This window comes from Gorilla gorilla, chromosome 19, assembly GCF_029281585.2.
Source record: "Gorilla gorilla gorilla isolate KB3781 chromosome 19, NHGRI_mGorGor1-v2.1_pri, whole genome shotgun sequence".
In the NCBI taxonomy this organism is placed as follows: domain Eukaryota; kingdom Metazoa; phylum Chordata; class Mammalia; order Primates; family Hominidae; genus Gorilla; species Gorilla gorilla.
Window position 1 is genome coordinate 30,705,076 of NC_073243.2, and position 288,358 is coordinate 30,993,433.

Sequence of the window (288,358 nt, forward strand, 5' to 3'; positions counted from 1 at the left end):
TTCTGGGCACCTAAAAGAAAAGAGGGCAACTGTACCCCCTAAAACTGCTTTCATTCTTACCAAAAGGCTCAGCAGCAATCAGAAAAAAAAAACCGCTTCAGAAAGGCCTTGTGTGCTTACTCTTACCAGAAATTAAAAGAGATTTCAAAGCTACATTAATGAAAATATTTGATTCTGGTGCATAAATAGACAGATGCATCAATGAGCCAAAGCAGAAAGCCCCAAAAGAGACTGGAAAATATAAAATAATGCATAAAGCAAATTTTACTTCATTGCAGGAAAGATGGATGATTCAATAAATATTGTTGGAAAACCTGGCCAATCATAGAGGAAAAAAAAAAAGTCACACTAAATCCTCCTTCATGTCTTTACACTAAAATAAATTACAGGTAAAAAAATATATTTAATTTTTTTAAGTTTCAATGCATCAGAAATAAACATAAGGTAATCTTTTCACATAATCCTGAGAGAGTAGAAAGTCCTTCTAATCAAGACAAAACTCAAAAGCCATACATAAAAATATTGATAAGGTTGACTATATAAATATTTATAATTTCACATATACCAAAAATACTAAAGTGATATCAAAATACAAATGAAAAGGTGGGGGAAATATTTGAAAGACAAATTATGAACAAAGGACTAATATATAAAGGGTTTAATATAAAAACAGGACTGTGAACCACAAGTAAAAGGCCAAGGACTCATTTTTTTAATGAGTAAAACACATAAACAGGCAATTCACATAGAGAGAACAAGTGAAAGAAATGAAAAGAAGCAGCAAATTAAAATTGGTAAAAATGTTTTACCGAATACGTTAACAAAGATTAAAAAGTTTGTTGGCTGCATAAATATCTTCTTTCTAGAAGTGTCTGTTCACATCCTTCACCCACTTTTTAATGGGGTTGCTTGTTTTTTTCTTGTAAATTTGTTTAAGTTCCTTGTAGATTCTGGGTATTAGACCTTTGTCAGATGGATAGATTGCAAAAATTTTCTCCCATTCTGTAGGTTGCCTGTTCACTCTGATGATAGTTTCTTGTTTTGTTTTGTTTTGTTTTGTTTTGTTTTTTGAGACAGAATGCAGGTCGGAATGCAGTGGCGTGATCTCATTTCACTGCGAGCTCCACCTCCCAGGTTCACGCCATTCTCCTGCCTCAGCCTCCCAAGTAGCTAGGACTACAGGCGCCCACCATGCTTGGCTAATTTTTTTTGTATTTTTAGTAGAGACAGGGTTTCACCATGTTAGCCAGGTTGGTCTCTACCTCCTGACCTTGTGATCCACCCGCCTCGGCCTCCCAAAGTGCTGGGATTACAGGCATGAGATAGTTTCTTTTGCTGAGCAGAAGCTCTTTAGTTTAATTAGATCCCATTTGTCAACAGTGTGGGATGTTCCCCTCCCTGTGTCCAGGTGTTCTCGTTGTTCAACTCCCACTTACGAGTGAGAACATGCAGTGTTTGGTTTTCTGTTCCTGTATTAGTTTGTTGAGGATGATGGTTTCCAGCTTCATCCATGTCCCTTCAAAGGACATGAACTCATTCTTTTTTTATGGCTGCATAGTGTTCCATGGTGTATATGTGCCACATTTTCTTTATGCAGTCTATCATTGATGGGCGTTTGGGTTGGTTCCAAGTCTTTGCTATTGTAACAAATAACTAATGCATGCAGGGCTTAAAACCTAGATGGTGGTTGATAGGTGCAGCTAACCACCATGGTACATGTATACATACCTATGTAACAAACCTGCAAGTTCAGCATATGTATCCCGGAACTTAAAGTAAAATTAAAAAAAAAGTTTGATAATGCACAGTGTTGACTAAGATATATGAAAGCAGGCATTCTGACCAGCTATTGGGGAGAGTGTAAATGAGTGTGATGTTTTTAGAGAGCAACTTGATAGCATCTGTCATATGAATGAGTCCATCTGCAAGATGAGTGAATTCGCAAAGGTCTAGGATTCTCTGCAGCATTGTTCGCAAGGGCTAAAGACTAGAAACAATCTCAAAGTTCCTCAAGAAGAAATTGTTTAAATACATTCACACAACCGTATACTCCAAAGTGTTTAGAAGAATAAGATGATTCCATATGTTCTAAAAGAAACAATCTCCAAGATTGCTAAGTGGAAAAAGTGGGGGACAGAACAATATGTGTACTATGTAATGTGTGTGCGTGTGTGTGTGCATGTTTGTGTGTTTGGTGGCGGGGTCATACTTGTGTATTCATTCAGCTAAGCTTTACTGAGTAACTGCTACATGCCAGGCACTGTTCTAAGCACAAAGGATGCAGCAGTGAACAAAACAGACAAACCGGCTGGCTCATGCCTGTTATACCAGCACTTTGGGAGGCTGAGGTGGATGGAGAACCTGAGGTGAGTTCGAAACCAGCCTGACCAACACGGTGAAACCCCGTCTCTACTAAAAAAATACAAAAAGAATTAGCTGGCTTTGGTGGCGGGTGCCGGTAATCCCAGCTACTCGGGAGGCTGAGGCAGGAGAATCATTTGAACCCAGGAGGCGGAGGTTGCAGTGAGCCAAAATTGCCCCATTGCTCTCCAGCCTGGGCAACAAGAGCAAAACTCAAAAAAAAAAAAAAAAAAAAAGAAGAAGAAGAAGAAAACGAGAAGAAAGAAAAAGACAAACTCCTCTGCCCTCGTGGAGCTTATTTTCTTTTCTTTTCTTTTCTTTTCTTTTTTTTCTTTTTTCGAGACGGAGTCTGGCTCTGTTGCCCAGGCTGGAGTGCAGTGGCGCGATCTCGGCTCCCTGCAAGCTCCGCCTCCCGGGTTCACGCCGTTCTCCTGCCTCAGCCTCCGGAGTAGTTAGGACTATAGGCGCCCGCCACCACGCCCGGCTAATTTTTTGGATTTTTAGTAGAGATGGGGTTTCACCGTGTTAGCCAGGATGGTCTCGATCTTCTGACCTCGTGATCCACCCTCCTGGGCCTCTCAAAGTGCTTGGATTACAGGCGTGAGACACCACGTCCAGCCTATGGAGCTTATTTTCTAATGAAGAAGAGCAACAATAAGCAATAAGTGGACTCTGTGATGTGCCGCGTGGTGCAGAGTCATATGAGGAAAAATAAAGATGGGAGTATGTGAAGGAATCCAGCAGCAAAAAAGTTTCTTCGAAAAAAGCTTCACCGGAAAGCGGGTATTTGAGCCAAGACTTGTAGGAAGTGAGAGAGGGCACTATGCGCTCAGATGGGGAAGAGAGTTCCAGCCAGAAGGAAGGGAACTGCTACGATTGAAGTGAGGGTGCCGGGGAGCTGGGGCGGGTGAGTAAGAAGGAGAGGATGGGAGAAAAGGTCCACAAAAGAGGAAGGCAGAGGTCCTTGTAGGGGCTTGACAGACTCTGACTTCCACCTCGAATGCCATGTGACATGATCTGACTTAAAGTTTTTAAAATATGCAGAGAAGATTTCCAAAGAGATGCATACCAACCCGTGACAGTGGATGCCTCTGGGCAGATGGATGGTGGCAGGCAGGCGGGAGGTGTGGGGGAATTCCTTTGCATTCTATTCAGTGGGCTGTTTCATTTGGTTCTCCTCTTCCCCAACCTGAGTGCATGGTTCCCTCTTTGTTTTCTTGTTTTATAATGCTTTCTCGTTTTTTAAAAGAGCGTGCTATGTGCAGTGCAAAATAAAGAACTTCCCCTGCAAAAGGATCTTTTTATTCCTGGATAGCTTAATAATCTAGGGCTGTTTAGGATGATGACTTAGGTTGGGTTCCCCAAAGGTAGAGCCTGAGAAGAGGGTTGGAGGACATCCCAGGTGAGGAGTCTATTTACAAGGTGAACCCAGGAGACACTGGTAGAGGAGTGAGGAAGTAAGACAGAGAAGGCATAAGGGCAGTACGGGGTGCATTCTTGAGCAGATTACTATTTGGGTAACTGAGGCACTTTCCTGCTGGGAACTCTGGGAGACTGTGTGGAGTACACCTCAGAGTTATTTGCTCAATTTAAGGATAAGGAAGCTGGGCTATTTATCCACCAACTCATATTTGCTGTTACGAGAGAAGCTCTGTGGGAACTTAGCTCCATTTCCCATCCAGGGGATCAGGGCAAAGCTCCCAGGTGGAGTATGTCGGGTGCCTGGACCAGGACGCCATGGGCAGGTGCTGAAATGGAGGGTACGTGGGCTCTCTGCTGCAGGGTGTGCTTTGCCTTTTTAAAAATACGTACGATGGTTTCACCTCAAGTTATTTTCACCCTACTGTCCAAAATAGGCCCTGATTTGACCGGGCGTGGTGGCTCATGCCTGTAATCCTAGCACTTTGGGAGGCCAAGGCAGGCAGATTGCCTGAGCTCAGGAGTTCAAGACCAGCCTGGGCAACATGGTGAAACCCTGTCTCTACTAAAAATACAAAAAAATTCACCAGGCATGGTGGCATGTCCCTGTAGTTCCAGCTACTCGGGTGGCTGAGGCACAAGAATTGCTTGAACCTGCAGGGTGGAGGTTGCAGTGAGCTGAGATCACGCCACTGCACTCCAGCCTGGGTGACAGAGTGAGACTGTCTCAAAAAAAAAAAAAAAAAATAGACCCTGCTCTTTAATTCATGACACACGAAGATGGAACAATAAGAAGAAAATGGGGTGGGCTTAGAGCTGCACTTGGGGAGTTGCATAAACCAGCATTCTCTTGTACCTCTCCTGTAGCCCAACCAAGAAGACCCTGGAATGGGAGCACGCATGTAAACACTATCTGTCCATTCTGCTCTGGTGAGGGGAGAAAAAGCTTTGAAAACATGCCTTTAGGAAAATTTATGGTTCACTATTTTTTTAAGAAAAGAAATTGCAGAGAAGCAATGCACTTTTGGATTGAGCCAGGATGCTTCACCGTCCCCTCCACGCCCATTCATGTTACTCCGCTTCTTCAAGCCCAGCACTAAAATGCCTGTCTCTTTCAGGAAGCCATCCCAGAAGAAATCCACCTGCCTCCCTCCAGTCTACCAGGAGATGCTCAGCACACAGGCCACCAGGCATCAGCAGTGAGCCTGAAAAATGTGGGTGTATTGAATCCAAATACTCAACAAAATCACTGGGGCTCTCTGACCATGTCTCATCATCTTCAAAATGATTGGTGAGATTAAAGGATCTCTGTAAAATGATCTCAAACAATCAATCCTTCTAGTCACTTGATCTTTCTATGGTTTTAAAGCAACTGGTTTTGGGAGTCAACCATGAACTGACTCAGAAAATGATTACCAGAAGTGGGGTTCAAAAAAAGCTCTGGGCAGCCCCCGCTTTGTTAGAATGAGAACAACCTTTCACGCCGGTAACTTTGAAGGAGACAGCTCTCACTTGGGGATGCAAGTTCTTGTGTACACTTTTAAAAATTATCTGTGAGTCCTTCAAAGGCAGGCCTTAAATCCTACTTGTCTTCACCTCTCCATATTTAAGGTTCTGTGTTAAGCTGTTGATAAGCCAGTATTCACATTGCCAGGTCAACAAGAGAAGAAAACCAAGCAGGCTTTATCCTCTGCTTATAGCTTTAGCTGCTGTCCTGCCCAAAACCCTACATGGCTGTTCATTATTCTCAAGAAACAGGTTTGTCTTTTTGTTTTGTTTTGCTTTTTAATGTGATGCACATTAGACCTCTACTTACCTTCCAGCCACAGCGTGGGTCACCCAGCCCACAAGTCCTCCCACACAGGGTCCTCTCAGAGTGTCCTCTTCAGGTGAGCTGCTTGTGAATTACCCAAGATGCTTGTTTAAAATGCAAATATCTGGGCCCCAATCAGATCTACCAATCAGACTCTGAAAGTGAGCCCCAGGAATCTGCACTTCTAGCATGTGCGTAAGGCAATTCATAAGAATGCTGAAGTCACTGCTTCCACTAGGCCATTTTGACCTCCCTTTAATGTCTTGAATGAGCTGAACTCCCTCCTCCCTGAATTAGTTATCTATTGCTGCATGAAAATTACTCCAAAATTTAGCCTCTTAAAATGACAAACATTTGTTATGTCATAGTTAGGTTAGGAATTCAGGAGCAGCTTGGCTGGTGGTTCTGCCTCAGGATCTCTCATGAGATTGCAGAGATGTTGGCCAGGGCTTCAGCCCTTTGAAGGGGCCACAGAATCTGTATTCAAGCTCACACCCACAGCTGCTGCCAGGAGGCTTCAGTTGTTCCTCCAGCATGGGCCTTTCCACAGGACTGCTGGAGTGAAGTGTCAGCTTGTTTCCCCCAGAGCAAGTGATCTGAGGCAGAAAGAGTGGGCGCCAACTATTAAAGCCAAGGTCTCTTTATAACCTAATCTTGGATGTGACATCCCCTCGCTTCTGCCACATTCAGTTCATCAGAAGTGAATCACAAAGTTCAGCCCGCACACCAGAAGAGGGGAATTAAGCTCCACCTCTGGAAGGGAGGGGTATCAAATAATCTATGGACAAAATGTTAGAAATACTACACACCGGCTGAGCACGGTGGCTCCAGCCTGTAATCCCAGCACTTTGGGAGGCTGAGGCAGGCGGATCACGAGGTCAGGAGATCGAGACCATCCTGGCTAACACGGTGAAACCCCGTCTCTACTAAAAATACAAAAATTAGCCAGGCGTGGTGGCAGGCACCTGTAGTCCCAGCTACTCGGGAGGCTGAGGCAGGAGAATGGCGTGAACCCGGGAAGCGGAGCTTGCAGTGAACCAAGATCGCGCCACTGTACTCCAGCCTGGGTGACAGAGCAAGACTCCATCTCCAAACAAAAAACAACAACAACAAAAAATACTACACCACCTCCACACCTTCTCCAATGCTGTTTTTCCTAAGTGTAATGTCCGCCTACCCCCAACACACACACACACAGACACAGACACAGACACACACACACACACACGCTTGCTAGGCTAAATCTTACTTGCCCTTCAGGTATGAAATTAAGCACCACTTTCTTCCAGAGCTACCCTGTGTTGTGGCACAGGCAGTGCAATCATACAGCTCCAGATGGTGCTATTCACCTGGCAGCCATTGCAGATTTGTGTGTTTATTAAGACCGTTTTCAGCAGGTGACTGACAATATAAACCTCATGTACATTCAGAACGGTCTACTGTTGTAATGGTAGTATGTAAGAGGCCTCACATCCTCAGATCTGTCCCAACTCCAACTAACAGGGAATCTTCACCTGCCTGAAGACAGTTGAAGCCCCATATCAGGAACCCCACAGCCCATCTTGGTTCTAACAGGGCAGAATTCTATGGCTATTTGCCAGGTGCATGTGTCCTGGAGCACAGAGGCTGCACCATGCCCTCGTGAAAGAAGCTGGGCGCTCTCAGCCTGCAGATGATCAAAAGCAAGTATTGTGGGACAGGCAGGGGTGATGATGATGACGCCTGCATGGGGAGGCCTTGCTGTCTGGTTAAAAAAAAGCTGAGGCCTGAGGGACAGATTAGCCTCTCTGGTTGTGTGAACTTAGGGTGTTCTCTTAATATAAGTCTTCCTGATCTGACAGTGGTTGGGGCATCAAGTAAAGAAGGTGAACACACTGAGAATAAACACAATCCATACAAATAGAGGGTGTTGCTAGGGTCTGCATATTTGCATACCCCCAAAATTCATGTGCTAAAATCCTAATCCCCAAGGTCATGGTACTAGGAGGTGGGGCCTTTGGGAGGTGATTAGGTCATGAGGGTGGCGCCCTTATGAAAGACATTAGTGCCCTTATAAAATATGCCCCAGGAGCCCTTTTGCCCCTTCTGCCATGTGAGGACACAGCAAGAAGCTTCCATCTATGAACCAGAAAGCAGGCTCTCTCCAGATACCAAATCTGCTGGCATTTTGATCTTGGACTTCCCAGACTCCAGAACTGTGCCAAGTCTGAGGGTGGGGAGGCAGAAAGTAACACTAGAGATCTGGGACTTGAACTTGCCAAGATCAAATGATCAAATCAAATGAGGAAGCATTGATTACTATGGGGCATTACTCAGCTATTGGAAAGAGTGAGTTAGAGCTCTATCCGTTGACTTTGAGGACATCCATGATGTATTGTTATATGAGAGAATCAAAAGAAAGGTACTTTGTAAGATCTCATCTTTGTAAAACAGTATTTTTTTAAAAAAGAGAACATTTACTTAACCATTTATACTATAAAGCCAGGGTTGTCATGTTACACTATTCCAAAGAACTCCATTTTCATTATGGTCCATGTGAAATTGTGTCTCCACTCCCATCATTCTGAAATTGTGCAGTGCTCAGCATGTGCAACTGTACAAGGAATCCTGTAATAAGACATGCAGAGACCTGGAGGATGTGGGAAAAAAAGAGTGAGGCAGTCATTACCCCTGCTTTGCTTCATAATTCGAAACATGATTTATATTTTGAGATCATTCAAGCACCAGGATCTCTGATCGTCCTGTTTGTGCATTCTAGAAGCCAGGACTCCCCCACCACCGTGCACATAGGTTTCTAAAGAACCTACAGGAAAAGAAGCTCAAATATGAGGTGCCCATACATCCCACTGCTTCAATTTCCTCAGGAATGAACCCCAGAAAGCCACTGAGACACTCAAGGAAGCAGCATGGGAAGACGAGGGGATGAGCTGCCTCAGAAAGCTCATTTCAGCAATGGGTGGAGTGGAGAAAAAGTGGAACCAGCCTGAATACCCATCAGAAAGAGAAATGGATACATGAGCTCTGGCATTTCTCTGCAATCCAAAAAATCGAGGCAATTTTACATTAACAGGGAGAGATGTTAAGCGGAAAAAGCAAGTTGCAAGATATGTATAGTGATCTCATTAAAAATAACTGTGTGTATTATTCGTATACATACATTAAATATGTATGTGTGTTTGTACTGAAAAAGATGAGTCTGAAAGGATATATGCCAAGCTGTAAACAGTGGTTACTCCTTGGGGTAGATGTCAAGGGAGAGAAGTTTCCACCATTTACTTTAGATACGCAACAGAAACAAGATTTGACAGGTGTTGAAGTCGAAGGAACTGACCTTATGTCAGGGGTTCTTAAATTTTTTTTAATAAAATACATAAGAATAAAAACAAACCCATTTTGTTGAAACTAAATAATCAAAGTTTTTTTAAACACAGATGTGTGCTAAGTATACTTTGGGTTTTCTTTATTAATACATTAGATAACAAGATGTAGCAGCAAGTCCAACGACTACCATCATTTCAAAGAAGCAATGAGCAGACACAATAGTTCAAGATATCTGCAACTGTCATGTGGCATGAAAATTTCTGTGATTCCCAGTGCCAACAAAGTCACAGGTATTGGTAATACTTCACTGAAGGAAATGCTCATATCCAGTGAGAGGTTTAATAAAAACAAAGCTATAATTTTTTTCCCATCCAAGTGCAAGGACTCCTGAATTCTATTTGTGGATGTCTTGAAAGTCCGCGGGAGCCAGGTTAAGAACTCTGAGGATTTCTGCATTCTAGAAAGTCAGCATTCATTTCTTGGTCAAATCCTGCTTTTCTTCTGAGAGGGCTCACTTTGGAGTTTATTTGTGCGGATTTATGTTTTGGGGGTGTCCAGAGTTAGTGAAGTAACCCAAAAGCTGTTGCCTTTGATGCAGATGTAAAACATTCTATTCGGTGATATGAAATCGGACTTTTATTGAGACTGGGCCTTTGGTAATTTATAGAAAGATTTTTCAATAAATAAAGAAATAAAGGCTGCACTTTCTTTTTTTTTTAATTTTTATTTATTTATTTATTTTGAGATGGAGTCTCACTCTGTCGCCCAGGCTGGAGTTCAATGGCACAATCTCTGCTCACTGCAACCTCCATCTCCCGGGGTTCAAGTGATTCTCCTGCTTCAACCTCCCAAGTAGCTGGGATTACAAGTGCCCACCACCACACCCAGCTAATTTTTGTATTTTTACATTTAGTATTTCACATTTAGTAGAGACGGGGTTTCACCATGTTGGCCAGGCTGGTCTCGAACTCCTGACCTCAAGTGATCTGCCCGCCTCAGCCTCCCAAAGTGCTGGGATTACAGGTGTGAGCCTCCATGCCCAGCCTAAGGCTGCACTTACATTATTTTATTCAGTGTTTCTGGTGGTGATGGTGGTGGTCATGGTGATGGTGATGTTGACGGTCGAGGTGGAGGTGATGGTAATGATGGTGATGGCAGTGATGGTGGTGATGGTCATGGTGGTAGTGCTGGGGTTGCAGGTGGAGATGGAGGTGGTGGTTGGTGGTGATGGTGATGGTGGTAATGAAGGCGGAGGTGGAGGTGATGGTCACAGTGATGGTGGTGGTGGAGGTGGTGGTGATGGTGGTGGTAGTGGTATGGTGCTGATGGTCATGGCGGTAGTGATGGGGTTGCAGATGAAGATGATGAAGGTGGTCATGTTGGTGGTGGTGGAGATGCCACGTGTGTTCTGTTTGAAAGCTATGGGTGATTATAAGTCTTAACTTCCCCCATGTTCTGGCCGTGGGACTCTAAAGAGGACCAGACAAAAGCTCCCTGCTCTGCTAAATCATTCTGACGCTCCAAATGCACTGTATTTCCTGACTGAACAAGTCATGCAACAGAAAATGTACTGTTGGATGTTGCAGTTTTCTTTTCCACACCAGGAAAACTAAACTACATCTCATGGATGAGGCTGTTGTTGTTCTCAGGGGTAATTTTGTCTATGATCAAGAAAAGAGGGAACCTATGGACAGGGCAAAGTAAGGTGCAGGACACCCCAATACCTCCAGAATTAAGGAAAAACTAGACCTGGATTTTGAGTTATGCAGATACACTGAGATCCATGTTGAAGGGTGAGCCGGCCCTCACCAGGGAACAGAAATCACATTTAGGTTGTGATTTAGGCCACCACCCTCCGCCCGCCATCCACCACCCCCTTCAGAGTAGCCACTTGTGGTAGCAATTGTAATTTACTCTGTTTAGCTTCTGATATCCCCAGTCCATCACAGCAGACATGGTTGGCTGTGGCGAACCTAGCAGAGCTGTGCTTTGGGAAGCTGCAGGGGGACCGAATAGCTATGGTGGGGAAGGGCAGAACAGCAGTGGCCTGGGATCCTGCAGCAGCTGCTTCAGGGAGGAGATGGGTGGCCGGAGGGGACCAGTGGCCATTAGGGTGGTTTTGTGGAATACACAAGCATTTCTTAGAGCTTCCCAGAAAGTAGGCGGAAACTCCCCTTTGTCCTCAGGCTGGAGCTCCTACTCCTAATATCTGAGTATTGAAGAACATATGCTCCCCCTAAAGTTTGACACGGTCGGTGTCACTTGTCAATTACACTTCAAGAAAACCTAAGTTACTTGCAACAAGCATCATTTAATTTTGCAATTTAAAAAATAATCAATGAAGCTCAAAAAGTACAGAAGAAGGGAAAGGAGGGAGGGAGGCAATGGGAAGAAAGAAAGTTGAAGAAAGGAAAGGAAGGAAAGAAGAGTAAAAGACAGAGTGAGGAGTACTATGGCTATAACCAAAGAGGTTGGAAGGAGATAGAACGAGGGCAAGGTCACGGTTGAAATGCACCCCACACCGCAGTCTACAGAGAGGCCCCCGGAAATCCGGCCACGCCAGTAGGGAGCAGGGGCTGTCTGCCAGTCAAGAAATGAGAGGCAGAGCTAGCCCTTTTGCTCTGGAGAACTAGAAATGTGAGGTGGAGTCCAGCAGGCCAGGAGCCAGATGCTGAAGGCTTAGACCTGGCACCTGCCCCATGTCTGGAGAGGACATTGAGGGAGGCTTGAGGTCTCCTTTGTAGCTGCCCAGCTCAGCCCTCTAGGATAGAGAGGCAGTCAGGGAATAAGAGTCCTGGAACAAACAGTGTACACATGTTTGACACTTCCTCTGTGCTGTCACTATACAGGGCTACAGAGAGAGATGCCCTAACCTAAAGCCTGTCTGAACCAGGGGTCGCTCCGTGGCGCTACAGAAACAGACATGGATGTAGGGGCTGAATATAACCCGAAAGCAGCTTTGCAAAGTTTTAAAAACTTACGCAGCCACTCACATTCAACTTGGCCAAAAATTCGCCATGACCTCACTCCTTTTTATGAGCAGCTGTCCTGATACTAATCCTGCCTCTTTCCATAATCCCTCTTTCATGAGACTGAGAGAACACGTCATGAGCCTAAAGCAAATACACTCACAGAGCCCTGCACTTCGTAACTCGCATCACCACTGCAATGCGATCATGCGCTTGTCTAACACTCCACTGCCAGAACGTAAGCTTGATTGCATCTCCTGTGTCCACAGCTGGGGCCCTGGCACCAAGCCTGGCACAGGCAGCACTGGGTGCATATTTGTTGGACGCCTGTTGGCATGCTGCAAACATGGGAACAAGGAACAAGCTGGGTCTGGGAAATTACGTCCCTTCTGATGAAGGCTAAAGAAAAGGAAATCTACTTGGAATTCCATCAGATAGGTATGGATTGGTCATTTAAAAGAATAGAATCACTATATGTTAAGTTTTTTGAACTTGTGCCTCCTGTCCCTTCTCTCTCTCTAATATCCCATAAGGAAGGGTACATGAAAGGAACTTACTGAAGAGTTCACTCAAATCATACTCTTGGGTCTAGACGGAACCTTCATAACCTTCATAGCAGAGCTGCCTACTCAGTGCTTCAAACTTTACAAAAAGCCAAGTGGTTTTTCCAGCCTGTGGACATGATGAAAGAAACCACCTCTTCCCAGTGCACTTTAGATTAGGTGCTAAGACTTGTTCTCACAAATCACTTGCTCAGTAAATACTTGAGCACCAACTCTGTGCCAGGCCGTTGCAGGGCTCTGGAAATATAACGGCAAACACAGCTGACCTCGCCCAGGTCTCATGGGACCTTCAGCCTCACCATTCTACCTCTGCTGGTCCAGGGACACACGGTAAATTGGCCACATGAAGAGGGGTCTCCAACGGGGCTGCTTCACAATAGAGGAGCCATGGCTGAAACTGGGGTCAGCAGCCACTGGACAAACACATCTGCTTTACTTGAGGACACCAGCAGGGTTGTCATGGGTGACACCAATGAAGAGGAGATCTGAATTTAGGGGAAGCTGCCTGCACTTGGAGTTGAGAGGCCCAAGTTCCAATCTCGAAAGGGCTCTCCTCCTTCCATAATTATCTAATCAACTAGGGAGCATAGGCCTAAGCCTATGGGAGCTTAAACAAGCTCCAAAATGCAAAAATGTGAGCAAGAGACCTTGGCACACTGAAGGCCACCTTTCTTCCTTCCAGAAGTTAGAACTTCTGGAACTAACTTTGCTCTCCATAAAAACCCTCCCCATTGGCAGACACACAGAAACAACCCCAAGGGTCAGGTTTTTAACTTGCCTGAAATCCTGTGGCCTCTCACATCCCTCTGTCTACCAAAAATAATGGAATGCTCCGGGTGGCTGACCAATTGAATCTAGAAAGCAAGTGAATTGATACCATGAGCTTTGCTGGGCCCCCAGCAATAGAAGCTTCCTAGAAAGGCCATAGATGGGGTTGGAATTTCCATGGGCCCTGGAATATAGGGCCTGGGAGAAAAGACAAGGTCTCAGCACCAAGTCCAAGGTCTTTTCCATGCCATCTGCTGCCCTGAGCAGTGTGCTAACAAGAGTGGGCACCTGTATATTCTGGCCTGCCCCATAAAGAAATCAGATCATTGTCAGGCTCAAGGCAGAGAATATGGGGTGGCTTCAAGCCCCACCTAACGTGAGGTATTCCTTCATCTCCATCTGGCCCTGCCCAGCATGCCCCCATGTTCCCACACACATGCTCAGAGCTGAGGACAGGCCCAGCCTAGCCATGCCTTACAGATCTAGGACACTGTTGTGGGGTTTGCAAGCACCACAGTAGCTGGCTGAAGCCTTGGGTTCCTGGTGAGAGACAGAGGGAAGGTGATGTGGGGATGTGTAGTGAAAGAAGAAGACGGAGGTTTTCCTGATTGCTTGACAAACATAAGCCCAGCCCTTAGCTTCAGCCCAGGCTCTGACGACATCAGATCACAATAAACCTCAGGTTGTGTTTACTCCCCTTCCCTGGCTCTACCTCCCCTGGTTTCTCAATCTGTCTACTCTTATCTGGCACTGATAATGTGTGGGCTCTGAAAATGTGCCCTTTGGTCTAAAAGTGTGGGGATTCCAAAAAGCCTCCAAGAATGAATGACTCAATCAAGGCTGAAAAGAGCCACATTGTCCAGATGTGTACATCTGCTTGGACCCAGCTCGCAAAGCACTTTAACAATCTTTTCACAACCGCTGTCCACATGGAGTGAGGCTGCAGGGCCAGTATTCCTACTCCTAGATTCTCGTCTTCCTGGATGCATCATCAGTCCCTGGTTGGGATTCCACCACCGAGAGCTGCGCTGCTCCATGTGACTCCTCCACTGCCTCTGAAGACCCCCTTTAGGACCCAAGGATCAAAATCCCTACTGCCCGTCTTGTTTTCCCTGTCCTAAAAAAAAAAAAAAGACTAAGGGACTGGTCATACTGCTCTGGTCTCATTCCAAAGTGGCTCTTACACTTGCTGTTGATAAATTCGACAACTGCTCCTTGTTTAGGTCTCACCCGACCTCTATTCCAGTTAGAGGGCTCCTGGGCCACCCCCAGATATCTGGCTTGCCCAAATCTGGCTTGCGCCTTTGTTTATGCAGTTACCTCTTTGAACACTTTCCTGCAGCCTCTTTTTTTTTTTTTTTTTTTTTTTTTTTTGACACAGTTTCGGTCTTGTTGCCCAGGCTCTAGAGTGCAATGGCGCGATCTTGGCTCACTGCAACCTCCACCTCCCGGGTTCAAGTGATTCTCCTGCCTCAGCCTGCTGAGTAGCTGGGATTACAGGCACCCAACACCATGCCTGGCTAATTTTTTCTGTATTTTAGTAGAGACGGTGTTTCACCATGTTGGCCAGGCTGGTGTCAAACTCCTCACCTCAGGTGATTCATCCATCTCAGCCTCCCAAAATGCTGGGATTACAGGTGTGAGCCACCGCGCCCAGCCTCCTGCAGCCTCTTATCTGTCACGCAGACTAATCTCCTTTAAGACACGCTCCCAGGCCACTGCTAAAAAGGCTGCAGAATGTGGAACTATTTGATGTCCTAATAGCCCCTGCCAACATGAAAATGACCAGCAGGCTCAGTCATGTTGCCGAGGTTAAACTTCAACTGTTTAAACGCCAACCGTGGAATTTGCAAATGGGTAAATACCATACTCTGTACAGGGAGCCAAAGAATCTGCTCAAAGCAGCTGCTCAATGTGTATCAGACGGGGCCTTAGTTACAGAGCAACACAGACGGACTAACAAAATACATACTCTGATGCTTCATGAACCTACTACATCAGGGAGACTAATTGAAACAGCTCTCCTGCCAAGCAGACAATTCCATATGGAGAGGAGATAAATAAAAAGAGGCTGCGGGCTGTGGAACATTAGAGAAAGCCAGGTCCCTCTGAGAGATGTAAGTTAAATATGTTTAGCGTAACCTGAGATACCCCGGGCCTCTCCAGCTTGGAGAGACCAATGAGGTTACATTAGGAATAACCTGCATTCCACTCCATGCCCTGGCTGCTCGTGATGAACTTCAGGCCTTAGCAAGGGCTCCATGTCTATTTCTGGGAGTACCAAGGATGTCTCTTGGTTCCTCATGAGCAAAGCTGGTCCTGCCAACCACCCATTGGGTCTACCAGACCTGGCTGTTTCTTGTCCATACCCAGAGCAGTGGGACCTGCTTGTTGATGCATTGTGAAGTCAAGATCTCGCCCCACTTTTTATGTGTACCCCAGGGCCTTCCAGGATTTTTAGTGAAAGAGCTGTTTGAGAGTTTGAATCATTGATCGCCACACACATGGCACTCAGGAAGAGCTGAACCAAGGGACAAATCTAAGCATCAGACATGGCAGGTCATCCTCCTCCCTGAGGATCAGCCTCCTCCCCAAGTGACCAAGGCTTCATTACTGGATCCAGCTGCTTCTTCTCTGGCAGAATTCATATAGTCATGGCTGGTTAAGTCTCAGTGTTAGCCAGACCTGCGAGTCCCAGCTCAGGCTTCAGCAGAGTTCCCCATTCAAAGGAATTAGACTCTTTTTCTTTGTTAAATTGCCTTAGGAGGTAATGCTTCTGGACCACAGTCACGGAACACAGACAATTTCTACCACAACATCAGATGTTAATGATATCCTAGGCTCATGCTTGTGTTGTTATGATAGGCTGAGAATTAATTTAAACAATGATATCTATAGAAAAATTATTTTGCCAGGTGCGGTGGCTCATGCCTGTAAATCCCAACACTTTGAGAGGCCAAGGCGGGCAGATCACCTGAGGTCAGGAGTTCAAGACCAGCCTGACCAACATGGGGAAACCCCATCTCTACTAAAAATACAAAAATTAGCCAGGCCTGGTGGCGGGTGCCTGTAATCCCAGCTACTCAGGAGGCTGAGGCAGAAGAATTCTTGAACCTTGGCAGTGGAGGTTGCAATGAGCAGAGGTTGTGCCATTGCCCTCCTGCCTGGGTGACAGAGCAAGACTGTGTCTCAAAAAAAAAAAAAAACCCATACACAGAAAAATTATTTTAATTTATAGAGTGCATACTTTTCTAAAAACTATTAAATGCTTAGAAATTTTAAAAAAACAACTGTGCAACCTTCAGTAAGTTACCATACCACTCTGCCCTTGAAGGTATTAAAAGAAATAACCCCAAATTCCAATAATCTCTAGCACTCAATGAGTCTCTGTAATCCATACCTTCCTAAATATAACCTAGAAATAAACACCCATAAAAGAACAAAAGAGATAAAAAAATTATTGGAGGAATTTATTGCCTGCCTCCATGTCTATAAACGTTCCAGGGACACAAAATACAATCATTCAAATTCCCTGGAAACCACCTATATTTTTCCAAGAATTCATTCTGGCCAACAGCTGGGAACCAAGAACAGGTCTAGAGCTCCTAATTTAGGCAGCTGTCCCAACATAAAAGCACAGGAGCCAGAGGTGAGTCCTCCAAAGCTGCACCTGTGTCTGCAAACGTTTACACAAGACCCTTGAATGGAGAACATGCCTTGTAGGGCAAATTCAACTTTTCCAAATGACACTTCTATAAGTTACTACATCTCATCCTCTACATCTCTGTGAGGGATGATGGATTAGTATTAACTGTCTTGCAAATACACATACAGAAACTCAGGTAAGGTCAGCCTTACTCAGTAGATAAACCCCAAACATGAAACCAGCTGGGTCAGCCTGTCATAACTGGATCCCTCTTGCATGTAAAGACAAAGGTTGTCTGCTTGGAGATGGAGAAGAGTTCAGCATAGCTCGCTTTGGGGCCAACTCAGAGCATGGGTGAACCAATCCTAGCTGTCCTCTGACAAATAACAGCTGGAGTCCTGCCAGGAGCTCCTCCCCCAAGCACTTGGTTCCACAAGGCAAACCCCAGAGAAGTACAGGGGAAAAGAGCTCTCCATTTCTCAGCAGGGGACACCCTGGTCCCCACTGCCACTTTGTTTGCCCTCCAAGGGAAAAACTTCTCACTACCAGGTCCAGGAGCAGCTGGATGGGATCACTCAGAACCCAGCCGAGAGCTAATTCCCTCTTGGCTTCAAAATCCATCCTATGCTTGGAGATGCTGGGGCTGGGATTCTACAAACCGCATTCTGGCTTTGTGCCCTGATAGGCTCAGCCCCCAGGGGGAGCTAGAAGGAATCTGCTAGGCTAAAGGAGGAAGTAGGAAGTGGCCCCTTGCTCACTTCCTGTTTGCTTCCTGTTCATTTTCTATCAGGTTCCTGTCCCTGCCAGACAGGTTGCTAACCCTAGCAGTGCTTTTTCTTCACCCAGGCAGTGGCAACTCCTCCCAGAAACATTTCAATGCAGTTTTTGGTTTTTCCAACACTCACAAAAGCAGCCTCATGGGGGTCCCCTCAGAGACACCAACAAAACATCTACCCTATTCAGAGGCGGGGGCACCATCCCCACAGGACTCTCCTCAGAGCTCAGAGATACCAGCTGCATTGAGTGGCATCCCCACTCCCCCACCTCAGAAGTCTGAGATTCAGCCCCATGTCCCTTCTCCAAGCAACTACCTTTCAATGAGTCCAGTATCTTCCCCTTGTTCCCAAGCCTCAAGTGTGATGCCTGCTTCCTGTGGTGCCACCTCCATGGATACCTTTGTATTCCCTTCCTGCCCTTTACTGTCACCTGGTTAATCATTCTTTATATTATCTCTAATAAAAGAGCTTGTGTGATTTTGTATCTCCTGCTTGGACCCAGACAAATCACCCACATTTTGGTCCTGAGAATCTGTAGCAGAGACTAGAGCCGGGGACTGCCCAAACCCACCAGAGAACAGTGTGGGAGGGGACACACTCACCCACCCACCTACAGCTTGCATTCTGATCTGGTTTCTCTTAGCCAAGCTCCGCATGAGCAAGAGCAAGTTCAGATTTAAAGGACACTGTCAAGTGAGTGGTAAATGGAGCTTAATTGCTGTACGTTCTTGGGGAATGGCTGCAGGGACCCCTGGCTAAAACATTTGCATGTTTCTCCTTGTTGGTCAGTAGCGAACTGTAGGGAGCATCCTCATCATAGGCTTGCGGGCAAAGATGATCTTGTTATAGTTTTCAGTTGGACAGTCTCTGGAATCCGTATGTAAGTGTGTGGGTTCTGGGATCATGGTAGGAGCCATGGCCAATACCGAATAAGCGCCCCACATTGATAACGTGGATTCTGACAGCGTGTCCCTGAACACGGCTTTGCCAGAAGACTTGGACGACTTCCTCCTTTTCGGCTGAATGACGCTGGAAGGTTTATTCTGCCTTGATGCCCAGGGTCTTTCCTCGAGGGCACGCATGCATTCCAGTTCTCTAGTTTTGCTTTTCTCAATGAGTCTTTTCACTGTCTGAGAGGTATAGGTGACATAGGCCGGCCAGGGGTCATGTTTTTCAAGTAGCTTCCGGGGAAGTCCAGTGTTTTCCGTGAGTCCTACCAACAAAGAGAAATGCAGGCCATTTAGAGGCAGTCACACGCAATAGCTTGATTCTTCAAAAAATGGGAAGGCATTGGAACCAGATTTTGAAGTCCTCCCTATTTTGCACCCCTTGTATTCAGTAGGAATAAAATCCAATTCAAAGTGAGGGAACAGAACGACATCCTAGAAAGTCTATCAATTAAACAACGACAGAATGGTAAGGAGCAAGAGACAGAGTCAAACAGATCTGATTGATTTTAAATGTTTGCATAACCTCAAATTGTTTTACCCCTGAACTTCTATTTTTTCACCAATAAAAATGGTTAGTCTAAGGCCTGAGAACTAAAGAAAGTAATATATTTCAAGGGCTTGGAACAGTACGCTTAGTGCTTGAAAGCATGGGTTCTGTACTTGTCTGCTCCAAATTCCTACTCTACCCTCTTCATAGCTGTGAACCTTGAACAAGTTTCTTAACCTTGCTAAACTTCAAGTGCTTAATCTGTAAAATGGTGATTAGAATAAGACAAAGTTCATGGAACTTTCTTGTGGATTAAAGATAACTTATGTTAAGCTTTTAGCACAGTGACTAAAACTTTCGCCTATGTCTCCCAGCCTAAACTGTTTCATTTACTTCTAGTTACACCTTATAAGGTAGGTATTCTCCCATTTAATAGAGGACGAAACTGAGGCTGACTAGCTTGCACGACTAACAAGTGGTGGGTTTGAACTCAAGCTTAACAAGGCTCAAAAAAACCGAAGCTTTTCACTATGGTTGCTGGCCAGAAGTTTGGGGTGTTTGCCAAGGCGGGTGGGTGTTGCTAGAAATTCAACGCATTAGTTTATCAAGCAGCCTGTTCCTTTACAGATCCAAAATCATGGGCATGTCAGTCCTTCCCATCTTTCATTAGCAACGTCACTCTATTTAGCAGAAATGATTCAATTTCTCTCCTGCAGCTGCTACCTTCCTCTGTGTTCTTATGTGGTGCATCCTTTCCCTAATTCTATATTTCTTTGGTCATTTCAACTGGAGTTTTGCAGGGAGGGGAGTTAAAAGAGTCATCTTGCCATCTCCAAATTGAATGCAGTTAAAAAAAAAATGCCATAAATGGGGATAATCAAGTGAAGTGTAGGTCATATAGTTATTCCCACGCTGCCTCGTGGCTGTCCAGGAGCTGGAGCTTGTCTGGGGACAGATCTGTCAGTCAAGAATGTGCTGTAGAAGGATTCCATCTCCCTGTAAAAGTCATGTGTGACATTACCTCTCACTAGAAACTTCCCAGCAAGGCCTCCAAGCACAGACTGTTCACCCTTGCCTCCTCCAAGCAAATGTAAGATCTTGTGGGATAGGGCATTTGCATGAATCTGGCAGAGTCCAAACTCAAACGCCTGGAGCAAAATGAGCAGCAACCCCGTTCCATCTCCTGAACATGCTGTGTTCTCTGCCAGCATAACAAGAGTGGCTGCCCGCACTATTCACAATAGCAAAGACTTGGAACCAACCCAAATGTCCAACAATGATAGACTGGATTAAGAAAATGTGGCACATACACACCATGGAATACTATGCAGCCATAAAAAATGATGAGTTCATGTCCTTTGTAGGGACATGGATGAAGCTGGAAACCATCATCCTCAGCAAACTATCACAAGGACAAAAAACCAAACACTGTTATGTTCTCACTCTTAGGTGGGAATTGAACAATGAGAACACTTGGACACGGGAAGGGGAACATCACACACTGGGGCCTGTTTGTGGTGGGGAGAGGGGGAGGGATAGCATTAGGAGATATGCCTAATGTAAATGATGAGTTAATGGGTGCAGCACACCAACATGGCACATGTATACATATGTAACAAACCTGCACGTTGTGCACATGTACCCTAGAACTTTAAGTATAATAAAAATATATATAAAAAAAAAAAAAAGTGGCCGCCCAGTGGCCTCCTCCCACTGCAAATCCTCCAACCCTAGACGGCCCCAGTGCAGGAGCTTCCACTGATAACACTCCCAACCCTACCTTCTTCTTTCTTCATCCTTCTTGCATCCATCTTCTTTTTAATATTTACTGATGTCTTAACATCACAGGTCCAGATTCCTGTGGGAAAATACACTTGTTAGCCAAAGCCTCCTCAAACTGGCCTGAGTTTAGGAAAGCGATTAGTAGCCACCTTGGGGGGGTGGGGGGCGGTCCTAAGTCCTATATGGTCGCTGCATGAGGCTAAGATGACTCCACCCCCTGAGAAGAGGACATGTTTTTTGTGGAGCTGGAGACAGGCCAAGTGAGCCCCGCAAAGGCCTGCAGGCATGGCCTTGCTCAAGAGCTGTAGACTGTCATGATAGTCTCTGGGTGTTCTGCTCTCCAGTCTCCTAACTTTAAAGGAGAGAGGCTGGGTAGGCTGCGGGCTGTGTGGAGGCTGGTCCACAGAAGGGAAGTGAAAAAAAAAAAGTCCCCGTTTCAAAACCTTTCTATCTCCTCTACCAGAGTCCAAGAGTGGTCACATTACTACAAGCGCGACATCCAACCTGCACTTCTCAACCTGGAATGACAAAAGGTAGCAGAGATGGGCAGTGGCCAGGAGTCAGCTACCAGGGCCCCAAGCCCAGGCTGAAACATGGAAGTCTAATGCTCTATGCAACCATGCAGAGGGGAAATCTGATGGAAACCATAGTGTAGTGGTTCTCAAACTTGAGGCTGCATCCACCTGGAGAGCTTGTTAAAGCCCAGATTGCTGAGCCCACCTCCAGAATTGCTGATTTAGCAACCGCTGTTTTAAACCAAAAGGGGGAAAGAAAAAAAAAAACTACTGGAGATTTGTAAGGTTATATTATTAACTACCTAGAGACAAGAAATGAGTCCAGGAGATCTTTTTGGTTCCTTTCCAGCTCTAAGACACATGCACATGCCTAAGAGTTCATTACATTTCTATATTCGATTTTGCCATCTCTTTGGCCTTCAAGCACTTAAAAGTGCCATGAAGCATTTCTACTATCACCCGCAAAAGCCCATTGAGAAAGAGTCTCAGATGATTCTGAACAGCTCCCAGATGATGCTGGTGCTTTTGGTCTGGCAATCACACTTTGAGAACCACGGGCCGAAGGCAGTGCTTCTCAAATTTTACCAAGTACTAGAATCACCTGGAGACCTTGTGCAACCACAGACACCCAGGTCCCACCTTAGAGATTCTGATTCAGTAGGTCTGTTTTGAGGACCTGAGAATCTGCATCTCTAAGTAACTCCTAAATGATACTGATGTTGCTGGCCTGTGGTTCATACCCTGCGTAGCCCTGGTTTAGACTGAGTAGTGGGTGTTAAGCCTTTTTTATCAGCTGCCACGTACGTGAGGGCTGACTCATTTCTGCATGGAACACTCCTCCGAGATAAGCAGTTCCCAGGTTTTTCATCCCCCTTTTTCCCTAATCAAGGAACTATTGTGGAATGGTAGTGAGTGTGTCATTGACAGGGTCAACTTTAAATTCCACTATTTTTATAGAGTAAATTATTCACACATTCCAGCATTTTATTATAACACATCTAACAAAGGATGGCATCCCGGAGATTCATTCATACTCCCAAAAAAAATGCTCTTTTTGTCAAACCTATTTAGAGACAGATCTTACAGAGTCCCTGCTGTGGGTATCAGTGCCAATCTTCCACAGCAGTGCAGTTCTAGAAGAATTCACAATGTCATTATTCTGAGGCTAGGGAAGAAATAATGCTCAAACAGTCATCTAACCTAGAGAAAGTTTCATGTCATCATTTTTTTTAATTGTAAGGTAAAGCATCTTAGTTCTCCTTCTAAGACCTACCATAAGGCTTCAGAATTTAAAGTCACCCATTCCAAGTCCCCCATAACATAGAGCATGACACGCAAGTGGCCACCCAACTTGGGCCTGTCCACCTGTAGTGAAAATAGAACTCTTCTTCCAGATTTTAGCATTGTTAGAAATTTCTTGGCTGGGCACGGTAGCTCATGCCTGTAATCCCAGCACTTTGGGAGACCGCGACGGGCGGATCACCTGAGGTCGGGAGTTCGAGATCAGCCTGGCTAACATGGTGAAACCCTGTCTCTACTAAATATACAAAATTAGCTGGGCGTGGTGATGCATGCCTGTAATCCCAGCTGCTCAGGAAGCTGAGGCAGAAGAGTCACTTGAACCCAGGAGGCGGAGGTTGCAGTGAACTGGGATCGTGCCACTGCACTCCAGCCTGGGCAAAGGAGTGAGACTCCGTCTCCAAAAAAAAGAAAGAAATTTCTTCATCTTCTCATCTGTAAATAGGATGCCAGATGGTGGAAATATGTTTCAGCTGGCAGTATTTGGAGGGTTTGCGAGTCATTCCTTTCATCATTGCTTCTAAGTTTCTAGTTGATGAACCCTGAAGCCTCAGGAAAGCCCAGTCTTACAAACATTTGTTTCCAGACTTGTGTGCATCTGTGTGACCCACCATCCTGCTCAGAGCCTCTGGCCAGGACTCACCTGACCCCTACAGCTGTGCCGTGTGGCTGATAGGACAAGTCTACGAATGGTGGGTTTTTCTCGTACCTGCTGAAGCAGGAACTAGGAAATGATAAAAAGAACCAAGGGAGGGAGTGTTTGAGACTGCCTCAAAACTCATGGGGAGGACTTGTTTGTTTGAACATAACAGGAGACAAATAGTTGACATTAAGTCTGAAGAGAAGCTGTGGGCTTTTATAATTTCCTTCAATTCCAGCACAAAGGTTCCATTTTGTGTCCCTGTAAATGAAATGCAAACCAGCAGTCTACAGACAGAAACAGCATTGACGGGAGGGGCAGGAGGCAGAGCATTGAAGCAGCTTTCTTGTTTTTCCTACAGACACAAAGCCCAAGTTCAGACCACTGGGCTTTCAGGGCCAGCTCCCCACTCCCCATCTCAATCTCTCATCCCACCATTTTCAGAATCTAGTCTGACAGACTAGGTTTGGCCTAGATCATTCAATTACCTGGAACGTGAAACAATCAACCTTGATCACCTTCCTTAACTTCTTAGGACCTCAGTTGTCACTTACAAAATGAGGAAGAGGATGAACTCCTGTCCCAGAAGACACAGTTCTGTCATTTCTTTTTCTTTCTTTCTTTCTTTTTTTTTTTTTTTTTTTTTTTTAGAGACAGGGCCTCACTCTGTCACTCAGGCTGGAGTGTAGTGGCACGATCGTAGCTCACCACAGCCTTGAACTCCTGGGCTCAAGCAATCCTCCTGCCTTCACCTCCTGGGTAGCTGGGACTACAGGCACACACCACCATAGCTGGATAATTTTTTTTTTTTTAGTAGAGACAGGGGTCTCGCTATTTTGCCTGATCCCAAGTTCCTGGGCCCAAGCGATCCTCCCACCTCTGCGTCCCAAAGTGCTGGGATTATAGGTGTGAATCATAACACCTAGCCCACAGTTGTTTTTAAAATGTCTGGTAATTGCTTTCTTTGCCACGTCTGCTGCGAGAATGAAGACCGTTCTCAGCAATCAGACTGCTAACATTCTAGAAAATGTCAACATTACTCTGAAGGGACACACAGTTATCGTGAAGGGCCCCAGAGGGACTTCAATCACATCAGTGTAGAACCCAGTCTCCTTGGAAAGAAAACAAAAAAGGTTCCGGGTTGACAAATGGTGGGGTAACGGAAAGGAACTGCTACTGTTTGGACTATTTTACTCATGTACAGAACATGATCAAGGGTGTCACACTGGGCTTCCACTACAAGTTGAGGTCTGTGTATGCTCACTTCCCCATCAATGTTGTTATCCAGGAGAATGGGTCTCCTGTTGAAATCCAAAATTTCTTGGGTGAAAAATACATCCACAGGGTTTGGATGAGACCAGGTGTTGCTTGTTCAGTATCTCAAACCCAGAAAGATGAAGGAAACAACATTGAGCTTGTTTCAAATTCAGCGACTTTGATTCAGCAAGCCACAACAGTTAAAAACAAGGCAATCAAGAAATTTTTGGATGGTGTATATGTCTCTGAAAAAGGAACTGTTCAGCAGGCTGATGAATAAGATCTAAGAGATGTCCAGCTACAGAAACAAGATGCCGGATGATTCCTAAGACCTACTTGTGATATTTAAAAGATGCAATAAAAGACCTATTGATTTGGAAAAAAAATGTCTGGAAATTAAAATGCTTCTAAACCCAGTGGTCCCCAAACTTTGCAGCACATTGGAATTACTAGGGATCTTGGAAAAATACAAATGTAGGCGCCCACTCCCAACATCGTGATTTGATTGGAATGGGATGCAGTACAGGCACTGGAATTAAAAGTTTCCCAGACAATTTCTCTGTGCAGCAAAATTTGGGAACTGCTGTTCTAGAATCTAAAACAAAAAAAAATTGAAGATTTATAAAATATTATTATTAACTACTTAGAAACAGAAAAAGAACCGGGCGCGGTGGCTCACACCTGTAATCCCAGCACTTTAGGAGGCCAAGGTGAGTGGATCACTTGAGGTCAGGAGTTCGAGGCCAGCCTGGCCAGCATGATGAAACCCCGTCTCTACTAAAAATACAAAAATTAGCCAAGCGCAGTGGCAGGTGCCTGTAATCCTAGCTGCTCAGGAGGCTAAGGCAGGAGAATTGCTTGAGCCCAGGAGAAGGAGGTTGCAGTGAGCCAAGATCACCCCACTGCACTCTAGCCTGGGAGAGAGAGAGAGAGGGAGAGAGAAAAAAAAAATGGGTCCAGAAGATCTTTTCAGTCCCTTTCCAGTCCTAAGACACATGCTTTCACTCAAGAATCCCTGATTATAGTCAGCACTGCATCTCAAGGGCCTTTAAACATTTAAAAGGGCCATGAAGTATTTCCACAACCACCACCTGCCAGTACCAAAATTGACTTAGATCAAAGAAGAAGCAGTGGCTTTAAAGTACAGAACTAAGGAAACTGTGGCCGCCATGGGATTCTCATGCAAATCTAATGATCTCACCCTCTCTGGCCGCAAGCTGCATCCTTATCTCAGGAAACCATCTTGCGAAAGGATTTTACGGGTTCCAGGCAGGATTGATGGATTAGTGCTCTGGCACAAATCGACCCCACTCAGACTTTTTGCCCCACTAATGCTGTGAAAGTAGCGCCATTTACATAGTCATGATGAGTGGATTATTATCTCAATCTAGTGTTTCCTAAACTGTGTCCCACAGAATGCAAGAATCTCTCCTCAAGATGTTAATAGGTATTACTTAAAGAAAAAGAAGGGGCCCATGGCAAAAGCTGCCCTATAAAGCCATACAGATTGTTCAACCCAGGAGTCGCCACATCTTCTAAATCTGCAAGATTTCAGGCCTGTCTTCAGTCAACTAAGTTAGAAAAAAAATGCCATGTTAAAAAAATTCCTTTGGAGCAGGATTTTCAGAGTCTGTTATACGTTAACTTGTTCTGTAATTCTCCAAAACGGAGACTGAATATGCAGCATCCCCTAATCTCATTTGACCAAGGAATCACTCATTCATTCATTCATTCATTTAATGTGTGAGTCATCTCATGGAACTAGCAACCAGTGAAAAAATGTTCTTCTCCTGCCCTTGTTTTGGAATTGCAAGCCTCAGAGAATGTTATGGAGTAAGAGGATAGAATGATGAACTTGCTCAGGGTATAACAGGGTCTTCAATGAATCACCTTCCCTGAAATCAGCTGCAGAGTCCCCAAAACTGTCCCTATGCAGAAGAAAAAGCTCCACTGGAAACAAGACCTGTGTTCACTCTGTTCAGCCTCTTTCTTCTCTTCTCTGCTCCAATCTGCAAGGCTTCTTTTGTTTGTCTCACCTCCCACTTTTCTTCCTGAGCCATCCCTAAGTGTCTTGCCTGGCCCCAGAAGGAGAATCACATTTTCTCAAACAGGAGCCTGATGCAAACCCTCATTTCACCTCTGCATTTTATCCTCTTTGACCTTCCATCTCCTCCCTGCCCTCTGCTTTTTTCTTTTTTTTTCCTTCCCTCTAGCCACTCCTCATTTATTTTTGGCTAAAGAGGAAGCTGCCACTAAAGCCAGAAGTGTCTTGAAAAGCTTATCTCTGAGATCTGGAAAGATGCTCCTGAGCAAGGATCCACTTAGCAGAACTTGGGGTTTCCGTGCTGATCTCCACCCGAATGGGCCGACAAGAGACCCACAAAACTGCCCATCTCACAGGACCAGCACATGTGCTGACTCCCTGAACTTCAAACAGAAACGCTGGGAAGCACCGAGTGCACACCTACGGATTCTCAGTGGCGCCCCCTTCTGACTCTCTCCACTTCTTTACCCCGCCCCATCCCATGGAAACTGTCACCATTGCCCCACCTCTACCAAATGGGTTCTGCGGGGTGCACACAAGAAGATGACCATTTCTTGTGCCTTTAGTGACACAGACACTGGGGACCCTTGGGAATCGTAGAAATGTTAAGGCAAAGGGGAATGGGAGTGGGGAGGGGCGAGTTGGTCTTTTGGGAAAGAAGGCATCTTCTCCCTCTCCCTATGCAATAATTTGCTAGACACCTTCTCTTCCTCTCTAGCGCCCCTCCCCAGAAACGAACACACACACAAAGAAGAGAAACAAGTCCATTACCGCACTATCTTTAAAAAGTCACGTTGCATACAGTGGGCCATTTGGTAGTGTTAGCATGTTCTTATACAGACCGTGCCTCTTTCTGGTGGATCAGCTGTCTCTAACCACATCAGGGTGGGGAAGTGGGAGTCTAATCAGAATTGCTCATCTTCTAACACAGACTTGGCATTACTGATTCATCACTTATGATGGGAAGGAGGGGATATGTTGCTTCTTGATAATGCTTCTATACTTTATTTTCTGTAACGATTATATTTGTACGTTGAGGGCATTTTATTTTCCAATGGTGAAAACGCAGTTCAAGTACCTATGGCCATTCAACATATTCATTCATGCACACATGCACACATTCAAAAAACCTATCCTGAGCTCCAAACATTACTCTTCTAAGAGGGACAGGTCCTGCACTCACCCAGGACCCACTGTGGATTTTCCACATTTGCCTCTTACTTTGGGATCTACCCTTCTCAATGTCAAGGGTCCGCAATCCAGGTTTCCCATGCTGATAAATCCAGACTAATCATTGCTATCTGTGTTACAAGAAACAAAAGCAGAGGCCTCCCAGTACATAGGACAATACATGTTCCATCAACCACTCTGCAGTCAGGTACTGACTAAGCATCTCATACATCAGGCAGGCACTGAGTCTTGGTTCAAGGAGCTCACAGCCCCATGAGGAAGACAGACCACCAGTTTCCTAATTCAACCTGGGTGGGGAGGAGTGTCAAGAAGGAGGTTGAAGAAGAGAAAATGGTTATGCTGGATCTCAAAGGGCAAAGGAAATGATGGGCAGTGGGCATGGTTTAAATGCCAGCCTCAATGTTTCCAAATCCTGAGTGAAGTGCTTCCTCACTCGGGATCCATGTTCTTCTTCCAGCATGCAGATAATATAGGCAGTTTCCAAACAGTGTGTTTTCTGCATGTGAATTACAGTGCTGAATTGGCTGAAGAAACACTTTACAAATTCACTGCGGGAAGAAGCATTAGGCACTGTATACTTATCAGGTACAACCATGAATCTGAATTTTATATTTATCCAAGGAATATTCAATTACAAATATTAAATTCCCACTTTAAGATGACATTGGAAGGCCCATTAAGCATAAAACACATGTGGTCATTATCTATTGATCTATTATCTACAGATCAAGTTCCAAATTTAAAAATAGAATTTCCAGAACTAGCCAAGCAGGCATAATCAGAGGAGAGCTTTTCAACCTTTTTCTTCCATGGACATTTTTGGGGTAGGCTTGCACACTGGCAGACTGGACAAGTAAGAAAGATACGGAGAAACAGGCAGCAAGAAATAGCCCTACAAACTCATATTCAGGAAAGCAAACATGAAAGGCTTTAAGCAATTTGTGCTCAGAGACCCTCTCTCTGCCTGACAGCTCCGGAGCAGTGTGACTATTAAAATGTGTTGCCTCATAATATCTAATCAATCAGAAAAAGGAAGTCCTGCTCCATTGAAACAACAGGGACATTGTGAACCTGGAGAACACTTCAGGGAAACAGCCCGGCATTTCCCAGGACTGCACTCAATCAATGGGCCAAGCCACCCCTTTTCAAATGCTCAAAGCACTAGGAATCCAGGCCAGTGTTTGTTTTGAAGAAGGTGACTTGCATTTGAGATTTTACCTAGAAGAAAAGCAAGTAGCTGCTTTCTACATGATTCCATTATTCCATCAGCCTATTGACAGCTTGTCCTCAGTAGCACACAGTTCCCCAGTGCATGCCAGAATGTGAGAAAATACATTCATCACCCATTGCACCCAACTCTTGAGTAATAAGCAACCCCCAAAATCTTGTCCCAGAAAAGCTCCCCATTCTCAGCTCCCATCACCAAGACTCTCCCCCTACATACACACACACATTCACAGACTTATGCATATGCATGCACACATGTACATACACATGTTTACATGCATGCATAGTCACACATATACACACACACACACTCAGTTCTCAACACCCCATCACTCCCCACGCTAGCCAAGCTCTTATACCTTTAAATACCCCTTGGCACATTTTGTGTCTTTGCCCTGAATTCTCTTCCCAGTCTCCACTTCTTTTTTTTTTCTTTTTTTTTTTTGAGACAGAGTCTCACTCTGTCGCCCAGACTCGAGGGCAGTGATGCCATTTCAGCTCACTGCAAGCTCCGCCTCCTGGGTTCACGCCATTCTCCTGCCTCAGCCTCCTGAGTAGCTGAGACTACAGGCGACCGCCACCACGCCCAGCTAATTTTTTTGTATTTTTAGTAGAGACAGGGTTTCACCATGTTAGCCAGGATGGTCTCGATCTCCTGACCTCGTGATCCGCCCGCCTCGGCCTCCCAAAGTGCTGGGATTAGAGGCATGAACCACTGCGCCCAGCCCCAGTCTCCACTTCTAAGGAACTGCACATCCTCCAAATATCCCAGCCCATAGCATGACCATGCAGAAAACACTTTCCTAACCCTTCCAGGAAGGGAATCACTCATGTGCTCTCAGAGGAAGGTGAAAGTGACTGTATTATAAATAGTGTGTGTCACAATTACATTGAGAAATTGCCAGAAAGCAAAAGGTGTAGGGCTTTACTTCAGGCCTTAGGTAAACTGATGACCTTGCATTCAAAATCTGAAAAGCTGAGGATAAGAAGCTGAAATGTGGAGACACACACCCTCTCTCCCTTCTGCCGCAGACACCCCTGGGACTTTCTGCCAAGAGAACTTTGTCAGGTCATCATCAGGAGATGCGCTCTCTCTCCTGGGCCTTTGCAGGCCTCTCAAGGAAAGGTTGTTCCGGAGCCTGGAGGCAGTCACTTTCCTTCCCCACTACTGCCATCCTCAAACCATTTTCCTTCCCTCCTCCTCCTCTGAAGCTTGTTCCCCCCGGGCTACACCACCACCTCACCTGCCCGGTTGCTGCCAGCTCCTGAGCGCTGTCCTCTGCCCCTCAGTCCCTGACAACTTGAGCCCCAGGCACACTGTCCTCCTTTGCGCTGTTCCCTGTCATCACCGTGGCTTCTTCATTGTCTCCTGAATGATCCGTGCAGACCTCCAGCCCAGCAGTCCTCGACCTGCTCACTTCCAATCACCAGGTCTTCCTCTCAGTCTCCACCACCCATGCCTCTGTGATCAGGCCACTGTTCTTATCATCCCCAATAACCATGCTACATCCAAAATCTAAGCTGCAAGCATCTCACTCTTACTCTTCCCTCCTCTATCCCTCCAGCTCACTCCCCAAGCGGTTCCCAGTCCAGCAATTCCTGGATTTCAATCCACTCACCCCACCTTCCCCTCAGTCTCCCCTTTGTGTCCCAGCTTCCTGCTTTATCTTGTTGATACCCCACAGCTCCTCGTTTTGGTCCCTTGCAAAGAACCTTAACCCTGTATCCCTCTCCCATGTGCCGTGCAAACACATATTTGCATGGCAAAGCCTTAATACCAGTTCAATCCACCTGTGGGGCTCTTTTGGGTGCTGTCATCTCAGCAACTAAACTTGGTGAGAGGAAAATGCCACTGTGCTGATTGGTCCCACGTGGAGTAACAGCTAACATTTCTATGCCGTGTGGTGCGACCAGGGCACACGCTAAGTGTATTACCTATAGTGACTAATTAAATCCTAACAAAACCCATATGCATTAGGTACTATTGTATTAACCCCATTTCACAGGCAAGGAAACTGGAGCCTGTAGGGACATTAAGCAGCCTGTCCAAGGTCACACAACAATTAAGTGACAAAAAACAGGATTTGCCCTCAGGCAGTCTAGCTGCAGAATCCTTTTCTTTATAATTCCACACACTTGCTCCTCTATCTCCAAGTCAATCAACAGAGGTAGTCCAACCAACACTTCTCCCTTCCTACTCTTTTCACTTTTCCACTCCCCAAGCAACTCTTTCTTTTTTTAATATTATATTTATTTTAGATTCAAGGGTCCGTGTGCCTGTTTGTTACATGGGTATATCGTGTCATGGTGGGCTTGGGCTCCTGGTGAACCCATCACCCAAAATATTGAACATTGTACCCAACAGGTAATTGTTCAGCCCTCACCCTCCTCTCATCCTCCTCCTTTTTGGAGTCCACAGTGTCTGTTATCTTCACCTTTATGTCCATGTGTACACATTGTTTACCTCCCAGTCATAAGTGAGAACATGTGATATTTTATTTTCTGCTTCTGGGTTAGTTTACTTAGAATAATGGCCTCCAGCTCCATCTATATTGCTGCAAAGGACAGTCTTTCATTCTTTTTCATGGCTGCATAGTATTCCATGGCATATATATGCCACATTTTTCTTATCCAGTCAACCATTGGTGGACATTTAGGTTGATTCCATGACTGCTATTATGAATAGTGCTGGGATAAACATATGAGTGCAGGTATCTTTTTGATAAAATGATTTATATTCCTTCAGGTAGATTCCCAGTAGTGGAACTGCTGTGTCCAATGGTAGTTCTATGTTTAGTTCTTTAAGAAATTTTCATACTTTTTTCAATAGAAGTTAAATATTTTATATTCCCACCAAGCAACTATTTCAAACCTCCTCTTCACCTCCTTCTTCTTCCATTGTAGGTTGTCTTTGTCTTGCCCGGCTTTGAGAAAAATCCAGGAATCCATCAAGAACTCCCTCATCTCCCACCATCACTCGTACCAACTCTCCACCATATGCTCCCCTGCACTCTGCCTTCCTTCCCACTACTATGAATGAGGCATCTGTATTCCTGTCAAAGAACACCTCTCCACTTGCAACTCAGGCCTCTCACCCTCCACCTTCCAAACTGCAATGGTCATGGATAGAGTTGAGCACTCACTCTCACATTCTTGAAATGTTCTCCCACCTGGTTTCCATGATGCCACAGGAGTGGAATCCCACCATCACTCAGCAAGCTCCTTCTGTCTCCATTGAGGATTTCTGGTCCCCTTCTTTTTTTTTTTTTTTATCTCCACACATCCCCAAAGTGATGGCAATCAGTTTTGTGGCTCTACATCTCATCAATTTGCCACATCTAACTAGACTGACTTCTTTCCCAAAGTCCAAATACATATATCCAACTGCCAATATACTACATCTTTATTTGTGTATCTAATAACCTCTCAAACTTTTCATGGTTCAAACAAACTCTTGACCTTATTCCATAAAATGTTCCTCTCTGGTCTCTTCCATCTCAGAAAGAGGCATCATCATTCATCAAATTGCCCAGTTCAAACATCTAACATCTCTTTCTTCTTCATTCAATATCTCCAGCCCATTATCCTCCCCAAACCCAGCATGATTTAACTTCTCTACATCACCAGCCTCCTCTAAGACATCAACATCTACTAACTGAACTACTGAACACCTGCTACTGGTCTCCCTGCTTCCACTCTTGTTCCCCTATGATATGATTTGGCTATGTCCCCACCCAAATCTCATCTTGAATCGTAGCTCCCATAATCCCCACGTGTTGTGGGAGGGACCTGGTGGGAGGTAACTGAATCATGGGGGTGGGTTTTTCCCGTGCTGTTCTTATGATAGTGAATAAGTCTTACAAGATCTGATGGTTTTATAAAGGGCAGTTCCCCTGCACATGCTGTCTTGCCTGCTGCCATGTAAGACGTGCTTTGCTTCCCCTTCACCTTCCGCCATGATTGTGGAGACCTCCCCAGCCATGTGGAACTGTGAATCCATTAAACCTCTTTCCTTTATAAATTACCCAGTCTCGGGTATTTCTTCATAGCAGTATGAAAATGGACTAACATACCCTACAACTCCTTCTCCAAAGAGGACCCAGAGTGATTATTTTTAAACATTATCAGATTAAATCATCCCCCTGCCTAACATTCCCATGGCTCCCCCTCCATTTAGAAGCCAATGCCAGTTCCTTATGTTGGCCTGCAAATCCTCTTTGATCTGGCCCCTGCCTCCCCCCAAGGCTTGGCCAGAGCAGCTCCCCACATCACCCACTGTGCCCGGCCACACTGGCCTTGCCTCTCTTCTTTAAAAACATCAAGCTTGTTCCCACCTCAGGGTCCTTCCCCAGCTACCGCCTCTGCCTGGGATGCATGTGTCCCTGATCTTCACATGGGTTGTTCCTGCTTAGAAGTCAGGATTCAGCCTAAATGTCAACTCCTCAGCCTTCCCTGACTATGTAACATCACCACCAGTCACTATCACATCTCCTATTTTAATACTCTGTCTAACACTATCCCTGCCTGACATTTCTTATGATTTACTCATTTATTTTCTCTTAACCAACTAGACTATAAGCCACATGACAGCGGTGATCTCATCCATCACATTCATTGCTCTGTCCCCAGGCTCTTGGGTCAAAATCATCAGATAAATGGACGTTACTGCAATTGCCATAAGCAACTTCTGGAATCTCCAGGGATCGCTGGAAATCCAAATATCCAGCAGCTGCACACTTGTATGGGACACAAATGAAAAACACAGACTGGCTCACTTGGCAGTAGCCACTACTAGAGAAGGTAAAATGGCAAAAGGTGGGACGTTATCCTGAAAAATATGACAAACAAATACGATTAAGGGAAAGGCCTGGGTTCAAATCCTAGCACTGCTCTTTACTGCTTTTAAGTGGGCAAATCCCTTGCCCTATCTCTCTCTGAGCCTTAAAGTTTTCCCCCATCCATAAAATGGGAATGATACATGTCCCAGTAGGTTTATTGTGAAGATTGAATGCGACATTGCAGGTGCCTGTTAAGGAGCAAGAATTCAAGCACATGGACCCGTGACAGTCCAGGATTCGCACTTTGTTGAAAGAAGAAATGAAACCTTGTCTAACATGAAAAAGTCCATGGGACCTAAATGTACCAAATTCTAACTCAAGCTCTACTCTGCTTTCCCTTCGAAACTCCATTTCTAGTCTCACCTTGTCCAATATGTGCTTTTACCAGGGCCAGGTGTCATCGCCGCCAAATATAGCTCCAGGGATACCTTCTGTATGTTGTTAACGGATGTTAGCTGCTCTTTCAAATGCATGGAGTTGCCTCCCTCATAATGATTATAAATTCACACACATGGCCCCTCCTCTATACACCCTTCATATCTCCTTCCCTTCCAGGACTGCTCCAGTGATACTTCTTTTGAGAGGCTGGCCCAGGCCTCTAGATGGAATAGACAGGCCCTCCTCTCTGCTCCCAAGTATCTTATCTGAACCTTATCTATCAAGGCCGTCTATCCCATTATGTGTTATTTAGTTGGGATGTGTCTCTCTCTCTTTCTCTTTCTCTCTCTCTCTCTCTCTCTCTCCCTCTCTCTCCTTAAATTGTGTTTTTAAGGCTCAGAAGTGAAATCCTTACATTCCAAGCAACTCTTGGCCCACTGGAAGGATAGACTCTGGTCAAAACCCAAGGCCAGATTTGCTTACCTTGTTCTGATATCTTGCCTTCCTCTCTTCTCCCAGCTGAAAACTCTCTCTTAAAGTTCCTGGTGCAGCTCATTTCACTGGGTTCCTGAGAAACACAGAATGAGGAAGGTTAACTGGCAACATTTTAATATAATGTAACTAAGATGAATGATTTGGGGGTGGAGGGAGAATTGACACTTAAATACATAAAAAATTGTTGCCTATAATTAAAAATTAAAACAGCAATTGTCCATTCCCCAGAAGTCACAAAAGAGGCCTCTTGAAATTGGGAAAAAACCTTTAATTATTCATTTCAAATGAGTCTTTCTAGGCACAGATACCCCAATAGTATACAATGAAACATAACTATCCACATAGAAAATATGTGTGGGTAACATGCCAGGAAATCCTGAAGTTCTGACAAAAGAAGTTTTTGTTGAGTCAGAAATCCAATTAAACAAAAAGGGTTTTCATGCGTCTTCTTGGCATGGTGGAGGGATGTGTCAAATACTTTTAAAATCCGGGAACGGGCCCTTCATGGAGCGTGTTCTGTGGCATCCTCTCCCCAACAAAGGCCTGGCCTTTAAAAACCACCCTCGTGCAGCATTGCAGAAAAACCACCCTCTCTTTACTGTTCTAGTGAGGTTCTGCAATATTATTGTGTATGGATTTCAATATCTGAAGACGGCAATTGATAGGAGAATTCACCAAAGTTCCCAAAACAATAAAACTGCTATTAAACAATTGTTTTGGGGAAAGTGTAGCATGGAATTCAGAGCGCGAGTTCAAGACAGGTCAGTGACTTAGCTGCGTGACCAGGAACAAGGAACAAGACAGTTAAAATTCAGAAGCCTCCGTGTTCTTATCTGTAAAACAGAGGCAGTAAGAGAAACTATCCTTGGAGTGCCATGAGGATTTCATGAGATAATTCATATACAGCACTGGGCAGAGGGCACAGGGCACAGGCACATGGTAAGAGCCTATTGGCTGGACTGTTATCATTAATATGCAGGATGGCAATGTCTGCTGCAATGCCAAAACAATGCAGTCCAATGTTCAGGCTGGAGAAATTAGTACCAAGACACATCTTGCCAAAACTGAGTCACTACGTTGAAGATCAGGAAAGGGACTGAAGTCATAGGAGGTCAGAAGACATGCTCAGGGGACCCTTCAACACAACTGCTGCCACAGTGCTGTCCCTACATCTCACCCATCCCTCCCCAGCCACACTACTTTTCACATCCCAAGAGTCCTGTTTATACCATCTGCTCACCAAAAGGCACTCTCTAGAGCTCATCCCCCAGCCCAGGTGGGTCCCAGGCATCTAGGCCCACTTGCAGCCACATACATACACATGTTAACCGAGGGACGTTTCCAGCCAACAGGCAGCAATACACACAGATGCACATATATACACAGCCCTGAGCAGAACATCCGTATAGTCACTAGCATGAGAAAGAGTCTACGAGCCACACACACATGCTTGCATGAATGTGTACACACACAGGCACATGCATACACATACAGGCACACTCCTGTGTAACTCCCTAAGTCACCAGCCATGTCTGCTCTCCCTCACCCCAGCTTTGACATCCCTTGTCCCAGCTGAGTTCTATTTCTCTTCTCAGATCATTGCAGCCCTGGTCTAGAATGACTTAAGGAGCAAAACTGAGCCAAGAAGTCTCGCCAGATTCCAACTGGAAGTAATCTGGAGACTTAGATCTGCAAACAGCATCAAGGGGCTGTAGTGTAGAGCACAGAATTCAGAGGTAGGAGAACTCACGTTGAAACCCAGCTTCATCTCGGTATGTCCCATCTTGAGCAAGTTCCTTAGTCTTTCTGAACCTCAGTTTCCTCATCCCCAAGGTGGGAAACATCCTGCCCCATAGTATGTTATGATGATCCAATTGATGTAAGTAAAAGTATTCCATGATCCATAAGGAGCTTTGTAACCGTTAGCTTTTCTGGTAAACACCAAGAACCCTGAACTATTGGTATACATTCTATTCTATGATTTATGACTGGGGGTTCATTCTGGAAACAAGAAAACTAGATAACAATGGCATCCAACGTGAGGACTAGATGAACTCTAGAGAGAACAAAAGTGTCACGTTGTTCAGAGAATGACAGGGACCACAGAGAAAGGGAAAACAAGTGTGGATGCTGTCTTGGGCTCATCTGCTTTCCTTGGAGTGGAGCTGGGATGGGATGGGAGAGTGGAGGGTAAATGTAACAATTAATAGCTTAGAAACTCAGAATTTTTTGCCCCTGAGAAGTCTCTAGATGCTATGCCAACAAAGCTATCTACCTCCCAAGAGGAGTAAGGGTAAACATGGAAATCGTTTTCCTCTGCCCCTCACAACTCACGTCTTAACAGAACTGCAAAGGTGACAGAGCCCATAGGATGAATGGCAATTGGGCCCATAAGGCCTATCCTAGGCAGGCTGCAAGATGGCTTCCAATAATCTCACCTCTTGGTATTCACATCCTTGTGAAATCCCCTCCCCTGAGTATGAACTGCATCTAATGACTCACTTCTAATAAACAGAATATGGTCTAAGTGATGGAATGTCACTTCTGAGATTAGGTCACAAAAAAAGTTGGCTTCCATCTTGAGCACTCTCTTACACTCTCTTTCTCGTTCATCTTAAGGGAAGCCAGCTGCCATGTTACAAACTGCCCTATGGAGAGGCCCATGTGGCAAGGAACTAAGGGAGTTTTCCAGCCAAGAGGCAGCAAGAAACTAGGGTTTTTAGTTCAACAGCCTGTGAGGAGCTTAATCTTGCCAATATCCATGGGAGTGAATTTGGAAGTGGATTCTCCTCCTGTTGAGCCTTCAGATGAGACCACATCCTCGGCCAAAATCATGACTGTAGCCTCATGGAGAGACTCTGAGACACAGGCAGACAGCTAAGGCATACCCAGGTTCCTGGCCCACAGAAACTGAGATAACAAATATTTGTTTAAAGCAACTAACTTTTGGAGTGCTTTGTTACCCACCAAGGGATAACCAATAAAAAGCCCCTACCAGACCTATCAAGGAAAAATCTCACCCACAAAACTGAGACAGAGAAGGACTTCTACTCTGGCAGCAGTGGGAGAAATTTCACTGCATAATTCCTTCTTCCCCATTCCATCTCCAGAGGACACCATTTCTACTAAAGTAAGGGAACCTATGTAAGTAAAGAATTTAGGCCTATAACATACTACAAAAATGAAGCTGCCCTTCCAACAAAGCAGATTTTGACAAGGTCATTTTGACACAGTGGATATACTAATATGACCAGAGAGGTTGCAGGTGGGGTATGGATGTAGGGCAAGATATGGGGGGAAGGCTCAGAGATGGAGTTACGGTGCTTGCCTTACACATTACTGGAGAGGTATAGAGATCTGACATTTTCATGGTTTCTTTTGAAAACTAAGTAAAAATGTTCTTGGCACCAAAATGACTTTGCGAAAGTAGCCAGATCAAAACGTCAGGTTCTGTCATAGGACTATTTTATTCAACCCTACTACATAAACACTGTTTGGACTCCACCTAGGCACTGAAGCCAGGAAGATTGCCGCTAATCTTCCTTTACACACACACACACACACACACACACACACACACAGGGCTCAGGAGTAGGTTTCCAGAATCCAACAGCATGGGGTCTAGAATGGAGTAAGTTTTAAGGCCATCATCCGTCACATGCCTGACTTGGATTTGGGCTGTTCTGATTCAGAGGCTGACAGCTGCCTGCCTAGAGACTGGCGCCCCACCAAAGACTCTGTGGAGCCCCGGTCATCATGGGGTCCTATGGGAGTTTTCCCTGAATTGCTCACCAACCCAGAACACAAGAACGCAGAAACTATTGTGCATGGTGGACCCAAAGAGTGCCTTTAATTCGCAATCGATCCTGTTTGTTTTCTGAAGCTCTCTGCATTGTTAAAGCCATTGATTTACCAACATTTAATAAAGAGGAGAATGTTTCCTAAACCTCTGCAAGGTTGTGTGGTCAGAGATGGGATTACCCACTGCTCAGCACCAAGAGATCGAACCAGATGCACTAGCGACGAGCCCTTCCAGTCCAACATCTCAGCCCTCGCGCTACTTTGCCTCTGTACCTCGGTTTCCTCCTGGGTAAAAATGAGGATTGAGGTCTGCTGCACCCTGTCTCCCTTCCAGCTCGAACCTCCTGCATGTCTCTGAAACCTCTTGGCACAGCAGTCCCCAGGAAATGGAATGCACTGAAGTTTCCTAACGTCCCACCAAATGAATTCCTTATGAGCCCGACTTCTGGGTTTGTACTCACCAAGAAAACACTGCAAGCCCTGACCTTCCAAAAACTCGGCTTGTTCTCATTCCCGGATGCATTTTCAAAAGAGAAAAGCTAACTTTTGCCCTCTAGGGTGGGAAATGTGAAAGGCACAAGTGCAGAGCTCTGTGAATTGAGACCACAACAAACCCTGCCTGGGCATGGAGCCCACAGAGCGGGCGCTAAACAGCCTTTCCAACCACAGAGTGGAAATTCTAGACGCAGAAGGTGCCCAGATGGGCCCTGCTTTCATTCTCTTGCCAACTGCCGTAAACCTGTTTCTGTCCCGTTGGAGCTGCAACGTGGAGCCAGAAATCTGGAAGAATTTAACACCCAGTCGATTCAGACACAGGAAAACATTGTTCAAAGTAAACACTGGAATCCCTCCCTCATCATCCAGGAATGTGGAGCCAGCAGGGTCTGAGCTCAGCAGCTTCTCAAAAAAGCCCCCCTGAGCTGCTTTGCTTTTGGGGCCACAGACAGGGAGGGCCAGGAGGGGCTCCACATGCTCCACAGGCTGCCAAGACAGGGATGAGGCTAGGAGGTCAGTGCACGGGGCTTCTCCTCTCCCAGGGAAACATGGGCAGTGTTGTCCACAGCCTCCAGCTAAAGAACCCTCTGTTCCCCGACAGGACCCAGCTTGTGTGCAAAGGCCGCTGAACTTGTGAAAGCCCGAAGGAAACAGAGAGGGGCTCAGGACGCTGTGAGACTTTTCCATTTCCTTTGCCTCCCAGCAGGCCGTGAAAGAGTCACTTTTCCTTGAGGAAGAAAGAAGGCTCTGTGTGCAGGGCAAGGGTACAGTCCTTCTAACCAAAAGATGTGTGTGCTGCATGGGATGTGGCCACCGACATTCATTTCACTTTTACTGGGACTTAACGAATTCCATCTCTCAATAGCCATATGCCAGGGTCCCACCCTGTTTCCTCTGGCTCTGGAGGGTGGAGAGGAAGGACTTACTTCACCCAGGGGTCTACAAGGAATCTTGGAAAGACACTGCCCCTTAAATCACTTCTGTGTCACTGTGTCACCTTTGTGTCACTGTGTCCCTCTGCCTAAAATTCCACCTAAATTCCATTCACGAAGATGCAGGCCTGAACCGAATTGTTGGAAGATTTCTCACAGTCAGAGTGGAGGGGGGAACCTTCACATTAGGAACGTTCAAGGAGAAGAATGAAGAGAGTCCAAAGACCACTTGGCCACCAGAAGCTCTGAGTAGAGTCCTACTCAGTAGCGGGGCTGCTGGGCGGCAGCAGAGGCAAGTCGGGTCATTGTGAAGAGGCCCAAGAAACAAACCGCTAAATGTCCAGCATGACAGTCTGTCTCATCCTGGCCTTCACTCCTGTCTCCCCGTGACAGCCACGGCGTTCACCCATTCCTGAACCCTGAGGGATACACCACCGAAGGCTTATTAATCCACTCATTTAATCTGAATTATTGAGGGCCTCCTACTGAGCCAGGTGAGCAGAAGGGATACTGTCCCTGCTGTGGGGGAGCCTGTATAATCCAGACAGAGGCTGTCAAGGGGTGGTTCTGGGATCACCATCACCAGCAGCAACAACACCAGGGAGTTTGTTGGAAATGCAATTTATTGGATCCCACCTTAGCCTACTGAACTAGAAGCTCTGCAGGCTGGGCCCAGCAATCTATTTTCACAAGCCTTCGTGGGGATTCTGTTGCTCATGAAAATTTAAGGACCATTGAGTAGGTCTGTCACTGCCTCACTTGGTAATAAAGAAAATCTGCAAGTTTCATGATTTGCCTTGGGGAGGTCACAGAAATGGCATGAGGGCTCCTATGCTCCTAGACTCAGAACAGCTATGCCAAACTGTGCTGTCATTTGGAAATTTTTGGTTCCAGTTTCAGGAACACTTTTTCTACCTCAGTTTGGCCACTGTTTCATGGTGATTTCTAAAACTTTTTTTGCAGAAGAGGCAGGAACCTCCCCTCCACTCATGAACAACAAGACAAATGGGGCTTCTTTTGACTTGTAGCACCCACCCCAACAGGGGCTCTGCCATCCTTTCTGAAGGTGGCTCTGAGAAGGCCATTTGCACTGTTGTCTTCAGGCCCCTCCCCGCACTGTTCTCTCACTCTTGATAGGTGTCAAGGAACGTATACAGCCAGGCTTCTCTATTGAGTTGATTTCTTTTTTTTTTTTTTTGTGAGACAGAGTCTCGCTCTGTCACCCAGGCTGGAGTGCAGTGGCGCGATCTCAGCTTCCTACAAGCTCCGCCTCCCGGATTCACGCCATTCTCCTGCCTCAGCCTCCTGAGTAGCTGGGACAACAGGCACCCACCACCACGCCTGGCTATTTTTTTTTGTATTTTTAGTAGAGACAGGGTTTCACTGTGTTAGCCAGGATGGTCTCGATCTCCTGACCTTGTGATCCGCCCACCTCGGCCTCCCAAAGTGCTGGGATTACAGGCGTGAGCCACTGTGCCCAGCCTCTATTGAGTTCATTTCTAAAGAGATGCATCAACCAATGAGGTAGAATTCCATTCATTCACTCAGCAGATGACTTCCATGCTGCCAAACGGAATGATCTCCTTTGCCTCTTCTGCTTATCTCATCTGACCTGTTGGCAAGGGAGCCAGCAGGCCCCTTTCTCCTGAGTCCCAGCACCTCATAGGCCTTTCTTCTCAGGCCCCATGCTGGCCCCTGCTCCTCTGCTCCACTTAGGGTGAGGGAGCCCCTGTCCCAGGCACCCTTCACGTCTTCATCTGCAAACTCATCACAGTGCCCCAACTCCCAAAAATGTGTTTCTAGCCATGGGCTCTTCCCTGAACTGCACGCTCTTATATCCAATCCCTGCCAGACATCTCCTCAAAGATATTTTACAGGTACCTCAACCTACCTCATTCAAACAGCTCCTGACACCTCTCTCTCCCACCACATTCAAAACCTGCTTCCCCACTGGCCTTCCTCCAGTTTGTTAACCAGCACCCCTAATGAACCTGTTGCCAAAAAACTAGGAATCTTCTTTTCCTCTTCCCCTCATCTTCAAAATCCAATTTATTATCAAATCATGTCAACTCAACCTGTAATTGTCTTAAATCCTTCATTCTCTTTATTCTACAGTTATGACAACTACTACTGCTGCTAATAATAATAATATAAAAATAACTCACACTATAGGTGTTTATGTTTTATACTTATTAACTCATTGAGCCTTCCCAGCAAACCTGTGCATTAAGTGCTGGATTATTCCCTCTTACACAGGGTAAAATTGAGGCATATAAATGTTCAGTGACTTCCTGAAAGCCATACGTCCAATACAGTGGAAGCAGAATTCCACGTGATCAAACATGTTGCCCCAGTGCTGCCCCCATATCCGCCTGGTTGCCCCCACAGCCTCCAAACTGGTCTCCCTGCTCCCACACTTGCCCCCTGTGTAATTTGTTTTATCCACACAGCAGCCAGAGTGATCTTTCTAAAACCTGCACCAGTACACACCACTCCCCAACACAAACATCCCTTTCCAAGGGTTTCCTCAGAGCCCTTGGGATGAAATCCAAATTCCTTCCATGGCTGCCTCTGTCCACCTCTTAGATCTCTCTGTTTCTGTCTCTCTCCCTCCCTCCCCCGCCTTCCCCACCGCCAACCACCCTCCAGCCACAGTGTCCTCCTGTCAGTCCTCAAACTCACCAAACTCCAACCATTCCCTCCCTCCAGATTGACTTTCACAGATTTTTACATAGCTGGTGTTTGATCATTTAAATCTTAGCTCAATGTTGCCTTCTCAGAAAGGCTTTTTCTAACTTCCTACTCTAAACTAGCCACTCAATCCAAATCTATCACATCACCTTGTTCTGTTTCCCCGACAGCACTTATTGCTATCTGAAATTATTTTACATTTGTTTGTTTATGATTTATTTTCTGCCTGCCCTCTTAGAACTTGAATTCCATGAAAGGAAGGAACTGTTCTGTCTTTTCTGTCATGTATATCCCAGGACCTAAAACTATAATACGGAGCTCTGTGCCAGGCATAGGGATAGCAAGGCGAAGGCAGCAGAATCCCTGCCCTTAAGGAAGTCGGCCTCTGCAGTTCCACTACAGCATGCGGGCTGCCACAAGGACAGGAGTGATTCCTCACCCAGCCTAGGAATGCTGGGAAGACTTCCTGGGGTAGATGACTTGAGTTTATTTTATTTCAACATTTATTCTGGACCAGACCTGCCAGTTACAGTGATGGATGAGACCAGTGGTCTGCTTCCTTAGTACCAGTATCACCTAGAGAGCCTTTTAAAGCACAGACTCCTGGGTCTCATGCCCAGAGTTTCTAATTCTGGAGTAAGACCTGGAGTAAGCACCAGGAATCTGCATCTCTAACAGGTCTCCAGGTGAAGACCAGTGTCATCTAGGGACCACATTTTGAGAACCACCAGATTGGACCATTTTCTTGCCACAGATCACCATCAGTATGGCTCAGTGCAATGCTGTGCGCCATTTGCTTTGACAGGAATATAGGCTATATATAAATATAGGCTACAGATAAAAGGTATCAGTAGGTACTTCTTGGAGGAGCTGGAACCTAGGTTTCATTTTGAATAATAAGTAGGCATTACTGAAACAAATAAGGGATGAAAAACAGAAAAAACTTGAGGAAAAGGACAAAGTAGTATGTAGTCTTAAAAATTAAAATATATTTCAATATTGCTGAAGCATAAAGCATAAAACAAAGACTGGCCGAAGGTGAGACTGAAGTAAACAGCAGATTCGAGTCCCTTAAAAAATTAGTAGCAGGAGGCCAGGCTGCATAAAAGCCAGGTGAGCACAGCACACTTAGGGAACTGCAGAAATGGCCAATACAGAGGGTGCTCAAGGGTCAGGGGAGAGGTCTCTAGCAAGAAAAGATTCTAGGCTGGGCGTTGTGGCTCACGCCTGTAATCCCAGCACTTTGGGAGGCCGAGGCAGGTGGATCACGAGGTCAGGAGATCAAGACCATCCTGGCTAACACGGTGAAACCCAGTCTCTACTGAAAATACAAAAAATTAGCCAGCCGTGGTGGCGGGCACCTGTAGTCCCAGCTACTCGGGAGGCTGAGTCAGGAGAATGGCGTTAACCCAGGAGGCAGAGCTTGCAGTGAGCCGAGATCACGCCACTGCACTCCAGCCTGGGCAACAGAGTGAGACTCCATCTCAAAAAAAAAAAAAAGAAAAGAAAAGATTCTAAAGAAAAGTAGAAGTCAAACCATGAAGGGACCCTACTTTGGGGCTGGGTCCTATGGGGAAACAGAGGGTTCCTTAGCTGGACACTGCAGACAGAACTGCCCATATATATGGGCATTCATTCAGTAGAATACTATACAGCAATGAAAAGGAACAGGCTACACCTATTGCAGCCACATGAATGAATCACACAAACATAATGCTGAGTGAAAGAAGCCAGGCATGAAAGAGTAAACATGAGTCGATTTACATAAAGTTCAAAAACAGGCAAAATATAGGGTTTAGAAATACATTTAGTGTAAAGCAAGTGTGTGACCTCCATAAATTCAGGAGAGTAGTGACCTCTGAGGATTAGAGAAAGGGGTTATCGATGGGAGAAGGAAGGAGGGAGGTTTCTAGAAGCTAGCAGTGTTGCATTTCTTGTCATGGGTGACTGTTACTGAGTGTTCACTTTAGACACATCACCAAGATGTAAGCTGTATGCCTCGCTTTGAGCACTTCATATTTCAAATTTGTTTTTTTAAAAATAAAGATATTAAGATAGTTGAGCAGGAGATGGGGGTGGGAGGAGGTGGACAGGAATGGAACAAAAACTGCTAGAAGGAGGGAAATGAAGATTGTCGAGATGACTGCAGGGCTATGCATGCGTGTGTGGGTGTGAGTGTGCCATTCTCTTCAGCATCAGTCAAGAGCCCTGGATTCAGGGTAAGGAGAGAAGATCAGGCGTGTTGGGAAACAATGGGGAACTGGGTAGGGGAGGGCTAGGGTTTTTATGAGTGGGGCTGAAATTTTGGATCACTGGGCCGGGGTGGAGAACGCAAAGCCTGGAGATGTGCCACCAGGCAGCTGCACCTATCAAAGAAAGACTCCACCATCAAACACTGACTTTTAGGCTGTAATTAGCAAGTTGGCTCGTGTCTCTCTAAGGCCAAAAGTAAGTGTCTAAAACCAGAACAAAATCATTCTTTCCCATGTTCCTAAAAACCTTAAATACAAAGGTAAAATAAACATTTATTTTAGAAATAAACGACGAAAACTGAAAAGCAAAGTAGGCCAACTATTTCCCAGGCAGCAGGCCTGACCTGCTACAAATTCTTGGTGTCCGGTTTCAGCTAGGCACTCACTGTTAACTTGGCCAAATTTTCCTCGTTGACTTTCCCGGCACATTCTGTGCAGCTCCACCCTCTGTGAGCCATGAAGCTGCTCCCAGCTGCCCTCTCTGCGGTGGGCTCTCCACTCTCCACCGTGCCATGTGTCAGAGGCTATGCTAGCTGATTCCAACCTAAAGTATCTCCTCCTTAACACCGTCTTCTGAGCATCCTCCCGCCTGCCTGTCTGTCATCAGATATGTGGGTGGCCTGAGGAAATGGGGTCTGAGGGAGCCCCAGAAGGTCCTAGGGAAGATACAAGGCTGGGGTCTGGCCAGGGATCAGTAGCTGGTGGGGAAGTCTGAGCTGAGACTAACAAGCTGGGTGAAATCAGCAAGGGTCCAAGTCAGGCGGGCAGAGGAGCCGGCAAAGTGATATTCAAAGGTCAAGCAAGTAACAGAGTCAGAAGTCAGACAGAGCACGGGGACCAGGAACCCAATGCCCTCTAGGAGTACGGCATGGAGGGGCAGACCTTGAATGTTGGCATCAGGCAGTGCTAGGTTCGAGTCTTGCTTCTGACCAACTGTGTGACCTTGGGTAACTTATTAACCTCTCTGGCCGCGTTTTTCTCTGGTGATGTGTCACTGAGCTTGGGGATAGGGCCAGGGACGGGGATGGAGATGCCAATGGGTAGAGGTGGAGACCCCTACGCCAGGCAAGCCTTCAGGTTTGAGAGCTGATGCATCCATACTCCAAATAGACCTTAAGCCCGTCAAAGGCAGAGACCAGCACCTGCCCTAGGCTTGGCCCCTGGCACAAGTCAAAGGAGGAAATGATTAGCACGGGTCCATGAGCATTACATATCACCCTCACTGCAGCAGCGGCTGCCTTTTCCGAGCTCGCTTCTTCCCTTCCCACCCCTTGCTAGTTGGAGCTGATTCCCGAGAGGCAGCACTAGATGCTGGGCATTAGCAATCTGAGAGCTGGGTAACAAGTCCTGGGGTGGGGTTTCTGTGTCCTTTCCTGTGCCCTCACCCCAATCCCTGCTGGTGCACCTCCCTGGCAGTTTCCCTCTGCTCCCCTCTCCAGCACTTTTCCAAATGTCCCTCCTTATGCACCCTTCCCCTTCTGCTTTCAAACCTTGCCAAGTCTCCCCTCCTCTAAACAATTCTTCCATTGACCCCCAAGCTTCCGTTACTTGTATTTTGCTCCTTTTCTCTGCCAAAATCCCCCAGCGAATGGCCCATACCAGCGGTTGCTCTTTCGCTCACTCCAGCCTGGCATCCACACTCGCAGCTCTGCTGACAGCCAGCACAGAAAGGAACCAGCAGGGATACGGGAACAGAGGCACAGACATCAAGCAGGGTTCAAGAAAGTGCAAGTGGGTGCAACACACACACACACCAACGCACAGACACACACACCAACAGACACACCAACACACAGACACACGCAATACAGACACACACAACACAGACACACACCAACACACAGACACACATAACACAGACACACACCAACACAGACACACACCAATACAGACACACACAACACAGACACACACCAACACACAGACACACCAACACACAGATACACACAACACAGACACACCAACACACACACACCAACACACAGACACACAACAGACACACACCAACACACAGACACACAACAGACACACACCAACACACAGACACACCAACAGACACACACCAACACACACACACAACACAGACACACCAACACACACAACAGACACACACCAACACAAACACACACCAACACCAGACACACCAACACAGACACACATAACACAAACACACACCAACACACACAAACACACACCAACACAGACATACACCAGCACCAGACACACCAACACACAGACACACATAACACAGATACACATCAACACCGGACATACAAACACAGACACGCACAACACAGACCCACACCAACACCAGACACACCAACACAAACACACATAACAAAGACACTTAGGTACATACACACACACCAACACACAGACACACATACACCAGCACAGAGATACACACCAAGACATTCATACAACACACAGACACACACGCACAAAGATACACACAACACACAAAACACACACACAGTCATATCACAAACACGGAGACACATACGCCTACACATGCACAGACACTCATGCTAACGCCTTCCAATATGGCAGCCAAGGGGTTCTTGCTGTGGTCAGGGAAGAGGGGGAGGGAGCCTGGCCATCCACCGTGGGGAGGACAGGCAGCGCGCAGCGTGAGGACTCCAGACCCCTGAGGGTGGTAGCAGCAGGAGAGCAACAGAGGATCCTAGAGTTGCTGCACCTGGGGGCAGATCCAGTTGTTACAGGGCCTGAGCATTCTACAGCTGGTGGGGAAACCCTCTTTGTGCCCTGCACAAGTGGTAAGCACTTAGAAGACATCCCTGAAGGAGGGAGAGAAAGGGAGGGAGAGGAAGGGAAAGGGAGGGGGAGGGAGGGCAGAGCCTACCAGGAAGCCTGGAGGAAGCCTGCGACCTGGGACCCAGGTCAGCTCCCTGACCCAGGCCAGTGGGTGAACTGACAAGTGACAGAGTCTGGATTTGAACCCAGGGACTCGGCTGCCCATGTTCTTAACCTGCGTCACCTATCTGCCTCTCTCATACCGACTCAATGTAGCTCAAACAAGTGTAAAGCAAGAGCTTCCAGCACAAACAGTGGGCTTCGGGCTCAGGCCTCCAGAAATACTGCCTGGGGTGGGAGCCTGGGCGCTGGGCCAGCTTCCACCCAGATGGGGAGAAGAGAAGGGCTGCCTCATCTGCAGAAATGAGTCTCTTCTGTTCTCTTCTCCCCACCCCTATCTACACCAAGGTGCATTCATGGATCGTAAGGTTTCTTACTAATTTTTTGTTTCATTCACTGGTGTCTTTTATTCCTTGTTCTAAATTACTTTTTTTAATTTTTACTTTTACAGAGACGGTCTCACTGATACCCAGGCTGGAGTGCAGTGGCACGATCATGGCTCACTGCAGCCTCAAACTCCTGGGCTCACACAGACACACACTCAATACAGACACACACCTGGACTCAAGGGGCCCTCCTGCCTCAGCCTCCAGAGTAGCTGGGACTACAGGTGCACACCAATGCCCAGCTAATTTATTTTTATTTTTATTTTTGTAGAAATGGGGTCTTGCTATGTTGCCTAGGCTGGTCTTGAGTTCTCGGCCTCAAACAATCCTCCTGCCTCAGCCTCCTTAAGTGGTGGGATTACAAGCATGATTAATTATTTTTAAATAAGTGACTTGATTATTATTGCTTTGTAAAAATCCTCTTAGTCACCTTTGTCCCTATAGGTTTCTATAGGTGCTTAATAATTTTTTAAAGGTATTTACCAGTTCTGGCTAAACATTCCTTTGGTCCTGAGCTCTGTGGAGAGGTAATGCATCTGTGCGAACATCATCAACTTCGTCCCCAACCCATCACCCCCAGGGGATGGGGGGGAACGGGGGTATATTTTGTGTGTGTGTGTGTTTTGTTTAAGTAGAGTGGTCAGCCCTGAGTGTACAATAGAATCGCCTGGCTGTCATTATAGACATACCTGAGCTCGAGCCCTCTGCAGACAAAGTAAATCAGAATCCTAGGAATGGGATGAACTTGTTGGCAAGGGTTGGGCATCAGTACGTTTTACAAAGTCCTGAGGGGATTGGGTGACCAGGATTGGGATCCACTTAAGGGAAGTAATGCTGGGGACTCTGGGGACCCTTTAACGGCAGGATTATTCTTTGATAAAGGACCTGACCTTCTCCTGGAAGTTGGGTGTGAGCCTTTTCACTTTCACCCTCGACTTCCCTCTCTGGGGACACCCAGTGTTCTGGCCCAGACTGTTACCTGAGAAGTTTCTGTGATTCCCCATCTTTCCTTCACTATCTTGGCTGTTCCCCTGCCTGGGGTTTATATTTTGTCTCCAGCTGTCCCCTGTGCTCTCAATCCCATTTCTCTTTGGCTCTCTCTTTGCTGCAGCTAACCATCCTCTTGCCCCTGCCCCAAAGTGACCCACGAGCCAGAAGTCAGGAGTGAAAGGGGCACTGTGACATCAGAAGTTGCCATGCACCCCCTCCTGAATCTTCTGCCCTGCTCTCTTCCTCCTCTGCAGGCTCAGCGGTCACCAGCAATGCAGTCCTCAAACACGGACATTAGAGTGATTATTCCCACCCCCAAGAGTGAACACCTACTATGTGCTGGACCCTAGACCAAACACACACACACATAAAGATACACAACACACACACATGCACACACACACACCCCAACATGCATGACCTCATTTGAAATCTCTGATCATTTCAACAAGCAGTTACTCTGGCCCAGACGCGGCCAACTACAGAGATAGACAAGACCTGTGGTCTCTTTCCTTAGCGCCAGAATCTCCTAGAAGGTCTATTAAGACAGATTGCTGGGTCCCACTCCCAGGGTCTCTGATTCAGTATATGTGGGGTGGGACCCAAGAACTTGCCTTTCTAACAAGCTCTCAGCCTTCTTCTGAAATAAAATCCTCTTTAGATAAGCTGGAGAGAGAATGGCTGTCACTAACAGGCTGTTGAGAATTAGCCTCCTCCTCCCCAACTCCATTGACCGGCCCGTGCTTGGCAATGGAGAGAGTGAGCAGCTTCTAACCTCCCCTGTGGCCCCAACCGTGAAAAAGTCCCCAAGATGCCAGGAGGACACAGTGCAGAGCAGGCTGTAAAGTCTGGCAGTTTAACTGCAGTCATCAACTCGGGGCAGCACCCAGGAGACAGGCTGGACTTGCTCTCCCTGTGTTATCATCATGCCCTGTTGACAATCCTTTGCAATGTCTCTCCCTGTGTCTGTTCCTTCTGTTCCTCTCCACTCCCCCACCACCTCTCTAATCCCAGAGCTCAACCTGTCCAGCCAGGAATGTAAAGTCCTCTCACTTCTCTGCAACCACAGCAAGCACTTGAGCTTCCTCCAAATCATACTGACTCAATCATATATTTCCCATGATCTCCTTTTCTTCATAGTTCTCTATAATCTTCAGAGAGAGGTGCATTCTAGAAAAAGGCCAGGCAGAAAACACCTGTGTTTCAGCCTCAGTTTTATCATTTAGTTGTAAGAAAACATACATCAAGTGGATCCCCAACAAAAATCTACCTCTCCTCACTGCCCACGAGTCAGTACCTAGAGCCTCAGGCAGAGCCCTCATTGCTGCGGTTCTCAAAAAGCCTTTCTCTATCCTCCCCTCTCTCCAGGCTCTAGTTCCTCTTCAACTCCAGCCCTAAACTCTCTGAATTCATTCTCGCTCTGGAGCTCCCGTGTCAGCGGAGCCATGCCTTCAACCTTTCCATGGGCCCCTATTTTGTGGCTCAGTGTCCCTGAGCCCTGAGTATCTCCATTCAGTTCTTCAAACAAGTTCTAGACAAGGGAAGGATCTGAGCAAAGTCACGGAGGTGCGGGACAGCCTGGGCATCTGGAAATGCTATGGGAAATGCACAGGTGAGGGGGATGGGGGGGAGTTGGGGTGGGCCAGTTTGACAAGGTTCTGCTCTCTCTCCCAGCAAGTCTGGGGAAGACAGTGGACATCTTTGAGTGCACAGGCCAGGTCTGAAGTGTAGCGGATGAGCAGGGGACCTCCCCTGTGGTTCCACAAGAACCTCCAAAGACTCACCCCAGAAGTCTTCTGCAGCTTGAAGTGACTCTCTGAGCTGCTTATACCTAGCGCTGATGTGCAATGGGCCAGGGCCCAGCAGGGAGCCAGACCCTCGGACTCGAGAAAGCCATTTGAGAGTGACATCAGCCCACCACCTGCTAGTGTGCACTCACAGTGTTTCCGGAAGCCATGATGCTAATCATGTCTGTTTCTGTGTTGTCCATGGCAAGACTCCAAGCCCAGAAAAGAAAATCTGTAGCCCAAGTTATTTTCCTCCCACAGGGCTTGCCTGGCCTTTGATTGTTGGCTTTGGGGAGGTGCATTTCTCCCTCCTCTGTGGGCAGCAAATTCCCCGTGAGTCAGCAGACCCTGTATCTGGGCTCACCATGGGCTTCTACTGGCACTGAGAAGGGGCAAGCTGAGCAAACATGCAATGTGACCCCAGTGCTGACCAACCCAGAGATTCCCCATGGGACTCAGGGACTTGACCTCAGTGCTTCTGGGGTCCCTCAGTGTATCTTGCTGGCCTCAGCACTGGGCTGCCTGGTAACCTCCCCACAGGCAGGTACTAAGTGCAGCCAGCCCCTTCATTCAAGGCAGAATGAATTAAAAAGCTGGGGTTCCAGAGTTGGCTCCAGGTCACCCGTGCACACACCCCATGCCAGGTACTGCTCTCAACTCTTCACACACTAGCTTATTCTGGGCTCAAAACTCCCAGGAATACCTTCAGGGCAGTTTCCACTACTCTAATCCCCATTTTACAAAGTGATGAAACTGAGGCACACAGTTCAGTAAGTTGCCCACGGATACACAATTCATAAGTAGAAAAATCAAAGTGCAAATTCTAGAACGTACACCACTAAGAAGGGGCCACGAGGCAGCTCTCCCCGCCTGAGAATCCCCCTGAAATCCATGGTGAGCCTGCCCAGAGCCCCCACCCCTACCCAACTTACATTGGCTGCTCTTCCTTTTGCCCCAGAACCCCAAATAACTGGCCAAATGGACTCAGGTGTATCCCTTTGGCCTCCACGCTCAAGTTTTATATGAAAAAAAAAAACACAGAAAAAACTCAATGCGTTAGGTCAGTTTATTAACTCTCCCTCTTGGTCCCCAAATTGCCTTTCAGGGTGTTGAGCAGCTGCACACATCACCCCTTCCTCATGAGGTCCCCTTGGCCCTTTACCTCCAGCTGAGTAAGTCAAAGGAGGACATATGATCAAACCAGGTAGTCCACCGGCTGACCTCTGACCTACAGCCTAGAACAAAAAAGAGGACCTGGGCCAATCCAATTATCTCTCAGGAATGCAAAAGGAGGTAGGAAACGAACAGGCAATTGGCCTCAGAAGCCAAAGCACAGAGGATGCTCTGAGGAACACAAAGGCCACGAGAGGTCTTGACAAACCAAACTTCGATGCAAATTGGTCTATAAACTTCTTAAGTCTCTTTGCCTGTACAGTTTGCCACTCCCTCTCCAATAATGTGTCCTTATCTGCAGAAGGAACTGAGTTTCCCATGGTCTGGACTGAACTGATTACATCTTCATAGTGTCCTTTAGCAAGCGCCTCTGCCCCCTATAAAGCAGCTGTCATATCTAGAGCCTTGATCAGCTCTAGGTTTGCTTTCCATAAATGACGGTGTAAATATTTGGAGGTACAGAATACAGGGCTGTCTCTCCTTTTGCGGTGTTAGCAGCTATTAATGATTTATTGACTAGAAACACTATTTAATTAACAGTTGCAGATTGGTAATATTCTCAAGCTATCATTTCTTTTTCATTTTTTATTTGGAACACCTCTAAAGGAGACACTTCTCATCAACTGTTTGATTTCCTTGCAGTTTATGAGAAAGGCAACACAAATGTTGAATATTTTCTCTTTTATCGGCAGGTTTTCAAAAGAATATATTGGATATTCGCAAACTCCAAAAGTAGCTAAAGTTATTGAGGATTTTTGTAGTGAACTGGTTTAAGGCAGCTATTGGATTTTCTGCCACTCACAACTAAATTTAATCCTAGCTGATACAACACAGGTAAAGGAGGAAAAGAGGCAAAATGCAATGCAATCTTTTCTCCACTGAACTAGGTGTTCCTTGAACACAGTTTATATCCCAGTCACTCTCACATCTCCAGAGCCTACAGGGATATCCAGCTTATAGTATATGCTCGATAAACATTTTCTGAATTAAAGACAAGAACACAACCATTTAGACCTATCAAAATGAATGAAAATGGATTATATGAGCCTTTACTAGAACTTGTAGATATTGGTGAGAAATGCTAATTCTACCAGATGGCTGAAAGCCCAGGCAGGAGAATGGACACCTCAAATAGTAATATAATGGTATAGGCCAGGTGCAGGGGCTCACACCTGTAATTCCAGCACTTTAGGAGGCCCAGGTGGGCTGATCACGAGGTCATGAGATTGAGACCATCCTGGCTAACACGGTGAAACCCCATCTCTACTAAAAATACAAAAATTAGCCAGGCGTGGTGGCAGGCACCTGTAGTCCCAGCTACTCAGGGGGCAGAAGCAGGAGAATCGCGTGAACCCGGGAGGCGGAGGTTGCAGTGAGCCGAGACTGCGCCACTGCACTCCAGCCTGGGTGACAAAGCGAGACTCTGTCTCAAAAAATAAAAAAGGTAATATAATGATATAAAACTGAATGTGCCTGGTGACATGGCTTATAATGTCAAGAATCTGGAAACAATCTAAATGCTGATCAAAGGGAGACTGATTAAAATATAGAATATCCATATAATGGAAATTCGATGTCTCTAAACTAATGAGGCAAATCTATATGCGTAATGATCACAATATATATTTAAGTAAAAACAGCAAGATCTTCAAAATACTACAGGACCCCCCAAAACAAGCAAAGCCAAAGAAAGTAAATGGCAAATTAAATAAGATGGGCAAAAGTGGATGACTGTTAGTGTGCTGAGTGATGGGTATGTAGATGTTCATTGTACCAGTCTCTCTATTCTTGTGTATGTTTGAGAAAATTCTGTAATAAAAATGAAAATAAAAACAAAACCACTTGTCTGAGCCCTGTTTTTTAGTGTGTTTTTCATTTTGTTTTCATTCCTTATTTAAAATATTTCAAAATTCATCCCTTGTGAATAATGGAAGGGAGATTAAACCTACATTTAAATGTTTGGATATTCATAGAAGACAGGTCTCTGGAATGCTATGAAATTCCAGCTGTAACTGTGATACTGTGAAATACATATTTGGTCTTCAACCTGTTTCCTGACATACAACTCCTAAAACCCTTACCATTTCAAAAGTGTTGTCCTTTTGTATGCTAATGAGCTGGCTAAGGGTTAGCATCCTCTAGGTAGCTTCAGGATGAGACTGGTCACCAGACCAAGGCAGGATTAAACAGTTGGGACTTTCAGCCCCCAGTCTCTGGGGAGGAGAGAGGTGCTGAAGGTTGAGTTGATCACCATTAGCCAATGGTTTAATCAATTATGCCTAAGTAATGAAGTTTCCATAAAAACCCAAAAGCACAGGGTTCAGAGAGCTTCCAGACAAATGAACGCATGGAGGTTCCTGGAGGATGCCCCAGGGAGGGCATGGAAGATCCCCTCCCCTTTCCCCATACCTAGCCCTATGCGTCTCTGTCCTTTGTAATATCCTTTATAATAAACTGGTAAATTTACATGTTTCCCTGAGTCCTGTGAGCTGCTCTAAAAGGAGCTCCAAAGAGGAGTTCTTGGGAACCCCAGCTTGAAGCCAGTCAGCCAGAAGTTCTAAAGGCCCAGACTTGTGACTGGTGTCTGAAAGGGAGACAGTCTTGTAAGATCCAGCCCCTCACTCTGTGGGATCTGACGCTGTTTCCAAGTAGACAGTGCTGAAACTGAATTGGAGGGCTCCCAGCTGTGGCCACCGCGGAACTGACTGCTTGCTTGGTGTGTGGAGAGAAACCCCTACATGTTTGGTCACAGGTATTTTCTATGTTGATCGTTGTTATAGACTCAGGGAATAGAAAAATCACTTTGGGTGATGTGCTTTTCCACTCACAGTAACTGATGAGGAAGAAATGGGAGGCTTGCTCATTGTAGGAATGTTTTACCACATGCCTATGTGACATATTGATTATAGAAGAACTAATATTAAAAAGAAAGTATGAGAAAGAGCGACACCGGCGAGGCGCAGTGGCTGACGCTTGTAATCCCAACACTTTGGGAGGCTGAGGAAGGCGGATCACGAGGTCAGAACATCGAGACCATCCTGGCTAACATGGTGAAACCCCGTCTCTACTAAAAATACAAACAATTAGCCAGGCGCCGTGGTGGGTGCCTGCAGTCCCAGCTAATCGGGAGGCTGAGGCAGGAGAATGGCATGAACCTGGGAGGCGGAGCTTGCAGTGAGCCGAGATGGTGTCACTGCACTCTAGCCTGGGCGACAGAGAAACTCTGTCTCGAAAAAAAAAAAAAAGAGAGAGAAAGAGTGACACCAATCACCTTTTGCTCTCTGTCTGGCTAATTCAAAGCCAACCTTTAAGTTCCAGGTCAAAGGTCACCTTCCATCATGGGGCACAGAACTCAAGCAACATTAATGTCCCCAACAAACCAGTTTGGTCCATTAAGGAGTGGTAGGGGTGACTGCCTGTCTAAAGGAGTTGAATTTCAAAATCTTTAAAACACAACAGTAGCCCCCAAACATATTTTGTAGACCACATCTGGATCTAGGCTCCAGATTACAATCCCACATAAAAAGGATTCTTCTCCCTGACTACCCACCCAGTATAGAACTGATGTTCCCTCTGCTGTGCCCCATGGCCCTTTGATCATACTTCTTTTGACACACTTATACTGTATCGGACTATAGTTCTTTGAATAAGAACTTTGGTAATTATTGCCAGCCTTTATTGAGGGCTTATCAGTGGGCAGGCAACATGCCAAGAGTTTTACATCCATGATCTCACTTGGCCCTCACAGCCACCCTTGAAGCTAGGTACAATTTTTAATCCCCATTTTTCAAATGAGGAAACTGAGCCCCAGAGAGGTTGAATAATTTGCTCAAGGTCATACAACTACCAACAGGATGGGCGCACAGAGCTAGGATTGGAACCCAGGCAGTTTGGCTCCGCAGTCTACCTGCTTGACCAGCATTTTATTTTGAAAGACAGGACTTGTGTCCCAATCCTATTGGGAGATTCAGTGTCTAGCACCTTAGTTTAAATAAAGCAAAATTAATTCAACAGTACTTCCTTGGGCAACTACAGAATGCAAAATTTCCTTCTCTACTTCCATTAAGGCAATACAGAGAGTTGTGTTCATTTGTGTCTTACCTGATCCAAGGGTTCTTTTCAAGAAAAATAGCTACTGTGCAGATAAACCTTGAAAACATTAGGCTAAGTGAAAGTAACTGGTCACAAAAGGCCACATATTGTAGGATTCCATTTATATGAAATATCCAGAATAGACAAGTCCATTGAGACAGAAAGTAGAGTTCTTAGTGCTGGGAGAGAATAGGATATTTGGAAAGTGACTGCTAAAGGCTAAGAGGTTTCTTTTTGGGGGGAAAAATGTCCTAAAAATTGGTTGTGGCAATGGTTGTACAACTTAAGTAAAGACACTAAAAACCATTAAGTTGTATGATTTAAATTGTAAAATTATATGGAATGTGAATTATATCTCATAAAGGTGTTTGAAAAGAGAAATATCTAATGAACTTTCTTTTTCCAAATAAATGCTGAAAGCAAGATGAGAAAGAAAATAGATGAAAAATACAAAAAGAAAATAACACACAGTGGGCTGGGCGTGGTGGCTCACGCCTGTAATTCCAGCACTTTGGGAGGCCGAGGCGGACAGATCATGAGGTCAGGAGATCGAGACCATCCTGACTAACAGAGTGAAACCCCGTCTCTACTAAAAAATACAAAAATGAAAAATTAGCTGGGCGTGGTGGCGGGCGCCTGTAGTCTCAGCTACTCGGGAGGCTGAGGCAGGAGAATGGTGTGAATCCGGGAGGCAGAGCTTGCAGTGAGCTGAGACTGCACCACTGCATTCCAGCCTCAGGGACAGAGCGAGACTCCGTCTCAAAAAAGAAAGGAAAAGAAAAGAAAAGAACACACAGTGATAGACTATATTGCTTAGCTAAGTGGATATCTAGATAGATGATGGATAGTTTTAGACATCAGTTTCCTGTTGATTTTCTCATGTTCTCCCTTCCAAACCAGCAACCTAAGAGGATGAGAGATCGATCAACAAATTATGTAAGTTACTAAGTTGTTAAGAAGATGCAAACAACCAACAGAATTAAACACCAAGCCACATATACACAAGTGCTCCCTCCATTGGCTCCTTCAGCACTTTCTTACCAGTTCTGGTGGCCCAAATCTTTTGAGTTGTCTGTTACTTCTCTTAGATGTACATCAAAAACCAGCTCTGAGTTGTGTTTTCATGATGGAGCACAAGACAGATTTTACCCAGTCAACCCTTAACTCTCAACTCAAGAAAGAAAGAATGTGGCAATATAGTTATCCAGAAGGGCAGGCAATCCCTTAGGAATTTCTTTCATCTTTGGAATACATTACGTAATTTATTTTGCAAGAGAGTCTCATAGTTAATTCCATTTTTCATTGGCAACTAATAGTATGAGTTCACACTCCCCAAAGTAACTTTAGAGATACACGCCTGCTGAGACGGGAGGAGTCGAGCAGGCTGTGAAATGTTTTCCACGCTTTGAGTGCATACGGTGGGTAATGCACATAGAAATGTGTGTGGAGATTCACAATCACATCCACACAGCTTTCTAGATAAACCCATAAAATTTTCCGTTCCCTCCGCAAAATCCATAAGCCAGCGTTCCTTCCAACCACATGTCACCCAGTCCCAAAATGTGAAAATTTTTAAAGGTTCCCCTGGGTCTTATATCTTGGACTCTCTTGTCCAGTGTTTCTCAATCCTTGCTCTCTTTTTCATTATGATAGCCCAGTGTTCCCAAATGTCATTCCATGAAAGGTACTTCTAAATTACTTGGGAGCTATTTACAAACACCTATTTCCATAATCCACACCCTGAAATGTAGGTTTAATAGGTCTGGAGTGAAGTCTAAGAGGCTGTATTTTGTTTGTTTGTTTGGTTAGTTTTTGTTTTTTAGTGTTTTCTTAAATGTTTTAAGTGCATTGATTTATTTATTAATTTTAGTTGATAAATAATAATTGTGTACACTTATGGGGCACAATGTGATGTTTTTATCTATGTATAAATTATAGAAAGATTCAGTCAAGCTAATTAACATATCCTCAGCTCACCAACTTACATTTTTGTGGTAAAAAAACATTAAAAAATGGGCAAAGGATTTGAACTGACATTTCTCAAAAAAAGAGATAAAAACAGCCAACAGGCGTATGAAATAATGTTTAACATCTCTAATCATCAGAGAAATGCAAATTAAAACCACAGTGAGATTATCAGCTCACACTTGCTGTGTTGGTGAGGATATGGAGAAAAGGGAACCCTTTTACACTGTTGGTGGGAATGTAAGTTAGCACAGCTATTATGAAAAATGGTACAAAAGTTCCTGAAAAAATGAAAAAATAGAACCACCATATCATCCAGCAATTCCACTTCTGGGTATTTATCCAAAGGAACTAAAATTCATATATCGAAGAATTAACCACATTCTGATGTTCATTACAGCACTATTCACAGCAGCTGAGATATGGAATCTACCTAAGTGTCCATCAACAGATGAATGGATAAAGAAAACGTGGTACATATACACAACGGAATACTAGCTAGCCTTTAACAAGAAGGAAATTACGTCATTTTCAACAACATGAATGAACCTGGAAGGCATTATGCTAAGTGAAATAAGCCAGACTCAGAAAGACAAATGCTGTGTGGTCTCATTTATAAGTGGAATCTAAAAACGGTGATCTCACTGAAACAGAGTAGAAAGCTGATATCAGAGGCTGTGGTGGGGGCAGCAGGGGTGGATAGAGGAAAGAGGCCGGGAAAGGAGAGATATTGATGAGGACGCAATTTCAGTTAGACTGAATTCATTAGTTTTAGTGATCTGTTGCCCTGCATGGTGACCACAGTTAATAATAACGTATTGTACATTTCAAATTTGCTAAAAGAATAGGAAGCTGTATCTTTAACAAAAGTCTGGGAACCATTGGCCTAGATTACCACAACAGCACCCAACTGGCCTTCCTCCTTCTGCTGTAATAGTCTAAATCTATTTTTTTTTTGACTGCTGACAACTTTTTTTTTTTTTTCCTGAGACGAGGGTCTCACTCTATCACCCAGGCTGGAGTGCAGTGGTGCGAACACAGCTTACCGCAGCCTCAGACTCTGGGCCTCAAGCGATCCTTCAATTTCAGCTTCCCAAACAGCTGGGACTACAGGTGCACACCATCATGTCTAGCCATTTATTTATTTGTTTGTTTATTTATTTTTTATTGTTTTGGAGAGACAGGAGTCTCAATATTTTGCTCAGGCTGGTTGCAAACCTCTGGGCTCAAGAGATCCACCCAACTAGGCCTCCCAAAATGCTGAGATTACAGTATTTTGAGTCACAACACCCGGCCTGCTAACAACTTTTAAGCCTTCCCTTTCCCTCAACCCCTTGTACCTTGCATCTGGGCAAGCTCATGTGAAAGTCTGGATGCTCTTTGTTGGTGCAAGCAGGAAATCCAAACCACATAAGCCCCAGCCCACATTGTAACCACTATTAAAAATTCCAAGCCTTGGCCGGGCGTGGTGGCTCATGTCTGTAATCCCAGCACTTTGGGAGACCAAGGTGGGAGGATCGCTTGAGCCCAGGAGTTCAAGACCAGCCTGGGCAACATAGTGAGACCTCATCTCTAAAAATAAAAATAAATGAAAATCAAATCCCAAGCCAGTCTTTTTTCTTGCTCTCCCAAGCTGTTTTGAACTAGCTTGGGATGTCTTCCCTGTTCTTCCCCAGAAAGCCTCATCATGTAAGTCAGGGGCGTCCAATCTTTTGGCTTCCCTGAGCAACACTGGAAGAAGAATTGTCTTGGGCCACACATAAAATACACTAACACTAACAATAGCTGATGAGCTTAAAAAAAAAAACAACTAGCAAAAAAAAAAAAAAAAATCTCAAAATGTTGTAAGAAAGTTTATAAATTTGTGTTGGGCTGTACTTAAAGCCATCCTGGGCCACATGCGACCCGCAGGCTGTGGGCTGGACAAGCTTGATGTAAGTAATAAACATGTGCATGCTCTCTTGGTATGTGTGATGGCATCAATCTTGACATCCAAACTAAATTTAGGGTGGGGATCCACCTTGCTTCTGCAAGGTAACCACAACATCTGGTCTCTTGCCATTAAAAGAATTCTCCACACCACTGCTGGAGTTATCTTTCAGAAAACTCGCTTTGCTCGGGTTCCAGATTTGTTCCATGATGTCCCTCGGTTCCCCCTCCCTACACTCCCAGTAGTGCCAGAGCACTCTGCCCCACTTAACCTTGTCAGCCTCATCTTCCTCCACCTTTCCTCTCACACGCCTCAAGCGGCAATCACACCACAGTGGTGATGCTACAAAGCGCTGATAAGTTTATTTCCAATGTATTCCCACTGCCTTCTTCTTTCTCACCGAAAAGCTCAAAGAAACCACAAAGAAACCAAAGCACTTCTATAGTTAAAAAAAAATCTGAAAGCAGACCAGCAGACCTCGTTTTCCTGCCCTCTAAGACCAGACAATAGCGGGGCTGGGGAAGTGGAAAGGATCTGGTGGAAGGAAAGTGAGGAGACACAGGAAGAAGGGAAGAGGAGAAAGAGCAGAGCCTCAATCAAGAGGCACTTCCCTTCCTCCCAGCCCAGCTTCACCTCTGTCAGGCCTTTTCTGATCCTCCCTCTTTGGGGCTCTCCTGACATACCACTCACACTTATTTCATTGTGATATTGCTGGTTGTTCATGTTTGTTTACTCCACTGGGTCCATGGCTTCTTAAAAGTGGGGAGTGTGCTTTAGTTGCCCACATCCAAGGCACACAGGGCTGGCAGGCCTCCTGCCATACACTATTAAATTATTAATTTTTAGAAATCCTGCAATTACTTAAGATCATATGATAATATGACACTGCATTTTTAGTAGACTGACAAGCGTTATTTTTCAGTGTAAGCATTGTGAATATCTCAGTGAGCTTGGAACCTTGTTTTCTTGTTTCTGCTTTTCACAGTTCCAGGAACTCTGAAGTGGCCTGTGGCTCCCTTGATCTCCAACAACCCCTGTGCATACATCAAAGTCCTAGACAGAAAATGTTCAGGAAATAACCACTGATCAGTTGCTACCTCAATGCAAAATTCCTTGAAGATGGACCAATGCCAGAAGCCAGTGGTTTTCCTACAGGAAGAGAAACTTGATACTTCTCCCTGTCTTTTCCAGCCCAGATGAAAGGGCACCATATGCCCATACTTATTCCATAAGGCAGGTCCCAGCCTCCTGAGCCACTCTGCAGTGATTTTTTCGTAGCATGTTTCTCCCATGGCTACTAACCACCTGTGAGACCCAGGCAGTAAGTATTTCAGTTCCAAGAAGTTTATGGCACAGTAGGAAGTAGGTTCTGCCTTTTACAATGTGTGACCCTTAGGAAGCTCCCTTTCCCTCCCTAAGAGCTCAATGTCTTCATTATAGAAAGGAAATTATAATAACGTCTGCCCTAGTCACCTTGCAAGAATGCCTTTAGTATTAAACTAGAGAAATAACAGTTGTGGAGAGGTTCATAAACTGTCCAAGGGCCACGCAAAAGCTTTACTCTTAGCTTCTCCTTTGTAAGTGGATGAGCCTGGCTTGCCAAGGAGAATAGTCCCGTTTGCATGCCAAAAACACTTGACACAGCATATACTCCCTACGAAATGAAGCTAGAATTAATAATGCACAGAGGTGTAGGCAGGCCCAAGTGTATTGTCTAGTAGGACAGGCTTTTGCAACCTTTTTTATAACGCAATCCATCTTTTGAAAAAAAGAAAATCTCGTTCCTTCCTTTTATCTTACTTGAAATTCCAAATAAGTAAAATAATCATAATCATTAAATATCATGATTCCAAGATGACCCCCTACTACTCTCCCTCGCCAGCTGAAAACCACTTTTGGGGTTATTAGCTATCTTGTTTCCAGATGAGGCATTTATAACACAAGCTAACACTTATTACAAATGTATATGTGTCAGGCCCATTTCTAAACTTTTACAAATCCTAACTCAGGAACTAGCAGCACCTCTATGAGATCCATATTCTTACTTCTCCCATTTTATAGATGAAAGACCTGATGCCCCCTCAAAAGAGGAAAAGTTGGCTGGGCAGGGTGGCTCACGCCTGTAATCCTAGCACTTTCAGCGGCCGAGGTGGGAGGATCACCTGAGGTCAGGAGTTCGAGACCAGCCTGGCCAACATGGTGAACGCTCATCTCTACTAAATACAAAAATTAGCTGGGCATGGTGGCGCACACCTATAGTCCCAGCTACTCGGGAGGCTGAGGCAGGAGAATTGCTTGAACCCAGGAGGCAGAGGTTGCAGTTAGCAGAGGTCGCGCCAATGCACTCCAGCCTGGGCGACAGAGCAAGACTCCGTCTCAATAAATAAATAAATAAATAAATAAATAAGAGGGAAAGTTATTTGCTTAGACACACAGCTAGAGCGTGGCAGAGCCAGGCTTTGAATCCCTAAACTCTGACAGGTTTAACAAACTCACTAACATAACACTCATCGTTTCAATTTGATTTTCATCCAGCAATGGATAAGTCATTTTGGAGCATCTCCAGATTGAGCTTCTACCATGTGAAGCCCACCTGGGAACCGGATGCAGCAGCACTCAGCAGAACAGCTGCCCTGGGAGGCATTGATTCTAGAAGACCCCTGCCTGAACCCACTCAAACACCATGCGCTCTCGTGGAGCCCCTCCTGTGTCACCCCTAACAACCCCACAAAATAGGTATTTTTTTAAATCCATGTTTCCACATGAGGAAGCTGAGCCCGGTGAGACTGCCCCCCCAGGTCTTCCCTAGAACCACAGTCTTTTCCCACCTTACTGCACCCCCATCCCAGACAGAGCCTTTGAGACACCTGGGGCTGTCCACTCCCACCACGAATAAACTTGCTCAATGCCGGATGAGAAGCCGCTCTCAACTCGCATTTCCTGGAACAGGCACACATCATTTCTATTTTCCTAATAGCCCACTCCCTTCTGAGGAATCAACCTCCACCCAGCCTGAAAGCTAAAGAGATTTTTCTAGAAAACTTCAAAAACATCCCATGTTTGAAGCATGTATTACATTTCCAAATATGTCTGTACTACATTTAATGACTGAATTTTTTTCTTCAGCCATGGAGCTAGAAGCTGCTGAACATAAAGGAACAGAGATATTCATGGTCTATGCTGGTTCCAGGCATAGAAAGCCCTAGAAATAGGTTAAACCATCAAGAGTATAGGAACCACAGCAACCAAAGAAGAAAACTAAAAATCAGCCTTGTCACTGGGTTTTGTGTCCTTTTGGAAGAGTGTCTAGGTGAAATGAAATCCAAAGAAAGCCTGGTAAGAGAGAGGCACACCAGGGCAGACCCCCAACTCCTGTTTATGATGAGTGGAAATGACAATGGTGACAGGAAATACTGCCTCGGCATGAAAAGGATGACATTTACACCCACAGCCGGGTAGAGGGCACGCAGGACTGGACCCCACAACTTCCCCTAATTTGGAGGTACACAGGCTGGAGGCTTCCTGATGGAGAAAATCAGAATTACCCCATGCCAGTCTGGGAACCCAGCCCTATCACCCCATAAGCAACATCAAAGCAAGGCTGTCTCCACGCTTCTCCACCCTTTAGTGACTTCTCACTAAAAATGATGGGGTCAGGCGTCTTTACAGTATTGGACTGGCTTCCCCGACCAAAATAAGAACTCTGCTAACCCTATTGGAATATAAGCTCTGTAACATCCATGTCTGTGTATTCCTTGCACACTGTTGTGTCCTCAAACCTAGAAAAGTGCCTGACACAAAAAAGGTACTTGCCATTCTTTTGTTTACTCGCTAAGAAACCAAACAAACAGAGAAGTGAAGACATAAATTTATCCACCCGGCACCTGGGGCATCTGTCACAGAGAAGATGCCAATAGGGACATGAGCTCCTCATGCTGGGGCAGCCGCCAGCTCCAGCCTCTGCCCCTCCCTGCATAACTCTGAAGCTGCTGGGCTGGGAAACCAGCATCCTCTGGAGAGGTTTTAACGGCATCCAGGTAAACAAGGAGAATCACTTCTGGGGAGACCAGCCAGAGTCAGGTTAGATATGGTTTTTATTTCAGGATAAACACGTGAGGAAGAAAGCATAAAAACTGTGAGACATTCTAAATTAGAAATGTAGAGATGATTGAAAGATGATGGGTAAATAGAATTACATAGATAGAATTCATATATATACACATATATGTATTCATATGTATATGTGTACATATATGAAGATATATATGGTACAGAATGCAAGAAATATACAATGTTGCCTTCTTCCCCTCAGATCATTTGTTTTGTTTCTGGCCAGTGAAAAAATTATATGAAAAAAATGGAAATTCCTTCTCTTTATTTGAATGGCTTCCCATAAAATACGAGATTTTCTACATGGAACTGAAACGTTAAGCATGTAAGGCTCTCAGCTGCAAAAGAGAGTGCTATAAGTTGAATTGCGTCCCCAGAAAAGATGTTGAAGCCCTAACCCCAGGACTTGTGTATATGTGACTTTATTTGCAAACAGGGTCTTTACAGAGCTAGTTCAGTTAAAATGAAGTCATCAGGGTGGGTCCTAATCTGGTATGGAGTCAGAAGAGGGGGAAATTTGGACAAAGAGATGTGCACACAGGGAAAATACCAGGTAAAGATGAAGACAAAGATTGCGGTGAAGCATCTACAAGCTAAGGAATGTCAAAACTCACCAGCAAACCACCAGCAGCAAGGAGAGGGCCATGGAACAGGTTCTCCCTCGCAGCCTTCAGAAGTAACCAACTCTGCCAACACTTTGATCTCAAATTTCCAGAACTATGAAGCAATAAAGTGCTGTTGTTGAAGACACCCAGCTTGCGGTACTTTGTGATAGCAGCCCAAGGAGCATAATACAGAAAGCTTAAGCACAGAAAGCAGCAGCATCAGGACTCAGTTCATCTAGGTTTCTGTAAGTTCTGCTTTCCTCAGTCTGAGCTCCACTCCCCAGCAAGTGGTCACTACGTGGTGGAAGTGGTCACTACGTGGTAGCCCCCAGAAGCCCCTGACTTACAACTTTCCAGTTTCAAGTCCTCTCTTGGAGGAGGGCTTCTCTTCCCAGGAGTTCCAACAAAAGACCTGGAATCAAGTTTTAGTGACTTGAATCTTGGGGAAGGGGCCAGCCTCCACCACACCACAGGGTCTGAAAGGGGGATGAAGATTTTTCCTTGTGGAAAATCATTACCAATTATATATCATTACCAAAGAAACAGCGGGTGGAGGCTGAATGCCAAACATGCAAACACACGAAGGTATCTGGAATACATTTGAACACAAGGGATCTGTGCATCCATCCAATCAACAGGTATTTATTGATTCATTCATACCTCATGAGTGACTATTATTGTGCCAGGCACCATACTAGTAGCTAGAAATAAAACATATAATGATCCCGGCTCTTATGGAGTTTATATGCAAGCAAGGGGAAATAGTTGATAAAATACAAACCTAAAATGTAAATTATATAGGATATTAAAGGTACTGTCAAGCTCTAAGAGAAAAGAAAATGTAAAGCAAGTTCAGGAAAGTGTCCAGTTTGTGATGTTTGGCAGGCAAAACACAGCATGCTTCATTAAAAAGTAACAGTGAAATAAATCTTTTAAAAAATGAGCTGGAATAACTATATGGGTATCAGAGAGAAGAGTGTTCCAGGCAGAGAGAACAGCTTGTGCAAAGGCCTTGAGACGGAGAACTGCCTGGAAAGTTCAAGGAACAGCAACGAGGCCAAGCAGCTGAAACAGAGAAAGCAAGTGGGAAAAAGAGTGAGAGATGAGGTCCAAGGTCACAGGAAGCCAACTCACATAGTGCTTTATAGGCCAATGTGTGGACTTGCACTCATGTTGAACGATGTGGGGAATTGTTGCAGAGTTTTGAGCAGAGGAGCGGCATGACCTGATTTGCATTTGTAAAGGACCTCTTTGGTCCCTTGAGAAGGATGAAGGAAGAAGATCAGTTAAGAATATTTGCACTGATTCAAGCAAGGGATGATAATGGCTGTGTTCTAGATATGTTGAAGATGAGATTGACAAATTTCTTGATGAATTGGATATGAGATGTAAGAGACAGAGGAATCAAAGATGACTGCAATGTTTTCAGCCTGAGCAACTGAAAGGGTTGACTTGCAATCATTGAAACAAGAAAGGATGCAGGGAGAGCAGATTTGGGGTGGGATTGGATTAGGAGTTCTGTTTGGAATGCCTCAAATGTGAGGTGAAGAGGTTCAGGAAATGCCACCTGAAAGCTGATGCTTTGGTGTGCCGATTACTTTTAACTGAGGGCATTTGGGGAGCAGCAGATGCAGGCAGAGACTTTCTCTGAGCTCCCCTTATCTGCCTAAGGACAGATCCTCCAAAAGGAATTCAATTGTCATGAATTCCTTCCCCAGGAATCTCATCAACCAGGGAAGAACACAGGAAAGGAGATAAGATTGACACCAGCACTGACAGACCATCACTTACTCCTCTCAGGCAACGTTTATTACCTGAGAGACGTTTAACAAGACAACATTTATTTGCCACTCATTTCCTCCCCTCATCCTCCCATAACTTGTTCCACTACCACCCCCCAGAAGTTCCACGTCCCTATTCCTTTCTGTAGCTGAGGATGCTATACAAGCTTCAATCACTTAACCTCTCAAGTCTTATATTTTGTGGGACTCCCATGTCCCACATAATTAATATATTAATTAATTAATACATAATTAAACATAGTTTTTCTCCTGCTATTCTGTCTTATGTCAATTTAATTCATAGCCCAGCCAAGGAGCCTAGAAAAGTAGTGTCTACCAGAGAATTGGTGAGTAGAGAGGTCAAGCAAGAATAAGCAAACAGCTAGAGGGCATTTGGGCTGCAGAGATGAAGTTTTTAGTAGAGACAGGGTTTCACCATGTTGGCCAGGCTAGTTTCCAACTCCTGACCTCAAGTGCTCCGCCCTAGGCCTCCCAAAGTGCTAGGATTATAGGCGTGAGCCACCACACTCAGCCCTAAAATAATTTCTTAATAACTCCTACCACACTAGCATTCAGTCCATTGCAAGAAGATATTTGAAACTTAGAGACTGGGTAAGGTCACCTAGGAAGTATATACAGATAAAGAGAAACCAATCTGAGTCCTGGGGTGCTCCAACATTTACCACCTCCACGGCTATCACCCAGGCCCAAAACATCCTCAACTACATTTCAGCAGCCTCCTAACCAGCCTCCCTGGTTCCACACTTGCCCATCTCCATTTATCTCCACACAGCAGGCATAGTGGTCCCATCAAAATCAGATCCCACCACTCCTCTGCTCAAACCATGCAAGGGGCATGCAGATGTGGTACATCCATATAACAAGATCATATTTGTCAATAAAAAGAACTCGGGTACGGATACATGTTCCAATGTGGATGAACCCTGAAGATATTATACTGCATAAAATAAGCCAGTCACAAAAGACCCTATATCCTGTGGTCCATTTATGTGATATGACCAGCATAAGCAAATCTGCAGACAGAAAGTAGATTGATGGTTGTCAAGGGTTAGGGGAGAGAGGAATGGGGTGTGACTATTAATAGGGATGAAGTTTCTGAAATTACATAACGTTGACGTTTACACAATTCTATGAATATACTAACAACCACTGAATGGTACACTGGGCATGAGTGAATTTATGGTACATGAATTCTATCTCCATATAGTAGTCCCGCCTTATCCACAGGGATTACATTCCAAGACCGCCAGTGGATTCCTGAAACTGTGGATAGCACCAAACCTGATTGCCATTAGTCAGAACATGGAACATGTTTCTGTTCATGTCTTCTACCCACAAATTTAATGCTTTTTCCATCTTAACTAAGCACTTATCATACATCATGGCCATAGCTTTTGCAGTTTGAATTGCGACAGCAAAACTAGTAGGAATTTCTTTTTCCTGATTCACAATTTCACAGTTTCACAGATAGAACATTCGTTCTTTTTCTTTCTTTTTTCTTTTCTTTTTTTTTTTTTTGAGACGGAGTCTCGCTCTGTCACCCAGGCTGGAGTGCAATGGCACAATCTCGGCTCACTGCAACCTCCACCTCCCGGGTTCAAGTGATTCTCCTACTTCAGCCTCCTGAGTAGCTGGCATTACAGGTGCGTGCCACCATGCCTAGCTAGTTTTTGTATTTTTAGTAGAGACAGGGTTTCACCATGTTGGCCAGGATGGTCTCAATCTCTTGAACTCGTGATCTGCCACCTCGGCCTCCCAAAGTGCTGGGATTACAGGCTTGAAGAAGGTTCATTCTTACTGTAGAACTTAACAATGTCAGCAGATGGTTTTTTTTCCGTCATTGAGAACTTTCACCTTTTCACTTGAAGGAAGCACTTTATGGCTTCTTTTTGGCATATCTGAATTGCCAGCACTGCCACTCTTGCACCAAGGGGCCATTACTAAGTAAAATAAGGGTTCCTTGAACACATGCACTGCAATGCTGCCACAGTGGATTTGATAACTGAGTCAGTTACTAAGTGGCTAAGAGGTGCAATTTAAAATATGAATTATTTCTGGAATTTTCCATTTTATGTTTTTGGACCACAGTTGATGGCTGGTAACTCAAGCTGGTAACTTTTGGAAAGCAAAATTGTCAATAAGGGGAGGGACCACTGTAGAGCTATTTTAAAACTCTGCCCTGGCTCCCCCTACTATGCAGACAGAAGCATCATCATTCAAAGCCTCACATTCTACCGACGCTCTCTCCCCAATCTCTGATCTTCACTTCTCCTACTGTCCCCCTCCTGGCTCCTCCTGTCCCAGCCACTGTAGCCTCCTTGTTGTGCCTCAAACATGCACACTACAGACTCAAATCTTTGCACCTGCTCCTCCTTCTCCCTCCATTTATCTATGTCATTACTATGACATATGTCACTACTTTACCTCTCTCAAGTCATCATCCAAACATCACCCTGTCACTTGCCAAAGCGGCCCTCCTGGCAGCCCACATCTGCCCATGGTGGTGGTATACGCTCCCCAATCACTTTCTTGCTTCATGTTTCTTCATTATCCTTCTGATTATTTAGGCCACTAGATACTTATTCATTTTGTCTATTACCTGCAACACCAACTAGAAGGTAACTTGCAGAAGGGTGGGAATTTTCACTGGATGTATTCATTGTCGAATCCACAGGACCTAGAACAGAGGCCAGCACCCAGAAGGCACTCAATAGACATCTATCTTCAGTGGTTATGTGGTTATTTCTGTGCACTGTCTTACGGGCAACCAGATTTCTTTTCTGAGGTTATTTGTTGTTTGGGGAGATTTTGGGGCCTTGCAAGTTTGGTACAATGAATATACATTACTTAGGTAGTCAGGAAAAAATGTTATATAAGGGGGAAAAGTCCTACTACTGCTCCCACTGCCTGTGGGATGCAATCCTGAACTCCTTAGCAGGCCCTGGCTTTTCCAAAGTCAAAGCTCTTCCTCCCCTCCCTTTCCACTGCCCTAGGTCAAAATGAATCCAGTGGAGTCCTGGTTCCCCGAGATGAAAGTAGATGTTCTCTGAAACAAAAAGAGAGAATTCCCTGTGCTTAAAAATGGTTAAACAGGTTTTGTCGTGTTTGGTTTGGTTTGCTAAGAGCCTGCAGTAAGCTTTGCGCATCGTGGAACTCTAAGAAGGCCAAATGGTGGGCTACCCACCCTGACGTATTTGACCCCAGAACCTCCTCTTTTAGTGGCTCATCTCCAAGGACTCGAGTTCCAAGGAACAAGTCCCAGGGACGTCGCCCCCATCAGACAGGACACTTGGCTGTGCAGCAGCCCAAGCTCCTGGAATCCTCTCCCCTCCTCCACCTGTAGAAACTCTACCCATGCTTCACGAGACAGTCCTGCTTGTGCCCTATCTAGGAATCCTTCTCTACTCTCAGCCCCTCATTCCCCTGTGTTTCTACAGAACATCACATCTATGATGAAAGCTCTTATCATGGTCATTGCTCCAGCTGTCATCAACAGCTGTCATCAACTGGTGTCTTCAACACCAGACTGCAAGCCCCTCGGGTGCAGCAATGGGGCCTCCTCCACATGGGTGTCCCAAGGGCATGGTGTGATGCTGGGCTCTGGGAATGTTTATGCCCCAGAACTGCAACTTTGGAGGCAGGTGGGCCTCCCTTCTTGGGGTGAGCAGCCCAGCAAGCAGGCCGGCGAGGAGCTTCATGCAGCATCCTTTCCGCTTCCCCTTCTCAGTATCTCTGCCTAGGGACAGAAAGTCCCTGGAAACTTAAGGGTGAGGATCTTGGGTGTCTTTTTCTTAGCTGTTCTCTTTCTTTATCTTTGGAATTTCTTTAAAAGGCTGTTTTTTAATTTTATTTTTATTTTTATTTTCATTTTTTTTTTTTTTTTGAGACGGAGTCTCACTCTGTCATCCAGGCTGGAGTGCAGTGGCACGATCTTGGCTCACTGCAAGCTCCGCCTCCTGGGTTCACGCCATTCTCCTGCCTCAGCCTCCCGTGTAGCTGGGACTACAGGCGCCCGCCACCATGACCAGCTAATTTTTTTGTATTTTTTTTAAAGACAGGGTCTCGTTCTGTTGCCCAGGCTGGAGTGCAGTGGCACAATCACAGCTCACTCTAGCTAATTAGAAAAAAAAAATTGTAGAGGAGGGGGTCTCACTGTGCTGCCCAGGTTGGTCTCAAAATCCTGGCCTCAAGCCATCCTCCTGCCTCAGTCTCCCAAAGCACTGACATTACAGGAGTGAACCACTGCATCCAGCCAAAAGGCTGTGTTTAAATCAGAGGACCCGGTATCTGGAATTAACCTGGCCTGGCTATGATGGTGTCATATTGAGTCTGGCATCTTCTATTAACTTACTGGTTGGCAAAGGAGCTGTTTGGAAAATAAAAACTGTCTTCTCTGTGGGAAGAGGGTCGATCTGCTGTGGGGGTTGAGGGGAGTGGAAAGCACCCTAGATTGAGAGTCAGGAAGCTCACATTTGAGTTTTAACAATGTCACTAACATTATAAAGGTTTAGGGCAATCACCTAACTCTTCCAAAACTCTAGTTCCTTAATTCTAAAGTGGAAGAATTTTAGGGATCCTTCACAGCTCTAAGACTAAAGATCAACTTAAAAAGAATAACCCTTGGGGTATCTATTTGCAGAGAACTGTCTTTCTTTTTTCTTTTCTTTTTTTTTTTTTTTTTTTGAGATGGAGTCTCGCTCTATCACCAGGCTGAAGTGCAGTTGCGCAATCTCAGCTCACTGCAAGCTCCGCCTCCCGGGTTCACGCCATTCTCCTGCCTCAGCCTCCTGAGTAGCTAGGACTACAGGTGCCCACCACCACGCCAGGCTAATTTTTGTATTTTTAGTAGAGACAGGGTTTCACCATGTCGGCCAGGGTGATCTCGATCTCTTGACCTCGTGATCCACCCGCCTCAGCCTCCCAAAGTGCTGGGATTACAGACGTGAGCCACGGTGCCGGGCCTGCAGAGAACTGTCTTTCAAAACATTCCAGTGACCACATAGTACAGTCTCACACAGGGAGGCTCCGTGGCCTCCACCACCAGCCAGCAACGTCAGAGGGGATTGTTCATGCCCTTGCTAGTGTCTTCCACGATGGTCCTTTGAGAGGTTTGTAGTAAGTTTGTAGAATACTGGTGAGTCGGGTCAGGGACAGCTTGAGTATGATTCGCAACCCCCAAAACCACCTCCCTATGGGCAAACCGTATCCACAGAGCACATTCATAAGCCTGATTTAAAATACTCGGTCCTTGTGCCTCAGCCATTACTCTCTTTCTGTCCAGGTCTCTTATTCTGACTTAGTGGAAAATAAGGTTGTTACAGCAATGGCTCCATTCGTCCTGTGGGCAAGAAACTCATGGAGAGAATTAGTCAATTCTTCCTGGACATTCGGGAGCTTCTGGGTGGAGGGAAGACAGCGAAGCAGAAACAAACAGAAATCCTAGAGAGGCAGTCATCTGAGCATTCGTCACAGGGGCACTCCTAGGATCCACCCTCAGAAGCCGTGAAAGGCCCATTGATCTGGCTGGGGCAGGGAGTGGCCCTGAGCTGGTGACATCTCAGGCGAGGAAAGGCACAGATGTCTGTGCTGGCTGTGATAAGAGGCTTCTCAGGAAATCTGAGTCACCTCGGGCCAGCTCTTCGAAGCATAGAGGCCCGGCAAGCACCACGGCCTGGAGGCAAAGCTTCCTGCTAGCCCTGGGACCCTGGGACTTTGCATTTCCTGTTGGTGTCCTTTGAGTTGGGCAGCCACCACCCCTGGGAAGTTTTCCAACACCCTCACTCATGCATTTTGAACCTGGTGTTCACAGCTCTTTGTCTCTGCTCATCTCGCTTTTGTTTCCTCTGGAATGTTCCAAGCCCCCTGCATCACCCCATGCCAGGAATCTGACATCCCAGAGTGGAAGCCGGCTTCATGTTACTCACCCCACCCTGTGATTTCCTGATGGAGGATCCGGAGACCTGAACTCTGGTCCAGGTTTACAGACAACTCATAATCATGGTTGAGGCCCCTTTCTAGGCCTTACTGTTCTCATACTTTTAACTGGGGATGGGGGCAGGATGGGAAACTTTTGGAAAAACAGACTTTTTAAAACTGGAATGATGCTAGACATTTATTTGCTACTACCTGCTGGCTGCTGCCTGTCATTTCATCATTACATAGAAAAGAAATGCTCCAACATTTTGTCATGCATTTACTCCTTGGTATAGGGGAAGGATTCAAGAAACGTCTTATGGAAGCAAAAATAACAGTAAATTATGCAAAGGCACTGGTTCCCTTCAGGGGCTGGAGTAAGACTGGTGAGAGTCATGGGAAGGGAAGAAGCACAGAGAGAAGATTCCACTTCACGCATATTTTTTAGGGTTTGGCCTAAATAAAAGGACTTTCAGAGATTGTAAGAGAATATTTGTGTTAAAAAAAAACACTTTAGATAAATTTAACAGAGTTAATTGAGCAAAAAATTATTCAAGAATTAGACAGACTCAGCACACCCACAGTGACTCTGGTGCATGGTCGGAAAGGATTTATAGACAGAAAAAGAAAGTGACCTACAGAAAACAGAAACAGCTAGGCTGCTTACGGCTCCGTGTCTGCCTGATTTGAACATAGTTTGAGCAGTTGATCGCCTGTGATTAGCTGACACTCAGCTGCTCTGATGGGCTGACACTGGGCTACTGGCTACAAGCCTCGGTTACAGTCTCTGTACACAACCAGTTAGGTTACCATCTGCACAGCGGAATGTTTAGGTGGAACTTAAAATATGTAAGGAGGCAGCTTGGGCTAAACTTGTTAACGTTTGCTAGAGAAAAAAAAAACATCTGGGAGTCAACCAATCCATCTTTGATTTCTCAGCTATGGAGACCACCACCTTGAGCATCTTCTCTAAGGTCCCGTAGCCAGGAGTAATACCTGGTATCTTGACTTCATAGCCCATGACATTGGACAAGCCTCTCAACCTCTCAGGTCTCAATTTCCTCAATTGTCAAACAAGGATGACAGTAGGATTGTGGGGAACTAATATTTACTCGATTTTGAAACAGTAGGTGTGCAATAGATGTTACATTGCCATCATCATCATCATCATCATCATCATCTCACTATCGCTACAGCTGCTGTTCCTGCCTCCCAGGTCTCCCAGCAGCAGGTTGTCCCCTAGAACCACACCCAAACCATCCTCCTAACCAATGCTGTGCACCCTTCAGTAAGACTTTTCAAAAATGGACATAAAACAAAATAGTTCTTAAATGAGCCTACTTCTATTTTTCACATCCCCATTTCCCCAAGACGTACCTGTGCTCCAGATGGAAAACCATCAATTACAATCCTGCTCCTTCTGGGGCAGGGCAATGGGGAGTCACCCAAAGGAGCAGCGATGCTCAAGCCCCCCACAGAAGGACCCCCAGACTCCCAAAGAGAAATGGACGTGAACGTGGGTGAAGTCTTGGGCTGATCAGAGAGCAAGCAGGGCCAAGGGACATGAAGACAGGTGTGTTCTTGGAGACTTGTCACAGGAAGGAGCAGACTACCTGCCCCCTGCCCCCTAGTCCAAGCCTGGTTCTAGGTTAGAAGCGAATCAGCTGGAAGAGGAACAGCTGCTGAAAAGAAAGCACAGCCTTGTGCCCTTCCAGAGAGCAAGGCATGGTGTGCACAGCCTGCCCCAGGCTGCTGCCAGGGCCACCGCGGGGGGTCAGCTTCCATTGCTGAGCTGTGCTACGCCCTGGGAGCACCAATCTTTGTCAAAAGAATGGATTTGTGCAGCTAAACCCCACAGGGCCTGGCCATTGTGGACCTGTCTGTCTGCATTTCAACTCTGGGCTTCACTCTTTGGTGAACGTGAATCTCCAGCGGCACAGGCAGCCAGAACAGAAACGCCACGCAGTCTCACCCTGTCATGCCAAGAGCTTTGTCCGCTTTGGGACAGAGCCCTGTGCTGGGAGTGCATTGGGGAGACTCACAGGGATCCGGAAACCTGCTCCTGCCCTCAGGGAGCCTGCTGTGTAGCCTGGAGAAGGAACTCATAGGCATTTGCAGTACTGTCTATCTTGGGGTCTGTCATTCTCATCTAAATTAACATTAACAGCACTAACTTAGCCTTTCTTACATGGGTGTGAAAACCACCAACATTCCTGGTATTAGGAGGTGGGCCTTCAGGAGGTCATTGGGTCATGAGGCTGGAGCTTGATGAAGGGGATTAGTGCCCTTATAAGGGGATAAAGAGACCAGAGCAAGTGTGCTTGCTCACTCCCCTTCTCTCCCTCCCTCCCTCTCTCTCCCATCCTCCTGCTCTCTCTCCCCTACTCCTCCCTTTCTCCCTCACCCACCCCCTCTCTTCCTCTTTTCCTTCCTCTCTCCCTCCCTCACTCTCTCTCCCTCCCCCTCTCCCTGTCTCTCCCTCCCCCTCCCTCTCTCTCTCCCTCTCTTCCTCTTTCCCTCCCTCCCTTCCTGCCTCTCCCTCATTTCTCCCTTCCTCTCTCTCTCCCTCTCCCTCCCCATCTTCCTCCTTTCCTTTCTGTCTCTCCCTCCCTCACTCTCTCTCCCTCCTTCCCTTCCATTCTCCCTCCCTCCTTCCCTTCCTTTCTCCCTCCCTCCTCTCTCCCTTCCTCTCCCTCTCTCTCCACTTCTCTTTCCCTCCCTCTCTCTCTCCCTCCCTCCCTTCCTTTCTCACTCCCTCTTCTCTCCCTCCCTCCTCTCTCTCTCCCTCCCTTCCTCTCTCTCTCTCCCTCTGCAGATGCCTGGCCATCTGCAAGCCAGGCAGAGGGCCTTCACCAGACATTGATCTCTGCCTTCCCATCTTTCAGAACTGCAAGAAATGAATGTCTGTTGTTTAACCCACATCCTGTTACAGCAGCCCACACTGGGCAAGATAGTGCTATCCAAAGAAAAGGTAACAACTCCAATTATTCACTACATTTTCACATATTTGAAAAGTGTATGCAAACAGTGTGTTCCCAGTAGTTCTTTTTTTTTTTTTTTTTCTGGAGACAGAGTCTCGCTCACGCCTGTAATCCCAGCACTTTGGGAGGCTGAGGAGGGCGGATCACGAGGTCAGGAGATCGAGACCATTCTGGCTAACATGTTGAAACCCCGTCTCTACTAAAAATACAGAGTGGTGGTGGGCGCCTGTAGTCCCAGCTACTCGGGAGGCTGAGGCAGGAGAATGGCGTGAACCCAGGAGGCAGAGCTTGCAGTGAGCCGAGATCACGCCACTGCACTCCAGCCTGGACGACAGAGCAAGACACCGTCTCAAAAAAAAAAAAAAAAGAAAAGAAAAGAACAGAAAAGAAAAGAAAAAAAAGAAATTATATTAAATCACTCCCTGGGAAGTCAATTAATTTTCTGTAGAACAAGTGCAAAATAATACTTACCAAGAAAAAAGCTCATTAATTTGGTCACTAAGAGAAGAAACCAAAATATAGACACATCTTCTAAATTGTACCCAAGTAGCAAAAAACAGTACACACTGTTTATAAAATGCTGGAAAAAGAGACTCCATGATAAATGTTGAGCTTAGCATAAAGCAGGTGGCTTTTATTCTAATTTATTAATAGGCAAATTCCTTTATCAGATGATATTGTTGGATACTATAATATCAGTAATACCACATATAAGAGCACTTACTACTGACAGTGACTGCAGATGTTTTCATCTGTAATTTGTCTAAGCCAGTGCTTCTCAACAGGGGTCAATTTTGCCCCCCAGGGGACATTTGGCTAAATCTAGAAGTATTTTTCATTGTTATAGCTGAGGAGGAAGAGGGACAAGAGAGTGCTACTGGTGTCTGTGTGTCAAAGCCAGGAAATCTGCTAAAATCCTACAGTGAAAAAGCCAACCCCCACAAAGAATTTTCTGACCCAAAATGTCAGTGGTGCTGAAGTTGACAAACTCTGATCTCAACCACTAATACACAGAATATGAATCAGCTGTATGAGGAGAGACAGAGGAGGGAATGGGGGGGTGGAGGAGAGGAGGAGGGAAAATGATAAATGAAGGGCTTGAAGACTTTTTGTTCTTTTAAAATTGATGCTGTAGAAGAAGAGATGTTGTTGTAGCTAAGATAATGATTACTTTCTGATTCATGAAGCTCAGAAGGCATCTTGCCCTCCATATGATGAAAAGCTAGATATTGGTACAGCCTGCTTGATTAGCAGAGGTTAGGCCAACAACTGACTGTCGAAATAAATCATGAAAACTGGGAATATGGTCACATTGTGGTCACTGAAAGTTCATCTTTTAAACTTCTCTGCGAAGAAATGAGCCCAAGTTCACGATTCTCCTTTCCCACTCAGAAGAATGCAGTCACTCAAAGGGAAAAGTACTTACTTGGGGTTTTGAAAGGAGAACTCAAGTTAATTTTTTTTTCTTGATGAAAGCTATGTCAGGAAAGGCCATTTTTACCATTTCAAGTTAGCTTAACGTGGGTGATATATCACATTGATATTTTGAAGATGGATTTTTCAAGGCAAAAGCAACATTCCCACTGGGAGGGAATGGAGTTCAGAGGTGGGCTTGCTGCCATTTGGGGGCTCTCTTATCCACCTCCTAACCTCGTGCTTTGTAGTTAACCTTGTGAGAGAGAGCAGGGGGCAGGGGGCCTTCTAACAAAGCTTAACTGTGTTAAAATAATTAATTGGGAGGCTATCAGGCTGAGGCAGCTGCAGCATCTTGGGTTCCTACTTAAGCAAATCAGAACCCAACTCAATGCAAGCAGTAAAACAAAACGTAGGCCTAACCAATCAGAAACAGCCAACTAACCTCTATCTAGGGACTCTCCACTTTAACCAATCAAATATTTTCTTTGTCTTGCTTTCTTAAACACTTTATGAAAGGTTCTCCTGAAGCCGCTGCTGTGTAGCACCCAACCACCTGTCATCCAGTGCTGCCCAGTTCATGAACTGCTGAATGCTCAAATAACGGTGTTAACATTTTAATGTGCCTGAGTTTATCTTTTAACAACTCTTTTGCTTCCCCTTCATCTTTCTCTCCTCCATAAGAAGCTTCTAATCTCAAGTGATAATATTTCAACCCCACAATGGGAAAGAGACCAGCCACCAGGAGAGTGGAGTAGACAATCCTGCATGGGGTATCCAGGCTTCTGAGCCTGAAGTAACTTCATAGAGTCCCACACACCCTTCAGGGTTAGGGAGCAGCCACATGTTTGTTCTCCCATGTAGCACAGAGGGGAGCAGGGATGGAGCTGAGAGCCAGCAGACCTGATGTGCGAAGGCCAGGATGCCAAAGCAGATACAGTGGGGACCACATGACTCAAGACCAGATAGGGATAAGGACACATCACTGGGTACCAGTGCAGACCTATTACATCCCTATGACTGACATCTCTCACCACTACCCCACTCCACCCCTGCCCCACTGTTAGATAATGGGTGTCCGAACTCAGATACCTTTCCTGAAGGACACTGGGAGGTGGAAGAATTCTAGACTTAAATTTAAAAAAGAAACACAGAAAATTCTTGAAGTGACTGAGTTCTCAATTGGTAAGACTGTGCTTTCTGGTATTAGGTGAAACTGAACCTCAGGATTGAGACTCTAGTCTCTAGCAATGATAGTAATACTATAATGATTATAATAAACAAAGCTTCCTTTCTTGCAAAGCCAAGTTACAAGGCTTGAAAATGGGAGCCAACCCCCACCCACCCTACACACCAAATTTGTGCAGAAATGTAGAGGCTGAAAATAAAATGTGGATTTTTATTCTATAGATGGGGCAAAGCTCAAGTGCGTAAATACTTACCCTGGAGTCACCAACATCAGACGATTAAAAACCAAAACCTGAGGACAGCTATTTTTGCCTTGGCTTTCATTCTAACTACCATACAAGCACGTGCTCAATGACTATGCAAGAAGTGCTTTGGCCTCAGAGACATTTGGAGAGCACCGAGAACAAACATCTGTAATTTAGAACGTTTCCTTGGAACAGATCATTTGAGCGTTGGGGTCTTCAGAAGCACTAGAAGTTCCTTTACAGAAACCAGGGTGAAGGCAGGAACTGGAAAGAGGAGGTGGTTAAAAGAAGCTGGAGTTCTGAGAAGCCTGTGGATCCTTTTCAATAGAAGAAAATAAGCAGTTTCAGACAAGTTCTATCTTGAAATTTCCATACAGATGCAAGTTCCCAGAAAGCAGCAAGTTAATCCCAACAAGTGATAGCTATAGTCAAAGCAAGTCTTTTTCTCCTGGCAAGGGGGAGAGGGCGTAACTACACAATTCCCATCATTTTCAAAGCCATCCTTTAAAGCTTACCCCAAAATTACGCACACACCCCACTCACATAAATCAACTATAGAGCTCATCAAACCTTGGAACTGAGAAGTGTTTCCAAAATTATCCAGTCTAGGGACCTCATTCTGCAGATAAGGACTCAGACACCCAAAGACAGTGTGCCCCACCCATTGTTACCAAGTCAGTTAGAATTGAAAATAAAACTCTGGTCTTCTAATTCCTAGTGCAGACCACTTTTATCCATTGCTATCATTCTAAAAAAAAAAAAACAAAAAACAAAAAAAAAACCGGTGGCGCTGTTTGTTTGTCCAGTACTGACTTTCTCCAATATGACAGCAGGACACAGCAAGGAAATAAAACATAACAGTGTAATTGGAAAGAGGTAAGTGGACAAGAGACTTCAGTCAGGTGGGCACTGGCCCCTGAGTGAGGAATTAAGTTGGTTCCAATAGTCTGGAGCAGTGGTTTCCAAATGTTTTGATCACAAGTCATTAAAAAATTTGGGCATTAAACTTTTTAATGACATGTGATCAAAACATTTGGAAACCACTATATATAAAAACATATATATGTGTGTGTGTGTGTGTATATATATATAGAGAGAGAGAGAGAGAAACATAGCAAAAGATAGGGAATTTTAAAAGATGATATTTTTTAAATAAATTTTAATAGAAGTTGACATGATACAGGTGAATCTCTATAACAAATATATCTCCCAAATTTCAGTGGCTTGACAGAATAAAGTTTCTTTCTTTCTCATGTTGGGTTTGGTAGAGAGGGCGTTGGCCCCTTGCATTCATTTGAGGATGCAGGATCTTTCCATCTCATGGCTCTTTCATCCTCTAAGGCCTTGGAATCCTCTTCTTTTAACCAAAGAATGGAGAAAGAGAGGAAGACTTGAGGCCTGCATGGTGCAAGGGGACTTAAGACCTAGACCTGGAAGGGGCAACATTATGGCATCATGGCTGCCCTGACTCCATTCGTCCAAAGGCAGTCATGTGGTCCCAGCAAGGGAGGCTGGGAAATGTAGTCTAGCTCATGCTTGGGAGGAAAAGGCAATGAGGTTTAGTCAATACACAGCAAACTCTGACACAGAAATTCAAGTCTCCCCATATCCCAGAAAAGTTTTTGAGCACCCTGCAAGGTTTCCCATTTGGAAACTATTAGCCTGGAAGATTAGGCATAGACTGACCCTGTCAGCCCCTATTCCTCTCTCCCACAGAGCAGGACTTCCTGAGGAGAGCCAGATTTAGGGCTAGATGGGAAGATGTTAATAATAGCTAGCATTACTGACAATTTACCGTGTCCAGCACCAACTAAGCAGTTTACACGCATTAACTCATTTAATCCAGCAAAAACTCAGTGATGTAGATGCTATTAGTATCCCCATTTTCCAGATGAGGAAATGAACTGAAGCCCAGGGAGACTGAGTAACCTGCCCCAAATCACACAGTGTCAGATATGGAATTTGATGTCCATCACTGGCTCTAGAGTCTGTGCTGTCCGTCACTACCTTGTGCTGAGTCTAGAGGGAAAATGGGAGATAATTCCCAGCTCTGCAGGCTTTCCACACCAGGTAAAGACAGGACAGAAGAGCAGCAAGCTGGGACTCAGGTGGGTAGGTGCCATGAGTGGGGCTGTACAGGGAAAGCAGAGTCAGACAGGGATAGAAGAGTGGGCACAAGGTAAGTTGGAGTGAAGAAAAGTGAGCTTGCAGAGTCAGGCTATTGGAGCTCAGCCATGCCATTCAGGAAGCAAGTGCAGCACGGAGGACTCAGAGAGCCCAGGTAGTGCCCAATGCCCAGAGGAGCCCCTTGCACGCTGGTCCCTGTCCTTGATTAAACTTGCAGTGACAACTGGGAAGAAGTCAGCACCACAGAGGTGGCCACGGCCTGCCCACATCCCAACTGCTCCCAGAGCTCATGCCTGTTTCATCCCAGGACAAGCTCAGCTACTCGCCTGCCCTGGCAACAGGTTCCAAGTGTCACCAGCACTGCAACAGCCCCTGTGGTGTGCTGGGTCCTCCAGGCTCACTCTGGCCCTTCTGATGCCCTAGCCCCTTGGGCCGCCTTCTAAGGAGTCCACCTGTCCTCTTCACGCCAAACGGACCTAATTTACCCAGGTAGAAAAACTCTCAGTGGGTGTCTCCAGGGTACTGTCCCCACTGTCACCGCATCATATTCTAAGCCAGTGGGTGAACAACCTCGGTTCTGGCTCCCCTTTTAACGTGATCAGAGTCTGTCCATGGGCAAGAAAACAGACTCTGTCAGATCATGCGTTCTTGTGTTGCTCCTGCCATAACTTTGACCTCCAGCAAATCACTCAGTGCCTCAGTTTCCCCACCATAAAAGTAGCTCAGAAATGTGATGACTCAAGCCCCCAAAGAAATTCTGGGTAGTTCTGTGTGTCTTCAACACTGCTGAGTCTTTTTTCCAGGTGGCTAGATGACAACTCTTCCTCTAAGATATGTGGGGTTGTAATTTGCCCTCAGAGATGCAGGTGCCCCAGGAGTCTCCTTTAACAAATGAAAAGCCGGTCTCTGCCACATGCCAGGATGCTTGTGAACATCACAGAGGCCACCCTAACCCTATCACAGACCTTCCCTGCTCTGGTGGCTATTAACTCTCCTTCTGAGAAAAACCTCTGAGGATCGGAGCCCACATTTTGTTCAGGGATCCAGCCTGGGCTATTGCCCCAGCTCCAGGAAAGAAGGAGCTGCATGCCTTCTCTGCTTCTATTCTGATTTTTTTTTTTTTTTTTGAAGTGGAATCTTGCTCTGTCGCCCAGGCTGGAGTGCAGTGGCACGATCTTGGCTCACTGCAACTTCAACCTCCTGGGTTCAAGCGATTCTCCTGCTTCAGCCTCCCAAGTAGCTGGGACTACAGGTGTACACCACCACAGTCGGCTAATTTTTGTATTTTTAGTAGAGACAGGGTTTCACCATATTGGTTAGAAGGCTGGTCCTGAACTCCTGACCTCATGATCTGCCTGCCTAGGCCTCCCAAAGTGCTGGGATTACAGGTGTGAGCCACCACACCCAGCCCATTCTGATTTTTTTAAAAACTGTCCCACATATCAACCCACCATGTTACCACCTGTTTTAACCAATTTGTATTGGAAGTAATGGGCAGAAAGTGTTAAGCTGTGCCGCATATTATGAAATATGACCAGCCCACCCTGGAACACTTTGCAAGGCTCTATCACCTCCACATCCTACTTAACCCTTATAGCTGTCCCAGGAGAGCCCACTCCCTCCACCATTGTATAGACACAGAACTGCTGCACAAAGAACAGAACATAAGCAATTTGGTCAAGATCACTGAAGCAACTGGGATTCGAACCTAGGACTTGCCTGACTCCAAATCCCAGCTATTAACACCTCACTCTGCCTCATCAGGGGGAGAGAAAAATTACATAAGCCAAGGAGAGGTGGTTACATGGAAAGCAAATAAAGAGGAGAAGTGAGTGATCTCAGCCATGGAAGGCTGACAATTCAGGCCATGCAATATATGCTTATTATTATGGTAGACTTCCTATTTGACCTCTTGGAACTTGTGAGATCACTTTAATTCTATAATTTACTTATTCATTCTTTCACTAAGAATTTGCTGAAAATTTATCATGTGTGAAAATGTCTTGTAAACTCTTTTTTTTTTTTCCCTGAGACAGAGTCTTGCTCTGTCGCCCAGAGCTGGAGTGCAATGGCGTGATCTCAGCTCACTGCAACCTCCGCCTCCCAGGTTCAAGCAATTCTCCTGCCTCAGCCTCCTGAGTAGCTAGGATTACACGCATGTGCCACCACACCAGGCTAATTTTTGTATTTTTAGTAGACAAGGTTTCACCATGTTGGCCAGGCTGGTCTCGGAATCCTGACCTCATGATCTGCCCACCTCGGCCCCCCAAAATGCTGGGATTACAGGTGGGAGTCACCGTGCCTGGCCACAATTATTAATTTTTAAACCTTGTGAGAGATGCAAAAGATGTCTGCCCTTAAGGAATTTATAACTTGTTGAACCTAGAATACATATTTACCTTCTTAGAACAAAAATCAAGCATCTTCTAATAAAAGTGGGAAGGTACAGGATGTAGCTAAAGCATTTCTGTCAGGGTTTTCCCACTGTCCCTTCCTGTTCATCACTGTCCCTTCCCGTTGACTCATTTCAACTTGGGATTCACTATGACCACTAAATCCTTTTCCTCTCTATTTCTCTTGAAGTCCATTCTAACCACCTGGACATTATTTAATCCCAAATTCACAATGCCCACCTTCCCAATCTTTAACTGACTTGGTGAGCTATTAACAAGAGTTCTATTTCACCCAACGACTCATGGAGGAAAGAAGAGAACTTCACATTTGTGGGACTGGCCACAATATGCACTCAGGAGCTGTAGGACTAATGGCCACTCCTCAGAGAGTCCTTGGGGAAAGTGAGGCATAACAGAGAGGCTAACTGCAGTAAGTAAGTGGGCTGAGCCTGGCCTGGTTGCTCTCAGCCTTTTCCGCCACTCATTTCCATCAAAAGACTGCCTTTAGGAGCAACGGAGGTTAATGAAGCTGTCCACAATGGGGCAGCCAGCGGTAGTGCGACTGAAGTGGAAATCATGTGAGTTAGGTGAAAAAGTACAAACTGGCCTGATTCAGGGAGCTGCCACCCAGCTGGAGAACAGGTGTTACCTCTCAGTGGGCAGAGCTGCACAAGGCCAGATCCTCTCCCTCCTTAGTCATGAAGGTGCCCTCTGGCTCCAAGGGGAGGAGAGGGAACCAGACCTCACTCCCCAGGCCTGAGAAGGGTCACCACTGAGGCACAGCCCAGGAGGGAGCTCAGAGGCCTCATCGACCCCCGCCCCCAGCTCTCTCCATGTCCTTCCCGCTGTGACCTCCTTCAAGGGTGTAATCACTCAGCCTGTTAGGCACTAAGTAGTAAAACTGGTCAACCTTTAAAACCACTTTTCATTACGAAGGCCCAGAAAAAGATAAAAGATGAAATTAAAGGGGGGGTGGCGGGGGGCATAAGAGGGTGATTGAAAAAAACACAGATAATTTCTGGAATTGGATCTGTTAAAGCCTTACACATTAGTCCCCGCCCTCGGAAGTAAGGGCCTGTCATTCTGTAAAGGGACGCAGCCACACGCAGAGAAGGTGGAGGCCTCCACCTCTTCCCTCTTCGTCCCCGCCTAGGAGGGACCGTGGTGCCAGTAAAAGAGGGACTGGCTGGCCCAGAGCCTTGGGGATCCCCTCCTTTGTCTGGAACCCTCTGGCTCACCGCATCCTTCCTCGGGGCCACATGGCCCTGCCCCACAGAGCAGGCGTGCTGGGGGCTGCTTGGCCAGGAAAGCGGACGCTTGCAGGGACCACGCTGCTGCCTCTCTTCTGCCCTTTTCCCCTTAGTTTTACAAGTTCCCTGTTCGTTCGTTCTTTCTTTCTCTCTCTCCTCTCTCTTTCTCTCCTTCTCCTCTGTCACTCTCTTCCCTCCCTCTCTCTTCTCTTCTCTCCTCTTCTCTTCTCTCTCTCTCTCTCTGTCTGTCTCTCTCTCACTCTCTCTCTCCTGCGAGGAGCTTCAGATTTGCGGGTTGTTTTTAATGCATTCCAGATGCCAGATGAAATTTTGGCCCGGGCTCACCAGTTCCTCTGCTATTGGGACTCTCCCCACCTCCCCTCCAGGCCCAAAGCCGCAAGGAGAGAAATAGGCGGGCGGGCGCCATCTGTTGGCAGTTGCCTGGAGCCGCACGAAGAGGTGGAGAACTAAGGCGGGGCGCAGGTTTCCAGTAAAGAGCTCGATCCGTGATCCTCGTGAAAGAATTAATGTCTACCTGATGAAACTTCCTCGAGGGATGGCCCGGGCAGCGGCTCACGCCTGTTATCCCAGCGCTTTGGAAGGCGGAAGCGGGAGGATCTCTTGAGCCCAAGAGTTTCAGACCAGTCTGGGCAATGTGGCGAGACCCTGTCTCTACAAAAAATAAAATAAAAATTAATTAGCCAGGTGTAGTGGCGCGCCTGTGGTTCCGGCTACTTGACAGGCCGCGATGGGAGGAACGCTTCAGCCCAGGAAGTCGAAGCTGCAGTGAGCTGTGACCACGCCACTGCACTCCAGCCTGGGCGACAGAGCAAGACCATGATATTTCAAGAAAAGTCCTTGAGGCAAAAGGTGACCTGCTTTAGAACTCCTCAGTGCTTAGACATGAACAGTGAAGGGGACTGAAGATTGTTGGAACACGGTGCAGAACCCTCTTAGTCTCGTTTTGTTGCCTTATTATGTTCTATTTCAATTTTCAAAAAAAATTGCTGGCATTAGAATGTCGAAAAATTGGTGACATTAGAATGTTAAATTCTTTGAAGGATGGGGATTTTTGCATTCAGTTTTGTGTTCACCAAAATAAGCTAGCAGGAGATTCTGTGCAAGTTGACTTATAAGTATATGGTTTGCTGAAATCTAATGAGGAGAGGGAAATGTAAAGTAAACGAAGTGGAAATAAGTGGTTGTTATGGTTAGGAAAAGGCCATCGTAAGGCTTCATGGCTCTCATGCAGGCCACCGAAGTTCTATCCCAAACAGAAGGAAGCTCTTGTAGAATGGTGAGTTATGGTAGGGTTCTAGGAGTGGGTGTCAGCCTTTTGGAAGGGGGAATGGAAGGGCTGGGAAGGGTGGGAGGAAGTGAATGAAGTTCCAAAGCCAGGAAGCTAGGCACAACCCTGTGAGTAGTACCAATACCTAAGGATGGTTTCTCAGGGACACTCAGAAAAAAGAGCCCAGTCTCCTGAGAGCAAGCGTGCAGCCCTATCCCCACATTTTCCCCTGAACATGGTCCTGTCCACCAAATCAGGCCTGAGGATCCTGAAACACCTCCAGGCCCTGGGCCCTCACCCACTAGACAGCCCAGGAACCAGGAGCCTAGGCCTGAATAACGGGAAGCTCTGGTACTGGGCTTTATATTCCTGCATTTTCAACAGGAACAAGACTATGATGTGTGGGGTTTCACACCCTTTCTCCCTCCCTTTTCCTCTCAGAGCTACCTTTGTCTTTGCCAATTTGTCCCTGGGGTTTGGTGACACAGAGGCAGTGGCCAGAAAAGAGAGGCAGAATTGAAGTCGTGGTCATGGGGCTTTTGCTTCTGGACAAGGCTAAGATTTACTTGGATATGAACATAAAAACAAGGAGTTGCTGGAAGAGAAGAGCTGCGCTCTGGATGGGTTTATTAAGAGTTGAGGGCGCGGAAGATGAGGCAGCTTTGGAAATCAGCTGCAGTAGCATGAAGGATACTGAGAATCATTTTTAATAAAGACAATTTTTTTTAAGAGACAGGGTCTCGTGCTTTGGCCCAGGCTAGAGTGCAGTGGGGCGATCACAGCTCACTGAAGCCACAACTTCCTGGGCTCAAGCTGGGACTACAGGCACGCACCACCATGCCCAGCACATTTTCAAAATTTTTTTGTAGAGACAAGGTCTCACTATTTGGCCCAGCTTGGTCTCAAACCCCTAGCCTCAAATGATCCTCTCTCCTCAGCCTCCCAAAGTGCTGAGATTACAGGTGTGAGCCACTGTGCTCCACGGAGGATGAGGTTTATAAGGTGATTTCTGGTGCATCAAGAAGGTATTTTCCTCCCCTCCCTCTGACCTTCAGAGGCTTCTTGAGGGACCAAAACTTGGAAGGTACTTTCCATTGATCTTCTTCTGGAAGAAGGAGAGGGTCCAATAAAACCGCTGTTTATTTGAGTCAGCATCATGCATAGCCCAGGCCACACAGACCCGCAGTTATATACTGATTACACATTCAACGCATGTGTGTTCTCAACACTGAAGAGGTAGTGGTAATGAAGGCAGCCATGGAGCTATAGTCCTAGACATTTTATTCCTTTAATATTTAAAGCAAACCTATCCAGCAAAACAAAGGAGGCAAAACAAAACAACAACAACAAAAAAAAACCCTGCATGTCAGTGTTTAGAAAAAATCTGGACTATATGTCTTTCCAATATTCATGGAAATCTTTGATCCAAGGTGATGTTGATGAGCCTGTGGGTGGGCTGGGAGTTTGTTGGTGGACCTACAAGGCTGTGGAGCACATGTCAATTCTCCCACCAGTCTCAGGCAGTGACGCCTACTGGTTTAGAGCACAGATTCTAGATCGAGACATTCCTGGGTTCAAATCCCAGCACTGTTGCTTCCTTCCTGTATAACTCAAGAAAGTCTTGGCTTTTGCAGATACCACCGCCGCCGGGAGCCCCATACTATTGAGAGGTGACAGCGTGCTGGCAGTCCTCAGAGCCCTCGCCTGCTCTTGGAACCTCCTCTGCCAGGGCTCCCACTTTGGCGGCACTTGAAGAGCCCTTCAGCCCACCACTGCACTGTGGGAGCCCCTTTCTGGGCTGGCCAAGCCTGGAGCCCACTCCCTCAGCTTGCAGGGAGGTGTGGAGGGAGAGGCGCGAGCGGGAACCGGGGCTGCGTAGGGCGCTTGCGGGCCAGCTGGAGTTCCGGGTGGGCGTGGGCTTGGCGGGCACCGCACTCGGAGCAGCCGGCCAGCCCTGCTGGCCCCAGGCAATGAGCACCCGGGCCAGCGGCTGCGTAGGGTGTACTGGGTCCCCCAGCAGTGCCAGCCCACTGGCGCCGTGCTCGATTTCTCACCGAGCCTTAGCTGCCTTCCTGCAGGGCAGGGCTCGGGACCTGCAGCCCGCCGTGCCTGAGCCTCCCACCCGCTCCATGGGCTCCTGTGCGGCCGGAGCCTCCCCGACGAGCGCCACCCCCTGCTCCACGGCGCCCAGTTCCATTGACCACCCAAGGGCTGAGGAGTGCGAGCGCACAGCGCGGGACTGGCAGGCAGCTCCACCTGCAGCCCCAGTGCGGGATCCACTAGGTGAAGCCAGCTGGGCTCCTGAGTCTGATGAGGACGTGGAGAGTCTTTATGTCTAGCTCAGGGATTGTAAATACACCAATCAGCACCCTGTGTTTAGCTCAAGGTTTGTGAGTGCACCAATCGACACTCTGTATCTAGCTGCTCTGGTGGGGCCTTGGAGAACCTTTATGTCTAGCTCAGGGGTTGTAAATACACCAGTCAGCACCCTGTGTCTAGCTCAGGGTTTGTGAGTGCACCAGTCAACACTCTGTATCTAGCTGCTCTGGTGGGGCCTTGGAGAACCCTTATGTCTAGCTCAGGGATTGTTAATACACCAATCAGCACCCTGTGTTTAGCTCAAGGTTTGTGAGTGCACCAATCGACACTCTGTGTCTAGCTGCTCTGGTGGGGCCTTGGAGAACCTTTATGTCTAGCTCAGGGATTGTAAACGCACCAGTCAGCGCCCTGACAAAACAGGCCACTGGGCTCTACCAATCAGCAGGATGTGGGTGGGGCCAGATAAGAGAATAAAAGAAGGCTGTGGGAGCCAGCAGTGGCAACCTGCTCGGGTCCCCTTCCACACTGTGGAAGCTTTGTTCTTTTGCTCTTTGCAGTAAATCTTGCTACTGCTCACTCTTTGGGTCCACGCTGTTTTTATGAGCTGTAACACTCACCGTGAAGGTCTGCAGCTTCACTCCTGAGCCAGCGAGACCACGAACCCACCAGAAGGAAGAAACTCCGAACACATCCGAACATCAGAAGGACCAAACTCCAGACGCGCCACCTTAAGAGCTGTAACACTCACTGCGAGGGTCCGCGGCTTCATTCTTGAAGTCAGTGAGACCAAGAACCCACTAGAACACACTATCAGCCGTGGTCAACCCCACCATGTTCTTCAACATCGCCATCAACAGGGAGCCCTTGGGCCGCATCTCCTTTGAGCTGTTTGCAAACAAGATTCCAAAGACGGCAGAAAACTTTCGTGCTCTAAGCACTGGAGAGAGGATTTGGTTATAAGGGTTCCTGCTTTCACAGAATTATTCCAGAGTTTATGTGTCAGGGCGGTGACTTCACATGCCATAATGGCACTGGTGCCTCTACGGGGAGAAATTTGATGTCGAGGACTTCACCCTAAAGCATACAGGTCCTGGCATCTTGTCCATGGCAAATGCGGGACCCGATACAAACGGTTCCTAATTTTTCATCTGCACTGCCAAGACAGCGTGGTTGAATGGGAAGCAGGTGGTCTCTGGCAAGGTGAGAGAAGGCATGAATATTGTGGAGCCCATGGAGCGCTTTCGGTCCAGGAATGGCAAGACCAGCAAGAAGATCACCATTGCTGACTGGACAACTCTAATAAGTTTCACTTATGCTTTATCTTAACCACTGGACCATTCCTTCTGTAGCTCAGAGAGAGCACCCTCCACCCCATTTGCTCACACTATCCTGTCATCTTTGTGTTCTTGCTGCAGTTCCCTTTGGGTTCCATGTTTTCCTTGTTCCCTTCCATGCCTAGCTGGACTGTAGAGTTAAGTTGATGAATATGAAATAAAAACTAAATAGGCCGGGCGCAGTGGCTCACGCCTGTAATCCCAGCACTTTGGGAGGCCGAGGCGGGCGGATCACGAGGTCAGGAGATCGAGACCATCCTGGCTAACATGGTGAAACCCCATCTCTACTAAAAATACAAAAAAATTAGCTGGGTCTGGTGGCGGGTGCCTGTAGTCCCAGCTACTTGGGAGGCTGATGCAGGAGAATGGCGTGAACCCAGGAGGTGGAGCTTGCAGTGAGCCGAGATGGCACCACTGCACTCCAGCCTGGGTGACAGAGCGAGACTCCATCTCAAAAAAAAGAAAAGAAAAAACTAAATAACAAAAAAAAGAAAGTCTATATCCTCTTATGCCTCCATCTTATCTGTAAAGTGGGGATAAAAATAGTACCACTCCTTTCGAGTTCATGTAAGGAGTAAATGAATGAGTAGGTGAAAGTGTTAGCATAGTGACTGCCATATTGTAATGTTTATTAAGTGTTAGTTACTAGCCAGGCAAGGAGAATCATCTCTTGACATAGGCAGGCTCAGGACCTTTGTAAATACTTGTCGTCTGACCATTCAGTCAGATCAACCCAGAGGCCAAGCTGCATACGCGTCCCATGGACTGACTGCATACCTAGGAGGTACTCCTCTGCTGGGTTGAAGGCATCTCTCAGTTGGTGAGGACTGGCTCCATGACCTCCACCTGACCCTGGGGTACTCTGATTCTCTTGCCCACCTCCCTCTAACAGCCACCCCACTTGCCCCTCACTGGAGATGAGAAAGGAAGGAAAAACAGAGCTGGGCTTCTGTGGTCTTTGCCCTGTCCCCAAAGCCCTCTGGAAGGAATAGAGAGAAATCATAGGATGAGGCTTTCTACCCAGACCCCATGTAACTGCCCGGCCAAAATGGGCCAAGGTAGGCAGCATCCCGCTCAGGTCCTGCAGATGCTCACACACCCTGCTCCCACCTGGCCAGGAGCACCCCTCCTGTTCCTCAGGGGACTGGGGAGTCCCAACTTCCAGTCGCTCTTCCCTTAGGACTCACATGCCTTTGCTCCCCTCCCTGTGGCTTCGCTGGTGCTTCTCACCATACCCAAAGCTCCACCACCTTACTGAGTCACGCATTTACATTGTGCAGTACTGCTCTGGGACCAGGAAAATGACCCACTAATAGCTTACAAATGAGCATGGGCCAAGGTATGGTTGTAATGTTTAAAAATACTTCTGGGTATTTCTGGATCTACTTCTTGGTCTTGTCTCCTATCGCTATTTCCTTCCCTGTGTTCCTCATGCCTCTAACGTGAAGAGTAACTTCACTGCAGCCCCAGCCTCTCCAGTGCCTAGACAGCACCCTGGCAAACTAGGGGCACTTGCCAGGGGGAAAGACCCCGATGAGTCACTGCACCGGGGACAGAAAATGTTCTGACTTCAGTTTTTATTTATCTCATTTTTTAACTTCTATTTTGGGGTATGTTTTAGATTTACATGAAGGCACAGTAATAGCTGTTTACATTAATAAATAAATATGCAGTTACTGAGGATGCATGAGCAAATGTGGAAGGGCACAATTTTGAAGACTTGGTGGCCAAAGTCCTGGCCCACAGCGCCTGTCTGTCATTCTCTGATCTGGTTTCAGGGAGGTTTTCTTGCTATATCAGCTCCCAGGGTTGTTCTCCAACCACAGTAATAAGCACAACCTCTAACAGAGGGAGGCGCCTGGCACCAACCAACCAGTCAGAAGGACCTGGAGGCTCTGGGTTCAGCCCACATAAACCCCTTAGTTGCTGGACCAAGGGGAGGTGGTAGGGGGACAGCCCAGGGGACAGGATGCACTTGGGAGGCCTGGAGCAGCTGCTGGCTACAACTAGTCAGGAAATACTTTAGAAAGTTGACAGCCAGGAGTGCTGAATATCAGCGCTGACCGCACCTTCTTTCCAAGTGGTGGTTCCTACCAGCTGCACCTTTGCGAGTTTCTTGGTCTTTGCTTATACAGATCACTGACAGTAAAATGCCCTTCCATCCTTCCTCTGCCTATTAAAATTCCACTCATCTGGCTGGGCACAGTGGTTCACACCTGTAGTTCCAGCAATTTGGGAGGCCAAGGTGAGAGAATCGCTTGAGCCTAAGAGATGGAGGCTGCAGTGAGCCATGATTGTGCCACTGCACTCCAGCCTGAGCAACAGAGCAAGGGAAAAATACAGAAAAATCCACTCATCCTTCAAGCTCTAGTTCAGATCCTCCCCTATCAGGGAGACCCCTCTGATGCTCCAGGTTAGAAGGAAGTGCTCCTTCCCTGGCTCACACGGCATGCTCTCACTTAGCTCTTACTGTGCTCTTGCCTCACCCTGAAGGCAGACTGTAAGTTCCTTGAAGGGAGAAACTATTATATTTCAACAAACCTAAGATGCCATGGTTGTAAAATGAATCATTGTTTCAAGTACCTCTAAAAAAGAAAAGAACCTGCCAATGGGCTATGAGTGGTAAGACATACCCTGATTTCGGAGACGTTGACTTTTTTTAAAAAACAGCAAAAGTGCTACTTAGAATGAATGACATGTGGTGGCAAGCTGGCCTGTGTCTCTGCATCGCCCATGTCTAGAATTGTGTTTGATTTGCAGCAAGCATTCAGGAAATGTTTCTGTTTGCTTTTTTCGGGGTTCTAGTGAGGAGTTCCAGAGGAGGAAGTAGAGAAGAGAGCTGGGCTGGAGGAAGATGATGGTGAGACCCGAGGGACTAAGACTTGAGCTAACAAACAAATCAACAAGAAATAAGCAAACAACCACATAAAAAGTGGGCAAAGGACACAGACACTTATCAAGACAAGACGTACAAGCGGCCAATAAACATGAGAAAATGTTCACCATCACTAATTATCAGAGAGATGCAAGTCAAAACCTATGAGATACCATCTCACACCAGTCAGAATGGCTACTATTAAGTCAAAAAATACCAGACGCTGGCCAGTCTGGGGAGAAAAGGCTGGTGAAAACAGCTGGCTAAGAGCCCAGTTACCTTAGTCATAGTTCCAACTCTGCAATGGCCTGTATGTCACCAAAAAGCCACTAATTCCTCTATGATTACCCATATTAAATGAGACAATAGGATAATAATAACTACCATTTACCAAGTTCTAGCAACATGTCAGTGCTTTTATACATATTCATGTATTTTCTTAAACAAACAGAAAAGCAGTTATCACTGGCCCTTTTTATTTTTAAAAAGATAATGGGGCCGGGTGCAGTGGCTCATGCCTGTAATCCCAGCACGTTGGGAGGCCAAGGAGGGCAGATCACGAGGTCAAGAGTTCGAGACCAGCCTGGCCAATATGGCGAAACTCCATCTCTACTAAAAATACAAAAATTAGTTAGGCGTGGTGGCAGGTGCCTGTAATCCCAGCTACTTAGGATGCTGAGGCAGGAGAATCGTTTGAACCCGGGAGGCAGAGGTTGCAGTGAGCTGAGATTGCACCATTGCACTCCAGCCTGGGTGACAGGGCCAGACTCCGTCTCAAAAAAAAAAAAAAAGATAATGGAAGAGGCAGCCACCCACAGGTCATGGGACCTTAGACAAGCCCCTTCCTGCATTTCATAGCTAGGGAAACAGGATCATAAATGTTAATCACAGGTACCCGGTCTACAGTAGAGAGGTTTTATGAAAATAAAATACAAGACCAAATTCAAAGAGCTTTAAAAACCACAGAGCCAGACAAATGTGAGAGGTTATTATGAGCAAACAATGACATTACAGAAGTGAAAGTGCTCAGTGCCATCAAGAACAAGGGCCCTATTTCACTCCCATGTGTCACCATAATAAAGACAGAGTCCCTGATCTTAAAGGCATCAATTTTGCCCCACTGGAAGCCTTAATTGTAATTCATTAATAGAGCAGCATCCTAAAAGTTACTGCCGTTTCTAGGAATCCAAACAACTGGTTTTAGGTCCTAAAGAATTTGAATCATTAAGAAATTTAAAGTACTAATAGAGTTTCTGGGAGCCCTACAATTTTAGGTTTCTGCATGGGTAAGAAACTGAAAGAGATGATTTCTTAATTGGTTCCATTTTCCCAGTTCTTTTTGTTCTAATCCAAGAATTGTTCCAGTCCTTACCCTTCCTTCAATCAGAATGTCCCCAAGTTTATGGAATGGGCTTCCCTTGTCCCCACTCAATGGCTCAAGAATACCACTGTTATATTTTTTTTCCTTTCAATTGTGTTTCGTGACTCTGGAAAAATACTGGATACTTTCAATATCTAATGTGATATGATCTCATGATAGTTTCATATTATTTTTGATATCTAATATGTAAAATTAAGTAATCTGATAGTTTTAATGTTTACTTGCAGAGAAATTAATTATAGAAGTGCCAGGAAGATTCAAGGAATTGGAAATTATGGTTTAATTAGTGGGTATTTAGAACAGCTCTTCTCAAAAATCACCTGGACAACTTGTTGAAACACAGGCTGCTGGGTCTCATCTCCACAGTTGCTGATTCAGTAGATCCGAGTGGGGCAGCATGATTTGCACTTTTAATAACTCCCAGGGAATGGTGAAGGCTGCTTGTCCTGGGACCACACTTGAGAACCACTGATTTACGTGGTTATTGGAAGGACCAAGAAAGACAAACCACAGAGGCCTCCTCTTCTGTCTTTCTTGGGATGTGGGTTGCTCTGATGTTGAAGTGGATGGGGTTAGGAAGAGACTGGGAAAGACACTGTAAGCCAGGATGACAGGTTTCATTTGTAAAATCTTTGCCAGCATTTTCTTCTTTAATCCGGGCTTTATCTCGTGAGCAAGAAATCATGAGATCTAAAGTCCTTCTGGCAAGACCAGGCTCTAACTCTCTCCATATCACCCTGGGATCCCAAAAGGACCTTCCATAAGAAGACACAAAGGGGACAAGTCTACAGGGGGAATTCACCAATACCAGTAACTATGACAACACTCAAACAATCCCTGCAATGTTCGAAGGTTCATAAGAAAGGAGAGTCTGTTGTCCCATTTGGTGAAATCCAGTCCCCAAGTGGAAAGCAATCTCTGTTGCCATAATCCCCAAACTACTAGAAGCCATGCTCTCTGCTTTGCATATTGCTGGCTTCACGAACATCATATATATATATGTAAATTTTAAATAGCCGATAGAAGATCATTGATACATCTTTATTACAGATATATAGTTCAGATCAGGAAATATTAAGTTACCAACTGCTAAAGCAGCCATTGTATTTCAAGCAAGTCAATCCTACTACCATGACCAAACCTAATTGGACCAAAGAAAGATGGCTGATTAAGGACTATGTCAAATCAAAAGGGAGATGACCCATCCATCCCCATGGAGTCCCCCCTGCTTGGGAAGGCTGAAGACATTTCACAGATGGGCTATGTAGGACCTTAGGCAAATCCCCTCTCCTCCCTGGGCTTTAATTTCTTCTTCTAGAAAGCTAGGATGCTAGATTTCATTCTCTCAGAAGCACTTTTGGTTCTGACGGCCATAAACACAGTAACTTTCTGTTCTTTTGCATGCCACTCCTGGGCCCCTTCTCTTTGTACTATGTGAGGAACTTGCCCGATCATCAGATTTGAGTGGGGGAGTATTGGGGGCTCCAGAAGGCCAGGAACAGTCCTCAGGAAGCCAAGGCAGACTTCAGAATATACGGTCAGACTCAAATGGCAAGGAGCTTAGACAATGTCACATTGTGGAGTTTAAAAACATGCATTTTTAAGAGCCTGGGCTTACTGAGTCAGCGATCTGGAACATTCTCAAGAGACTAAAAATATCCTGAAAGTGGACTGAATTTTAAACTAGGCTTTAAAAAACTTTCTATGTGAAAACAATTGAGTATTTCTTCTTTAAAACAGTTATCCGTTTTCTTTATTTAGATTTTCACAGCTGGAATTGATAAGTATAGAGGAAGCTCCAGCCTGAGATGGGGGATTGAACGTCATGGTTGAAGGGCTGTCCAGTCCTAGCGTCGATAGCAAGGGACCAAGATTTATAACTTTAAATCTCTCAAGCAATCTAAAAAGCAAAGAGGTAAAATGCTTTCTCTTTTCTTTCTGACAGTTTGAGGATTCTCTTTCACAGCATCAAATAGCAGGACAAAGGGTTCTTTTCAACCAGGAGGTTAGTATCCGCCAAATGCTTAGCTCTTGGCATTGCCTGGCTTTCCCCAGCAGGACATGAGCAGCAGATCTGTAAACAGTCTGAAACATCCAGTAAAATGGATACCTGAGTCCCTAACTATCACCACCCCACCGGCTCCATGCAACCTTTCCCTAATTCACATTAAAATAACACAGAAACATAGAAAAGGCAGTGAAGTAAAGCCACTGTCTGAATCTCAGCATAGGGCAGAAGAAGCTGGATGTAGAAAGTGCTTTCCATGATTTTCTCAAGCGTGCTCTGAATGCAGGGGCGGACGGTGAGGGAGGCCCAGAGACCCAGGGCCTGTCACTAACCAGAAAACCACAGCATTGAGAAGCATCCTCCGCACGCTTCCAAGAGAACGTTCTTATCACCATTCATGGGGTGCAGCTATTTACTCCGGGCTACTTGCTTAGGAGCAGAGGCTGGACTTTCAAGGTGAATATGGCCCATCAATCCGGCAGCAAACATACTTTTTAAAGCTAAGAATCTTCTTTCGAGTTGGAGCAGCCTTTTCAACTGTCCTGCCTCAGCTGGGACATAACAAAATACCATAGCCTGTGTGGCTTAAACAAATCAAAAGACAAGTAAGTAGGGACACTTCAAAAGAACAGGAAATGTTTCTAAACAGACACTCAATCTTTAAAAATGAATCTTAGGATTTCTGTTGTAACATTAAACACATTACCTCTTTTCAACTTAGTACTGCATGTTAAAATGTTTGTAAGACCTATATAGCTTTCTGATTTATTTACTTGGTTAAAGAAGCGTGTGCATGCTCTGGCATTTATTTATTACTTTTAAGAATGACAAAAAGGCTAAACTGTATGTGATAGAAAACAAACAGCATGAAAGAAAGGAAAAAAATGGAAATAAGGAGCACAAAATTCCAAAGGTCAGGGAAATAGGCAAGCTGACATCAGTGTGGCAGAGTATAACGTAGGCAATTTATGGCAAAACTGGTAAAACGGAGAGAGTTTTACAATGTAAACGATTGGGGTCAAAGATTAAACACATAAAATAGTACAAAATCTTGCCATGTCAAAAAGGGTTCACTCTACTCAGCACTTGAGACCTCTCCTGTTACAAGGGCTACTTACAGGAAATACACATGAAACAAAAAGCCACAGAGGACAACACAGGTGTGAAACTGAGCAATGGGATCCAACCTGAGCCCCTTCTCTGGAGGATGAGACAACAGGGAAGTGCACATGGCTGTGGCAAACACCATGAGTGTGCCACCCAGATCCCCGCGGATCCCTTTTACAGGTTAGGGGCATCTTTCCCCAGCTTCAGTGTGCTTTAGGTTTCCAACAGCGCAGAAGTGCAACTCCTTTTTTGAGGATTGTCTTTGGGGTACCGGAAACACAGCTGCCAGAATACACAAGCCGGAGGTGGCTAGGGTGCCCATACCCACAGTGGGCGTGGCCCTGAGTCGATGACTGACAGATGTGAGAGCAAGAAAGCCCTGCTCCCTGAGTCCCAGGGACAAAGGGAAAACGTGCAAAGGTATAACGTACACTCCAGAGTCCCCCTGTGCAATCCAGAACTTAGCCTGGAACCCCCCGGAACTTAACCTAAAATTACACCCTCCTACCTGATGCTCCCCCAACTCAACTTTACTCTCATGGAACCAGAAATAAATCATTTGTGTAGGAATCCTCATGTAAGCGTCTGCTCCTGAGGACCTGACCTAAGACAAGCACCCATGTGAACCAGGCACCGGGCCAGGCGCTGTTGGGGAATTAACCCCTCAGAGGGGAATCCTGCCTCCACTTGGGAAACATACAGGCCCAGTTGGGAGCCTGAGACGTGAGCAATGAAAAATGAACTACACGAGATACGATTTTCATGCTGAAAAAGTACTTTGGATTCAGAGGAGAGTGCGAATACGGGTATCATTATAAATTGTTTTTATTAGTGGAGAATCAGAACCCAGGAAGGCCAGGTGATAGAGGACAAGTCTCTGAACACCACACCCAAGGAATAGAGACCCTAATGATCCTAAATCCCAGCTTTCACCACGCCCTTCCCTTGCCCTAGGGTCTCCAAATGTCTTCTGGGTGGATTGCAGACCTGAGCAAGATGAATGAATGATGGGCACAGTGATACAGTTTGGATCTGTGTCCCTGCCTGTCTCATGTTGAAATGTAATCCCTAATGCTGGAGGTGGGGCCTGGTGTCAGGTGATTGGATCATGGGGGTGGCTTCTCATGAATGGTTTAGCACCACCCCCTAGTGCTGTTCTCCTGATGGAGTTACCATAAGATCTGGTTATTTTAAAAGTGTGTGGCACCTCCACCCACTCTCTCTGTCCTTCTCCTGCCAGGTAAGACGCGTGCTCCCCCTTTGCCTTCTGCCATGAGTAAAAGCTCCCTGAGGCCTCCCCAGAAGCAGATGTTCTCATGCTTCCTGTACAGCCTGCAGTACTATGAGCCAATTAAACCTCTTTGTAAATTACCCAGTCTCAGGTATGTCTTTAGAGCAATGAGAGAACAGACTAATACACACAGCGAGGCCAAAGGCCACCTGCCGCAGTGCACAGCCAGGAGGCAACAGCAAGAATGGAGAAGAAATACAGGTGTGGGTTTTGAAGGAAATCTAGGGGACTTGGTAACGGATGTAACGGGGAGCAGGAAGAGATGGTTAGTACATTAGTCAGCTCAGGCTGTCATAACAAAGTTCCTTAGACTGGGTGGATTAAACAACAGAAATGTGTTACTCACAGTTCTGGAGACTGGAAGCCCAAGATCAAGGTGTCAGCAGGGCTGGTTTCCTCTAAGGCCTCTCTCCTTGGCTTGTGGACGGCATCTTCCCCCTTCGTCTTCACACGGTCCTTCCTCTGTGTGTGTCTGTGTCCTAATATCCTCTTCTTATGGAACACCAGTCAGACTGAATTAAGGCCTACCCATATGACCTCATTTTATCTTAATCATGTCTTTAAAGGTCCTGTCTCCAAATACAGTCACCTTGAAAAGTAATGTGGGGTTAGGACTTCAACATATGAATTTGGGGGTGGGGGTGGACAATTCATCCCTTAAGAGTTAGCAATATTATGGTGGGTTTGATTCCAGAAAGACTGTGTTTGAGGTGATGGCCACACATCCCAAGTATGAACATCCAGCAGGTGTATCACAGACCTGGGCATAAACTTCAGGAGAGAGGCCTTGGCTACAAGAGACTAGAAGATCCTGCTTGTCTGCCCTACTTCAGCAGGGCATCCCACAGTGTGTGCTGTCTGGGAAAAGCACAGGCATGGCATCTCACCCTAGGTGTGCAAGCTCAGAAACTCAATCATATCTATTCAAGTGCTGAGCAAGCCCCCCATCAGTCAGTTCTCTTGCTGAGCCAACCCAAAAGAGGCTGCTTTATAAAAGAGAGTGTCTATTTAATAATTTACCCACAGAGATTCCTGGCAGGATAATGCACACCAGTCATTTCCATGGGACATGCCTTTTTGTGGACTACTTGGGTCTATCCTTTCCGCCTCCCTGTCACCCCCCAACTGATAATAAGCTTTCTGTGGCCTAGGACTATGTCCCACTCAATTTCATAGCCCTGTTCATTCAGTCCTAAATGTACCTTACTAATATGTGTATCCTCCCAGCATCTAACACAGTTTCTTTCAGGGGGCAGGTGGTCAATAAATATGCATCAATAGTTAGGCAGAGAAATGGGTACTGATCTCTAACAGGTGCACAGTAGTTAAGAGCACAGACTTCTATGATCTGCATCTTGTCTTTACCAAATATTAGCTGTGTGACCCTCCCTGAGTAGAATTAGCTACTCCATGCCTCAGTTTCCTCATCTTATCCAATAAGGGTGATACTTTTATCATCCACCTCATCAAGTTGTTATGAGCATTAAATGAGTTAATATATGTAGAGGGCTTGGAGTAGCACATGGTGCACAGTCGACCTATATGGGTGCTAGGAATTGTTTATATCCATCACATGCTTGACACATTACCTAGGTTGTCTCATTAAACCTCCAAACAATGGTTTGAGGTGGATGTTGCCATCCCACCCTAAACAGGAGGAAGCCACATCCGATAAAGGTAAGTAACAAGTAACATCCAGATGACTACACAGCTGGCAGGTGGCAGAAACAGGTGAGCTCAGAAGGGCTGAGTCTCATGCCCATTCTCTTCCCACTGCACCATAAGAGAATTCTCACTCAAGAATGTTCCCAGCCTCAGCCAGACGCGGTGGCTCACACCTGTAATCCCAGTACTTTGGGAGGCCGAGGCGGGAGGATCATGAGGTCAGGAGATCGAGGCCATCCTAGCTAACACTGTGAAACCCTGTCTCTACTAAAAATACAAAAAAAATTAGCTGGGTGTGGTGGCACGCGCCTGTAGTCCCAGCTACTTGGGAGGCTGAAGCAGGAGAATCACTTGAACCCAAGAGGCAGAGGTTGCAGTCAGCCGAGATCACATCACTGCACTACAGCCTAGGTGACAGATCAAGACTCCATCTCAAAAAAAAAAAAAAAAAAAAAAAAAGAATGTTCACAGCCTGTCACAGAGAACCCAATAGGCACTAAGAGTCAGGAGGTGAAGCCAATACAGCATCAAGATCTACCCAAATATAAGGGGGTTCAGAGATGTGATTGTGTCCCAAACCCTACCCTATATGGTTGCAATGCTACGTACTATATCAACGGCACATCCAAGCTAAAAAGCTTTTCATGTGCATCATCCAGAAGGCGTCCCTAGCATTCAGGGGCCCAAAATGTCCCCCTTGGCACTCAGCTGAACCATCAGCATGCCAGCAATACCCATGTAACTCCTACATCTGGAAAGCACATGACAGCTGGGTTCTCAGCAGCTGGTCAGCAAAGTAGACTGTGACTAGGACAGGTTGTCACTGTGCCTTAGAGAATCCTAAGCATTCCTTTAGCTCTGGGATGACAAACAGACAGTGTCTGTGCTAACTGTAATTAATTAAAAGTGATTGTCTAGAATCTGTGTTTTCCAAAGAATTCCATGGCTAAGACTGGGCTCAGTAGAGAAGAGCTCCACTGGGCTCAGTAGAGAAGAGCTCCATGGTTGACTAGTGATGTCTGCCCAGGATACAAGAGGGAGAGGCGAACACTAGATGAAGGTTTTCCAACCCTTCCTCAGGTCAAGTCACCTTGTGATATGGTTTGGCTCTGTGACCTCACTCAAATCTCATCTTAAATTGTAATCCCCACGTGTCGAGGGGGGACCTGGTGAGGGTGATTGGATCATGGGAGTGGTTTCCCCATACTGTTCTTGTGATAGTGAGTGAGTTCTCACAAGATTTGATGGTTGAAAGGTGTGTCGCAGTTCCCCACTCTCTCTCGCTCTCCTGCCATCATGTCAAACGTGCCTTGCTTTCCCTTCACCTACCACCATGACTATAAGTTTCCTGAGGCCTCCCCAGCCATACAGAACTGTCCACTACACCTCTACTCTTTATAAATTACCCAGTCTCAGGTGGTTTTTTATAGCAGTGTGAAAACAGACTAATACATCTTTCATTCACTTAGGTATTGAAGAAGCACCTGGTATCCACATACTACCATACTAGAACATGAAAACATGTATATGACATGGTCCCTGCCTTCAAGAAAAGACACGCGGAGGTGAGAAGCCAAACAAAAATATAAATACAAGCCAAGCATGGTGGCTGCTGCCTGTAATCCCAGAGCTTTGGAAGGGTGAGGCAGGAGGATCATTTGAGCCCAGGAGTTCGAGGCTGCAGTGACCCATGATCATGCCACTGCATTCCAGCCCAGGTGACAAAGTAAGACCCCATCTCAAATAAATACACACACACACACACACACACACACAAACTGCGTGTTAAGCATAGGGAAAATTTTCTTTTAAAACCTTGTCTACTCAGTTTTTTAAAGGTTGGGGTCTTCAAGGACTCATTTTTCTCAACATGCCTTAAAAGTACTGTCAGTTGGTGGCCAGGCGCGGTGGCTCACACCTGTAATCCCAGCACTTTGCGAGGCCGAGGTGGGTGGATCATGAGGTCAGAACATCCAGACCATCCTGGCTAACATGGTGAAGCCCTATATCTACTAAAAAATTAGCTGGGCATGGTGGCGGGCACCTGTAGTCCCAGCTACTTGGGAGGCTGAGGCAGGAGAATGGCATGAACCCGGGAGGCAGAGCTTGCAGTGAGCTGAGATCGTGCCACTGCACTCCAGCTGGGGCAACAGAGCGAGACTCCGTCTCAAACAAACAAACAAAAAGTACTGTCATTTGGTAACAGCTGCCTTTTATGGAGGCCAAGCTATGCAAACCAAACTATGAAAAACTTTAAGAGTAAAAGGGACCCTGGATGCCATTTAGCTTGGTCACTTGCCACTACAGAAGCTCCTTCAGCAACAACCCAGCATGCTTGCTCAGTGCCTTCATCCGCCAGCTGAGAAAGGCTGCCCACTCCAGCCTGATCAACCATGACTGCTAGAAAGTGTTTCCTTGGATTTCACCAAAATCCTCTTTCTCTCATTTCCATCCAGCTGTCCTAAACTCTGTCTTTCAGGGCCATACAGAACACAAACAACCCCTGCTCAACATGACAGTTTTTCTAATCTCTAAAGACAGTTTTCATATTGCCCCTCAGTCTTCCCTACTGCCAGTTAAACAGCCCAGGACTTCTAACTATTTTCCAGATGACATGGTTTCAGATCACCTAACGTCCTCTGGGTTCCCTTTTTTGGGTCATCTTTCATCTTCTCAACTCACAGAGGATTTCAGGCTCTATTTAGATTCCTCCTCCCTTATCCTATTGTCAGAAATTGCCTCCAGGTAGAAAGCCAAGGCAATTATAGGGTTCTTTTCACTTATGTCCATTTTCCCAGGGATCACAATCATGTACTTCCTGAAATAAGTTATTTTATGTATCTTGTCCACTTTCTAGTTACTCACAGTGGGAGGATAAGTCTGGTTCTTGTTATCACATTATGGCTGAAAGTGGACATCCACACATGTTCAAACAAAGCTTTCAACATTTTACCGTTAACTGTGATATTATAAATGTTCCCCTTAATACTGGAGGCAAGCAAGGGTGCTTGATACCACCATGTCCTTACAAAATTATACTGGAGTTCCTAGTGAAAGCAGTACGCATAAAAAAATATGAAGATTGGAAATGAAGGAAAAAAAATCTGTCATCATTTGCAGTTTGCATGTTTGTCTAGATAAAAATCCCAAAATATCTACACAAAAATCCTAAAGTATATACATTTAAAATGAACCTTTAAAAAAATGTGATGGCATAAAATACTACTAATGATAGCAACAGAAAATGTAAAGTACCCAAAAATAAAGCTAACCACAAATAGAAAAGACCTCTATAGAGAAAATTATAAAAACTTTACTTTAAAGAAATCAAGGACTTAAGAGACATACAATGTTCATGGATCAGAAGATTCAATATTACAAAGATGAGAATTCCCCCCACTTGATACACGGTTTCAATGGAGTTATGATCAAAATTCTAGCAGAGCTTTTTTGGTACTTAACAAGTTGATTATAAAATTATTATAATCTGGCCAGGTGCGGTGGCTCACACCTGTAATCCCAGCACTTTGGGAGGTCGAGGCAGGCAGATCACGAGGTCAGGAGATCAAGACCATCCTGCTAACATGGTGAAACCCCATCTCTACTAAACATACAAAAAAATTGGCCAGGCGTGGTGGTGGGTGCCTGTAGTTCCAGCCACCTGGGAGGCTGAGGCAGGAGAATGTCGTGAGCCCAGGAGGCGGAGCTTGCAGTGAGCTGAGATTACGCCACTGCACTCCAGCCTGGGCGACAGAGCGAGACTCCGTCTCAAAAAAAAAAAAAAAATTATTATAATCTCTACTAATTAAGTTAGTAGGTATTGGTATAGGGATATTCAAATAGAGAAATGTAACTGAAAAGAGAGGCATGAAAGAGAACCACATATATAGAGAAACTTAGTTTATGATGGAGTTGGCATTGGAGATTAATGTGAAAAGGACAGATATTTCAGTAATTGGTTAGCCACATGGGACATAAAAAGAAATGTGATTCTGTGTTAGCCATGTTGCTGCAATTTTGCTGTGCAGCAAACAACTTCCAAATCTCAGTAGCATATAATGACAAACATATTTGTCACACAGAGGTCTATAAGTCACACAGAGGTCAGATCAGGTCTACTCCACATGTCTCTCATTCTCTGACCCAAGCTGAAGGAGTGTGGCCACCCGGGGCATGCACTTCTCATGTTGCAGGTAAGGAATACACGAGAGTAAATCAAACCACACATTTAAAGTTTCTTATTGGGTGGGACATACATTATATCTGCTCACATTCTAATCACCAAAACAAGTCACGTGGTTAAGCTAAAAGACAGTGGGGAAGTGGAGTATATTCTGCCCAAAATGAATCATGGCACAGGCAGGAATGAAAGAAAGAATTGTGAGCAAATAATACAAATTACTACAGATTCTACCTCACACCATACCAAAAAAATCAATTTGAGGAGGCTTAAAGACATAACTTATGAAACATTTAAGAGACTATATAGGAGAATATCTTTATGTTCTTAGGGTAAGAAGGAAATTCACAAATATGAAACATAAAACAGAAACTATAAAAGATTGATAATTTTAATTGAGCTGCTATTCATGAGAAATTCAAAGTGAGATAAGACATTCACAATATATATCAGTGGCAAAGAATTAGCATTCAGAAAACAAAAAGTACCCCTATAAATAAATAAGGAAAAAACAGACCTATTCACACGAGGAACTTGGTATATGACAGAATGGCATCACAAATCAGTGAGGAAAATCTGGATTATTCAATACAGGGTGCTGATACAATTGGCTGTCTACATGGGGAAAGATAAAATGAGATCCCTACTTCAGTCTATATGCCAAGATAAATTCTAGATAATTTTAAAAGATAAATATGAAAAGCAGCATTTTATAACTTTAAAAGAAAATGTAGCATATCATTATTACATTGATAAAGAGTGTTTTCAATGAATATTGAAAAGAGAAGTCATAAAAGTTGGTAAGTTTGGCTACATTTTTGAAAAAACTTATATAAGTCAAAACACTCCTGGCCAAGCACTGTGGCTCACACCTGTAATCCCAGCACAATGGGAGGCCAAGGTGGGCAGATCACCTGAGGTCAGGAGTTCCAGACCAGCCTGACCAACATGGTGAAACCCCATCTCTACAAATATACACAAATTAGCCAGGCATGGTGGTGCACACCTGTGCATCACCACAGCGAGATTCCCTCTAAAAAGAACAAACCAAACAAACAAAAAACTCCCTAAACAACGTTAAAAGTGAAGTTATAGAGCAGAATTTTTTTTTTTTGGAGACGTAGTCTCGCTCTGTCGCCCAGGCTGGAGTGCAGTGGTGCGATCTCGGCTCACTGCAACTTCTGCCTCCCGGGTTCAAGTGATTCTCCTGCCTCAGCCTCCCGAGTAGCTAGGACTACAGGTGCATGCCGCCCAGCTAATTTTTTGTATTTTAATAGAGATGGGGTTTCACTGTGTTGCCCAGACTGGTCTCGAATGCCTGAGCTCAGGCAGTCCACCCACCTCAGCCTCCCCAAGTTCTAGGATTACAGGCATGAGCCACCCCGCCAGGCCTTTTTTTTCTTTTTTTTTTTCTTTTTGAGACAGAGTCTCGCTCTGTTGCCAGGCTGGAGTGCAGTGGCACGATCTCGGCTCATTGCAACCTCTGCCTCCCAGGTTCAAGCGATTCTCCCGCCTCAGCCTCCCAAGTAGCTGGGATTACAGGCACCCGCCACCATGCCCAGCTAATTTTTGTATTTTTGTAGAGACGGGTTTCACCATGTTGGCCAGGCTAGTCTTGAACTCTTGACCTCAGGTGATCCACCCCCTTTGGCCTCCCAAAGTGCTGAGATTACAGGCATGAGCACTGCACCTGGCTGGAAGATTTTTTTTTTTTTTTTTTTTGAGACAGAGTCTCACTCTGTCGCCCAGGCTAGAGTGCAGTGGCGCAATCTCGGCTCACTGCCAGCTCCGCCTCCCGGGTTCACGCCATTCTCCTGCCTCAGTCTCCCAAGTAGCTGGGACTACAGACGCCCGCCACCACGCCCGGCTAATTTTTTGTATTTTTAGTAGAGACGGGGTTTCACCGTGTTAGCCAGGATGGTCTCGATCTCCTGACCTCGTGATCCGCCCGCCTCGGCCTCCCAAAGTGCTGGGATTACAGGCGTGAGCCACCGCGCCCAGCCGCCAGAAGATATTTTTAACATGCCAAGAAGACAAAGGTTAAATATCCAGAATATTTCAAAGATGTCCTATACGCACTACAAAACACTGCTGAAGAGAGCTTGGTGCATTTGAATAACAACAAAGTGTTTCTTGTGGTTGTAGCAGAGTGGGGTGTGTGTGTGTGTGTGTGTGTGTGTGTGTGTGTGTGTGTTACTCCCGTCTTTACATGATAAATTCCTTTGACTTAGAATGCCCTTTCACCATTTTGTTCCTGGAGTTAGAAAATACCTCATGAAAATTAGCATGACCTTCCTTTATGCTTCTCTGGTTTGTTTTATATTCTCTATTAGACAAATTTTAAAATATTATAATTCATTGAGAGTACCATTTTGCCTCCCCCTACTCCCTACTCCAAATATGAGTTTTTCCTGTTTGATTAAACAGCCTTTGAGCATCTGTCACAGATCCAGCTCTGTTCTAGGTACTTCAGAATAAAGATGAATGCTTGGTTGTTTCCAGGCTATGCTGTAAATTCTAAGCAAGGGGGTTAAGGACAGGATTCTTGGAGGCAGTATGATGTGATCCCAGAGGCAGGAGATAGGAAAAGGCAAGCACATGCTCTAGATGTGTTTAAATTCTCATCAAATAGGAGGCGACGCCATTCTCTGATGAGGAAGGAGATATGAAATCAGACACCCAAAGAGGCTTTCCAGAGGACATCCTAACTTTTGATAGATGTTTCCACCATCTGGGTGGCGTCCTCTTCTCCATCCCTCTGTTTTCTCAGAAGCAGCTGCTGGGGTCCCAGACGGATGCACACAGTGGCTATAGGTGCTCATAGATCCACAGTGAAACACTCTTAACTAACCCTGGAAGGTTTTGCTGCTTGAAAACCTTTATGCCTTCCTCCTAAGACACAAGGTTGCAAATAGCACCAAGAGCTGGAAACAGATGCCAGCTGAAACCTAAGAACAGTCACAGTGCATGAGCAGTGTCCTACCAGGACCACCACTCGGCTCTTGGCAGTGGCAGCCCTCCTCCTGGCTTCTGGCAATGACCATCAGTTGCTTCATCTTCTGAAAAGGAAAACTACCCAGTTGGCCAAGCCAGATCTCCAGGAATGAGGTGTCTCTGTCTCCTGCTTTGAGATCAGTCCTTCCACTGCTCCATCCAGGGAGCCCCAGAGAAAGTAATGTGTGAGTTGAACACATTGAAAATCTGTACCTAGCACAGGTCAGCAGTTGAAAACAGCATGTATACAATGGTTTCACCTACACTGTTAAAAGGCGGGCACATGCCCAATAAATGTTTATTGAGTGCCATTAGGTGCCCGGCACTGGGTCATGCACTGACAATGGGAAGGCGAATGACAAAGATAGGCTTCCTGCTGTCATAGCGTTTGCAGACAGCTGGAAGCGTGTGATGGTTAATTTTTTGTGTCAACTTGGCTAGTACTGAGTTATTTAATCAAACACTAATGTAGGTGTTGTTTGCCTTGAAGCTATTTTATAGATGTGGCTAACATCTACAATCTGTTAACATTGAGTAAAACAGATTGCTCTTTTACTCTGTGGGAATGTCTCAGCCAGTCAGTTAAAGGCCTTATGAACAAAACTAAGATTTTCCTGAGGAAGTAGAAAGTTGACCTCAAGATTGCAACATCAGCTCCTGCTTGAGAGTTCCAGCCTGCTGGCCTGCCCTACAGAATTTGGATTTGTCAGTTCCCACAACTGTGTAAGCCAACTCCTTGAAATAAATCTCTCCGTGTGTGTGTGTGCGTGTGTGTGTGTGTGCATACACGCATGTGCATGCACCCACGTTCATCTCTGGCACGAGACCCACATACAAAGGTGGTGTCCTAAGGTGTATGATTGGGGAAACTGCATGTGGTGCTTAGCACTGTAAGCCTAAGGCAGACTGTCCAGATAGGAACCTTGGATCCATCATGTACTAGATGCACCATGACCTTGGGTCAACTCCTACATTCTCTAACCCTCAGTTTCCTCATCTGTAAAATGGTGGTAGTATCTCCCTCACAAGGTTATTGCAAAGAGTCAAAGAGATTAAGTATCTCATGATATTTAAGAGGTTAAATGCCCATGACCAACACAGCAAGTAAGTATGAAGCCAGGATTTAAACTCATGTTTGTCTGCACTGCGTATGCCCTTTACCCACTGCCATATCACCTTGGTCTTTGGGAATTACACTTCAGTTATCAGCTCTTTAACAGACACAGTTGCTGTAGACCACTCCTACATTGTTACAGCTTTGACTCTGCTCTACAGAGATGCCTCTTAAATGTATACCTTTGGCCTAATCCTGAGGTTGAGTTCCAGGTTTCCACTGCACTTTGCTAATTTGATATGCTCCATTGGCTTCAAATCTGACATATCTTAAATTCAAGCTCATCATCGAAGCCTCACCATTGACAAGTCCTGGCTTCACCTCTCTCTAGTTACATGACCCCGGGAAAGCTACTGATCCCCCAATCCTCAGTTTCCTCACTTGCTAAATGGCAGGGTTTGCCGAGATCAGGAAGGTAGACACATAGCACTCATAGTTCTTCTTATGTCTGACTGTGTCTACGGTACCTGTCTTGCTTGATCTCTGGTACACTGTGGGTATTATATTGTACTTATTTATTCAGCATCTATTCATTCCCTGGCACTGATTTTGACTAATTTCACAATAAGATGCATGGATTTAGTCCTAACTCACCACTTGTAGGAAAACCATCATTTCTTACTAAACCAAGTAAATTGGCTGCTCCAGTATGCGTTGGTTTCATTTACATCATATGTTAGTATGTTGCCATCTAGAGGACCAAGTGCAAGCTACAAGCAAGAGGGAACTGGGGCTTGGGGAGAAAGGCAACATCCTAGAAGAAATGTTTAAAAAACATTAAGACTCATTCGTAGCTGTGTTGGATTTCAACAATTATGTGAAAAAAATAAATAACAGGATGTGTTTTAACTATAAATTAGAAATGAATGCTATAGTAAGTTACCGGCTCATAAACTTATGATCTCTGTTAAATAAAATTTATAGGAGGTCGTTGGTTTGAAGTAAGTTCCTGCACTAGGCCCCAGTAGACCAAACCAAAATGGAGTTACTCACGGTAAAGTTCCAGGCCACCAAGCCAAAACTACATTGTTATCTGATCTTCCAAGAAATCAGGAGCGAGAGGGAGATAATAGCCACATCTCCGAACAGCCAGTTTTAGCCTGCCTGATAAGGAAGTCCCCCTACTTTAACCTTCACAAGGAAAGTAACTTTGAAGAAACCAATCCACTTTGTGTTCTTTGTTTCTGCATTCTTCAGCCTTTTTCTGCCTGTAAATACTCACTGCCCATGTTTCAGAGCAAAGCCCAATTCCCATGAATCATTCTTTGCTCCGTTACATTTATTTTGTTTAAAGTTTTTCTTCTATCATCTTTAACTTGTTCTAAACAAAATAAAAAATAAAATGAAATCAGCATTCTTTCCTATAATTGACTGTTTTGCTGCATTTGGATTATCCATGCCATATACTAGATGAGAATCTAAATTAAAAGAGAAGCCACTTAACTAGGGGTTAGCTCTCCTGACTGCTGCACCTTTAGCTTAGCAATTCGGTTTTCCATCTGAGCAAGTTACCATTATCAAGTGCTTACTGTGGGCTTGGGACTATACTGAACATTTTACACGAGTTATCTCATTTAATCCTCACAAGCTCCTTCCACCTCAAGAGGGTAAGTATTTACTTGTGCTTATGACTCTCAGCCTGCTGCTTCATCTGTAAAAATGGGATAAGGGACTTTCTCAAAATCTAAAAAAGGATATTGAACTGGATCCACAACTCAGATCTGCCTGAATCAAATACAAGTTCTTAATGATTACAGTTTACTAAATACAACAGCTTCTGCATTCTAAGAATGTCACGAGGATGAAACAATTCGTGGAAAGCACTTTTTGGAGAAAAAACAATGTTCGAATGCTTACATAACAGAATGTTCACACAAAAAATAGGTATAAAGTGATGTATATTCTATTGGGATAACCAATCGCTTTACAAAAGCATTCAGTAAGGACTGCTTTTTCAGTAAACAGTAGTGGTATCTTTTTCAATCTGATGCCAGGTTTGTCAATTTTGCTAATCCTTTCAAAGAACCAACTTCTAGTTTTGTTGTTTTCTCTACTGTTTTTCAAGTCTTTATGTTTTTTCTTTCCTTTCTAATCTATTATTTCCTCCCTTCTGCTTACTTTGATTTACTATGGTCATCTTCTAGTTTTTTAAGATGAAAGGTGAGACTTGATTTGAGATCTCTTGTTTAAAAAAAATAAGTGTTTACAGTTATGGATTTCTCTATAAACACTGTTATAGCTGCATCCCATAAGTGTTGGTATGTTGTGTTTTCATTTTCATTAATCTCAAAGTATTTTCTAATTTCCCTTGTGATTTCTTCTTTGACCCACTGGTTATTTAGCAGTATGTTGTTTAATTTTCACATCTTTGTGAATTTCCCAAATTCCCTTGTGTTGTTCATTTCTAATTTAATTCCATTTTGACCAAAGATTATACTTTGTATGACTTCGATTATTTTAAATTTATTGAAGCCTGTTTTATGGCCTAACATATAGTCTATTGTGGAGAATGTTCCACGTTCATTTGAGTAGAATGTGTATTCTGCTGTTGTTGGACAGAGTCTCTACAGATGTCTGTTGGGTTTTTTTGTTTCTTTGAGATGGAGTCTCATTTGTCACCCAGGCTGGAGTGCCGTGGCGTGATCTTGGCTCACCGAAGCTTCCACCTTCCGAGTTCATCCTGCCTCAGCCTCCCAAGTAGCTGGGATTACAGGCATGCGCCACCACACCCAGCTAATTTTTGTATTTTTAGCACAGACGGGGTTTCACCATGTTGGCCAGGCTGGTCTCGAACTCCTGACCTCAAGTGACCTGCCCGCCTCAGCCTCCCAAAGTGCTGGGATTACAGAAATCAGCCACCGTGCCTGGCAGATTTAGTTTGTTTATAGTGCTTTTGAATCCTCTTTTTCCTAGTTAATCATCTGCCTACTTCTATGCATTATTATAAATGAAGTGTTGATGTCTCCAGCCACTATTGCTAGATTTTCTGACTTCTTTACCTTTAACTAGCAAAGCAACTCAGTTTTTCTTTCTAAATAAGAGTTATCATTATCAAGTGCTTACCGTGTACCTGGGACTATGCTTACTCTTTTATGTGGATTATCTCATTTAGTTATTAATAATTATTAAGAGTAAATTGTTATGCCAGGCTCAGAGGCTCACGCCTGTAATCCCAGCACTCTGGGAAGCCAAGGGAAGCAGATCACTTGAGGTCAGGAGTTTGAGACCAGCCTGGCCAACATGGTGAAATCCTATCTCTACTAAAAATACAAAAATTAGCCTGGCATGGTGGTGCAGGCCTGTAATCCCAGCTACTCGGGAGGCTGAGGCAGGAGAATTGCTTGAACCTGGGAGCAGGGGGTCGCAGTGAGCCGAGTCAGCGCCACTGCACTCCAGCCTGGGTGATAGAGTGAGACTCTGTCTCAAAGAAAAAAAAGTAAATTAATTGTTAATAATTATTCAATATGGAGAGTTTTGTCAGCTTTTGTTTCATGTGTGGGATTTTTTAAGTGCATATTTGTTTTTAAGTGTTATGTTTTTCTGATGAATTGGTCCTTTTACCAATGTGTGATGTCCTTCTTTGTCCCTTGAAAGTTTTTGCCTTAAAATCTACTGTTTGACATTAGCATAGTCACTCCAGCTATCTTTTGATTACTGTTTGCATGGTATATCTGTTTCTATACTTTCACTTTCTACCTGTGTCTTTGAATCTAAAGTGTGCCTCTTGCAGACAACGTATAGCTGGATCATGTTTTTTGCCAATCTGTTTTTTGTTTTTTGGGTTTTTTTTGAGATGGAGTCTCACTGTCACCCACGCTGGAGTCCAGTGGTGTGATCTCAGCTCACTGCAACCTCCGCCTCCTGGGTTCAAGTGATTCTCATCCCTCAGCCTCCAGAGTAGTTGGGATTACAGGTGCCCGCCACCACACCCCCAGCTAATTTTTGCATTTTTAGCAGAGATGGGGTTTCACCATGTTGGCCAGGCTGGTCTTGAACTCCTGACCTCAAGTGATCCGCTCACCTAGACCTCCCAAAGTGCTGGGATTACAGGCGTGAGCCACTGTGCCCAGCCGCAAATCTGTCTTTTGACTGAATTATTTAACTGGTTTTCTTCTAATATAATTACTGATAAGGTGGGAGTCATTCGTGGGATATCTGCTCTTTTCCTTTTATGCATCTTATATCTTTTGATTTAATTTCTCCACTACTGCCTTTTGTATTAAATAGGTATTTTCTAGTATATCATTTTGATTTCCTTCTTGTTCCTCTTATTGTATTTTTTGAGTTTTTTTTCTTAGAGGTTGCCCTAGGGACTATGATTAATATCTTAACATAAAGTAGGTTCAGATTAATGCCAACCTAATTTCAATAATACTCAAAAACTTTGGTATAGCTCTATTCCCTTCCTCCTCCTTTGTGCTATTATCATCATACAAATTGCATCTTTTATAAGTTATAACCCTATCAACATTATTTCATAAGTATTGCTTTATGTAGTTGTCTTTTAGGTCAGACAGGAAAAGAATTACAAACAAAAATACATTTACACTATATTTCGTATTTACCTATGTAGTTACCTTTAATGATGCTTTTTATTTCCTCATGTGGATTGGAGTTATTGTCTAGTGTCCTTTCATTTCAGTCTGAAGGATGTCTTTTAGCATTTCTTGTAAGGCAGGTCTGCTAGCAGTGAATTCTCTTAGTTTTTATCTGGGTATGTTTTAATTTCCACTTTTTTTTTTTATTTTTTTTGAGAGGGTGTCTCACTGTGTCACCCAAGTAGGAGTGCAGTGACACAATCAAGGCCTCAACCTGCCAGACTCAAGTGATCCTCCTGCCTCAGCCTCCTGAGTAGCTGGGACCACAGGCACATGCCACCACACCCAGCTGTTTGTTGTATTTTTTGTAGAGATGGCTTTTTGCCATGTTGCCCAGGCTGGTCTCAAATTCCTGGGCTCAAGCAATCCTCCTGCCTCAGCCTCCTAAAGTACTGGGATTACAGGTGTGAGCCACCATGCTCATACTTTCTTATAGTTTTGAAGGATAGTTTTGCTGGATCTAAAATTCTCTGTTAAGTTTTTTTCTTTTAGCACTTTGAATATGTCATTCTACAGCCTTCTGACCTCTGTAGTTTCTGATGAGTGGCAGGCATTTAATATTACACAGGATCCCTTGTATGTGATAAGTTGTTTTTCTCCTGCTACGTTAACGATTGTCTTTGTCTCTGGCTTTTGACAGCTTGATTGTAATGTGTTTAGTAATAGATCTCTGAGTTTATCCTAGTTATAATGTGTTGATCTTCTTGAATGTGTAGCTCATGTATTTCATTGAATTTGGGAAGTCTCAGCCATTATTTCCTCAAATATTATTTCTGCCTTTTTCTTTTCGTTTTCTGGAACTCCTTTAATGCGTATGTTGGTAACTTGATAGCATGCCACAGATCCCTCAAGCTCTGTTCACTCTTCATTCTTTTTTCTTTCTGTTCCTCAGACTGGATAATTACATTTGTCCTATTTTCAAATTTGCTGATTCTTCTGCCTGTTTAAATCTGTAAACCCCTCTAAGAAATTTTTCAGCTCCAGAATTTTTCATGTTTTCTATTTACTGATACTTTCACTTTGTTTATACATTATTTTCCTTTCTCGTGTTCTTTGTCCATGGTTTACTTTAGTTTTTAAAGCATATTTAAAGGTTGACAAACTTTTTGTTTAATAGATCTAATGTCTGGGTTTTCTCACGGTGGTTTCTGTTTTCTAAGTTTTTTCCCCCATATATAGGCGGCTATAATTGCTGTTTCTTCACGTCTTTTGTTGTTGTTGAAAACTGGAAAATTTAAATAATATAAGGTGGCAACTCTGCAAATCAGATTTGTCCCACACCCCCCATCTTTGTAGAGTTTGTTACTATTTGTTATTTTTATTGCAATGGTGGTATGTCTAGTACCTTTCCTCAACTAATTCTGTTTAGTCTGTGTTCTTTGTCATGTTGCAGTCACCAAAATCTCTGCTTGGTTACTTTAGTCTTGAGCATATGATTAGACAGGGATTTCCTTAAGTGGTTGAAGCATAAGTCTCTCACCTTTACCTGACTTTCTAGCTCCCAAGAATATTTTGGCACTTTTCAAAGCCTCTGTAGACATCGCACTCCCCTTTTTTTAAGTTTTCTGGCCAGTCTCATTTGTCCCAACTAGTATAGCCATGTCAGGCAACTGTGCTATTTAAATAATTGCCACCAATTGTTTATAACAAACAACCTGAGGATAGTTTCCTCATTGAGTGACCTGATTTGGGTTAAATGAAGACAAGCCCTGTGATTGGGACTATTCCAGGGAGCTGCCAGACAGGTCAAGGAGTGACAAATCTCTGGGGATGGGGCGTCTTGGATAACTCCAAACCTATCTTGGGGGGACTCTAAATTCCTTCAGTGGTTTCTAGGCTACTGGTTTTCACAGCTACTGTGGTCTCAAGGTTGCTGATTTTCAAGGCTACTGTGGAGCTGAGAAGAAAATGGGGACAGGACAAGTTAAAACACCACAAACCTTACTGATCATACGGAAAGTCAGCTTTTTTCTCAAATACATTTTCTTTGGGTTGTTGCAATCGTTTGGTTAATTTCCAGAGTTTAAAAAAGTTTATTTTGATCATTCCTGCCAGTGTCCTCACTGATTTTATGCAGAATCAGATATTCAAAGATCCATACTCCACCATTCTGGAAATGTTTCTCTATGATTTTTTTTAATGGGATATATAGGATTTCTCTTAAATTAATATAAGCAGCATCTATAGGATTTCTCTTAAATTAATATAAGCAGCATCTACTACATTCACTTAGAACACTAGACATTACCACCCATGATAGACCATCTAAATGAGAAAACTGCTTCTCTTCTCAAATTTTGTAGAATGTCCATGCTGGTTTCCAAAGCACATGGCATCTACCTTCAGTAAGCAACACAGAATATTAGAACACCAGAGTTCAAGTTCGTATCTATACACTCTCCAGCTCCAACTAAGAGGGCCTAAGGGACAGACTGTTCATCAATGACTGTAGACTAATGGTTTTCGCCCCTTCAGGCCCACAGCCACTTTTTATCAGAAATATTTTTAAATATGTTTTATTATTCTAAAACACAAACAATATAACTTACATGAGGCATATTTTTAAATCATCTATCATGATTAAAGGTATCTTTAATATCTAACTGTAATGTAACAGAGAAATAAAAGGAAGCAACTTACGGTAATGTGTAATTCAATCTGGAGATGGCCAAAACTCCTGATGACACAATCATTAGATGCTTGCATATGTACATATAATTACCATTAATGTGCCCACTACAAATGCAGACTACTGCAGTAGTTTTGACCTGGAACTCAAATGCCATGAGCAATGTTGCCACTAGTGACAGTTTTTAAAATGATAGAAAACTCTTGGTTACGTACTGAACAAAGACTACAACCTTCCCTCACTTAACTGGTAATTGCATTTTTGAGCAAATCAAGTACTGCAGATCTACAACAAAAATAGAAAATGGAGTTATAATCTAAGCTCAAAAAATTATTGTCAACGTCCACCCGTCAGAGATCATGAGGAACAGATCTGCGGTTGAATCGAGTTGGGTTTATCAGCACACTTTTACACAAGAGAGATCACACACCATGGGGAACCACGGGGTGCCTCAGTATGAGGGTGCTGGGAAGGGCTTTTTAAAGGATTTGGGGTTGTGTTGGGTGAATTCAAGAAGGGCTCCATGAATCATGGTTTTACTCTGGATTAAGTGCTTTCAGAAAGCAAGGGAAATTCTAAATGAGTGTAAATATTGAAATTATTAATCTAGGAGGAAGAAGGAACAGAGTGATCTAATGGGTAATGGAGCAAATATCACACATGTAAGCCAAGAGACAAGAATGTTTGGTCGCTCTATGATTTACACAGAATCTTGCTAAGTTCCAACATGCCTATGGAGTGTCTTAATTTTTGTCTTCCTCCACCACACTCAGAGTGGCCTTGTCAGATGTTGTTGTTATATAACATTGTTTATATTCAACAGAATATAATAGCCTAGCCATTAGGGCTAAATCAGCTTCCAGCTGACAGCTGTAGGGGTTGCTCTTCCTTTCTCATTATAAACAGGATTTCTATGTACATAATTATTCAGCGAGGTTCAAAGAAGTCATGAGATACAGGACAATTCTTTGTTGTCTAAAACTGTCCTATGCTCTTCAGGCACCTAGCATCTCTATTCTCTTTCACTCACATTTCATTGGCCATTGTTAACCACATGGCCTCAAATTAATTAAGGAAGCTGAGAAATGTAGAACAAATGGAACGTTTAGTGAGCATTACTATCTCTACTACATGCAACCTTCAATAAATTATTTTACTTCTCTCAGTATTAGTTACCTACCTGTAACATGAGGTTACATGGTACATAATGGTCATTCTTCCCTCTTGGGGAGAATCACATGAGATAATACATAAAGGAACTTTAATAAGCTCTAAGAGTTATATAGATTTAAAAGGCCCATAGTACCTATATGTTGGAGTTAATGTGCCATCACTTCTACACACACACACACACACACACACACACACACACACACACACACACACCCTTACCTATTTAGAGGTCTGGGTCAAAGAATACATACTCTGGGGCATGTAGAATTAGAATGTGATTTTACTAGGGCCAGGCGTGGTGGCTCACACCTGTAATCCCAGCACTTTGGGAGGCCAAGACAGGCAGATCACCTGAGGTCGGGAGTTCAAGACTAGCCTGACCAACATGGAGAAACCCTGTATCTACTAAAAATACAAAATTAGCCGGGCATGGTGGTGGGCACCTGTAGTCTCAGCTACTTGGGAGGCTGAGGCAGGAGAATCACTTGAACCCGAGAGGTGGAGGTTGCAGTGAGCCAAGATTACGGCACTGCACTCTAGCCTGGGCAACAAGAGAGAAACTCCATGTCAAAATAAAAAAACAAAAATGTGATTTTACTTCCATTTTACTAGCACCAGTCAATTCACCTGTATCCAAGGCTGACTCAGGGAAAAAAAATGGAAAACCACTTATCCTCAGTCTCTCCTAATTTCTCCAGTCTTAATGAAATGATTAAAGTGTCACAGATTTTATTTTCTAAAGACTATCTCCCATCCCACATACTTCTTATTATAATGTAATCTTAACACTCGTCTCATCAAGTACTGGGCTCTATGTACCCTTCTATTGAAGCTGGATGGACCTTGGTTACTGCTTCATCCAATAAAGTATGACAGAAGACACATCATGTGAATTCCAAGACTAATCATTAAAATGCCATGCACTTCTCTTGCTCTCTTGGAAGGCTCATTGTTAGAACCCAGTGCCAGGTTGTGAAGAAGTCAAATGTGCCCACAGGGAGAAACTACACAGTGTAGGTGTTCCAACCGAGAGCCTAGCTGAGGCCACAGCTGACAGCCAATGTCAACCTCCAGGCCAGTAGCTGAAAAGCTCCCTGCCACTCCCTGGCTCCTTTCCCAGCCGTCACTGTGCTCCATCCAAATTCCTGTCCCACAGAATTTGTGAGCATAATAAAATGACTTTTCACCAGTAATTCTAGGAGTGGAGTTTTACGTAGCAACAGCATCTGAACAGTGCAACTCGGCAGCAACTACAATATTCACTTAATTACTACATAAAGGACAACTATGTATTTACTAAATTATTACATCTCTAATACTGTAGTAACAACTGGAGTTGTTAGTACAATATGGAAAGTTAGTTCAAATGGAAATAATCATGGATAATGCTCAAAGTGCACTGTATCGACAAGAATCCAGTTAGGCTATGAGCAACAGAGAAGCCAGAACATTAACACTTGAAGAAGGTAGTTCCTCCCTTCACTTTTATTAAAAGTTCAAACAGGTCGCCAGATACGATGGCTCACACCTGTAATCTCAGTACTTTGGGAGGCTGAGGCGGGCGGATCACCTAAGGTCAGGAATTCGAGACTAGCCTGGCCATTGTGGTGAAATCCCGTCTCTACTAAAAATACAAAAATTAGCCAGGTGTAGTGGCAGGGTGGTAATCCCAGCTACTAGGGAGGCTGAGGCAGGAGAATCACTTGAACCCAGAGGGCAGAGGTTGCAATGAGCCGAGATCACACCACTGCACTCCAGCCTGGGTGACAAGAGCAAAAACTCTGTTTCAAAAAAAAAAATTCAGACAAGTAGTTCAGGGCTGCTATACCCACAAGATGGGATTCAGACAGTATCTACCTCATTTCTTTGCCATTCACAAAACAAAGCCTTTATCACATAGTCCAAGATGGCTGCTCTAGTTTCTGCTATTGTGTCTACCTTTCAGGAAAAAGGGGGAAGGGATGGGCGTGCCTCCTCCTTTTAAGGATACTTCCTGGAAGTGTATCCATTGGCCCAAACTTGGTGATGTGGCCACACCAAGATACAGCGATAAAATCTAGGAAAAGTTTTATCTTTATTCCAGGATGCCATTCCCTAGCTAATTAGGTGGGAAATCTGTAGAAGGAGAAAAACGAATATTAGGGAATACAGGGTAGCTCTTACCACATGCATATTCTAAAATTCATTGTTACTTGGTTTGGGATGCAGTTCAAATAACACAGTTACCTAAAGAACTACACCAATGTATCCTTTGTTAGACTCTTAACCCTAAAGATTTAGATTAGATCTTTCAGATTGTATTTTAAAATGTCTTTAGTGCAGTATCAATTCTCACCAGACAGAACAGCTAAGTAAAATAAACAAGCTCTTAACAAATTATTAATTTTTAAGAAAGGGCATTTAGAGCAAATATTTTCTCTAAAAAATACTAATATATCATGTTTTATATCCTACAGATATTCCTGCAATCTGTTTTCCTTGGGAAAGTCACTCAATAACCTGAAGTTCAGTTATATCATCTGAAGTATTACATATTTATCATGAGGGTTAAATGAGATTACACATGTCAAATGCCTTGTAAATAGTAGAATTTTATACAAATATAAAGTTTTGCACCTTCAAAGCTATCACTCCAATAAGACACTTATTCAATTAAACAAATCATCTTAAAAACTATTTTAACAATGTACAAATATATTAACAACATAATCTGCTGATTAAGACTTCAACAAAGTTTATAATACCTACAACAGAATTTACAGATGCCTACAATAGTTTGTAGATTGGTTTAATTTACAGTTACATAGATTGCTTTAAGAAATACCATTAATACAAATGCATAATTTACAATATCCCCATTATAGCAAGAAAAAAATAGATTCAGAAAATAAAATGTCTTTTAGGCATTTATTATGCCAAGTATGTAAATTATTATTCTCATTATGACATGAGAATAATGCTCTTTTAGTGGTAAAAGATCTATTAGCTCAAGGTCCACTGAAGAGCTTTCAATCTAGCTATCCTTTCTGTAAAATAAATAGAACAGCAGCAATCTCTGGGTATTCCTTAAACTATGATGATTCCACTTATATTAACTGGGCCTTAAGTAGATGACTTCCTACAAACAAAAATAAAATTTTATAAAGTAGTTAATACCACTGGCCCTAATTGTTTTCACTTGCTTGCATACGTCTATTCCCCACTAAGTGCATATTAAAAACTAACAATTATTTCTAACTTATACATAAGCCAAAGTGCTCACTCTTACCATAGAAGCAAAACTTTCTCCTGAAAACAATCTACAGAAATAATATGTAAACATATAGAGCTTTGAGACAGACTAAGAACATCCTTCTATGTTCTATGGATCAAAATGCAAAGGTCTCCATTACCTGTGTAAATGAACACTTTCATTAACTTGGGATATACTGATATTACATGGCCGTGTGCATACCTATGGAATGTGCATACCTACACCACAGAACAAATCTTGACAATGTTTCTAGTGCCAACATATACTTTCTAGCCCCAACTGCTGGAAAGGAAATAAAAACTTAATATGAAAACTACTTTTCCTTTTTACAAATAAAGTTTTTAAGTGGAAAAACAAAGCCAACACTCCTCGTTGCAACATGGACTAAGCTCTAAAAGGTTGAGTCAAGAATCTCTTCAGTTGTTCCCCAATGTAACAAAGCACATAAGCTTTCTCTATTCAGGAAGTCTGATCATCTCCAGTGTTCCGCAAAAGACAAAAAAAAAACTCCTTAACATCAAAGTTATTTCACTTCACACACCATGGACTTGGGGCCTAGGCCTAGGAAAACATTCTAGATTTCTAAGCAGAGCATTACCTTACATACAATGGCCCAATCACATTAAAAAGTAGACATGCTAGGCTGGGCGCCGTGGCTTACACCTGTAATCCCAGCACTTTGGGAGGCCGAGGAGGGTGGATCATGAGGTCAGGAGATCGAGACCCTCCTGGCTAACACAGTGAAACCCCATCTCTACTAAAAATACAAAAAATTAGCCAGGCGTGGTGGTGGGCGCCTGCAATCCCAGCTACTCGGGAGGCTGAGGCAGAAGAATAGTATGAACCCAGGAGGTGGAGTTTGCAGTGAGCCGAGATCGCACCACTGCACTCCAGCCTGGGCAACAGAGACTCTGTCTCAAAAAAAATAAATAAATAAAAAAGTAGACATGCACTAATGAAGTAAATCCATGGATACCATCATCCACCCAGCTGTCCAGTTTGTCTCATTTGAGCAGACGCCAGATACCATGTAAGACACTAACCCTATCCATGTTATGCCAGGTTTAAAGTTTAATTTCACCTGTATTCCATGTCCCTTCCCACCTTCAGAAACACTGAAAATTGTAAGGAAAAAAACCTAATAAGCACATACATGAAAGTTACCCTAAGGTGGACCACAGTAAAGGTATATTGGGGCCATGCAAAAATCCTTCAGAATGAGATGATCATGTCCCTACATGAATATTCATTTTCTCTACTTTTCATCTTCTGTGAGAGAAACTGTACAGTAGAATAAAAAGAACAATAAATTTTGAGTACAGAGGGCTGGGTTTAAGATCTAGCTTTGTACCACTTATTAGCTGTATAATCTTAAGTAAATAATTTAATTTCGGGGCTTTAGTTATCTAAAATGTAATCCCTGGACCAGTGCCCTCAGTACCACCCAGAAACTTGGGAGAAATGCAAATTATGAGACTCCACCCCCAGATCTACTGAATAAGGAGTCTGGAGGTGGAACCCAGCAATCTTGTGCCCTCTAGGTGATTCTCATGTATGTTCGAGTTTAAGAATCCCTGTCCTACATAATATCACTTGCCCAACCTACTGTACTAACCAAATGCAAGGTATTACTCATATAAAGACCTAGTCACGGCCGGGCGCCATGGCTCACGCCTGTAATCCCAGCACTTTGGGAGGCCAAGGCCGGCGGATCACAAGGTCAGATCGAGACCATCCTGGCTAACACGGTGAAACCCCGTCTCTACTAAAAATACAAAAAAGCCAGGCGTGGTGGCGGCACCTGTAGTCCCAGCTACTCGGGAGGCTGATGCAGGAGAATGGCGTGAACCCGAGAGGCGGAGCTTGCAGTAAGCCGAGATCACGCCACTGCACTCCAGCCTGGGCGACAGAGCAAGACTCCATCTCAAGAAAAAAAAAAAAAAAAAAAAAGACCTAGTCACTTTTCCCAAGAGATTTAACCAATAATTATTTACCTATGACTACTACTCATCCTGCTGAAAACCCTGATGTTGGGGTATTATAGTAAAATCCTTATGTTCTAGGGGGAAAAAAACATCTGAGTACAAATGTTATGGTCTTCTTGTGATTCAGCTGTTCTCCCTAAAACCATACAACATACAGGCTGGGCACGGTGGCTCACGCCTGTAATCCCAGCACTTTGGGAGGCCGAGGTGGGCAGATCACAAGGTCATGAGATGGAGACCATCCTGGCTAACACGATGAAATCCCATCTCTACTGAAAATACAAAAAATTAGCTGGGCATGGTGGCATGCGCCTGTAATCCCAGCTACTCATAAGGCTGAGGCAGGAGAATCACATGAACCCGGGGGGCAGAGGTTGCAGTGAGCCGAGATTGCACCACTGCACTCCAGCCTGGGTGACAGAGCAAAACTCTGTCTCAAAAAAAAAAAAAAAAAAACATACAACATACATTCTCCAAGGGCATTCACTTAAAGCTCCCATAATTGATGAAAAACAACTGAACTTAAAAGTAATTTTTAAAAAATAAGTTATTATCAATGATAGTTTATCCTTCCCGGCTTTAAAATAATTTCAGGATACTGACAATACACTTCCAGACTGTCTTGAACACCCCCAAAGAGCAATTAGAACATCTTTATCATTATATTTATACAACTATATGCCTTTAAAACTTCTGTTCAGGAGCGTTTCATAAAAATTAAACTATGAAAGTTAGAAATAATTGCATTAGTCACTGATCACATCCATAAAACACTTACTTGTCTTAAAAACTGCTTTCCAAAGTATGAAGTAGCCATGCTGGTTAAATTCTTTCTGCTGCCCGCCTTACACCTGATGTAACCATACAGGTTGGCACCTTGTAGCACCACACCCATAATAACCACCGCCTGGGACAAGGGAAAAAATAATCAATGGTTACTGGCCTGAAATTGACCTTTCTCTGTGCCATAAATGAGACAAAGCAGATTATCATGAGAAAGAGAAGGAAGAGGAAGCTCTGCAAAGCCATGATTGTGCCAGTTGAGATTTTCCAGAGACAGTTGCCAGAACAGACCCAACTGACAGACGCTCTGCACAAGGCACGAGTCATTCACCCAGCAAATATTTACTGAACACAACTGCTCTATGTGCCAGGCACCATGCTAGCTGCTGGGGATGCAGTGCAGGGGGAGCCTTCTTGCTCTCTGTTTCCCATTGGTCTGTGAGTAAAGTTAGGAAAAGTAAATGAGACTCAGGAAAGGTTCAAATGTTAATTATTCCTATAAGAATTACAAAAGAACAGTCAAGAGGTAGATCAAGTTCAATAAACTGAGAGCAGGTAGGGGTGAATCTCTGCTCTATGTGACAACTGGCTTCTGGTAGAGGGGATGCAATGCCCTAAGGAATAAATCAACTGATGCCTGCCTTCCCCGAGGAGGGAGACAGCTCCAAGGAGAACTGTACTTTTGCAGAGCTGTTTGTTCCTTTGAGTTTCATTTTCTCACCTATGGTGATCCCACTAGGATCAATGAGAAGTGAGAAAAAGAAACTCAAAACCCATTCTTTAAAAATTTCTAATTAATCTTAATTAGAAAAATTGAGACAATGTGAGGGATTCCCGAGGTTAAAGACTCTAATACAGCGATCAGCAAAGTTCTCCTGTAAAGGGTCAAATCATAAATATCTCAGACCATACGGTCTCTGTTGCAATTACTCAACTCTGCTGTTCTAATCCAAAGGCAGCCAAAGACAATATATAAGTGGGCAAGGCTGTTTTTCAATAAAAACTTACAAAAACAGGTGTCGGGCTGGATTTGGTCTGCAGGCCATAGTTTGCCAACCCTTGTTCTGGAATAAACAGCTCATCGACCATTCTACTCTTTTATATCTGTGACAAGCAAAGCAGCTCAATGAAATGTCGCTTTCCAATCTAGATTTATTCTCCTTACCCTTAACAAGATGTATAGCTGATTTTAATGTTTAATTAATAGATTTAAATGTTTGATTAATGAACAGGTTCACATTCCTAGTAAAAGAAGAGGAGGTGGTACTTTCTGTTCTAAACTTATGTTTCATGGAATTAAACGTGTTAGTGTAATAAGAGGGTGCTAGTTTCCTAAATAAATATAAAACTGTGTATTTATTTGAATAAATTTCCTTTTAATTTCCCATGCTTCTCAAATGGGGCACTGCTGGGTATGTATATATCAACATGCCAGGGTACACCTGAATTCAAAGACCAATCACGGGTCCTGCTAAGGCATCGATTTACTCAATGGCAACAAATGTTAAAATCTGTTAAGTTAAACTTCTGGTTTAAGATGGTGCAGTGAAGTCAGACATGAAGATCTCCCTCCCCTTAAGGTATAAACAGCAAACAGCATTTTTAAAAACACAAATAAACTAATACCAACAAACATAAAAAAAGGGCTGGTGGCCAAAGAAAGAGCCAGGTTGGAGTAGCTCTACATAGCTCCAAACTCTGCAAAGAAGCTCTAAGGAAAATTTCACTAATAATTACCATCCCCAGGAACTTATAGAAAAGCAAAAGACCCGAGAAAAAAATGCAGAAATAGCCATGACAGCAGAAACTCCTCCCAACTAACAATGACCCAAACAGGCAGGAAAATCCCTGCAGCTGGCCATAGTGGTGCCACCGGGTGGGAAGAAGGCAGGAGAGGAAGCGCAGAAGGAACAATAATCACGAGAGATGATCATCTTAAGTGAAGTGAGGAGGTGGGAGACTCATGGAGAGACTGGGTGAAGCCCATTCCCGTCCTGTGGTCTTAACCCATTTATTTTTATTATTTTTATTTATTTATTTTTATTCATTTATTTTTTGAGACGGAGTCTCGCTCTGTCGCTCAGGCTGGAGTGTGGTGGCATGATCTCAGCTCACTGCAAACTCCGCCTCCTGGGTTTACTCCATTCTCCTGCCTCAGCCTCCCGAGTAACTGGGACTACAGGTGCCTGCCACCACACCCGGCTAATTTTTTTATTTTTAGTAGAGACAGGGTTTCACCATGTTAGCCAGGATGGTCTCCATCTCCTGACCTCGTGATCCGCCCGCTTTGGCCCTCCCAAAGTGCTGGGATTACAGGCATGAGCCACCATGCCGAGGTCTTAACCCATTTATGCTGTAGGCTGCAATTTTGTGAATTTTTGCATGAGTGAAAAATCAGACCTTGGTGATGACCTTGAGCAGTAGGATATAAATAACTCCTACATGCTTAGCGTTCCAATAATGGAACACTCGGCATAAGTAGGTTAACACAGGATCAAACTGGCTTTCACATAACCTCTCCCTGTTTTGTTTTAAGGAAGTAGAAACACTGCTAGAAAAAGACTGGGCTGACTCTCTTGGATGGATGCTAAAGCTCTAAGGTCTTACAAACAATCCAAAGCAGAAGGGAAGAACCAGAAGAGAGTGCACAGCCAATCAGCAGACAAGAGCCCCACTAAGGAAGAGAACACAAAACCAGGCAGCCCAGCCAAGACAGCAAGAGCCTGGCAAGTTCTCCACATCGCACATCACACCCGTGTCTTCAGGCCACCAAACCCAGCACTGCAACTCCAGCTCAGAGCAGCAGCCACGTGCCTCAGACATCAGGAGAAGGTGGTCAAGGAGGATTCACCCGCACTAAACCAGCAGAAAGAGAAGGGCTGGACAGGACTGTCACTGTAAGGATAAGCAAAATGGATAAGGAAAAAGGGAAGTGCATTTATGCAAAACTATAGTGAAAAAAGAAAAAAGAAGCATAGTATACAGAAGATAGGTGAAGAATCTACTCGAAAAGAAAAAAAACCCACCAAAATAAAAGCATTCCTGGGACTATTTCACCCTACACAAAAACCTAAAGATAGAACTCAAAAAGCATGAGGGTGAGATAACAGGAGATGAAAATGGAGCTGACAAAGCTAAGGAAATACAGAGAGAAGCCTTAGCTGAGCACTTAAAATAGTTACTGTTCTCTCCTCTGCACTCTCTACCCCATTACTTTGTATCATTAACTAACATCCCCTACTGTATTTTTTACTGTTTGTCTACCTTCCACTAGAACATAAGCTCTACTGGAGCAGTCAACTTGTTTACTGTCCCCTAACTTATCCCCCTGTGTCCCCAGACAGCTCTGACATAAGACTGAACTCTTAAAATTGCTGAATAAATAAGGAAAAGATGAATAATTAAAGCAACAAGAAAATAGTAGATGAGAACAAATAAAAATGATCCAACATAAACGTAACTGGTACTTCAAAATGAAAGGTCAAACCATAGAACATAAATAAATGCAAAGATTTAACAGAAAAAATTTTCCTGATTCCAAGCAAAACTTTAGTCTGTCTGTCAGAAAGGCACAGACTCCAGAAAACTTGATATGGAAAGATAAATACAGATACATCTGGGTTACATGAACTAAAAAAAAAAAACACCTTATGAGGAGAGATTACAAAGGTTAAGTAAGCCTGGCCTCAGACTTCTCCAAGATATTCAGTGAAAGAAAATGATGGAATAGCATCTTCCAAAAAGAAACAAACTGTGACCCAAGAATATTAATCCAGCCAGGTCATCATTTAAGAATAGTCAATAGGCTCATATGTTTAAACATGAGTCAAAAGAAAATGTAGCCAACCAATAAGTAAAAGGAGAAGCTGCAGTAAGACTGGTGATAGGCAATGAATCGACTTTTTTAAAAAACAGATCAAAGACTGAACAACCAGTAAGAAATATGTTTTCAAAAGATAACTATTATAAAACTTGGTAACACAAAAATAACATTGGAACAAACAAGAGAGAAAGGAGGAAACTCATAGGAAGGAATATGAGTGTTTATTTTCTTCCCTTTCTAAACAGAGTCTATTAAGTCAATAAACAGGTTTAAGTACATTAATTAATGTTACAAAGAAAACCACTAGAAGGACTAAAATAAGACTATAATAAGCAAAACTCTAGAGGTAGGAAGAGGGAGAAGTTAAAGAAACCATATTAGCGTAAAGTTTCCCATTTTCCAGAGCAGGAATTCCATAAATACTGAATACATTTCCTAATTCATGAAAGAGGGTAATGATATAAACATATAAAGTAATTAAAGGTAACTACCAGAAGAACTGAAAAAAGACAATAAGCTTCCAATAAGCTTCCAAATCCAAAGAAGGAAAGTATGAATGTATGAGCACACACAAAGAAAAAAAGAATCTATATCGCAAAATAGGACTAAGAAAATACTACAAATTAGGAGGAAAAACATAATTAAGGCCAAAATATATCTGATATCAATAAATATTGTGTGAAAATTCACACAATATTTATTGATATCAGATATAAGATAGAATAAGAAAAAATAATATGAGACATAAAAAAGAGTAAGACTCACAAATTGGGTCAAGTGACAAACTATATTTTCCAAAGACAGCAGCAACAATATCTCCTCTTCCACAAAGTCTTCTAGCACCTTCTTATTCCTTATCAAGAGTAGAGCCTAATTCCCATTTCCCTGAATGTGAGTGGGCAGCAGAAGCGATGCCATGACATCTTAGGCTAGATTGTAAAAGCTTGTGAGCTAGAACACCCCACAAGTGAAGTACTGGGCTGCCACGTAAGCAGTCCCACCACCATGAGGCCACCATGCCATGAGGAAGCCCAAACCAAGGCACATGGAAAAACATGTGGAGAGGCCATGGGACCTCATGAAGAGGAGATGGCTCACAACCCCCATCATTCCAACTACTGTCTGACTACGACTACTCAAGACCCCAAGCCAGAATCTCCCAGCAGAGCCCTTCCCAAGATCCCGACCCATAGAAACTGTGAGATAATGGCTGTTGTTGCTCTAAGCCACTATGTTTTGGGGTGATTTGTTAGGCAGCAATAGGTAACCAAAACAGATTACCAACCATTATTTCCAGAAAAGACCACTAATAATCTAGAAAACTGGTGGGAAGGGGTTTTTTAGGATCTCTTCTCCAGTATTATAGAGAAAGGTAAAGTTGGGAAGCAAAACTTGGGAATTACATGATGAAGCTGTCTATTCAAGATACGTCCCTAATGATAAGGACTCAGTTGTAGTTGTTGCTTCCTATGATTACCATCAGACATCTTAATGGATTATTTGAAAGTTCTACACTGATACTCACCAACCACTTTACTCTGAAGGAGAAGAGTGCACTAAAGGCAAATATCAGCCACAGTACTGGACAGGCAATAAGTCCCAACCAAAAGATTCTTGATTCAGCCTCTGACACAGTTTTATTCTCTTGAGAGGACTCCTATAAAAGAACATAAATTCAATTATCATGTTGTGAAATTTATCAATAAAAAGTTCAACATGTTTAATAAAAAACATATTACCCACAAGTTCAAATATTAATACACATAGCTCAACTCCTAAGTTAGAACCCAAAAATACATGACTATCACTCTCGTAATTTTAGGAACTGATCTATATTAACTCAAGAATTTTGCATTTTCAGGGCAGGATGGATGGTTTACCACAACTCATGACAGTAAAGAGTGGTCTCTGATAGGCTTCTATTCAATTCTTCTTGCACTTGTACTATTTATTCATAAGGAAGCTCTAAATGATACCTTTCTGACCAATGATCAAGGAAATCACAGTTATAATCATTCTGGAGACTAAAAGGTCAAATTAGGGTCCAGAGGAAAAAAAAAATGGAATCAAGGGATTCTGGACAATAATCAAAATGTCTTAGCAATACCCAGGAATTTACAAGGGTGGTAAGCTGTTTCCAAGGTAGATTCTATAATATAAAAAAATACAGGCTCATTGAACACAGTGCCACTTTCTTAAAATAACTTGTCAATACCCTTGGTGTACTGTCGCCAAGAATTTGGTCCTCTGCTTCCAAAACTTATTTCCACAAGGAAAGTGAATATTCACTATAGTGTAGCAGGCTAACCCAAAACAGACCAGGATCCCCAGGGCTCCTGAAGGCAGAAGCTTAGGAATAGAGTGCTCCGATCAGATATTCTATCCAGCTGCACTCCTCCTCCTTTTTCCTGCCCAGAAATGAAAGACGACCACAGGAGCAAAGACAGAACAAGATGTTAAAAGCAGTTATCTGCTGGGCATAGAGGGATTTATGGAGACACTAACAAAGGCAACACAGAGATCTTTTATCAGCAATCCCTGACAGGCATCTTAGCACACTGTATGAACTCAGACCCAGTGTCTTCCCTCAAAGGATTCTGTTCTGTATATTGCTTGTTTCTGGTCTGAACTAGACAGAAAAATGCATTAAATTCTAGAAGGCCATCTCCTTTAGTGCTGACATGCCAAGTGATTTGGTATAGTGTTTTTAATTCTGAATACTTCATCTTCCAGTATTTAAATATAGTCTACAAATAATTTAGCTGATAACATTATTTAAAACAAAAAAGGCACTTTACCTTTCTAGATTCAAACACCCAATGGCTCTTTCCATCTTCATCAATGTGATTCCACCAACGTAGGCCAACCATTAGTCTACCTGTGACATTCTGGTGAAGATTAATATAAACAGGCACATTTTAAAAGCATTATTTAAAGATCTACCACAAGCTCCTATCTTAGTGTAACATTTCACAAACAAAAACCTTCAGCTTTACCTCCATAATATCCAGTTAGCAAAGACTACTATGTATCAGGCTTGGCTAAGCGATTAAGTAAAATGGTAATGGCAGGACTAATAGGGGTAGAGGTGACAGAGCAAGCAACAAGTCCACCCATAAACATTACACCTTCTCTTTTCCCTCATGAACAATTTGCCCTTTCTCCAGTTCCCTAATTTTCCCTAAACCCCTTGCTATTTGGTTACTGTGACCTACTTTACATCCTGACTATAGCTACATATATTTTACAACTACATATCCCTGAAAATGATTATAGACACTGGCCTTCAGTCAGTCTCTCAAGTGTACCAAGCTCTTTTCCTACTTACTAAGGTAACAAATTAGTTTGATAGCTTTCCTAATCTTTATTTACTCAACAAATATTTACTGAGCATCTACTATGTGCTGGTAATACAACAGTGACTAACAGATACCAACTCCTTCCTCAGGGAAAGAGGTGAAGAGAGGCAGACAACCAATGCACAAATGTACCATTGCCAACTGAGTTAAGTCCTGCAAGGGAAAAGTGTGAGATGCTTGAAGAGTGTAACAGGGAAATTTGATCTAGTCTGGGTATCAGAAAATGACTCTCTGAGGAGTCAACATTTGGAATGAAATATAAAAGATAAATAAGAATCAACAGTACCATGGATGTTTAATTAATGGTGTCCACTAATAGATTCAGTGGTTCTGTGAACCTCGATGGGTAAAAAAAAAATGTTACCTTCATTTTCATTAACCTCTGGCTAAAATTTAGCATATCTTTAAATTATGAATGTAGACAACAAACTATGAATGTAGGTAAAATTAAAAACACCCTGACACAACAGAAATCACAGTGATATTTAGTCAATTTTTGTAAATGCTCCACAGGCATTTAACAAGAAAGTATTCTCTCTGTCATACAAAGTCCCAAATACTGCTATCAAATTGATGTTGCCAATTATTTCATTCAGATCCTTCAGAACTTATTTTTTGGCACTTTGGTTTGTTAAAGATAGTAGTTTGTTAAACTCATCATAATGCTTTTCTATTTTCTAATATTTCCAATTTTTTTACTATACATAGTTTGACATAATTTTACTCTGTGAATGATCTTCACTGTGATTCATAAAATCACCTTTTTTTGTTCCTCTTAGTGCTTTCTTACTCTGATCCATATCTCATCTGATAATAATACAATGCCAAGTTTCTTTTTGTTTGAGTTGATCTGATGTTATCTTTGCCTTCTTTTATTTTTTCTAATGTCATTAATTTGGTTAGATCTTTTGTTTGGACTTTGATTTCTGACCAATCTTAGTATTCTTGTCTTTAAATGGGTAGTTTAATCAAATTACATTTCCTATTATAATGAATTTGCTATTACTTACATCACTTTATACATGTACTTTCTGATTTAAGCTTCCTTGACAGTTGCTTTGTTTTCCTTCTTTTGCTCTATGAACTGTTTTACTTGCTCCATCTTCTCCAATGTTGCAGAAGATACACGACTGGTTTTAAATTTTACTAATAGTTGCCATTATTTTTTTTTTTTTTTTTTTGAGATGGAGTCTTGCTCTGTTGCCCAGGCTAGAGTGCAGTGGCGCAATCTCGGCTCACTGCAAGCTCTGCCTCCTGCCTCAGCCTCCTGAGTAGCTGGGACTACAGGCGCCTGCCACCACGCCCGGCTCATTTTTTTTTTTTTTATTTTTAGCAGAGATGGGGTTTCACCATGTTAGCCAGGATGGTCTCGATCTCCTGACCTCATGATCCACCCGCCTCAGCCTCCCAAAGTGCTGGGATTATAGGCGTGAGCCACTGCGCCCAGCCATAGTTGCCATTAAATTTTTAAAACCATTATTTAACCTTTTTTACTCAATTTGTCAGAGTGAATAAAATAAAAACCAATATAAGCTTTAGCATTTAAGCATACCTTTAAATTATTCTCCCTTCTCTACCTCTTCTTTATCTTCATTAACATCACCTAGGGCAAGCCTATCCAACCCTCTGCCCACAGGCCTCATGCTGCCCAAGAGAAATTCGTAAACTTTCTTAAAACATTATGAGATTTTTTTGTGTGTGATTTTTTTTTTAAGCTCATCAGCTAATGTTAGTGTATTTTATGTGTGGCCCAAGATAATTCTTTCTTCCACTGTGGCCCCGGGAAACCAAAAGATTGGACACCTAGGGGTTTAGATGAAGACTGATTTTTTTGTTTTTTTAGTAAGTACACTGAGATTTATAACAATTATGACACATCTCTATTTTAACTGTTTCAGAACCCTGCTTATCCCAAGTCCACTTAATAATTTCCCTATTCTTGACTTCTTAATTTTGCTTCATATCTCCATTGTTTTGCTATCTATAAGTAATTTTGCCAAGGATAAAAGGGTGCCATTTTTTAAGCCCTTGTTTAAAAACAAAAATAAACAAACAAATAAACCTTATCAGAAAATAAACTATTTTGATCGCATTTTTTAAAACTCTAAACCCAGAAAAATTTTAAGAGTTTGGAAATTACCAGGAAGAACTGACTGGAAAGCATGTTCTATTTGGCTGAACAGAAATTTTATGAACAACAAAAAGAAACATGTATCAAAACTGTGAGCAGTATGTACTAAATACTTTGGAGCATAAAGTAACAGAAGAAATTCAAAGAAATGCAAGCCAAAGAAGACTGGACAAAAGAAAAACCTAAAGAAAACAGACCTTTGAAATCTTCCTTCTCAGCATTATGCGGCCTATGGAAACTGGCCATCACCAAGCCAACCACTTCAGATATCTTTAAGAATTAAAAGATGGCCAGGCGCAGTGGCTCACGCCTGTAATCCCAGCACTTTGGGAGGCTGAGGCGGGCAGATCACTTGAGGTCAGAAGTTCAAGACCAGCCTGATCAACATGGAGAAACCCCGTCTGTACCAAAAATACAAAAAAATTAGCCAGGCGTGGTGGTGCATGCCTGTAATCCCAGCTACTCAGGAGTCTGAGGCAGGAGAATCACCTGAACCCAGGAGGCAGAGGTTGCGGTGAGCCAAGATCATGCCATTGCACTCCAGCCTGGGCAACAAAAGTGAAACTCCGTCTCAAAAAAAAAAGAATTAAATTAAGATCTAAAAATGGCTACATTGGTGGGTGTGAATAGGGTTGTAACATCTTACTAGTCTTTGAATCAGTATATGTCTCTGAAACTCCAAAATCAGCCTTTGATTTTTTTCTCCACTATTTTACTATATTTTCGAACACACACAGTTAAATTTTACAGTGAATACCCAAATATCTATCATCTAGAGTCCATATTTAATATTTTATTATGCTTACTTATCTATTTATTATGTACCTATCTATCCATCCATCCATCTCTCTAATCATTGTTCTTGAGTTTGAAACCATTTCTTACACTCCTTTCTATCCCCTACAGCAGGGTGTCTCAACCTTGGCACAACTGACATTTTGGGTCAGGTAGTTCTTTGTTGCAGAGGGGCCGTCCTGTGTGTTAGGATATTTAGCAGCATACCTGCCCTCTAGCCACTAGATGTCAATAGCACACTCCTCCCACCTCCAGTCATGACAACCAAAAACATTTTTGGGCACTGACAAATATTCAGTGGGTGGCAAGCTTGTCTCTGGTTGAGAAACACTGCCTTAAAGCATCCATAGGAGCCTTTTCAAAAGGTAGGTATTTTTTAGGTATTTGTGGACAAACTACACTGGGGCCTTATCTAGAAATTATATACAACACACCTACAGGTAAGCCTGAAGCAAAACCCATGGTATGGATTAGAAGCAACATTGTAGGGTCTATGGTTGCTAGTCACATTTGTTTGTTTATTTGACTTTAAAGCTGATGTAGGTTAGAATATGGCACAGAAAAATCAGCAGCACAGTAACCTACATGTCTCATCTTGTATTGTCAAAGGGAAAAAATGAAAAAAAAAAAAAAAACTACATGCAATTTGATATATCTAGCACTTCAACACAGATGAGGTTTGAAGTAACAAAAGATTAACAATAATGCAAAATGCTAACTCTCATATTTTTATACATCATTTTCATATTAAATATAATTTTAAAATAAAAACAATCAAAATTACCTTCACTGCCCAAAAGTCACACGACAACAACAAGATAATTGTCACCATACAGGTAATAAAGCTGCTGCTGAGCAACTCACAGAGAAGATAGACGATGATTGCACTGACTCAAAAGAATAAGTGGAAAAACGATGCTACTGGATGTCTGAAAACCAAAACACAATGAAAGAAATGCAATTACATTTTACTACAGGTACTAGCAAATGCAGAGAAAAATGTTTTAGCCATCGTGTAACTGTGAAGAGTTTTGTCAAAATAAAAGAGGTGACTTTAGTAGGAGGAAGCAAACCTCCTAGCTGTCTTTTTCTTAAGCCCCACTATTTGACTAGGCCCTGTAGTTACAGAAAATACACTATGCACAGATGACTTTAACACCTCATTGAATATAAACTTTCACAAAATAGATAATAAAGAATTTTACCTCTCTTGGAGAAATAAGGAAACTGTATCTTAGAATTTGAATCCTATTTTCAAATCACGCCAAAAGAATTCCTTAGCCCTCAGAAATCACTCAGACATTAAGACAAAGTTATCAGGTAGTTTGTTTCTTTTTTTTTTTTTTTTTTTTTTGAGACGGAGTCTCGCTCCGTCGCCCAGGCTGGAGTTTGGTGGCACAATCTTGGCTCACTGCAAACTTCACCTCCTGGGTTCACGCCATTGTCCTGCCTCAGCCTCCCAAGTAGCTGGGACTACAGGCGCCTGCCACCACGCCCGGCTAATTTTTTGTATTTTTAGTAGAGATGGGGTTTCACCATGTTAGCCAGGATGATCTCAATCTCCTGACCTCGTGATCCACCTGCCTCGGCCTCCCAAAGTGCTGGGATTACAGGCGTGAGCCATCGCGCCCAGCCTGTTTCTTGTTTTTTAATAGCTTTTTTGAGATATAATTCACATATCATACAATTTACTTATTTAAGGTAAACAATCTAATGGTTTTTAGTACATTCACAGATTTGTACAACCATCACTCCAATTTTACAACTTTTCATTACCCCAGACAGAATCTTTGTACCCACTGGCAGTCATTCCCCATTTACCTTCAAACCCCTCAGCTTCTAGCAACAGCTAATCTATCTTCTGTCTCTACAGATTTGCCTATTCTGGACATTTCATATAAATGAAATAATACAATATGTGGTCTTTTGTGACTGGCATGAAAGATGAAAGAAAAGTAAAAAACAGCATTTTAGCAGGGTTCAAGTAGAATTTGCTTTCGATAAGTGAATTTCCTTAGAGAGAATTAAATTTAGAATAGAAATGTTATGTGATTTTGAAATATGCACAATAAATCAAAATGTAATGTATCTATAGAAACTATATAAAGAAATGGTACATTCTTGGAAAATAGCACAGAATTAAAAACACAGGTGTTCAAATAATTGGATTTGCTGATTTTAAAACTCAGTATTAAGTATGCCAATTATTCACAAGAAAATCTGAAATGTCATCTTTGTCTTACACTAAATGTCAAATTAGCAACATGCAGTATTCACAAGCACATTGAAATAACTCTGCCTTGACTCCCATCAGCTAGCACTGACATACATACAGAACAGCACTGGACACTAACACAGCTCATGCAACTTCTCCTTCTACCTGATTTTGGCTTTTCTTGGTCTATTAGTCGTCTCCTCTTCTGCATCAAACAGTGAAACATCTTCAGTGTCATCATTACTATCCTGGTAGGAAAAATAAATGGTCAAGAAGCAAAACAAAATTCAGTGTTTACACAGCCACTGCATGCAAAGCTGCATACTCATCAAAATAGAAGATAAAATAATGTGGTTACAGCATCAGGAATTCAAAACCTAGGAAAAGGACACATGCAGATCCTCCACCCCGCCTCCTCAAATCATCTGGCAAAAACCCCAGAGAATAATCGAAGTCTCAGCTCCTCCATCCCTGCCCCTAGGCTGCACCATCTGAGAAAACTCTGGGGTGCAGCTGAGGCTACTACAAACTTAACACCTATCCTCCTCACCCGTTCTCTCCCAAGTCACAGAGCAAGCCGAGGCTACTGGGGATAATCTCAAGGTTTCTGGCTCCTTCACAAAATCATCTGACTGCATCCTTAGTTCCATGACCCCTTCTCACAACTCCTTCTCTTCTTATCCAAGGCTAAACCAATTATTTGTGCTCAGAATAACTTCTTTTCATGCCTCCTCGGGGATTTGCTTCATCATTTTCCCCTGTATTTACACTTTCTTCTATCTTCAAGTCTATCTATTGGATCTTTCTTTTTTGTTGTTGTTGAAATGGAGTTTTGCTCATCACCCAGGCTGGAGTGCAATGGCACAATCTTGGCTCACTGCAACCTCCGCCTCCCGGGTTCAAACGATTCTCCTGCTTCAGCCTTCCAAGTTGCTGGGATTACAGGCATGTGCCACCACACCCAGCTAATTTTCATATTTTTAGTTGAGACGGGGTTTCACCATGTTGGCCAGGCTGGTCTTGAACTCCTGACCTCAGGTGATCTGTCCGCCTCAGCCTCCCAAAGTGCTGGGATTACAGGTATGAGCCACCACGCCCGGCCTCTATTGAATCTTTCTAATCAGCATATGCATATAAACTTCTTCAAGGCCACTTATTAGGCAAAAAAAGATTTTTTTAAGAACCCTGATCCTGAATCTCCCCTTCAATCCTCTACCTTCCCAAAGCATTGCTTCCTTTTACAACCTTAGGCTTTTTTTTTTTTTTTTTTTGAGATGGAGTCTTTGCTCTGTCGCTCAGGCTGGAGTGCAGTGGCGTGGCCTCAACTCACTGCAACCTCTGCCTCCTGGGTTCAAGTGATTCTCCTGCCTCACCTTCCCAAGTAGCTGGGACTACAGGCACGTGCCACCATGCCTGGCTAATTTTTTGTATTTTTTTAGTAGAGACAGGTTTCACAGTGTTAACCAGATTTCATGACCTTGTGATCCACCCGCCTCGGCCTCCCAATTGCTGGGATTACAGGCATGAGCCACCATGCCCGGCCCCATAACCTTAGGCTTCTAAGAGTGGTTCACACCTCAATTCACTGCAATTCCCCTCAACTACAACAAACCTGATCCTGTTCCTCTCCTAGTGCCACTCACCAGCCTCCCTGCCTTTCTCCCTCTCTATTCCAGCCTCTCCTTTACATTACCCAGAGCAATCCTCCCAATATGGAAATCACACCATGTCACTCTACTGCTCAAATTTTTCCATGGCATCCCTACAAGTATAGGATAAAATTTAACTCCTTCACATAAAGCATAGAAGATCACAGAATCTAATGCCCCCTACTTGCTTCTGACACCGTCTTCATTGAGCACTGTTGAGCACTGAAGCAATACTGTTACTACATGGTCTCTAAGAACACTACGATCTCTCTCCCATCTCCTGCCTTTCACATGTTGTCTCAGAAAACTCTTCCCTTCCCCATGCCCTGCTCACCACCAAATACCAAATCATCCTTCAAGTTTTTTAGCTCAAATACTGAAATAGCTGAAAACCTGTCTCTGAAATCCCCATGTTCCCACAGCACTTGGACGAATCTCCATTTGAACAATTATCTCAGAGTATTCTTATTGCACATCTACCCGCTCCTACCTCCATATAGATTAAGCTGCTGGAGGACCTAGAAGACAAGGTTTTTTATTTTTTTTTTTGAGACAGTCTTGCTCTGTCGCCCAGGCTGGAGTACAGTGGTATGGTCTGAGCTTACTGCAACCTCCACCTCCTGGGTTCAAGCTAGATTCTAGTGCCTCAGCCTCCTGAGTAACTGGGATTACAGGAGTGTGTCGGCTAATTAGCCTGGCTAATTTTTGTATTTTTAGTAGAGACAGAGTCTCACCACGTTGGCCAGGCTGGTTTCAAACTCCTGACCTCAAGGGATCCGCCCACCTCACCCTCCCATAGTGCTGGGATTATAGGTGTGAGCCACCACGCCCAACCAAGACTGTCTTTGCATTGTAGTAAATCCTAGTGTCTGGCAGAGCATTCAGCCAAGTGGTACAGTACTGGTTGAAGGCATGAGTAAATAAGCAAAGGAGACGATAATATACAGCTGACTGTGATCAGGGCTGAGAAATCTAAGTGCAAATGGGAGCCAGGGAAGGAAGCAAATCATTCCTACTACAGGGCACTGGAGAAGCTTTCTGGAGGAGAGTTTGTCAGCTGGGCCCTGACAGTCCACGTCGGCCTCCCTAGACTAGGTATATTTTGAAAGGCACAGGTGGGAATACAGGAAGTTTGTCTAAGAAATGGTCAAGTAGCTCATGCAGTAAGTGATGGATGCGAGAAGCTCCTACTGAGCTAAGGCTGAAAAGGTAAAATGGATTCAGATCTATGAGACTAGTGGTTCTCAACCTTGGCTACAATTAGAATGCTCTTTTTCTTAAAAAAACAAACAAACAAACAAAAAAAGGCTGATACTTGGGTCCAGCCCTCAGTGGTTCAGATATAATTGCTTTGAGGTGTGATCATAACATACAGCAAGATTGAGATCCACCGTATGATGTTATGAATAAAAAGCTGAGGCCTTCTGCTCTCGATCCCAACAGTCTAATCGCCATCCAGCGGCCAGGGAGACTTTTTCACATCAAATCCTATCATTCCCCTACTGAAACCTCTCAGCACTATGACTGAAAAACAGACTCCCTATCATGACCTATCACGATCTGGTCCCTGCCAATCTCTAAGACCTTATCTCAGGCCACTCACTCTTCATTAACTGTGGTAGGCTGAATACCTCCTCACCCCTCCCAAAAATGTTTAGGTTCTAATCTCTGGAACCTGTGAATATGTAAATTTACTTGGCAAAAAGAATTTCACAGATGAGATTAAGTTAAGGATCTTGAGGTCAAGAGATCATCCTGGATTACCCAGGCTGGTCAGATGACGTAATCACAATGGTCCTTACAAGGGAAACAAAGGAGGGTCAGTGAGAGAAGGTGATGAAACAAGCAAAGTAGAGATGAGAGACAGAGATTTGAACAGGCTGTGCTGATGGTATTAAGATGGGGAAGGGATCCCAGGTGTTTAGAAGCTGAATCAGGCAAGGAAACTGATTCTCCAGAACCCCTACCCACACCTTGATGTTTAACCCCTTGAGCCTCATTCTGGACTTCTGACCACCAGAACTTTACAACAGTACATATGACTTCACTGCCGCAGTAGCAACAGGAAATTTATACAGTACCTAAGCTCCTGCCAGACTGGCCATTTTTTTTTTTTTTTTTTTTGACACAGGGTCTGGCTTTCGCCCAGGCTGGAGTGCAGTGGAGCAATCAGGGGTCACTACTGCAGGCTCTACATCTCAGCCTCCTGAGTACTGCAAGCCACCATATCTAATATTTTAATTTCTTGCAGAAATAGGGTCTCGCTATGTTGCCCAGGCTAGTCTCAAACTCCCGGGCTCAAGCAATTCTCCTGCCTTAGCCTCCCAAAGTGCTACGATTAGAGGCATGAGCCATGCCCAGGCTGGCCTTCTTTTCAGTTCCTTAAACATGCCAAACTTGGGCCCCGTCAGGTTCTTTTGCACTTATGGTTCATATTACCTAGAACACTATTCTCTTACCCTGCTCTTTGAAAGACTGATTTCTTCTCATTTATTCAGTAAATACTGAGTGCCTACCAAGTGCCAGGTACTGCTGTAAGTGGTACAGATTTAAAAAAAAAAAAAAAAAAAGACAAATAGCTCTGCACTCCTGGAGTTACATTTACTAAGATGGGGAAGACCATGGACACAAAAGATTTCGAGGCAAAATCAGCAGTTTGATTTTGGACATTTTAAGATGCTAAATGACATTTTAAGATGCTAAAACCAAAAAGCATTGAAAGGGAGATCCATTGGAGTGTTTTAAGTGTAAGACTGCATGTTCTGACTCACCTGTTAGAAAGAGAATTCTGGCTACTGTAGTAAAAATCTGGAGGGGGAGGGGAGAAGAAGGAGGGACAAAAGCACAACGCTAGGAGACTGGTTAGGAAACTACTTTAATCACGAGGCCAAGAAGTAATGGCTTGGTCTAAGATGGATGCAGTGGAGGTGGTGAAAAACAGATTCCAAGTACATTTTAAGGTACAGCTGACAGGATTTGCTGATGGACTGACTGGGGAGGTGGAGGAAGGGTAAATAAAAGGAATCAAGGAAGATTCCAAAGTTTTTGTCCTGAACAACTAAAAAGACAAAGATGGCTAAGACAGACTCCTGGCATTCCAATAATTAGAGATCACAAAGATAAGAAGGAATAGGCTGTGGGGACTGAAAAAGAAGTACCAAGGAACATAAGGTGAGCCAGGAGGGGGTAGTGTCCTGGAAACCAAACAAAGTGCCTCCAGGAGGAGGATCCATCATCTGTGTCAAATGCTGCTCATAAGTAAGATGAAAACCAAAGAGAGACCACTGTATTTTTTTTCTTTTTTTTGAGACGGAGTCTTGCTCTGTCGCCAGGCTGGAGTGCAATGGCGTGATCTTGGCTCACTGCAACCTCCGCCTCCGGGGTTCAAGCGACTCCCCTGCGTCAGCCTCAGCCTCCCGAGTAGCTGAGACTACAGGCACATGCCACCACCCCCAGGTAATTTTTGTATTTTTAGTAGAGACGGGGTTTCACCATGTTGGCCAGGATGGTCTCCATCTCTTGACCTCATGATCCACCCACCCTGGCCTCCCAAAGTGCTGGGATTACAGCCATGAGCCCTGCGCCCAGCCATGACCACTGTATCTTTAACAGGTCATCGGGGAACTCAGTAAGAGCAGTTCCAGTATGGTTGGGAGAGGGGAAGAGAGACTGACTAGAATGAATACAAGAGAGACTGGAAGAATTAAAAGACAAGTATATATGATACAAGTCTTTAAAAGAAAAAGAATGGAGTGACCAGTGAAAGAGCATGTGCTGTCAAGTTTGTTTTTTTTTGTTTGTTTGTTTGTTTGTTTTGAGACGGAGTCTGGCTCTGTCGCCCAGGCTGGAGTGCAGTGGCGCGATCTCGGCTCACTGCAAGCTCCGCCTCCCAGGTTTACGCCATTCTCCTGCCTCAGCTTCCCGAGTAGCTGGGACTACAGGTGCCCGCCACCACCCCTGGCTAATTTTTTGTTTTTCAGTACAGACGGGGTTTCACCGTGTTAGCCAGGATGGTCTCGATATCCTGACCTCGTGATCCACCCGCCTCGGCCTCCCAAAGTGCTGGGATTACAGGCGTGAGCCACCGCGCCCGGCCAAGTTTTCATTTTTTAAGTTAAGAGAAATTAAAACACGTTTATATGTTGATGTGAGCAAACGTTTAAAAGGATTAAAAAACTGATGATGCAAGAAAGAGAATTACTAGAACAATGCCTTCCAGTAGGCAAGAGGAGATGGAAACCAGGACACAGTAGACAGGAAGACCTAAGAATGGAGCACTGACAGTCCAATTATCATAAAAGAATATGAGACCCTGAGTAAACATGCAAATAAATAGGCAGCTAGTGTGAAAATTGTCTTCCGACAGCTTCCATTTTCAGTGAAACAAGAAGCAACGTTACCAGCTGAGAGAGGATAAGAGAAGAAACGTTGAAGATTTGAGTTTTAATAGTTGCCTAAGGCGAGAGGGTGAAAGGGCTATGGAAATGTAGAATGACCGCCTGGCAGCACTAAGGGCTCGACTGAGGTTCACGTCACAAACTTATCAAGTGGGAACAGTTGGCCGGGCCTGGCGGCTCACGCCTGTAATCCTAGCACTTTGGAAGGCCGAGGCGGGTGGATCACCTGAGGTCAGGAGCTCAAGACCAGCCTGGTTAATATGGTGAAACCCCATCTCTACTAAAAATACAAAAATTAGCTGGGCGTGGTGGCGGGCGCCTGTAATCCCAGCTGCTCTGGAGGGTGAGGCAGAAGAATCGCTTGAAGCCGGGAGGCGGAGGTTGCAGTGAGCCGAGATCACACCATTGTACTCCAGCCTGGGCAACAAGAGTGAAACTCCGTCTCATAAATGAATGAATGAATGAATGAATGAATGAATGAATGAATGAATGAATAAGTAAATAAATAAATAAATAGTGGGAACAGTCAACATGGTTGTGTTTCTCCAGCCTCATCCAGCCTGGGCGCAGGTTCAAATGTCAGAAGCATCTGAACCTGAACAACTCCATCTTCAATAGGAGCTGGGTAAAATGAGGCTGAAACCTACTGGGCTGCATTCCCAGACAGGGCATTCTAAATCACAGGATGAGATGTGAGGTTGGCACAAAATACAGGTCATAAAGACCTTGCTGAAAAAACAGGTTGCAATAAAGGAGCCAGCCAAAACCCACCAAGACCAAGATGGCCACGAGAGTGACCACTGGTCGTCCTCAATACTAGACTCCCATCAGCGCCATGCCAGTTTACAAATGCCATGGCAACATCAGGAAGTTACTCTCTATGATCTAAAAGGGGAGGAATGAATAATCCACCCCTTGTTAACCATATCACTAAGAAATACCCATAAAAATGGGCCACCAGCAGCCCTCCAGGCTGCTCTATGGAGTAGCCACTCCTTTACTTTCTTAATAAACTTGCTTTCACTTTGCACTGTGGCCTCACCCTGAATTCCTTCTTGCCTGATCCAAGACTTTTTTTGTTTTGTTTGAGACGGAGTCTCCCTCTGTAGCCAGGCTGGATGGAGTGCAGTGGCCCGCGGCTCACTGCAACCTCGGCCTCCCCAGTTCAAGCGATTCTCCTGCCTCAGCCTCCCGAGTAGCTGGGACTACAGGCGTGCACCATCACGCCCAACTAATTTTTGTATTTTTAGTAGAGACAGGGTTTCACCAAGTTGGCCAGGATGGTCTCGATCTCTTGACCTCATGATCCACCCACCTCGTCCTCCCAAAGTGCTGGGATTACAGGCCTGAGTCACCACGCCCGGCCAAGGACCCTCTTTTCGGGTCTGGATCGGGACACCTTTCCTGTAATACAGCTGAATTTAACCATTATTAGATTTTCTCCACTCAAGGCATCTCCTCATAAGCAGTCTTTCCTGACCATAAATCTTAGTTGTCCTATCCTCAGACACTTGTTATTTCATCACCCTGCCTTTGCAATTATCTGAAAATATCTTTGGTTATACAATTTATCGTGTCTCCCCACCCAACCCCCATCTCCTAGAACCCACTTCCCTAACCCGAAAATACAGGGCAAGAAACCTGTCTGTACTGGTCACAACCCTATCCCTGGGCCTACAACCGTGTCTGAGTCATAGTAATCCCTCAACAAATTTTGTGTGAACCGAAAGAAAAAAACACTTAAGACAATCTAAGTGACTATAAACAGTAGTTTTTTCTAAAAATATTATTAATCTTACGAGTCTCTGGTTGCCAACATGTGGACTACAATTAACTCTAAGAGCACAAAGGAGAGAATCACCAACAACATTAGTTTGGAAACAGCAATTTGAAAGCGAGGCTCTGCCGGTGTCGCCGATTCCTACAAGATAGCATCGCACCCCTGGGTGTCAGGAAGCTAAGAGGCCCGCAGGCCGCTCCTCCTCAACTCCACCCCGGCAATAAGGGTTGAGGAAAGAGAGACCCCCACTCGCGCTGGTTAACAATGGGTGTCCCCACAGCCGCAAGAAGTACTTGCTCAGCGCCGCACGGGTCACGCCTCCCCCAGCGGCCTCAGAACCCCCAGCAGCCCTCCTCAGACAACTACCCACAGCCCTCCACTCCCGGCCGCCCCGCTCCTCCTCGAGTTCGAGTAGCGGGCGCGGGGGACGCGGGCTCCAGTCCCACGGAACCTGCAGAGCCAGTCCCAGGAGCCGCCACCCTCCCAGCGCGCCCTCAGCCCCTCACCTGCTGCAACATGGCGGCCCTACGCCAGCCCTACTTCCAGGAGCCACGTCAGCGCAGCAGCGTACGGGTCCGGGTCGGAACTGACGCGACCCGTCACCAAGGGCCAGCAGGGACCACTGTAAGAGCCTCAGTCCGGCCTCACCTCCGCTTTGAGGGAGCAACTCCAGGGGCGGGGCGAGAGGGGGCGGGGCGAGAGGGGGCGGGGCGAGAGGGGGCGGGGCGAGCGGGGGCGGGGCGAGCAGCCCGGACACGGCGGAGGCGGAGCCTGGAGCAGGAGCGAAAGGGAAAGGCATTGGGGCCACAGTGGGCTCTAAGTGGAAAGCTTCATGGTCTGTTTTACGGAAGTATTTGCTGTCCACCCAATGCAAATTCTAAAGTCGTTCCTCCAGCGTCGCTGCCCCGAATGCAGGGGGGCGGGGTTTTATTGTATAATATAATTTTCTTTAAATATTTTACAAAGACTTACTCCTGTACAGTATTACTTTTGTACTTTAAATTGTAGAAGCAACTTTTTAAAATATGTTCTTGCAGAGAAGTAAAACGTTAAGAAAAACAAGGCAGGAGGACTCTAGAGTAACTAATGGACGGTATTATTATGGGAGGTGTAAACTTAGACTCCAGGAGTTGAGACCTTGCGCCCTGGAGCTTAGGCGCCTGGGAACTCTATTGCCAATCATATCACCAACCTTTATGTACTTCTTTCGTCAGTTGTAAAGTGGGGGTGATAATGGTTTCCTTACAGTGTAAGTATCTAGTAAATGGGAGACGTATACTTATTACAGTTTTAAGTCCAGCCGCTCATGCTGTGATCTTGCCTGAACAAAGGATGTGAAATTAAGGGGCGTTAAGTCATCTTTGAAGCGGTGATGATGACAATATCCTATCTGTCTGGCCGAGTCAGACTGCTGTTGGCATAGTGGTATTTGCACGTTTCCTTAATTGAAGGGATTCTATTAAAATCACAAATTTTACGTGGCTGTTTGCCAGTGCCATTTAAAACCTAATATTCTAATAATGAAAGGGGGAAAACACACACACGCGTTTCTCAAAGGCGAGACATTTCGGCAGCACAATTGCATTCGTGCCCTTGGAGATGAAAAGCTGACAAATTTGGGGCCTGTACGTCCAGCCTGCCCATGGCAGGTTTTCAGTGGTCCACTCAGTGCTGTGGAGTTTTGTGTTGTTTTTCGTAGTTTTTGGTTTTTTAAGGCATTGTGTTTGAATTCATTATCGTCTTTTAATTTTTAATAGCTAATTTTTAAAGCTAATTTTGTATTTTTAGTAGAAACGAGGTTTCACCACGATGGTCAGGCTGGTATCAAACTCCTGATCTCAGGTGAGCCACCAGCCTCAGTCTCCCAAAGTGCTGGGATTACAGGCGTGAGCCACCGCACCTGGTCAAGGCTTGAACTTTCTAATGGGCCATAGCTCTTGTAGTGGGCTGCACTCTTCTAAATTACCTGGTCCCTGCACCATAGTCCAAAGGTTTAAGCAGAAACCTCAATGCACTTGATGTTACTGGCCCTCTTTGTACAGAGGATAAATATGCTAATTCTCTTCCTTAGGAGTTAGCCCTGAGAAGGAAAAGCTCAATGTTGTCAAATGCAACAGGTCAACCCCACTGAGGGCTTCCCCTTTTAAATTCTTAATGGGTTTCATCAGGCTTCTGTGCAAAAATACCAGAAAACTCCAATGCATTACCCTGATATAATCCCATAACTTCATTTGCCAGAAGAACTAATAGCACTAAATTGGTAGTGATGAATGGTATCTAATTTCCGGTGATCATCTCCCCATCCCCCATCAACGAAACTGGGCTTTCCTAATGCTCACTAAATTGTTTTCAGTGGGACTACAGATGCTAATCTCGCCCAACCTCCTTCTGTTTTCTTATTTTGATGATATCAAATATTTGGCTCAGAGGAAGATAATTGGGAGTTCCCACATTAATTACCAGGAAGAAACAGTCAAAAAAAAAAAAAAGGCCAAATAGCAACATCCGCTTGGCTTTCTGTTTATTGTAAAACATTGTAATTTCCCAAGGCTGGTTTAGATAAATACATTTTGTCCAAGTTCAGGGGCCGCTGTTTTCCCTTGCTTCGTGAAATTATCAATAGGCAGGCCTTTGATCTTCCTGATCCATGCAGCTTTGCTGGCTTTTCCTGGATCAACCACTCCAGTGGACTCCCTGGCCTGATATTCCTTCATCTTGGCTTCCTGGTGCTCCTTCTCCTCCTTCACGGTCAACAGCATGAACTCAGTGTTCACTCTAAAAGGATCAAGGGCTGTATAGATGCGAGGCCATTCTTTCTTAAGAGACAGGGTGGCTGTGCCCACTTGTGGAGCTAGCATGCGGTTTGGTTTAATGACCTGCATACTGGTTAGGGGACCCGTACTGCACACAGCCCTTTCAATTGAACTGGTCACTTGTTCTCCACCCTTTAAGCTGCCAGAGAACCTGGAGCGGATAATCATGGGCTGGGGTATGGTGGACTGGACTCTAGGACTGTGCAAAGAGATCTTCAAGTTGGGCTGCAGTTTCTGGATTTCAAGGGGAATACTGGTTCGTTTCACATCTATAGGAGGATTGCTCAATCTCAACCGATCAACTGCACGTTGGATTGATTTTCCTTTGAAATTCAAGACCTTCCTTGGGTATGAAATTGAAGGTCCCCAGACATCAGTAATTTCTGTTTGGGGCCTACAGGGATAGGCAAATTCCCCGGAATTATGGGCTTGCTGCAGGGTGCTAACAGTCAGGAGGAATTGGTCAGGTGACATAGGGATTTTCCAAGACTTTTTCTTTGGGTGACTGGGCAGTTTTCCAGGAGTTTCCAATTGTCCTTGTTTTTGTGCTTTCTCCACATCATCTGCTTTTTCAAAAAAAAGAAAATTTTAAAAAATCGGCGTTCTATGAAAAATATTAAGTACGTATGCATTAAGTACTTGGGCATTCAAACTTTGAAGCACATTGAGGTCTTTGTTGCCCAACAGGTATGCCATCATACAGGCAGGCACCCTGAGTGGTATTAGAAATGCTGATACTAGAAACAATTTAATAAAACAAATTTTTTTGTTTGTTTGTTTTTGTTTTTGAGACGGAGTCTCGCTGTGTCACCCAGGCTGGAGTGCAGTGGCATGATCTCTGCTCACTGCAAGCTCTGCCTTCCGGGTTCACGCCGTTCTCCTGCCTCAGCCTCCCAAGTAGCTGAGACTACAGGCGTCCACCACCATGCCCAGCTAATTTTTTGTATTTTTTTTAGTAGAGACGGGGTTTCACCGTGTTAGCCAGGATGGTCTCGATCTCCTGACCTCGTATCCGCCCGCCTCGGCCTCCCAAAGTGCTGGGATTACAGGCGTGAGCCACCGCAGCCAGCCAATAAAACAAGTTTTTAATAAAATGCTAGTATTGAGTAAAGAGTATATTAGCCTCTAAGTGTGCATATTTTGTATGCAACAGATGTGATTTCAATGCTACACATATTTTTGAAAATGTGAAGTTGAGGCCGGGCGCGGTGGCTCACGCCTGTAATCCCCGCACTTTGGGAGACCCAGGCGGGTGGATCACGAGGTCAGGAGATCCAGACCATCCTGGCTAACACGGTGAAACCCCGTCTCTACTAAAAATACAAAAAATTAGCCAGGCATGGCGGCGGGCGCCTGTAGTCCCAGCTACTCGGGAGGCTGAGGCAGGAGAATGGCGTGAACCCAGGAGGCAGAGCTTGCAGTAAGCCAAGATCGCGCCACTGCACTCCAGCCTGGGCAACAGAACAAGACTCCGTCTCAAAAAAAAAAAAGAAAATGTGAAGTTGGGAATGACCTTCACATCTCATTTATGATTCACACAAAGCAGATCTTATAAATTTATAGTAGCATAACTGTATTTTTCAACAATAATTATATTGCAAAATTTGATCTTTACCTTATTAATCAAATTTGACTCCAAATAATCTTGAATGTTGCCCAAAATAAAACCTGTCTACAGGCTGGGTGCGGTGGCTCATTCCTGTAATCCCAGCACTTTGGGAGGCCTAGGTGGGTAGATCACCTGAGGTCGGGAGTTCGAGACCAGCCTGACCAACATGGAGAAAGCCCGTCTCTACTAAAAATACAAAAAAATTAGCCGGGCATGGTGGCAGGCACCTGTAATCCTAGATACTCAGGAGGCTGAGGCAGGAGAATCGCTTGAACTCAAAAGGCAGAGGTTGCGGTGAGCCGAGATCACGCCGCTGCACTCCAGCCTGGGCAACAGAGTGAGACTCCATCTCAAAAAAAAAAAAAAAAACTGAGTGAAATCAAGATGTCAAAATCTTCCCTATTCTCCTTGCAAACTCAAAAACAGAATTTTTCTCCTTTTATAAAAAAAAGGAATTGTGATGAGCTCATTGTTTATTAATTTGTCTTTTTTCAAATGATAATGTATTGTGGATCTCTTTCCAAGTTAGTATATACAGATCCTCATCATACAATTTTTAGCTGTATATAATATTCCATACAATAGATTTTTTTATTACTTAGCCATTGCCCATTGATAGACATTAAGTTTGTTAATGGTCAACCTAGAAGAAAATGCGGACCCCATTTTTACTTATACAAGCAAGTACAAAATGCCAGCTAACACCCAGAGTTGGCACAAATGCAGTGGGGTCTCTCATACATTGCGAGTAGGAGTGTAAAGTGATACAGTATTTTTCAGGACAACCTTGGCAATATCTTTCTAGTTTTTGAATGCACTTATCCTTTGGCTTAGCAATTTCACTCGTAGGACTTTACCCTTCAGGTATACCTGTACAGGTACACTGACATAGGTATATACAAGGATGCCCATTGTTAGCGCAGCCCTCATAAAATAATTGTTTTCCCATCAACTTGAAACCAGTCTCTGCACAGAGTTTGTTCCAAAGAAACACTACTATACTAGCCAAAAATATTTGAAAGACATTTTAAATTTTTACCAATGTCCTTAAAAAATAACAAAGGGACATCCCAGTCATGAGTCATGATGTCCAGAAACTTTTTTTTTTTTTAAACGGAGTCTTGCTCTGTCACCCAGGCTAGAGTTGCAGTGGCACGATCTCAGCTCACTGCAACCCCCACCCCTCTCTGGTTCAAGCAATTCCCCTGCCCCAGCCTCCCAGGTAGCTGGGATTACAGGCACATGCCACCCTGCCCAGCTAATTTTTTTATACTTTTAGTAGAGATGGGGTTTCACCATGTTGGCCAGACTGGTCTCGACCTCCTCACCTCAGGCAATCCGCCCGTCTCCACCTCCTAAACTACTGGGATTACAGGTGTGAGCCACCGTGCCCGGCCACTTTTTTTTTTTCTTTTCTTTAAGAGGCAAGGTCTCACTGTCACCCAGTGGTGCAATCATAGCTCACTGTAACGTCAAGCTCCTGGACTCAAAGGATCCTCCCGCCTCAGCTTCCTGAGTAGCTAGGAGGTGCGTGCTACCATGTCTGGCCAATTTTTTGAATTTTTGGTAGAGACAAGGGTCTTGCTAAGTGGCCCAGGCTGGTCTCAGACTCCTGGCCTTAAGGAATCCTCCCACCTTGGTCTCCCAAAGCACTGGAATTACAGGCATGAGCCACTATGCCCATCCTAGCAACACTTCTTAAAAGGTGCATCCCCATCTCTCTTTCTCCCTTATCTCTTTATCTCACATATATAGCACCTGCCCCAAATCTCTCTTCTTCCTAATGAAGTCTCTTAAAATTCTCTCTGAAACCAGCCTCAACTGCCTCTTCTCTCTTTTATTGTGCCCATTTCTCAGATTGATGACATAACAGTCCAAGAAGTGAGGAAGCTGGCAGGGAACAGAGGCAGGCGGTCAGCCAAAAACTGGAAACGCAAACCTTAGAAAGGTTCTCCCTCTGTGGCCTCAAGTCAGAAAAGGGACAATTAAGGAAAACCAGTCACTCTTGGGAGAAGCCAGGCATTGTATTCATTCCAGTTTCTCAAAGACAAGCAAAGGTAGTGGCCTGCTTGAAAACAATACGAAACTAGAGTGAGAGAAAGAGTTTGGATCTTGCCACTAATTCAGAATTAAGTATGACTGTTTGTCTTATCTCCTGCTGTGGATTTTGCTTCCAAATTCTCCTGCCCACCATCCGTGCCACTTGTTCCCTTATGAACAGAATAAACTCTCTTCTTACCATCTCTTCGGGGTGATTTTGACTTTCCTTGACTTTGAAGTTCCTCTATTAACACTGCTAAATTGAGATTGAGGAAGAAGCTGTAGTCATTATATACTTCAATTAGGGCATAAAATAATATAATCAATAATAATGGGGCTGATAATTGGACTGATTTTTATACAAAATATCACTATCTTGTTTTTTATGGGTACATAATTATACATAATTATGGAGTACATGTGATATTTTGATACATGCATAAAATGTGTAATGATCAGATCAAGATAATTAGGATATCCATCATCTTAAACATTTATCATCTCTTTGTGTTGGGAACATTCCAAATCTTCTCCTCTAGCTATTTTGAAATATACAATACATTATTGGTTTTTTGTTTATTTGTTTGTTTGTTTTTGAGATGCAGTTTCGCTCTTGTTGCCCAGACTGGAGTGCAATGGCACGATCTCGGCTCACCGCAACCTCCATCTCCTGGGTTCACGTGATTCTCCTGCCTCAGCCTCCCAAAGTGCTGGAATTACAGGCATGCGCTACCACACCGGCTAATTTTTTTGTATTTTTAGTAGAGACGGGGTTTCTCCATGTTTGTCAGGCTGGTCTCAAACTCCCGACCTCAGGTGATCCACCCGCCTCAGCCTCCCAAAGTGCTGGGATTACAGGCGTGAGTCACTGCGCCCGGCTATACATTACTGTTAATTGTAGTCATCCCACCGTGCAACCAAACGCTGGAACTTATCCCTTCCATCTAACTGTATTTTTCTACCAAACACCATATTGTTCATTGTCGTATGAAACCAAGTAGTTACCTGGAGTCTGTGAAAAGTAAAGAGAGTGTAACAAACTTCTAAACTGACGTATGTGACAGGGAAAAGTGAAGCCCTGGAAACTGAGTCACATAGCGCAGCTGTTTTCCTGCTCTGGTGCGTGACCATTCCTTCCAGACCTTTGTGCTGAGGTCTTTTCCATTAACCAGACTCTCTATTCTTCATTGAAACCAAGACTAAATGATGTGGAGATAGACACCCTTGTGATTGTCACCTCTTTACAGCAGAATGTTAAGCAACTCCCCTTGTGATTGTCACCTCTTTACAGCAGAATGCTAAGCAACCATTAGAGTATAATCAATAGTAGCCGATCTAGTCTTACATCTGTATGTTAGCCTTTGTATGGAAAACTGAATTCTGTTCAGCACCTCTGTTTTTGTCTGTTTAAAGGATCTTCACTTTTCCCCACTCCAGGAACACTGGTCACTAGTCTTTGGTGTCCCTGTGTCCCTGGATGCTGCCCTCAAACTTTGCACTCGGGTAAACTCTTTTAGCTAGATCCTGAATCTTTTGATTATTTTAGGTTGGCAATTCTAAGGCCTAGATCCCATCCTGATTCCCCCTCCCACCCAATTTTCCTACTGTTAAGCATTAGCTAACACTCTCAGTTCCCTCCTCTCAAGAGATAGCTGACTATTTGTAGTGTGATATGCTTGGGGGTGATTTATCATTGTTCCCTATAGATCTGTGGATCCAATTTCACATGCCAAATATAGGGCTGGTAAAAGGAAGGAGTCTTGCTACTCTAACCCACACATAATGTATTATTTGGATGTCTTATAAATGGCATTGGCCATGCCTGCACCCCCACTTACATACACACACACAAACACACACACACCTGCTTTATACGTAAGATTTTCCAGCTACAAACATTATCTCTCAGGTCTAAAAACAATACATTCTGCACAGATCATTTTTCTGCTTATAACAACTTCTGTCTCTGTCTTGAAGAAATAGTTATGTAATATATGTTTTGAATTTGGGGGGTGGGGGTATTGGTTGCTTGCTTTTTGTTTCAGTGGTAAGTATTAAGGCTAGTCTTATCTACTGTGCAAAGATTCTTATAAGTTTGAAAATCTAGCTCTTGCAGGCCGGGCGCGGTGGCCCACGCCTATAATCCCAGCACTTTGGGAAGCCAAGCGGGGAGGATCACCTGAGGTCGGGAGTTTGAGACCAGCCTGATCAACATGGAGAAAGCCCATCTCTACTAAAAAAAAACACAAAATTAGCCAGTCGTGGTGGTGCATGCCTGTGATCCCAGCTACTCAGGAGGCTGAGGCAGGAGAATCACTTGAACCTGGGAGGCAGAGGTTGCGGTGAGCTGAGATTGTGCCATTGCACTCCAGCCTGGGCAACAAGAGCGAAACTCCATCTCAAAAAAAAAAAAAAAGAAAGAAAGAAAATCTAGCTTTTGCAAACCAGAATGTTCCCTTTAACTGGCTGATAAATTGTTTGGTGGATCAGAGAGAATGGCTCCTACCTTCCTGGAGGGTTAGGATTTATATCCTCAGGAAACCATTGGCCAAAATATTCCACAAAGGAACCAGTCCTCCCCGTCTCCCACCACCCCCACCAAACCCCGACCTGCTGTGTGGATTATCACTGAACTTGCTGGTATTTCAGTTTTTTACCTGAAGAGAACTTGGCCGGCTTCAGGAGTACTCGGGACTTGGGAGGTTTGCCTGGTAGGAGCTCTTGGATCACAGTTTGTTTACTGGATACAGACTCTCTTGGGCTGTGAACCTGAATATTACACTTAGAGAGAATTTCCATGAGACTATTTTCTTCTTTTTTCTCCTCTTTCTCCTTATTCTTCTTTTGTTTTGTTTTTTTCCACGGCATACTGCCACTTTATGTGCTCAAACTGGAACATGAGAACATTGCTCTCTGTGTTGACCACCATCCTGGAACCGAAACAACAGGGTTGTCCACAAAAGGAGTGTGGAGGCCACCGAAAGATGCACTGCAGTTACCATCCTACCCGGTCTTTAGACTAAAGGAACAGTGCCCAGGTGATGACCAAACAGACTAGTAGTGTAGGCAGCTGGAGGGTGGAGAGTGGGGAAAGTTACCAGGCCATGCAGCAGGAGTCATTAGCTTTGTCACTCTTTTCTTTAAAAAATAAACATGATCAGGGCACATATGTTCCGACTGTTTCACTTCTCAAGTCAAAATGCTTTTTTATTTTTTTTTATTTTTTTATTTTGAGAAGGAGTCTCGCTCTGTCACCCAGGCTGGAGTGCAGTGGCATGATCTCAGCTCACTGCAACCTCCGCCTCCTGGGTTCAAGCGATTCTCGTGCCTCAGCCTCCTGAGTAGCTGGGATTACAGGTACGCACCACCACGCCCAGCTCATTTTGTGTTTTTAGTAGCGACAGGGTTTTGCCATGTTGCCCAGGCTGGGCTCAAACTCCAGGACTCAATGATCCACCCACCTCGGCCTCCCAAAGTGCTGGAATTACAAGCACGAGCCACTGCGCCTGGCCTCAAGTTAAAATGCTTTTAAATGAATTTCTGTTCCTGGAGTGAGAGCCACGTACCTAGGGTGCCAAGAAGGTACTCTGCACACAGATGTCTTGAAATTCAGTGTTTTTGTTTGTTTGTTTGTTTTAAGCACAGCTTCCAAACCCAATATTACTATTGCTGCTGGGAATGAGGAAAGCTCTCTAATGGGGAGGCCTCCTCTCCTTCATAGACCCTCTACACAGACACCACACACTCCACGCTGTCACTCCAGGGTCTCTGCACACACTCTAGATGTAGACAGAACATCTATACTTTATAAAGTCAGATGATTTCTAACTTCTCTGATCCCCACTTTAATGCTCCATAGACAAAAGAGCTCCAGAACTCGCCCTCCCTGTCCCCTTCCTGTGCCCCCGCAGCACTGCCTCCCTAACCCACCAGTTTTACAAGCAAGCGGCTTTCCCCTTTCTGTGCTCTTCCCTTAACTATAAACAAGAAATGAAAATACTCTGTACAGGTTTCTTTCTGCTTCAAAAGGCTGCAATGTTGAGACCTTAACCAACAGCATAAACTCTCTAGAAAAGTAACTTGTTTTGGCTGGAACTGCTGGAATGGAATGCGGGGTGTCATTCCAATAAGAAATCCCTTTTAGACTTACGTTCACTCAAGCCGAAAGAAAAACACCTTTCTTTGGATGCTGTGAGTAAAAAATGGCCAGAGTTTTGTGTTTTTTTTTGTTGTTTTTTTTTTTTTAGCAGCATGACTCAAAAGTGTTCATTAATTGAGCCTTATTACCAGGCTGCCCTCTTTAAGATGGTAAATAATACTAATAAAGTTTCACTAAAAGGAAGGCAATATGGTTTAGGGACATTAAGAGATGTCTCAAGTGAGCTTGAAGTAGAATTTACAGGTTAGTTCTATTTGGTTATTTTCATATAATAGCACCCTGAATCTACGCATATACAAAGCACAGTACTGTATACAATGCAGTCAGTCATGGTACAGGTTTTGTAAGCTCACCAGCTCAGCTTTCCCCCACTGTACCCCCCGCTGCTGCCACCCTCCACTCTCCTATATGTCTCTTTGCATTAGAAGTGAGGCATCAAAGATAGCTGACAGAGCTCTCAGGCAGCCAAAGGCATGATCAAAGAGCAAGCAGGGGCTGCACATTGGTAGAACTGTGGTCCTTACAGAAGCGTTATGTTGCACCCACTGCAATTCCCACAAACACCTAGGATGAATTAAGAGTCAAAACAGGCCGGGCGCGGTGGCTCACACCTGTAATCCCAGCGCTTTGGGAGGCCGTGACGGGTGGATCACGAGGTCGGGAGTTCAAGGTGAGCCTGGCCAAGATGGTGAAACCCTGTCTCTACTAAAAATACTAAAAATTAGCCGGGCATACTGGTGGGTGCCTGTAATCCCAGCTACTTGGGAGGCTGAGGCAGAGAATTGCTTGAACCCGGGAGGCGGAGGTTGCAGTGAGCCGAGATCGCATCACTGCACTCCAGCCTGTGCGACAGAGTGAAACTATGTCTCAAAAAAAAAAAAAAGTCAAAATGAACAGTTGATTGCTTCCTGATTACTAAGTTTTGTGCAAAGCCCTGTTAGTCCCCACCACAAGACTATTGCTCCACCCAGCCAAAATTGTAGACAGGCATTGCACACTCTCTCCTCCTGACAGCAAATCCAGGGCTGGTATCCCAGGGGAGGAAAAAAATCAAAAAATCCAACAGAATCACTCACAGTTCTGACCTCCACACCTACCACCCACCTGTTGCCCTGAATAAAGAAGGACAGCACAGGATCGCCTCTGCCATTGGCTTTTATCACCTTCATACAGTTCCGTTGAGGAAACTGTAAATTCGGATCTTGCCATCTGCACAGGCGCTGATGACCCGGAGGAAGAGAAGGGACACGTCGAGCACCTCCCTGGAAGGGAACAGAGTAGCAGGCAGTACCCATCCTCTCGTAAAATGCCTGGGTTTGTTTGTAGGTTGGGAGCATTTTGTGTGTGATTGAGCGGCACTGGCCATAACTGGCCTCGAAATGGTGTTTGCTGCCTTTTTTTTTTTTTTTTGAGATGGAGTTTCACTCTTGTTGCCCAGGCTGGAGTGCAACGGTGCGATCTTGGCTCACTGCAACCTCCACCTACCAGATACAAGCGATTCTCCTGTCTCAGTCTCCCAAGTAGCTGGGATTACAGTGATGCGCCACTACGCCTGGCTAATTTTTTTGTATTTAGTAGAGACGGGGTTTCACCATGTTAGTCAGGCTGGTCATGAAATCCTGACCTCAGGTGATCCACCTACCTTGGCCTCCCAAAGTGCTGGGATTACAGGCGTGCGCCACCATGCCCGGCCTGCTGTCATTTTATAATTGTGGAAGTAAACCGTGAGCTTCTCTCAAGACATACCTCTTCCCATTCTGCAGCTACTTTCCCTGCAATTAGGTCACAGGGCCACAAGATGACAAAACAAAAAGGCTGATGTCACTATCTTTTTTTTATCTAACATATAGATGATCATGTTTGTCTCTTGCAATTTGATTCCTAGCGTTTACTTATACAATAGTCATGCTGAGAATTATTTAATGTTTTGATTCTTTTTAAAATAGTATTATTGGCTGGGCAAGGTGGCTCACGCCTGTAATCCCAGCACTTTGGGAGGCTGAGGCGGGTGGATCATGAGGTCAGGAGATTAAGACCATCCTGGCTAACACCGTGAAACCCCGTCTCTACTAAAAATACAAAAAATTAGCTGGGTGTGGTGGTGGGTGCCTGTAGTCCCAGCTACTTAGAAGGCTGAGACAGGAGAATAGAGTGAACCCAGGAGGTAGAGCTTGCAGTGAGCCAAGATTGTGCCACTGCACTCCAGCCTGGCAACAGAGCGAGACTCTGTCTCAAAAAAAAAAAAAAAAAAAATTCAATAACTTCTCAAAACCCCCAGTTTCTATAGTTACTTCACAAGAAAAACAAGGGAGAGTGGAAGAGGTTAACAGTCAGACAGAGAAGATGGTGGGGAAAAATGGGTCCCAGGTGGAAGAGGAGGGAAGCAGAGAGGGTGAGGTGCAGAGAACACGATGTCTACAGGGAGCAGAAGGTCTGCCAATGATTGCAGTCTAGGCTATGACGGGGAAGGGAAGGACACCAGGTTCATCGCTCCGGGCTTCACAGGCACCTACTTGGGATGCTTGAAGGCCATCAGGCAGCGCTCGTACTTCCCCACCATGCTCCAGGCCATGACCAGGCCATCAGTGCTTCCTGAGAGGAGATGCCACTGGTCAAAGAACAGGCATTTCACGGCTCCCTCGTGGCCATTGAGAGTCTGCAAGAAAAGATACCACTGTCTTCAACTCAGACTGTGACTCCTCCAAGAACCAAAGCTGAGGCTTCTTCAGATGAATCCCAAAGCCACCCCCCACCAATCTGTGACTGCCATTCACTCGGTAGGTACCTGAGCTAATCCTGCTTTTGCTCTAAGAAGGCCAATGGAGCCCGGGCACGGTGGCTTATGCCTGTAATCCCAGCACTTTGGGAGGCCGAGGCGGGCAGATCACAAAGTCAGGAGATTGAGACCATCCTGGCCAACATGGTGAAACCCTGTCTCTACTAAAAATACAAAAATTAGCTGGGCGTGGTGGCACACACCTGTAATCCCAGCCACTTGGGTGGCTGAGGCAGGAGAATCGCTTGAACCAGGGAGATGGAGGTTGCAGTGAGCCAAGATCTCACCACTGTGCTCTAGCCTGGCAACAGAGTGAGACTCTGTCTCAAAAAATAAAGAAAGAAAGAAAGAAAAGAAAAAAAGAAGGCCAATGGAGTCCATTCCACATAGAGCTCTCTCTCGGGTTAAGGAGGAATGGGATCAGGGTGGGGCCTTGCTCCTGGTGGGTCTGTGTTTGGGGCAGACACTACCTTCTTGGAGCACTAGAGAGGGCCAGAAATCACTGTCCTTTGCTGTGACAAGGACGAAGGTAAGGTGTGCCATCCCAGCTCCTTGCCAGAACCCAGAGTGCACATGGGCCATCCCTGTGCCTGCAACCGCTGGATTGGCCATAGTGACAAGATTGGTGGGGAAATTCCACAGGCCAAGCCAGCCACTTTTCACTGTGATCCTGTGTTCCTGCTGCAAATCATATATCAACACCACCCGCTAAGGCTAGGGGTTCAGATCCAGCAAGAATATGTTTCGTGAACGTCCAATCACTTTCAAGACCATCCATGTTCTCTCTTCATTAGAGAGCATGGAGAAAAAAAAATCTCAGTTCATCCCCCAGTGTTTTCTCCTTAGGAAAAAATGCTTTGTTCATCTCCTCACCCCATGCCAGAATTTTTTTTTTTTTTGAGACGCATGATCTCAGCTCACTGCAACGTCTGCCTCCCTGGTTCAAGCAATTTTCCTGCTTCAGCCTCCCAAGTAGCTGAGGTTGCAAGCGCCCACCACCATGCCCGGCTAATTTTTTGTATTTTCTTTTTTTTAGTAGAGACAGGGTTTCACTATGTTGGTCAGGCTGGTCTCGAACTCCTGACCTCATGATCCGCCAGCCTCGGCCTCCCAAAGTGCTGGGATTACAGGTGTGAGCCACTGCGCCTGGCCCTACAGAGTGCAATACTCTGGAGGAGAAAAAGGTACTTCACCTCCACTGCTGTTAGAAGGCCCTGAGCCCATATCTCATGCTGAGTCAGAATGCAGCCTTCCTCTACCAACCCCATGATACCGTGGGTCATGATGTGGGCGGTGGAGCCCCTACCCTCCACGGACTCTGAATGCCTCACTTTGGGGCCTTCCCCTTTAGAGCTTCAGGACTGTCCTTCTTGAAGGCCATACTCAGGTGCTCTAGGATGACCTGAGGAGCTAGGTAGGGGGAGCCCATCCATCTCCTCCCCAGTGCCCTTTCCGCCAAGGTAGCCCACTGCCCACTCACCTTTACCAACTGGGCCATGGCAACGTGCCGCACTTTCACCAGCCCTCGCTCACAGCTGCTCACGATGTAGGTATCATTGATCCTGGTGGCCAAGATGGGGTCTTTGTGTCTAAACGTCTTCAGGCACTTCCCTGTGTCTACATTCCATACTGAACAGGAAGGAGAGAGAGGAAGACATGGGAGTGGGGAAAAAGGGGGAAAAGGGAAGGTTACAGTGGAGTTCTGCTGCCCGTCACAGAAGCAAAGACTCATCGAGCGCATCAAGTCAGATTCTAGAAGGACTTCCCGTGGCCTAGCACCTCCGCAGAGCAGGCTCACCAACAGCTCATGTGCCCACAGCACAGAGCGCCCTGAATACAGGTGGTTGAGGGAGCCCGCAATCCAGAAGACCTTGGCTACGGCCCTGGAACTTAGCCTTGAGGCCCAAGTGCTAGACAGCTCATCTCTAATCAGCTGATTCCTCAAGCCTGAAAAATGCTTGCTATCGAGTAGATTTCATAAAAATCATGGCATACAGCTTGAGTAGGGGCAGGTAAAATTAAAAAAAAAAAAAGAAAATCATGGCATACATGTAGTATTGTCATTTTTCCCAGATGTTGTCTTCCTGACCCACACCTTCTATCCCCAAAATGAAAGAAGGTCATCTACCCTCACTTACATTTTTAAATACTTCTGAATCTGACTTTTCAATTTTATGGAGAAATGGTCACAGCTAGGGGTGGGTTTACTGCTGCTTCAACACAGACTGTGTTAGAACAACTGCCTGGCATCTTGTAGTGGGGATGAGAGTGGGTGGGTGGGTGGCAGAACAGGGTTTTCTAAAATGAAGAAGTTGATGCCGGGCCCAGTGGCTCATGCTTATAATCTCAGCACTTTGGGAGGCCAAGGCGGGTGGATCACCAGGTCAGGAAATCGAGACCAGCCTAGCCAACGTGGTGAAACCCCGTCTCTACTTAAAAAAAAAAAAAAAATTAGCTGGGCGTGGTGGCGTGCGACTGTAGTCCCAGCTACTCGGGAGGCTGAGGCAGGAGAATCACTTGAACCCGGGAGGCAGAGGTTGCAGTGAGCCAAGATTGTGCCACTGCACTCCAACCTGGCCACAGAGCAAGACTCCATCTCAAAAAAAAAAGAAAAAAAAAAAGGAAGAAGTTGAAAGTGATCTCTATGAATTCAGGAATGAAAACATTAAAGTCTCCTTCAGAGGTGCTCCCCAAAAGCACCTTCTTCCTCAGGCAACAGGACAAGTGGCCTGAGACAAAATATAACAACAACCAGAGTTGACACTTACATGGCACTAACAGCCGGCGATGACTCAAGGTGTGTGAATGCTCATCGTCACAAGACAAGTACTATTATTATTCCCCACTACACAGATGAGGAAACTGAGGCATAGAGAAGTTGGGTTGCCTGCTCAAGTCTTGCAGGTGGTGAGTGGCAGAGCCGGGATTTGGACCTAGGGAGTCTGGATCCAGAGGCCATGTGCTTAATCATTTCTGCTAGGTTAGCCCTAACTATGTAAGTATGCTTTCCTTCACTTGTATTTTATGTATATATCTTGGCCCATTTATAAAATTACCAATGGGGCTCTAGTGAGGATTAAATAATGTATGTTAAGCATCTGTCACAAAACTGGTACTCAGTAAATGGCAGCCGTTGTTGTTCATGGACTTATTATATTCCCCACTATATATTTATGTATCTGCTTCCATTAGGAGACAATGAGCCCTTTGAAGAAATAAAAAGTTATATCTAAAGGGCCATATCCTATTATTTTTTTTCTCCTCAGCACTTAGCTCAGTGTGTAGCTTGCTGTAGGTATTCTACAGACAGTTGTTGAATGGATGGATTGATTGATAGATGGAAGGAAGGAAGGATGGGTGGGTGGGTAGATGGATGGATGGATGATAAAGAATAAATGACTGCCTGCCTATAGAAATGAGCAAAACAAAGCATTTTGGTAACCCATGGGTCGGGGGAAACTTCTTAGAAAATTTAAGGCACTTCTTTCTCACCTTTTACCTGGCAATCTCTTCCTCCAGATACGAGCCTGTTCTTACACAAGTCCATGCAAGTGATAGTCCCCTGGTGACCACCGAAGATTCGTGTGCAAACCCCACTTTTCAGATCCCAGTATCTGCAGGAATCAGGCCAAAAGAATGTGAGGGTTCCTGAGGGCCCAGAGGATCATACTGCGTAGAACCCATGTAGATCAGTAGTTAGTTGGGAGGCAGCAGATTCTCATGGTTCAGCTTAGAGTCAGGGGCCTGGATTTGAATCCCAGCTGCAGCACCTATTTGGTGTAACTTTGAGGAAGTTAATTTCTGTGTAAGTTTCCTTTCCTCATTGATAAAATGGAAATAATAATAAGAGTCGTTGGTCAGGCACAGTGGCTCACCCCTGTAATCCCAGCACTTTGGGAGGCTGAGGCGGGCGGATCATGAGATCAAGAGATTGAGACCATACTGGCCAACATGGTGAAACCCTGTCTCTACTAAAAATACAAAAATTAGCCGGGCGTGGTGGTGTGCGCCTGTAGTCCCAGCTACTCAGGAGGCTGAGGCAGGAGAATTGCTTGAATCCGGCAGGCAGAGGTTGCAGCCAGCTGAGATTGTGCCACTGCACTCCAGCCTGCCAATAGAGCGAGACTCTGTCTCAAAAAAAAAAAAAAAAGAGTATTTACATCATAGGGTTTTTGTGAAGAATTAAATGGACCAATACAGTGATTGTCAATCTTGGGTAACTTCTACCCCCATAGGCCATTTGGAAATATCTGGAGATATTTTTGGTGGTCACAAGCAGGGAAGGAGGTGCCACTGGCATCTAGTGCATAGAATCCAGAGATGCTGCTAAACATCCTACATTGCACAGGGCAGGCCCCACAGTAAAGAATTTCCCAGCCCCAGATGGCAATAGTGCCAAGGTTGAGAAACCCTGCACCAGTGGAGGTAACACTGGAATAGTGACTAACATGTACAAAATGCTTGATCAATGTCAGGTGGTTTTTAGATAGAAGCGTCCTGAATGACCACCAGCCTTAGAATCCATGGCACTGATTCCACGGTACAGTGGATCTGCAAACAAGAGCAACAGAATCCTTTACCAATCACTTAGATCCAAAATATTTATGTACATATAGAGCATATCTAAGAGATAGATGGGAGCAAAGATGAATTATCTGTTTTTTAACAAGAACACTTGCCCAAGGTCTCTCAACTGCCATTGATGCTTCCACTTCAGCCAGGCTGCTTTTGAGACAGGACAAAGCAGAATGCTGAGATAATGGTTCTGGAGAAGGCTGCCTGAAGTCCACTCCCAGGGCCATCACTTACTAGCTGTGTGATTCTGGGCAAATTACTGAACTACCACTTACCTCAGTTTCTTCATCTGTAAACTGAGAATAATAATTGTAGTTACAGCTGGGCACGGTGGCTCACACCTGTAATCCCAGCACTTTGGGAGGCTGAGGCAAGCAGATCACAAGGTCAGGAGATCGAGACCATCCTGGCTAACATGGTGAAACCCCGTCTCTACTAAAAATACAAAACATTAGCCGGGCGTGGTGGCAGGTGCCTGTAGTCCCAGCTACTTGGGAGGCTGAGGCAGGAGAATGGCGTGAACCTGGGAGGCGGAGCTTGCAGTGAGCCGAGATGGTGCCATTGCACTCCAGCCTGGGTGACAGAGCGAGACTCTGTCTCAAAAAAAAAAAAAAAATTGTACTTACTTCACAGAGTTATTGTGAGGCTTGGCACATAAAAACGATTAATATGTCTTTGTAGTTTTTTGGATATGTTAAAGCTTTTTCTTCTAATATTCCCAAGGGTTTTGCAGCCTTACCAATGCCTTACCAGTTTCTCAGAGCCTACAATGCAGCCACAGTGCACTGAATGATGGCACAGTGCTCTGAAAGAAAGCATGTTTTGAATTTCTGTTTCTAGCAATATGGTGGTATATGTCTTCAGGTTGGTTTTTTAAATTTATGCAAGAAAAGGTATTTGATAAATACTTTTAGAAAAATAGGAAAAGAAGGAACTTTCCAGATTTAGTAAAAGGTATAAGCCAAAGTCATAACAGCAGGTATTATGCTCAGTGGAGAAACTGTAGATGTATTCCCTTCCAGAAGGGGAACAAGATAAAGATGCCCACTCTCACTGCTACTGCCTGACACAGCACTGGAAGGTCTAGGCAAAGTTAGAAGAAAAGAAAAACAAAAGGTGGTATAGGCATTAGAAAAGAAGATAATATATTGTTGGCTGGGCGCGGTGGCTCATGCCTGTAATTCCAGCACTTTGGTAGGCCGAGGTGGGCAGATCACGAGGTCAGGAGATTGAGACCATCCTGGCCAACATAGTGAAACCTCGTCTCTACTAAAACACAAAAAAAATTAGCCGGGCGTGGTGGCACATGCCTGTAGTCCCAGCTACTCGGGAGGCTGAGGCAGGGGAATCCTTTGAATCAGGGAGTCAGAGGTTACAGTGAGCCGAGATCGCGTCACAGCACTCCAGCCTGGCAACAGAGTGAGACTCCATCTCAAAAAAAAAAAAAAAAAAAGATAATATATTGTCATTTGCAGTTGATAGGATTGTCTACATAGAAAAACCAATTATTGGCCAGGTGCAGTAGCTCATGCCTGTAATCCCAGCACTTTGGGAGGCCGAGGTGGGCGGATCACAAGGTCAGGAGATCGAGACCATCCTGGCTAACACGGTGAAACCCCGTCTCTACTGAAAATACAAAAAATTAGCCAGGCGTGGTGGTGGGCACCTGTAGTCCCAGCTACTCGGGAGGCTGAGGAAGGAGAATGGCATGAACCCAGGAGGTGGAGCTGGCAGTGAGCTGAGATTGCACTACTGCACTCTAGCCTGGGCGACAGAGCAAGACTCCGTCTCAAAAAAAAAAAAAAAAAAAAGAAAAAGAAAAACCAATTATGAAACATACATGCTTTTAGAACTAATAAGAGAGTTTGGCAAGGATGCCAGACACAAGATCAATTTACAAAAATCAATTGCGTTTCTCTATGCCAGCAATAACTAATTTGAAAATATAAGCAAAATTAAGATACCATTCACAATAGTAATAAAATTATAACGTGTACAGGCATTAAGTAAAAATACACAGGACTTTTATGAAGAAAACTTTAAGGCTCTAAGAAAGAACACAGATGATCTAATTGAGTGTGTTTACCAAACTAATCTATAAATTCAATGCAACCCAAATAAAAAGTCTAGTTAGGTTTTATTGAAAGTTGGTAAACTTACTCCAAAAACTCAAAACTTATATACTATAGCTGTTACATAAAAAAGAAAAGTGAGGCCGGGCGCGGTGGCTCATGCCTGTAATCCCAGCACTTTGGGAGGCCGAGGCGGGCGAATCACGAGGTCAGGAGATCGAGACCATCCTGGCTAGCACAGAGAAACCTTGTCTCTACTAAAAATACAAAAAATTAGCCAGGCGTGGTGGTGGGTGCCTGTAGTCCCAGCTACTCGGGAGGCTGAGGCAGGAGAACGGCATGATCACGGAAGGCAGAGCTGGCAGTGAGCTGAGATCGCGCCACTGCACTCTAGCCTGGGCGAGAGAGCGAGACTCCGTCTTAAAAAAAAAAGAAAAAGAAAAGTGAAAAGTAGAATTTCCCTCCCCGTCATATTTTAAAACATTCTCCAAATGCATACCTAAAAACAAAACAAACAGTTTTCAAGGAGGGGGATTTTGATTAAAAACAGAAAGACAGTGGACTAGATCAGAGAGCTCAGGGACATTCTCATGCACATATGGGAAATTTCCATGTGATAAAGATAGCACCTCAAATCAATGGAGGAAGTGGCAGGTTATATAGTAGTTGCTGTGTGGGAGAAACTGCTCACTTTATCTAAATATGAATAAATAAAATGGAAACCCTACCTAACGCCACATACAAGGTTGAATTGCAAATAGATTAAAAAACTGAATGCAAAAGATAAAACTGTAATGTTGATAGAAGAAAATATTAGAAAATATCTCTGTGACCTAGAAGACGGAAGAATCACAGAAATGAGGAAAAAAAAACCCTGATAAACTGATATTTTATTACATTCATATTGATATTTTTTTTTTTTTGAGACCGAGTTTCGCTCTTGTTGCCCTGGCTGGAGTGCAGTGGCACCTCCCAGGTTCAAGTAATTCTCCTGCCTCAGCCTTCCTGAGTAGCTGAGATTACAGGCATGTGCCACCATGCCTAGCTAATTTTGTATTTTTAGTAGAGACGGGGTTTCTCCATGTTAGTCAGGCTGGTCTCAAACTCCCGACCTCAGATGATCCGCCTGCCTCAGCCTCCCAAAGTGCTGGGCTTATAGGCGTGAGCCACCGCGCCTGGCCCATATTGAGAATTTTTGTTCAACAAAATTCATGTAGATACTATGAACAAAGTTAATAGATAGTCCTGGCAAGAGGGTATTCTCTGGCAGATGGCCTTTGGGCTTCATCTGCACCGTTGGCTCTCCTGGGTCTCCAGCCTGCTGGCCCCACGCTGCAGATTTTGGACTTGCCAGCCACCTTGATCACACAAGTCAATACTTTATAGTAAATCTCCTATGTATATACACATTGTATTGGTTCTGTTTCTCTGGAGACCCTGACTAATAATACACATATGAAAAGGTGTTCAACTTCATTAGTAATCAGGAAAGTTAAAATTTAAACCCCAATAAAACACAGTGGGTTTTATTTAATACCCATCAGATTGACAAAACTGTTAGACTGTCAATATTAAGTGTTGGTGAGAATATATAAGAAGAGATATTCTCATATGCTGCCAATGGGAATGTAAATTAATACAACCACGTTGGAAAACAGTTTAGTACTCCTTCCTAGAAATTCCCATACTAAGAATATACCTTTAAAAAACTCATGCACATGGGCACCAGGGGACACATCCAAGACCCGTCTCTGGCAGCATTCTTTGAAATAATTAAAAACTAGAAACAAGGGCCGGGCACGGTGGCTCACACCTGTAATCCCAGTACTTTAGGAGGCCGAGGCGGGCGGATCATGAGGTCAGGAGATCGAGACCATCCTGGCTAACATGGGGAAACCCCTTCTCTACTAAAAAATACAAAAAAAAAAATAGCCTGGTGTGGTGGCGGGCCCCTGTAGTCTCAGCTACTTGGGAGGCTGAGGCAAGAGAATGGTGTGAACCTGGGAGGCGGAGCTTGCAGTGAGCCAACGTGGCGCCACTGCACTCCAGCCTGGGCAACAGAGTGAGACTCCATCTCAAAAAACAAAAACAAACAAACAAAAAAATAGAAACAATGCAAATGTCCACCAACAGAAAAACAAATAAATGAGTTACGATACAATCATCCAATTTAATACAGTATCTCAGTGAAAATAAGTTAATTACTGCCACCTGCATCATATAGGAGAATCTCAAAAACATAGTTCCATGTAAGAATGAGGTACCAACAAAATTTTAAAATATGATTCTTTTTATGTTGAGTTCAAAAACAGGCACAAGTAACTAATACTTCTGGAGATGTATAAGAAGGAAGCAAAAATGATAAAGAAATGCAAGGGAATCATTAGTATAAAATTAGAATAATATTACCTCTGGTTGGCAGGAAGAAGCAAGAAGAGAAGGGCACAGTGGGAGTGTTAGGGAATGGTGGTATCTTATTTCTTGGCCTGAGTAATGGACGCATGAGTGTTTGTTATATTGTTTAAAAATATACATATGTGGTTGTTTTTGGTTTTTTTTGAGACGGAGTCTCGCTGTGTCGCCCAGTCTGGAGTGCAGTGGCACCATCTCGGCTCACTGCAAGCTCCGCCTCCTGGGTTCATGCCATTCTCCTGCCTCAGCCTCCTGAGTAGCTGGGACTACAGGCGCCCGCCACCACGCTCAGCTAATTTCTTGTATTTTGTTTAGTAGAGACGGGGTTTCACCATGTTAGCCAGGATGGTCTTGATCTCCTGACCTCGTGACCCGCCCACCTCGGCCTCCCAAAGTGCTGGGATGACAGGCGTGAGCCACCGCGCCTGGCTACATATGTGTTTTTAAAGCACTATTTTGCCTCTATAGTCTGTCTCAAACCCATAAAAAACCATGTTCCCCTGAAAGAATCTGTAAGAACAAATGTAAATTATTTCTTCCTCTAAGAATGCTAATAAAGAAAATTTTTCTGATTTGCAGTCATCAGTTAGAAAATATCTGATAACTGTTATAAATCCATCTCATTCAAATTTTAAGCAATATATACATTCCTGACTTTTTCCTTGCCAAAAAAAAAATAAGCTGAAGATATTCTAGAAGTCAGTATCTTCTAGGAAAACTGTTAAATATAAAAAGAAGAAGCATGCACACTTCTTCCATGAGCTGCCTCTAGGCCCTAGGTGGGACAGGGATCATGATGCCTTTGGACTCCTCACCTGATACTTAGGTCATAGCTGCCGCTTAGGAGAAAGTTTTCCTCCTCACACAGGAAGAGGGCCCGGACACTCCCAGCATGGCCTCAGAATTCAACGGGTATCGCTTTTACTTGTATGATGTCCAGAAGATGGATCTTTCAATTAGATGACACAGCTATCAGATCTCCCCCGGAATAGTGGATGACTCGGTTTTGATCCCACCTGAGTGCCAGGGGAAAAGGATTATCCATGAAAGAAGAGTCAGTGTCCCTCCTGGGACTGACTTAGCCCCATGACTTTTGCCTACAGCAGTGGTGTAAAGGAAAATCCAGGGCCTTTCAACAAGGGAGGCAGCAGAAGGCAAGGTCGAGAATTAACAGGCCCTGAGGGATCCCCACTCTCATACGATGACAAAAATCCATTTCCGTTAAATTTAAAAACTAGAGACACAAGGCAATTTTTTAACAATTCTGTAAATGTATGCTAAATCCCCGAGAGAGAATGGAGTATGTGGCATTGCCCAGATTTAATTGATCATGGAAACCTTTTTTATTGGAAAACATCAGAGGAACAAAGTTGGGAAGTCCTGTGCACACTGTATTTCTTTTCTTTTGTTTTTTCCCTTAATCAATATCCAGTGAGCATATATTAGGTTCAAAGTCCTGTGCTAGTAGATACCACAGGAAATATAAATAATTATCAGATAAGGACCTTACTTACAATGAGCTTATTATCCCATAAAACTAGGTGAGTTGAATTAATCTTTCAATCATAGGATTATTAGCAAATAGGTAAAGTATGAACAGGATGACCAAATAATGTATTGTCCAAATTGAGAGTTTTTTATTGTGAAAGGGGACACTATTTATTTATTTTTAGAGACAAGGTCTTGCTCTGTCACCCAGGCTGGAGTACAAGGGCACAATAATAACTCCCTGTAACCTCTAACTCTTGGCCTCAAGCGATCCTCCTACCTCAGCCTCCCAAAGTTCTGGGGTTACAGGCATGAGCCACCACGCCCAACCTGGGGACACTATTATTAATGACACTAGGACTGCAGGCTAGAGAGGGATTGTTCCAATAAACAGGGATGTATAGTCACTCTAAATATGAGGAGCTTTGAGACCAACCTGACCAGAGAACGAAACCCCGTCTCTACAAAAAAATTCAGAAATTAGCCAGGCGTGGTGGCATGTGCCTATAGTCCCAGCTACTTAGGAGACTGAGGCAGGAGAATCACTTGAGCCCAGGAGGTGGAGGTTACAATGAGCCAAGATTGCACCACTGCAGCCCAGCCTGGACGACAGAATGAGATTCACTCTGAAAAAAGAAATACGGATAGTATGGTGATAATTGTTCTTTAAACTACATATATATGTGTGTGTGTATATACATATATTTTTATGTATATATATACATGTACATATGTGTATATGTGTATATATATATGTGTGTGTATATGTACACACATATATATAAGGAGCAATTCTTGATATTTTTGCCCTTATTCCGTTTGTCATACCTAGAGTTCAACTAGTCACCATCTCTTCTAAAGAGCAGTTATCACCACACTAATCATAAAAACTCAACTTTGCCTTTCCCCTATCTTATCTGTTCTGTCTTCCCCATACCGACTGTTCTATTGTCAAGATGCAATTTGTTAATAAGATTCATGGCCAAAAATAAAGTAGAAGTGGACTTTGCAAAACCTTGTGAATATAAAGTGAAGTCCTAGGCCTAAAATATGGCAGAAAGTTGCTTATTAAAGGACCTTCGTCTCTCGGCATATTGAAATGATGTCAGAGTATGCAATTATAAATACGATTGTCATATTTACCATGGGAAGATATCTATAGTACTTTGCTGGGCTGGGTTACAGAAATATGTGTAATGTAACACCACTTCTACTAAAATATGTGCTAAGCATGCAAAGAAAAGAATTCTAGAAGGGTAGACATCAATATTAATGGTGGTTATTGCTAGGTGATAGACTACAGGAAAACTTTGCCTTTCTCTATACATTTTCTGGCATTTGAAAGATTTTTTCCAATAACCGTATATTATTTCTAAAATTAATAAAACGAAATAAAGATATTTCAAAAAATAAAGATTTTATGTGTGACTTGTGCAAAAGGTTGTTGGTCAGCATACCCAAAATTTAGAAAGGGAAAGTGTCCTTTACCCACTGCCAAGAATGGTGCAAAATGAAGCAGGTATTGTCTACATGGGATCACGTGCAAGTTTAGGGCTGGAGCTTGAGGTGAGGAGAGCTTGCCTTTCCATGTACACAAAGGTCAGGGAAATCCCAAATGTCAGTGTGGATAACTCAAGCGTCCCTAGAGACCCAGATTCTGACCCCAGTACCTACGTGTCAGAGAGAATGCGAACATTGTAGGTCCCACAGAAAACATTTCTCTCCTCCATCAGGACCTGCTGCGTTTCCTCGTTCTGGTATGCAGTCCACAGGTTGTACTCATTCTAACAAGGGAATATTTGAAGTTAAAGCTCAGTGGTACTTCAAATAGCCACAGTCCCAGAGCCCCTAGGGTCTCCCTGGTAAGGGCACAGGGCTCACAGATTCTCCTCTGAAGGCTGAGGCTGCTGCTCTGCAGAGAAGGGAGCAGCCAGTGAGCAAGCACCAAAGGAAACCATGAGTTAGAAAATGTTGGGTCAAGGTTCTTAATTCTTCTTTCATCTCTTTGATTTTCCATGTGCCCTGATTCCATGAACTTTCAAGGCTGAATTCCAAATGTCACCAATAACACAACTTTTTCAAAAATCAGCTCACAAAGGGTATCCTCATAACATAAAGTCACAGGTGCCCTTTGACCGACCATTTCACAGAAGTCAGAACATCGTATGTATATTACATCTACCTGATAGTACAAAGCACACTCAGGGGATTTTAAGCCAAATGTGAAATTACTGCTACACATGCTATGCTATGCATTTGCATTTTTTTTTTTTTTCAGACGGAGTCTCGCTCTGTCGCCAGGCTGGAGTGTAGTGGTGCGATCTCAGCTCACTGCAACCTCCGCCCTCCTGGGTTCAAGTGATTCTCCTGCCTCAGCCTCCAGAGTAACTGGGACTACAAGCGTGCACCACCATGCCCAGCTAATTTTTGTATTTTTAGTAGAGACAGGGTTTCACCATGTTAGCCAAGATGGTCTCGATCTCTTGACCTTGTGATCTGCCTGCCTCGGCTTCCCAAAGTGCTGGGATTACAGGCGTGAGCCACCAGGCCCGGCCGCAATTTTTTTAAGATGGAGTTTCACTCTTCTCACCCAGGCTGGAGTGCAATGGCATGATCTTGGCTCACTGCAACCTCCGCCTCCCGAGTTCAGGCAATTCTCCTGCCTCATCCTCCTAAGTAGTGGGGATTACAGGCATGTGCCACCACGCCTGGCTAATTTTTGTATTTTTAGTAGCGACGGAGTTTCACCACGTTGGCCAGGCTGGTCTCAAACTCCTGACCTCAGGTGATCTGCCTGCCTCAGCCTCCCAAAGTGCTGGGATTACACGTGTGAGCCACCACGCCCAGCCTGCATTTGCATTTCAAAGTTTTCATACATCTGCAACTTTCATTTGTCCTTGTAGCTGCCTTACAAAGTAGATCACTTGCCCCACAAAATGTTCTCATTATTTTACAGATAAGGTATCTGGGACTCAGGGAAAGGAAATCAATTTTATCAAGTCTTGACAGGGGCGCTTTCATTTGCTTCCCCATCTTTCTTTACTTCCTTCCTGCCTGCCTGCCTTCATTCTTCCTCCCTCCTTCCCTCCCTCCTTTGCTTCCTCTATCACACACCTTCTGGCATTCCAGACATGCTAAATTCTGGCATAGATGACTGAACTAGACTCTCAGTTCCATTTATATTCCCTGCCATATTCTATCCTCAAATAGCCAAAAATAACAGTCCCATTAGACTAGCAGGAAGAAAAAGCAGAATATATTTATCTTGAAGGCAAAGAAGAACACAGCATCATGTCTGCACCTGAGAGTCCTCTTGGGGACATCTCTGAAGTCTCCTTCCAAACCTTAGCCTTCTGCTCCATGCCTTTAGACTCTTCCTCAGATGCCCTCTTTCCTCTGCTCCCTCTCCTTCTTAATCTTTAACCATGTAGTCTATCTCTGCTCAGAAAAATCTGCCAACCTGCCTCCCCTCCAGTGTCCAGGGAGTTTTCCATATCCCAGCCTGAATTAAATAATGCCGCCCTGGATTCTCCCAACCCGGGTGAGAATTCATTGGCCCTTGCTCATCTCCTAAGTTTTGTGAGCCCAAGGAGCCACATGGTGGAGTCATTGGGAAGGGAAAGACCTGAGTTTAAATTCCAGCTCTGCCACTGCCCAGCTGTGAGACCTCGGCCACTTTCTCACACCATATCCTTCATTTCCACATCCATAAACTGGGAGCAACAACACCTCCTTGATCTATGGTAAAATCAAGTAAATGCTGTATGCAGAGCTACGGGCATCAGGCACACAGTTTACACTCATGCTATTACTCACCACCCTGAGAAGCACTCACCTCCGCTTTTCCTAGGAGACTCTGTAACTGCTTAGTCTTGCTATTTCATGTGTTCTCCATACTGTTTCACCTGCTTCTCTGCTTCTCTCCCTTTTCTCTCTCTTTCTTTCTTTCTTTTTTTTTTTTGAGATGGAGTCTCGCTCTCTTGCCCAGGCTGGAGTGGTGCAGTGGCGTGATCTCGGCTCACTACAACCTCCATCTCCTGGGTTCAAGTGATTCTTCTGCCTCAGCCTCCCGGGTAGCTGGGATTATAGGCATGCACCACCATGCCTGGCTAATTTTCTATATTTTTAGTAGAGACAGGGTTTTGTCATGTTGGCCAGGCTGGTCTTGAACTCCTGACCTCAGGTGATCCACCTGCCTCAGCCTCCCAAAGTGCTGGGATTACAGGCATGAGCCACTGCGCCTGGCCCCTTTTCTTAAATTACACATGTAAGAATTAAAGAAAGAGGAGAGAAAGGCGAAGGGTGGCTTGACAGTCAACAGGTTTATTTCAAATCTGGGAGGGAATTCTGACCGAGTTACGTCAGAAGCCGCACTCTCTTACAGACTAAGAGTCTTTAAGGATTCAGGGTGGGAGAGTTTATGAGATGCTTGGACTGCTTCTGTGTCTCTTTGTTGTGCTTATCTGGGAGGGAGAGTTGTGTGTCTGTCCCCATACATCTTTCTGCAGCTGCAGGCATACCCCCGAGTCTGCTTTAGCTTCACTATCTTAGTGCACTTGAATGGAAAGGAATGTGCTCATGATGGCCCACTGTTTTACTCGGGCCCACTGTATGAGGGTGAAGTTTGGTAGTTACCCAAGAGACTTTCCCCCCACCTCCCTCTGTGCCCTAGATGTCTTATCTGTGTTTTACTGTCTGTTCTTTCTGGCTGCTCGTAGTTAGAAGAGATTTCCTTGAAATGCATGAGACTAGAAAGGGACCTGGAACTTAAAGTGGCGGTGTTTGTCCAAGATGACAGTACAATTCTGTCAATACAGTCCAGTTCTGTCAAAACATTCCTAGAATGTCAAACACTGGCTGGGTAGTCCTTCTGTTGGGCCATTACTGACTGTATCACCCAAGGAAGAAGGGTGTTCTTTGTGTTATACTTAAAAGAGCAACAGACTTGAAAACAAAAGCAGGTCCACGTTCAAATGAATGCCTCTTTCACTCAGCTGGCTGGGAGAGCTTGACCTCTCTGCGCCTCAGTTTCTTTATCTATAAAATGGGTGAAGGGACCAGCTCAGAAATGAAAAACTGCAGGTCAAAGGAAATCCAGAAATGTGTTTTCTTTTTTTTTTTTTTTTTGAGATGGAATCTCACTCTGTCACCCAGGCTGGAGTGCAGTGGTGCAATCTCGGCTCACTGCAAGCTCCGCCTCCCGGGTTCACACCATTCTCCTGCCTCAGCCTCCCGAGTAGCTGAGACTAGAGGCACTGCCACCATGCCTGGCTAATTTTTTGTATTTTTAGTAGAGACGGGGTTTCACTATGTTGGCCAGGCTGGTTTCAAACTTCTGACCTCATGATCTGCCCGCCTCAGCCTCCCAAAGTGCTGGGATTACAGGCGTGAGCCGCTGCACCTGGCCCAGAAATGTGTTTTCTTTGGCCTATGTAGTTTTTAAAACTGCTTTTAAATGGTTGCCAGCATTTAATAAAAGCAAGAGATTTCACATAATACGTCAGGTTTCTATCTTCTAAGACTTAGATGGTCTAGCGGTCAGGGGCCTCAAGACAATCTCTCAAGACAATCTCTCAAGACAATAATTAGCCAGAACTGATGAGCAGCTGGCCCTTCAGATGCAGGTGAACTGTCCAGTCCATGACAGCCACACCGTCCGCTACTGCCCACATCACCCGTCTCCTCCTTTGTGTCACCTGCCTGGCCCCTACAGGTCATATGAGCTAGATTCTCTCTCTGGATGCTTCTGTTTCTCAAATTCTAATTTAACATAGCTGCCTTATGGAAAGCGACAGTCAAACCATCCCTCATCAACTATCCTTTTGGGGCCAATTAAATAGACTTCAAAATAGACTTTAAGCAGGTGGCGGGGGCAGAAATCTAATGGTTTTAGGAATATCAACCATGCCTTGATAGTCAAAGCAAAGAGCTCGAAGAGTCTTCCGGTCACTCTTCATTATTGCCCAAGAACTAGTGGAAAGGGCTACATTTAATTAACTCTCCCCTTCCATCCTAGAGCCACAGTAAACCTGGAAGTGAGGGATGAGGGAGCCAAATTCATCTAGGCCCTAGGCATTCTGGAACCAGCCCTGGCCCTCCCCTCGGGTCCTCCTCAAATTCCTGAGCAGCAGATGCTGGAGCCTCCAGAGGCATGGGCTGATGGGATTGCTCCTGGCCTCTGAACTTGCCACTAAATGACCTGGTGCCATGGACACAAAACACAGCCAGAGGCTTTGAATTAAGGAAGAACCCTGAGAGGACAACCAAATCAATCCACCCATCCAACATATGAGTAAAGCAAGGCTTAAGAAGAGGAAGTGTCGGGCTGGGCGCGGTGGCTCACGTCTGTAATCCCAGCACTTTGGGAGGCCGAGGCGGGCGGATCACAAGGTCAGGAGATCAAGACCATCCAGGCTAACACGGTGAAACCCCGCCTCTACTAAAAAAAAAAAAAATACAAAAAATTAGCCGGGCGTGGTGGCGGGCTCCTGTAGTCCCAGCTACTCAGGAGGCTGAGGCAGGAGAATGGCGTGAACCCAGGAGGCGGAGCTTGCAGTGAGCCAAGACTGTGCCACTGCACTCCAGCCTAGGTGACATAGTGAGACTCCATCTCATTAAAAAAAAAAAAAAGAGGAAGTGTCTTGCAAGTCAGTAGCAACACAGAACTCTCGTCTTCCTTAAGGAGTGTCACCTGCCGTGATCCTCTGTCCTCACTCCAGGGCTGAGTCTGGACCTCAGCCTTCAATGGCAATTAGAATGAGACGCTCACAGCTACTTGCCCCAGATGCTGTTGGAACCCACCTTCATTCTCAGTTTCCACTTCGGATGTTTCACACGCATGCTCTTCCCGTCATCTACCATTTTAGGAACTGGGATAGAAACCTTATTGGCATAATTAGGATCAATTCCTCTTGTGTAGGACCCCTGGAAAAAGACAAAAAAAACAAAAACAAAAATAAAAACAGAAAATGGCTTCTCCTGGCTCCAACTCTGCAGGAGGAAGGGAAAAACTAGTTCTTGGCAAAATCTGAAGGATGGGTAAGCCCTGGCTGCAGCAGGCAGGCCCACTTCTGGCCAGTTCTTCTGGCAGTGTGTGCAGATCGAATGGAGGAGAAAAATAAACACCAAATGCCACAGGGGGACCAGCAAAGATGGTCAGACTATCGCCAGCCTCACCATAGCTGCTGCTTCTCATCCTCTGTCCTCTCTGCTGGGAAAAAAAAAAAATCCAAGTTACCAAAATCCATGGTTTAGGGTGAGACTTCTGGCAAGAAACTGAGAAGTAAAAATGCTGGAGAAGATTGCCATTGGGGAAAATTTCATTTTAACTTAAAAAAATACTTTGCAGCCTTATAAACATCTGTGCTCCATATGAGGTTGATGCAGAGACACATTTATGGCTTTCTTGCTGCATAAGCTGCAATATAACTCCCTGGGGGCTGGGGGTTCTCTGCTTTGTGAGGTGTTGGAAAGGCTCTGTCTCTCTGCTCCTGAGGCGGTCTCTATCCCTATTGTCCTTGTGAGATGCACTGACAATGAAAGAGTACTCAGTTATTAACAGGAGTTTGGACCAAAAAGAAGGGACCCAGGAAGACTAAAAGGCCACAAATGTAGAGGAGGAGGCCAGCTAAGGGTTTACTGAAAGGTCCACAGTCATATCAGCCTCAACACGAAAATGAAGCTGGTCTCAGACATTCCCCTTTCAGACTTGCAGGAAGTACCTGCAAGAAGGTAATCTGGTTCTGAATGAAGCCATGCGCTGACAAGTCCATCTTGACCTGTTGAGCCATGGCGGCCCAGTGCTGGCTCACAGAGGCGCACTTGTTCAGGGTGTGTCTATCCAGCATTCCTGGAAAAAAAAAAAAAAAAAAGATGGACCCAGAAACCCCAGAACTGGGCCAAGACGGGAGGTGTCTGGGAAATCCCCTCATACACCCCAGCATACTTAGAATGTACTTGGAGAGGTGGATGGGCAGGTAACGGATGAAGTCTCGGTATTTGCTGAACCCAGAAGACAGGTCTCTGATGTCATCCATGTCAACCAATAGATTGCAGGGATCGTACCCTGGCTTGGTTATGTCTCCTTTTCCAGAAAACAGCCTATTCATTTCGGAAATACACCGGAGTGAATTCCTCCATGGTTCCTCCAGAATGAAGCCAGCGAAAGGGACGTGGTTGAGTTGGCTCTGTAGAAACTCCAGGCCGAGAACAAGTCCCCACCAAGAGCTCTCCCACAAAATAAACCTCCTCAGACTCTAACCTTAGGCCACTAGATTTTTGTCATCTCTTCTGACACTTGAGAATAGAATCTTTTTTTTTTTGAGACGGAGTCTCGCTCTGTCGCCCAGGTTGGAGTGTAGTGGCGCAATCTCGGCTCACTGCAAGCTCTGCCTCCCGGGTTCACGCCATTCTCCTGCCTCAGCCTCCTGAGTAGCTGGGACTACAGGAGCCCGCCACCACGCCTGGCTAATTTTTTGTATTTTTTTTTTTAGTAGAGGCGGGGTTTCACCGTGTTAGCCAGGATGGTCTCGATCTCCTGACCGTGTGATCCGCCCGCCACGGCCTCCCAAAGTTCTGGGATTACAGGCGTGAGCCACCGCACCCGGCTGAGAATAGAATCTTTTGACCCAAATATACATGTACTTTTCAGCTTTTTCAGCCCAAGGAGAAGTCTAGAGTATCAGAGTCTGAAATGATATTGTGCCTGGAAATTTCTTAAAAATACTCCAACAAGAAAAAATTTTAAACAACTTAAGAAAGGGGGGAAAATGAATTTAATAAAATTGATAAAGTGTTGATAATTGTTGGAGCCAGTGCTATGTGGGTGGGTGGTTATCATACTGTTCTACATACTTTTGAAATTTGAAATTTTCCATATAAAAGTGTTTTAGAATCTATGCCTTGTATTTCCTACGATATTGTGTTTCTGATGATATTTCATGTATATGTCTTGCTTCAGTTCCCAACTTAGGAGTGCCTTGAGGTGGGGAACCAAATTCCCCATTAATTTTGTTCCCTCCTCAAGACTGAATCCAATACTGCAAAAATAGCCATTGGTGGGTTTAATTCTAGAGCTGGCCACCATGCCAGAGCCCAGGGACTAGACGATGGATTGTGGCCCAGAGCAGAGAAAGACTCCAAAGGAAATCACTGATACTTTCCTTTCTGATCTCTATTTTCAGATGTGTCTTGTGGGCACTGCAGCAGAGAGGTGCAAATATGGGTTTGGGGGCCATATTGATCAATTTAATCCTTGCTCCTCCCCTTACCAGCTGTGAGAATTAGATGGGAAAGTAATGTCAAAGAGCCCAGCACACTGTAGATGGTAAATGAATGTGAGTTCCTCAAATCTGCCATCCCCAGATGCTATCACCCTGCCAGCCCCTCCAGTTCCACTGGGTCTTCCCAATCTCACATTGGTTGCATATTGGCTTTCTTTTTTTTTTTTTTTTTTTTTTGAGACAGTCTCGCTCTGTTGCCCAGGCTGGAATGCAGTGGCATGATCTCGGCTCACTGCAAGCTCTGCCTCCCGGCTTCATGCCCTTCTCCTGCCTCAGTAGCTGGGACTACAGGTGCCTGCCACTGCGCCCGGCTAATTTTTTTATATTTTTAGTAGAGACGGGGTTTCACCGTGTTAGCCAGGATGGTCTCGATCTCCTGACCTCATGATCTGCTTGCCTCGGCCTCCCAAAGTTCTGGGATTACAGGCGTGAGCCACCGCGCCTAGCCACCGCGCCTAGCCCATATTGGCTTTCTTGCTGAAAGTTCACTTACCAGGGTTAGATGCTGCCCCAAGCAAGTGTTCATTTTCTGGGGCTTTGGACAAAGGAAGGGATGTGTGCTGAGTTTTGGCTGTCCAGTAGACTTGTGAGGTCGCAGACTTGGAGCTGTGGTCTTTCTCAGGGGAAAAACACACATCTGTGATGTCTTGATTGAGCCCTGAAACACAGAAGACCAAGACAAGGTTGCTCTTGAAGCGGGTATGTTGAGGAAAATGAGGTGGAGAGAAACTTTTTCATTTTTTCTTCCTTCTTTTAAAGATGTACAGAATGGAGCAGAGCAGTTATGTCTGTTTTTATTTGGGGCCTCCAAACTTCTATGCAAAAATCTCAGAAAGCTTCCTGTTAGCTTTTCAGCACACCCCCATTGTAAAATTTCTCGAGTTGTTTATACAAGCAGAGAGAGAGTCGAGGTCAGGAATTGCAACAGGGAATGCTCTTCGGAAGCTCAAGCTGAATTGTCTTCAATGATAGAAATAACCACCCTCGAGTCAAAATAGAATATTTAACTTTTTTTTGGTTTGTTTGTTTTTGGTTTTTGAGACTGAGTTTTGCTCTTATTGCCCAGAGTGGAGTGCAATGGCTCGGTCTTGGCTCACTGCAACCTCCGCCTCCTGGGTTCAAGTGATTCTCCTGCCTCAGCCTCCCAAGTAGCTGGGATTACAAGTGCAAGACACCTGGCTATTTTTTGTATTTTTAGTAGAGATGGGGTTTCGCCATGTTGGCCAGGCTGGTCTCGAACTCCTGACTCCAAGTGATCCACCCGCCTCGGCCTCCAAATGTGCTGGGATTACAAGCGTGAGCCACTGCGCCCAACCAGAACATTTAATTTTTTAAGAGAGAATCTGCTCTAAGAAAAGAGAAGGTTGTTGGCCCGGCGTGATGGCTCATGCCTGTAATCCCAGCACTCTGGGAGGCTGAGGCAGGCGGATCACAAGGTCAGGAGATGGAGACCATCCGGGCTAACACGGTGAAACCCCATCTCTATTAAAAATACAAAAAAAATTAGCCAGGCGTGGTGGTAGGCACCTGTAGTCCCAGCTACTCGGGAGGCTGAGGCAGGAGAATGGCGTGAACGCAGGAGGCGGAGCTTGCAGCAGTGAGCCAAGATCAGGCCACTGCACTCCAGCCTGGGCAACACAGTGAGACTCTGTCTCAAAAAAAAAAAAAAAAAAAAAAGAAGGTTGCCACAACCTGTAATAGGACTTAACACAACTCCAGTGTAAATAGCCCGTTCCTATGGTGAATGGGATGAAGTTTTGGAAGAGCACTGCGGAGCATTGCATCTGTGTGTACAAGCCAGGCCTTCCGCTGCTGGCAGCACTCACTCCAGAGTGGAAGGGGCCCAGGAGGGGATCCTGGTTTTCAGCCCACGTGGTGGGTGACCTAAGCAAAGTCATTCAGATGCCCTGGACTTTGGTCTCCTTATGTAAATATTAAGGATATTAAGTCGGTTGATCTCCAATCTAACTTACTGTTTTTGACACCCTAGGATTCACTGTGTCTTCATTCTATATTATCATTCTTCTATACCCCTGACACACCAAATAAATCAAGTGACATATATTGTGATCTAATTGTGTCCTAGGCCATCCAGCTTTAAAATTCTTTTGGATTCCACTAGTCTACAAATATGACCACCTGTCAGGTCGCACTGGTGACAGGAATTACACACCTTCAAGAGCTAAAACTCCAAAACGCCTCCATGTGACCACCGCCTCCCAGCTTTCTCCCACCTCTGCTTAAATCTGAGCTTCCCCATGTTGGACCTTCCACTCCTGGACCCCTCCAAAGCTCAATTCTCTTGCCTCCTGATACAGTTTGGATATTTGTCCCCTCCAAATCTCATGTTGAAATGTGACCCCCAATGCTGGAAGTGAGGCTTGATGGGAGGTTTTTGGGTCATGGGGGCAGATTCCTCATGAATGGCTTGGTGCCCTTCCCACAGTAATGAGTGAGTTCTCGCTCTATTAATATAGTTCCAGCAAGAGCTGGCTGTTTAAAAGAAACTGACACCCCTCCCCTTCTCTTGCTACTTCTCTTGCCTCATGATACGTTGATTTCCCTTGCATTCCACCATAAGTGGAAGCTTCCTGAAGCCCTCACCAGAAAGAGATGCTGGTGCCATGCTTCTGGTACAGTCTTCAGAACTGTGAGCCAAATAAAACTCTTTTCCTTAGAAATTTCCTTATAAATTACTTAGCCTCAGGTATTCCTTTCTAGCAAAGCAAAACAGACACCACCCTTATTGTTTCTTCTGCTTCCCTGAACTATCTGGCCAAACACTTCCAAGATTCTCCAACACCCTAGGCCTGTGATTCTCAAAGACAGATCCCCAGTCCAGCAACATCAGCACTAGCTGGAAACTTGTTAGAAATACAGAATCCCTGGTCGAGTGCAGTGGCTCACGCCTGTAATCCCAGCACTTTGGGAGGCCGAGGCAGGCGGATCACGAGGTCAGGAGTCCGAGACCAGCCTGGCCAGCATGGTGAAACCCCGTCTCTACTAAAAAATACAAAAAAATTAGGACATGGTGGCACGCACCTGTAGTCCCAGCTACTTGGGAGGCTGAGGCAGGAGAATTGCTTGAACCCAGCAGGTGGAGGTTTCAGTGAGCCAAGATCGCACCACTGCACTCCAGCCTGGGTGACAGAGCGAGACTCCACCTCAAAAAAAAAAAGAAAAGAAATACAGAAACCTGGGCCCCCCTCAGACCTGCTGAGTCCGAAGTTCTGGGGGAGGAGCTTGTTTTAACAGGTCCTGCTGGAGATCCTGATACAAGCCACAGCTGGAGAACTACCACCCTAGACTTATTTGGCCCTTAAGCTATCTCCAGCCTTGGAGAAACTCTACTTTAAGGTTTCATTTCATGGATAAGCAAGGAGCATGGTAGAGTGAATGAAAAAAAAAAAAAAAAAAAGCCCTAAATTTTGACTTCTTGGTCTGGTTTCTGTGCAGGGCAGCTGAAGAGAAAAACAAAAGCTTCCCCTTTACAACCCTCTCAAGCTCAGTCCAATCCCTAAAGCAGGAACGACACCAGCATTAAGGGGTCAGGGGCAGGGACCAGCCATTTCTGGGCCTATGAGATGCAGAAATCCATGATAAATGCTTGTGAGTTAAAAGTTGTGTACTTCCTCCTGCATTGATCATTTTCAGGAAGGAAGTTACACTCAGTCATTTCTCCTTTGGTAAACAGGATCGGGTGTCAGGACAAGGTGTCAGTTCAAAAAACCTATGCTGCATTCTGTGCAATCTCTGTCTACCTATGTTGTCTACAACTGCAGTTCCTTACAGATTTCTGAAGCCTTGCCTTCTGGTCTTCGGGGGCCCTCTAGTCTCTGCCTGTGGCCTTGTTTACCTGAGATATTGTTCTCCTCTCTCAGAAACAGGACTCTGATCACATTGGCAGCAGTGAGCAGTAATCTGGGGTTGCACATCTGCAGCAGTAAGAGAGTATAATTCGCCTTGGTCCACTGGGTGCTGTTCGCAAACCAGTACAAGATCTCTTTCATGTTCTGTTCTACTGTTTTATCCGACATTTGGTTCAAGGAGGACTTCACAACTTTCCCCTCTTTCTTGCTGAGGTCCATCCGGGACCTGTTATAGATGAAATCCTTTCCCTGTGTGGTCTGAAGGATATTTTGGAAATAGTGTAACAAATATAAGCTATTTAACTGCTTCAGAATGCCAACTAGAAACCTCCTCTGTGATATGTCATTGATCCTGCAGAACCACTCTTTGGTAGAGAAGATCTTCCAGGCTAAGACACGCGTCTCACACTTCCGGCATAGAGGGATGGAATCGGTTCCCTTCTCACAACGAAAACAGGGGGCATTCTTGAGCCTTGATTCCAGGTTTTCCATGATCCTAAGATAACCAGTTCATTTTAGCCCTGCCCACTTGCAACGGCAACGCCACCAAACACTAGAGGAACGGGGGGGAAATAAATAAATACCCCAGTTGTGCCTTTTCTATTACAAACGTCTCCCAGAGCAAAAGTAAATGGCTGCCATGGATGGAAAGCGTATCTCTCTCAGTAACTGCCAGCAGAAGTCTGGCTTTTTGTACAGACCTCCTTGGAAACACGGCTTTACCGTAAATCTCCTAAACCTGGCACTGCTTTATGTGGAGGCAGTTGCTGTATATTCTGAAAGAGCTGGTCATCTCATTTCTAGAACAACAAGAATACTGTTAGTCAAATTTAAGTAATATGTGGACTATTACTGGTATTGCGCTTTAATTTTGTTGTTATATATGGCTTCTGAATATTCATGAATATAAAATAAGATGCAAACTTCTTATGTTTATATCTGTTCAGTTACAAAATGGCTATCCCAGTGATGCTAAATATGTTTATATTCATTTTCTTAAGTCATCATCAAAGTAAAACCAGAAATGTTTAATGTAAATTTAAGTTATTTAACTGCTTCACAATACTAACCAGAAATCTCACTGTAGTCAAAGTGCCCAGGCAAAACATATTGGGCAGCTCACAGAAAGAGTTTCAAAGTCATGCTGAGATAATTCTCCTACTTCAGGTAAGATTCGGTTCAAACATTGACTCTGGTACTTAGGAGCTATATGGTCTTGAGCAAGCAACCTGTCCTCTCTGAGCCTCAGTGTCTCCATCCTAGTTATGAGGATGGAGAAGATAAAGGTGGGTAATAAAAATGATAACTACCTTCTAGGATTGCATTAAATATATGAGATCAGTTGTTGCTGCTCTTGTTACTGTTACTAAGTATTATTACCCTAGATAAAATCAAAAGGTTTGCAATATTGTGTGCCTTTCTAATGCCCATGTTGAAAGACCAGGCATAACCAGAGAAAGGTAATGGAGTCCATCGCTGGGGTTTTGTTGGCAATGGCAGTCACATACTAGGGTCAGAATGGGGAGTAGGAATCAGGTTAAGAATGAGATCAGTTCTCACAGCTCAACCTCTTCTGTCTGAAGAGGAATCTGGAGAAAAGGCATGAGTAGATTAATATTTAATTAATCGGGAAGGCCAGACAAAGGAGGGTGGCAAAGAGAAGGGAGGCCCAAAGCAGACTCTTTGGATCTGTAAGGCGGGCACATTACCCTAAGAAGTGCTGCAAGCTAAAAGTAGCTCTTTTTTTTTTTCTTAATTAACTTGTTTATTTATAATTGACAGATTATAAATAGCTTATTTTTAAAGATTTAAATAAATTAGGATTTTAATCTATGAGGCTGACATTCTTCATGGAAGCATTTTTTTTTTTTTTTTTTTTTTTTTTGGAGGCAGAGTCTCGCTCTATCCCCCAGGCTGGAGGGCAGTGGCGGCTCACTGCAACCTCTGCTTCCCGGGTTAAAGTGATTCTCCTGCCTCAGCCTCCCGAGTAGCTGGGATTACAGGCATGGGCCACCATGCCCAGCTGAGTTTTATATTTTTAGTAGAGACGAGGTTTTGCCATGTTGGCCAGGCTGGTCTTAAACTCCTGACCTCAAGTGATCTGCCTGCCTCAGCCTCCCAAAGTGCTGGGATTACAGCGTGAGCCACCACCCCAGGCCAAGGAAGCAGTTTTAATCACCCAACTCAGTCTTTATTTCACATTTCAGGGCCACAAACTTGGGAGTCAGAGAGAGAGACTAGGTTTCAGACATGAGTCGTATCCCCTCTCCCTCAACACTGCACACACACGGTTCTCCTCAAACACCTGTGGACCATAGTATGTTGTTGCCCCTCGGCACCTCCTTTTCTAAACAGCTTCTTTGAGAAGATGACAACAGGCTGCCTCCTGAGAATAGAGGGACAAGGGGTGCTCCAGAGCAAGTGAGTGCGAGAGGGCAGCGCCTCACTCCCTTCCTCCCTGCCTCCTGCTGGCCTGCACCTTTCAGAGGTTGGGCCATACACCCAACTCTGGGGGGAAGTTGAAGCCATTTGGGATCTGATGTTACAGTTAAAAATGTGGCCTTAGGCCAGGCGCAGTGGCTCATGCCTGTAATCCCAGCACTTTGGGAGGCTGAAGCAGGCGGATCACGAGGTCAGGAGATCGAGACCATCCTTGCTAACACGGTGAAACTCCGTCTCTACTAAAAAAAAAAAAAACAAAACAAAAAATTAGCCGGGTGTGGTGGCGGGCGCCTGTAGTTCCAGCTACTCGGGAGGCTGAGGCAGGAGAATTGCGTGAACCCAGGAGGCGGAGCTTGCAGTGAGCGGAGATGTGCCACTGCACTCCAGCCTGGGCGAGAGAGCAAGACTCTGTCTCAAAAAAAAAAAAAAAAAAAATGTGGCCTTGGCACAGGGCAGGATAGATGGGCCAGATGGGATAGGCCAATGTGGGGACATGGCGCCAGTGGTACTCAAACAGGCAGGTGGGCAAATAGGCCTCATCAGACCAACTCACAGGAGTCCAGTGGGGGAGAGCACTTCTCCGAGGAAGGCTGTAGGATGCGAAGGACATCTGCGACCTCTCAAGTATTCAGGCTACGAGCAGCCTGGAGGCTTCATGCCAGTCCCCTATCTTTCCTTTCTGCCCTGTTTTATTCATGATCCCGATAAAACCTCCTCAGCACACAACCCTAAATCTGCACTTGCTTTTCCTGCCTTCCCACATAGTATGCAGAAGCTTGGAAGGTGCAGCCGCTGCTGGGCCAGATAGAGGACAATGTGTCACACCCATCCGGCTCTGATGTCACACTTGACACTGCACCAGAGGACCTGAGCCTCTGCTGGCTCCAGCCCAGCCCCTTTGCCTTCCCCTACTGCCACCTGGCCTGGCCAGCCAGCAGGGACTCGGGAAAGCACACAGGTTTCAGAGTAGGAGGGCAAGGAATGAACTGGGCTCTGCCACGGAGCAGCTTCACATGCCTGAATAATTCACTTGCTAGTCTCAGCCTGCTCCTCTTCCATAAAGTAGAGACCACGGTCCTACCTAGCTCATAGGTGGCTGTCGGGGTCAAATGAGTAGACTTTTACACCATGTGAGGAGCTAACAATTATTATTAGTATCATCAGGGAGTGTGGAAAAAGTGTGATATCTCATCTCTCGCCTTCCCATCACGTGGTATTACACTTGTTGGAAGTTGAATTTTAAAAAGCTTGGCCGGGCGCGGTGGTTCATGCTTGTAATCCCAGCACTTTGGGAGGCCGAGGTGGGCGGCTCATGAGGTCAGGAGATCGAGACCATCCTGGCTAACACGGTGAAACCCCGTCTCTACTAAAAAATACAAAAAATTAGCTGGGCGTGGTGGTGGGTGCCTATAGTCCCAGCTACTCGGGAGGCTGAGGCAGGAGAATGGCGTGAACCCAGAAGGCGGAGCTTGCAGTGAGCCGAGATAGCACCACTGCACTCCAGCCTAGGCAACAGAGTGAGACTCCGTCTCAAAAAAAAAGAAAAAAAAATTTAAAAAGCTTTTGTTCATGAGAAACCAGCACATGCACATATATACACACTTTCTTTCAGGTGATCATCAGGGTCACTAAGTAAGTTATTAATGTGGGGGAAAGGTTTTTCACTTAAAATGACTGACCACTGCTATATTGACCCTTGGTCCTTATGAAATGATCTGTTCTCCCTCCTTTTCCAGTACTTGGACTACTTCCTTCTGGGAGACAGTGGGATTTTCCCAACAAGACTACAGAGCAAGCCAGAAATAGAGATTAAAAACTAGGCACATTCCAGCAAGGCAGGGATGGCCAACACTCTACCCGAGCCATGCACAGTCTGTGCCCTGCATGGACATATTGGGGGCATATCAACAGCAGGTTGCCCTGCAAGGGCCTCCTCCCCAGCTGCCAAGATGTCTAATCACAGGTGCAGAGGGAGGGAGTCGGTGCTGAAATCTGAGGAAGCCAGGAGAAGCAGGAAATACATGCACTACCTTTTCTTCCATTTTTCATCTGGGGCTGGAGTGGTGGCCCCTGGAATGGAGGCAGTGGCTGCAGAGATGGGGGGAAACCAGGGAGTAGGTCACTCAAGGACACAAGACAGAAGCCAGTCCCTAAAGATGGCCTGCAAAAACGCAGCAGCACCCTAGGACACAGAGTGAGAAACCTGTTTCATACATCACCTTGTCTATTATTGTCTTGAACAGCAGATTCCTATTTAGCTCTTCACATATGAACAGTTTTACTTCAGTTTAAATCCCCTTCTTGTGATCAAATGACACAGCTAGTTAGTTTCTGGGTTACTCTTTCTTAGCGTCTAGCATAGCAGCTTGCACATTATAAATGCCACGTATAGTTAGTCTACTTAATTTAGGGACATCATTCCAAAAACATGCTGAGCCAGACTGGAAGGATAAGAGCTCCGTGATTGGGCCAATCCCATTATGTCATCATTTCATCATGCCTCTTGGGAGAAAGTGGGAATTTACTTATAATTCATAAGATACTCAGAAAGGAATGCTATATACACTCAGATTTCAAAAAGTTGAGACAAGAATAAATTATGGACGTGGTGGTTAAAATTACATTCTGACTCTGTCTGGTAATGGAGCAGAACCATGTGGCACCAAAGTGAGCTCTTGGTGCATTCAGATTTTTGTTCAGTGTTTTTTTTTGTTGTTGTTTTTTGTTTTTTTGTAAGTCTACATAATGGAAGAAAAGATAAGGATGGGTGAATACAAAAGAGTGGCATACACACAGCTAAGGAAAATGCCAGAGAATATAAAATAAACCCTTGTTCTATTTTTTTCTATTTGTTTTAGTCATTTTTCAGTTTTTAGACCAAGAAAAAGAAAAAAGATGTGCCCACTGCTTGAGGCAGTGACAGAAGGCAAATATGCCCAACTCTTTTTTTTTTTTTTTTTTTGAGACGGAGTCTTGCTCTGTCACCCAGGCTGGAGTGCAGTCGTGCAATCTCGGCTCACTGCAACCTCTGCCTCCGGGTTCATGCAATTCTCCTGCCTCAGCCTCCTGAGTAGCTGGGATTACAGGCACACACCACCATGCGCAGCTAATTTTTTGTATTTTCAGTAGAGATGGAGTTTCACCATGTTGGTCAGGCTGCTCTCGAACTCCTGACCTGATGATCCGCCCGCCTTGGCCTCCCAAAGTGCTGGGATTACAGGCATGAGCCACCGCGCCCGGCCCAAATATGCCCAACTCTTAATTCTGCTTTGCTCTTTCATATCAAGAAGAAAGGTCTTGAACTTGAAAGCTAATAGACAAAAACTTAACAGGAAAATGAAGTTCAAGACAAGTAAAGAGACACCTAAATGGTTCCTTTTATATGAGCTCAAGTATTCTGGTCTAAGTAAATTACATTTCAGGAATCTGACACAACTTAATGACATGACTGCAAATCAGGTGGGAATCTTTGAGAATCTTTGAGAAACTAGGGAGAATGAGAGAGGACGGTGTCTTAGTCCCATTGTGTTGCTATAAAGGAATACCTGAAGCTGGGTAATTTATGAAGAAAACAAATTGATTTGTCTCATGGTTATGCAGGCTATACAAGAAGCATGGTGTCGTCACGGCCATTCATGAGGGATCCAACCCATTATCCAAACACCTCCCACCCAGCTCCACCTCCAACATGGGAGATCAAATTTCTGCATAAGATTTGGAGGGGACAAATATCCAAATTGTATCGAATGCAGACAGGCATCTCGATTTTTTTAAAAATAAAAATAAGATAAATTCTGGAAACAACAGACTGGTAAACATGGTATTAACCCACAGCAGAAATCTAAAGTGGTTTATCAAATATTTTATGAACATTTAGAAAAGAAAATGACCATGACCAAGCACCAACAACCCACAGGGATTCAATAAAATAAGGCAGTCCAAGCTGATCTCAATTTGTCTTGAGCTCATTATTAGACAGATAGATCAAAGAAGTTCAGACATAGCATATCTTTTTTTTTTTTTCTTGCTCTGTCGCCCTGGCTGGAGTGCAGTCGCACGATCTCAGCTCACTTCAACCTCCACCTCCTGGGTTCAAGCAATTCTCCAGCCTCAGCCTTCTGAGTAGCTGGGATCGCAGGCACGTGTCACCATGGCCAGCTAATTTTTGTATTTTTAGTAGAGTCAGGGTTTCACCATGTTGGCCAGGCTTGTGTTGAACTTCTGACTTCAGGTGATCCTCCTGCATCAGCGTCCCAAAGTGCTGGGATTACAGGCATGAGCCCCCACACCCAGCCTAAACATAGTATATCTTGATTTCTGCCACTGAAAATGTCTTTCATCATGTTCAGTGGATAAAGGTGAAAAAGGTGGGGCTACATTATTGCACAGTTCCACCCGTGCATAATTTGTATATAATTAAACCTAGAAGCTACTGACTGAGTGCCACAAGATTCTGGATTTGGTCCTAATCTCCTCGATATATTTATCAACAAGGACAAGACTTAAGAAGAAAGGGTTATGGCTGGGCGGGGTGGTTCACGCCTGTAATCCCAGCACTTTGGGAGGCCGAGACAGGCAGATCACAAGGTCAGGAGATCGAGACCATCCTGGCTAACACGGTGAAACCCCGCCTCTACTAAAAATACAAAAAATTAGCTGGGCGTGGTGGTGGGCGCCCGCAGTCCCAGCTACTCGGGAAGCTGAGGCAGGAGAATGGTGTGAACCCAGGAGGCGGAGCTTGCAGTGAGCCGAGATCGCGCCACTGCACGCCAGCCTGGGGGACAAAGCGAGACTCCGTCTCAAAAAAAAGAAGGGTTACCAATTGTGCAGGTGACACTAAGCTAGGAAGGAGAGCGAATATACTGGATAAGGAATCATGAATCTCAAGTATCTCAGCATAAAGCAATGATGTGATGAAATTAAAGTAAAATCATTTTAAATCCTATACTGTAAACATCCTTAGATACAAATATAGGTAACAAGTCAAATTATGCTAAAGTAATATACTCTTGAGACAGGCCAATCAGACTAATTGGAGAAAAAAAGATTTGCCTTGACAAAGGTCACAGGAACAGACTCAAAATTTATATTTCTGGTGAATCCCACCAGAGACTTCAGGTTGTAGCTTCAGAAACCCATTTAAAGACAGTTTGCCATTTGCCTAAAGCCTTGATGAATGCTTGTGATTAATCTTAGGAAGCTTATCTGTCAAAAGAAGAATGAAATAATCAGGAGGAAAGGACTGAGAACCATAAAGGAAGGTGGAAAATTTCATATGAAAACAAGAACACCTGGGGTGTGGGTATTAAGTGACAGTCTTAAAAGAACCATTCTTTGAATGAGAAATCAGACAAGTCCACATATTCCAGGTTACTTTAGAGGAGAGGAGTAGGGCCCCTTTCCAGAGGTCACAGGGACTAAAACTCAGACACTGTTAAGACATTTCTTCTAATCCTTGCTGTCCCCAAATAGAAAGGACTGCTGTGTGAGGCAGTGAGGCAGTGAGCCAGTGCAAGGCAGGATGGCTGAGTCAGATGTTGTGTGTGGATTTGCAAACTTCAAGAAGTTTCTCTGCTATGCGTTTTATTCCCTTTTATACAATGTCCATGATCTAATAAGGAAGGTGGCCGGGTGCGGTGGCTCACGCCTGTAATCCCAGCACTTTGGGAGGCCGAGGCGGGTGGATCACGAGGTCAGGTCAGGAGATCGAGATCATTCTGGCTAACACGGTGAAACCCCATCTCTACTAAAAATACAAAAAATTAGCCGGGCTTGGTGGCGGGTGCCTGTAGTCCCAGCTACTTGGGAGGCTGAGGCAAGAGAATGGCGTGAGCCCAGGAGGCGGAGCTTGCAATGAGCCGAGACTGTGCCACTGCACTCCAGCCTGCGCAACAGAGCGAGACTCCGTCTCAAAAAAAAAATAAAATAAAGGAAGGCAATATGATGTGGTGGTTAAAAGTCCAGTGTCATTCTACCCACACTTGAATCCCAGCTCTGCCCCTCACTCACCATGTGACCAGAGTGACCTTGAACAAATTAGCTAACTGCCCCGGACCGCAGTTTCTCCATCTGCAAAATAAGGATGATACAAGCATCTACCCAATGGGTGTTCTGTGAGGACTGAGTTAATGTGCAGGAAGCACAAGAACGGTATCTGGCACATAGGAAATATGCAAGTTAGCAATTTATTATGATAACTCTGCAATCTTTTCAGCCACTCTTGAAGGTTCCTGGTCATCCATTCTGGGCACAGTGTGACATTTACCTGAACAGAGAGGTGAATGGCACTAGAAGATGAGGGAGATTTGGTGCCTAAAAATTACTACAAACAGGCAGGGCGCAGTGGCTCACGCCTGTAATCCCAGCACGTTGGGAGGCCGAGGTGAGTGCATCACGAGGTCAGGAGTTTGAGATCTGCCTGGCCAACATGGTGAAACCCCATCTCTACTAAAAATACAAAACATTAGCTGGGTATGGTGGCAGGCACCTGTAATCCCAGCTACTCGGGAGGCTGAGGCAGGAGAATTGCTTGAACTCGGGAGGCGGAGCTTGCAGTGAGCCAAGATCGCGCCACTGCACTCCAGCCTGGGCAACAGTGCGAGACTCCGTCTCAAAAAAAAAAAAAAGAATTACTGCAAACACATAGAGAACAGCACCATATGGAGCAAAAGAGAGCAGCTGGAGAATGTTTTCATTCAGAGACCCCATAGGATTTCAAAACCCAGCTACCATCAGCAGTTATTTCTGCCCCCAAATCACCCTACAATGCAAATCCCATCACTGTAGCTGGCAAAGGTCTGGGATATGGCTCCTGGAGTCTAGGGAGCAGTCCCCACCAAGGACGGTGCTGGCTTCTCGGGTTCCTCTCCCAGATCTACAATCCGGATGGCGTTTTCCTTCTTGGAAAGCCAGAAGGCAGCATAGACTGGTTCTGAAAACTTGCAGGCAAACTTGTGAACCAGAGTCATGGTATCATACTCTACGCCATAGAAGGAAAGGATCCCTCCCGGGAAGTCGATATAGACCCCGAGCCTCCGGAAAGGGCCAGCTTTGAGTGGGGTCTCCATGTCACTGTACCAGGCCGTGAATTCCTTCCCGTTCCATTGGAGGCTCCAGGAGAAGTTGTTTCCGGAAATGCAACTGTTGCGCTCCTCCCCTTTCCGGTCGATGCCTTTGCAGGTCAGGCCAACATAGGTGCCTGCCCCGAAGATCTCCACCTCAAAATAGTACCTGTGCAGGTACAGACTCTGCTGGGACAGCACCTGCCGCCAGTGCAGGAACCTGCTGGGGAGGTCCGGGTAGGGATGCTCCCAGGGCGTGGTGTTGGTGACCTTGCGGTTCTCCTCCTGCAGCCGGAGATACTTGTGTGCTGTGTCCGGGTCGAACGTGATGTCATGCGCATCTGAGGAGACACAGAAGGCAGGAGAGTGGTTCAGGAACTGACAGCTGATTCAGACAGAATGCTTTAAACCCAGCTGGGCTCCAAAGCACATATGAGAAAACATCCATTTCTCTGTTCTCTATTTACCCAGGCTGCTGTTTCCCTAGGAAATGAGGTGAGTGAAGACCAGAAAACAGAGAGCACAAATCATCTACTCCCTTCCCTTATGAAGCTCAAATTGCTTGACATTGATGATATTATTTGATGAACCGAATCAAGAAATATATTAATTTACTCATTCATGCATTCATTCATTCATTCAACAAACATGTATTGAATGCCTGGCATTATCTTACCCAGTGTTGGCAAGTGTTTGGGGAAGCAGGTACTCCTATACCCACATTTGATCCATTCATTCATTTTTTAAAATATTTGACCAACATCTTAAAAATGAATGAATGGATCAAATGGAGCATGAAGAACTCTCAAACACGCCCTCATATTCTCCTCCCACTCCCAAAGAATAATAGGGTCTCATGCACCCCACTGCTCAAGTCAGGCTCTATGTCATTTCTGACATTTGTTTTGCCCTCATCCTCTTCCCCTATCCTCACTACACACACAGGAAACAGTAACTCCTACGGATTCTACCACTTCTCTCCAGCCCCCTGCTTCATCCCCGACCTAAGCCACGACTCATCTCACTCAGACTAGTTCAGCGGGTTTCTGACTGGTCGTTCGCTGTTCTCTCTTGCCCCCTTCAAGACCTTCTCCACAACAGAGCCATGCTGCTTGTTTCCAGCTGTAGGCTGAGGCCAGTCGTGTTATTCTAGCTTAAAACCCTTTCATGGTGCCCCTTGCTCTTATGATAAAGCAGCAACCCCTTGCCCTGGCCTACCAGGCCCCGCGTCCCTGGTCCTTTCCTGTGTCTCTGACTCTCTCCCTCGATTACTACATTTCCACCGTGCTGACCTCAGACCTACTCAACACTCAATCCTCTTTGAGCCTTTGGTACAGCCTGTTCCCTCCGAGATGTGATCATGCCCTACTCTGAGTCTGGTGATTCCTACCAATCCATTCAGGCTACAACTGAGAGTTCATGTCCTCGAAGAGGCCCTTTGTGACTCTAACTCACTCTCTCTCAGAGCACCATGGCGTTTTAAACTTGGCACCCCTCTCCATTTGTAATAATATATATTCATGTGAGTGTTTGTTTCCTGCTTGTCCTCCCTCTAATCTATGAGCTTCACATGTTGCATGGGATTCTTCTCTAGCTCAGAGAAGATGCTCAGTATATACTTGCCAAATGAATTAGCATATTAAAGGCTATTAAAACAATCCCATAATTAAAAACGTTCTCACTGGTGCAGAGGCTTATGCCAACACTTTGGGAAGCTGAGATGGGAGAATCACTTGAGGCCAATAGTTTGAGACCAGCCTGGGCAACACAGCAAGGCTCCATCTCTACAACTGTTTAAAAAAATTTTTTTTAATTAGCCAGATGTGGTGGCATGCGCCTGTGGTCCCAGCTACTCAGGAGACTGAGGGAGGAGGACTGCTTGAGTGTGGGAGGTCAAGCCTGCAGTGAGCCATGATCAAGCTGCTGTACCCCAGTCTGGGCAACAGAGACCCTGTCTCAAAAAATATACATACATACATATATATATGTCTACATGTATATATATGTAAACATACAAAATATGTGTTTAGTGACTGTTTATGTCAATTAACAGAAGGCTATTACTAATTAAGTTCTTGAGGAATCAAAAGCTACACATGGATGTTCAACAATATGAGGGATTGGTATCCCAACCCCTACATTGTTCAAGGGTCAACTGTGCAGTGTTTTAAAAATGCTAATGGACCAAGTCAATAACACTTAATGATAGGTCAATGAGTTATGTAATTCTGGCCAAGTCATACATAGAAATGAATCACTTGGTAACTAGCCAGGACTCTTCAAAGTGCTATGGTCATGAAACACAAGGATTGAAAGACTGATCCAGACTGAAGGGGACTAAGAAGACATGGAAACATCTGTGACCTTGGATTGGACTTTGGGCCAGAAAAAAAGGGCATTGATGAAAGACTTGGTGAAAGCTGAATAAATTCTGTAGATTAGTTGATAGCATTGTAGCAATGTTATTCCCTGGTTTTGATCAATGTATTATAGTTATGTAACGTGTTAACATTAGGAGAAACTGAGTGAAAGATATATGGGAATTCTTTGTCTTATTTCTGTAATATTTTTGTAAGTTTCATATTATTTCAAAATGAAAAGTTAAAAAAATTGTTTAAATTAAATTTTAAGAAGTGTATCATTTAGGGATAGACATGAAGTTGCAAGAACCTGAAACCTAGATGAGAGATGGCGGTTCTGACTTAGCAAAGCACTGCACTGATATCAACAACTGGAGAAGGGGGTGCCGTTCACAACTTACATTGGAGGAACTGTTCCCTGGTGCTGGGCTCAGGTTTGGAAGTCCAATATTTGCGCTGAACAACGGCAGACACTTGAGTTCTGATGTCATACTCCTCTAGAAAATCAAGAGAGTTGTGAATGCACCTGTCCAGGTGGTCAGGAGAATCTGCAAATCAGGACTTCCCAGCCACCCTTCCCTGGGCTTCCTGGGGAAAGAAGGGGCTGAAGCCTGGTAATGTTTCACAGAAATACACTCAATAGACTACATTTCTTTCATAGGTAAGGCATAAACCACTGAAAAAGTGATCCAGACCGTCTTGGATTTAACTTAAAAGTATAGGCATCAGCAACCTGAGAAGCTAGTCACAGAAATGCCAGCCAATGGCATAATATAAGCATGACTAATTGTCCTTCTCTGGGTCTCAATTGTAAAAGAAAATCATCAAGATGAGAGTCCATTAGTAACATACCCTGTCTGAAGCACGGCTTTGAAAATGAGACATTTGGCTGGGCACGGTGGCTCACACCTGTAACCCCAGCACTTTGGGAGGCCGAGGTGGGTGGATCATTTGAGGTCAGGAGTTCGAGACCAGCCTGACCAACATGGTGAAACCCCGTCTCTACTAAAAATACAAAAATTAGCCAGATGCCTGTAATCTCAGCTACTAGGGAGGCTGAGGAAGAAGAATCTCTTGAACCCGGGAGGCAGAGGGTGCAGTGAGCTGAGATTGCGCCATTGCACTCCAGCCTGGGTGACAGAGCAAGACTGTCTCACAAAAAAAAAAAAAAAGAAAATGAGACATTCCCCTGATTTCATCCTCCCTTCCCTGACTCTCTCTCACCTTCCTATCATCTACTGCTAGAGACACACTCACTATAGTCCATGGCCCAGAATGCGTCTCACCTTCCTTGGAAAACTCCTGGAGCTTTTTCTTATAGTTCTCCAGCAACTGGATTAAGTGTACAGTGGATTCCGTGATAACTTTGCGGATGCCCGAGAGTTTATCCTTCAGCCCTATGTAAACACTAGGGAAGGTGATGTCTTCAGTGTTCTTAAACTTGCAGTACTCCTGCAGAAAAGGAAACAGCAGAACTTGCTGTGGTTTCTGTATTTCTAAACTCGGGCTTCTCTCCTCATTAAGTCACTTTTTGCATCTGTAAAATGGGCTGACGGTAATGTGTCCTTCACGAAGAAAGTACATGTAAAGTGTCAAGCTCAGGGTCTAACAAAATAGAAAGCACTTCTCTAGCTGCTAGACCCTCAGAATAAGTGGGATTTAAAAAAAAACAAGTGAGAACGTGGGATTTTAAAAATCAAGATGTACTAGATGGCCATGAACAGCTCCAATACACAGTCCACACTGGGGACCAAAAAATAAAGAACATTCTTGCTTTGTTCATTCCGTCAGTACTTGTTTTTTGACAATTTAAACACAAGCCATGGTAGAAAATGGAGGAGCTCTCAGGCAGGAGTGCTGCCTCTTCCTTGTCAGTTTCATCCAATGCATAAATTTCTGTAATTCTTGTACCTTGCTTTAGTATTTGGAAAGTGTTTTCACACTGATAATCACATAGTTTCATGTAAGTTTTGAAACAACGTGTGATCAGGAAAGATGCTTTCAGATATAACACAGTATCAAACTTCAGCTGCAACTGAAGCATTAAAGAGCAGACCAGGTACAACAGAAAACATAGCAATGAAAACAGTTGTATGAAAATGATTAGATAGAGCCATGGAAATCAAAACCAGAGAATTGATAGAGAAAAGGGTAATTCAACATTTTAATGTTATATACTGTACATGACAAAAGTAGCATTTTAAATCAGTGGGAGAAAGGATAAGTTATTCGGATAAGTTATTCAATAAATCTTGTTTTGAATGCCTAACCAAAAATTTGGGGGGAAATGTTATCTTTGCCAAAATAAATAAATATCTTTTTTTTTTTTTTTTTTTTTGAGACAGTCTTGCTTTGTCACCCAGGCTGGAGTGCAATGGCGTGATCTCGGCTCACTGCAACCTCTTGCCTGCTAGGTTCAAGTGATTCTCCTGCCTCAGCCTCCCAAGTGGCTGGGACTACAGGTGTGCGCCACCATGCCTGGCTAATTTTTTTTATTTTTAGTAGAGACAGGGTTTCACCATGTTGGTCAGGCTGGTCTCAAACTCCTTACCTCATGATCTGCCGGCCATGGCCTCCCAAAGTGCTGGGATTACAGGTGTGAGCCACCGTGCCCGGCCAATACATAAGTTATCATACGCTAGAATTTATTTTATATGTATTAAAGTCTTTTATGTTAAAAATAAACTTACAGGCTGGGTGCTGTGGCTCATGCCTGCAATCCCAGCACTTTGGGGGGCCGAGGTGGGTGGATCACAAGGTCAGGAGTTCGAGACCAGCCTGGCCAAAATGGTGAAACCCCATCTCTACTAAAAATAAAAAAAATTTAGCCAGGCGCGGTGGCTCACGCCTGTAATCCCAGCACTTTGTGGGGCCGAGGCGGGTGGATCACGAGGTCAGGAGATCGAGACCATTCTGGCTAACACGGTGAAACCCCGTCCCTACTAAAAATACAAAAAATTAGCCGGGCGCGGTGGCGGGCGCCTGTAGTCCCAGCTACTCGGGAGGCTGAGGCAGGAGAATGGTGTGAACCCAGGAGGCGGAGCTTGCAGTGAGCCGAGATAGCGCCACTGCACACCGGCCTGGGCGAAAACAGCAAGACTCTGTCTCGAAAAAACAAAAAAAATTGACCAGGCGCGGTGGCTCACGCCTGTAATCCCAACACTTTGGGAGGCCGAGGCGGGTGGATCACCTAAGGTTGGGAGTTCAAGACCAGCCTGACCAACATGGAGAAACCCCATCTCTACTAAAAATACAAAAAATTAGCCGGGCATGGTGGCCCATGCTTGTAATCCCAGCTGCTCAGGAGGCTGAGGCAGGAGAATCGCTTGAACCCGGGAGGTGGAGCTTGCAGTGAGCAGAGATGGTGCCATTGCACTCCAGCCTGGGCAACAAGAGTGAAACTCAGTCTCAAAAACAAAAAAAAAACAAATAAAAATAAAAATTAGCCAGGTGTGGTGGCGGGCGCCTGTAATCCCAGCTACTCGGGAGGCTGAGGCAGAGAATTGCTTGAATCCGGGAGGCGGAGGTTGCAGTGAGCCGAGATCGTGCCGCTGCACTCCAGCCTGGGTGACAAAGCAAGACTCCATCTCAAAAAACAACACACACACACAAAAATAAATAAATAAAGTTACAAAACGAGAAAAGAGAAATAATTTATATACTCTTTGGGTAGATCTTAAGGGAAACTTGTGAGGCGGGAAGCCAAATGGTTATTAAATGGTTATTCATATTTTCTTTGTGTTTTGATATTGAAAAGCAAAGAAACTGACAGACGCTTTGTTGGTGTTTTTGTCTGTCTTTCTCTTTTACTCATTCAAAAGTTAACTATGTTGTACTCGTGTAAGGATTATGGATTTTTTTCCTTCTTTTTTTGTACTTTCCAAGTTTTTCACAATAAACATTTGTTTTTTGTAACTAGCAGAGAATTTTTTCAAAAATGCAAGCAAGAAAAAATTGTATTTCAGAATACCAGAGATTGGATGGAGCCTTCTGAATTATTTACTCCAGTGGGCTTGTTGATAAATGAGAAATTTGAGACTCAGGGATGTTAAGAGCTGTTAACAGAGCTGTTTTCTGACAGATTCAGGATGTTGCAGTTTACCCCCAACCTAGTGTTCCTTCCTCGAAAGGTTACATGTTCTTTAGATCTGGTTCCAATGGCTTACGGTTTGATGTCTAATGATACACTGTAATGAAAAGTATTTCCTGGTTCCAACTGCTTACCTTTAATGTCTAATGATACATTGTAATGAAAAGCATTTGCTCTTCTGAGCCCTCCTCAATTACTCCAGCCACAGCCCTCTCTGAAAAGCAGCAGGCTCCAGTCTCATCCCTACCAAGCAAACCTCCATGCAGTGGACTGCTGGAGCGGTTTATAAAACATACTCACTGACTCCATCATTCTCCCATCTGAAACCCTTCCCAGCCATACACCTGCCTGGCCGTGCCAGTCTCATCACTCTGCACCCAGTACCCCAGGCTCCACCCCTGTTAAAGTACCTTGGCTCCCCAAGTCAGCTGTGCTTCCTCAAACCTCTCTGCCTTTGCAAATGTTGTTCCCTCTACCTGGAACATACTGCACGTTGAACCTGACTCATCTTCCGGGACCTGCCTCAAGCTCCCCTGCTCTGAGCAGTTCTCCCTCCCTACCCCTCCTATACTCTGCTGAATGAAGAATCTGCTTCTCTCTGTTCCCACTGCTCCCTGTGCACACCAATTAACAAAGAACAGTTCCATTCACAGAAGGCCATGGGCCTAGCAAAGAGAGGGTGCTTCATGGGGCAGCTGTGGGATGCCTCTGCCCCCGCAACCCCCATACCTCCAAGAACTGGACAGTGTTGCTGATGGCCGCCATCCTCTCCAGCTCCTGCTTGCTCTTCTCCATCTCGGCACTCCTGTACTCCAGGTGGGCCTTGATACTGTTGGCCTGGCTCAGCGCAGCTTGCTCCTTCTCCTCTAAGAAGAGCATCACATTGGCCTGAGCCTTCCTCACAGCAGCAAGGAGTTCCCCAAACTGCATTTCAGCCACTGCTTTGACCTCTGACACCGACACCTGGCGGGGGGGGTGGGGGTGGAAGGCAGCCAAACATTTCTTAGTGAGGCTTCCAACTTGATAGAAGCTCAACATACAGAAATGTCAGAAACACATATATTAGGGAGCAGTTCCCTATTGTAAAAGGAATCCTTTATTCTCATGTGAATTCCAGGTTCCTGGTAAAAGGATTTACGTATTAACTTGGTCTCCTCATCCATTTGATGAGAGAGTGAATTCCTCTATGACCTCTGAGATCCCTCACAACTCTGACACTCTGGGATTGTTAGTCAGGTTTCCGAAATTGATTTTCCTACCAGAGCAATGCGTGTATTCAGTCTACTTGATAGTCATATTTCAAGAGGTAAAGAATTTGGCTTTTTTTTTTTTTTTGTATAATCAGCATGAATTAGCTTTCTTAGCATTTCATTATGCCCGGTTAAACTGACCACTGAGTCCATCAGAGCCAAATGCATGTCTAAGATGATACTGTCTCTACCACATACAGAATACCCATAAAATGTTTAGGGTGCAGATGACCATGGCACCCAAGCAATTCCAGGACAAGCATGTATATGCAGAACAGAATGTGACATTCAAATAAAGTATAAAAGAAAACCCATGTGAGAAACATTAAGGGTTTGAATGATGGGGCACATGCATGTGGACTCTTTTGCATGGTAAGCATCCTCTATGAATGCCTTCAATCAATATCATGTTTACAACATCTTTCCAAGTTCTGAAGGTTTCCTCTTCTCTGGTATTCTTAAGAATTGGTGTAGACGGCCGGGCGCGGTGGCTCATGCCTGTAATCTCAGCACTTTGGGAGGCTGAGGTGGGCAGATCATGAGGTCAGGAGATCGAGACCATCCTGGCTAACATGGTGAAACCCTGTCTCTACCAAAAATACAAAAATTAGCCGGGTGCCTGTAGTCCCAGCTACTCGGGAGGCTGAGGCAGGAGAATGGCATGAACCTAGGAGGCGGAGCTTGCAGTGAGCTGAGATTGCGCCACTGCACTCCAGCCCTATCCCATCTGAGACTTTCTGAGCACCCCTCCAGGTGCTATTTTCTCTTTCTCCTCCCAATGTTAAGGGCCAGCTCTGAACATCAGGGCTCCAAAGTGAGTCAAACAGCAGATATCCTTGGGCAGAGGCTTCAGGGGCACCTCCCATCCCTGGCAAGGAAGGAGAGAGGGAGAGAGGGAGGCAGAATGAGACCCAGATCAAAAAGGGGAGCACAGTAAGGAAAGGACTCAGAAAGGATGGGATTCTGGGCCCAGGCTTAGTGGGAACCTAGAGGTTTGGAGGGAGATGGGAAGAAAAAATGATGACACCAGATAGGTCTTCTGCCTGGCTCAGGCCCTGGCTTAGGCCAGGGCTCAGCAATTCACTCCACGAGAATGGTCTCTGATCAGTCTTCAATCTGGTGGCAAAGGGAAGAATAAGCAGGGGAAAGAAAGCAAGGGGTATCCCTACTGGAGGGGGATGGTGGGAAGACACAGACAATCTCCCTACATTCTCTCTCTCTCTTTTTTTTTTTTTTTTTTTTGAGACAAGGTCTCCTCTGTTGCCAGGTTGGAGTGGCACAATCTTGGCTCACTGCAGCTTTGACATCCCAGGCTCAAACGATCTTCCACCTCAGCCTCCGAAGTAGCAGAAACCACAGGTGCATGCCTTCATGCCCAACTAATTTTTATATTTTTTGTAGAGATAGGAGCTTACTACGTTGCCCAGGCTGGTCTCAAACTCCTGGCCTCAAGCAATCTGCCGTCCTTGGCCTCCCAAAGTGCTGGGATTACAGGTGTTATTACAGGTGGGATTACATCCAGCCTACATTCTCATTTTTATGCCAACTTTTCCGTTGCCTGTTGGCTTCCTTGAGGTTAGGTAGCTGGACAGAGCTGGGAGCAAAGAAGCTGTGGTAATAGGATTAAGGAAGAGCGGGGATGGTAGACTTTATCCAAATTCTTCCAGCCCACACCAAGAAAAGCTTTTAGACAGGTGACGGTGTTGAGAAGCCAGGGCAACAGGAGAGGCGATTTGGGAAACCTGAGGCTATCTGGTTTTGTGGCTCCCTCTGGAGCCCTGTTGTTCAGGGCTGGCCCTCACCCTTGGGAGGAGGAATAGTAGCACCTTAACCAGCTGCTCAGAAAGACTGCAGGTGGGGACAATAGTAGAGAAGGAGGCAGGCAGAGAATGGGCTCTGGACTGTGGATGGGAGGCTCAGAGCACTGTCTGAAATGAAGACCTGAGAACCAGGAAAGCTACCTGGGCCCCACCCAGGCCCCCCAAGTGGCAAACCTGCTGCCTGGGGCTCTGCCAGGTATAGGCTCTGCAGCCCTCTGACACTTCACCTCTCTCCCTCTTCCCACTCTCCTGAGAATGAGGACCCTCTGCTGCTAGCCTGGTCACTCTTCTAATTATATAACAATAATCATAAAAACAACCAACATGTAGTAAGTTCTTACTATGTGCCAGGCACTTTTCTCCTAGCAACGCTAAAAGGTAGGTACTATTAGGGTCTCCATTTCTTAGATAAGGAAACTGAGACAGTGATAAATGGACTGATTTGCCCAAGATCACACAGCCAAGGTTTGAACCAAGACTGTCTGTCTCTGGAGTCCATCCCTTTCACCACCATTCCACACTGCCTCAAAATAGAGCCCAGGGTTGGGGATCCATGTGCCTGCAGTATAGCACTGAGCTGGCACAGCCTGACCTCTCCCTCTGGGCCCTGGCACATTCACTAGGATGAGCTGGGGAGGTACAATGCGAGTTCAGCTGAGCTTTCAGCCCATGGGCTGTGGCTGTGTGGGGGTTGCAGGGAAGGACCTTTAAGTTCAGCCCATTAAACAGAAGCCCTCCCAAGACCAGACGAGAGACAGGGCTTAGCCCCTTGTTCACTGTGGGCACCAGTTAGGGGAACATCCTATGCCCATAATGGACTATAAATACACAGGCTGCTGCTGAGCAGGCGACCAAGAGGGAAAGAGGCCAAGACTCCCAGCAATTCCTGAACCAACTGTTTACAGGTGTTGCCTCCTTGACATTGCAAACACTGTAAATTCTGATATGTTAATCATTACTAGATTTAAATCTAAAAGTCAAATTACATTTCCATATGGCAAAGAAGTAATGATGAAGAAATCTACCTCAGAAGACAGGAGAGTTTTGCTTATAACCATTTGGGAGCGGGGGCAAATGGTGGTGGTGGTGTTTGATCCAGGCTCTGCATTAGCTAACGTGTCCTAGTTCCCCGGCTTACTCACCCTTCATGCCCACTCAGACTCCAGGTAGCCAGGCTCTAGGAGTCACAGAGGCCACAGAGTGCTCCCTGCCTGCACTGCCCGCTCCCGATGACCTCCAGAAAGCAGGAGCAGGACACAGCATGGGAACCAGCATGAGGGTGTTGTGGGAAAGGAGCAGAATCCTGTCTACAATTATGACCTGTAAGTTCCTCATAGAAGCACGATACCATGAGGCTAAGAGGCATGAGACTAAAGACAAACTCAGGATCCAAATCCTCACCCCTGGCCCCAACTGAGGCCATCCTGAGAAAGGATAGTGGAAGGGAGGTGTCAGATGATATTGGTGGATTGAGGTTGACTTCTGCTGTGGCCTGGCCCTCATTCCTAAACCCTCCCATTGAGAAACACTTCTTTCTTGCATGTAAATGTAATGTGCAAAGGGCATTACTTACCACGAAAATGATGACAAGCAGAAATAGTACAGAGAGGAGAGGCCTCAATACATTCAAGGAGCCAGCAGGTAATGGTTTAAAGATTTGAGGGTGGCGTACATGCCTATCAATATACTGAGTCATTCTTAGGTCAAGGGAGCAGCAACTCTAGGTTCTCACATTCCATCAATCTAGATGGCCCTAGACAAGTATTGTCATCTCTCCGTGTCTTCATGCCCCTTGTGCATGGTAGCTATTGTAATAACCAACTCCCCTGGTCATCCTGTACTTATGAGAACTGAGGAGGGATCAAAGTGTCTGAAAATTAAAGAGCTGGGAAACACAAGACCCTCCATGTGGTTCTACAGGTTATCTTGAGCCTGGAAATCCATTACCTCTGAAGGTTTATAAGGCTTTAAAGGGATAATTCTCTTTCTTCCTTTAATAAGATATTGCGGGTAAGAAAGAGGTGTTTCATCCTTCAGTAGCTAGTTGGTTGTAAACGCCCAGGAGGTGAAAATTAAGTTGAAATGAATACATGCATTAGGGGTACATGAATGGATGGATGGATGATGGATGGAATCATTTATTCTCAGGATATAAAGATGACAATGCTGATTCACTTCCATAGGGTAGGTGTTTTGCATTCTCTCTTTTTTTGAAACAGAGTCTTACTCTGTTACCCAGGCTGGAGTACAATGGTGCAAACTCAGCTCACTGCAGCCTCCACCTCCTGAGTTCAAGCAATTCTCCTGCCTCAGCCTCCTGAGTAACTGGGACTACAGGTGTGCACCACCATGCCTGGCTAATTTTTGTATTTTTTAGTAGATTCGGGGTTTCACCGTGTTGGCCAGACTGGTCTCGAACTCCTGACCTCAAGTGATCCACCCACTTCAGCCTCTCAAAGTGTTGGGATTACAGGTGTGAGCCACTGTGCCCGGCCTGTTTTGCATTCTCTTCTGAGTGGTGGTTACTGGCTTGCCACCAATGAGAGGCATTTGTAGAACTCCTCAGAATCCACTTGGAGACCATTTACTGCCTACTTAGCCTGGCACACCATGGCCTTCTCAAATACCATCACTAATCCTGAGTTCTCAACTCCTTTTTTCCAGCTGCCAGGTCATAGGACTGGTGAGACTCACATGCAGAACACCCTCATATAATGGAAGAAGCCAAGATTACGTATAGTTTTTGGACCTCTGACTAAACTCCCAGCCCCACACACACATACACCCTGTCAAGACAGCATAAGCAAATATAGAAATAAGAATGTTGTTATTACAGGATTAGTCTTGGTTCTAATGTATATTATTAAAAAGCAAATCACTTGCCAGGTTTAAAACTTAAACTAATTTCATAAAAAATCCTGACATCAAGGTGAGGCTACCGCACGGTGTAGTCAACTGTACCTACAATTCTCATTTGTGGAGAAACCCCAAGGAACCTACAGGAATGGAGGCTAGGCATGCAGTACCACGTCCCACACCCTCACAGGCCTGGCTGACCCAGGCTGGTCTTACCAGAACAGACTTTTGGTTGGCCTGGAGCCTGGAGATGGCATTTTCATTCAACTTGAGTTTCCGCTCCAAGTCTAACTGGGTGCACTGGAGTTCAGCCTAAAAAGTGGAAAGCAGAGAATTAAAGAGGAAGGAGCCCAATGCACACAGAAGGACACGGGCACTCTCCAGCCCTGATATCCCCGCCCTTCTTCCCTGGAAAGAAGTTTAACTTCTGTGGCTGATCTCAGAAACCAGCCGGGAGGCACGAAGGGTTGGCGGTGAGCCCGTGCCCTCCTGGGGCTGCAGTCAGCATGAGTCAGCGAAAATACAGTAAGCACAGATGCCGTGCTGCTCACCATTTCAAGCATTTTGTGGATTACCCCACACCATCCTTGCCATACCCATACTAGCTGTAAACCAGAAATAAAATCCTAAGCCCCCCAACAATCTGAATGGATCCCTCCTCTCAGCAAAGGGCATTCCAAAGTTAACCTGAAAAACTAGTTCAGGCCATGATGGGAAGGGAGGTCAGACATGGCTCATTATAACTTCCTCCCTTTTGGAATTACTGATACAGCAGACTCTCTCAGTCTGATTAGAAACATTTACAATCTGTTCTCTCCAAAACCTCCTCCCTGGAGGCTTTACCCACATGATAAAACCTTGGATTCCACCACCTCTTATCTGAACCCAGACATTCCTAAGTCTTTAGACAATAACTTGACTCTTTAAACCAACTGCCAATCAGAAAATCTTTGAATCTACCTATGACCTGGAAGCCCTGGTTTCCAGTTGTCCCACCTTTCCAGACCAAACCAAATTACATCTTACATGTATTTGATTGATGTCTCATGTCTCCCTAAAATGTATACTAGTCTGTACCCCAACCACCTTGGGCACATGTTCTCAGGGTCTCCTGAGAGCTGTGTCACAGACCATTGGTCACTCATATTTGGCTCAGGATGAATATCTTCAAATATGTTACAGAGTTTGACTCCTTTTGTCAACATAGGTAAACATGATTATTATTTCAAATGTACAGGTGATAAAATCATGTTTCCAAGTTCCTCAATGGAGTTGAGCCTAGGCTGACCCCACAAGAGCCAAACAGGGAGTGTAGGGCTGGAGCCAGATGGCCAGGTGGGAAGTCTACATTTTTTTTACTTAGCAGTTGAGACTTTGGCCAAATTTACTTATGAATAGGAAAAACAAATTTTCTTTGTCTTATAGTCACACAACACGGAAGACTTTCATAACTGAAACGTGTGGGTTTTTTTCCACATGAAGCCATTCTCCAACATCAGCTGGGTGTCCTAAGATGTAACTCAATTCTGACACTCCCTACTTGGAGATGGAAGAGATGCACAGGGCAAGGGATGTGGGAGGGAAGTGACACCTCCGTGCCCTCTCCAGTGCAGGGTGCACACCCTCCACGGACTTCCATCCCTTCAGCAATCCAGAAGCTCCCGGAAGCCCAGCCTTTTGGGTTTGTGTCTTTATTTTGAGATGGAGTCTCGCTCTGTCTCCCAGGCTGGAGTGCAGTGGCGCGATCTCGACTCACTGCAACCTCTGTCTCCTGGGTTCAAGCAATTCTCCTGCTTCAGCCTCCCGAGGAGCTGGGACTACAGGTATGTGCCACCACACCTGGCTAATTTTTTTGTATTTTCAGTAGAGACAGGATTTCACCATGTTGGTCAGGCTGGTCTTGAACTCCTGACCTCAAATGATCTGCCTCCACCTCGGCCTCCCAAAATGCTGGGATTATAGGTGTGAACCACCGCGCCTGATGCCTTTTGGGTTTATATGGAGGCTTCATGATGTAGGCATGATTGATTACATCACTGGCCATTGGTGATCCTCTCAACCTTCAGCCTCACTTCCCTCCCTGGAGGAGATCAGGGACATGGGGCTGAAAGTCAAACCCTTTAATCACAGGGTTGGCTCCTTTGGCAACTAGCCCCCATCCTGAGGCTCTCGGGAGCCCCCTCACCCACCCAGTCATCTCACTGGCATTCAGACACTTACCACTTCAGAGAGTCTGGGGGTTCTAAGAGCTGTCGGGTGCCAGGAAATGGGGGCAGAGACCAAACCTAAGTTTTTGTTGTTGTTGTTGTTTGTTTGTTTTTTGAGACGGAGTCTCACACTGTCGCCCAGGCTGAAGTGCAATGGTGCAATCTTGGCTCACTACAACCTCCACCTCCCGGGTTCACGCAATTCTCCTGCCTCAGCCTCCTGAGTAGCTGGGATTACAGATGCACACCGCCACACCCGGTTAATTTTTGTATTTTTAGTAGAGACAGGGTTTCACTATGTTGGCCAGACTGGTCTCGAACTCCTGACCTTGTGATCCGCCTGCCTTGGCCTCCCAAACTGTTGGGATTACAGGCGTGAGCCACCATGCCTGGCCTGTTTCTTATTTCACAACTTAATATCTCTAAACTTCCATTTCTTCACCTGTGAGATGGGGCTCAGTAAAGTGTTTGCTTCATAGGATTAGGAAAGAATGGACTAATGAGATAACGTATGTCAATAAGAACTTTGTATAGTACCAGGGACATTATTAATGAGCTCCATAAATGTCAGTGGGTGCCAGCATCGTCATCATCATCATTATTACTCCTGCTACCATGGCTGCTTTCCATTCATGTTCTGTATTCAAAGGCAGAGCCAGCCCTCCCAGCCCAGGCCAAGTGCCTGCCCAAAAACCTCAGGTTTGCCTGCTTTGGCCCCAGCTTCAATCTTGCCTCCTGGGATGCACTAAACACCTTCCGCCAAGAGGTGTGCCAAGGCGCACTTAAGCCTTTGCAAACCTCAAAGACCCTGTCACTTTCCTACTTCCACAAGGGCAATATACAAAAAGAAAAAGAAAAAAAAAAGAATCGCTTTCACTGCTTTTAATAGCTTCTGTCTGCATTTAAAGCTGCGAGTCATTATGCCCTAATAGAACTCAGAGGGCATAAACTGTCTCTCCATTCTCCACTGAAGACTGGGGGAATTCCAGGCCCCCTGGGGAGGGAAGCAGCTGCAGGCAGAGGACTCGCCTCTCCAGGACACTGCAGAAGGCAGGAAATGTTTGCCCAGGCTCCAGGTCACTGAGAGTGGAGCTGAGGGGGCCCCAGTGACCTCTCACCCTTGATACCTGAGACGTGATGCCTGGGAGTGGGGAGTGGGGGTGGGTCTGGCCTATTTGGGGGCAATCCTGGAATCTTGAACTATGAAAAAGGCTTACACAGTGACCCATTCCAGGGGAGAGAAAAGGAACATGAGCTGCTTGTTTAAAGGTGGTGGAAGACACAGCAGAAAACACCCTAGCAACAGGCTCCTACAACACGGCATCTAAACAGCAGGGACAGAAGAATGTGTTGAAGCAGTCGGCAGCAGCGGGGCCATAGGGAGGTACCCAGGGAGCATCGAGAGTGAGGGGCTTCTCTCTGCTATTTGCAGACTATCATAAAAGGAGAGAAAAGGACTCCTTAAGTACATAATCGGGGACTTTCCTGACTGAGTCACCCCAAGAAAAGGCACTCCCAGTTACCTCAAAAAGTGGAGCCACTTTGAAAGACTTGTTTCTCCAGTTATTCCTGTTCCTTGAAAATGATGGGGTGCCTCAGACACTGGCTTCAGGGTTTCCCAAGAGGTCAGCCACACACACATCTCAGGTCAGGGTGGGCCCTGCCCAGAAGCGGGACCGTGGTGCCCATGAGCACAGAAAGTTCTGGAAGGCAGGGCACACAGAGCTCTGCCTGCTTCAGCAAGACAATGACAGATGTGTCAAAGGCACACTATTTGGCATCCGAAATATTTTGGGACCTGCCACTTGCTGGCCATATAGGCTTTGTCAAGTCATTCAAGCCATTTAGCTTCTCATCTGGTGCAAGACTACCTAAATATGCTAACAGAAGGGTTCCTTCTGCTACAGGGCAAAGGTGGCACACAAAGAGTGGCAGCCAGGTCATGTTAGAGATGAAAAATAGGAAGAACAGGGAGAGTGGGAAGAGAGAAGAAAATCCCAGACTGTGCCAGTTCCTTTGTATTCCAAGCACACAGGGTTAGCCTTTCTGGAGAAGGAAGAACTAGAGTCCACCTGGACGCTGACTGCATGCCTCGGTCAGCTGCTCAGAATTCACCATAGTACATGTGGCCAGCTCAGTCACATAGGACACACACTGCCCCCTCTCAAAATACTTACAGCCTGGGAGAGTAAGAAAAACAAGTTACGTAATACTGAGTCCTGGGCATTCCCCAAAATGGCTGAAATAAATTCTTTTTTTTTTTTTGAGATGGAGTCTTGCTCTGTCACCCAGGCTGGAGTGCAATGGCACGATCTCGGTTCACTGCAACCTCCACCTCCCAGGTTCAAGCGATTCTCCTGCCTCAGCCTCCTGAGTAGTTGGGATTATAGGCGCCTGCTACCGTGCCAGGCTAATTTTTGTATTTTTTTTTTTAGTAGAGACAAGGTTTCACCATAGGTCAGGCTGGTCTCAAACTCCTGACCTCAGGTGATCCACCCGCCTCGGCCTGCCAAAGTGCTGGGATTACAGGCGTGAGCCACCGCGCCCGGCCCAAGTAATTCCTTTCCCAAGTGGCCACATACACCTATCATCCACCTTTCGGCTGCCAGCAAACAGGCTGTGAGTAATGCCAGTTAACCGCTCCCCAGATGAGCGTAGATACTTTTGGCTCTAGATACTTGGCTCTTGCTCACCATGGAGACTGTGTCTGCAGCCAGCATCCAGTCCTGAACTTTCTGGGACTGATGCTGAGGTTCAGCATCGTGGCCTGGCATTAACGTTCTCCAAAGATCTAGGACAAGGCTCAGCTCAGGTCTTCCTGCCTTAGGAACCTGCACTGACCTCGCTCCCAGGGTTGGTTCCAAAGGTGCAGTAATTGCACCGTGCCAGCCTCTTGGCACTCTGTGGAGTTAGGGTATGTGCCTTGGCTTCCTGATTAGAGTCCAAGCTCCTGGAGGCTAGACAGTGCAGCCCAGCACTTAGCGATAGGAAGCACTCAGTAACATTTGATACGCCTGAGGAACACGAAAGAACCATACCTGCTTCATGGGTCAGAACAAACAGGAAAGGCAGTCATAGAAGGAGTCCAGATTTCATACACACACACACACACACACACACACACACACACACACACGGTCTCATTTCTACATAGCAAGCCTGAGATTCAGAGAAGGTGAGAAGACTTGGCAGCCAGCAGGCAAGATCAGCTGCTCTTAAAACCAAAGGGGGCCAGGCGTGGTGGCTCACGCCTGTAATCCCAGCACTTTGGGAGGCCGAGGCAGGGGGATCACCAGGTCAGGAGATCGAGACCATCCTGGCTAACACGGTGAAACCCCATCTCTATTAAATATATAAAAAAATTAGCCGGGCGTGGTGGCAAGCACCTGTAGTCCCAGCTACTCGGGAGGCTGAGGCAGAATGGCGTGACCCCGGGAGGCGGAGCTTGCAGTGAGCCGAGATTGCACCACTGCACTCCAGCCTGGGTGACAGAGTGAGACTCCGTCTTGAAAAAAAAAAAAACAAAAAAAAAAAAACAGAAAAAAACAAAGGGGCCTGGAGATGCTGGTCTGGGGTAAAGGGAAGTGCTGAGGTCCCCATGAAAAATAGCTGGGCTCTGGAAGCTCAGCAGGAGAGAAAAGATAATCAAAGAACACCCACCTCTCAAAGCACACAGTGTCTGCCCACCGATATGGCTAGAAACCATAGGAGCTTCAAAAAGGGTTCACTTGGTTAACTGAAAAATTAGTCATTCTGTGGATCCTAAGCAGGATCTCTGCCATTTTGTGTCTTCATGGCTGACCCTGCTGTTTGCAGTTTCCTATACACAGCATGCCTGCCCGAGTAATTAGCCCTTCGCATGACCCAAAGTGACCATCAGCGAGTAACTCTAGCAGGCCTGGGCTAGCTGAAGGGACTACTGGGCTTCCGGAGCCCTAGTTATGTCTGATGACTTTCAAAATCATCCTGGTGGAGGCTTTAGCCTCGTCAAGGTACTGTGTCTTCTAGGCTGGTCTCCTGGGCTCCTTGCAAGAAACCTTTTGGCTTCTAAGATTTGGACAAGCCACCTAGAATGTGGCTACACTTACAGAGTAAACTTGCTCTCCGAGCTGAAAACAAGGACACAGGACAAGGACACAGGACAAGGACACAGGAAGGGCAAGAGCTCTTTTAAGCAGACCAGAAAGCAGAGGGGTCTGGGGAATGGGGTTTTAGCACTGTACCTAAAGCCATGTTGCTTTTCAGCCCCAAACTGCCCTCAAGCCCATTCCTCAGTTGTCCTCATTTTACCTTATACACTTCTCTCCTAGGATGTCTGAATTCAGAGTTCTGCGCGTGCTCTACACAACTCCTCCTGCTTGGAATTGCAATTACCCCACGTCTCTGTAATACATTAGGTGCCCTGTTTTTAAAATGTATATTGTATCTCTGTTGGTACAGGCATAGAACATTTCCGCAAGGAAATAAGAAAGTGTAGACGGTATTAGCCTTCGAGGAGAAAATGGAGGTTTGGTGATCTGGGATGGGCTGGAGACCCTCCTTTCCTAGTAAAATTGATTGCACTGTTTGATGGAGATTATTATTATTATTTGAGATGGAGTCTTGCTCTGTCACCAGGCTGGAGTGAAGTGGCACCATCTCGGCTCACTGCAACCTCCGCCTCTCGGGTTCCAATGATTCTCCTACTGCAGCCTCCCTAGCAGCTGGGACTACAGGCACCCACCACCACACCCAGCTAATGTTTTGTATTTTTAGTAGAGACGGAGTTTCACCATGTTAGCCAGGATGGTCTCGATCTCCTGCCCTCATGATCTGCCCGCCTCGGCCTCCCAAAGTGCTGGGATTACAGGTGTGAGTCACCGCGCCCGGCTGGTGGAGATTATTTTTTAACATCATGTATCACTTTTCCAGTTAAAAATAATAAAATTCTTGTATATGTGTGGCAGGTTTTGGTGCAAAAAAAGAGGATAATATTGTGATTTTTGTGTCCTTTCTTCATGTCCCTCCAGTAGGATGGCTTTCCAGAGGCTTCCATTCCTCACTCCGTGACTTAATCAACTATGAGCTTGGACAAGTGTGGTGGAGATAATGAGGATATGAGATAACTTCATAGTTATTTGAAGATTGGGTGAGAAAATCCACAAAAAGCATTCAGCACATGGCAATACTCAGTGAAGGCTATTTTCCTCAACTATAGGAGCTTTTTCCTTTGATCTATTTCTTGATCTACCTGTCCTCCTGATGGGACACTCCCTACCCTGGAAACACTGGAAACAGTTTGGCAAGTGGCTTCCCGGGCCGGAAACAATGACTCATTGGCATCTGGAATACAGAGGTTTCCAGAACAATCCCACTAGCACCAGCTAAAATCTATGCCTAGGGATTGGCAGAGAGGAGGGGCCCTGGCAAGTAGACCCCCTTTCCTAGAAACCTCTTTCCTTTGATGCCAGGGAACATTTGCCAAGAAATGGCCATAGGTCTGCCACCTGCACTCAGTGTCAACAGGGAACTTCCTTGATGATGAATGTAGGAAACGTGGGGCAAACGTCAACTACACTTCCCGACTGAAAACTAAAAGTGTTCGCTGAAAGTCAAAGTAGAAGGAAAGAAGCATATGAGGTGCCAAACCAATTTCCAGGAACTTCTCCAGGATCTAGCTTTAGGCAAAGAAAAATGAATTGTTCTAGAAACAGTTTCCTTATCTGATGGAAATAAAATGACAGGCTATGAGCATGATGTTTCTTAGTCTCTCCTGATACCTCCATCTGGTGAGGAACTTTTATTATCCCTAAGCCACCTGTGACATTATACCTGGACCTAAGTTTCAAATTCTCTGCTAGCTTAGCACTTTTCAAGCTCTTAGATTTCCTGTTATCTCCAGAGGGGCCCATTCTACTGGTCTCTTGTTTGAGGTAAAGAGAAAAGGAGAAACTGGGAGAAAGAGTTGTTCTTTTCTCTTGAATTTCTGCCAAGGTTTTATTTCATTAATTGACAATGGATGTGCCATGCAGATCCAGCCAGAGGGACATATCACCGCCCTAACCCCCACAACTTCTGCACCCTCCACCCAAACACACATCACCAAAAGCTGTATAAGGCACAGCAGGAAACTAGCAAGAAGGAGGAGAGACAGACACAGACAGAGATCGCACAGAGACAGTGGGACAGAGATGGAGCAACCTACTCCACACAGTTTCCAAAACCAAGTGCAATGTATATTTACACTGACCCAGCAGGCAGACGCTGAGGCTAGTCTTTTTCAGGTATGCTCAGAGCATAGTAGTGGCGTCAGTGGACCTAGCAGCTGCAGCCAGCCGGGCACACCATCCCCCACCGCCCTCTCCCAAATGGATGAATGGTCCCCAAGCACTCACCTCCTTGTCCCTGCGGGCTGCATCCAGGGAGACTATGGTGTGGCCACTGTGCTCCTGGCAACAGTCCTGGCAGATGCACTGCTGATCAGGGCAGCAGAAGGCAGACAGTGCGCTGTGGTGGGCAGGGCAGTATCGCCAGTTGTGGTCCTTCACTGGCTCGGTCAGCAGGTGGCTTTGCAGTTTGATGTTCACCTGATGTGGCTGCAAGTGCTCTTCACAGTAATTCACCATGCAGGTTAGACAGGACTTCACTGCCTTCACTCTTCTGGTGTCATCAAGGCAGAAGTCACACAGGACCTCTTTCCCCTCACCAGCAGGATCCCCCTGCTCTGCAGAGTCGCTGTCCTGTTCCTCTGTCTCCCTGCCAAGCTTCTCCGAGGAGCCCACGTCCTCTTCTTCCACTGGGCTGGCCGACCCAGAGTCTGGGCTGGGTGACCCAGAGTCTGGGCTGGGTGACCCAGAGTCTGGGCTGAGAGGGGCTGGGGGCTGAGCAGTGGCCCTGGGCAGTGGCCCTGGAGCCATCAGATCCAACTCAGCCATCTGGGAGGCTCTGCTCCTAGGCTGTCTTTCTTCTGTCCCTTGGCCCAGGATCTGTGCAGCCCAAGTCAGACAAGAGAACCACGCCTAGATGATTGCAGCTGCTGCAAGATTTTAACTGTTTCCTCCCTCCCAGAGGAAGCTCGGCCACTCATTACTGTGTGCTGGCGCTGGATGGCAGCCAGATGCGATGACGACAAGGCAGCTAGAGTACTCAGGCTCAGGACAGCCGGCTCAGGCTCAGGCTGCCTCCCCAGGTCCAGCCCTGAAACTTCTATTCTTATGTGAATCATCTGAACCCCATAGGCTCTGCTGAAGACCACGTGTCTCTGTGCCTGCTCTGGAAAGGACAGAAGATTCCTGAGCTCTGTTATAAGCCTGTGTGGCTTTGTGTGGTCTGACAAGCTACATTTTTTTTTTGTTTTCATTTTTAAAGAGAAGTAAAATGTAAGGACTTCAACACCAGGACAGCCATTCATCTACTCCCATCTCATAGAACTGGACATGAGGCAGCTAGGAATAGGATGCATGTTTCTTTTCTTTTTTTTTTTTTTTTTGAGACAGAGTCTCACTCTGTCACCCAGGCTGGAGTGCAGTGAGTGGTGTGATCTCGGCTCACTGCAACCTCCGCCCTCCGAGTTCAAGTGATTCTCCTGCCTCAGCCTCCCGAGTAGCTGGGATTACAGGCGCCTGCCACCGTGCCCGGCTAATTTTTTTTTTTTTTTTTTTCTATTTTTAGTAGAGACGGGGTTTCACCATCTTGGCCAGGCTGGTCTTGAACCCCTGATCTCGTGATCCACCCGCCTTGGCCTCCCAAAGTGCTAGGATTACAGGTGTGAGCCACCGTGCCCAGCTTTTTTTTTTTTTTTTTAGACACAGTCTCACTCTGTCGCCCAGGCTGGAGTACAGTATGGGATCTTGGCTCACTACAACCTCCGCCTCCTGGGTTTGTGATTCTTCTGCCTCAGTCTCCTGAGTATCTGGGATTACAGATGCCCACCACCATGCCTGGCTCATTTTTGTATTATTAGTAGAGACAGTGTTTCACCATGTTGGCCAGGCTGGTCTCGAACACTTGACCTCAGGTGATCTGCCTGCCTGGGCTTCCCAATGTGCTGGGATTACAGGCATGAGCCACTGTGCCCAGCCAAGATGCATACTTCTGATGCTGACCTTTCCATATCATCTTCCTGAACATTCCAGTAATGTCCATCACACTCGTGGAGATGAACATCACGTGGGTACTCAGTGGAGATCAGGAGGGTCAGGGAAGACTTGTCTCCTTCCACAGAACGCTCCCTTCAGGTTAACAGCCCTTTTGCCCACTTAACGAAACATTCCTAGACATGGTGTTATAGTTGAGACACTTGTTCCCACAAACCTCATGTTGAGATTTGATCCCCAATACTGGAGGTGGGGCCTGGTGGGAGGTGTTTGGGTCATAGGGGTGGATCCCTCATGAACGGCTCGGTGCCATCCCCACAGTGATGAGTGAGTTCTCGTTCTATTAATATTAGCTGCCACAAGATCTGATTGTTAAAAAAGAGCCTGGCACCACCCCCTCTCTTAATTCCTCTCTCTCCATGTGACCTGCCCACTCCGGCTCCCCTACCCCTTCCACTGCGGATGGAAGCGGCCTGAGGCCCTCACCAGAAGCAGATGCCAGCACCATGCTTCTTGTACAGCCTGCAAAACCGTGAGCCAAAAGATCTGTTTTCTTTATACGTTACCCCCACCCCCTCAGGTATTCCTTTACAGCAATACAAACACAGTAAGACGCATGGTGTATGAGCTTGCCAGGGCTGCCATAGCAAAGAACCATACACTGGTTGGCTTCAACAACAGAAACTCATTTCCTCACAGTTCTAGAAGCTGGATCAAGTCACTGGCAGGGCTGCTTTCTTCTGAGGCCTCTCCTTGGCTTGCAGATAGCTTCTCCTGTGTCTTCACATGGTCTTCCCTTTGTACGTATCTGTGTCCTAATCTCCTCTTCTTATAAGGACACCAGTAAGACTAGATTAGGGCCAACCCTCAATTACCTGTTTAAAGACTTTCTCCCCAAATACAGTCATATCTGAGGTATTAAGGGCAAAGATTTCAACATACACATTTGTAGGGGAAGGAGACACAATTCAGCCCATAACACACGGTCAGGGCATGAGATTGGAAGCCTCTAGCTCCTTAGAAGAAAGGAGCTGCGAGGCATGACCCCTGGATGGGGGTACACAGTGTACCCAGCGTTTGCAGATGGATACAAAGGAATCCAGGATTATTCCAGGGTACCTGAACCCCAAATTCTAGAGCTTTCTACAGTTTTCCCTGGGATTATTTAATCAGATACATTTGAACTCAAATGGATTTGGAAGGCAAATGGAAGAGAGAGAGATTGGGGGGAGGGGGAGGGGTCAGATCCAGCTAGCCCCAGGGATCAGGCATTAGGATGGTTCCAAGATATCACACTCCCTATGGCTCTGCATCCCTGCGGTGAGTTCTATAGGATTTGGATTAAACTAAATAAACACAGGGATGTTTCTTGTCACTGACTAGTACTTTTCAGAAATCCGAGAGACCTAGTGACTACTCAGAGTTAGAAGGCACCGAAGACTTTACAAATTCATTCCAGACACAGTGCTGTTTATTTTCAACCACGCATAGAATACGCATAAATAGCCCTTTTTAGCGATGTAACGTTTCCTCACTGTCCCTGTCCTGACTGCCCTCTTCCACTGCTGAAGACCCTCAGGAGAGGTTTCCTTCTTTCTGATCCTGGCCAGGGTCAGAAACATGCATCCTATTCCTAGCTGCCTCAGGTCCAGTTCTACTGGAAAAGGAATTAAAAGAAATTAAAGAATGTGTAAGCAAAAATTCATTGTATGTAAGAAAACCCAATTCCCCCTGAGGAAGAGAAAGAGCCGAAGTCCTTTAAAAATTAACTGCTTGTTTTTCTGTGGCCAGTGAGCCTTCTCTCTCCCTTTCCCAGGCATTGTGAAGACGCTGTTTCTCTAGCTCTGCAGCTGCAAGGTCACTAGGCAGATAAACTCAAGTTGTAAAACATGTTTTTTCCTTGAAAAGTAAGCAATGATGTAATGCATGTCTTAATTGAATAACTGTCTTTGTTTCTCACTTCTGTAATATGCTTCCCCCTGCACAGATCTCCCCCTGCCCCATAAAATGCTTAATAGGTAACCAGACTATTTGTTTGGGGCTCAGTCTTTTTGGATGTTAATCTGACTGGGCCAGTGCATCTAAATAATAAATAATAAGTATCCTCCTCAACCCCTTGGTCTCTTTGATTCCTTAATTATCCCACAGCACTATGAGATGGGGAAAGATGAATAGCTGTCCCGTCATCGAAGTCCTTATATTTTGAGTCCTTTCTAAAAATTGAAAAAAAAAATGTAGCTTGTCAGAGACCACACAAAGCCATACAGGCTTCTGTCAGAGCTCTGGAATTTAATTTCATGGTTTTCATGTCTCCAGCCAGGAGGACTGGCTTCTCCCAGTCCAGACCATTGTCAGTGTTTTCTCCAGTATTAACGGACAGGTGTGCTTTCCTTTTAATCCCTTTTTCAGAGTGACCTGGTACTGGCGGCTGAACTGGTCCACCCACATACCATAGGGCCTCTGATCTCTCTGAGAACGGGGAAGAAAAGGTAGTTGCCCTGCCTGGCCCTTTCTACAGCTTCAGTAGAAATCAGAAGGCATACATCCTGCTTGGGTTTCCACGTGGCTCACTTCTTCCTCATTCCTTCCCTCCCTATCTCATTCCCACCCTTTCTTCTCTCATGAATTGTTTCATACCTGCTTCTCTATGGCTAACCCTTTTAGAGCAGTTCATGGGAGTGCTCAGCCCTTCATCAATGCCCCACTGAAGTCCTGAGCTAGCAGACATTCCACAGTGGTGTGGAAAACAGGAAATGGGAATGTGGGCCCTGGCCTGGCCTTTGCCAATCATTTGATCTCTTTTTTTTTTTTTTTTTGAGACGGAGTATCGCTCTGTCGCCCAGGCTGGAGTTCAGTGGCATGATCTCGGCTCACTGCAAGCTCTACCTCCCGGGTTCATGCCATTCTCCTGCCTCAGCCTCCTGAGTAGCTGGGACTACACGCACCCACCACCACGCCTGGTTAATTTTTTGTATTTTTAGTAGAGACGGGGTTTCACCGTGTTAGCCAGGATGGTCTCAATCTCCTGACCTCGTGATCTGCCCGCCTCGGCCTCCCAAAGTGCTGGGAGTACAGGTGTGAGCCACCGCGCCCAACGCGTGTCCCCTCTTAACCTTAGTTTCCTTGTCCATGAAATGAGTATGTTGTCCTAAGTCAGGGCCGGTAAATCAATTTCTAGTTTGGCCCTCTGAGGAATTATGTTGCGGTGGGGTCTAAGTGCATGTCCAAGCTCAATGGGAGACAGCATCATGCTCAGGTTGGGATATCTGGCAGGGGCATGGGATTAGGAGTGGTGGCCCCTCTGGAGGCTCATCTCCAGCCCTCTGGAACCACAAAATTCACCACAACTTCTAAGTCCCCTCTAATGCCAACCCTCAAAGCAGAACACCACTAGGCCCAAGCTCTGATCCTGCTTCCAGGGACAGTGACACATCCCATCAAGCCTCAAATGCCCACGCTCAAACCCCCAGCACCCAAATATTGAGGCTAGAAAGTCACATGATTCTTTTGAACTCAAATTCCCTATTGCTTCAAAGGCTCTACCGTCACCACCCCACTTTGCTCCCACTGAGCCCTGGGGCATCTTGATACTCTGTCTCTCCTCGGATTCTGCTTTGCTCCTTGTCTTAACCAAAACTTGAATGTCCCCCAAAGACAATTTCTCCTGCCACCTCTCAACCCATGTAGCTCCTTCTCTCATTTCCTATGCCTAGGTGGGATGGGAGTCCTCCTCAGCCCCCATCACAACATCTAGACCATCGCCCCTCCCCAGCCCCTTTGCAAACCCTGCTCCCCTTATGTGCCCCAAAATACCACGCCTCCTCTCCTCCTGGCTGTCTTCTACAGCCTCCCAGTCATTCCCCTTAGTGACGGAAGATTTAACGCTTCTGGCTCCCAGCCTCCCCCTCTACCCCAACTCTGTTATTCTCAGAACGTTCTACCTCTGAATGCCTTTTTTGTTTTTTATTTGGTTGGTTTGTTTTTTTTTTGTTTGTTTTTTTTTTTTTGAGACGGAGTCTCGCTCTGTCGCCCAGGCTGGAGTGCAGTGGCGCGATCTCGGCTCACTGCAAGCTCCGCCTCCCGGGTTCACACCATTCTCCTGCCTCAGCCTCCCGCGTGGCTGGGACTACAGGCGCCCGCCACCACGCCCGGCTAATTTTTTGTATTTTTTAGTAGAGACGGGGTTTCACTGTGTTAGCCAGGATGGTCTCGATCTCCTGACCTCGTGATCCACCCGCCTCGGCCTCCCAAAGTGCTGGGATTACAGGCGTGAGCCACCGCGCCCGGCCTGGTTTTTGTTTTTTTGAAACAGCATCTCAAAACGTTGTCACCCAGGCTGTAACGTAGTGGTGCAATCACAGCTCACTGCAGCCTCAACATCCCAGGCTCAAGTGATCCTCCCACCTCAGCCCTCAGCCTCCCAAGTAGCTGGGACTACAAGTGCTCCACCACACTTTGCTAATTTGTAAGTTTTAAAATTTTTTGTAGAGATGGGGTCTCACTATGTTTCCCAGGTGAGTTTCAAACTCCTGGGCTCATGTAATCCTCCCTTCACAACCTCCCAAACTGCTGGGATTACAAGTGTGAACCACTGCATCCAGCCTCTGAATGCTTGCCACCTACCCTATGGTCACCACCCACATCTGGATTTATTTTTATTTTTAATCATGATAAAATACAGATAAATACACATAAAATACAAATAACATAAAATTTACCATCTTAACTGCTTTTATTAATAAAGACAGGATCTTGTTATGTTGCCCAGGCTGGGTTGTTTGTTTGTTTGTCTTTGAGATAGGGTCTCCCTCTGTTGCCCAGGCTAGATTGTAGTGGTGTGATCACAGCTCACGGCAGCCTTGAACTCCTGGGCTCAAGTGATCCTCCCATCTCCACCTCCCAAGTAGCTGGTATTACAGGTGCACACCACTGTGCCTGGCTCATTATAACCATTGGTAAGTGTACAGTTCAGTGGCTTTAAGTACATTCACATTGTTGTGCAGTTGTCACCACCATGTATCTCCACAACTCTTTTCATCTTGCAAAACTGAAACTGTAGCCATTAACCAATAACTCCTCATTCCCTCTCCCCCTCCAGCCTTTGGAAGCTACCGTTCTACTTTCTGTCTATAATTGTGACTACTCTAGGCACTTCATAGGAGTGAAATCATACAGTGTTTGTCTTTTTGTGACTGGCTTATTTCACTTGGCATAATGTCTTCAAGGTTCATTCATATCGTAGCATGCATCTGAATTTCCTTCCTCACACCTGGAGTCTGCATTCAACAGAAATCCCAACCTCCAAACTTAAGAATTGAGAATCCTACTGACTATGCCTACAGCTTGCTTAAATGCCCCGTGGAAAAAATGCCTCAGGTTCATCAGGTGTTGATTGGACATCACTGGCTTCCTCTTAACCCCAAGCATTCAGGGGCTAAAATGAAGTACCTCTTGCATAAAATGAAGTGTCTCTCTTGCCTTCACAAAACAAATGTAACTTCACCTAGATATTCTTTTTTCCTAAACCAAACCTACCACCAGGAATGTGAGGTCAAGGTGTGGTTCAGGATTCCTTTCCAGAATTGAGGGAGGAATCCCCACCCAGAATTCTGATGACTCAAATGCTACCAAGATATGTGGTAGGCAATTGGCAGTAGGTAGGTAAGTATTCATCTTTCATCCTGTTGAGTCTTGACAAATAATCCCAACCAATGGACAAACTCTGAAAGTTATGTCCTCTGAAAGGATATAAGCAATGCCTGCCAACAGGTTCCCTCCTGGTTTAGGGGTTTAAGGCCATCACTCTCAGGACTCTAGGTTAACTCAAGTAAGAAGAGCTTTCTTAACCCAAAGACTGTCTCTAGCAGTTTCTGGCTAAAGAAGCTATCCAAGCGTTTTTGCTAAGCCAAAACAGACTTTCATTTGTCTCTTCAAAAATCTCACTGGATTTTTTTCTTCATTTGTGTCTCTGCTGAGTCACACAGAGCTATGATTCACAAACACAGGTAATATTTGTCCACCAGATTTCAAGACAAATCAGCCCATCAGACTGAGAAAAATAAAAGTAATATCATAAACTGATCGTAACCCTGAATTTGATTGATTTATGGGACTGTACTTTATTGAGATTGTGTCCTTCCCCCTTTTCTGGAATTAAAGGTCTTGTCTTTTCTGAAATAATAGTAATGAGTGTAGGATTGGGAATGTCCGGAAGAGTGACATCTAAGTCAGTCCTCCAAATTCACTTTGCAATTTTTCTCGTAAAATCTCAAAGTCTGAGAACCACTGAGCTGGAAGTCGCATCACTCCTCTAGAAACCAGCCCAGAATTTTACTGGCTTACCTGGAGGTGCAGGCCCAATGAACTTTCTGGTTTGGGGTCACTATCACCAAACTGGTCTCCAGCCCTGTCTTTTTCCTAAAAGAAGAAGATGGCCTCTTGGATCACTTTGGTAATTAATTACCACTAACAAAGGAACAAAATAAAGGTGAGACAAACAGCAGATTACAGACACTAAGGGCCGTTGCTCCTAGTCTCAGAACACGATTGTTGTAATGACGGCTCCTCCCCAAGAAGGAGGGGCTGTCCCAGGGCACTGCACGTACCTTCCCTTCACAAAGACAGGAGGACACACCAGTTGGTACAGAAGACGAGATTGCCAGCTCAGTACTTGGCACACAGCCTGAAGGACCCCACTATTGGATGAAGAAAACACCGAAGTCAGCTTCAACTGTGCCCTTAGCGACGGACATCTGCCAGCTAAGGAGGTGCACCACGGTCATTTCTTCCCTAAGTCTCCGAAGGTCTAGTCCTGGGCTGTTCTAGGGTTCTCTTTTGTCTTCCAGTGAGGTGTGGCTGTGGTGCATGGGCACCGCTTTGATCACTTCTCAGACCACCCAAGGTTACAGGGCCCGAATTAGCAGCTGGACCACCTAGAAACCTACCTGGGGGAGTCTGCAATGCCCTGGAAATGGAGAGCTCAAGAATTTGACCACATCTCAAATGACTCTCAGTAAATTCCAGAAACAAGGGCGTGACATTTTATGCGGCACATAGCACATTTGAACTATGCTTTGTTGAATCTCCATATCAACCTCTGTAATAACTCTAACATTGGTATGAAACCCAAATAATCACACAAATCTAACTCTAGTTACCTTTATGGCTTATGCCTAAAAATGTCAAAACAACCTACACATAATAAATGAAGTAAATCTTTAAAAAATCTGTAACAAATGTTCTCTTGCCCTGGGACAGGAGATGGTTTCCCAGGCCGGCTCCCCTGAGGCCCTGAGCCAATTGTTGTTTCCGCACTGCTGGTTTTCTAGAACTTGGGCAGCTGTCCAGCTCCCAGTCAAAATGGGCACCTCTAATCTTGCTATTTGCTGGGATACCACACATTCCAGGGAGCCGCACTCACCTTCAAAAAGGGCAGACTTATCTCAGGCCAGGTGTGAATGCCTCCAGGGCACTGAGAAGCAGCTCAGCAAGGCCAATGGCCAGGGCAGGGCAGGCCGGGCTTGCTGGGCAGGAGCACACAGGTAGGTAAGCGGACAGACACCTTCAGGTAGCAACAAGTTACAGGGTGGGGGTGAGGGTCCTCTTGTTTTTACTAGTGAGGTATAGCCCTTCAGTGTTGGAAAGAATCTCAGAAAACCATCCCCTCCACCCTTCACCTTCCCAATATTTACTCAGAGGTTTGTTTTTTCTTTTTTTAAACAATAAGTAAGGACCACAGACCTAGACCCCTCAACAAAGGAAGGAAAAAACATTGTTCATTCAAGGGCCAAAAAATGTGCCCCTCCCTCGATTGCTGTGGCCAGGGCCAGAGGACAATGAGCCGGTTCCTCTATAAACAACATAGTCTGCCTCAGCCAAGTCCGCTAGGGATGGCTTATGTCTCAGCAGCCACTGAAGCTCAATTCTTCATTCCACTTCCCCTAGGACACTCATTTGCTCACATGGTTTTGATTTCCACCTCACTGCTGAAAACCAGATGGTTAAACACTCCATATTTCTATACCCCTGATTGTCTGCGTGGAGGAAGCCTAACATCTGTACGTGGGTTTCCTGGGATGAGAGGCAGCCCTCCTCCAATCATGGTGCATAGACTCAGGAAGCAAATAAAGCAACAAGAATGCTCGAAAGAATACAGAGGGGCCGGGCGCGGTGGCTCACACCTGTAATCCCAGCACTTTGGGAGGCTGCGGCGGGCAGATCACGAGGTCAGATCGAGACCATCCTGGCTAATCCGGTGAAACCCCATCTCTACTAAAAACACAAAAAATTAGCCGGGCATGGTGGTGGGTGCCTGTAGTCCCAGCTACTCGGGAGGCTGAGGCAGGAGAATGGCGTGAACCCGGAAGGCAGAGCTTGCCATGAGCCGAAATGGCGCCACTGGACTCCAGCCTAGGCGAGAGTGCAAGACTCTATCTAAAAAATAAAAAGAATAAAAAAAATAAAGAAAGAAAACAACACAATGTATCGGGAAACCAGATAATGAATGGGTAACATTCAAGTGATAACACATTCTCCTGGCTGCCCACATCTCGGTGGCCATTACTTTTCAGTCCAATTTTCTTATTCCTCTTCCTCTGCCTGAAAAGGTGAGAGGCTCTTTGAAGCTCAACTCAAGATCACTTCTTCTTCCCAACTTAGTCTCTCTTCCTAGATGAGCTCATCCATTCCTATGCCTTCAGTTACCACCTGTTTATGGCTCACAAATTGATGTCTCAGCTCAACTTTCAGACCTGTATATCCAACTACTTTCTAAGTATAAAGACTTGACTTTCTCACAGGCACCTTGAATCTAATGCATCCAAAATTAAATGTAAGGCCTCCCTAGATCCCACCACAACAAATTTAACCCTCCTCATGGTTCTTTTCTCAGAGATTGCCACCAGCACCCAACTAGATTACAAATCAGAAACCCAGGGAGCATCCCTACCTCCTCTCTTTCCGTCACAACCCATGTCCATACCATCACCATTTTACATCTCACACATCTCCAAACCCTTTACCCTTTATATTTCCACTGCTATTATTAGAGTCCAAGCCATCACTGTCTCTCGCCTGGATTATGGCAATAGGCTCCACACTAGAATTCCTACATCTACTCATTGCTTTTGCCAACCCATTCTCCATTCTGCATCCAGAGAAAGCTTTTCATTTATGGATTTATTTATTTTTATTTTTTAGAGATAGGGTCTCACTGTATTGCCCAAGTTAGACTCGAACTCCTGCTCTCAAGTGATCCTTTTGCCTTGGCCTCCCAAAGTGTTGGGATTATAAGCGTGAGCCACTGCACCCACCCTCAGAGAAAGCTTTTTAAAAAAATCAACTTTACTGAGGTATGATTTACATGCAATAAAATTCCCCTGTTTTAAGCATCCAGGTGAATGAGTTTTGACAACTCCATTCTGGTAACCACCACCCAATCAAGATAGAGAATATTGGCAGCACCCAGGAAGCTCCCTCATGCCCTTTTATTCAATCTTTCTACCATGCCTGGTTCCAGGCAACGAAGAATCTGAGTTTTATCATTATAAATTAGTTTTGCTTGTGCTGGAACTTCATATAAATGGAAATATATAGTAGGCACTATTGTGTCTGGCTTATTTCACTCAATAAAACATCTATGAGATTCATCCATGTCATGGTGCGTATCAGTAGCCTGTTGTTTTCACTGCTGAGTAGCATTCCATGCTATGTCTGTAACCAAGCGTGTTCATCCATTACCCTGCTGATGAGCATTTGGGTTTGTTCTACATTTGGGCTATTTGGTATTATCTTTACCCCATCCTTTTACCAGCCTACCTGGCTCTTGATATTTAAAATGCATCTCTTATGGGCATCATGTAAGCAAGTCTTGTTTTTTATTCAGTCTAATAATCTCTGCCTTGGGCGGTGGGGGGGCGGTGGATGGAGCAGAACTAATAGGCTTATGAATGGGATAAGTCTAAAAGCATAAAGTATTTGTAGAGTCTTGCCCTCCTTCATCTTACATAAACTCCAGATACCTGCTGTTACCCAGTGGTTCTAAAAGCATGATCTATGGACCCTTGATGCTTCACTGAGACACTTTCAGGGATGTGTGAGGTCAAAACTATTTTCATGATAACACTTGAGTATTCTTTGCTATTTTCACCATATTGTCATTTGCGCAATGATGCAGGAGCAATAGTGAGTAAAACTGCTGAGGCCTCAGCACATATCAAAGCAGTGGCACCAAACTGTGCTAGCAGTCATTGTACTTTTCCACACACCAAAAATTGAAAATAAATTTTAAAAAGAAGCCAGTTTCATTTAAGAATGTACTTGATAACAACAGTAAAAATTATTAATTTCATTATATCTCAACTCTCGAGTACATGACTTTATAACATTCTAAGTAACAAAATAGGACTTCTGATTGTTTTCCAGCAAAAATGTACACATGCAATTGTGTAAGATGCAAGCAGAAGTAGCTTTTTTTTTCCCCCAGAGAGAATATTTATCAATTAACTTCCTGATACACATCTATGATACTTTCTTCTTCCTATATGTTTTGGCTGACTTCTCTTTGAATGCTTCTTCATCTAAGAATTCCATCATTTCTATGGAAAGAATAAATTCTCTAACATGGTAGATCAAACTCTTTTTTAAAGAGTTCCTATCTACCCCACACCCAATAGGGGTACATAAGACCCTTCAGTCTTTCTACCATAGGGGTACACAACACCTCTACTGTTAACATCTTACGTTACTCTATGATAGTTTGTCACAATTAATGAACTAATATTGATACATTATTAACTGACATCCATACTTACTCAGATTTTCTTTTTTTTTTTCTAGTGTCCTTTGTATGTCCCAGGATCCCACCGGGACACTGTTCCACTCTCAACCCCACAGTAGCCACTATCTTATAACCCTTGAGTGATCTCACCTAGCTCATGTTCAGCTTGCCTCTCACCTTCGGCTTACAAGGGACCTATCCATGTACTCGTGTACGCTCTTATACAACTCCCTCCTCTCTGTATCTCACCCCGCACTATCTATCTGCTTCCGCTGCTCTGAACCCTGATTTCCACATCCTCCACTCAGTGGGACCACTGTGCTCTACATGGACTCCAGCTGTCTGTGCCATGGTTGGAAGCAGTTCTAAGACAGAAAGTTGGGTGATCATGGGGTTCACCTCATGAGTTTCCCTCTGTCTGGGATCAGTAGTTCTGTGCTACCTATTGTTCACTGCCTGAAAATAGTTGTCTCATCTATTTTGTCATGTTGTATAGCAGTTTATGGTGGGAGGGCTAGCCTAGTACCAGTTACTCCATCATAGCCAGAAGCAGAAGTCCAAAGAAAGCTTCAAAAAATACAAGTCTGATCATGTCACTTCTCTGGTTAAAATCTTTCCATGGCTCTAAGAATAAAGATCCAAATTTGAAAATGGCCCATGGGGTCTTGTATGATCTGAGCCCCACCTGTGCTCCAGCGTCATTCCCCCTCCTCCTCAGGCCCTCGTTCCTTCCTTAGCCTCTGGCCTTCCTTCAGTCCCTTGCCGTTTTCTCCTGTCTCTAGGCTTTTGCACACGAAAACACACCACCAAACATTCTTCCCATCCTTCTTCACCAACCAGCTACAAGCCACAATAAATAAAACACTGTGAAACTAGCACAGCATTAGATGGAACAGAGTCCAAAAACAGATTCATATACGTATATATTTCAACTCAGTGAGAAAGGGAGGAATTATTCAATAAGGACAGTTAGTTCAATTGGCTAGCTATGTTATCCTTAACTTATCCCATATTCAAAAAGAAACTTCAGACAAAGCATTAATAAGCAAAATGTATAAGGAACTACTCCAAATTGATAAAAAAAAAGCAACCCAATAAAAAATGGAAAAAGGAAATGAATAGGCAATTCATGGAAGAACTACAAATAACTGATAAACATAGAAAAAATAAACATAGGAAAAGACATTCAACATTATTAAGAATGAAATATAATAAAACATATATTAAAAATAAAATCTTGATAGTATCCAATGTTTGGGAGAGAAAAAGGCACTCTGCTACACTGTTAGAGTATAAACTAGTACAGCCAATTCATCAATATTTTAAATGTCCTCTGACCCAGCTCTCACATTTCCAGGAATCTATCCTACAGAAATAGCGGCATGACCACTGAATTGCCTGTATCAGGAAAAAAAACTGGAAAGAACCCAAATGCCCATTAATAAGAATATATAGAAATTATAGGACATCCATACATCAGAACACAATGCATCCATTTAAAAAAATGAGATACCTCTAAATTATTTTTAAAGATGTCTAAAGTATAATGTTGAAAGTTATAAGTGAGTTGAAAAACAAACAGTACACTACTAGTTATGCATGCATACACATACACGCACAAGAAAAGAATCTAAAAAGATACACATCAATTCTGAAGGGTAGGATTTCAAGGGGGAACTCAGGAACCCCTTTCTTTTACTTATACACTTCCACAGTATACTATTTGATTCTGTCACAAAGAATATTTCACTTTTGTAATGTAAAAAATGTTTAAGTGTACTTTTTGAAAAAGAGAATAGATTCGCTATTACAATCAACTGCTCACGGTGAACTACTGTAGTTTAACATTGCAGCAGGAGGCTGTACCGCCACCTCGTGGGGATATACTGCCACAGTAAATTGGTTATCTAAAAATTCCTGAATCTCAGTGCTACTGCCGTTTTGGGTGGGACAATCCTTTTTTGTAGGGGCTGTCCCGTGCATTGTAGGATGATTAGCAGTATCCCTTGCCTCTATCCTCTAGGTGCCAGTAACACCCCCTCCCCCAACTGTGACAACCAAAACTGTCTCCAGACACTGGCAGTTGTCTCCTGGAGGGGGAAAATCTCCCCTGGTTGAGAACCACTAATGTGAAAGAATGAGTCTTGTGAGTGCAAAGTAGAGAAACAAAAGGTGTTCACTCATTCACTCATAAGAATATCACACCAGGTAAAGTCTTCATGAGATAATTCCCTCATGTCAGTTAGAATGAGTGTTGTAACCCACAGGTGCACGCACACAGAATTATTTTCATAGCTTGAAGATATTCTGCAGTTTAAATTCAGTAACAAGAAAACCCATTTTCATCCAGTAAATCCCCAATTGCCACAGGGCAGAAGCAACAAGGACGCAAAGCCTGTCACATGTATCCAGACTCCATTCCCAGGCCCAGGGCAGGACTTCAAAGCACTCTGTACCATGGCCTCATCACAGTGCTCCAGTCAATAATTACCACTAAATGTAAACCAGCTCCCTCCTGTCCCTCAATCAGCCGCTAATTTCTCCCACGTCGAAGCGTCCCTATGCCCATTGCTCTCCCAGATGCTCTCTATGGTCTACATGTCACAGAAAGGTCTTTTTTTTATGCAGGGTTGGGAGGTCTGTGGAAGCTCAGCTCCGCTATCCACTGCCCTCACCCCAAATAGCACGGGCATATCATTTAACCTTTCCAGATCTCCATCTCCTCACTTGCAAAATAAAAGGCCCATATTATATATTCAAAGTTCCCTTTGGTTCTAAAATCTATGAACAGGGATGATGACAAATGATCCACTGTAGGCTTTCTATACAATTGTAAGTATTTTCTCCACTAAAGATTATTCTACATACAATTAGGTTGGTGTTACTGGAATCTTTTTAATTTCTAGTGTTGGGGTCCTATAAAAACCATGATACTGAATAAGCAAAGAATCCTAAGCCATGGCTTCACTATACAGTTACTATATTTCTAGGGTTTTGTTTTTGTCAGTGTGCATCATCTGATATCAATAATATACAAATGAATATTGTCTAATGTCTTCCCACTTTCACTATAGTCACATTTATTCCAGGACTAATATATGAAGCTGATTAAGGTTAAGTGGAGTTTTTTTGGACTTGGATTAATCTGAAGTGCTTCTTTATTCACCGTGTTGCTGTATCCTAGCAATCTTCCTACTAGGATAAATTGGCATATCTTCTGATACAGTCAACTTTGGCAAACCAAGGAAAAACCCTCAGGAAGAGGAATAAACTAGCACACGAATGAACTGACTGGGCCTCTAGATTCACTGAAGTCGTGCTCTTACACAAGGTTACTTCTGTAGTCAGCATGTAAGATGAAAACAGGGCAATACCAATATTGTCTTTAAAAAATCCTTGAATTTGCCCATAAAATACACCTAGTTTTGTGTATAGCTCTGATAATAACTCATGTATAAATAGATAAATATAGAATTTTATATAGGTGTGCAAAACATAATTTTATAGTATTCTTAATTATACTAATTTATCTTTTGGTTTGGGGGGATATCTTGGTGCATATGGGTGAATTCTTGTTAAGTAAAATATAAGTATGAGATGATTTTTCCTGAGATGTTTATCTCAAGCCACTGTATTTTGCACAGATGACTCTTGGCAAAACATACCCAGCAGTCATCAAATATACGATATATATCTAACAGGTCAAAGTTCCTAGAAGAATGACTTTTCATTGAAAAACTCTATTTCATGTGATTTTTTTAACCATATGCAAGTATTATTTTGTGTAAAATCAGCAACGAAAGCCCTAAACAAAGATAGGTTTCCCTCATCATGATGATAATGATGTTAAAATCATGATCCCTGATGATGTTAAAATTGAGAATAAGGCCGGATATTAGTATCAAACCAAAATTGTCATGTTTCATAGGCATATGTGAGTGATATAAATAGTAAGTAAGCAGCACTGGTATTCAGAGGAAGAGATTATTTTCAGTTACAGTGGCCAAGAGGTGAGGGTGGAGGTGATACCTTAAGCTGGGTCCTAAAGGAGACTAACTTGCAAAATGAAAAGAGTGATAACGTGACAACTGCCTCTTAACTTAAAGAAAACCTAAAAAGTATTAACGCCTCCTCCGAAAAGACAGAAAGCCCTACTTTAATCACTAAATATCTCTTCCTGCAATCCTCAAATCAAGCCTGGGGTCACCCTAGTTAGTTTATCACAACAGTGCAAATTATTCAGGATAATTTGCTTGGAGGAATTAATTTAACATATAAATTAATTTTCCCTTCATTGGACACATATCAGCCAAGCATACAGGCAATTTTAACATATAAGTTAGAAAATTAGACACTCATGATTTAAAAACTAAAGAATCCAGATTACCTACCAAAAAGAGATCAAAATATCAGAACATTTACTATCTAAAGCCCCAAATCAAACCCCCACCCCAGACTTTACCACAACCAAACAAACACACTGAGCTTTAGCTTAGGCTGTAAAAGGAGAGGAATTATATTCTCCATCATGAAGGGTAAGTGTGGTCTACACTACAGCCCACGAAAGAGAACCCTGTTATAGAAATATCCAAATGCTGGGCGTGGCGGCTCATGCCAGTAATGCCAGCACTTCAGGAAGCTAAGGTGGGCAGACTGCTTGAGCTCAAGAGTTCAAGACCAGTCTGGGCTATATGGCAAAACACCATCTACAAAAAATACAAACAAATTAGCCGGGTGTGGTGACGCTTGCTTGTGGTCCCAGCTACTCGGGAGGCTGAGGTGGGAGGATCAAGGATCCTGAGAGTTCAAGGCTGCAGTGAGCTGTGATGGCGTCACTGCACTCCAGCCCAGGCAATAGAGCAAAACCCTGTCTCAAACAAACAAACAAACAAATCTGAGAGGAGAGCACAAGCATAGACCATACTACTAACAGTACAGTCAGAGTAAACTGAAACAAAACAAAAAAGGCTCTGTAAGTCCCAGAGTCATAACATTTCTAGAACTGTTCTGATTTCAAATATTTCATCACTATAATGTCCTCAAAATTTTAATATTTCTGGATCCAAATTATATTTAGGCTACAAGAGAATTATACCAATTCACTATAGTACAATCCATGAATTCATGCAATCCACCCATTCTAGGACAGACCTTTTGTTCAAGGACATCTGTCTTCAGTCTTTAGTTCTAAAATAAATTACCAAAGATGAGGACTCCGAAGGAACAACAATGGTTTCTACCAATCCAAAGCCAACTGGCTCCAGGAACTATGTTTGGAAATGACCTTGTTACCAATTGTTAACAAACATTACTTTAAGAAGTCCTATTCTAATGACAGACACTCTTATAGACGACCCTCCCCACCCCTTTTCAATTTCTTAAAGTTACGAAGGATTTTGGGCATTTCAAAAATTATTTCCAGATATCACCATTTATTCAGAGTGGTCTGTCTCACCGCTAATCTTCAGAACAAAAATCCTTTCTTCTCTAACTTCAGTTGTGCCTTCTGTAATTCAAGCCCTGTTGAATTTCAAGCTGTACTAACACCGACTTCTTTAAACAGAAGAGAAGGATAGGAAAGCAGGTGAGGAGAGAGAGTTCAGAATAGCCCTTTTAGTGAGAAAAATAGAAAGCAGGGAAATCTCAGGTTCTGGTTAGTACACTGGGAATGATATGGGAAAGTCAAGGGACTCCAACCCTATACAACTGGATTACTCTCAGGTAACTGAAATGCATCTAAAACAGGAAGAAAAAAAAAAGGCAGGGAAAATAATTCATGGAAACCAAAAAAGTGACTCTAACATCAATTTAAGCTTAGGAAGATTTGAAAGAAAAAAAAAGTTTGCAAGTAAGTGTTGAGTCACAGAATAACCAAAAAATAATGCCTGGCTTTATTAGGTACACATAAAATTTCTTAGAGCCATATACAGGAATTTTCATCAGGCAGCCTCAAGTAACTTAATCTGGTGATAGTCTGATACAAATTCATATGACCATTTTTTTTAAAATGTTTTCTAAAAGTGTTGACTCAATCTTCCCTAACTCTTCTGTTGGGATTGCATAATAGTTACTATGTAAGGCTGACAGTTTCCAAGGTAAATGGTTCTTACTTTCTGAGAACTGATAGTTATAATTTCAGCCTTAAGGAAGGGAAAAAAAAGAAAATTCTAAGAAAGGGGAGATGGAAAAAGCAAAATAGATTCCTCATCAACGGAAGACACAATAGGCCGGGTGCGGTGGCTCACGCCTGTAATCCCAGCACTTTGGGAGGCTGAGACGGGCGGATCATGAGGTCAAGAGATTGAGACCATCCTGGCCAACATGGTGAAACCCTGTCTCTACAAAAAATACAAAAATTAGCCGGGCGTGGCGACGGGCACCTGTAGTCCCAGCTGCTTGGGAGGCTGAGGCAGGAGAATCACTTGAACCTGGGAGGTGGAGGTCACAGTGAGCTGAGATCATGCCATTGCACTCCAGCCTGGTGACAGAGCAAGACTCCGTCTCAAAAAAAAAAAAAAAAGACACAATAACATTAAAGAGCTATTTTGAGATAAGTGAAAAAAGATTTCTGAAAAGGTAGATGTAACAGAGTTTGGCTCCATTTTTGATGTCTGGCCATTGACAGCATTTAAGTTTCCACCATTTTCTATTCTCCCCTCTCCCACACTGCCCCATCGCACACCTGGTGCTTTAGATAAAGAAATCCATGGGCATCTCCTGAGCTCCCAGCACTGGCAGGAAGCTTGAATCCCTCAAGCCCACAGATCGAATGCTCTCCAGCCCCACTCCCTAGCCACTTTAAAGGCCCAGCCTCTTCTCTGTTCTTGCCATTTTGGACCAGCTTTCATCTATCCTGCTCTCCCCAGAAACCCTGTGTATGAATAGTAAACTTTCAAGTTCTCTTAGTGTGTGAAATGTCATCAGTCTTGACATCTGGCCTATTAACTGGGTCCCTCATCTCCCCGGGGGGTGATCACAAAACAGTGGGATGAGGTAAAGCAAACAAAAGCTGCCCACAGGAGGGTATGAGCTGGGGGGCAGGAATGACTACAGATTAAGGCAAAGTTTTATAGGAAGGTGGTATTAGGATATGTAATTAGCTATGAGCTTCTTTATTTTGTTTGGACTTGGCACTATTTCCATCAGTACAAGAAGGGGCAACAAGCTCAGTTCTGCACAACTAGAATTTCTTGGCTTATTCCTGAGGCCAGGGAAGGGGGGTAAAATCACTGCATGGTGACAGCAGTCATTTCAGGTACAGATAAAAATACACACATATACATATAAAAATTGAGCTTTAGAGTCTATTAGGCTAGTCCAGATTTCAGTTCAGTGTTTCTTCACTTGGATTTGTGATATTCTGATAGCTTTGCAAGAGAAAATAACCGGGGTAGGAGACGAGGGATTTTCATCCCTTAAAATATAATAAAGCATCGCCACTGTAACAACCTATAAAAGTATAATTCTTTGGTATTTAACAAAATGAAGAGTCTGAGTGGATTTGTCCAGACATTCAGGGAGATTCCCCACTGTGAAGTCTCTGGTGTCTAATGAGGGCTGCACTACACGAAAGCTCTGCCACATTTATGTGACAGAACTCATACCAGAGAAAAACCCTACAAGTGTAAAGAATGTGGTGAAGCCTTCAGTCAGAGCTCAACTCTTACAAAACATACAAAAGTCTACACTGGAGAGAAACCCTACACCTGTAAAGACTGTGGGAAAGCCTTCAGCCAGAGTTCATCTCTTACCCAGCATCAGAGGGTTCATACTGGAAATAAACCATTTGATTGTCAGGAGTGTGGGAAAGCCTTCAGTAGAAGCGCCCATGTTACCCAACATCAGAGGATCCACACTGGAGAGAAGCCCTGTGTATATATACATACATATGTGTATATACACGTACGTATATATACATACATATGTGTATATACACGTACGTATACATACATATGTGTATATACACGTACGTATATATACATATGTGTATATACACATAAGTATTTGCATATATAAAATATATATATACTATATACTATACATATATATATATACTTTTTTTTTGCAGATACTTGAATGTTTGTGTTCATTAGAGTTCTAGGCTCTCTTGTAACTCTTTTTGTGCTCTTTGGGTGATATTACCCACTCCCATGGCTTCAATTTCATCCATTCTCAGGCAACTCCCAAATCTGTACCATCAGTTAAGAACTCTTTGCTTTTACTAAGATACATTTGGCATGTCGTCCTTATATTCATCTAGCCTCCAGACATTACCACTTAGAGCAGGTTTTCTCAACTGCAGCATTATTGACGTTTTAGACAGACAAGTCTTTGTGTGGGTCCCTGTCCTGTGCATTGTAGGATGTTTAGCAGCATCCCTGGACTCTACTCACGAGATGCCCATAGCACACTTCAGACATTGCCAAATGTCCCCTGGGGGGCAAACTTGCCCCTGGTTAAGAACCACTGGTTTAGACTTATTATAGACACTTCAAACAACTTAAGATAAACTGAACTCATCTTCCACTCCCTAAATTTGCTACTTCTCCTGTGTTTTCCATCTCAGGGAAGAGAACTTCCATTCACCTACACATCCAAACCAGAAACCTGAGAATCTTTTTTTTTTTTTTTTCTTGAGACGGAGTCTCACTCTGTCACCCAGGCTGGAGTGCAATGGCATGATCTCGGCTCGCTGCAAGCTCCACCTCCTGGGGTTCACGCCATTCTCCTGCCTCAACCTCCCAAGTAGCTGGGACTACAGGCGCCCGCCACCACGCCTGGCTAATTTTTTGTATTTTTAGTACAGATGGGGTTTCACCATGTTAGCCAGGATGGTCTCCATCTCCTGACCTCGTGATCCGCCCGCCTCGGCCTCCCAAAGTGCTGGGATTACAGGCATGAGCCACCGCATCCAGCCAACAGATGCAGACTCTTAATATACACTGGCAAACTAATTAGCAACTATGAGGGCAGGGCAAATGCTCACTGGGCCTGTGGCTCTAGAACAGGTTGGAAAGCGCCAGAATGCTCTTTGTGTAGAATGCTCCTGGATATGTCTGGCGAACAAAAAATTAGTTAAGTTCAGGAAACAATGTGTCAATTTTCAAGCCAAAACAAAAGAGAATAGAGTACAGAAATCTGAGGCCTCACGTGGTTGGAAAAGCAAACTGTTTCTAGATCTCATACAGTGGGAAGTAAGTCTAACAAGAGCTTTGAGCAATAAAGGCCCATTACACCTGTTAACTAAACAAAGTGATTTAGCCCTGTAAAAAAAAAACGTCAGATTAAGGATGTGGCCTTCCCACCCAAGCCTATTGTTCAGCTGGCCTTAAGGTTATCTTCAGTTAAGTTGAGAGAGACACATGGTAAGTAAGAAACTAAGAAATAGGACAAGCTGGCCGGGCGCAGTGGCTCACGCCTGTAATCCCAGCACTTTGGGAGGCCGAGGCGGGCGGATCACAAGGTCAGGAGATCGAGACCATCCTGGCTAACATGGTGAAACCCTGTCTCTACTAAAAATACAAAAAATTAGCCGGGCGCGGTGGCGGGTGCCCTGTAGTCCCAGCTACTCGGGAGGCTGAGGCAGGAGAATGGCGTGAACCTGGGAGGCGGAGCTTGCAGTGAGCCGAGATGGCGCCACTGCACTCCAGCCTGGGTGAGAGAGCGAGACTCTATCTCAAAAAAAAAAAAGAAAAAAGAAAAAAAAAAAGAAATAAGCCAAGCTTGAGAATTATATCTAGGAAAGAACTTTGAGTATAAGAAGGCTTTAAGTTTTTGTGGAACAACACCTCTGTGATTTCAATGTACTGACTTTTTTCCTGTGTCAGAGGAATCAGTATCTTGCTTTGATTCTAAGTAATTTATGTCACTAACTTTCTATAAATCTTTCAAGAATTTACTTAGCCTTCAGGGCCCACATCAAATCTCACTACTTTCATTAGCCTAGGAGCTGCTTAAAAGGACTTTAAAATGCTAGTTGAATGAATAAAACCTTCCTAAATCTCTCTCAGCCAGACACATTTGCTCCTGCTCCTCCAAGTCCATACAGCATTTTCCCTAAGACACTTTATTACTGAGTAGGCCCTTAATAATAAGGGCCCTTTATAATAAGGCCCTATTTAATAATAATAAATCTGCTGGTTTGTGCCACACAGATTTGTGTACATCTTTTCTCCCGAAAATATTCTAAGCAGATGCAAGCAAGAAATGCCTCACGTGCCTTTGCATATCTACGCCAAATGTCTCAAGTGAACAAAAAGAAGCTTGATTCTTACCCAACCATGTTCTAGGAGTCATGCTCCTCAATTATCTGCTAAAGAGGCCTCATTCCCATCCTGCCCCCACCATCCTTTCTCTACACTGCCAACTGATGGGCGAGGCTACCAAGCCTCCTGACCTTCACTGCTACTGCCATACAACTGAGGAACACTCAAACACCATCCCGTTGGCAGTCCATCCCACCTGCTTGAAAGTTTCGTTTCAAACTGCTGTGGCTAATGTGGTTGACAAGCTTCATGCTAAGAGAAAAAAATTTGCTTCAGGAATTAAAATAAGATTTCTGAGAAGAGAAGAAAATCCCCAACTCAATTAAAATAAAATTTCCGAGAAGAGAGGAAAATCCCCAGCTCACCTGGGACTCTGCCGTCCGGCAAAGAGCAGCCATATTTTCCTTCTTAAGATACACCTTTTGGGAAAGGGCAGGGTCCTCAGAGGGCAGAACTGGAAGGAAATCAACATAAAGGAACTTGGTTTATCTTTATGTGTCTCAAACCTGTGAATTTAGAAACAGCCACTTATGAGAAAATGTGCCTCTGACCTTGGCAGTCCATAGCTTGAAGGATTTTACAGACATCTATGTAATGAGACTTCAAAGATAATCTCAGAGGATAGAATGAACATAAACTTAGGGAAAGGTATGACCATTAACTGGGCTCAGGATCTGCGTGAGCCACTGCTCTGAAAACGAGGTTCCCTGGGACCAAAAAACCCTAAAACAAAACAAGAAGTGCAATGTTACAGTTGGAGAGGTGCTTAAAGACCTCCAGGCTCAACTCCTTTATTCGCAAATGGAGAAGTGATCAATTTTGTAGAACAAGAAAAAGGGAGTCACAGCAGCAAAAGACAGCAGTGCCCACCCCAGCAGTCATGGTCACAGACACCTTTAGCCACCCCATCGTGAGTATTCCAGGCCCACGGTGAGTCTGTGGCCATCTCAGGCCTGTTAACATCACACACGCTCCACTAAATTGTATGTGTCGTATCATTCACCACTGCATCCTAAGCACCGAGCACGGTGTACTTGGCAGACAGCAGTCCCTAAGTATTGTGAATGAATTAATGAATGAGCCCCAAATTCCCTTGGTCTGATTCTATGCCCAACAAGCAACCTTCTGCTCATAATTTACTTCTCCATTTTGACTTTTTTGCCTGTAGGGAGAGAACTGCTGATCCTATTACCTTTGAGCATTTCTTTGCGCTTATCTCTAGGTAGTAGGGTTACATGCTGTTTATCTTATTCTACATATCATTCTATATTTTCCTAATATTTTACAGTTTATTATTTCTTCAATCCTCTCTCCACCCATCTCCAAAAAGCAGTACTTAAACCTCCCTGTGGATTCGTTTGGGGGAAGAAGTAGTTCTTTTAGGCCTCAGTTATTACCAAGTACTGGGTTTCACAATTTTGTAGAATTCATGCCTCCTGTAATCCTTTGTCATTGGAACTCTGGCTCTGGAGTCTGCCTGCCTACTGCCTTTACATCCTGGCACTGTGTAACCATAGCCAAGTTTCTTCTGGGCTTCAGTTTCCTAATTTTACAAAAGAGAATAATAATGGTACCTACGTTGCTACAATGTGCGTTAATGCACATAAACGGCCCAAACCAGTACCTGGTACAGAATAAGCACTCAGGAAAGGTCATTTAATCATCAGTTAATTATTATTCTCAATATTTTCTGCATATCAACATTAACCAAGACTTTATGGCGCTTTCTTTCTATACTTTGTTTTACGAGGAAAAAAAGGTATGATCAATATGTTTGGTCATACTCCCAAATCCCAACTTCCCCACAAGATGCCTGTCCCCTCCCTGTACTGGACACTGACAATCAGTCGGGGCTAAGGTAGAGTTAGGAACTCCTAAGTTCCAGGACTTCCAGAAATCAGAGGGCCTGAGGGCAGGATATTATAGGAAAGTCAAACAGACTAGAGATAGACTATGGAAGCCCCTTCTAATTTGGGGGATCCCTTTGTATCTCCTTAAGAGAAAGCGCTTTTTAAGAGAAAACTGAAAGAGAGCCAAGGAGCAGTCTCTAATTCTGCCAGAAATGAGCAGCAGGACCATGGACCCTGGGGACGCAAGCCCCAGCTCTAGCCCTGAGCTCATAGAGGTTCAAGGGACTAGGGCTCTCCCATGTGCTATAATGCCAAATCAAATCATCAGCCTCTCCATACCTATTTCTTTCTTCTCTTCCAAGGAGTCTGACTTATCCCCCCTTATCCTTCAGAAAGGCAGGTGGTATAATGGAAAGAGTACGGAAGTAAGGTATCTTCTTTTTTCAGAGTTTCAAATTAAAAGGGAATATTAGTAAAATCACCACCATTCTTCGCACACTCACCACGCACCAGGTGCTTTCCATAAATCAGTATTCACAGATGAGGAAACTGTTAACTTGCCCAAGGTCTCTGTGCTGCCCACACACATTTTACAAGGTTGCTGTAAAGAAAAACTAAAATGAGGTTGTGTGTGCATACTGCAGATTCTCGGCTAATGGCAGGACCCTTTATTTCTATTTCTTACCTCTGTTCTGGAGTTTGCAGGTCCAATCCTCCATAATCATAGCCTTTGCTCCACTATTTGGGTGTAGCAACCTTTCCGTTCTCCACGTATCTTCCTGGGAATTGCCAGCATTCTACCAGAAACTGTGGCAAGAGGTTCTTGGATTGAAGTTTTCCCCTTTTTCATTGTATTTCTTTTTTCATTCTCTGAGACTCTACTCAGAACGCAGAGTCTGACGCAGTATCTTTTGTGCTAAAGCTAAACTCAAGAACTTCGGCAGCCATTTAATCTTCAGGAAGCCCTAAACACACGCAAGTCTCAGTACCTTTATACCACCAGGGCCCTGCAGAGTCAGACACTGGGAACATAGACAGTTACAGACAACAGTAAGGATACTGTGCCTGATGAATACAAAAGTGCAGGGTGGTGGTAAGTGCCCTGCTGGGAGTGCCTGGATTCTAATTTCCACTATGTGCTAGTTGGCTGGGTGACCTACAACAAGCTACTTTTCATTCTTGGGTGTTTCCTTCTTACGTGCAAATGGGCAGATGGATGCCTACTATTAATAAAAGCAACAACTGATTGATCCCTTACTTGGTGTCTGGCCCTGTGTCAACTGTTGCATGTCAAAATTCCATTTAATCCTCACAACCACCACTTAATAGTAGGTACAACAAACCTCAAATTACAGGTAAAGAACACGAGACACAGAGAGTAACCTGCCTACACTCACATCAGAGCAATACCACTCTCTGAAAATGTGGATAAACAGATCTCTGATATCCATCCCCTCCTACGTTCACACTGTCAGTCTATAAAACGGTTCCACCACACTGCAGGCTGCAGAGACATAAGGGATGCGTTGGTGCCTAACCTGGCCCTGGTACAGGAGCCTTGGGCGCTACCTGCCTCACTTTCCAACCAAATGCTCCAGGGTATGCGGGCCCTCAGCCGGTTTCCAAGCAAACGACCCGGAGGTGTCTAGGATAAGAAACACACATACACCCCACTTCCACACGCACAAAACCCAAAAACACGCTCCAGGGGCAGAGGGGGCGCGTCAAGGTGGCCGAACCCTAGCTTCAGCAGAAGGAATTACAGTCAGATCAGCGGGCCCGGGGAGAGACCCAAAAGGGAGCAGCCGGGACCCCAAGTCTGACAATCCACTGCTGAACACACACACCCTGTCCAGCGTCTGCTCCTCCCCGGTCCAGACACAGAGAGGGTGTCTGCTCTGGGGGACAGGGAGGACACAGACTCGCCACGCGCGGAGCTCCTCCAGAGAAAGGGGCCGGAAACGGAAGTGCGCGCCGAGGCTCCTGGGAAATGTAGTCCGGAGCGGCCCGGGCGACAGAGCGAGATTCTCTCTCAAAACAAAAACAAAACAAAAAAACTAAACAATGTTAAAAGTGAAGTTATAGAACGGAAATTTTTTTTTTCTTTGAGACCGAGTCTCGCTCTGTGGTCAGACTGGAGTGCAGTGGCGCGATCTCGGCTCACTGCAACCTCCGCCTCCCGGGTTCAAGCGATTCTCCTCCTCAGACTCCCAAGTAGGTGGGATTACAGGCGCCCGCCACCATGCCCAACTAATTTTTTTTATAATTTTAGTAGAGACCAGGGTTTCATCATATTGGCTAGGCTGACCTCGAACTCCTGACCTCAGGTGATCCACTCACCTTGGCCTCCCAAAGTGCTGGGATTACAGGCGTCAGCCACCACGCCTGGCCCAAAAATTGTTTCTTATGCTTGATCTAGTCTGTTGTTAGAGTCTTGATTGTATTTTTCATTTAATTCATTGGATTCTTCAGTTCTAAGTTTTCTGTGTGGTTCTTTTTTATATCTCTGTTAAATTCCTCATTCAAATTACGAATTTTCTTGATTTCATTGAATTGTGTAACTGTATGCTCTTGAATTCCACTGTTTCCTTAAGATTATTATTTTAAATTATTTTTCTGGAACTTTGTATATTTTCTTTTTTTTTTTTTTTTTTTTTGAGACAGAGTCTCGTTCTGTCGCCCAGGCTGGAGTGCAGTGGCGCAATCATCTCGGCTCACTGCAAGCTCTGCCTCCCGGGTTCACGCCATTCTCCTGCCTCAGCCTCCTGAGTAGCTGGGACTACAGGCGCCCACCACCACACCCAGCTAATTTTTTTTTTTTTTTTTTTTTTGTATTTTTAGTAGAGACAGCATTTCACCGTGTTAGCCAGAATGGTCTTGATCTCCTGACCTCATGATCTGCCCGCCTCAGCCTCCCAAAGTGCCAGGATTACAGGCGTGAGCCACCGCGCCCAACCGGAACTTTGTATTTTTTCTTATGATTGGCATCTGTTACTGGAGATTATTGTGTTCTTCTGGAGGTGTTGTGCTCCTTGCTTTTTCATGTTTCATGTGTTTCTACATTTTTCTTTCTTTCTTTCTTTCTTTCTTTTTCTTTCTTTTCTTTCTTTTTTTTGACAGACTCTTGCTCTGTCGGCTGGAGTGCAGTGGTGAGATCTTGGCTCATGGCAACCTCTGCCTCCCGCGTTCAAGGGATTCTCCTGCCACAGCCTCCGGAATAGCTGAGATTACAGGCGTGTGCTGCCATGCCAGGCTAATTTTTGTATTTTTAGTAGAGACAGGGTTTCACCATTTTGGCCAGGCTGGTCTGGAACTCCTGAATGAACTCAAGCTATCTGCCCATCTCAGCCTCCCAAAGTGCTGGGATTACAGGCGTGAGCCACCGCACCCAGCTCTACATTGATTTATACACATATGATGAAACAATCACCTCTTCCAATTTCATGGAGTAGGTTCTGTAGGGAAAGATTTATTCATATGGGTCTTGGGGTGTTGCTTCAATGGAGTGTGTTGGCTTTTGTTCTAGGTGGATGCAGTAGTGTATTCTCTATGTAAGTTTCTTCAGCAGTAATACATGCTAGTGATGGGCCGGGCGTGGTGGCTCACTCCTGTAATCCCAATCCTTTGGGGGGCTGAGGCAGGTGGATCATGAGGTCAGAAGTTCTAGAGCAGCCTGGCCAAGATGGTGAAACCCCATCTCTATTAAAAATACAAAAATTAGCCAGGAGCGGTGGCAGGCACCTGTAATCCCAGCTACTTGGGAGGCTGAAGCAGGAGAATTGCTGGAATCCAGGAGGCGGAGGTTGCAGTGAGCCGAGATCACGCCACTGCACTCTAGCCTAGGTGACTAAGAAAAACTCGGTCTCAAAAAAAAAAAAAAAAAGTGCTAGTGACATTTGTGAAAGTCTCAGTGGCCTAGGCTAAGAAGTCGTGATGGCGGTCATGTGGCTTTTGCACAGGGCTATTTCTCAAGTCAGGGGCTCATTTGTGTACATGGTGGGTCAGCCAACTTGGGGTTTGGCTCACTGGGGTTGGGGCTATGGGACTGTTAACTCTGGGTGGGGACACGAATGCATTGTTGCTTGGCCAGCCTAGAGGGTGCCTGCCAGTGATGGCCTGTGGCACTGTTTCTCAGACCCTGGACACAGGAGCACAGCTGCTTGGCTGTCCTGGGAACATGTCTTCTAGGCGAAGCCTGTGGAGCTGTTATTTAGGCTTGCAACAAAGGCACAAAGCTGCTTGGCTGGCCGGGAGATGTGTGTCCTGGAGTGGCCCATGGGACTGTTTCTCAGGCCTGGGATGTAGGCACACTGCTCAGCTGACCTGGGGAGGGTGTCTGCCTGGGGCAGCCTGTGAAGCTGTTTCTCAGGCCCTGAACATGGACACATGGCTTCTCAGCTGGCCTGGGTGCATATCTGCTAAGCATGGCCCACAGGGTTTTCCTCAGGTTCAGGATGTGGGCTCATAGCTTCTTGGTTGGCCAGGGGTGGCCTGAAAGGCTTTTTCAGGCTGGCAATGTGGGGGTACAGCTACTGGATCAGCCTTAGGGTGTGCCTTCCCGGGGCACCCTGTGGGATTGTTTCTCAGGCCTGGGATGTGGTTGGACAGCTGGTCAGCCAGCCTGAAGGGCATGTCTGCAGGAAGTGAGCCACAATGCTGCATCATAGGCCCTGATCATGGGTGTGGGGGCTTTGGGTAGGACAGGGGCATGTCAACAATGGAAGTGGGTACCACAGGGTTGTTTCTGAGGCTGTGGGCACAGGAGTATAGACATTCTGCTGATAGGGCAGCATGTCAGCTGCTTGGTGGCTCAAGGACCTCTCCTGCTTTGTGGAGGGTGGTCAGCAGTTTGGCTGGCTCAAGAGCATATTTGCCCTGGGTGGGATTGCCACATAGTTCCTCTGTCTCAAAGTGCAGATGGTTGGCGTCGTCTTCTCTGTTGTGCAGGACCAGAATCACAGTTGATCCTAAGCCCAATCTATGCATAGTGGGATTATGGAGTTTAGCCACCCTTGTGAGATTTGTAGAAAGAAGATGGAGCCCTGATGCTGCAGAGGTGCAGTGGCTACTGACCCCATAGGACGGTGCACTCCAGAGGTGGCTGTAGTCTCAAGATGGCACAGTGCTGCTGATGCCACAGCTTGACTCACAGTGGGTGAGTGGAGGTTGGGAGCACACACTTTCTGTTCCTAATCCAGAGCAGTGTGGTAGCAAGAATTTCAGACAGCTCTCAAAACTAGGCTCAGGGCTTTCAAGGACTGTGGCATTCTCCTGTAGTAAGAACTGTGAGTAAGGCAATGGGGGCTGGTGGAGTTGTTCTGCTTACCCTTTTCCTGTAAGGGGAAGTCCCTCCTGTCTCCAGGCTGATTGAAGCTGGGTGGGGGAGATGGGGCTGCAGAGGCTGGGTAACTCTGCACTGCTCTCCTGGATTTCCAATCACCTCAGCTGCCTCTCCACTCCCTCACTGCACTCCAGTGCTTTCCCTTCAACATTTCAGTAAAATTTTAGCTGTTTTACCTGTTTATTCATCGCCTTGGTCCTTCCTGGATAGGAGGAGCGGGAGCAAGATCCATACATCTCTAGTCAGCCATCTTGCTCTATTTCCAGCTCTTTCTTTGTTATAAACTTTCCTTAATCTAAATTAAGAAATTAACTTTTAACCTAATTATGAACAGATATTGAATGTTATCAATGATTTCTATTAAGTTAGTTATTTGGTTTTACTTTTCCTTAAGAATCCATTAATGTAGCAAATTTCATATCTAGATTTTCTGATGTTAAAATCAACTTGATCATGATATAGGTTAAATTCAGTTGGCTGGCCGGGTGCAGTGGCTCACGCCTATAATCCCAGCACTTTGGGAGGCCAAGGCAGGTGGATCACCTGAGGTCAGGAGTTCAAGACCAGCCTGACTAACGTGGTAAAAACCCGTCTCTACTAAAAATAGAAAAATTAGCTGGGAATAGTGGCTGGCGCCTGTAATCCCAGCTATTCGGAAGGCTGAGGCAGGAGAATTGCTTGAATCCGGGAAGCAGCGGTTGCAGTGAGTAGAGATCATGCCATTGCACTCCAGCCTGGGTGACAAAGTGAGACTCCGTCTCAAAAAAAAAAAAAAAAATCACTTGGTTGGCCAGGCGCAGTGGCTCACACATGTAATCCCATCACTTTGAGAGGCCAAGGCGGGTGGATCACAAGGTCAGGAGATCAAGACCATCCTGGCTAACACAGTGAAACCCCGTCTCTACTAAAAATGCAAAAAAAAAAAAAATTAGCCGGGCATAGTGGCTGGCGCCTGTAGTCCCAGCTACTCAGGAAGCTGAGGCAGGAGAATGGCATGAACCTGGGAGGCAGAGCTTGCAGTGAGCGGAGATCGTGGCACTGCACTCCAGCCTGGGCAACAGTATGAGACTCCGTTTCAAAAAAAAAAAAAAAAAAAGAGGCCGGGCACGGTGGCTCACGCCTGTAATCCCAGCACTTTGGGAGGCCGAGGCAGGCGGATCATGAGGGCAGGAGATCGAGACCATCCTGGCTAACACGGTGAAACCCCGTCTCTACTAAAAATACAAAAAATTAGCCGGGCGAGGTGGCGGGCGCCTGTAGTCCCAGCTACTCGGGAGGCTGAGGCAGGAGAATAGCATGAACCCAGGGGGCAGAGTCTGCAGCGAGCCGAGAGACTCCGTCTCAAAAAAAAAAAAGAAAGAAAAATTCAGTTGTCAGTTGGCTAATATTTTATTTAGGTTTTGTACTTATGTCCGTAAGTAAAATTGGCTTATAATTTTCATTTTTATTCCTTGTATTATCTTTATCCATTTTAAGAACCGAGTTTATATTAAATTACTAAAATAATCTGGCCGCTTTATCTCTTTTTATTCCTCTGAGTTGTTTTAGAACACCTTTTATATAAGATAGAGAAGATCGGTTCATTGAAAGTTTGGTAGAATTTGGAGTGTGCCCCACATTTTAATTTCTTTTATGGTAATTGAGCTATTGAAGTTTCCAATTTCATTTTGTACCTTTTTATTTATTTCATATTTTCCTAAACTTATCTACTTCATCTATGCTTTCAAATGTATTGGTGCTTAATACTGTCCATTGTGTCTCTCTTTCTGTTTATCCAATCTGCAGTTGTATAACTTCATCTGCTCTCTTAAATTCATCATTCTCATTTGAAGTTTGTGTATCTTATTAATCTATTCATTAAACCAGCTTTTATCTTTGTTTGTTTTAAGATGGAGTCTTGCTCTGAAGATGGAGTCTTGCTCTGTCATCCAGGCTGGAGTGCAGTTGCGTGATCTCAGCTCACTGCAACCTCTGCCTCCCAGGTCCAAGCGATTCTCCTGCCTCAGCCTCCTGTGTAGCTGGGATTACAGGCATATGCCACCATGCCCGGCTAATTTTTGTATTTTTAGTAGAGATGGGGTTTCACCATGTTGGTCAGGCTGGTCTTGAACTCCTGACCTCAGGTGATCCACCCACTTCAGCCTCCCAAAGTGCTGGATTACAGGTGTGAGACACCACGCCCAGCCCAGCTTTTGCTTTCAATAGTCTTTTTATTGGTTTTTGTGTACATGACTTCCTTGATTTTTGAGCATTTATTATTTCTGTATTTCGTATTCCTTTGGCTTAACCTGCTCCTTGAATAAACTTATTAGCTCACTTGTTTCCAATTTTTCTTAAATGTATTTAAATTAGAAATGTTTTCTAAATACTCTTCTAGAAGTACTCTAACATTTCTGAATAACTTGTGATTCAGGTTTAAGTATTTTGTAACTTCTTACACTATTTTCTCTTTAACCCCAAATTTACTTAGTATTGTGGGGTTTTCTTTATTTTTGTTTTTAATATTCAGAAAAAGTTTTAGCTCTCTTTTCTTTTTTATTTCTAATTTTATTGCATATCTTCAAAGAGCAATAGATCTGTGCTGTCCAAAATGGCAGCCAATATAGCCATGTGTGTACCAAGCACTCGAAGTGTGCCTAGTCTGAATTGAGAAGCATTGTAAGTGTAAAAAACACCTCCAAATTATGAAGACAGTGCAAACAATATAAAGTATCTTATTGATAAGTTTGATATTGATTACAAGCTAAAATAAAATATATTGGATATGTTGGATTAAACAAATATGTTTATGTAATTAATTTCACCTCTTTTAAAAGTTTTTAAAATAGAGCAACTAGGCCGGGCGCGGTGGCTCACGCCTGTAATCCCAGCACTTTGGGAGGCTAAGGCGGGCGGATCATGAGGGCAGGAGATCGAGACCATCCTGGCTAACACAGTGAAACCCCGTCTCTACTAAAAAATAGAAAAAATTAGCCAGGCGTGGTGGCGGGTGCCTGCAGTCCCAGCTACTCGGGAGACTGAGGCAGGAGAATGTCAAGAACCTGGGAGGTGGAGCTTGCAGTGAGCCGAGATCGTGCCACTGCACTCCAGCCCGGGTGACAGAGCAAGACTCCGTCTCAAAAAAAAAAAAAAAAAAAAAATAGAGCGACTAAAAACTAAAATTACATATGTGGCTTACATTATATTTCTCTCTATATATAGTGGTATTGATGCATGTGAATTATTTTAAATCTCACTGAAGAATCATCTGTATTTTAGCATATGGTCAACTTCCCTGAATAATGCATGCGTGCTAGAAAAGAATGTATATTCTCTGTTGCATGTAAAGTTGCATGTAGACCTATTATCTTGAGATTCATAATCCTGTTATTGAAACTCCTAAAGCTGTCCTTCCTTTTATCTTCTTGATATATTGGTTTTTCAGAGGATTATGTAAAATTTTCCTACTATAGTTATTGATTTTTCTTTCAGTCGTTATACCTTCTTGATCTCACATTCCTTTTATAAGTTTATAATGTGTCCAGACAAGGTGTTGTAGATTTATTTTTCCTCGTTTCTTCCTGCTGATTACTATGAACACTAGAAATAACAAACAAGAACTCTGACAGATAGGAAAAGGAAATTGGACTGGGTAGACAGGGACCCCAGGACTGGAGGATCATCATGTTAGTGGGGCATCTTATAACCCCAAGCCTAGCAATAGAAGATGGCCCACGTAGACTTATTCCTCCCCCTGTGGAACAAGGGCCCCACTAACAACACCAGGTAAGCCTGGAGGGATTGATTGGAAACCCCACTAGCCATAAGCAGCCAGAAGGGATCCCATCAGGCCTGAGACTCTCCTCTCCCATCTAGAGCAACAGGTGGATGGGCAGTACCATCACAGGGGACCTGCCACAGCAATCACAAGCCCAATCAGACCTGGGAATTCCTATTCTCCCACCCCAAACACACAGACACACACACACACACACACACACACACACACACACACACACACACACCCCTAGAGACACCAGGTGGTTGGTTAGTACGGGCAGGTGGAAATCCCACCATATAGAGATACAGGACTCCACACAGGAAGCACTCTACTTCCATATGGACTGAAGAATCCCTTTCCCCACCTTGGCCCAGACTGGGCAACCTCTTTCCACTCATTCAGGCAACACCAGCAGGGATCAGTAGATAACCCAGAGCGGACCAAAATAGTGACACAAAGGTTCTGAAGACTAAATAGTCACTGGAAGCACAGCACACCACAAAAAGTAGACCAAGGCCTGTATACTATATACTAAACCTAAATAAATCTTCTAAAAAATGAAAGATTTAAATAGAACCCAAAGTGTCTTAATATCCAGAAATCAATCCAAAATTACCCATCATCCCAAGAAATAGGAATATCACAACTTGAAAGACAAAAGACAATCAACTAATGCTTATACTGAGAAGAATCAGATTCTGGAATCATCTTGTCATGAGGGTTTAAAGCAGCCATCATAAAAAACAGTTTCAGTAAGAAATTACAAATTTTCTTAAAACTGATGAAAAATAAAAAATCTTAGCAAAGAAATATGTTATAAAAAAAGAACCAAAATAAAATTATGAAATTAAAAATATACAATTACTAAAATATTTAAAACTCACTGGATGGGCTTGATAGTAGAGTGGAGATGACAAATAATAGAACCAGGGAACTTGAGGAGAGATCGCTGTAATTTACCCAATCTGAACAACAAAAAGAAAATGGACTAAAAATAAATGAACACAGCCTCTGGACCTTTCTTTGGGACAATGACACAAGATCCAGGAATCTTAACATCAGAGTCCCAGGAGAGAAAAAAAAGAGTAGGACTGAGAATATTTAAAGAAATAGCAGAAAATAATTTCCCAAATCTGGTTTACGTTCCAAATTATGAAAGACGTATACTTACAGATTCAAGAAGCTGAACGAACCCCAAATAAAGTCAAATAAATTCCTACCAAGACACTTCGTAATTAAAATGCTGCAAACTAAAGATAAAACAACTATTAACAGCAGCAGACAGAAATGTTTCCATTACATCCAGGGGAACACCAATTTGATGACACCAGGTTTCATGTTTGAAATCATGAAGTCCAGAAACAAATAACACATTCTTTAAGTGCTGTCAACTCGAAGAAAAAAAGAAAAGGAACTGCAAACTGTGAATTGTATCCAGTGAAATTATCCTTCAGGAATGAAGAGGAAATCCAATCATTCTCAAATGTATGTAAACTACAAGAATTTGTCGCTATCAGATTTAGCCTTAAGGAATGGTTAAAGGAAATTCTCTAAACAAAAAGAATATAATAAATGAAAGTATCATGGAGTATCAGGAAGCAAGAAAGGAACAACAGAAAAAGTAAAAATAAGGTAAAATACAATAGGTCATACCTCTTCTCAAATTTTACAAAATAATGTCCATTTTTTGTCCATTATAATGTTTTTTTAATCTTGAGTTTAATTTTTTTTTTTTTTTTTTTTTTTGAGATGGAGTCTCGCTCTGTTGCCTAGGCTGGAGTGCAGTGGTGCAATCTCGGCTCACTGCAACCTCCGCCTCCCAGGTTCAAGCAATTCTCCCGCCTCAGCCTCCCAAGTAGCTGGGACTACAGGCACCCACCACCACGCCCAGCTAATTTTTGTATTTTTAGTAGAGATGGGGTTTCACTATGTTGGCCAGGCTGGTCTCGAACTCCTGACCTTGTGATCATCCCACCTCAGCCTCTCAAAGTGTGGGGATTACAGTTGTGAGCCACTGCACCCAACCAAATTTAATTTTATTAATAATAACATTGTTATCTGGCTATTTTTTGTTCATATTAGCCTGGTTTATATTTTGTAATAACTTGGATTTTAATATTTTTGTTTTGCTTGAATTCCAATGTATGTTTTTAAAAAAAATATTGCTGCATTTTGTTTTTTTTACTTATTAGTTTTTTTTTTTTTTTTTTTTTTTGAGACAGAGTCTTGCTCTGTCACCAGGCTGGAGTGCAGTGGCACCATCTCAGCTCACTGCAACCTCCACCTCCCCGGTTCAAGTGATTCTCCTGCCTCAGCTTCCTGAGTAGCTGGGACTACAGGCGCCCACCACCATGCCTGGCTAATTTTTGTATTTTTGGTAGAGACAGGGTTTCACTATGTTGGCCAGGATGGTCTTGATTTCTTGATCTTGTGATCCACCCTCCTTGGCCTCCCAAAGTGCTGGGGTTACAGGCGTGAGCCACCATGTCTGGCCCTACTTACTAGTTTTTAATCCAAATGGAGATTCTCAGCCTTTTGATAGATAAGTTTGACCCATTTACATTTATCGTGATAAATTATATAATAGGTCTTATTTTGTGTTTTCTTTTCTTTTTTTGACACAGGGTTGTGTTTTCTCTTTTCCATACTTTCTGTTTCTTCTATTCCTCTTCTCTCAGTTTCCATGGAATAATCACTTCTTTTCTTTTTTCTTTTTTTTTTTTCTGAGATGGAGTTTTGCTCTTGTTGCCCAGGCCGGAGTGCAACGGCGCGATCTCGGCTCACTGCAACCTCCGCCTCCCAGGTTCAAGTGATTCTCCTGTCTCAGCCTTCCAAGTAGCTGGGATTACAGGCATGCACCACCATGCCTGGCTAGTTTTGCATTTTTAGTAGAGACGGGGTTTCTGCGTGTTGGTCAGGCTGGTCTCAAACTCCCAACCTCAGGTGATACACCTTCCTTGGCCTCCCAAAGTGCTGGGATTACAGGCGTGAGCCACTGCACCAGCCAGTCACTTTGAATATTATACATCCTATTTTTATTCTCCTGGTGCTTGTACCTAACTTATTAAAACCCACACCTATGTTTCTTCCCCACCCTCCCATCCATTTTTTATGGTTGTGAATGTGTATTTTTTTATGCTGATCAGCCCAGGGTACTATATACAGCAAAACTATTTTTTCTTTCTTTTCTTTTTTTTTTTTTTTTTTTTTTTTGAGACAGAGTCTCACTCTGTTAGCCAGGATGGAGTGCAGTGGCATGATCTCAGCTCACTGCAACCTCCGCCTCCCGGGCTCAAGCAGTTCTCCTGCCTCAGCCTCCCGAGTAGCTGCGATTACAGGTGTGCGCTACCACGCCCAGCTAATTTTTGTATTTTTAGTAGAGATGGGGTTTCACCATGTTGGCCAGGCTGGTCTCAAACTCCTGACCTCAGGTAATCCGCCTACCTCGGCCTCCCAAAGTGCTGGGATTACAGGCGTGAGCCACCACACCCAGCCTTTTTTTTTTCTTTTGAGACGGAGTCTCACTCTATCTCCCAGGCTGGAGTGCAGTGGCATGATCTTGGCTCTCTGCAGCCTCCCCTTCCCAGGTTCAAGCGATTCTCCTGCCTCAGCCTCCTGAGTAGCTGCGATTATAGGTGCATGCCACTATGCCCAGATAGTTTTTTTTTGTTCTGTTTTTTGTTTGTTTATTATCATTATTATTATTTTGAGACGGAGTCTCACTCTGTCACCCAGGCTGGAGTGCAGTGGCACAATCTGGGCTCACTGCAACCTCCGCCTCCCGGGTTCAAGCAATTCTCCTGCCTCAGCCTCCCGAGTAGCTGGGATTACAGGCATGTGCCACCATGCCCGGCTAATTTTTGTATTTTTAGTAGAGACAGGGTTTTGCCACGTTGGTCAGGCTGATCTTAAACTCCTGACCTTAAGTGATCCACCCACCTCAGCCTCCCAAAGTGCTGGGATTACGTGAGCCACTGCACCTGGCCAGTGTTTTTTTTTTTTGTATTTTTAATAGAGATGGAGTTTCACCATATTGGCCAGCCTGGTCTTGAACTCGTGACCTCAAGTGATCCACCCACCTTAACCTCCCAAAATGCTGGGATTATAGGCGTGAGCCACCACACCCGGCCTAAAAACTGAAAATAGAACTACCATATGATTCAGCAATCCCATGACTGAGTGTTTATCCAAAGGAAAGGAAATGAGTATGTCACAGGGATACCTGCACTTCCATGTTTATTGCAGCCATATTCACAATAGCAACTTAAGTGTCCATCAATGGATGACTGGATAAAGAAAATGTGGTATATATACATAATGCAACACTATCTGGCCATAATAAAAAATGAAATACTATCATTTGCAGCAAGATGGATGTAACTGAAGGTCATCATGTTAAATGAAATAAGCCAGGCATAAAAAGACAAGTACTGCATGTTCTCAGTCATATGTGGCAGCCAATAAAGTTCATCTTATGGAGGTAGAAAATAGAATGATGATTACCAGAGGCTGGGAAGGGTGTGGAGGGTGATGAAAAGGGGTTGATTAACAGGTACAAACACACAGTTAGATAGAAAGAATAAGTTAGAATCTTTAATAACACAGTTAACAACAATATATCGTATATTTTAAAATCACTAGAAAAGAACATTTCAAATTTCCCCAACACAAAGAAATGATAAATGTTGAAGGCGATGAATATCCCAAATGCCCTGACTTGATTATTACATGTATTATGCATGTATCAAAATATCACATGTACCCCATAAATATGTACAAATATTATTTATCAATATTACATTTTCTTCTTGTAATCAGTCCTGCTATTGACAAATCAGATTTATTTATTTATTATTTGTTGAGAAGCCACAAAATGCCAGGCACTGTTTTTTTTTCACGTCGATACCTTTTTTTCTTCTCAACAATCAAAATACAAAGTTAAACACAATCGAGCCATTGTTTTGGTTATGCATAATGTGTATGCCTCCAAAAACAGAAGAAAAATAGGAAGAAGTACCCTCACTGAAGGTTCCCTGACTCGTCTTCCGGCAGATCCAACGAAGGGAGACTCAGGAAAATCACACTTAGAAAGCTGCCCAATGAGGTATTTATGCAAAAAGAGTGTTCTGGAATTAAGAACATACTTTTATATTCCTGTATTTCTCAAAGAGATCGGAAAAGTAAATCACACACATTGAATTTTATTATTTTCTAAAAGAGGCCTCTGCCCCTTTAGTAAAATGAAATGAGGGGAGACAGCCCACGGTGGGGGTTTTAATTGGAAGAAGTCCTCGGCCAGAAACAGTCCTGAATGTAACCTCTGCCTTTCAGGAGAGAGGTCTGAATTTTATCATCTGGGGGGTGGGATGAAGGTCGGGGACTGAGCTGGAGGTCTTTAGGCTTGGTCAGGTGACAACACAAATCAACGTGTTGCTCAGGCTCCATAGCTGCTGGATGGCTTTTAGGGTGTCAGATGTTTGGGGAGACGGAGGGAACAGAGCACTGCAAAGATACTTTATTCCCATCTACTGGGAGAAATATGCTGGAAGTATTCAGCTTCAGGTCATGAATTCGACCTGCTGTAGAGGTGTAGGTTTTTGGGTTTTTTTTTTTTTTTTTTTTTTTTTTTTTTTTTTTTATTGAGACGGGGTCTCACTCTGTCCCCAGGCTGGAGTGCAGTGGCGCGATCTCAGCTCACTGCAAGCTCCGCCTCCCGGGTTCACGCCATTCTCCTGCCTCCAGCCTCCCGAGTAGCTGGGACTACAGGCGCCTGCCACCACGCCCGGCTAATATTTTGTATTTTTAGTAGAGACAGGGTTTCACCGTGTTAGCCAGGATGGTCTCGATCTCCTGACCTTGTGATCCGCCCGCCTCGGCCTCCCAAAGTGCTGGGATTACAGGCGTGAGCCACTGCACCCGGCCGAGGTTTAGGTTTTTTCAGGTTCTCTCATCAGCAACCCACTGGAAGGTAAGTGTGGGGAATGCACCAGTTAGTTCCCACTGTCCGGGCTGATGGAGATCTGACACTACCTGGTACTATTCCAGGCACTGTTTTTAACACTGAGGATTTTTTTTTTTTAATTGTGATTGTTTTCTTTTGTAGGTGATCTATGTTTTGTTTCTGGAAGGCTTTAGAATTTCTTCGTTAGATTTCACCGTAATATGTGGTGTCTTTTCATAATTTTGTTTGACTCTCTATGAATAATTTCAATATGAAGTCTTTAATTTTTTATTTTTCCATAATTCTTGATTATTTCTTAAAATAGTTCCTCCTCTCTGTTTTTCTTTCCTTATGGATTCTCATAAAGTCTAGTCAGCCTCCATACTGCTTAATATTTCTTTCGTATTTTTCAACTTTTTCTCCCTTCCTGATATCTTCTGGAAGTGTAGAGTTCCCTAGCCTGATATTGTAGCTTCACTAGAATATTCTAGATATTCACTTTTCAATTTTACACATTCTGCTATCCAATCTAGTATTAACCATCATATTTTGACACACAGTTTCATTGTTTTTATTTTTATGACAAGTTCTTGCTTGATATTTCCTGTCTCCTCCTTTATCATTCTTAGGATAGCTTTTTAAAAGTACGTGTACAGGCCACACACCTCCTAGGACCAACTGTAGCCATTTGTCTTCCTGTGGGTTTCAAATCAACTTTTCAATAGTTGCTCAGTCCAACAATTTTCCCTCTTCCAGACAATTCCCAGATTGGATTTTGACAAAGAAGATCCTCTTTTATGTTAGAAAGTGGAATTAGTTAAATTTTCCTGCATAACAATATGACTACATACTTAGTGGTCCAAAGTAGCACACGTTTATTATCTCATAGTTTCTATGGGTGAGAGTCTGAGCACAGTTTAAGTGAGTCCTTTGCAGCCAGCTATCAAGATGTCAGGCAAGACAGGGTTCTCATGGGAAGACTCTACAAAGAATGATTCACTTCCAAGCACACAGAGCTGTCCAAAGGGTTCAGCTCCTTGCAGGTTGTGGGACCAAGGGCCTTCGGTTCTTGCAGGCTATTGGCTGGAGGCCACCCTCAGTTCCTTGTCATATGGGCCTGCCCAACATCACCACCACTTCATCAAAGCCAGCAAGAGAGGAGTCTCCTAGCAAGACACACGTTAGACTTTTATGTCACCTTTATTGCACTGTATTGGTTAGAAGCAAGTCCCAGTCCATACACAAGAGGGGATTGCACAAAGGTGTAACTACCAGGTGGCTGAGATAACGGGAGTTACAAATCCCTTCTGGGAGCTGGAAATCATCTTTCCTTGAAGTTTCTAAAAGCCACTGAACGGTTTGAAGCACTAAAGTAATAGCATATTCTTGTTTTAGAAAGAGCACTAGCCAGAAAGTGTCGAGAACAGATTGGTGGTAGAGAAAACCTTAGTTAGGGAATCCAGTTACCAGGCTGCAACGGCAATCCTAGTGAAATGGTGGTGGCCCCAACTAAGGTAATGCTACTGGGAATAGAGAAAGATGGAAACAATTGAGTTATTTAAGATATAATGAATAGGACTTGGTGATAAATAGATAGTGAGATCAAAGAGTTAAGAATATTCAGGCTCTGGTTTGTGCAAATGAGTGAGTGGGCAGTAATGTCATTCACTGAGAAAAGGAGGGCAGTCTAGACACGAAGCTGGAGGTGGATGGGTTAGTCCTCTAACAGAATTGGAGAGACTGAATAACGCTCCCTTGAAAGAACCACCTTTTATGATACGTTTAAACTAATGCTTATGTCTGCAAAGAACCTATTGCTTAAATTTGTTACAACAGGTTCAATCTTTTCAACTCATTTTAAATACATGAATTTTAGGATTACAAGTAGTCTGTGGATACAGGAACATCTGACTGAGTGTACAAAGAGGGACCTGCTCTTCCTAAAAACATCCTTCGTATGTTTTGAAAGCAAAAGGATGAGTTCTGGGCGCACAAAATATGGATAAAAGCTATGTATTTTAACGTATCTTACACCGGAGTAATTTGGGTTGAACTCAGCAGCCCTAAGCACTGTGCCACAGGAACTTGTGCAGACAAAGCGCGGGGACGGACCCTGACTCCGGTCCGCGTCTCCGCTGCTCCCTCCCTCCCTTGCCCTGAGGATTAGACACAGGAGATGCTGCCTCATAGTCTCGCGAGACGGACGGAGCTCTTCGATCGTCCGATTCTCCCAGCCGCACCACGGGTGCTCCCACCTGCGGAGAACCGGAGTCTGGCGATGCCAAGGCGCTTCTGGGAATTGTAGTTCCGGGCGGGATGAGGGCAGCACGCCTGGCTCCGCTCCTTCTTACGCATGCGCGACTCCGAGCTGGCCAAAGAAGTTCGTCCCCTTTGTGAGGCCCGGGATGGGAGGTGAGTTGCTTGTGGTGATGTCGCTCGTCTCGGCTCGGCCTCGGCGGTGGTTCCCCGGGTCGTTCTGTGCCGAGTCGGAGCTAGAGTGCGCGTTTGTTAAAGGGGCCTCGAGGGCAGACCATGAGCCCTGTCCCTTCTCACTCTGGCCTGATCCTCTCCTCGGGGGACGCGGTTGTGCCACGGGCGGGGTGGTCGCGGGGTCCTGGGCCAGTGCCCCGAGCGCGGCAGAATTTGTCCAAACTCCTGATGCCCCAGCGTCACCTCTTCCAGGCGCCCGGTTCCCCCAGGGACAGCTTCAAGCGGTAGGGACAGACATCTGAGGACCCAGCCTCAGGGATGCTGTCCCCGGGCTTCCAGGCTCCAGCGCCGTAGGACTGAGGCAGACTCCACGGTGAGAAAGAGACCCGATCTAACCCAGGCCTTTCATCAGAGCCCAGGAGGGAAGGCAGGAAGTGGGACCACGAGGCCCGGGGGGCTTCTAACTCGTCTGGCCAGGGAGATCTGAATTGGGGTGAAGAGCAGAATCTCCAGAACAAGGAGGAGGTGGTGATCATGGAGACAGATTTGGCTGAAATGCCTGAGAAAGGAGGTGAGAATTGCGGACGTGTTGAACTTGTAGCGTGGAAGGACGAAATTCCTGCTCCTGAAGGGAAAACGGTTGGCTCAGGGGAGGTGGCTCTTGGCTGGCTGTCTCCATTGTCTTGGGGATGGATGGGCTTTTTAAGTGAGACTGAGGGCTTGGTATGGGAGCACCGCCCTTTCCATGGCAGCTGGGCACACAGTGGACCCTTCAAAGCTACCCCCAAAATGTGAGTGAAATGTTAACTTCTATGGCAAGAATTCACCTCTTTGGTTGTCAAAAATGTTTTGTTTTACATAGGAGAAAACAGGCATAGTAGTTAATGACTGACTTCCATTCTACCTGACCAGTTTCATGAAGGTTGTGCTGTGACCTCCTACACCAGAATTCCCCCTGGGGTGGTTGTTAGATTTCTGGATTGTACCCCAGGCTCAACTAATGCTTATTACTTTGAGGTGGGGTCCAGCAATCTACATTATAAATAAGCTTTCAGAGTGAGAACCAACGAGTATAGATTAAGCTGGGAAATTTACTGACATATTCTAATTTCTAGATCAGAGGATGCCATCTTACAGAATGTGTTATGATTATAGCAACTGAATTCGAGCCCAGAGTAGCAATATTCCCGCATATCCCGGGAAGAGGGTCCTGGGAGGAGGTCGGTTGTTTTGGGGGTACCTTCAGTCTCAGTGTTTGTAGGCAGCACGTATAGTATGTTGAAGCGGTTTTTAGACTTTAAATCTGAGTGGCAAGTTAAGCCTAGGTCTCATCATTACTGCTTTCTTGTCGTTAGCTCTGTCTTCCCAGGATTCTCCCCATTTCCAAGAGAAGAGCACAGAAGAGGGAGAAGTGGCTGCTCTGCGCCTCACGGCCAGATCCCAGGTGAGTGAGTCTGCTGAGTACTGGAATTACACCTTGTTTCTTAGAGTACAGATGCACTCCCTTCTTTGTGATGTGGAGTTTCTTTATCCACTAAAGCCCATCTGCAGAGCTGAGTTCTAAATCTAAGAGACTAGTCAGGAGACTAATGGACTCAGAAGAAAATGTTTTCTACTTATAACACTGGATGGATTTCTTCCCTATTTAGTGTTTATTGTCCCTCAACAGATAGGTAAGCAGCATTTCCCTTTCTTAGCCTACTATGCTCATTTCTGTGCTTGGTAATGTGAGAAACTATTTTAAATATAATGTGGTACATACCTCTTAAAACTTGTTTCTCTAGAGGAAACAGCATGTATGTGACTTTAAGTGGCAATCTAAGAAAGCACTTAAATGCTGAAGTGATTGTAAAAATAATAAATACTCACATAGTTCAAAGAAATACTGGAAAAGGAAAGCCTATGAAGGCGTAATTTAAAGAGTTACAGTTAGAATCTAGCCCTCTGAGATGATGAAAACTAAGGTATGATCATGTCTGCAACTTACTTTTATATTGTTGGCCCCTCTCTCCCAAAAGGTAAATATGACAAATATTACGAATGTTTGGCTGGGCGTGGTGGCTCATGCCTGTAATTCCAGCACTTTGGGAGGCCAAGGCAGGTAGATGACTAGGTCAGGAGATTGAGACCATCCTGGCTAACACGGTGAAACCCCGTCTCTACTAAAAACACAAAAAATTAGCCAGGCATGGTGGCACGCACCTGTAGTCCCAGCTAGTCTGGAGGCTGAGGCAGGAGAATCACTTGAACCTAGGAGGTGGAGGTTGCAGTAAGCCGAGATCGCACCACTGCATTCCAGCCTGGGCAATGAGGGAAACTCTGTCTCAAAAAAAAAAAAAAAAAAAGAATTTTTGAATTTAGGGGGTGATTGTACTATATCAGTGATTATTGCATTCATCTTTCAACTTTTGTATGTTTGAAACTTTTATTAAAAGAAGTTAGGGCTGGGCACGGTGGCTCATGCCTGTAATCCCAGCACTTTGAGAGGCTGAGGTGGGCAGATCACCTGAGGTCGGGAGTTCAAGACCAGCCTGACCAACATGGTGAAACCTCGTCTGTACTTAAAATACAAAAATTAGCTGGGCGTGGTGGCGCACACTTGTAATCTCAGCTACTCCGGAGACTGAGGCATGAGAATCACTTGAACCCAGGAGGCAGAGGTTGCAGCGAGCCCAGATAGGGCTACTGCACTCCAGCCTGGGTGAGAGTGAAACTGTCTCAAAAAAAAAAGTTGAGGAGGAAAAAAGGAGCTTTCCATGATGTGTGTGGCATACCACAACCCAGAGATTCCTCAATCAGCCTTTCTCTTTGCTTCTGTAATCCAAGGTGTAAAAAGTAGATACTGCACGTTCATAGTGTTTGTAAAAGTCACTTCCTTTATGTACTTGCCTGTCTCCATTGGCTTCTCAACTGTCTTACATTAGTCTTGAAGACTTTATTAGTCAAGAAGCTTTAAGTTGCAGCTGATAAAATCAATTCAAATGGGTCTAAGTGAAAAGAAGTAACTATTGACTAACAAACTGAAAAATCTAGGTCTGGCTACATATAGGGCTCAAACAAGAATGTTAAAACCTAATTCTTCATTTTACTGACCTTTTCTCTCCATGGCTTTTATGGCCAAACAAGTTTTTCTCCTAGTGTTGGCCTCTAACGAGTTTAGGCTTACATCTTCCTGTGTTGAAGGCCAGAGAAAAAGGGCAGATTCTCTTCTAGTCATTCTTGCAGAAGTGCTGGGATTGACTCTAATGGGGTATTAGGCCCATTCCTGGATGAGATATTGGCCAAATTTAAGTGTAATTCTTTATAGAATATACCTACACACACACACACACACACACACATGCGCGTGCACGCACAAACATCCCACCCATGAGTCAGAGATGGCGTCAGTACTACCTGAGCTACACAGATTCAAAGTGGCCAGGCATAGTAGCTAGGGGAAAATTAGGGCACTGGTACCAGAAGCGTGAATATATATTTCGATACTTTGATATCAGATTCAACACTGTTAACAGCATCAAGGTGATTGAACCTATTATGGAAAATTTTTAAAACTCTCTTTGTTCTTTGTGCATTTTATTAGATTTTAAAAATGCAATATTGGAGCTTTTTTTCTTGTTAGAATTTGCCTGGGCTATTTTTTACCTTTGATTTGTTAGATTTTTAAAAATATTAGTTCTTCAATGTAATAAAGTGAACAACACAGACATACAGAAATGTAAAGGTAATGCTACTTCCCCCTCAAATTCAGTCCCTGCCTCTCTCTACTATGTATATTTTTTCACATTTTTTGTTGTACTTGCACTACTGTGTTCAGACATATGGTATACTATATTTCCTTCCATCTACCCACCGGTACCCAACCCAGCAATAATATTTTGTTTGGATGGCCTATTCTGTATATAGGATGTGGCTTTTTAAAAAAACCTTTTTATAAGGGAAATTTGCTCATTCACATATAATACATGTGTTTCAAACTTTTCTTGCCATGTGATTTTTATAATTCTGTTTCCTGTGCTTTATTGTTTCCTCTTTTGTAGTTTTCCTGCTGTTTGTGCAATGGTTTGCATTTTTGTTGTTCTGGCTTTTTCTTCTAATTTTTGGGCACTTAATCTCCACTGAATGTTGATTTAGTTATGTATATGCAGATTCTAGGCTAAAGGTCATTTTTCCTCATAATGTCTTTTCTACTTAGGGGCTACTTAGTGATTTTTACATATTATTTTATCTTAAGGGAACAATTTATTTCTTTTTTTTTTTTTTTTTGCTTTTCCAACTTTATTTAGAAAAACAAATCCAGGTCCCAGTGCCCCCTGTACCCTCCCCGACCCCAGCCATAATTTAAATAACTTAGAGACAGAGTTGGAGGGAGGGGACAGGAGAGGTTGGGGTCGCGGTGGAAGGAGGAAGAGAGCCCACTACAGCCGCCACAGCGCCCGCTTCTTGTCCGTCTTTTTCTTGGCCGCCAGCTTCTTATCGCGCTCGCCAGCATGCTTCTTGGCCATGGGACCCTCAGCCCCTCCCAGGCCCCCTGGGGCCCCAGGGTCGGTGGAGGAAGCTGCAGTGCCACTGGCCAGGGCCCGACCGGCTTCGGCCCTGCCGCTGGGCCCGCCGGCGCCCCCGTGGATCTCTGTGAGCAGACGGGCCCGAGCCGCATACTCCTCGTAGTTCTCCAAGAGCAGGCGGCCCGCCTCCTCGTTGAGTGCAGACTCGGGGTTAGGGTGGATCAGCAGGCACTTGATGGTCAGCAGTACGTGTCGGATGCCCAGCTCAGCCGTCCAGTCGCTCTTGAGCACGTTGACGCAGATCTCGCCATTGGCGCCCACGTTCGGGTGGAAGATCTTGGTCAGGAAGTAGCCCTTGGATGGGGAGGCAGGGAAGTCCTTCCCCAGCAGGAGTTTCATGCGGAACAGACCTCCAGCATATGGGGTCCCCTTAGGGCCCTCGATGGTGACCTGGAGGTCGGTGAGGTCCTCCTCTTTGGGAAAGACCTTGATGCCATCGGGTGGGTCTGCGGTCAGTGTCGTCACCTCCTTGTACACCAGGCGGATGATGTGCGGGGGCAGGTTCTCCACGTCGGAGTTCATGGCCGCGGCCGGCCGGGGGCGGGTCCCCCCGGCCCCCTTCCTGCGTCCTTCGGTCCGCCGGCCGGGGCGGGGGGCCCAACTGCTGCCGCTGCGGCCCTGGAGAGGCCCCGGCGGCCCCGCTCCGCTCCCCGCTGCCTCCGCCGCTCACAGCGTACACCAACCCGCCGCCCCGGTGCCCGGCAGCACTTAATTCTCTTATTTCTTAAATCTTAGATTATTTTCCGCATAGTAGCTTTACTTTGAGATAATTTTAGACATAAGAAGTGTTGCAATAGCACAAAGAACTTGTATATGCTTCACCCAGATTTTGCAAAAATTTATATTTTACTTTGCTTTACTATTATTTTTTCAAAATCAGGACATTCACATTGGCATAATACTATAACCTACTGACCTTATTCATATTTTTCCAGCTGTCTTATTTTTCTCTTTTTAAAATTTCTGCTTTTATATTGTAAATATTTCTCTTTTCCTTTGTTTTTTGTTCTAACTTGATTTTTGTGCTCTGGTCATTTATTTACATTTTTAAAAAATGAAATGGAAGTGTTTAAAGCTACGAAATTTACTCTGAGTACAGTTTTAGCCATTTGGCATTTTTTTTTCCTATTTTATTTCATTATTTTCATATTTTGATGTATTTTCTCAGTTATTATAAATTATTCCATTCTATTTTTGGAATGTATTGAAATTTACTTTGTTACTTTTTGCAAATGCTACATGAATGTTTGAACAGTAGGTGTTTTCCATCCAGTTAGAGCATTTGATTCATATTTATTTCAGTAACCTTGAAATATTATTCCTGTTGTCTATGGGTTTACTTAAAGGTGCATGTTCAATGCAGATATGTATCTATCTCCTTATGGTTTTTGTATTTTTTGTCTTATAGAAGTATAATCTTACGATATTTTATACCTAAATATTTATGAATTGTATCTCATAAATTGGAGCCATTTTCCAATTTAATGCTCTTTGCCTTGAATTAATTCATGTTTAACTGGATTGGTTTTTGCTGTCTTTTCTTTCCGTGACTTCTCCATTTACAAGTTCTGTATTGCAGTTCGTCTTGTGATTGGCTAGATTGACTCTTTAATTTTTTATTGAGGACTCAGAGAAGCATTATGTAGACGTGACTTTTTTTCCCTCTGCTGATATTTTACTTTAATCAAACTACATTGTTGACTTATTGGTTCATATTTTAATACTTTATTCCGCAGAAAAATTGTAGTCTCTCAATGGAGAAACCAGGGTCATCTTTTGGTTCTCATATTGAATCTAGCATAATATGCCTGGTACATAATTGATAGTTACCCTTTACATAAAATACTCCGAATCTGATGACCATTAGAATACTTGTCATTTATCATAGTCAGTTCCCCTCTTAAGTGCATCTCAGGCTTTTGCTCCAGGGCCAGCAGAAACTGGGGGATGAAAGAGAAGTAATTAAGGGAAAGATGTTGAAAAAAATATTTTATGTTTTAGGAAACAGTGACATTCAAGGATGTGGCCATGGACTTTACACCAGAGGAGTGGGGGAAGCTGGATCCTGCACAAAGGGATGTGATGCTGGAGAACTATAGGAACCTAGTCTCACTTTGTAAGAATGGATTGTGATTCTGGAATCTGCTTATGGGAGCATCATTACTTTAATGAAAGTGAAATAGCTTAACAAAGCCTTCACCTTTGCATTCAGGAGTCAAAAAGTGTTAATTCTTTTTGGCCTGTGTAGAAAATCTGTTTTTGCTCTAGATTCTTGATGAAATGTCTATGCTTGTTTTGTATCAGTATTCTTTGGGTTTAAGTGACAGAAACTTAACTCACACTCTTAAAGGGGAAAAAAATTTTGATTTTTCAGAGATCCAAATATATTGTCAAGAATTTCCTTTATTCATTGATTTATTTTTAATCAATTAGCTTGGTTTTGCTCTGTATTAGCTTTATTCCTAGAATTTCCCCATGTGGCAAAGATGGCCAGTGGCAGTCCCAGGGTTACGTTATTCTTCCAGTTAGATAGCAAAGCTAAAAAAGAAAATGCTTCTTTCCTGGGAGTTTCAGCAAATAAGGTCACAGGCCCATCAGTGAAACAATCTCTAGAGCCAGCGAGATTGAGTACTCTGTGGCCAGTTTTAGATCCTGGGCTTACTAGCATGCACGCATACACACATGCATGCATATGATTGTATGAGGGGTGGAGGGGACTGTTAGCCCCTCCTAAACCTTATGTAAAAAAAATCCCCTAAGAAAGTGACTTCTGAGGCCGGGCGCAGTGGCTCACGCCTGTAATCCCAGCACTTTGGGAGGCCGAGGCGGGTGGATCACGAGGTCAGGAGATCGAGACCATCCTGGCTAACACGGTGAAACCCCGTCTCTACTAAAAACACAAAAAATTAGCCGGGTGCGGTGGTGGGCGCCTGTAGTCCCAGCTACTCGGGAGGCTGAGGCAGGAGAATGGCATGAACCCGGGAGGCGGAGCTTGCAGTGAGCCGAGATCGCGCCACTGCACTCCAGCCTTTTTTTTAGACTCCGTCTAAAAAAAAAAAAAAAATTACTTCTAATAACTGAAGAAGGAAAGGAAAAACATTAGAAGATAAAACTTCAGTTACCACCGTTACAGTTATGTGGTGCTGCCATTGAGGTCCCGCTTTTTCCTCCTTTCCTGAGGTAAGGACTAATTTGCAACATCTCTCTGAAGTTTCCTCACACAATAAGGAAATAAAGAGAAATTCCTTTCTTTTCTGACAGTTGAAAATATTTGTATTTTCCAAATGCAATTGAACTCCTTACCAGGCCCAGACTCTTGCTGCAGACATTTAAGCTTCATTTAGAGGTCCACCCTCCCTTACTTCAGCTCTTCCTGTAATACTTTGTAGATCAAGAGGTTGAGACCATATTCTGGTTTAGATCTTTATACCCATTACAAATAACTAAGTCCAGCAGGACAGTGGCCATGAAAGTTGGTCGTGGTGGCTCACACCTGTAATCCCAGCACTTAGGGAGGCAGAGGTGGGAGGATAGCTTGAGCCCAGGAGTTCGAGACCTGCCTGGGCAATATAGTGAGATCCCATTAACTTTAAAAATAAAAAGTAAATTTTTATAAATTAAAAAAATAAGAAAGAAAGTTGGAATTCACTAAGGAATATGTAACAATTCAACTGGCTTGAAGAAAACTTCCGCAAATAACTTACTCCCATTACTTTCTTCTTTCTGTCTTTTTCTTTTTTTAAATGAATAGGGCTTCCAGTTTCCAAACCTGAGAACTACAACTTGGAGAATGGAAAAGAACCATTGAAGCTTGAGAGAAAAGCCCCCAAAAGCAGCTATTCAGGTGAGCCAGATAGATGGGAGTCTTCAGAAATGATAGCCCAGCAGGACAATGAAGAAATACTTTTCAGTGCTTAAGAAAGTGCCTGTGTGCCCTTATTTTTAAATTTTTTTAAAATTCTAAAGCATTTAAAATATATACAGAAGTCCAGAAAATAAAATAACATTCATGTATCCATCACTGAGATTAGACACGTACTAATATTTTGCTTCGTTTGCCTCTTTTCTTTCTTCCTTTCTTTTTCTTACAATATAAAACTAATAATTATACAGTTGGATGAATTTTCACTAATTTAGCACATTCATGTAACGATTACCCAAATCAAGAAAATAGCCTTACCAGCGCCTCTAGAAGCACTGGTGTGCCCTCTTTCAGGACCCTCCCTTCTCCCAAGGGTCACCTTATCCTAACTTATAGCACCAAGTTTTGACGGTTCTTGAACTTTCTATAAATGGAATCATATTGTATATACTCTTGTGTCTGGCTTCCTTCACTGCACATTAGCTGTGAGATACATCTTTGTTGCTGCATATCATCATAATTTATTCATTATCATTGTATAATTTTTCGTTTTGTTAATATACCCAGTTTATTCTTCTGAAGATGAGTATTTGGATAGTTTCCAGTTTTTAGCTGTCTGAATAATGCCGCTATGTACACTTTTTAAATGCCTTTTGGTGAACAAATGTATGCATTTCTTTTGGATATATACATACAAGTAGACTTGTTTTATCAGAGGATAGATACGTACTCACTGTTGGTAGATAGTGCCAAAGAGGTTTCTAGAGTCATTGTACCAATTACATTCCCAGCAGCAGAATATGTGCGTTCTAGTTGTTCCACATGCTTGGCAACACTTAATATTGCTTGTTTTCATTTTAGCCATCCTTTTGAGGTGTGTGATATCTTTTATTTTTTAAGAAATAAAAATATTACATATTCAGTTAAAGCCCTTTTATTCTCAGCTGGGTGTGGTGACTCACGCCTGTAATCCCAGCACTTTGGGAGGCCAAGGTGGGTGGATCACCTGAGGTCAGAAGTTTGAGACCAGCCTGGCCAACACGGTGAAACCCCGTCTCTACTACAAATACAAAAAAATTAGCCGGGCATGGTGACAGGCACCTGTAATCCCAGCTACTTGGGAGGCTGAGGCAGGAGAATTGCTTGAACCCAGGAGGCAGAGGTTGCAGTGAGCCGAGATCATGCCATTGCACTCCAGCCTGGGTGACAGAGGGAGACTGTGTCTAAAAAAAAACAAAAAGCAAAGAAAAGAAACCCTTTTATTCTCTTTCTCCCCTAGAAGTAACCATTATATCTTGAAATTGGTGTGAATCATTTTGGTGTTTGTGTATGTGTGTGTATACACAGAGATATATACATATGTATGTAAAACAATCTGTATGTTTTATTGTTACACTTTTTCTTATGTAGTCTGATTTTTTAAAGTTCACATTGTATTTTGATATTAATCTATGTTAATATATATGAATTATGTTTATTCATTTTAACTACTGTGGAGTCATAAGTCCACTGTATGAATAAACTGAACAGTATTTTTTTGCCATTAGTAGCAGTTGCAGTGATCATCCTTTTTTTGATTCCTTATGTTCATCTTGAGAGCTGGTTTAGGGAGATAACTGGAAGAAGAATTAGTAGGTCTTAAATCATCACATGTTTAGCTTTACTAGGAACTGCCAACAGTTGAGTTATCAGACTTGTTAATTTTTGTCAATCTGATGGATGCAAAATGATGTTTTAAAATTTTCATTTCTCTGAGTGATAAATACAAGTTTGAGCATTTCATGTTACTTGGCTATTCAAGTTTCTTGTGAGTTACCTGTTGATACCCTTTGCCTGTTTTTTGAGATTGGGCTGTTTATATCTTTTCTCTTGATTTGGTGGAGTTCTTCATATATTTTAGGTACTAATCTATGACAGAAGTAGCATTGCAAGTCAGTGAGAAGAAATAGGTTCTTCTAATCTTTGGCTTATTTTATTTTCTGGTGTGTTAGGCATATAGAATTAAACATTTTTAATAACAAATTTTTTTTTTAAATATTGCTTTTTGTGAATTGTCTATCTACTTTATCCCAGTGTCAGAAAGATTATTTTATTCCAAAATGTTCAATTTTGTTTTACAGGTATTTATTTTTGTATATGATGAAATGGGAAAACTAATTTTGTCTTTTTCCATGCCGAAAGCCAATAAGTCCAGCATTGTTCATGGAATAATCTTATGTTACTGATTTGTAATGCTACCTGTGGTAAACCCAGTTCCTCAGCATACTTAGTTCTGTTTCTTGTCTCTCTGGTTTACTTGTCTGTCTATGTCTAATACCAGACTGTTTTATTTACTATACTTAGTATTATATATAGCTCATAAAGAAAATCCTTCCTGGATATTATTATTTTTAAAAAAGTTATACTTTTGAATATTGAAAGAGTTTAAAAATCTTTCCCTGTGATTATGGATATATCTGTTTCACCTCAGAGACCTATCAGTTTCTGTGACTTACCCACTCACCACCCATCTCCCTTTTTTGGGGTATTGCAGTTTTCATAGTGATCTGTTAAGAGGTCCTTATATATGAGGTTTTTACCTTTTCTTATGTTACAGATATTTTTTCTAGTTTTTGACTTTCAGTTTTGATATGCATTTTGATGTACAAGTTTAATTTTTTTTTTTTTTTTTTGACGGAGTCTTGCTCTGTCACTCAGGCTGGAGTGCAGTGGCATGATCTTGGCTCACTGCAGCCTCCACCTCCCGGGTTCAAGCAATTCTCCTGCCTCAGCCTCCCCAGTAGCTGGGATTACAGGCATACGCCACCAAACCCGGCTAATTTTTTTTTATTTTTAGTAGAGACGGGGTTTCACCGTGTTAGCCAGGGTGGTCTCGATCTCCTGACCTCATGATCCGCCCGCCTCGGCCTCTCAAAGTGCTGGGATTACAGGCGTGAGCCACCGCGCCCGGCCCTCAAGTTTAATTTTTTATAATCTTTTTTTTTTTCTGCCTTTTCAGTGCTGCTTAAAATGTGTTTCATTAATCCAAAGTTACATATATATTTGCCTCTGTTTACTAGTATATTCTTTAATTTTTTCTTTAGATTCTTAATCCATTTGGAATTGCTTCTTACTTCTCTGAGTGTATCTTCTTAGCCTTCTTTTTTGAACAATTAAATATTCTAATTACTCAAAATTTGATTTTAATCTCCCTTCCTTTTGTATACCTGGAGTCATAAACTTGAGTACTTACATGGGCCAGGAGGTAATATCACTGAGTTAAGCAAGCAAGGTGGAAACTGGTGAACCAGAGGAGTACAGGCCTCAACTGAAAGGAGTAGCTCTAGCTCAAGGGCTGGCAAGCTTTTTATGTAAATGGCTAGACAGTAAATAATTACGCTTTGTGGGACATGGTGTCTCTGCAGCCATTCGATCTTCCACAGTAGTGTGAAAGCAGCCCTAGAAAATGCATACATGAATGGGTATGTTCCAGTAAAAATTTATTTAGCAAAGTAGGCAGCAGGCTGTAGTTGCCAATCCCTGCTCTAAATGGTGGTTGTCGTTCAGTAGCCTTCCAGTTTTTTTCAAGAGAGAAACCCTAAATCTGCATTTATCTGTAATCTCCCCCCCCCCCTTTTTTTTTTTTTTTGAGATGGAGTCTCGCTCTGTTGCCCAGGCTGGAGTGCAGTGGTGCGATCTTGGCTCACTGCAAGCTCTGCCTCCTGGGTTCACGCCATTCTCCTGCCTTGGCCTCCTGAGTAGCTGGGACTACAGGTGCCCGCCACCACACCCGGCTAATTTTTTTGTATTTTTAGTAGAGATGGGGTTTCACCGTGTTAGCCAGGATGATCTCAATCTCCTGACCTCGTGATCCACCCTCCTTGGCCTCCCAAAGTGCTGGGATTACAGGCGTGAGCCACTGCGTCCAGCAATAATCTCCCTATTTTTAACTGTGTATAACTAGTTTTAAAAGTTTGTATAAAAAGTGTGGCCCAAAGAAAATATGTCTAAGGTCTGATTTGGCCAACTGATCAACTGTTTGCAGCCTCTACTTACTACTTCATTAGTCTCATCATTCCCACAACCAGTTACCTTCTATCAAGATGAGTCCCAAATTGGTATTTCCATCCTAGAGCTCTCCTCAGGGCTGTTCTCAGCATCTTAACTCTTTGATTCCTTTGTTTGCTTATGTCAAAGATACTTCAATACAGCATGTTTAAAACTGAATGTCTAAAATAAGTCTAAATTTCCCATCTCCCCAACAGCATCCTTTTCCAGTAATTGTTTTAATGGTACTTTTTGTCATCAAATTGTATGTGGTGGAAATCTATGCACAGTCTTTACATCACCCCCTCTCTCCTTTATCCAATTCATCACTGTATTTACCTAATTATATTCTAAGTATTTCTTCACTGTTAATTTTCCTTTATATATTTTTTGTTTTCCTGGGTTACTGTGATAATCTTTGTGATTCCGCCTTTGCCCTCATATACTTCATTCTCAACATTGTAGTGAGACTGATATTTTCATAATCAAATCTCATCTTGTCATCACTCTGCTTGGAACATTTGAATGGCTTCTCGCTGCCTTCACGGTAACAGACAAAATCCTGGAGGTCTACAAAATCTTGTGAAATGTGGCTTTTACTCATTATCCCAACCTCATTTCACAGCTACTCTTCTTCCATCTCTGTGCTCTAGTGTAGCAGTTCTGAATGCTTTGGCATCAGAGGACCTACTGTAACTATAAAAATTGTTAAAGACCCTAAAGATGTTTCATTTATGTAGGTTATATCTACCAATAGTTACTATACTACAAGTTAAAACAGAAAAATTTTAAGCTATTAGCTAATTCATTTAAAAATAATTGGCCGGGTGTGGTGGTCCACACTTGTAATCCCAGTGCCTTGGGAGGCCAAAGTGGGTGGGTCGATTGAGCCCAGGAGTTAGAGACCAGCCTGAGCAATAAAGTGAGACCCCATCTCTTGAAAGAAAAATAGAAATAAAAAATTATAAACATGTCATGTGTTAGCACAGTATATTTCTTTGTTAAAAAACATCTATTTTCTTTAACCAAAAAATGTTATTAAGAAGTATGGCATTGTTTTACACTTTTGCCAATCTCTTTAATGTATGACATAATAGAAGGTAGCTATATTCTTACAACTGCTTCTGAATGCAACTTGATATGACATGTTGTTTTGGTTGCCATGCATGGAGAAAATCCAGCATCACACAGATGTAAGTTGGAAAAGGAAGGAGTATTTTATAGTCTTTTCAGGTAATTATGGCTATTCTTCTTTGAAACAGCTCCAAAACTGAACAAGTGATACTTTCTGAAAGATTAGGTACAATGTAGAATCTGAAACCACATCCATAAATTTTTCATATATTGAAATCTATCAATCTTTTGGACAATATTGGTTCACTAAGTGCAGATCTTCTTTGTTGACACTTTATATTGTGCAATATTTTTGAATATTATAACTTTTAGTATCACAACTGACCTTATCAGAAAAGCCTTTAAGTTTTGGGAAGCCATCAAGCTGTCAGTGGTAAATAGAAGTTTTCCAAAACTTGTAATTTCTGCCTGAAAGCTCAAATTTTATAAAAAACTCATTTGTTGTCCTTGATACGACAGGTTCACTTTGTTCATTTTTGAGAAACTGTCTGCCAGATACCCAAGTTAGATAACATAGTTTGCCATTCAGTCATCCTTTCAGGTAAAATGGTGGTCTGTGAAACAAGTGGCTGGTTCAGCTCACAACTCAAATGATTGCATGGTATATTTCCTCAAGACGACCATTGTTCTTTGGTATAAACAGAATTGCTTTACGAATATTTCCTATTTCATTAACCCTGAATATTAAAAAGGCACTTCAAGGATTAAAATTCAATGAAATTAATGTTTATGCTTCCTTAGACATTTTTAAATAAAACTGGCTTTTTTTTTTTTTAAACCAAGAGTACATGATGGGGAAGAATACAAGGACTACTAGTAAGTTTAGTATCATTGTGTTGATTTGTGCGAAGTTGTAAGCAATTTTACCATTACTTTTACAACATCACTGAAAATGTTGAGACAATGAAAAAGGCAAATAACATCTAAATGTTATTTTGGAAGCAGTTTTGAACTTATAGTTTCCCAGGGATTCATGGACCATACTTGAGGATCTTTACCTCTACCTACCTATACAAGCCTTACGTCAATTTATGTTTTATTTATTTAACAAGCACTTAATGTAGCACTTATGCTGTGTCAGAGTTTTAAATGCTTCATAGATATTTGCATTAATGCTCATTAAGGTAGCTATTGCTATCATTCCTTGCAAGATGGATACTGTTATTGCCCTCTCTTACACATAAGGAAACCAAAGTAAAGAGGTTAAATAACTTATCCAGTATCACACAGCTAGTAAGTGGCAAAACTGCAATTCAGATTTTGCTCGTGAATGTTAGATTAAATTTTCTCTTCCTCTATATGTATAGTGACTGTTTTTTCCCAGTGACTAGTTCAGAGCCTAGCACATGGAAGATATTCTATAAATATTTGTTGAATAAAATGGATAGAAGATGAATAGATAGATGAATGAATATAATTTATTTGAGTGTATGAAATGAGTGACTCATCTAGCTTAATTTTCTTCTAATAGTTAATCAGTTGCCGTGGCATCATTGGAAAAACAAATCTATGTTTTGTTCACTGACTGAAATACCACCTTCATATTATCTTTAATTCTTACATATACTTTATTTCTGTATTTGCTCTTCTATTTTACTCCTGTTTATTTCTTTGAACTACACTGCTTAAAATATTTTCTCTACATAAATTAGCTTTATATTGGATATAAAAATTCTACTATATTTATATTAGATATATTTAGAGAGGTTAAGCTTCCATCTCTGCCCTCTCTCCCATGTTCTGATGTTTTCCCTATAGGTACAAATTTTTATTGGTTTTCCATTTATCCTTTGTTTATTTTTTTTTAAATGTAAGGAAACAGTATAGGTATTTGTACCCCTTTTTTTCTTTATAAAAAAGTAGCAAACTGTGCGTGCTTATTTATATCTTGCTTTTTCCTTTTAAACTGAATATATCCTGGTGGTCACCTTATAGCAATATGTAAAGATCTTTGTCATTTTTTAAGGAGATGGATAGTACTCCACTGTTTGTATCCACTATATGTTCAATCATTTCTGTATAGTAGGATATGTGAAATGTTATCAGTCTTTTGCTACCTGAATTAGTGCTTCAACAAATAGCCTTGTGCATATATCATTTCATATATTTGTCATTATGCCTTTGGGAGATCATAGGAGGTTTTTGATCAGCAAAATGTTATAAAAAGCATTGTTAGGAAGATTAAACTGGCAATGGAATACATATTTGGATGTGAGTAGGATTGGAATAGTGAAAATTTAGAAGCCATAACTACTGTACACTAAGATGGTTATGTGCCTAGAAATTTATTACAATAAGTAGGTATTCTATAACAAGTTATTTCTTCCCATCCTGATCTGTGTACTCATTGTCTGCTCATCCATGGATATATTGCTTCATCGGCATCTCTACTCTTATATTTTTTGTCATCTTTCTCCTCTTCCGACTCTCCTGGATAGGATGTACTTATTTTCTCTGCATAGTCTGAGCATTTGTTTCCCTCCATTTGTTTCTTTTTGCAAATCATCTGAAAGAGTCAAATCCACTTGCTCCTTGAAGGCATGCTTTTCACTTTCATTAACTCTTACCTATTACAGAACTGCCTTTTTGTTGAGCACAGAAAACGAAGGAAATTTGCATTTCCAATGTCTTTCAGACGTGGAGACTAGACCACAGAGCAAGGATTCAACTTCAGTGCAAGATTTTTCCAAAGCAGAATCATGCAAAGTTGCAATAATAGACAGACTGACACGGAATAGTGCCTATGACTCTAACTTGGAAGCAGCCCTTGAATGTGAAAATTGGTTAGAGAATCAGCAAGGAAATCAGGAGAGACATTTGAGAGAAATGTTCACTCACATGAATTCACTCTCTGAGGAAACAGACCATAAGCATGATGTATACTGGAAAAGCTTCAATCAGAAATCTGTCCTTATCACTGAAGACAGAGTTCCCAAAGGATCTTATGCCTTCCATACACTTGAAAAAAGCTTGAAACAAAAATCAAACTTAATGAAAAAGCAGAGAACTTATAAAGAGAAAAAACCTCATAAATGTAATGATTGTGGTGAACTCTTCACCTACCATTCAGTGCTTATTCGACACCAGAGAGTCCATACTGGAGAGAAACCCTATACCTGCAATGAATGTGGGAAATCTTTTAGCCACAGAGCTAATTTAACTAAACACCAGAGAACTCATACTAGAATTCTCTTTGAATGCAGTGAATGCAAGAAAACCTTCACAGAAAGCTCATCCCTTGCAACACATCAGAGAATTCACGTTGGAGAGAGACCTTATGAATGCAACGAATGTGGAAAAGGTTTTAATCGAAGTACACATCTTGTGCAGCATCAGTTGATTCATACTGGAGTGAAGCCTTATGAATGTAATGAATGTGATAAAGCTTTTATTCATTCATCAGCACTCATTAAACATCAAAGAACTCATACTGGAGAGAAACCTTATAAATGTCAAGAATGTGGGAAAGCCTTTAGCCATTGCTCATCCCTAACTAAGCATCAGAGAGTTCATACTGGAGAAAAGCCATATGAATGCAGTGAATGTGGAAAAACTTTTAGTCAGAGCACACATCTTGTTCAACATCAGAGAATTCACACTGGAGAGAAACCCTATGAGTGTAATGAATGTGGGAAAACCTTCAGCCGGAGCTCCAATTTTGCTAAACATCAAAGAATTCATATTGGAAAGAAACCGTACAAATGTAGCGAGTGTGGAAAAGCCTTCATTCATTCATCAGCTCTTATTCAACATCAGAGAACTCATACCGGAGAGAAACCCTTTAGATGTAATGAGTGTGGGAAAAGCTTTAAGTGCAGTTCATCTCTCATCAGACATCAAAGAGTTCACACTGAAGAGCAACCCTGAAAAATTACTGAATGTGAAGAAATGTAAGTTGGTTTTATCACTGTATTAAATACTTGAGTGTTTAGGTGGAAGGCCCATCCATAATATGCATGTGAGGACCAATTCTGTATGCATCTAATTTCATTTGCGTAATACATAGTTTTGAGCCATAGGCAGGTTCTTTATGTCCGTTAATTTGATAATTATGAAATCTAGCCAGCGATTTCAAAATTTTAATCTCCAACCTCCCAAATAGCTATCTGTGGAAATTCAAGAAGTCCCTGAGAGTGGGTAGCAGTACAAACATTGTGAAATCCAGTTTTCCCCTCTCTTGTTTATGTCAGAGCTTTGTAGTAAGCCTCTCACTTTGTAAGGAAATTCTTATTGGGTAGGTTAGGCTGAGGGCTTACATCCTTATCATCAGGAAGACACAATGTTGTTATTTATTACTCCTTGAGATCTAGATACACATATGGTATAATTCATCTAGAGTGTCATTTCTTTTATATTAGCCTTAAAAACCAAAAATGCTGGGTTCAAAGTCCTTAGCATTCCCTTCCTCCCTCAACAAGCTGCTGTCTATTTTGATGACCATAACTAGGATGTATAATATTTACAGACAATTCTAAGTTATGTTCACATGGATTATGTACATCATTGATTTTTTTTTTTTTTTTTTTTTTTTTTTTGAGACAGAGTCTCGCTCTGTTGCCCGGGCTGGAGTGCAGTGGAGCACTGCAACCTCCACCTCCCAGGTTCATGCCATTCTCTTGTCTCAGCCTCCCAAGTAGCTGGGACTACAGGCACCTGCCAGTACGCCTGGCTAATTTTTTTTGTATTTTTAGTAGAGATGGGGTTTCACCATGTTAGCCAGGATGGTCTTGATCTCCTGACCTCGTGATCTGCCTGCCTCGGCCTCCCAAAGTGCTGGGATTACAGGCGTGAGCCACCATGCCTGGCATCATTATTGATTTATGTCATTGTTATCCCTCTACCGTGGAGACCTTCTTTCATTTTCCATTTCCCTGGGAGTTCACGTGAAGTAGTGAATGGGTCAAAATCTTAACAGTGGTTGTTGACCAAGTCCCTCCTTTCTTATCCTTGGCACTGAATAAATCTTTGGTTTTCCATAATCAAAGGGTGAGAGAGACTTCTTTTGTCTACATTATTCAGCTTTCTGTAAGCTATGCTGTGTCCATTTGAGAAAAAGCCCCAGGGATATTGAAGGTCTGAGAAGTTGAATGGTTCAGTGTGTTATTATATTTAGGGTCCCAGTAAAGAAGAACTGAAGCAACTGTGAGACACCAGGGCATACTTCCCTGTGTAAGTGGAAAACAAGGTACGGAAAATAGCTCACAGGATAGTCCTCAACTGACTTGCCTGAGGATAAGCAGCTTCCCTTCATGAAGAAGTTGCCATTTCTCTGGCCTTCATATTTACCTACTTTTTGTTATTGTTGTCTGTATCGGTTCAATCTCACACTGCTATAAAGAAATGCCTGAGACTGGGTAACTTATAAAGAAAAAAGGCTCATGGTTCCATGGGCTGTACAGGAAGTATGACTGGGGAGGTCTCAGGGAGCTTTTACTCATGGCAAAAGGCAAAGCCAGAGCAGGTATCTTCACAGGGCTAGAGCAAGAGGAAAAGAGAGAGGGGAGGTGCTACACAGTTTTTATGCAACCAAATCTCATGAGAACTCTATCACGAGACAGCAGTAGGGGGACAGTGCTAAATCATTCATGAGAAACTACCCGCGTGGTCCAGTCACCTTGCACCAGGCCCCACCTCCCACATTGGGGATTACAATTCAACATGAGATTTGGGTGGGGATACAGATCTAAACCGTATCATTACTCCAAAAAAAAAGAAAAAAGAAAACACAGGAAAAGGAACTCACCTCTTTTATCATCTTAGTATTTAGTACTAATGGTTTAGAGCAGGAATTGACAAACTGTGGCCTGGACTCATGGACCAACTCTGGCCCACCACCTGTTTGTCCGAAGAAAATTTTATTGGAACTCAGCCACACTTACTCATTTACATGTTGTCCTTGACTGCCTTTGTGTCCAGTGTCAGAACTGAGTAGCTGCAGTGGAGGTTGTGCCTCTGGGCTTTAATATCACAAACAGAGCAGCTTATAAGCAACAGAAACTTACTTCTCACAGTTTTGGAGGCTGGGAAGTCCAAGATCAAGGTGTCAACATATTTAGGGTCTAGGGAAGGTCTGCTTCTTGGTTAATAGAAAGTACCTTTCACTGTGTCTTCACATGGTAGAAGGGGAGAGCTCTGGTATCTTCAGCCCCTTATAAGGGCACTAATCCCATTCATGAGAGCTCCACCCTCAAGACCTAATCACCTCCAGAAGGCCCCATTTTGTAATACCATCAATTAAGTTTCATTATATGACTTTGATGGGGATATAGCCCATAGTAGGTTGTATGTCCCTGAAAGCCTAAAATATTTACTGTTTGGCTCTTTACAGAAAATATTTTCTTGGCCCCTGTTCCAGAGCATTCATCAAGAAGTCAGATAAAGGGTTTAAACCAGTCAGAGAAACTAGGTGGAATGGAAAAGTTGAACTTACTGAGAGATAATTGGGGACAGAAAAATAAAAGAGATGGGAAATGATGCATCAAAATACTCCTACCTCTAGGATGTTACTATATATTGTCAGGAGAATTCAAGTTATTGAAACTTGCCAAATTCTTGAGTGAAAAGAAATTCATTTGAGGGCCAAAATTTGACTAAGGAAAGAAGACCAACATGGGCTTTCCAAAGTTGAGTTTGAATTCTGCCATCCCCACTAAGCAGTCATGTGACCTTGGAAAAACTCCCTACTCTGAGTCTCAGTTTCTTTATCTGTATTAGGTTTCAACAAAGGGAATAAATCATTGGCTTCTCATGAGGTTGTCATAAGGATTAAATAAGACAATGCATATAAAAGAACTGGCAGACAATAAATATAGAGTCCCCCACTCCTGCTTGGTGCTCTCTTTCTCTCTCCTTCTCTACATAGAGAAGTGCCAGAGCATCCGTCAGTAGAAGTTACTTAAGGTTGGCTGTGTCTTCCACATCTTTTGTTTACCCATGAAGAACTGTGACCATCTTGTTCTGTGTCTTGTCATAAAGATGGGACGTGACTTCTTTCTGCTCTTGCTTCCATCTGGTGCTGTTTTCTGCACAGCCTCCTTGAGACCTTCCAGAACCTTCTTTTTTCCTACTTCGTATCACTTAACCAGTAGCTATCTGGGATGGTTCCAGAAGCTGAAGTTTGCAGTTGAATAACATTTTAAATAGTGTTAAGCGACTTGGGATCTCTGGCCCTTTGCGTTTCAGTATTTGTCCTTTTTATGCCTGATGTTTAACCTGCCACGTTTGTACTGCAACATGAATCTTGGAAATTTTAATGTTATGCATTTCAAATGTTTTTGGTTATCTGTAAACTAAATGTGCCCTTATTGGCTCACTTGTCAATAAAGATGTTTGTATATGTATTGTCAGAAACTTTTGTAAATTGCTTTTAAATTCTTCCTTTTTTAAAGCATATTTTAAGATGTAATGAAGGACCAACCAAAAAATATCTCCATATCATTCAGGATACCAATCCCATTTCTAGCTGGTCATCTGGCTTCACAACTTCTGGAGAGATGGGATGGGAGATACCGTCAGCAACCCAAGTATCTGCAAGAAGGTTAAGGAGTAGAGGAAGATAGTTTCTAACAAGTAGTACTGAGTCCCCAGGCCAGGTATAGGCACTACTCAGTAGGGCTAATTGGGGTGAAAGGGAGGGAATAACTTCGTATAAAAAGCACAGTTAAAATTAGGCAAAATGGGTCAGGTGCGGTGGCTCAAGCCTGTAATCCCAGCACTTTGGGAGGCTGAGGGAGGCAGATCACCTGAGGTCAGGAGCTCGAGACCAGCCTGACCAACATGGAGAAACCCCATCTCTACTAAAAATACAAAATTAGCCAGGCATGGTGATGCATGGCTGTAATCCCAGCTACTCGGGAGGCTGAGTCAGGAGAATCACTTGAACCTGGGAGGCAGAGGTTGCAGTGAGCCAAGATAGTGCCATTGCACTCCAGCCTGGACAACAAGAGCGAAACTCCATCTCAAAAAAAAAAAAAAAAAAATTAGGTAAAATGTCATAAAAATCTGATTTTGTGTAAGTTTTCAATTATATCTGGTTTGGGGGAAGACAATGTAATATCACCCAAAAGTATAAAAGTGATAATGTAAGAATACTAAATATTCAAATTGATTGGCAATTAACTAGATCAATTATCTATTGAAAATCTGTCATAGTTTTTATTTTCTTAGACGTGTTCTCACTTTTAAAAATATGTGTTTATCGGTTGGGCGCGGTGGCTCACGCCTGTAATCCCAGCACTTTGGGAGGCTGAGGCGGGTGGATCATGAGGTCAAGAGATCGAGACCATCCTGGCCAACATGGTGAAACCCTGTCTCTACTAAAAATACAAAAATTAGCTGGGCGTGGTGGCTACTAGGGAGGCTGAGGCATGAGAATCGCTTGAACCCAGGAGATGCAGGTTGCAGTGAGCCGAGATTGAGTCACTGCACTCCAGCCTGATGACAGACCAAGACTCCGTCTCAAAAAAAAAAAAAATGTGTTTATCAGAAGATGACTCAAGTTGGAAGCCTGCTTTCTTCCCTTCCTTGTGTAATTCTGGGCCCCAACTAGGCAGTCTTGGGACCCATAGCCATATGAGCTGTCCCTCTCCATAAGTTTCATTGACAAGGTAGAAGGCTATTCCCTGTAGTAATATATATATAAAATGTGGCATCTGGTCCTACTGTGTAGTTTCCACTTATAAACCTCAAAAAGTTAGATGTTTTTACTGAATTGTTTTTTATTTTTTTCATGATGTAACCTCTGTTTATAAATCCCTTAGAATGAGTGGACTATACAAAAAAGGTGCCTGCTTCACCTCCCTCCCACTCCCACCAACTCATGAAACACACAATCATCATGTCAGCAAAGTTCACATATCTGGGGCAATCCATGGAGTCAAACTAGAGATAAATGCTTTGCTATTAATAGATCGAGGACTGTCCGCCTCCACCTCTGCTCTGGCTTCCTCTCTGTTGGATGTGCTTTTCTTAGTCTCTTGCAGCGACAAATAGCCTACTGGCACTTGGAAGTTATATTACGGTTCTTGGCATTCACAATTCCAAGGAAAGTACCTCTTTCCAAATAGCTCCAGCAAAATCCCTGAGGCTACTTCTCCACTTTGCTTGAGTCATGCTGATCACTGAACCTTTTATAATACCACCCTGGAAATGGGGTCCTTTCATCGACCAGGCTTGAGTCTGTAAAACCCTGGAGGAAGAGAGGGTGGAGTCCATCCCATTGATGCAACTTGCACTGTGGGTGGGGACAGGGTGCTTCCCTCAAATAAATCCAAAGATGCTGTGCAGGTAAAACAAGCACTGCTATTGGAAGTTAACTTCAGCATTAATAAGACAATCTGGCCTCCTGCTCCCCATCTCTTCCCCCCACAAGAGCAGTTTTTCAAAGATCAAACAGTGGTAACATTGACAGAAGTTTAAAACCTAAGAAAATTGGGTGCAGTAGCTCATGCCTGTAATCTCAGCACTTTGGGAGGCCAAGGCGGGCAGATCACGAGGTCAGGAGATTGAGACCATCCTGGCAACATGGTGAAACCCCGTCTCTACTAAAAATACAAAAAAATCAGCCAGGCATGGTGGCTGGCGCCTGTAGTCCCAGCTACTCGGGAGGCTGAGGCAGGAGAATGACGTGAACCTGGGAGGCAGAGCTTGCAGTGAGCCAAGATCGTGCCACTGCATTCCAGCCTGGGTGACACAGCGAGACTCCATCTCAAAAAAAAAAAAAAAAAAAAAAAAAAAAAAACTAAGGAAGTATTTCCAACATTGATTTCATAGAGTTTCTGTGAGGGTTACGTGAAATTATATACGTGAAAGGGCTTTGGTGCACATTGCTGAGTTATATTTTGATGATAATTTTCTATTCTTTGAGACCAGGCTCTAGTATACAAAAAGCATGGACCTCTCACCCGGGTGCCATTTCTTAATGCTAACTTGTGCTACCTGTCCTTTGTGGTCTGGCAGGGAATCTTTGCTCATCAGTAGTCATTTAGGGACCCGAGATGGTATAGGGCAGCCACCACCATAAATATTACTTTTGCCATATCAAAAACATAGTTTTATGTGTGGTTGATTCAATTCCCAGTCTTGTGACCTATGCATCTCATGTTGTAGTGACTCAAACCTGCTGGGTTATCCAGGACTGTAATTTTTTTTTTTTTTTTGATACAGAGTCTCGCTCTGTCGCCCAGGCTGGAGTGCAGTGGCGCAATCTCGGCTCACTGAAAGCTCCACCTCCCAGGTTCATGCTATTCTCCTGCCTCAGCCTCCCAAGTAGCTGTGACTACAGGCGCCTGCCACCACACCCGGCTGATTTTTTGCATTTTTAGTAGAGATGGGGTTTCACCGTGCTAGCCAGGATGGTCTCGATCTCCTGACCTCGTGATCCACCCGCCTAAGCCTCCCAAAGTGCTGGGATTACAGGCGTGAGCCACCACGCCTGGCCCAGGACTGTAATTTTTAAAAACCCTTGGTGAGATCTGGCTTCAGATATGACTGGATTCAGATATTCAGAAGATGTCATCAGCTCATTCTCTTGCTATCTCAGCACCATTTAATTCCATCTGAATTTATAATTAATGCTTTATAATTTATTATAATAACTATCAGAATGAAGGAGAGTAAAATCCTTTATTGGAGTATAACACATGATTATTTCAAAGAGGAGTTGATCAGTGTTCCCCTGAGAGTAAGAATGCATTATATACAGTGTGGACATCTCCAGGGCCTTCCAAACATAAGTAAGTATACAGTTTCTGAAACATTTGTTTTATTAACATATCTATACAAAATTAAACTAGGGAAGGTTTCCCTTCTCTTTGGTCTGACACCTCTTCCCATAAACAGAGCAGCTCTTACAATCATTTTGAACTAATTAATAACTATAGGACATACCAAACAAACCCAAGTATTTCTTACATTTTCCTGTTTATGAGTGCCATATCATAAGCTCCAACATAAGGGTCTGTTTTGGCTTTGTTCATATATATATGTATAGAAAAGCATAACAGAACAAAGCACAGAACTGTAGTTCTGATGAGAGACAATTTCTACTATTTGGGCAGATTACACAGAAGGTAAAGAATGATCTTTCCCTTTCTCTTGTTGAACAAACTATCATTTAAGCAAAGATAACCGAAGTTTAATCTTTTTAAATATAATATTTTGAATTAAAGATTTCATAGATTTTAATGAACTCATCAAAATCAAGCCAACTTTTGTCAAAATTTTAATACATTTTATTTCTTCTTTTCAGAATCCGCAGCTATTATAAAGCACAAGTAAAGTTCACTTTCCCCCAAACCTTCCAAAACTTCCAGCATCCTCTCCAGTTTTATGCTTTAACTATCTTTCACATTCTGCAACAACCACACATTTCACTCTAAGAGAAAAATGGTCCTGTTTTCTTCTGATAAACAAAAACATAACATTTTCTTTCTACATGTTTAGGGATCCCCAAGACCACCCCCAGGTTCAATGATTCACTAGAAGGATTCCCAGGACTCAGCATGTTGTCATTTTCTTGGCTGTGGTTTATTATAGTAAAAGGACACACAGCAAAACCAGTAAAGAGAAAAGGCTCATGGGGCAGCAAGGTCTGGAGGAAACAAGGAAGAAGCTTCCCCGAGTCCTCTCCCAGTGAAGTCACACAAGCCTTGCTCATTTCCCCCAGCAAGGAGTTGTGACAGCATGTGTGAAGTGAGATCTATCAGGGAAGCTCAGCAGAGATTCAAATCCCAAGGTTTGTACTGGGTGCTAGTCACATAGGCAGTCTCTGTCTAGCATGTACCAAAACTCCAGACTTCCAGAAGGAAAGCAGGTGTTCAGCGTAAGCTTCATTGTTTTTACAGACAGTTTAGGAGCAGTGATCCACTTTAATTCTGGAATTAGCGGGAGTGATCCCAAAGTTATCCTTCCCAGATGCCCGCCTGTGGCCAACCTTGCAGGCAAGCCTTTCTAAAGATAGCAGGCTCGGACTTGCTATGTTAACTTTTCTGCACAGTTTCGTTGCCACTATTGTTTTCATACAGCCTCCCAGGCACTCATATTAATCACAAATTTGCTAACCAAAGAAATTAACTGGGATGTAGATAATCAGAACTCTACATTAGACAGGCAACTTAGCAGATGAGCAAAACTCACAAACACACATAAAATGACCTCCTGCAACCACACGTCCCTTTTATACCTTCTTAGCACACACATTTCCTAGCTCTGTCTACTGAAACGGGCTAAAAGCAATGACATCTCAGTTTCAATGAGCCCAGATCTTGGTTTCTGACACTGTTCTCTGCTAAAAGGAACTAAGGATCCTCAGAAAAATGGCTGATTGCAGGTCTGAGGGAAGGAAACTCCAAGAAGATCCTGGAACATCTTATTCTAGAAAAAAAAAAGTAGCACTCAAAAAAATGATGAGGGTAGGTCACAAAGACACAGGAAGTAGCCCTCACTGACTAAATCCGGAACAATATGAGCAGCAAAACAAGAAAATGTTGACTTGTAAACCATTGAAAAAGTAGTAGTCCATGAGTTGACATTGATAATAAGTAAATAAATGAGCGATAACAGAGGACACTTGCTTACCGCAGAATATCCTATGCCAATGGGTAAATGCGAAGGGAATGTTGGAGCTGGAAAACTATCATTTTGTAGCCATAACAGTAAAGACTGATTCAAGCAAGAATCAATGGATGCTAAATCTAAGGGGAAATTTTGATGAGGAACAGGATATTTGCATAGAATTGAAGTATCTTTTCCAGAGATTGCTTGTTATGATTAGCAATTGCAAGGCAAAAAATAACTATACAGTGGAAGAACTGGCAAAAACTTTGATTACATGATCAAAATTAATATGAGTAAGCGGCACATGGCCATTCTGTGCCTCAGATGTGATACCATGAGAAGGACACAGCATAACGTGTGTACTATTCTGGCTGGGAATGCATAACGGGAATCTAATCATGAGGAAATATTTGACAAACTCCAAAATGAGGACTATTAAAAGGACTGCATTCTTCAAAAATATTAATGTCACATAAGACAAGGAAAAGCTGAATAACTTCCAAATTAAAAGAGACTAAAGCATCATGACAACCAAATACAATACAGGATCTTTGACTAGGTCTTGTGTGAGAGAAAATCTCCTAAAGACATTATTGGTTCAATTTTTCAAAACTGGAATACAAGCAATAGAATAGATAAAAGTAATGTATTGATGTTAAATTTACTGCAGTTGATAACTGTATCATGGTTGTGTAAAGTATTAATAATATCCTCATTATTGAGAAATGCATATTGAAGTATTTAGAGGTAAAGAAGAGTAATGTATGAAATTGAAATGATTCGAGAAAAATTTGTATATAGAAAGAGCAAGTGATAAAACAAGCAGGATTAAACGTTAACTGTGTGTCAGTCTAAGAGGAACCTGGCTATCCTTTGTAATTCTATTGCAGTCTTTGTGTAATTTTCAGGTTACTTCCAAATGTAGAAAAAAATTAAGTGAACACATATATTGACCCAAAGTTAGACCCATTCTGTAACATGAAAATACAAGGCAAAAATATATATAATACAACTATGTTAAAAGACCCTTTTTTCTATCTTACCTAAAACTTAACATCTCCAATGATTATCCATTAATAAGCTCTTTTTATTTTATTTTATTTATTTATTTATTTTTTGAGACGGAGTCTTGCTCTGTAGTCCAGGCTGGAGTGCAGTGGCGCCATCTCGGCTCACTGCAACCTCCAACTCCTGGGTTCAAGCGATTCTCCTGCCTCAGCCTCCCTAGTAGCTGCGAGTACAGGCGCCCGCTACCACGCCCGGCTGATTTTTTGTATTTTTAGTAGAGACAGGGTTTCACCATGTTAGCCAGGATGGTCTCAATCTCCTGCCCTCGTGATCCGCCAGCCTCAGCCTCCCAAAGTGCTAGGATTACAGGCGTGAGCCACCGTGCCTGGCCTAATAAGCTCTTTGTTTTTTCCTTTTCTTTCTTTCTTTTTTTTTTTTTTTTTGAGACTGAGTCTGGCTCTGTCGCCCAGGCTGGAGTGCGATCTCCGCTCACTGCAAGCTCCGCCTCCCGGGCTCACGTCATTCTCCTGTCTCAGCCTCCTCTCCTGCCCCCTGTCTCAGCCTGTAGCTGTGTCTGCAGGCGCCCGCCACCATGCCTGGCTAATTTTTTCTGTAGTTTTTAGTAGAGATGGAGTTTCACCGTGTTAGCCACGATGGTCTCGATCTGACCTCGTGATCAGCCTGCCTCGGCCTCCCAAAATGCTGGGATTACAGGCGTGAGCCACCACGCCCAACCAAGCTCTTTCTTAAAGAGAAGATATTTCCACCTTTAACTGACAAAATCCCAAAAATTTATGTCAAGATTTTATTTTTAAAAACTTCTCGAAGATCATTTAGAAAGATTGATAACCACATTGGAAAAAGTATAAAAAATTGCATAGACCCCTGAAAATATGATTACATACATTTTCTTTTTTTGTTGTTTTTTTGAGACGGAGTTTCGCTCTTGAAGCACAGGCTGGAGTGCAATGGCGCAATCTCGGCTCACTGCAACCTCTGCCTCCCGGGTTCAAGCGATTCTCTTGCCTCAGCCTCCTGAGTAGCTGGGATTACAGGCGTACGCACCACCACGCGAGTTTCGCTCTTGTCCCCCGCGCTGGAGTGCAGTGGCACGTTCTTGGCTCACTGCAACATCTGCCTCCCGGTTTCCAGCAATTCTCCCACCTCAACCTCCCGAGTAGCTGGGATTACAGGCGCCTGCCACCATGGCGAGCTAATTTTTTTTTGTATTTTTAGTAGAGACGGGGTTTCATCATGTTAGCCAGGCTGGTCTCGAACTCCGGACCTCAAGAGATCCGCCCACCTCGGCCCCCCAAAGTACTGGGATTACAAGCATGAGCCACCGTGCCCAGCCTGATTATATACATTTTCAATAAACATTTATGAAAGTGGTATCAGGCCTTTTAATAATCAGAAGACCAAAATAAATGAAAACGAAATAACATTATCCACTAACCAGAATATATAAAAGGAAGACTGACAAAATCAGGTGTTGGAAAGGACATCTAATTAGAACTCTCAAACTTGTGGTTGGGTTATATATTAGTCAAAAAAATCTTTGGAATTAAAATTTAATTGATAAATTGTATGTATTTGTGCTATACCACATTTTACACACACACACACACACATTGTAGAATAGCTAAATCTGTGTATATATATGTATAGCAACAGACAGACATTGTAGAATGGCTAAATCAAGCTACCTAGCATATCAGTTACCTCAGATACTTATCTTTTTTGTGTGTGTGGTGAGAACATTTAAAATCTGCTGTCTCAACAATTTCAAGTATTACCACATTGTTATTAACTGTAGTCAACATGTTGTACAATACAGCTCTTGAGCTTTTCCTCCTAGCTGACATTTTTAGTGACATGCGTTGCATTTGAACATATGCAGTTACCATGACCAAGCTATTTTATTTGTAGGGCTGTACTTAACTAAAATATCTATACATGTGTACCAAAAGAAATTAACAAGAATGTTCATAGTGGCTTTATTGCTAGTAGTCCCAAAATGGAAACAAACCAATGTCCATCAACAGTAGAATTGATAGATGTGCCATATTCATGCAGAGCACCACCGAGCAGGGAAAAGAAATGAACTGCTTGGGCCGGGCACGGTGGCTCACGCCTGTAATCCCAGCACTTTGGGAGGCTGAGGCGGACGGATCACTAGGTCAGGAGATTGAGACCATCCTGGCTAACACAGTGAAACCTCATCTGTGCTACAAATACAAAAAAATTAGCTGGGCATGGTGGCAAGCGCCTGTAAGTCCCAGCTACTCGGGAGGCTGAGGCAGGAGAATGGTGTGAACCCGGGAGGCAGAGCTTGCAGTGAGCCGAGATCGCATCACTGCACTCCAGCCTGGCCGACAGAGCGAAACTCCATCTCAAAAAAAAAAAAAAAAAATGAACTGCTTCATGAAACCACCTGAAGGAGTGTCACAAATGTAATGCTGGGCCAAAGAAGCCACACACAAAACCATTCCTACTGAATGGCCCTCCATGCTTCCATTTATGAAACAGACAACACTAATTGGGGCTGCTAAAAACCAGGTGACTGCTTTGACAAAACAGGTGGGCAGTGGTTAGGGAGCAGACCTTCAGGAGAGGGATTTCCAGATTGTTATTTTTATTTCATTTTCTTGGACTGTGTGGTAGCTCCAAGCATGTGTCCTCTTTGTGATAAATCACTGAGTAGTAGAATAATAGGATTCCTGTGTATATTATACTTTAATAAACATATTTGAATTCCTTTTTCCATTAGGACAAATAATATAAATCACAATAAATCTTTGCAATTTTAATATTATTTCTAGTTGATGAAAAATAAGTCACCTGAAGGATTCCAAACTTGCGTATTTCAATATAGAACTTACATGTTCTAATATGTATTTCTAGAGATCCAAAACTGTCTGATTAATGTCATTTGAGTGTAAAAAAGCACAGTTATGTTTTGTTTGAGTGTAAAAAAGCACAGTTATGTTATGTTTGAGTGTAAAAAAGCACAGTTAATTTGCTGTCTAATCTTTTACTTGAAGTTAAGCTAATTATCCACATCCATCAATGAAACTGCTTTCACAGAAGAGTCCAATCCATGGCATAAATGACAGGAACTTTAGAAAAGTCATTTCTTCTTCATTATTTATGTAAAAACATTAAATTTCTTAGAAACACAGGCCAGCAAATTCCCAGTTTAGTGTTGCTTTCATTGCTTTCTGTAGTCTTGTTACCAGAGAAGATTTTTATGTTCCAGAATTGCACAGAGGGAAAAACTGACTATTATGGTTACCACTGTGGCCATCAAGACAAGGCACTTGATTCCTAGGATCCCAGCAATGACCCTCCCTGGAGGTGATGGGAATTAAGAGACCTGCTATGGAAATTGTGGGGGCTGAGTAAACAGTATCTACAAATCTTTCTCTGTGTCTGATACTTGAAGTCCACAGGCAGTAAACAAGGGAAGACTGCAGAACAGGCAGGGAGGGATTCCATGAGCAAGAGCTGGAACCCCATAAAAATAAAGTGAAACCCATGTTCATGAAGCTAAACACAGGCCAGTAACCCAGCAGTCAGAGAAACTAAAGGAAAAATCCAAGGAAAGGCAGAGCAATTACAGGCTTAGCTGCTGTTTCATGGCAGTGAGGTAAGTCAGCAGATCAGCAACAAGTGTGTGTGTGTGTGTGTGCGCGCTCCCACGCGCACGTGGGCACTTGCTACAAAATTCATTTTATTCCAGTGTGTGAGTGTGCACATGTGTGCATGTGTGCACTCCTGTTGACCCAGTTTCTGCTCTGTGGCCAGGTCCATGACCCTAGACGACCCCAGGTGTGCTCTCGATGACGTCTGCACCGCCCCTGCCATTGGGTATTGCACTGTGTGATGCCATCCTCGGGGCCCTCAGGGTGATGGAACCCAATAGACTTCCTTAGGCTTTCCTTTCAGATGGACAGGAAATAGATGATGTTCCATTGTCATTTTGTTTTCTTTCTTTCCATGGATTCTGTGACCATCTTCCTCTCCTCATTGACTCTGCCAGAAGGGGATTCCTGGTGGGGCAAGGGTAGCTGGTGGGAAATGAGGTACCAGGAAATTAGCAAAGGGTCTTCTGGCCATCTGGGGACAGTTCTCATGTGGTCCCCAGCCCAGTCTCGAGGGTTCTGGGCCGGTCACCCGGCAGCCTCGGTGCTGCGCCTCTGGATCCAGCCTCTGCAGGAAGAACCCTGGGAGACCCAGCAAAACGGGGTGCCTGGTCTGACAAACATCCCCCCGTTCCTCTGGCTCTGTGGCTCAGGAATAGGCCGAGACATCATGTCCAGGCAGTGCCAGGCCACCTCACTGCCCCCTTTGAGGTGAGCGCAGAGGGCTTTTGGGGGCGAGCATGAAGCTGGGCACCCAGAGCCTGAGGCTGACTGTCCCTCCCTGTGTCCTGGATTGGGGGCCTTGACCCGAGAAGACCCCCAGGGGATGGCCTGAGGGTGCTGATGCGGGGAGGGGAGGTCTGTGGACTGAGAGGAGTCATTGGCAGGGGACATTGAGCACCGCGGCTCAGGGTTCTGCTCAGTGGGGTCAGTGGGAACGTGGTCAGTGAAGGCCTGGTCAGTGGGGGCCTGGTCAGTGGGGGTCTGGCTGGCAGAAGCCTGGCCAGGTGGCGGCTAGGTGACTTCAGGCAGGGTTTGTCCTTGGAGCCTCCTTGCCGCCATCTGTAGTGGGAACGAGTCATGGCACTCCGGAGGGCTGCTGGGAAGAGGAGGTGAGCAGGTGTGTGGAATCCAGCCCTGCCAAACAGATCTAGCACTTTACAGCCTAGCTGAGTCCCCTGCTGGGGAGGGGACCTGCCCTTTGCCTTTTGCCCCCAACCCTCAACCTTCTGCCCCCTATCTTCCATCTGCAATCCCAGGAATGCCCTGGATGGGGAGGTCTGAGTTTAGGGAGCACCCGTGGATGCTCTGATGATGGCCATGGGTCCCGAGGGGGGAGAAAGTGACAAGGGTGACACAGTGTCCTGGGTGCACATATGAGTGGGGCAGCCGGGCCTAGCCAGAGCAGTGACAAACGCATGCACACATGTGTTCACCCACATACACGTGCATGCTTACATGCACAAACACTGCACACACGCACGTTGACACTTCAAGGGGTGGAGGGTGCTGACTGTGGTCCCGGCTGACCCAGGCAGGGGCCCGTTGTGATGGGTGTCATGACCTCACAATGTCACTGGTGCTGAGCACTCGCCCACCTGTCCGCTTGCCGTCTCTATGTCTGGAGCTCTTAGAGATAAGACATAGAGGTGTCTGGTTCTGAGAAAAGGAAGTTTTGCTAAGTGAGAGACACAACTGACTCAACTGACTCAGGTGAGTGTGACCTGCTCTGTTCCTTCCCTGCTGACCTGGGTACAGTCATTACCTGGTGGGCAGTGCTAGCCTCTGGGCAGGTGCCGAGGAGGGTCATCCCTGAGCACTCACCAGGTGCCTGTTCTGCACTGACCTGGTGGACTCTGTGGGGTGGGTGCTGTCCCCGAATGTACCCATTCCACAAGTGAGATGTCTAGGGTCAGAGAGGAGGTGACTGGCCAGGAGACCCAGATGTGATCCTGGGCTGTGCTCTCAGCCCTGCCCTGTGCATGCCCTGGTCTCTGTGGCCCTAGATTCCAAATCTGCCCAGGGTTTTCTGGCCCCTGATGGGGCAGAGTCTGGCCCTGAAAGAGCCACTGGGATGGAACTCCTATGGGTGTGGTGGAGGGAGGTGGGTGCTCGGTCCAAGTCTGTGTCCTAAGCTGGGTGTCCGCAGGAGGAGGTCTCACCAACTCAGACTTCACGTGCGGTCACTGAGGGTCTCCGTGGGACCCACTGGACACATGGAGTCCCTTGTCTGGGGGTAGGGAGCCCTCTGCCTATGGGCATGGTAGAGGACCTTGAACACTGCTACTCTGGGGCCTGGGCAGGGAGGACTTGGACAGTGGGGACCTGGTCAGGAAGGCCTGGTCACTGGGGGACTCGTCAGCGAGGACATGGTCAGTGGGGAATTGGTCATCAGGGGCCTGGTCAGCAGAGGCTTGGCCACTGGGGCTTAGTCAGTGAAAAACTGGTCAGTGGGGACATGGTCAGTTGGAGCCTGGTCATCAGGGGCCTGATCAATGAGGACCTAGTCAGAAGGCCTGGTCACTGGGAAACGGTCAGTGAAAGCCTGGCCGGCAGGGGTCTGGTTAGTGGGGGCCTGGCGAGATGGTTGCTTGGTGACCTCAGGCACGGGGTTTGTCCTTAGAGCCTCCTTGCCTCCATCCGTAGCAGAAATGAGTCATGGCACCCTGGAAGGTTACTGGGAGGAGGAGGTGAAAAAATGTGTGGAATCCGACCTTGCCACTCACACCCAGCATTTTACAGTCTAGCTGAGTTCCTCCTAATGAGGGGCCCTGTCCTGTGCCCTCTACCCCCTAGCCCCCATCTGCATCTTCAGGACTGCCCCGTGTCGGGAGTTCTGCGGTTGGGGAGGACCCATGGATGCTCTGATGCTGGCCACAGGCCTCAAGGGAAGGTGACGCTGATTAAGACTTGATGAGCACTTGGGTGCACATGTAAGTGGGACAGCCAGCCCTGGCCAGAGACGCTACTCGTGCACACACGTTCACCCACATAAACGTACATGCTCACCTGCACAAACACATTTTGACACCTTAGGGGCTGGAGGACACCGACTCTGGGCCCTCTTGACCTGGGCAATGGCCCATTATGATGGGTGCCATGACCTCAAAATGTCACTGGTGCTGAGTGACCGCCCACCTGCCCACCCACTCACCTCTGTGTTGTGCGGCACTTGCACATAAGACACACACAGGTGTCTGGTTCTGTGGTGCATGAACGACTTTTCTAAGTGAGAGACACAGCAGCCTGAGCAGACTCAGGTGAGTGACCTCTGGGCAGATGCCAAGGAGGGTCACCCCTGAGCACTCACCGGGTGCATGTTCTGCACTGACTGCATGGACCATCCTCTCCTTTGTCCTCACAGAGACTCTGTGGCGATGGGTGCTGTCCCCAAATGTAGCCATTCCACAGGTGAGATGTGTAGAGTCAGAGAGGCGGTGACTGGCCCAGAGACCCAGATGTGACCCGGGCCGTGCACTCAGCCCTACCCTTTGCCATGCTGGACTTGAGCTTTGACCGCTGAGGCCTCTCTACCCTAGATTCCAAATCTTCCTTGAGTTCTGGAATTCAATGAGGCAGGGTCTGGTCCTGGAAGAGCCACTGGGACAGAGCCCCTGTGGGTGGGGTGGAGGGTGAAATTCTTGGTCCAAGTCTGTGCCCTAAGCTTGGTCCCCACAGGAGGAGGTCTCACCAACTCAGACTTAAAGTGCGATCACTGATGGTTGCTGTGGGACCCACTGGACACATGGGGTCCTTCATCTAGGAGTGGGGTGGGGAGCCCTCTGCCCTCAGGCTGTTGTGGAAAATGAAGGAGCCCTGGAGGGCTGCCTGGAGGGTGACAATCGTCTCTCCTGGTCAAAGAGGCTTGGGGACTGGAACCCTCCTTCAGCGTCCCATTCTCTCTGTCTGGTCCTCTAGAGGCCTTGCCTTCCATTTGCCCCGAGTATTCCTGGGGGGGGATGGTTCCCCCAGGTGTTCTCTAGGACTAAGGCCCCAGCGTTCTCTCGTTCTTTCTTGGTGACCCAGGAAAACAAAGCCCCCTCCTGTATTGACAGCTGGGAATTGTGGTGTCCACCGTCCTCGACCTGCGACGGGGTCTCCATGAGCACAGAGGCTGCTCTGGAGTGAATAGATCATCTTTTCCCCAAACCAAACTGCTTGGCTGGCATTGTTCCTGAAGCGGCTTCACTGGCCAGAGTGAGTGAGAATTGGGGTAGAACGGAGCAGTCACCAGATGTCTTGCTTCCTACAGAAAACTGATTATATTCCTGGTCCCTGAACGATCCTATAGAGACATCCAGTCCCTGACTCCACCTGCCTCCAGGTGCCGAGAACAGCCCATCGTGGGGACTTCACCCTCAGCAAGTGGACGCCGTTTGTCCTGCCAGGGCAGGTGTGTGTCTGCCTTGGGGTGTTCGGGGACAATAGGCCTCTCTGTCCAGGTCCCCGTGTGCTCAAATCCTCAGGAAGGAGCCCACCACTGGTTGGAGGCAAGGACTTCAGAGATCCAGTCAGGAGTGGGGCCACTGAGTCTGGCCCCTTGTCATCTGGGAGGGGTAGTGGAATGGGGCTCACCAGACTGGAGTGTGTCTGGGAGTGCAGTGCGTGTGGTTTGGCTGTTCTCTGGAGCTCTTGGGTGCGGGAGAGCCTTGGGATGACTTTGTCTTGCAGGATGGAGATGGATGAGGACCCGGATAACCTGCCTCCCCAGGGGCAAGGCAATATCATCATTACTAAGTATGAGCAGGTACAAGTTAGGCCGCTCCCTCGAGGGAGGCAGGGCCTCGCCTCTCCCACTGTGCCCTGGTCACAGGGTCCTGGGCTTCCTAAGATCACAGGGTGGGGAGGGGCTGCCCACCTCCCTGGGCCTCCCCCACCTCTCACCTTACCCCCACTATCCTGGCCTCCTCTGGGTTTCAGGGACACCGAGCTGGGGCAGCAGCGGACTTGGGGCATGAGCAGGTTGATGTCGGAAAATACACCAATAACCTCGGGATTGTGCAGTAAGTCCTCTGTCCCCCCGACCCCAGCCACCAATCTCACCTCAGGGATGGGTTTTGTTTTTAGAAAGGCCTCTCTGAAGCAGGACATGTCTCCCTGGCTGGGCCAACCTCCTCTCCAGGGTCAGAACTCCTCCCAGGCTCTCCTGTCGGTCCAGCCTGTGGTCAGGGTTAGGGCACAGCCTCATGACACATTTAGGGAGCTCGGGAGAGGGGGTAGGGACAGAGAGGGGACTAGAGCAGGCCCGTGGGCTCTCAGCACTGTGGTCTCCAAGTAAGCTGGAGAGGAGGGGCAGCCTGAGGATCTGGCCCTGTTCCCTTGGGGCCTGCCTTGGTGAGATCTGAGGGTTGTGGCCACAGGGCAAGAGGGCACCTGGCCTGGCCTCTGGGCAGTTGTATAGCAGATCTCTGAGGGCTCAGGGGGCTCAGCCATGAGGAAGGGGCATAGGGACAGTGAGGGCCTTGGCCCTGGCCCTGGTAGGTTGTGGAAGAAGAAGGGCAGGGCCCTGGCCTGGGCTTCTCACTGAGGCCAGGGGGACAACAGAGCATGCAACTGAAGGCCCCGGGAGTGGTGCAGGGAAGGGACCTGGGCCTGGTAATGGGAGCCCAGCCTGAAGCCGGCCCCTCAGGACTCACAGGATGGAGAGAGGGAGAAGCCTGGGGGAGGGGGGTAGGGTGAGCCCCT

The 288,358-nt window shown here is 44.5% G+C and overlaps 6 protein-coding genes and 1 pseudogene across 40 annotated transcripts in view; 3 read left to right on the forward strand and 4 right to left on the reverse strand.

Annotated features, from left to right (window-relative positions):
- Positions 1-18,330: 18,330 nt before the first annotated feature.
- CDRT4 (CMT1A duplicated region transcript 4) lies at positions 18,331-142,997 on the reverse strand. 17 transcript variants are annotated; one of them, XM_063700639.1, is made up of 9 exons: positions 142,767-142,934; positions 134,600-134,682; positions 133,004-133,148; positions 128,733-128,822; positions 127,460-127,591; positions 122,107-122,235; positions 34,728-34,812; positions 20,854-20,931; positions 18,331-18,849 (listed from the first exon to the last, which is right to left on the reverse strand). In XM_063700639.1, exons 3-9 carry the CDS (start codon positions 133,049-133,051, stop codon positions 18,422-18,424), a joined length of 990 nt encoding a protein of 329 aa, XP_063556709.1. In that variant the 5' UTR covers positions 133,052-133,148; positions 134,600-134,682; positions 142,767-142,934; the 3' UTR covers positions 18,331-18,421. The 17 variants fall into 17 exon arrangements, 16 of the variants coding, with proteins under 16 accessions (XP_063556709.1, XP_063556710.1, XP_063556711.1 ...); XM_063700640.1 differs by lacking the exon at positions 142,767-142,934 and adding an exon at positions 141,523-142,711; XM_063700641.1 differs by lacking the exon at positions 133,004-133,148 and having other exon boundaries at positions 142,767-142,935.
- Positions 24,294-24,852, forward strand: LOC101149381 (large ribosomal subunit protein uL6-like; annotated as a pseudogene).
- A 1,817-nt stretch (positions 142,998-144,814) lies between the features above and the next one.
- Positions 144,815-180,063, reverse strand: LOC101143828 (F-box/WD repeat-containing protein 10). The gene is given in 16 exon segments (XM_063700660.1): positions 144,815-145,639; positions 148,922-148,978; positions 151,380-151,578; positions 151,580-151,652; positions 153,986-154,058; positions 154,061-154,143; positions 155,395-155,537; positions 157,138-157,286; positions 159,150-159,271; positions 165,532-165,732; positions 167,879-167,988; positions 173,006-173,128; positions 173,926-174,053; positions 174,150-174,352; positions 175,981-176,143; positions 179,342-180,063. Coding segments are annotated over 16 exon segments (3,156 nt in total). The 5' UTR covers positions 179,847-180,063; the 3' UTR covers position 144,815.
- Positions 180,064-187,968: 7,905 nt separating this feature from the next.
- TRIM16 (tripartite motif containing 16) lies at positions 187,969-236,370 on the reverse strand. Of its 15 annotated transcripts, XM_063700653.1 has the most exons (11): positions 236,255-236,357; positions 235,093-235,372; positions 234,918-235,008; positions 232,923-233,011; positions 218,121-218,210; positions 217,858-217,932; positions 201,450-201,545; positions 196,037-196,270; positions 192,504-192,669; positions 191,619-191,714; positions 187,969-189,198 (listed from the first exon to the last, which is right to left on the reverse strand). In XM_063700653.1, exons 3-11 carry the CDS (start codon positions 234,994-234,996, stop codon positions 188,615-188,617), a joined length of 1,509 nt encoding a protein of 502 aa, XP_063556723.1. In that variant the 5' UTR covers positions 234,997-235,008; positions 235,093-235,372; positions 236,255-236,357; the 3' UTR covers positions 187,969-188,614. The 15 variants fall into 15 exon arrangements, with proteins under 15 accessions (XP_063556723.1, XP_055222904.2, XP_063556722.1 ...); XM_055366929.2 differs by lacking the exon at positions 234,918-235,008 and having other exon boundaries at positions 235,093-235,214; XM_063700652.1 differs by having other exon boundaries at positions 235,093-236,357.
- A 15,293-nt stretch (positions 236,371-251,663) lies between these two features.
- ZNF286A (zinc finger protein 286A) lies at positions 251,664-287,005 on the forward strand. 5 transcript variants are annotated; one of them, XM_055366938.2, is made up of 7 exons: positions 251,796-251,861; positions 252,132-252,450; positions 253,235-253,323; positions 258,446-258,560; positions 260,196-260,288; positions 268,102-269,356; positions 286,926-287,005. In XM_055366938.2, exons 2-6 carry the CDS (start codon positions 252,414-252,416, stop codon positions 269,331-269,333), a joined length of 1,566 nt encoding a protein of 521 aa, XP_055222913.1. In that variant the 5' UTR covers positions 251,796-251,861; positions 252,132-252,413; the 3' UTR covers positions 269,334-269,356; positions 286,926-287,005. The 5 variants fall into 5 exon arrangements, with proteins under 5 accessions (XP_030859304.1, XP_063556733.1, XP_055222913.1 ...); XM_063700662.1 differs by lacking the exon at positions 286,926-287,005 and adding an exon at positions 270,580-272,816; XM_063700663.1 differs by lacking the exon at positions 286,926-287,005 and having other exon boundaries at positions 251,740-251,861; positions 252,219-252,450; positions 268,102-272,816.
- Positions 256,121-257,116, reverse strand: LOC115931260 (ubiquitin-conjugating enzyme E2 S-like). Its single transcript, XM_063700664.1, has one exon. The coding sequence runs from the start codon at positions 256,964-256,966 to the stop codon at positions 256,298-256,300; it is 669 nt and encodes a 222-aa protein (XP_063556734.1). The 5' UTR covers positions 256,967-257,116; the 3' UTR covers positions 256,121-256,297.
- Positions 286,971-288,358, forward strand: part of TBC1D26 (TBC1 domain family member 26) — a 9,820-nt gene continuing 8,432 nt past the window's right edge. The window contains 3 exon segments of the mRNA XM_055366939.2: positions 286,971-287,066; positions 287,345-287,420; positions 287,594-287,676. Coding sequence (XP_055222914.2) covers positions 287,346-287,420; positions 287,594-287,676 — 158 coding nt within the window. The 5' untranslated portion in view covers positions 286,971-287,066; position 287,345.

Excerpts from the sequence above, each read along its gene's own strand:
- CDRT4 (XM_063700639.1), bottom strand. The coding sequence starts at position 133,051 with ATGGTGACAATTATCTTGTTGTTGTCGTGTGACTTTTGGGCAGTGAAG. Across the intron at positions 122,236-127,459 it reads CCTTCAGAGTAAAGTGGTTG|GCGGTGGTTATTATGGGTGT; the intron begins GTGAGTATCAGT and ends CCCTTGTCCCAG. Across the intron at positions 18,850-20,853 it reads AAGGATGAAGAAAGAAGAAG|GACTCACGGAAAACACTGGA; the intron begins GTAGGGTTGGGA and ends CTTTGTTGGTAG.
- ZNF286A (XM_063700663.1), top strand. The coding sequence starts at position 252,414 with ATGGAGACAGATTTGGCTGAAATGCCTGAGAAAGGAG. Across the intron at positions 258,561-260,195 it reads TAGGAACCTAGTCTCACTTT|GGCTTCCAGTTTCCAAACCT; the intron begins GTAAGAATGGAT and ends TTAAATGAATAG. Across the intron at positions 260,289-268,101 it reads CCCCAAAAGCAGCTATTCAG|ACGTGGAGACTAGACCACAG; the intron begins GTGAGCCAGATA and ends AATGTCTTTCAG.
- TRIM16 (XM_063700651.1), bottom strand. The coding sequence starts at position 210,354 with ATGGCTGAGTTGGATCTGATGGCTCCAGGGCCACTGCCCAGGGCCACT. Across the intron at positions 201,546-209,814 it reads CAGCCCGCAGGGACAAGGAG|GCTGAACTCCAGTGCACCCA; the intron begins GTGAGTGCTTGG and ends TCCACTTTTTAG. Across the intron at positions 192,670-196,036 it reads ACACTGTCCAGTTCTTGGAG|GAGTACTGCAAGTTTAAGAA; the intron begins GTATGGGGGTTG and ends CCTTTTCTGCAG.
- LOC115931260 (XM_063700664.1), bottom strand. The coding sequence starts at position 256,966 with ATGAACTCCGACGTGGAGAACCTGCCCCCGCACATCATCCGCCTGGTG.